Here is a 220,663-nt window from a genome sequence, read left to right as displayed (position 1 = left end):
CTAATAAATCCCAAGCATTTACAACAAGAATTTTGGGCTACTGTGGGCTGTTGATAGGGACTTAAAGATTTGTATATAAATTGTTGACTTGTAATGTCTCTTTTTTTCCTCTGCCATTACAAATTACTTTGTATCCAAAATCTATTCAACAAAAAGCATGATAAAGCAAGGAAATGTGATACTATTCTGGAACTGAAATTCCTTTTTCTCAGTGTATTCAGATGAGGTTTACTGATGTTTAAAGATGAATAGGAAACTATTTCCCTAGAGTGCATGTGTTTAATTTCTATTTCCATTTTCCTCTAATGAGAAGGAAATCACATTGTTTAAATTTTCTTATATAAATTTTTAAAAAGTCAATTATTAATACTTCTTATTAAAGGAGTCAGAAAGGGAAGGGAATATATTCAACAAACCAGTTTCTGTGCTTTATATTTGAAGAGAATGGGATTGGTGAAGATTTTAATCCTACTGCTTTGAGTTTATAAAGTTTGGAATCTTAAAGGAGTGACCATAATGTATTTATAGTGAGTAAAAGCAGAGAAAGGGCTTTATTTCTCCATAAGGTGAGATGAAGAGCTGGAGAGAGGTATTGAGATTTGAGTAAAACTTTTGCTCCTGGAAGTCAGTAAACTTTCTACCTGTAAAATACACAGGAAGAAGCAGGGAAATTTTCTGTGTTAATTCCAAACAGTAATCCCGATTGCCTATCTTTTCATGTTTCCAGATCACGAAGCAGTAATGGAGTAGGTTATAGATCCCTGTAGTTTTTTTGCTCACAGCCCTATTTGCAACTGTTTCTCATCACTTCTTTTATTCATCACTAGACTCTGGTTAACTCCCTACAATGACTCCATTTCCTAAACCTCATTCTCACAGGATGATCTTGTCCCTTGCTTTATGGAGAAGACTGAAGGATAGGATGAGAATTTCCTCATATTCTACCCTTACTTCATAGATGAAATTTCAAATCCTTGAAAGTCTCAAAATTACCTCCTTGATCTATCTTTTCTTCTAGCTTTTTTTTTTTTTTTTTAACCTAGGACTTGTTTTCATATAATGGTGTATATATAGCGTCTTCATTTTTCCTGTATCCACAAGGCCTTTGTTTTGGCCTTCAAATATCTACACACTTAATGTACCCTTAATGTTCTCAAGAATTACAATTCTTTTTTTTTCTCCCAACCATCTCTCCTGTGTTAGTACATAACTCATCTCCTATCTCTGCTTCTTTCCACTCATTCTTACTGTTTTTAAACTCCTATTGCTATACTCAGCCCTAGGTTATGGAAGATAATTATAGGGTTTAACATTAAGGACCTTAATCTAGTTGAATAGATAAAGTAACGTCAATATATAAACTTGGTCAGAAGTTCAGAGACCAGGATTTGCATGATGTGTTGCAGTTATGAGATATGCAGGTAGATAGGAAGAATGAGGCCATATTATGGAGAACTCGTAAGGAGAATTTAGTGTAAATGTGGAAGGTAGTAGGTAATCATAGATGACAGTTGTGCATTTTAGGTATCTGGCAGCTATTTCTATAGCAATGTGTTAATATGGAATATATGGTTGCACTTTTAGTTGTGGTTGAAATTGCTCTAAAAAATATAAAGTGAGGTCTTGGTCTCAAATAGCTTTAAGTCTTTCTAAGAATAACAAAATTTTTAGGAAGTCCCGAATAGCAAAAACCAATTTATGCATTGGATAAATGTTCCTAGGGATGACAAATATATCCTTTGCCATTGTTTATAACTGACATTGACTATGGAACTTGTCACTGAAGAACCTAGAACATAGTAGTAAAAGTTCACAGAACAACTCTTACTACTATAAGATTAGCCTTAACATTGAGATTAAACCTTTTAACAATCTCTTCCATTTAGTCGTTGGGGAAAGTGCTAACCAAGGTTTCATTGAAGAGTTGGATCTTGAATGATGGGTAGAACCTCTCCAACCTTTCTTTTGCTATCTGACATGAACTTTTTGGCTGTGGCAATGTTCTCCACATGTACCATTATAAATCATCCCTGGATGTGTTCATGCTGATACGCCTCCCAGTCTGGGTTATTGCTCTCATCTTCTAGCATATCCCACTTCAGAATCCTTCAGATTTGCTTAAAAACCTCATTCATCCGTCATATACTAGATTCCTTTTCTCTGAATTCTGATGGATAATCCCCAAAATCCTTACTCAACCCCCACCTTTTTTTTTTTTTTTTTTTGCAGTTTTAATCTCTAATTGGTATATTTGTCTGGATTCCATAATTAGATAATCTAGGAAGAGGATTGTATCTGACAGCCTATTTCCTACAGTAGATACTAGTTGATTGTCGGGGACAATTACATCATGTAGCAGGAATGACTTAGATGTGTGAAACCATATGCTGAAGGCCGGGAGCAATGTAAGGTCTAATTGGTTTAAAATGAAGTGGTATTTTCTACTTTTCCAGTAACTGAGTGGTTTTTCTTTTTCTCTTTCTTTTTTAACCATTTCTTCAGTCTGTCTTTAATTCACACATGTAGATTATAGCCAGATCATTTTCTCTTCCTTAATTTTGGTTCCAGACCAAAATTTTAGACTTTAATGCCGTTCATCCAGCTTTGTTCAACAATATTGCCTAAAGGGCAATTGCTATTTAGGATGTTTGTTTTATGTTCGTTAAGAGGCTGTTTTGTCAAACGGAGGGTCTAAAATATTTGTGTAACCCTTTCAATGAAAATTATGATATTTGGGAGCCAGGTTAATACTCATTTTTCCCTCGGGCGACAATAGTTAATAAATCCCCAAGTCTCCATTTAGATCGTTTGGTTCACAGGATGACAGAAGTCAGGAAACATTTTGGGTCATATCTCAGGGTCTCCTCACTGCCTAAGTTTGTGGCAGCAACGATATTTAGAAGACTAGACTTAATGTTTAATCCTCCAGTACTGAGGCAGGAAGGTAGAGAAGTTTTGGTGAGGAGCGTTATCCGAAAGATATTTTTGTAGTGGCCTATTAGGAAGGTTACTGGGAGCCTAAAGTAGGGACCTGCTCCAGATTTGTGAGTTCCATTTTAATTTCCCTTGAAAACCTTGATGTGGGCGGAGGCAAGAGCCTAGTTGTGCCGAGGGGCACCGCAAACCTGTCCATCAAGGGGATCGTCCGGGGTCTGTGCGCCCCTTTCCCCGCCCACCCATCATCTGGCTGCGCATGCGCCGAGCCGGCGGGCCGGAGAGTTGTCGGCTGGGAAATGGCGGCCACGGGCTTGGTCTCTGTGGCCACGGCTGCAGAGTACTCTGGCCCAGGAGCGTCGGGAGGGAACCTCTCCTCTAACTGTGGCCCAAACTCCGGGGCAGGTCCTGGTCCTGGCCCGGGCTCGTGGAGCCGCTCCCTCGACCGAGCGCTGGAGGAGGCGGCGGTAACCGGGGTGCTGAGCCTGAGCGGCCGGAAACTGAGGGAGTTTCCCCGGGGAGCGGCCAACCACGACCTGACAGACACCACCCGGGCGGGTGAGTGGGGCAGGGGGCATCCCTGCCGATCGGAGGCCCTGGGCGCGGCTGGAGGCCGCCCCAGCCGGTGAGGGGAAATCGCCAGTAGTTACAGTAACTGGTCCCGTAACTCCTGGATGGTTCCCGGGTAACGGGGAGAAGCTGACTGCCCCAACCCACCCAGCCCCAGAGCCTGCGGGCCAGACCCTGAGCCTGCGGCGAGGCGGACAGCAGCCTCTCGGGGAAGAGGCCCGTAGAGGATTGATGGGTAGTGTTTTACTCTCCTAGAAAATTAACTTCCCCAGCTGCTGAGGTAGACCCTTGCCCCGCCCCGGTTTCTACAGGCCCTTTCGGATTTGGGATGCCAAATTGACTTCACTAAGATTTGGGATTGTAGCGCGCTCTTAATAGATCAACTTAGCATTGGTCGCTGCATTGTCAGGAAAGTATGACTCTCAGCTCTGGCTTTTTTTCAGGAGTTTTTAATGTGAACCCAAACACTTTTAACTTTTCTTTCTCCTCTTCATCTAGCTGGCTTACTACAAGTATTTGTAAAAAATAATAGGAACCCACCTTCAGACTCCCATTACTTTCCTCTCTCCTCATGGCCACCACCAAGAAGTTGAAGAAAACTGTTTAGAAAAGATATGTAGATTGCCTACCCTATCTGTATTTAATGCTTTTTAGAAACAAACATTACTTTGTTTTATACATATTTCTGAACACAGATAAGGTAAGAAATGAGATATATTTGGTTTTCTTAGTTGGAGAGTACAATGTCTGGTGACTAAGGTGTTCAACGTGTTTCTCTTGTGTTTAAAATGTTGCTTCCTCAGGGGGTTGATTAAAAACAATCTATTCATTCTTATACAAATAAAAAGGAGGGAAAAAAATCCCTTACGTATAGTATAGTATGATGTACTTAAATATTTTATTTTCACACAGTGTATTTGCAGCCATAGAATGTGTAGTACTTTGTGTGTTATATTTATTACATTTTATTTATTTTATTTTAAAATCTCTTATTTAACACCTTTCCTATGTTTGTCCACTCTAAAGGTTGGTAAGTATTACATATGATTCACCCATGTTAGAAAAATAAACAGAACTGTTAAACTACTTCAAGAAACTGTTCTTTCCAAAGAAACTTCTGCTATCATGTAAAATGAAAATCAAATGCCTACTTGTTTAGCCTCTTATTGGAAACAGTTGTACTGAATATAGTTTGTATTTTTTAGTGAATGGTATTAAAATTAAACTTCCTTGCTAATGTAGATATGAACAGCCACTTGCCTTTTGCATGTGTTCTGAGAGACAACATCTAATATTGTCATTCATACCCAGATTTCATGATTCTGTTCAGGAAATTGCTATATGGCATATGGTTTAGGAGATGGGTAGCATAGTTATTTCATATTGGTGTGAGTCATTTCAATATTACTACATTAAGCCTGAAGTTAAAGAACAAGTTGATTCCAGGAGTTTATCTAGTTCGTTATCTTACCTGCTTTTAAATAGTTCTAGGACCAATGTCTTTTGCCTTTAAGAAATATGTTATTAACAAAGAAACCCAAGGGCATTTATGAAGAATAATAGGTAGTCCCAATGAATTTTTCCCTAACTATGCTCTGAATTTTTAGTTTATTATCCATACTTATTTTGTTACTTAATATTTTATAAACCAAATTATTTGTTGGTTGACATTTTATCTGGTCAAAAAGTAAACAAGAAAAGAAAAAGATTATGAGGTATTTTATAACCTATTAGACTAGATTCACCTCTAACATGTTAGAAATATCACTTATTAAGTATAAGAAGTCTTTGGCAGATCTTGGTAAATACAAAAATACTGAATTATTTTAAATAGATAATTTGATGTGAAAAACATCAATGATTGAGTTTTCACTGTTTACTATTCATTGTGGTAGGTGTTTTAAAATACATCTCCTTGTTAAATGCTTAACAACCAATGGATTAAATATTATTATCCCAAATTTACATATGAGGAATCACTCAGAGAGAGTCATATAAATAGTATTAGTGGTAGAATACTACCTGAATCTATCTTACTAATTTTCTCTCCACTGTACAACAGAGCCTTCTTACGTATAGATAGATATTATCATTCTTGTTTTTACAGATAATGAAACCAGAGTTTGGAGAGATAATTTGCTCAAAGACCTGTAGCTAATGTCCAAGGAAAGTGGTGTTAGCCAGGATTTGATGAAATCCTGTTTAACTCCAAAACTATAGTCTACCTATTACACTAGGTACTTTGAATTCAGACATAACTTATGTTAGCTAAAATGTTCTGTTTAGACCCTACAGGAAACTTAAAGCCAAGAAAATTATTTGAATGATATATTTATCAAAGTTACCACACAGTCTGTTCTTTTTTAATGTATAGAATGTATCTGGTGGAGCTGCTGTCTTTCAAGAGTTTTCATTTTAAGTAACAGCACATATTACCCATACTGTTTATAATTTGACATGATTAGAATTCATCATGCAACATTTTCTTAAGGTTTTTCCCTCCTGTTTGTTTTAAAAGGTAGATCTCTAGAAAGGGAGAAATATTTGGGAATGGATGACTTGATCTAGTGGACAAGGAATATTTTAAAAGAAATCACAAAAGACTTTTGGGGGCAGAAAGCTTGTAGCTTGGATTTAGGGAGGCAGAAATGAGAATGACAGCTATTCTAGGCAGTGGAATGAATCCCACATTGACACAGGGGTGTGGCCATGATGCAGGACTAGCCAGTCAGTGTAGTCCATCCCTCTGGCAACAGTGATGGTTCAGAGATGGACACATTTTCCAGTAAGCACACAAGAGTGTAAATTCTGAATTTTTTATTGGAACTATTGAGAAAGAGGCATACTTTGAACCCTGGGGTTTCTAAGAGAACAGAATATGAGTCTAGAACTTGGCAATAAATTGAAAGTGGAGCCAAAAGATGGAAGGAGTGAGGCCAAGTTCTCATGATAGTGTTTGAACCTTTGGATCTGTTTGAACCCTTGGATCAGTAGCCAGACCTTAAGTTAGTGGTATCCTTGGACTTTCAAATTATGCAAGCTAATAAATTCCCTTTCCTGCTTAATTTGAGTAGACTTTTTGATACAAAATAAGAGTCCTGACTAATATAGTGAGACTGCTCTTTATGAAGTTGTGGGGAGGCCAGTCTAATCAGAATAAGTGGTTCGATTAGAGAATATAAGAGCTACCTTTTGCATTTGAGGCAGCTAGATTATGGGTTTGGAGACAGGGAGACTAGTCAGTAGTCAAATGTCAAATGTTTATTGACTAAGGGATTTGGGCAGATGTAGATATACAAAGGGGACCAAAATACTCCCTGTCCTTGAAGAATTTAAGGGATCTAGTGGAGGAGTAAACAGCTGTAAAGATTTTGAGTTGTCTAATAATAATAAAACTTTTATGTGCAAGGCATTATGCTAGGTAATATAGTGGAAACAAAAATAAGAGAGTCTAATCTGTAAGCATTAAAAATCTAGTACTCTGGTTGAGTAGCTGTGATAACAGTCCAGGAATGAAAAACAGTCAGAGTTCATACTGGAAAATAAAAATGTATAAATGCTGACTGAATTTATTTATTTATTTATTTATTTATTTATTTATTTATTTATTTATTTATTTATTTATTTATTTATTTATTTATTATTTTGACATCAATGAGTAAATCCGTTTATCTCAGTCGATGGTATAGTGGTGCTGGGGCAAGACTGGAGAGTAGGCTGGACATCAGATTAAGGGCAGCATTGTGGAACAAATTAAAGGAAACCTAAACGACCATTGTGGGGGCCACCGGGAACCAAGAGTGGACAGGAGAACACCCGGTTTGATGTCATATGGTATGGACTGGACTGTATATAGTATTAGAGAAAGAAAAATAAGAAGACATCTTAGTATGTGACAAAGTAAAAAGGATCTACTCCAGATACTGACAGTGGGAAGAGAAAAATAAGGATGTATTTTATAGACCTTGTGAATGAATTTTTTTTTTAAAGAGACAGTGCATCAAAGATGACTGTGCTGTTAAACCTGGAGGACTAAAAAGATGGTAATGCTGCTGATAATAATAGTAACTAATGTGTATTGAACTGTTAGCATATTCCCAACTGTATATATAAAATGTACATATAACAACCATATGAGTTGTAAGTACTATTTTTAAAACCATTTTACACATGAAAAAAAGGAGACTTGAGATTAATCTGATCAAGGTTACACAACTAATAAGTAACGAAACTGGGATTCAAATTCAGATACATCTGATCCTAAAACTTGTGTTTTTGATCTCTAAGCCATACTGACAAAGAAATTTGGTACACAGTTTCTTCAGCTCGCCTGATACCTTTAAGAGGCTAGCACCACATCTAGTTAATTGTATGCAACACACAGAAATGTAAATCTGGGAGTTTAATAGTGAAGTTAGGGCTATAGCATAAAATTGAAAGAGTCATAATGGAGAGTTTATGAGATTCTTGGAGAAAGAGTGTGGAGAGTAGAAAAGCTGGGCACTGACAACTATGAAGTATACCAGCATTTAAAAAGCCAAGAAGAGGAATCAGCCTGAGGAAAAATCAGAAACAGAGTTTTCATAATGAAGCCTGTACTGGATAGAATTCAGAGACTCCTAAAGCCAAAGGAACTATAGTCACCACCTAAGTTATTTTACAGATGAGAAGCAGTCCAAAAGAGGTTAAATGATGCGTTTAAGAGTATATAGTAAGGTGGTGCTGTTTCACAGAAACATGGTTAAAGGTATAAGAAATTTTTTCTGAGTAGAAGGTAGAAAACAAGAAACCAAGGATCCAGTTGGTAAAAAGCCTATGGTTGGAGGCAGATGGGGGAGACTAAGATTATACAAAAAAACAAAAAAATTGAGAGGTAATGGGTAGGCCAAAGTAACACAGTCTTATTGAAGCCATGAGAATTAAGGCTTTCAAGAGTTGGATACTTATTTCCTAGGTAAAGAAGAATGAGAATTGCTTAAAAGACCATTTAGTTTTTCAAGGAAGCAATTGGTGACCCACAAAATTATGGTTTCGTTAGTCTTGGAAATATGCACTGGAGTGCCAGAGCTTAAGTGGAAATTATATTTTTTTTGGATCCTTATTTATGTATATTTTGTATCAACCACAGTAATATGTATGTGAATTTTTCTAGAGCAGTGCTGTCCAATTTGGTAGCTACTAGTCATAAGTGGTTATTAAAATTAAACTAAGTTAAAATTAAAAAATTTGGTTCCTCAGTTGTACTAGCCACATTTCAGTGCTCAGTAGCCACATGTGTCATATTGGACAGCACATCAGACAGACCTGCTGTGTGTCATTTTGGACAACACAGATAATAGAACCTTTCTATCATCACAGAAAGTATATGGGACAGTGATGCTGGGGCATACTGTCTAGAATAGAATTGACATTTTCTTCTGCATGATTTATTTTATAAATCATACTTCTTTTGGCAGTATTTTTCTATATCCATAATATAGTAAGCCACCATGGTAACTAGAACTGAAAACACCTTAATGATTGAGAGGGCAGAGGCAAATGGAGGGGGTAGCAGCAAATGGGGGCTCAGCCATAATATAAGATCTTTGCTAGTATCTTAGGGCTGGGAGAGGGGGATATATAATTTTTTCTTTTAGAAATAACCTTGTTAATAAAGACTAGCATTTCAGCACATCATCTTTGTTAATAAAGGCATTAGCTATATATTTGACAAATTTACCATCTACTGAGTATTATGCATTAAATTAGGAGCCTTCTAAGAGCTTTAGCAATGAGAAAAGAGTAGAAAACACCGAAGCGAGTTTATTTGATTACATCAGGCTGGTTCAATTTAGTGTACTTAAAAATCATTTCTTCTGATATTAAGAGTTATACGTCGTCATTGTGGTACAAATAATTATAAAGGAGACACTAAAGATCATAAGTAATTCCACTTAACAGAGATAACTGGTAGTGAACCCTGGTTTGAAATCTTCAAACATTTTCTTCATGAAATGTTCTTCACATTCTCACTTTTTAAAAAATTCAGAGGCTGTTTTATCTGATTTTTTCTTACTACATAAGATACAGTATCAGAAAATAGAAATCTATAGCCTAATTTTTAATAGTAGACCACTATAGATACTGTCTTTTAACTTACCTTATTGATGCACACTGGTATTATTTTTGACTTTCACTATTACAAATGATATTGCTGAGAATAGCTTAGTACGTATGTCTTAGCAGACTTGTTTAATTATTTTCTTAGGATAAATTCCTAGAAATATAATTAATTGGTTAAAAGGTACACACAACTTTAGGGTTTTTTAATACAGTTTTTAAAATTGTCCTTCCAGAAGGATTGTTCAACTTAGATTTATACCAGCAGTGCATGAGTTGTCTTCCATTTGCATCCACAGATCTCATTCATTTTGATCTATGTCAGTCTGATAGGTGAGAGATGCTATCTCCTTGTTCTGTATTCAGTGCAACTTGAGGAATATGATTTTTACTACAATAAGAAAAGATATATAAATACAAGGGGAAATATTTATTTTTTTCTAATTTTTCCTGTGACTTTTTGTCACAGAACCAGTTGATGACAAAGAATCAGAAGCTCTTTGTGCATGCATATAAACTCCTGTATATTTAATTTGAATTCCTTTGTAATTGTAAGAGTAATATATATTTACCATAGAAAATTTGGAAAAACAAATACACAAGATGGAGAAAGAAAAAAAAGGAATAATACTACTGCATTGATAAACCACTATGAACATTTTGACATATTCTTCCAAGTTTTTTTAATACATGTACGTATATATTGAAAAACATGGTATTAACTTTTTATAGTTTGTTTTCCTATCTCATAGTATATTAGAAATATGGTGTCATGTCTGTTAATATTTTCTTAGAATAGAATTTTAATGGCTGCAGAGTATTTAATTGTATTTTGTACTTAACCAGATCCCTTTACTGGGCATTTTAGACTATTTCTGATTTTTTATTGTTGTAAGTAAGCTATGAACATTTTCTATACTACTCTTTGCTTACATTTCTTTTTTAAAAAATATTTTATTTATTATTGTATTATTTAATTATTTTATTTTGGTGGAGGGGAGGTAATTAGGTTTGTTTATTTTTAGAGGAGGTACTGGGGATTGAACCCAGGACCTCATACATGCTAAGCACGTGCTCTACCACTTGAGCTATACCTCCCCCTCTTGCTCACATTCCTTATTATTTCCTTTGAATAAATTCCTAGAAATGGAATTGTTCTAACAAATTGTACACAACTTTCTAAACTTAAACTTAATTTACAAAGTTACAAAAGCAGTTTCTCATAGAAACAGTGTTACCTATTGTATGTAGCTTAACTAGGATTACAGGCCACCCACAAAAAAACCTATTTTTTTTTTCTAAACATGAAAGTCATCCTAACTCATTTATTTCATGCCTCTTTATACCTAAAGGCCATGATCTCCCACATCTCTCTCTGTAAAGAGTGTGTATATGTGTTAATGACACAGATTTTTATTGAAGTACCTCTAACCTCAGAGAAGGTCTGGGGTATAGAACTTGAAGTAGCCTCAGTAGGGAACTTGAAATTTGAAGACTTGGGATTTTCTTAAGGGTGCCACCCTATATTATATATTCATGTTTGTTTTAATACAAATCTATGCCTTCAAATTGCCATTAAGGAACACCAAGCCAAATCAGTTTCTGTACTGTTTATTCTGTTGTTTTCTGGAATCCACCCCCTGCCCCCATGAGTATCCCAGGTTTACAAGTATGGATGTAGTATTTTATGTAATACTACTCTTTGTAACAGTTTCTATGGAAGTATGCATATTAAATTGAAATACAGGATGCTAAGAACACATCTCAGGAAACGTTTATAACTCCCCTCCTCTCATAACTTTACTTTCTGTTTGGAATGAGAAATCTCATAGCTCTAATACAGTCTTATTCACATGCTTCTTCCTTTCTCTTCTGCATGAGGATCAGCTCAATTCTTATACTGGACTGACACAATAGGAAGGACTTTAAAAGATTTCTGTTGCTTATGTTCTCCCTGCCACCGTGACCCCCTGCAATAGCCCCTCTTTTATAAAGAGAGGCTGTTGGGTATAAAGGCGCCTGAAGTAAGATTTAAATTTATGTTTCAGGGGTAAAAATCTAGACTCAACTTTACTGGCATTGTTTTCTAAATAGGAAGGGTAGATAGTAGGATGGTGCTTCTAGGAGGGATGAGAAGATGAATCATAGATCACCACAAAACCAATATTGAGTCTAGAAGAATGGCAGCAGTGTTGGGGCAAAGATTTCCTAGGTTTCATTTCCTTTTACAGTGGCTGTATTTAGGGATGGATGGTTAATTAGTAATATTAATAATATTACTATTATATCATTATAACATGAACCATGACTTTTAAATAGTAACATACATGTTCATTATTTTTTCAGTTCATTTATGAAACAATTATTCCACTCAAGTTTGGAGAAAAATATATGGTAAATACAGTAATTCACACAAAGGGACATTATTTTGAGTTCCTGAAGCAGCCAGCAATATCAAATGCAATGCTACTAATTTTAGAATCCTAAACAACTCCTAAAAATTTAAGGTATTTCCTTACTTTTAACTTTCTTCCTTGTTCTTCTAAACTTCTCAATTTTTATTATTTGAAGGAAATCTTAAACCAAGGATTTTAACTGATTTATTAAATATATTTCTTACAAAAACTAGGTAATTGACTTTTCCATTAAAAACAGGTTTTAAAAAATGACCTGGAATCATAGAGAGTGAAAAGATAAGCCACATAGGGAGTGAAAAGAGATTTCCAATAAATACAACAAACATGGTTACCTGTAGGAGAGGGAAAATGTTAGAGGAAAGGGGGCAGTGGGTTAAGGGTGGATGTGTTTCTGAAGTACTGAAAATATTCTATTCTTTACCCTAGGTTCATCACCTATATGGGTGTTCACTTCATTTTTTTTAATTGTACATTTATGGTTTATTTACTTTATTTTCATTTACTTCTTTATTTAGTCTTACTTATTCATTAACTCATGTATTATTCATAGCACCTCTTCTTTTTTAACCTTCTCTTTTTCCTCCTTATCTCCCTGTGATCCCCCTTCCCCAATCAGGCACTTTTCTTGCTTCCCTAATACCTTGTTTACACTTTTCTACTGTCACAGTGAACGATACTGTCTTTTCTCATACTAGATTGGGAACTTCTTGAAGGAGATATATTAGTTTCCTCTTGCTGCATAACAAATTGCTCTAGACATACCTTAATAAAACACCTGTATTATCTTACAGTTCTGTAGGTCAGAAAACTGGACTCATTTGGACTCCTCATGGTCTCACAAGGCCAGAATCAATGTGTTGGCCAGACTGGACTCTTATATGGAGTCTCTGAGGAAGAATTTCCAGAATCATTCAGGTTTTGGCAGAATTCAGTTTCTTGCAGTTATAAAACTGAGGGTCCCATTTCTCTGCTAGTTGTCAGCTTTGGGGTGCTCTGGATGCTATCCACATTCCTTACGTAGCCCCCTCCACCTTCACACCAACAGTGGTGTGTCCTGCTTGGAATCTCTGACTTCTGCTACCAGCTAGAGGGCTCCTGTGATGAGATTGAGTATAGCCAGATTGTCTCTATTTTGCTTAATTCAGAGTCAATTGATTAATAATTACTTAGTTATAGCAGCAAAATCCCTTTTGCCACATAAGGAATATAATCAGAATATATTTCACATTTACAGTTACAAGGATTAGGGTGGGAGATCTTGGGGGCCATCTTAGGGTTCTGCCTACTATAGAGGGTTCTGTCTTACTTTCCTCTTATTGTACATCACCTAGTACAATGCCAAATACCCCTTGTTTATTGGATGGATAGATGGGATGGATGGGTGAGTGAATGAGAAGGCAAAAACAGGAAATGAAGAGCCTATTCACTTTCTTAGCTTTAGAAATAGTAACAACTGACTTCTGTGTGACTGGGTTTAATGAGGACCCTTGGGGCTTCAGTCATACAGTAGAATTCAGTCAAAACATTTTCAAGGATAATACCAGTGAATATAGTTCCCTTTTATATCAGAGTTAGGCATTCAGACCCTCATTAATTGGTGTCATAGAGGATAAGAGTGATGATGTTATGTGTGCTAAGAATTAGGACCCGAAAACATAACCAGTAGCAATTGAGAATTTTTAGGGGTTTGAAAAATTTCAAAATAGGGCCTCGATTTGCTAATAAAAGAGTAAAAAAATTTTAAACTCCTTACAGTAAAGTTGGCTTTCCATGTGTATTCAATATTTATAACTTTGATAATTATGCAAGTTTCAGTTATCTAAGGAGAATCTTAGCCTGGTAAATATGTGATCCTTTTCTAGCTTAGTAACATTGTGATTTCTGGTCATCTGTCATCAAATGACAGACCATAGTCTGTTGATTCTCAAACTTTAATGTGCATAAAATCACCTGTGACACTTAAAAAAAAATGTACATTCCTGGGACCAGACCCTAGAGAGTCTGATTCAGGAGTTCTGGGGTGGGGTCCATTAAGCTTCATTTTTAAGAAGCAGTCTGATGGTTCTAGGTGCAGGTGGTCTAAGAAATTCTTCCATAGACTTTGCTGCTTTAAAATTAATTTAGAAAAATAGTAATTTTTCACTTCTAAAGATATCTTGATTAGGTAAGCTAAAGATATTATTCAGCTGAAAATGTTTTGGGGTGGATATAGCTCAGTGGTAGAACACATGTTTAGCATGCATGAGGTCCTGCGTTCAATCCCTAGTACCTCCTCTAAAAATAAGTAAATCTAATTACTTCTCCCCCTCAAAACAATTTTTTAAGTATAAAACACATACTTCATTTTGTAAAATTGAGCACTTTGATATAGAATAAACACTTGAAAGATTGGTTTATTTGTTTTTAAGGTACTGTCACTGAAGAACTGTGTTGTTAAAGTTACAGATAGATAACCAATTTACATGAAAAAATAAACTATGAAAATTGAGCATGTATGGTTAGTCAGGATCTTGGTTATGAGCGACAGAAACCAACTGTGGTTATGACTAGCCCACGAAATCTCTGGGAGGACTGGAAAACCAGGCTGGAAGGATAAGTAACCAGGAATAATGCCCAAAATCATGTGACAGAACTTGTCCTGTGAAGACATCGCTAGCATTGCCACTGGGGATAGACACTTCAACGTGTACCACCACTAGAGATGATGGACACTCTACACCAGTGCTGGAACTAATGCCACCACTGTCTGTGGAAATAGGGGTGTATATTACCACTCTGCTTTCAGTTCAAGGTTAGGGGAGGATGTGTCTGCTTGGGGGAACCTAGATCATGTGCCTGTGCCCCTAGCCACGAGAGAGGTCAGGAAAGCAAACATACTGTGTGGCATTTTTCAGCTTCTGTTGAGGAAAGAAGTCTGTTTCAGAAAGTATTGGATTCCTCGAACATGGGAATAGTGTTTAGATCCTGGGCAGCCTAAAAAAATGGCATATGTCTAACTACAAGTTGTATTTAATGGTTAAATCAAGTGAACAGTTGGACCTTCATTGGAGAATATAATTATTGATGCACAGTAATCAATATATATGATGCAGTAGGCATTTTACTGATTGTAATTAGTGTAGCTTTTCTACAACTAAACGTTTCATTTCTTTGTTTAGTTGGGAGTGAGAAGGAAAAGATTATTAATTAGATTCTTTTCAAGGAGTACCTTCCGTTTCTCTTTTCTTTCTTTCTTTTTTTTTTTTATTCTGAGAGTACCTTCAGTTTCTTTTTAAGATCTGAAGTATGCATTAATTTGAGGAGAAGGATGAACAGTCCTTCTACTTCGTATCATTTCAAGTGTCTGCTGTGTCCCAAATCCCAATAACTAGGAACAGTATTCCATTGCATTTTAGCCAGTAATCCCTAATGTAAGATATTTTTAACAATGTACGGTTACTTATATATTATGTGCATATACTAATTTACTAAAATTATATGTATTATAAAATAGACATAGACATAAATACAAAATTTAAAGAAAGTAAACAAATGGAAATAAAAGTTGTAATGTTTTTCTTCCATCCTTTGGTGGGTCATTTTATGTATCCCCTGGATAGCAGGCTCATGTTCCTCCCTTGGAGACTACAGAATCAGACAGTGTTTAGCCTCTTAATGATGTTTAAGCAGGAGAAAGGGAATTTAATGTTAAGTATCTGCGAGCACTGTAGGCTCTACTTTGAGGCAGTATGGGAAATGAGAGACTGAAGTATGGAGTTCAGGGTTAGAAAGTGGTGCCCTGTTCAAATGGAAAGGATTTTAGAAGACAAAGACTTAAGGAATTTCTTGAAGCAGTGCTATAGATGACAAGGGATTCCTTTCGTAGCATATACAAAACAAGCCAGTGTGTATATGAAATGGGAGGTGGGATAGTTTTAATGTTTAAGCTGTTCCCAGGGATTTGAAGAGGTGGGTTTGGGTGTGGTAGAGAGAATGTCACTTTGGGAGTAAGATTTGGATGTTTCTTCTCTGGCTGCTTTTAAGATTTTTTTTTTCCTTTGTCTTTGATTTTCTGCAGTTTGATTATGATGTGGCTTTCTTTATATGTATCTTACTTGAGGTTTGCAGAGCCTCTTGCCTCTGTGGATTGAAAAATTCTTGGTGGTTATTTGGTTTCAGTAACAGTTTTTCTGTTTTCTTGGTTGATAAATACTATTCAAAGTCATATTTATCCTTTTTGTTATGATTCGCTTTTCCTAGGATTCTACCATTATATAACATCTTTGAAATTTTCAAGTTGATCTATGGGTCTATAAAGTTTTGCTATTAAAAGTGTGATTTGTAGACCAGCAACATGGCATCACCTAGGATTTTATGAGAAATGCAGAATTTCAAATCCCATCCCAGAATTAGAATCTGCATTTTAATAAGTTCTCCAGGTAATTATGAGAACATTACAGTTTGAGAAGGACTGCTCTACAGCTAATCAGGTGACTGAGGTTGCTCTTTTTTTTCCAGAGGGTCTCTGAGTTAAGTAAATAGTTGAACCCAGTTATTCTAACCCCATGCCACATAGGCCAACCAAATTGAGCACTCTCAACATCAGTCTGTTTTAAAAAGAGAAAAGTATACAGTAGGCAAAGAAGAAAGTTACACCATCACTTACCTTGTTCCTAGGATATAATATGCTCATGATTTGGGCATAACATGGTTATGTATATGGTGAGAGTCAAATGTGATGTTAGCAAGTCCTTTTGGACTGTGTCTTGGCTCAGCAGGGCTGCTGCCAAAGTTATGCAGAAAAGGTTAAAAAAAAAAGCCTTAGTATGTCATCCTGTTGGTGCAGTAAGGATCTCAGCTTATGCAGAAACCCCAACCTGTGTCCACAGCTCAATCTTCCTGTGTTTTTTTGTCCCCACTTCTAATGAGGATTGGGACTTTCTACCCAAAATTGTAATACCAAAAGCAGGTCTTTATTAGTGCACTAGTATTTGCATTATAGGGGTCCTAGAAAGAGAAGAGAGAAAGAACCTGAGAAAAATTTTGAAGAGATAATAACCGAAAACTTCCCCAACTTTGGAAAGGAAACAGTCACCCAAGTCCAGGAAGCACAGAGACTTCCACACAGGATCAACCCAAAGAGGAACACACCAAGGCACATAGTCATCAAACTGACAAAAATTAAGAATAAGGAGAAAATATTAAAGTTAGCAAGAGAAAAGCAACAAGTAACATACAAGGGAACTCCCATAAGGTTATCAGCTGATTTTTCAGCAGAAACTCTACAGGCCAGAAGAGAATGGCAAGATATATTTAAAGTGAAGAAAGGGAAAAACCTACAACCAAGAATACTCTATCCAGCAAGGCTTTCATTCAGATTTCATGGAGAAACCAAAAGCTTCACAGATAAACAAAAGCTAAAAGATTTCAGCACCACCAAACCAGCTTTACAACAAATGTTAAAGGAACTTCTCTAGTCATAAAACCATAAGAAAAGAGAACAAAATGAAGAAAGAGAGAGAGATTAAAAAAAGACCCATAAAAGATTGCTTTGTCAGTTTGGGGTCTTTTATGGTTCCATATAAATTTTGGAATTGTTTGTTCTAGTTCTGTGAAAATGTTGTGAGTACTTTGACAGGGATTGCATTGGATCTGTAGATTGCTTTGGGTAGTACAGCCATTTTGGTAATGTTGATTCTTCCAAGAGCACAAGATAATCTTTCCATTTCTTTGTATCATCTTCAGTTTCCTTCATCAGTGTTCTACAGTTTTCAGAGTATAGATAATCTCCTTGGTTAAGTTTATTTCTAGGTATTTTTGATGCAATGGAAATGTTTCTGTCAGTTTTAAAATTCTGGTTTTTGAAGTGGGGAAAAAAAGTGAATGAAGGGTTGCAAATGGCAAAATATCCTTCTTTCTTATGGGTGAGTTGTATTCCATTACATACATATGCTGCATCTTCTTTATCCATTCATCTGTTGATGTGCACTTAGTATGCTTCCATATCTTGGCAATTATAAATAATGTTGCTGTTAATAGTGGGATGTATGTATCTTTTTGAATTAATTCTTATTTTGTGGTTGGCTTTATTCCTTTGATAACTATGTAAGTTTAAAAAGCTAAAGCTCTAAACGCTCTTAGAAATAATGAACAGTACATATATGTAAATTTAAATAATATGTGCAGTATATTGTGTATATGTATTTACATGCAATGAATTGTATATGTGCAGCCAAAGTGTAACAGTTGTACCTAATAAAACAGAAAAATGAAAAAAAAAAGTAGGTCTTCATTTCTCATCGATATATTTGTTTTTCATATTTGCTTTAGAAGCCTAATTAGTGCTGGTTCAATTGTTCATCTTGCTTATGAAGACACTGTTTAGTAACAATAGGAACTAAACATTCTTGAGGTCAGATCAACAGTGACTGGCACAGGTTTATTAATTTTGCTGTCTTATCATAGTACTTGCAATTTGTAGACACTTCTTTATTTTCCAACATAAGATAATGACAAATACAACTTAAAGACTTATTTTCTGTAGAATTTATGTCTTGACTATCCTCTCCTTTTGTCACAAAAGGAGAATTTTTCATGATAGGTATTGATTTCTTCATAGCACCTTTCATGTTACCTTTCCTTTTTAGGATCCTTCTGGACTTAAAGATCTCTTAGAGATTCAAGAACTTTATAACTGGCTCTACATTTTGTATACAGTACTCATATGTCACTACCTGAACCCTTCATGGGTGGGAGCCCTCCTCTTGAGAGCTGAGAACTTGAAAATTGCATTCCAAGAACAAAAAGATTTTCTAGATCCATCTCATTTCCCTCTCCCCCAAATAGCGCATTTGTTATCTTTAAGCAGTCTTGGTTCCTTTTAGTGAGCAATAGGATACAGGATTACAGTCTGTCTATTGCAGCCTCCTTTTATACTACTTCATGTGACAACTGATACCAGACAGGATGGCATAAGGGACAACTTAGATAATTTATGTGAAGTAGTAGGAGCCTTTCAAAGTCATGAATGTGGACAATTTTAACTCTCATTTGACTTAATTTTTTTCTTACTCTAATATTAAAACTTTCGGTTGATTTGCATTTATGTTTTAAACTGAGTTACTATCTTTTCCTTTCCTTCATACCCAGTGTAGTCATATTTTAGGTACCATGTTACTATATGTTATTCTACCAAACTTATAATTAAAGTATTATCAAAAGTTTCAGAAATATTGACATTTAAATGCCAACTTTTGATGCTCATTTTCAATAAATCTCATTATATGATGTCATTGATCCTGTATATTTGAAGGCTCCTAAATTTAACTTCCTTAGTTTCCTCAGTGTACTTAGTCTGATTTCATATGTGTATCCAGCAGATTAATCAAGACCAATTTCACCAAAGATTTATCTTCTTCCTCTAAACAAAGGAATATTTATAATCTATATGCTTAATGACTTTCTAGCAAAATGCATTTGAACTAAGATATCTAGTAATTTAACAGCTATTACTTAAATTCAGTATAAGATAACAATTATCAAGATAAGTAGTATGAGTTATTTCATATAATCTGTGTCTCAGTGAGGGTTTATGGTTTTTGCAAATTATGAAATATCCTTTGCTGTCTTATATTATGCTGCCTTGTCAAAAAGGCAATTTTTTGCTTTGCCAGGGTTCTTGGTGTGACTCATAACTTTCCATTTTTCTTTAACTTGTTGGGTTACTATTATCTTTAGAGTATGTATCAAAAGTTTGAATTATTTTTATTTTCGTCTGTTTTCTGGAGGAAGAAACCTTACTGCAACATAGAACTATATTGCAGTTACAACTTCATGATAATACAGAGTTCAAGTTTCTTAGTATATTTTTTCTAAATGTGGCAAACACAAACACACAGAGTTAATTACAGAATACTAATCATTTAGTTTCTCTTGGAAAATAGAAAGAAAAAACCCTATTGCTCTTAATAGCAAACATTCAAATTATTGTCTTAGACTAGAAATCCTATACCTTCTCTGCCAATATGCAATTCTTTTGGGCTTACCATAGCTTACACATAGAGCACTGGTTCTCAAAATGTGGCTCCTAGACTAGTAGCAACAGCATCACATGGAAAATTGTTTGAAATACGTATTATTGGGTCTCACCCCAGACCTGTGGTATCAAAAATTCTGGGCACAAGGCCTAGCAATCTGTGTTTTAAGAAGCCTTCCAGGTCAATCTGATGCATACTAAAATTTGATAGGCATTGCCATGGAATATACAAAATCTCCTGATAATTATATAATTATTTTTAAAAAACTTCTCCATTAAATTCACAACATCAGTTATTTTTGACAGTTTACAAACGAAAGAATTTATCTAAATTCTAAAGCTGCAGTTTTGAAGGGCCAGTATTTTAAAATCTTCATTGATACAACTTTGCATTTGGAAGTCCTAGTGCATTGCTTGCTGCTGTATGGAAACTTTGTTGTATCATTCCCCCTACCGTACTTCTTTTAAAACTGAAAACTGCCTTTCACTTTTTAGGAACTGTTGAGTGGTGGGAGGAGAGTAAAACTGATCACAATATAAGAACATTTTGTTAAAAGTTTTATTAAATACTTCTTAAAAATTATAGTAATATTCCCCCAAGAAAATAAAGGAATAAAAATTCCAAGAGATACTGAAAAGCAGGCCAGGGAGCATGTGTAAGACTTAGAAAAGTAGCCCCTATCTCTTTCCATTATAACTTTTCAGCCTTTCTATGTTTTAAGATGTGAAGGAAAGTCCAGTCTATTAACATAGCAGGATACAAGTATACCGTAGTTATATAGCCTATAATTCCTATGAATCTTAAAGATAACATTTAGTAAGAGTCTCTATCTGAAGAATAATTTAATGATGCTGTATAATATCAGTATTAAATAGTATCTTTAAAAATCCTGATTTTTACTGGGATAGTGGAGCTGCCTGTTAATCATGTACCTGTTTTTCAGCATTTAAAAATAATAATTTATAGTATAATAGTGTTTTGTGTAAGTATATTTATGCATGGGCTTTGAATTCAGAGAAATCTAGATTTGAATTTCAGTTCAGTCACTTACTAACTTTGTGTGACCCCAAGGCATGTTTCCTAACCTTCCTAAATGGTAGTTTCCTCATGTGCACAGTGCCTACCTCATAAGGACATTTTGTTGATTGAACAAGATTGTAGCCATATGGAACAATTAACAAATGTTCCCATGCTTATGTGTAAAACTTAGCTTCGTTTATTTTCTCCTTTCTTTTCTTTCTCCTGCTTACTTCAATGCCTTATTGTTATTTATTTATTTAGTTATTTATTTAGTAAAATTATATTTTGTGCCTATGTCTCAGGCACTGTTCTAAGCATGAATATAGCTTTTAAAAATAGAGAGCTTTTCGAAGTATGATTTTTGAATCTAAAATAAACCAATTCCAGTTTGTTGCAAAATTCCTTCAATTGTTTCTGTCTTGTTTTACATATCATTATGGAGTCATAAAATATATATAACAAGATTAAATTGATATATTGTACTGCTGTGGTTCCAAACGTGCATGTCCCCCTCCAATATAGAAGATAAAGGTGGTTGATTGGTTATTACTGGTAGTTGGTATCATGTTTTCCCAGAGCTTTTGTTGAAGTTATTTTTTTGTATGTATGATTTATTTTCTCCTTATTGTATTTTAAACATTTTGTTTTACTTTGAATTTTTGGATTATCATTTTAAGGATCTCTTTTAAAATTTCTGAAGAAATTCTTTTCTTTTTTTTTAAACTTTTTTTTATTGAGTTATGGTCATTTTACAATGTTGTGTCAAATTCCAGTGTACAGCACAAGTTTTCAGTTATACATGAACATATAAGTATTCATTGTCACATTTTTTTTTTTTGCTGTGAGCTACCACAAGATCTTGTATATATTTCCCTGTGCTATACAGTATAATCTTGTTTATCTATTCTGCATATGCCTGTCAGTATCTACAAATTTTGAACTCGCAGTCTATCCCTTCCCACCCCTTTCCCCCTTGGCAACCACAAGTTTGTATTCTTTGTCTATGAGTCTGTTTCTGGTTTGTATTTATGTTCTTTTTTTCTTCTTTCTTTTTCTGGCTTACTTCACTTAGAATGACATTCTCCAGGGACACCCATGTTGCTGCAAATGGCATTATGTTGTCATTTTTAATGGCTGAATAATATTCCATTGTGTCTTTTTTATGGCTGAATAATATTCCATTGTATAAATATGCCACATCTTCTTTATCCAGTCCTCTGTCGATGGACATTTAGGCTGTTTCCAAATCTTGGCTATTGTAAATAGTGCTGCTATGAACATTGGGGTGCAGATGTCATTTTGAAGTAGGGTTCCTTCTGGATATATGCTAAGGGCAGGATTCCTGGGTCATATGGTAAGTCTATTCCTAGTCTTTTGAGGAATCTCCATACTGTTTTCCACAGTGGCTGCACCAAACTGCATTCCCACCAGCAATGTAGGAGGGTTCCCTTTTCTCCACAGCCTCTCCAGCATTTGTCGTTTGTGGACTTTTGAATGATGGCCATTCTGACTGGTGTGAGGTGATATCTGACTGTAGTTTTGTTTTGCATTTCTCTGATAATTAGTGATATTGAGCATTTTTCCATGTGCCTATTGATCATTTGTATTTCTTCCTTGGAGAATTGCTTGTTTAGGTCTTCTGCCCAGTTTTGGATTGGGTTGTTTGTTTTTTTCTTATTAAGTTGTATGAGCTGCTTATATATTCTGGAGATCAAGTCTTTGTCGGTTTCATGATTTGCAAAACTTTTCTCCCATTCCGTAGGTTGTCATTTTGTTTTACTTATGGTTTCCTTTGCTGTGTAGAAGCTGGTAAGTTTAATTAGGTCCCATTTGTTTATTCTTGCTTTTATTTCTATTTCTTGGGTAGACTGCCCTAGGAGAGCATTTTTGAGATGTATGTGAGATAATGTTTTGTCTATATTTTCTTCTAGGAGGTTTTTGTATCTTGTCTTATGTTTAAGTCTTTGATCCATTTTGAGTTTATTTTTGTGTATGGTGTATGGAGTGTTCTAGCTTCATTGATTTATGTGCTGCTGTCCAGTTTTCCCAACACCATTTGCTGAAGGGACTGTCTTTACTCCATTGTATATTCTTGCCTCCTTTGTCGAAGATTAGTTGACCAAAAGTTTGTGGGTTCATTTCTGGGCTCTCTATTCTGTTCCATTGGTCTATATGTCTTTGTACCAATACCATGCTATTTTGATTACTGTAGCTCTGTAATATTGTCTGAAGTCTGGGATAGTTATTCCTCCAGCCTCTTTCTTTTTCTTCAGTAATATTTTGGCAATTCTAGGCCTTTTTTGGTTCCATATAAATTTTATTATGATTTGTTCTAATTCTGTGAAATATATCCTGGGTAATTTGATAGGGATTGCATTAAATCTGTAGATTGCCTTGGGCAGTATGACCATTTTAACAATACTGATTCTTCCAATCAAGGAGCATGGGATATCTTTCCATTTTTTAAAGTCTTCTTTAATTTCCTTAATCAGTGTTTTATAGTTCTCCATGTATAAGTCTTTCACCTCGTTGGTTAGATTTATTCCTAGGTACTTTATTACTTTGGGTGCTATTTTAAAGGGGATTGTTGCTTTACTTTCTTTTCCTGTTGATTCATCATTAGTGTAAAGAAATGCAACTGATTTTTGTACATTAATCTTGTAACCTGCTACCTTGCTGAATTCTTAGATTATTTCTAGTAGTTTTTGTGTGGACCTTTTAGGATTTCCTATATATAGTATCATGTCATCTGCATATAGTGACACTTTTATCTCTTCTTTTCCAATTTGGATCCCTTTTATTTCTCTCTCTTGCCTGATTGCTGTGGCTAGGACTTCTAAGACTGTGTTGAATAGGAGTGGTGATAGTGGGCAGCCTTGTCCTAGATTTTAGTGGGAAGCTTTTGAATTTTTCACTGTTGAGTACTATGCTTATTTTAGCTATCTTTAGATTTTTTTATTACTTAAAGTAAGAAGCTATCAAAGAATACCTTTATGTTTGGCAGCAAATTTTCCATAATTAATAATCCCTTGTATTTATAAAATACCTTTTTCCAAAGAACAACGTTCTCATTCTTTTTCATTACACAACTTTTGTATTTCACAATAAAGTGACTTATGTATCATCCCAGCCCAACATATGTCACCAACAATATAAGTTTAGAACCCAGGCCTCCAGACTAGGAAGATAGTTCTCTTAGCAAAATTAAATTAAGAGTTCTAAGTTTGATTTAATTTTTGACTGCTCTTGTTAAATTTGTTTAATATTTTTATTACGGCCCAGCTTTAGAAATATGTACCAAAATTTTATCAGCCTACATACATTTTTCAGCATCCCACACTCCTAGGATGATTGAAAAACATCACTGTCGGGGGAAGCAGGAAGCTATTTTTCCAGTCATTCAGTATACATTATTGCTTTGCTGGGTAATGTGTATGCAAAATGATAAAGCATGGTGTGTGGGCCTTCTTAGACTCTAGCATCCTTGATAGCTTTTCCAGTAAGACTTTTTTTGTTTGTTTGTTTATTGAGCACTCAGCTCCAAACATTGACTGCCCTAGGTTCTGGCACAACTTCCAGACAGTAGACAGAAGGTAGAAAAAATACATTATGGTGTTATAGAAATGAAACCTTTACTCTGGCAGTAGGAATTCACATTTCAAAAGCTGATGATTGTCAAGCTGATCTAAAAGACTTTATGAGAATGCAAAAATAGTTGCTTCTTTTTAAAAACAATTTCTAAAATAAAATTTGTTTTTGCTTTAAATAGCCTTTCATGTTAATAAGCAAAGTATGTAATTGATTATTTTTGATTGATTCTCTTTAGAATGTGCTGGCAGACAACATTCTAAGCAGGAGAAAAAAGGGATAACTGTACCATAGTTTAAATGAAATGAAAGTATAGTGTTTCAATGAAAAATAAAAATCCATTAACCTAGATTCAATTGTGCTGAAAATTGATGGCATTGCTTACATTTTGGAACCTTGTCACTTATTAGTCACAAAGTTAAGTACTAGTTTGGGGTCAAGGGGAGCCTCTTGAGATAATAAAAAAAATTTCACTGTAATGGAAAAGAATCTGAAAATATATGTGTGTGTGTATATACATGTGTATATATACATATAACGTGTGTGTGTGTATATATATAACTGAATCACTTTGCTGTGTACCTGAAACTAACACTGGAAATAAATTACACTTCAAAAAAAATTTAAACATACACACACACAATCCTCAAAGTTGCTGGAAACATCTTGTTTTAAGTTGTGAAGGAATAATGATCAACAAAAGCATTTACATAAAATCAGTATTTAGCAATTTTATAAATCTACTGTAAAATAAAAGTTTGGGTTTTGAACAAAATTTGAACATTTCAGTATAAACAGTAAGACCAAATTGCTGTTTAGTAGGAGCCTCGGAAACATTGGGTATCATTAGTAGCTAGAGTATACAGGATTACCATTGTGATATTTGAAAACTACATTAGAACTCCTCGGTTAATTAGTTTTATAGAATGACTGAACTATAGAATAAAAATGTTGTTTGAGTATCACTTTGTTTTAGTCCTTTTGTTAAATAAAATAACTTGTCACTTTTACCAGTAAATCCTCAATTTGATTTCACAGTTACACTATGAAGAAATGATTTTTGGAAAGCTGATTAAAATTTTAAATAGGGTAGTGATAATACATTTGGCCACAATTTAAATTCTGCATACATTTTAGGGAGAGTTTTACAGGAATGTTAAGTTTTGAACAAGTGCTTATTTCATGCATTTAAAAATAAAGTTAGGGCAAGCACTTTTTTAAATGGGCAAATATATGTTCAAATTAAATACTAAACCAGTAAAGGGATTCCATCATGAAAGAAGACTGATGATGCAATCTCAAGTACTGACAGAAATTAAGCCCACTACAGCAAATTAAAAATTCAGAATTGAAATTCTTTCATTACAACTGAAATTGTCAAAAAAAATTTTTGATTAAATAGTCTGAACTGAGATTTAAATATTTTCATTTTATGGTGTTTGTTGAGGATGTAATATGCCTAACAATACATTTCTGTGAAATTAAGTATAAATACAGGACTGGAAATAGGTTTAAAACATTTCATTAGAGATCAAAAATCAAACCCCCATGTACCAAAAAATATTAACAGTTTATTAGGAATTCTTCCCTTTCTTACCTGTACTGGTATTTCAGATGAAAGTACAGTATAATTGGAGCAAAGGATACAAATTCTGTCGGTTAGAAATAATCTGGTTTATGCTAAGGGAAAAACAATAACAGCAACAATAGAAAGCCTTTTTCTTAAGCAAACATGCGATCATGAATTTCTCCAGCTAGACCCTTGGTCAATCTTTTTATAATAAAAAAGGCATTAATCTTTTAATGAAAAAGGAATATATAGAAATCCTTAGGTTTTGGAATGTATAGAAACTTTAGGTTTCTATATGTTACTTTTTCATGTCTATATATGCAGTTCATATATTAATATTCACTGATATTTTAAGATGGGAAAACAAGTTACTTCTAACAATTTATATTTCCAATAACATGTTACTATGTTAAAAAGATTTGACAGTGTGTTCATTTAACCTGGTGATCTCAATTTCAACAAATGTCTATTAGCAATGAATTAAACCTTATTGTAAAGAAATTCTTTATAGTATTATGACCAGAGTTTCTAATCCTGGAGAAGGCCACAGTGAATTAGCCATACATGGTGCCATTAAAGTTTGTTGTGATGAGATTATAATAAATTTGTTCAGAGTGTTCGTAAAGTTTTGACTTTTAAGGTGCTATAGAGAAACATAAAAAAATGTCATTGTATCATTTAAAAATTTGACTGTTTTGACCATAATCTATATTTTTAATTTTCTAACTGATTAAAACGAAGATCTGCCTCATAATGAAGCACATTGTGGCATCTCTATAAATGCTGCTATGTGAAAGTAAAAATAAGGAAAATTAGTTGTGATAGTCACATTTGGAGCATTCATAGAAAAATATGTATTCCCTGAATTAGTCTTGTCAGGTAGTCGTCACTCAGGATGAATCCCAATATTATAAACAAAAATGAGGTGCTAATGGATTTTTCTCTACCTATTTCCAACACTCTACTTCAGTTTTGTCAGTTAGGTCAATGACACCTCCTTTTAAAATGTACCTTTAATTTTTTTCTCTTTTTTCAGTAATGACACCATAGACATGGTGGTCTGAATTTTCAAACTCTTAAGACAGAACACTTAAAATTAGCATCAGGCTGCGATTTTGAAATATTTTCAGTCCTTGACTTTTTTACTATGTACCCTTGTACACTTCCCATTATTTGCTTCCTCTGAGGAATCAAGAGATTTCTTCAAGGCCCTTGCTTTCTGAAAAGGAATAGTAATTTTATAACAAATTATTTGTTTTTTTCTTTCTACCCCTCCATCAGCTTGGCAGTGGTCAAAGCCCTGACTCTACTAGTCCTCTGACATCATACCAGCAGGAAGGTGGAGAGTAACAACTGGTGGTTAGAGGTGGAAGTCCAGGTTCTCCAGACTGTCTCCACTGATTCTACATGGTGGGGAGTGGGACCACATTACCTTCCAGTAGGCATGAAAGCCCTGGCTTTCCACTTGTCATTCTTTGACACCATATCAATGGGGAGCCATAGGAGCCACTGAAATGCCAAATTACAGTCCTGTAAGGATGGAAGTTTAGGCTCCTCACTTAGCCTTTGCTGACATGGGTTGGATGAGGCCACATTTGTTTCTGAGGTGTTTGACTGGAGTAGAGAAGTTATTGTCTGAAAGTTTTCTGTCTTGTTAAGTTGCCCCTTTCCTGGTCTTTTGGCTAGAGAAAGCAGGCTTTTATTGGTTTGTTTCTTTTGTTTTTGTCTCTGTCCATTGGTGTTTCTGGATTGCCAACTCGGAGACGTCAGTTCCAAGTCTAGGATACATGAAGCAAAAGGAAAACCCGAGGAACTGATCACCTTGTCCTTCCTTGGATCCTAAAGTCCTTAGTTGTCTTCTTTTAACTCTTTAGAGTCTTCTTATCTTTGTTTTAGATGTGATGGCCAGGGTTTTCAGTTTAGAAGTAGGGAAAAGTACCTCTGTTACATCTTCCGGAAGCAGAAGTCACTAATTGATATTTAAAATCATATGAACTTAATACCTTTCATAAAAATTTAAAGTTAAAAACGATTTAAAAAAGAAAATCCATATATGCTTTCTCATATATTCTTATTTTTGACCTCTTTGGGTCACATAATTTTATTAATAGCTAAAATAAAATGATTTTTGTTGTATTTTCTATCAACAAAATTTCATATCAATGGCATAGTGGTTGAAATCATAAAGGAAATACCTAAATGTAGAGTGTTTTTTAGATTTAATATTTAAAAATTTTAGAGCAAATTTAAAGAGGAGGTTTTAAAAGTGTAACAAACTTTTATCAGTCATCACAGTATCTTCATTTAATAAGCAATAGTGTATGGTTCTTTCTTCTTGGTATTTTTTAGTCTGGGTAGTACTCTAAACGGTATTATTGTGGTTTGTTAAACAGTTATTAAATCATATTTTAAATTACTAGTTTTATATAATTCTTTAGGGACTTGACCTTCCTTAACAGTTGTACTTTTTATTTCTTACTGAATTATTCATCTCAAATGTGTGTTTTATATTTTTTTAATAATTCATATTTACCATTTCTTTATATGTTAAAGGACATTATTTCTATAATATTCTCCTAAAGCTTATATAGCTTAGTGTTAAAAACCTGTTATACAGAATATCTGTCATTATCTCAGGCCCTTTTAACATTCACAGCAGTGACTGTTCTCATAGAAAGTTATAGTAGTGTATATATATGGGTATTACATAATGGGCTTTATTTGGTAAGGATGATGTCATTGCGTGGGATGGCCTGAAGGAGTTATTAGAAGAACATAAGACTTTTGATTACTAGCATTTTTTAATAAATGCCATAGAGTTGAAAACATTAATTTGTGTTTGGACGGGAATGAACCTAGGTTTTCCTGGCTTAGCTTTAGAAATTTAAAGAAGTAAGTTCTACTGTCTTAATTACATAGCTGAACAGAATGAAATATTAAACACTTTTTTTTCCCTTGGGAAAGAGAAATGGAGTTAGGGAGAAAAGAACTAATAAACAACCAACATTCTTTGTTACATAGTTGTAAAACTAACTTTTTGAGATTTGGCATTACAGAATGCTTTGAACTTTTGTTTCTGTAATTTCTGTATCATTTAGTTTATTGCTAAGGTGTAAGATATGGTTACTAGAAAAGTCTATAATTTTAGAGAAAGATTTTTAAGGTACATATCACGAAAAAAGAGGCAGATTACATTTATTTTCTACTTTGAGTACTGTACAGTTGGATTTTTTTTATCATGGTAAAATATTTGTAACATAAAATTTACCACTTTAATCATTTTAAAGTGCCCTTCTCAGTAGTTTTGAGTACATTTACATTGTTGTGCAGCCATCACCACTATATCCATCTCCAAAACTTTTTCATCATCCCAAACTGAAACTATATCTATTAAACAACAATTCACCAATACCTCTTCCTTCTATCCCTGGTAACCATTCTACTTTCTGTCTCTATTGTAGGTACCTCATTAGGTGGAATCATACAGTATTTGTGTCTTGTTTGTTTCACTTAGGACAATGTTTTTAAGGTTCATCCATGCTGTAGCATGTATCAGAATTTCTAATTACTTTTTAGGGCTGAATATTACTTTATTGTATGCATATACTACATTTTGTTTATCCATTCATCTGTTAATGGACATTTGGGTTGTTTCCACCTTTTGTCTAGTATGAACAATGTAGCCATAGTACTGGTAAACAAATGCCTGTTTGAGTCCTTGCTTTCAGTTCTTTTGGGTATATATTCAGAAGTGTAATTGCTGGATCATAAACATAACTTCATGTTTAATTTTTGAAAAACTACTCTTATGTTTTCTACAGCAGTTGTACCATTTTGCATTCTCACCAGCAATGCACAGGGGTTCCAGTTATTCTGTATCCTCACCAACTCTTGTTATTTTCTGGCTTTTGTTTTTAATGAAGGCCATCCTGCTTTATATGAAGTGATATCTCATTGTGGTTTTGATTTGCATTTCCTTAATGATTAGCGATGTTGAGTGTTTTTCATGTGCTTTTTGACTATTTGTGTGCGTTTTGCAGCTTGGTTTTTTGGGAGGAGAGGGTGGTAATTAGGTTGATTTATTTATTTTTTAATGGAGGTACCAGGGATTGAACCCAGGATCTCATGCATGCTAAGCAGGCACTCTGCCATTGAGCTATACCCTCCTCCTTCTTTGGAAAACTGTCTATTCAAGTTCTTTGCCCATTTTTTAATAGAGTTGTTTATTTTCTTGTTGAATTTTAGGAATATATATATATATATATATATATATATATATATATATATATATATATATATATATGTGTGTGTGTGTGTATATATATGATATAAATTGATTTACCCATTTTATTTATAATTCATGTTGCAGACGGTTGGTGGTGGTGTGGGTATAATCTGGCTTGGTCTGTATGTCTCCTACATTTCCTCTGCTGCTGCTAAGGATCTTTTCTTGTGATTCCCTTCATGAAGCCCACATTTTAAAAATTAATTAATTACCGACCAAGTAAACTTAGTTTATTCAGAAATAATTTTCCAATTTTTAATTTAAAAACAACTAACACTGAGTTGATCAGCATGAAATATCCAGTGTTGGCACACTGAATTAACTTAATTCTAGCAAATAAACTTGACCTTTTAATAAGTCAGGTATTGTGTTAGATGCTAAAGACACAAAGCTCTTGGTCTCAAGGAACTTAAAATCTAATGAAGAGTTACCATGTGATAATTGCTACACTAAAGTAAGAGAAACACAGCCAAGGAATCATTTGAGTGCCTAGACCATTCAAGGAAGTATAATGAGATTATGCTTGAGATGGCTCTTAAAGGAGAAACAGGAGTTTCCCAGGGCATCAAGACTGCGTGGAGCCACAGAGTTTAGTGTTACTTCCTTTGAGAGGGTCCTCAAGGTTAAAAATCACTGGTATATATGACTCTGAAAAGCTGGGAGGGAAGGAAAGCCAGCCCCTGTGAATGAGAGAGAGAAATTAAGAACATTGTGAGCTGAGCAAACGCCCTGAAAAATGTCTTAATATATATATATACACACACATACATATGTTTATGATAGTAAGCATTCCACAATGGCTAAAAAATCTATTTTTTAAATGAGAGATTTGGTCCCTTTTCCCTTTGTGCTTTAGGTAACCTGCTCATGCATAAGAGCTAGAAATATTCAGAATATATAGAATCAGAGAAGTTCAAGTTGACCTATTGTGATGTAGAAAACTTAAGTTTAAATCCAGAATATTTGTATTAATTGGTTCGACTGAATTTAAATTATTTTGGGCATGATTCAAATAGGTGGTTCCTTTGAACAGAAATGTCACTGCATTATTTCTTCTGATAGCTCACATGAGAATAGAGAGAAGAATAGAGGGGCAGAAGAAAGTATGAATTAGATCTGGTGGGTCGAAGGAAATTATCTCAGGTACCTTATAAAAGTCAGACACTGGTCTAAGAAAAAAGAAGTGGGCTTCCCACAACGCTGGAAAGAATCAAGAATGGTGGTTGCAACAACAGTGTGACTGAAAGAAGGGGCAAAATTGAGCAGACTTCTTTAAGAGCAAAGAGGGAATTTGTTGAACTAAATATTGAATCACTTCTTAGATATTTATAGTTATTTTCTTGTAAGAGATTTAACTTATGAAATTATATTATTAACAAGTTTTTGTATTATAAAGAGTTAAGGTTTTTCCTTTTGCCAACTTAAGAGAAGTGAGCAATATCATGTTATATTCTGTATATCATGATTATTATATTCTTTTTCTGGACCTTGTGACCTTCACAGTCTCAAAGAGAAATTGAAAGTTAGAAAATTAGCTGAGAGAAAAATGCCACGTCAATTAAATAAATGTTTCCAAAGAACTTTTTTTCAGGTGTCAGAAGCCACGTTACTGTTGTCTTTGGGCTCTGGGTTTGTCCCATGAAAGTAGGACTCAACTACTCCTAATTCATAAAATCATTAAGTTATTAAATAGTTAAAGAGAAAGAAAGACGTAGGAAAAAGTACCTCTTAGCAGGCTTCCTGCCTGCAGAAAAAGTAAAATAATTGAAAAAATCTCACTGAAAGTGCTAGAAAGGGAGATTCTGAAATGCTTTAGAGATTAAGATGGTAATAAATGGTAGAGCTGGGACTAAAACCTGGCTCTATCATTTGTCTCATTTAAGATAATAGTTTTTCTGTAAATTGCATTGTTTGAGGGTATGGTTTTGAAGACTCTTTATTGGCAAGGTTATAATCAGCCACATTTCAAGATGAGAGAAAATACTGTGAGAATTGAATCACAGGGTTTTGGTTGTTTTTTTTTTTTTGCCTTTTTTGTTCATAGTCCAGCTCTTTTATTTTCTTTACACCATCATGCCATGAATTCATAGGGAATGGGTTCCAACAGTTCGGGTTCCAACAGTTCAGGTTCCTTTGCATTGGTTCTCATGAAGTGTGCTTCTCTGGGTGAAGCAGGCTGGTGGTTCAGCTGAACCCACGTACCTTTCTCTTTGGCTTCCTTTTTCTGATCACTTTCCTTCACTCATTTCAGGGAGCTATCTCAGCTCTTAGAGTGCTTAATATACTCAATGCATATTAATTCTCCTGGCAAGAATCTTGCCCTTCATTGTTTACAATAATGCCAACAGCATGCTTGGTAACACTGTAGACTCTTACAGTTTTGCGGTGGCAACATTTGTGGGGCATTCCTTTTTGAACAGTACCTAGTCCCTTGATGTCTACAATATCATCTTTCTTACAGATTCGCATGTATGTGACCAAAGGAAGAACTCCATGTTTTCTAAAAGGCCTAGAGAACATGTAGCGGGTGCCTCTCCTCTTCCCTTTATGTTGGTCATTTTGTCAAATTATTTATCTAGAAATTCACCTATAGGCTTTTAGAGTTGAATTCTTCACTTTGTTTCCCAAAATGTCAAAACAATAGTTTTGATTGTTTTAGATCATCCAAGGGCAGAACTACCACTCCTGGAAGATGGTGGTTCCGGCCAAAAGGATCAGTTTTAAGGATGGTATTTATAAACTCAGAAATTGAGCTTGTTTTCCAGTGTTATATGAAACCAAAATCCATTCGAGGCAGAAGTTCATGTTCTTTTCTTTGTGAGCAAAGATGGTCTTTTAAGCTAGTTAACGTATTTTGCTTTCTCTGCGGTATTGGAAAAGGAAAAATGTAGTGTATTGAATGATACCAAAAAATAAGTAAGGGGAGAAAAATTAAATGGGAAGTTACAGGAAAATAAATATGTACGTGTATGTAAATACATATACCCCTTTTCTCATCTTTAAAATTAATATTTAGTGATCTTTGTTGTCACATATTTTGTAACTTCAGCTAACATGTTTCACTACAGATAGCCACGTGTATTTATGGTGAGTTAAATCCATTAGATGCTCTTCTGTCATGTTACTGCAGTTCCGTTAATTGTTCTGCTAGAGCAGAATTAGGTTGCTTTTTTCTCCAGACTTCAATAGCATTTTTTTTTCACTGCCTTTCAGTCTCCATGAACAGGCTCATGGAGGCCCCTTAGGGCCACTGTCTGCTTTCTTGTTTTAAGCCAATGTCAGATGTTTTAGGTCTTTGTTACTGCAGCGCTCCACTTCCAGATACCAATTTCTGTTTTGTTTTTTATTGCTGTGTCTCAGACGACTACAAAGCTTAGTGTCTTACAGAAAAACCAATAGTCATTAATTCTGAAACTTCTCTTGAGATTGGTGTCTTTCCCTTTTTGCCCCCTTTCCACAAATCTAACTTGCCACAGAAGTTTCTGTTACACAGGGGTGAAAAGTAGCTGATTTAGAACTAGGGCACAGAAGTTGCAAGATAATTCTGGAACATCTTTTGCCGGAATATGAGGAAATGCTAAAAGAAAGTGAAGATGGCATATCAAAAAGATATAGGATCTAGCTTAAGGGGGCATTTTCATAATCAAGTCTGAGTCTTAATGAATTATAACATTGAATAAAATGAAAACCCATGAGTCCACATAGCAAACAGGTCAATATATCATGCACATCTATTTTTTTTAATAGGAAGGCAAATATCATCAATTAAAAACATTTTATATACTTCAGAATGGAAAAAAGTCGTGATGACATTTTTTGTACACTTAAACCACTCTTTTTATGACTGTAATCTATTTCAGCTTTTTAAAAAATTATAAAATATTTATCTGTAAAACTATAGATACACATAATAGTTTTTCCCTTGAGGTGAATTTGATTCATTTTATCTAAATACATACTTTTTTGGAAATAAATTATTTTCAATATAGATTGTGTAGTATTTCTTTTTTCCCCACACACACAATAAACTGGTACATATTTTAGATACAAAATCGAGTAAATTAATAACAGCTAATTATATCATCTTGTGCAAGTTAATTGTCTTATGCCTCATTCTTTTTTTTTTTTCTTTTTTATTGAAGTATAGTTGATTTACAGTGTTTCAGGTATATGGCAAAGTGATTACATATATATACAAAGTTATACATATATATTCTTTTTCAGATTCTTTTTCGTTATAGGTTATTATAAGATATTGAATATAGTTCCCTGTGCTATACAGTAGGTCTTTGTTGTTTTTCTGTTTTATATATAGTAGTGTGTATCTGTTAATCTCAAAGTTCTAATTTATCCCTCCTTCCCCACCTTTCCCCTTTGATAACCAACAGTTTGTTTTCTATGTCTGTGAGTTTATTTCTGCTTTGTAAATAAGTTCATTTGTAGCATTTTTTTTAGATTCCATGTATCACTGATATCATATGATATTTGTCTTTCTCTGTCTAACTGCTTTCATTTGAATGATAATCTCCAGGTCCATTCATGTTGCTGCACATGGCATTATTTCATCCTTTTTGTGGCTGAGTAATATTCCATTGTATATAGATTATGTAGTATTTCTTTTTTTTTTAATAGACTTTATTCTTTTAGAGCAGTTTCAGGTTCACAGCAGAACTGAGCAGAAAATATAAAGAGTTTGCATATAGCCCTCCCAACTTACACATATATACTCCTCTGCCCTCAATATCCCTCATCACTATGGCATATTTGGTACAATCGATGAATCAACATGGGCACATTATTATCAACCAAAGTCCATAGTTTACATTAGGGTTCACTCTTGATGTTGTACATTCTATGGGTTTTGAGAAATGCATAATGACATGTAGCCACCACTGTAGTATCATACAGAATAATTTCATTGCCCTAAAAATCCCTTGTGCTCCATCTATTCATTCCTCCCTCCCTCTCTCTCCCCAAAACCCTGGAAACCACGATCTTTTTGTTGTTTCTGTAGCTGTGCCTTTTCCAGAATGTCATTTGGTTGGAATTGTACAGTTTGTAGCCTTTACAGACTGGCTTCTTTCATTTAGTAATATGTCTTTTAAGTTTCTTCCATGTCTTTCATGGCTTGATAGGTCGATTTTTTTTTACTGAAAAATGTATTTTTAAATTTACATATATGTACTGTTCATTGTTTCTAAGAATGTATAGAGCTTTAGCTTTTTAAATTTACATAGTTATCAAAGGAATAAAACCAACTACAAAATAAGAATTAATTCCAAAAGATACATATACCCTGCTATTAACAGCAACATTATTTATAATTGCCAAGATAAGGAAGCATCCTAAGTGTACATCAATAGTTGAATAGATAATGAAGATGCAGCATATATAAATATATGTAATGGAATACAACTCACCCAGAAAAAGAAGGATATTTTGCCATTTGCAGCCATTCATTCACTTTTTTTTTTTCACTTCAAAAACCGGAATTTATAACTGGCAGAGACATTTCCATTACATCAAAAACAACAAAATACCTAGAAATAAACTTAACCAAGGAGGTTACCTATACTCTGAAAACCAAAATGACACAAAGAAATGGAAAGATTTCTTGCACTGTTGGATTGGAAGAATCGGCACTATCAAAATGGCCACACTACCCAAAGCAATCCACAGATCCAATGCAACCCCCATCAAAATACTCATGACATTCCTCACAGAGCTAGAACAAACAATTCCAAAATTTGTAAGGAACCACAAAAGACCCTGAACAGCCAAAGCAATCTTTTGTAGGTCTCTCTTTTTTTCTTTTTCTCTCTTCTTTTTATTCTCTTTTCTTACGGTTTTATGACTAGAGAAGTTACTTTAACATTTGTTGTAAAGCTGGTTTGGTGGTGCTGAAATCTTTTAGCTTTTGTTTATCTGTGAAGCTTTTGATTTCTCCATCAAATCTGAATGAGAGCCTTGCTGGATAGTGTATTCTTGCTTGTTAAGTTTTCCCCTTTCATCACTTTAAATGTATCTTGCCACTCCCTTCTGGCCTGTAGAGTTTCTGCTGAAAAATCAGCTGATAACCTTATGGGAGTTCCCTTGTATGTTATTCGTTGCTTTTCTCTTGCTAATTTTAATATTTTCTCCTTATCCTTAATTGTTGGCAATTTGATGACTAGGTGCCTTCGTGTCTTCCTCTTTGGGTTGATTCTGTGTAGTACTCTCTGCACTTCCTGGACTTGGGTGACTGTTTCCTTTCCCAAGTTGGGGAAGTTTTCAGTTATTATCTCTCCAAAAATTTTCTCAGGTTCTTTCTCTCTCTTCTCTTTCTGGGACCCCTGTAATGCAAATATTAGTGTGTTTCATGTTTTCCCAGAGTTTTCTTGAATTATCCTCATTTCTTTTAATTCTTTTTTATTTTTTATGTTCTGAAGTAGTGATTTCCACTAAACTGTCTTCTAGCTCACTGATCCGTTCTTCTGCCTCTTGGTTCCTTCAAGTGTTTTGTTCATTTCAGTGATTTTATTCTTCAACCCTGGGTATTCTTTATATTTTCCAACTCTTTGCTAAAAACTTCACTCTGTGCATCTATACTCCTCTTGAGTTCTCTGAACATCTTGGTCATCATTACTTTAAACTCTTTCTCAGATAAGTTGCCTATCTCCTCATCACTTATTTCTTCTTCTGGGATTTTATCTTATGCTTTGGCCTGGGAGATATTCCTTTGCTGCCTCATATTTTCTATCTTTCTATGTGTTTGTGGATTCCTTCCATAGGCTTTGGGATTGTTGTTTTCTTGTTTCTAGTATCTGCCCCTGGTGGATGAGGCTGGACTAGAGGCTTATGCAGGTTTCCTGGCAGGAGGAGCCAGTGCCTGCCCACTGCTGGGAGAAGCTTGGCCCTGGACCTCTGGTGGGTAGGGCTGTGTCTAGAGGCCTTTGTGGCTTAGGAAGTCTGCTAATGGGTGTGGCTGTGTTCCCACCCTGTATGTTGTTTGGCCTGAGGCTTCCCTACAGGCTGTTGGGTGGGACTAGATCTTGGTGCTAATGATCCAATCAAGGTATCAGCCTCCAGGAAAGCTCGTGTAGATTAACACTCGCGGAATTTCTGCCACCAGCTTTTATGTCCCTTGAGTGAGCTGCAGCCGCCCCCCATGTCCCCAGAAGACCCTCCAAATCCAGCAGGCGGGTCTGGCCCATGTTCCTATGAAATCACTGCCTCTGCCCTTGGACCTGGTGCTCATGAGTTTGCATTTATGCTTCCCAAGCGAATGGAGTCTCTGTTTCCCCCAGTCCTGGGAGGCTCTCAGAGCCAAGCATCCTGGGGTCTCCTTCTCTTCCCAATGCCAGAACCCAAGCTGGGGAGCCTGACATGGGGCTTAGAGCTCTCACTTCTGTGGGAGGGCCTCTGTGACTTAACAAATCTTCATCTGTGAGTCGCCCACCCAAGGGGTATGGGGCCCAATTATATCTTGAGCAGGCCCCTTCTGCCGTCTTGCTGTGGTTCCCTCTGTGTTTCCAGTCGGAGAAGATCTTTTTTGCTAGGTTCCAGTCTTTTTTCAATGGTTGTTTAGCATTCAGTTGTGGTTTTGTTTTAGTCGCCAGGAGAGGCAAGCTTGTGGTCCTACCATCTTGACCAGAAAATCTATATGTCATGTAGTATTTCTTAAAAACAAAAAAATTGTTTAAAGTGCTTTGGTCCTTTTTCAAGTATGTTAATTATGTTATAGTCTTACTATAGATGATGTTCTATAGGTGGAGGACAGGATTTGTACTCATTTTACTTTTGGCAGGGGGAGGGAGGTAATTAGGTTCATTTATTTATTTTTAGAGGAGGTACTGGGGATTGAACCCAGGACCTGCATGCTAAGCATGCAGTCTACCACTTGAGCTGTACCCTCCCCCCATACTTGTTTCTGATTCCACAGTTTTTGTTTCTTTCATTTATTTACTTTTTTTTAAAAACAAATACTTTATTGAACACCTACTTTGTGCTATGTACTATGGCACTAATAAGTGCCAAGTATAGAGTTGAACAAAACACTCACCACGTTCCTAAGATACTCATTAAATATTTGCTTTGTGACTCTAACGTGCTCATTCTTGTACAACACCCCTCCTTCAATTAATATTGAAGATTCTTTTTTTACCATCTCTTAGGCTTTTTTCTTTAACATATCATTTTTAAACTTACAGTGTATTTGAGGTAAGTTTAACTTTGAAGTTAATTTCTTGGTGAATAAGGTAAATAATCACATATGATTGCAAACAAAATGTCTTAAAACTTTTTTCATTGAAATACTTCTTTTAGTTAATTGAAACTTCCATAATATATTTCTTAGCCAAAATTTTTTTCTCATTTTTTTATCACTCCAAAATAGGCATTTTCTGCTTTGCTCAACTGAATGATACATCCAAGGGCTGTGCCAAAGAGTGGTATAGTTGTTAGCTCATATTACTAGCATTAGAAGAAAAGATACTCGCTGGTGCAAGACCAAGGCCACATTCAGGGAATGATACATAGAAGTAACTTAATAGCTTAATTGCAAAGTTGTATATTATCCAGTTTGTGGCTTTTTACAATACTTGGCAAATCTCAGTTGAGCTCAAAGTCTGGAAAACAACCTACAACTGACAACAGAGATGGAAATTTAGGAGGCTTATGTGAAAATAACTAGTCTTATCTAAATGTGTGAAGTCAAAAGCTTACTCTCGTGACATAAAGATTCCGTAACCTCTCTGCTTATTTAACCCCGCTGAAAGATAAAGAAACTGTTTTAAACATTTTAATGTGAATCTTTAAATAAATGTTTTCTACCTTTTTTGCCTTTTCAAAGTAGAAGTAATACTGCTTCTTTGCCTTTTAAAACTAGAAGTATTAATAAAGCAGTATTACTTCTTTTTGGTGACCAAAAGTCATAAGTTATTGTACTCTGCTTTATTTTATTGCATAGTATACAATACCCTATAATTTAGCAGGGGTGGGGGGTTATTTTTGTTTTTGCTGTATTGCTGTCAACCTATGAAGCTGGCTTTGTGTGTGTGTATACCTCTTTGCATTTTACAATTTATCAAGTAATTTTTTCATGCATTATTTGATTTGATTCTTAGAATAATCCTAGGAATTAGTGACAGAGAAAATGAAGAGAAATGGATGGGCTCAAGATATATTTGGACCAAGAAACTGACAGTGTTTGTTGATAGGATTAGATTGAGAAAAAAAGAAAGTCTGACTTAAACAACTGTGTGGACAAATCATCATGTATTGTGATAGGAAATAGTGGAAAGGAATATATTTGTGAATATATAACATTTTAATGGCATTGTTGTGCAAAGTTAGTCCTCAAAAGCTCAGAAGTCTTTTTTTCCCCTCTATAGAAAAACATGAGGTAATTTTAAAACATTCAGTTTGCATATATACTCAGGACACTGCCTATAAGTGAGAATTTCCCACATCAATTTAGTTACCAAGTCAAATGTTGCTGAATTTTATATCAGTCTTTATTTCCTTAGTTTGAACTTTAATAATGAATAAAATTGGAAGTATCAGTTAGTGGTCTAGCCAAACCCTTTGCTATTTTGGCCACAATTGACCTTTTAATAGTAAGAAAGAAGGAAAGAACATAGATATTCAAAGGACAGTAAACTACATCTGTCACAAATAATATGACCTTTTTAAAAATCCAAATATATTGGGTAATTATGTTAAATAGAGGGCATTTCAGTTAAAAGATAAAGATTGTCAGACAATTAGAACAAAATTTACCTTTGTGCTATTTATAAGAAACACATTTAAAACATAATGATTCAGAAAATTAGAAATAAAAGAAAAGGAAAAGTTACTCTGTGGAAGTATTGACTGTTAGTTTCCTATGCTGTGTAACAAATTATCACAAACTTAGCAGCTTAAGAAACTTCCTGGTTTCTTTGGATCAGGATTCTATGCACAGCTTAGCCTAGTCTGCTGCAAGGCTTCAGTCAAGGTGTTGATCAAGGCTGAGTTCTTCTGTAGAGACTTGACTGGGGAAGGATCTGCTTCCAAGCTCTCTCAGGTTGTTGGCAGAATTTATTTCTTCGCAGCTATAGAATTTACAGCAGCTTACTTCTTCAAAGCTAGCAACAGAGATAGATCATATGGAAGTCATAACCAAAGGAGTGACATCATATCACCTTTGCATTATTCTGATGGTTAGGAGCAAGTCTATACAAGGATGTGAGCAGGATCATGGAAGTCACACTAGAGTGAGTCCACCAAACCAACCAAAACAGGAGACTTCAAAGCAAGCAACAGTGTTAGTAATATAAGAGGTAACCTAAGAATTATAAAAAGTTTGATTTATTAGGAAGATAATAATTTAAAACTTTGTAGGTATCTAGTAACAAAACTCCAAAATACATAAGGAAATGGTTAAAGGATTACAGAGAGAAATAAATGAGATAGCAACAATAATGGAAGACTGTAATATACCCCTCTCTCAGCAGTTGATAGGAAAAAGCTGGCCAAAAAAAAAAAAAAATCCGTTAAGGATGAGCCTTGAACAATGAAGTGAAACAAATGTGACCTAATAGACATAACAGAACATTATGCCAATGTAGAATACACATTCTTTTTAGACTCATGTAGAATATGTATGAGAATAGACCATATGTGGACCATTAAGGAAATCTAAACAAATATCAAAGAATTAAAATCACATAAAACATGTTCTTTTACCATAGTACTGTTGTTAATCAATGTTAAGAAATCATTAACGAATAAGGTAATAAGAATATCCTGATATGTTCAGAAATTAAGAAATTCATTTCTAACAGAATGGGACAATTGAAATCATAATGGAAATTAGAAAATATTTTCTAATAAAATATTCTGATAAAATATATTTAAGGACTCGTGAGATATAGCTACAGCAGCATTGTACAGATGGAATTTTATAGCTTTAAATACATATATTTAGAAAGAAAGAAGTCTGAAAATTAATGGGCTAAGCATCTCAATAAATTAGGAAAAGAATAATACCACCTCTCCCCCCAATAGAAGGAAAATGATAAAGATAAGAACAGAAACTAACAAAATAGAAACTATACAGTAATGAATAGGGTTAGCGAAGCCAGATACTTTGAAAACACTAATGTTATTTTCAGTCCTTTGATGAGATTGATCAAGAGAGAAAGAAGGTACAAAAAACAAAGTCAGAAATGAAAATATAGAGAGATCCCCACAGATGCTGTAAACATTTAAAAAAAATTAAAGAAGCTATTATGAACAACTTTACAGTAATAAAATTGAAAATTCTGATAAAAATAGCAAACTCCTAGACTATAATAAAACTGGTTCAAGAAGATATATATAAGGAAGGGTATAGCCCAGTGGTACAGGGCATGCTTAACATGCATAAGGTCCTGGGTTCAATCCCCAGTACCTCCATTAAAATAAATAAGTAAATAAATAAACCTAATTACCCCCCTGGACAAAAAATAAATTAATTAATAATATTTTTTAAAGAAGATACATATAAAACCTAAATAGTCTTATCAATATTAAGGAAATTCAATCAGTAGTGAAAAATCTTCCTTCAAGGAAAACTCCAGGCCCAGATGGCATCACTAGTGAAGTTATTAGATATCTATATAAATCCTTTCAGTCAATAGAAGAGGGAATGCCCCCAAACTAAATATTATGAGACTAGTACAACCTTGGTATCAAACCCTGACAAATTTAGTATGAGAAAAGAAAATGGTCCAAACTCATTCATGATTATATATACAAAAATCTTGAAACAAATATTAATGAACTGAATCTAGCTAATATAAAGAATAATATATCATGGCTAAATTTAGTTTATGTCAGGAATACAAGATTTAACTTTAGAAAATAAGAATATGAAAATGAATATATGTATATTCATGTATGACTGAAGCATTGTGCTGTACACTAAAATTGACACAACATTGTAAACTGATTATACTTCTATTAAAAAAAGGAAAAAAAGAAATTTAATATCTAATAAAATAAAGTTTTAATGAGGACAAAAGTTAATTCTATACTAATGAAATGAAAGAATAGTGGAATAAAGAGTAAAATTAATTCCATATCAGTATAATAAAATTAAAAAATCCTGTAATCATCTCAATAGATGGAGAAAAAGAGATTGATTAAATTCAGTATTTGTTACTGATAAAAGCTCATAGCAAACTAGAACTAGAAAGAATTTCCTTAATATTTAAAGGATATCTATAGAAAACCTTTGATATTAGGAACAATTACTGTTTTTATTCAACATTGTGCTATGGGTCCTAGCCAGCACTGTAAGAGAGAAAAATAAATAAATATATAGCAGAAAGGAAGAAATAAACCTTCACTGTTCACAGAACTATGTAATATTGGATCTAGAGCTATCCAGAAGGATCTACAGATAAATTTTGTAAACTGATAAAAAGATTCACCAAAGATGCCAGGTACAAAGTCAGTATATTAAAATCAGTTTTAGTTCTGTGAGTAACTAATGGTTAAATATCTATCATGTATAAAATAATAAAGACCTGGGAATAAATCAAGTAAATACGGTCTTTTTTCCCAAAGTGATATTTGATTCAGTGCAATCTCAGTAAAAATTCAAACAAGTGTTTTATGATATATAACAAGCTCATTCTGAAACTTACAAAGAAATGCAAAAGGCCTGGAACGCCAAGACACCTTGAAGAACTTCAAAGAGGAAGGGATCCCTCTTCTACTAGTAGTAATGTAGGAGTACAACACTCTGGTAGTTTTCAAGAATTATTATTATTTATTTATTGAAGTGTAGTCAGTTTGCAATGTCAAGAATTATTATAAAGCTATAGTAATTAAGATTGTGTAATATTGACTTAAGGACAGACAAGTAGTGCAATGGATTAAATTAGAGAGCTCCCAAACAGGCTGTGATATATGACAGAGATGTTATAGGGAAATAGTTGGGGTAAGGGGAAGATGGTCTTTTCAATAACTGTCACAGGATTAATAGGGTATCCCTGTAGGAAGAAATGAAATTGGTCTCCTATCTCATGTCATACTAGAAAATAAATTCTGAGGAGGTTAAATGTGATGGTTAGACTATAAAACTTTTAGAAGAGAGTATCTTTATGACCTTGGAGTAGGGAAGGATTTCTTTTAAAACTGTAAAAACCATTAACCATAAAGAAAAGTATTAATAAAATTTTTTGCTCTATTAAAATTAAAGACTTTCTTCAGAAGACACCACAAAGACTCTGAAACTTCAAATTACAGAATTGGAGAAGGTACTTGTAACATAGCTGACAACGTTCTCATATTCAGAATTTGTAAGGACCTCCAACAAACCAAAAGACTTGAGTAGGTACTACACAGAAAAGGAAATCTAGATGGCCAATAAACATATGAAAAGCTATTGTACCTCATTAATAATCAGGGAAATTAAAATTAAAATCCCAATGAAATGCCACTATAAAAAATCTTTAAAACATAATAGACATATTAAAACATCTCAGCAACAAGTATTAGCAAGGATATGAGGCCACAAAAACTCCTTGTACATTGCTGGTGGATATGTAAATTGGTACCATCTTTTTGGGAAACAGTTTAGCATTCTCTCTTGAAGTTGAAGATGCATATATCTTATTACACAGCATTTTCACTCCTAGATCAGTGCACAGTCAAAATGTTCATCAGAAGTAGAATAAGTGAATAAATTATAGCACGTTAATATAGTAGAATACTGTGAAGGCATATGAAGAATAGTATGAAAGAACTATTGCAGTATGCAGCTACATGAATGAAACTCGAATGTTGAATGAAGTTCACAAAAGAATACACACCTAAAGCATGCATCTACTTTTAGAAAGTTCAGAGGAATGGTAGGCAAAATTATGGCCGCCTAAAGATGTCTACATCCTAATCCCTATAATCTATGAATATGTTAGACCTACATGGCAAACGGGAGTTCAGGTTGCTAATCAGCTGACCTTCAAATAGGGAGATGGGGGAGATGGTAAAAGTCACTTGACCCTTAAAAGTGGAAGAAGGAGGCAAAAGAGGGAGAACCACAGAGATGGCAGCATCAGAAAGACTCCATCTGATATTGATGACTTGATGGTAGAGGAATGGGGCTATGAGCCAAGGAATGTGGACAGTTTTGTAGAAGCTGGGAAAGAGGAGGAAACAGATTCTCCCCTAGAAGCTCCAGAAAGAATGAAGCTCTGACAACACATCTTGCTTTTAGCCCAGTGAGACCCATTTCTGACTTCTGACCTTTCCAGAACTGTAAAATAATAAAAAATTGTTGTTTTAAGCCACTGGGTTTGTGGTAATTTGTTACAGCAGCAATAGGAAACTAGTACAGGAGGCAAAACAGATTTTATAGAGGGTTAGAACTATAAAACTATAGAAGACATGATTAACACTAAAATCAGTATATTGGTTCCTCTTTTGGGGAGGGAAGGGGTTATGATTAGGAAGAGCTACCTTGGGGCTTCTAGGAGACTTGGCAGTACTTTATTTCTTTGAATACATATGTTTAATGCAGTCTTCTGCATCTATGAAGTTAAGATGCATTGTTTTATACTCAAAAAAGGAGTTTTTAAAATAAAACATCCATACTTTTTTAACTGAAGATTTTTTTTTCAGATTTTTTCCCTCTTTTATGACATTTCTTTGGCTGTAAAATTATTTCTTCGAGGGAATATGGCAAAAAATACCCTTTATAAACTAGTAATAAACTAGTTGCTCTGTTTTCCATAATATAGAGCTGTGACACAACTGATTAATTCAGTCTCTTTCATGAATTTATAGCATGTAAAAGTTACTCAGTTAACAGAAGGAAGAAACTACTTGTCTTGCCAAATTGGAATCAAAATATAATTTAAATGGAAGAACTTATAAGAACCTTTATTCAGAAACTCTGATTTCAAAAGCAGACAGATGTTTTAAATTAGCTAATTATTTGAAAATTAAGGATTACTTATTTATTGAGATGTATCTAAGCTTAGTGTATATTTTGCTGTCTTTTTTTCCCCCTCGTCAGTATGGGGACAAAAAAAAGACGAGTTATCTTTTTCATTTTCTGGATTTAAAGTAACTTAGCTTTATAATACAGATATTAGGCAAACTGACTTTAAACAGTCCATGCTTAAATTTAATTTGTTTGTTAATTGCCTGAAGTTGTCATTTGTGGGGATAAATGTATATAAACAGCAGTTTATAATTTAAGTTAATCCCTTTTATTTCTTCAAACTATGGATAAAATAGAGGAGAATTTCTCGGGTTTGAAGAAAGATTGAAAGAATCCACTGAGTTCCAGACCAGAGTGTTAATTTAAGGGTGGAAGAGACAAAAAGAACAAGCTGCTTACAAAGGAAAAATAATCATATATGTGCTGGACTGTTCAGTGTGACACTGTAAACTAAAAAGTAGTAAAGTAACATCTACAGATGACTAAGAAAAAAACTGCCTATACCTAGCCAAAATATCATTCACTTGTGTAAAAGCAACATACTTGAGATATGTAGGAATTCACATACTCCATCTAGGGAAAGTTCTCAGAAAGGATTCTCATGAAATAACAGAAATTTTAAGGGGCAGAAGAAGAGAGAAAACAATGGTGAGTAAATGAATCTGATAGTGTATTTAATTAAATGTAAATGGATACTGATAGAGTGACTGTATTTCAGCATATTCTTTTGTTTTCTGCATTTCCTGAAAGTTTGCAGGTAATCAAAAGCTTGATTAAATTCAGGTTCTGTCCCTTTGGCAAGACTATAAATGATGTCCTGTTATTCTAGTAGGGAGGCATATACTTTCTGATTGTCTTTTTGTAAAAATAATAGGCATTAATACTAAATTCTAGACCCATTAATTCATTGAGGGTTGCAAAATGGTGATATTCTATCATTATTTTTCATTTATAGCTAGAGCACTTACTTAGCAATGCTTCCTTTCATCTGTTTGGCTACTCATGGATAGAGTTCATATAAAGAAGGCAAGGTAGATGTTAGATTTATTTCCCCTTTATCAGTTTATAATGAATTGATTCTCTGTCGTCTTTTGGAGGGGGTCATTATAAACTCATCTAACTGAGTAATATGTGATAGATTTCAACCCTTTGCAATTATTATCTTTATTGAAGGTCAGATTGTCTCATCTTTAGCCAGTGGGAGCAAAGATGGTTCCTGAGTCCCTTTGACATGTCCCTGATACTTTTTAACTGGTAAAGAAAGGGAGAGTATTTTTTGTTTTGTTTTGCTTCACTTTTCTGAAAACCTTAGAATGTTGTCTGTGCTTTTGGGAAGGTGGATTTTAGGGGTCCATTTGTTTTCTAGACTGTTTGGTACTTAGCATGATCTGTGATATAATTTGTAGGCAGATATGCCTTAGAATTTGTGTTACTTGCAAAGAATAATGATTTCATTTTTAGTATATGTGGAGACTGGAAAGGAACCAACATTTCCCAGCAACAAGTGTAGAAGCATATGTTAAAATGGTTTATTCAGTCAGTTAATATTTGATTAACTCTGGACCAATCTCCAGAATAGGAACTCAGAAATTCAATTATGGAACCTGCTTTTTCATTTAACATTTCAGTAAACTAAGTTCTAGGAACTGATTTTAGACTTAATTAATTTTTTCTTTCAGATCTATCACGAAATCGCCTCTCAGAAATTCCCATAGAAGCATGTCACTTCGTGTCTCTTGAGAATCTCAATTTATACCAGAATTGTATTCGGTATATACCAGAGGCAATTCTAAACCTGCAAGCTCTAACATTCTTAAATATTAGGTAAGGATGTTGTTTCTTTCTCTTTTTTTAATTTTTAATTTTTAAGAATTTTTTAGTTTTGTGTGCTATTTTCAATTTCCCTCTTCCTTTTCACTAAGATTTACATTATCTGTTTATATCAGCAGTTATCTCTATATGTTCTTAGGCTAAATTAGCAGTATTTTATATATCATTCTAAATTCTCACTTTGTTTTTGTCTTTGCAATAATTAAATTCTAAGAGCCATTAGCTTAACAGGCTTGTAGCAGTCTTGTAGCTGTGGTTCTCCGATTACATTTTCAAATAAGCTTCATCAAATGAGAATAGTAGATCTGAAATTCCTTTGTTTCGTTTTGTGATTTTGTGTACTATGTTCTGAATGTATAAATGCATTTATAACTCATCTACTCCATTTTTTCACATCTTACAAGAATTCTTTTGTTATTTTATTTCATTATAAAAGTTATAAATATTGATTAGAGAAAATAAACAAATGTAGAAAAGTAAAGGAAATTCATTAAAATGTTGTGTCTGAAGTTGTATAGTTGTATAGATGAACTTTACCTTTTTTTCCAGGCAGTTAGTCAAATTTTTAAATGTTTTCCCCTTGTCATGAAATAGCCTTTGGAAATATTTTCATATGTAATTATTTTAATGTACAGATTGTATATTTCTAAAATTCATTTTCCCTCTCGAATATTTAGTTATTATTTCAGCTTTTTCTCATGATAAAAGTAGTTCTAGTAAGAGTTTTGTGTGCAAATGTCTAGGAGTAGAATTATTATTAGATGAAATTTTTTTAAGGCTCATGATCTATCTTAGTAAAATCATCAAAAGATCTTGAAAATGGAAGCAATTGGTCCTAAGGATTAAGGGATTAAATCTGCATAAGTAAAATTTTAACTTATTCTTATCCTAATGAGAGCTCTGTTTTTTACTTTTAGTTCTGATTTGTATATTTTTATTGTATATAATAAAAGATTCATTACCTATACTTCATATGATATATTTGAAATCACAACCTGTCATTTTTTTCCATAGAACTATATTGGGGTCATTTATTTACATTTGGCTAAAATACTGCAATGATGAAGGAAGTAGATTGCATTTTATGTTTATAATTCTTTGGAATGAAGAGGAGAGAGGAGAGGATGTTCGTTATCTACCCTATCTTAAAATAATTTTTTCCTATATAAATGTAATTTTAATAAAATAACAGTATGTTGTGTTTATATGACACTTCATTATTTACAAAGAAGTTTTATGGTGTAAGAGCCCTATGAGTCCTGTAATTTACAGATGAGGAATCTGTGTGAGATGCAACTAAGTTAAATGCTGCCCCTAAAACCACAAAGCTGACAAGTGAGGAAATGAAGGCTAGAATGCATATCTAATATTCTGTTTGTTCCTTGCAAGACTTAACATTTGTTATTTTTACTGAGTACAGAATGAGAAGATGGCAATTTTTTTTCCTTGAATGGTGAGCTCTGACTATTCTCTTTCTCTGCTTACCCATTCGTAGTCGGAACCAACTGTCAACATTGCCAATACACTTGTGTAATTTACCATTGAAAGTCTTAATAGCTAGTAATAACAAATTGGTCTCACTTCCAGAAGAAATTGGACATCTCAGACATTTAACAGAACTTGTAAGTTAATATTTCTTTTTTTATTGTCCCATACATGTATATATTTCCGCATACTCTTATGTGGTAAGGACCTGTTATTAGGGTGTGTTTTGAGTTATTTTCAGGTATTGATGATGAAGTTTTACTGACTGATCAGCATTCAAGTGCTTCAACACAGAATTAAGAAAGAGTTCTTACAGGCTCTTTCTTAATTCCAATAGGCTCACATGGAATGGGAAAAGGTCCTTAGAATTAGGTTCTAACCAATATTAATTGATTTCTATGTTATTAAACTTTTGAGACATAAGTTAATAATGCGTTTGAATTTTTCAAATTAAATATTGTTAATAGCATTAATATTCTGATTTTTGGCTAGTCCGTATAGGGAGTGGACAGTACAAAGGTCAGATTTATTCTTTTTTTGCCTTACATGCTATATTTAGAAAATATTTCCCACTCTAAAGTAAGCTATTCTTAACTGCTTTATATTTCTAAAAAGCTTAACCTTCATCTCCACTTCTTGTTACCCTTACATGCTTAAGTTCTGGGCATAGGAATAAAACTTTTTTTATTAAATCACCACATTAACATTATTAATTGGGTACTATAATCATCATCATATTACAGCTAAGGGAATAGCATTCAGAAAGGTTGAGTAATTTGCCCAAGGTTCCATAACCAAAGTAGAATTTGAAACCAGTCTACTTTAACTCCAAAGCCCATGTTTCATATTTCTGAAATGGTCAAATATAATTATGTCGATTGAGATTTGGGAGTGCAGTTCTTTGTAGGTTTATTAACAAAGATAGATATCATAAACAAAAAATAAATACAGTTGGCTCTCTGTATCATAGATTCCGTGTCTGGAACTGGAACTGGAACCAACTGTGAATCAAAAATATTTTTTAAAAAATTCCAGAAATTTCCAAAGAGCAAAATTTGAATTTGCTCTGCATGGCAACAATTTACATAGTGTTTACATCGTGTTAGGTATTTTAAGTCATCTAGAGGTGACTTAAAGCATACAGGAAGATGTGTACAGGTTATATGCAAATACCACAGCATTTTATGTGAGACTTGAACATCCCTGGATTTTGGTGTTCTTGGAGTCCTGGTACCAACAATCCCTTGCAGATACTGAGAGATGACTGGCTGTACGCATATAGTCTAATTGGACCACTTGTTAGCTCACTTTTTTTTTTTCAGATGAATTATGAATATAAAAGGTCATCTATAAGAATTCACAAATATATTAAATATTGAGTCTAGATACTAGACCACTGTTTAAACTTTCTGTTTCTACTTACTGAATCCTAAATACTGAAAAGAGATATGTTTCACAAGATGTGTTTCACAGAAGATGAGTTTAGTTTTCTACAAAAGAGGTGAACTGACATCTCTGATCATACAAACAGTATGTGGCAGAGTAAAAATTAATAATCCTGATGCTTCTGATTCCCACTTGACGGTCTTATCCAGCTTCCTTATTGCTTTTTTCCCTTTTTTTTTTTTTTTTTTCAGTGAAAGTGAACTGCTGTCTTTCAACATAACACATTTCCTCAGGGAAATATTATAGATTGCTATTCCCTTCTGGCTCAGGCTTAATTTTCCTATCCTTTCAACTTCTTTTAGAATCTTTTTAACTTTGATACCTAGAGCACTGGACTAAGAAGTCTAGCTTCTGATTCTACTTCAGTCATTAGTGGGTAGGAAAGGTAAACATAGTTGTTTTTTTTTCCTAAGAATATTTTGGGAAAATTTAAAAATAATATCTGAAGCTTATTGAAGTTTTTGGTAAGTGGTCTTTTCCAGTAGTAAGTCTCAATATTTTCTTTTTATTCATATATTAGAGGAATTTTAAGTGTTACTGTGGCATCTTAGAGATTTTATTAACGTGGGCTGCTCCCTTTTGCTATGCATGGGTTTATAAATTCTTCTGGCTTGTCTCAGAATTACGGAATTCTGAATTTACCAATCTTGGAACCTATAGTCAGTCTCTTTTTAGAACCAGTGGAATAAAGCTATTTATCAAGATTCCAGAAGGCCAGCCTAATATATGTATTGGAATTAGGTTGAGCTGATGCTAATAAAGCAGTATCTATTTTTTCTATAGCCTTTGAGTTATGTGTACTTTATTTTTTTTCCTCACATTCAGTTTGATAAAGAATGATTTGAGTCATCTTCAATGCATTTTTATTTTATATTCTTGAACAGCTGAACTGATATTCTGAAAATAGAATTTTCTTTCAAATAATTTTATTGTAATTTTTATCATTGTTTTGGTTTTTTTCTTCTAGTTTCTTTAAAACAATATGAAATAAAAATATTCTAAATCTGTTTTTATTACTTTTTTTACCTTTTCACCAACATGTTCATTTGATGTGATGTTCTAGACCTCCTACTCAAATCTTAAGTCATTTAATTTCAGTTCTGCTCTCAAAATTAATATAGATCTATATAAAATGTATAAAGTTGATCAAAAGCCTGTATGTTTTGAAAATTAAATGCTAGTACAAACTATGAGATTATTCTTGGACACAGAATCATAATACTTTTTTACAGCTAGGAAGGACCATAGGTATCTTGTCCAGCCTCATTTCACAGATAGTTTGAAGTAGTCAAGTGTGTAATATTAGTACAGTTCTTTACTTTGTATCTTTTTGATATAGGATGTGAGCTGCAATGAAATTCAAACAATACCTTCCCAAATTGGTAATTTGGAGGCCTTGAGAGACCTCAATGTAAGAAGAAATCACTTAGTACGTTTGCCTGAAGGTAAGAAACTGTGAAATACTTGTTTTATTATTATTTGCCTTTTTGTATTAAAGATCTCTCAGACTGATGAGCATAAGACAAAATGTATGAAAGTTACAGCCAGTGTTTGAGATGTAATGGCTTATTATTATGTTTTCCATTGTGGATTTTAAAAACTAGACTCTATAGTGAGAAACTCTAGTAACTATTGAACAGTGATTGTGTTTTTAGTTCTTGTTAACTGATGTAATCGATAATTCAGGGTAGGGTCACTGGAAGTTTCAGTAGACATAACTATTTGGGAGAAATACAGCATGTTTTTGATAAGGGGTTAGTTTTGTATGATGAAAACATTCCTGCAGTTAGCACTGATTGACTTAAAAGTGGACTTGATTTGAACTTAATAACTATCCTTCATTGGAAATATTCAGATAGAGGCTATTTAACTGTGTAGAGGTGAAATGTAAAGTGAATTATGAATGGAGTGAGAGACTGTACTGGGAGACTGGTTATCTTAAGCTGACTATAAGCTCTGGAATATGTATTTGAATGATAAACATGATTCATAAGTATAATTTATCAATCTTTCGGAAATACAAATTCATGAAAGGAAAACCTATAAAAGGAAATGAGAATGATGAAAATCATTATTTTATTAGATTATGTATTTCTATAACTTTTAAATGTAAAATTTCATAGCTAACTGAGAGCAGTGAATCACCCAGCCACAATAGTCATCAGTTCATGGAAACCCTTGTTTCATCTATACTCCCATTCACTTTCTCTTACTCTGTCCTCTAGATTAACAGTTTCCAGAAATTCATCTGTAAACATTTCAGAGTGTCTGTCTCAAAGATAAGGAATCTTGAAAAGATGTTTTCATGACAATAATTATCTAGGTTCTTCTATAAACATGACTTCTAGTGTATAATAAATGTTGAATTAACTAATGATGCTTTTGCTTCACTGTAAAATCCAAATGTTTACACCAGTTTGATATGGTGTAGTATTTAGTCCTAACATAATTAGTGTATGTAGCTTTGACATTTTTTGATCGCAAGTAGGCATCTGAAAGAGTGACTCTTCCAGTCCACTTTTATGTACTTACTCCACCCATACTACCCCAAATCCTGCATATCTTTCCTCTTACTAGGCTTGTCCAGTAACCTTTTTACCTTTTATCCTAAGAGCCTTCCTTATTTACTCCTGGTTCTGCCTTCTGCCATCTCAGGAAAGGGAATGAGGCCATCAGCAGAACTGACCAAAGTCACGACATAGGACCTTATAACTCAAAAATCTCTTATCAGGATTGCCCGTCTACTCAGGACCTACCTACTGTGGTTGATCTTTAAAGGTTTACTAATGTAATATTACTGACTTAATACAAAATTAATTAATGAAAATACTGGGGTTTTGCTGAAAAGGAAAATCTAGGGTTTCAGATGATGATTGCAGTCTAATAGTTTTATCATCTAATTTATTTCTATATCTTACTTAGAATGCATATTACCAAGAAAATTGTCACACAGATAGTTTCAAGTGTTTTTTTTCTTGACTTATCTTGTAATCTCAGCATATTCAGTTAAATTGAGATGGCAGGAAAGCTTTATCCAACAGCTACACAAATTAGTATGAAAGTTCATGTTAATTAGTGGTCTCTAATATATTACAGTTTGGTAGATAAATATATGATGTCTTTTGTTGTGTTGCCATTTTGATTTTAAATTTTAATTTTTCTGAAATACATTATTCAAAAAGTCAAATAATAATAAAAAGCTTAAAGTACATAATAGCATTCCCCTGCCTCAACCATTCCCCGTCCCCAGTTTCAGTGGCCAATAGCATATACCTTCAACTTCTTTGACTCTTTCCACTGGTATTTACAGACATATTTCTAAATGATGTATTGGATTTATCAACTGTTCATCTTGTTTTTGTTGTTGTTTTTCTAGAGTTAATAATTCCTCCCTTTTTAAAAAATTTACTTGGTTTTTGTACCAGTGGCTACTTCCTCCCTCTTTTCCCAGCAGCCTTATTAGTCAAACCAGATTATTTTTTATCATTTTTTTACCCCTGAATAGCTCCCTCATTGAGTCTTTTTTCCTTCTCTTCCAGTCTGGACTGGTTGTTCTCTGTTATTGCAGCCTAGCCTGCTTTCTTCTGTGCTAAATACTCTTATTCCTGGATTTCATGTCTTCTTCTTTCTTACTTTTTAAAAAACTTTCAGTTATTGAGGTATAACTGACAAATAATTCTTCTTTCTTACTTTACTTCCTTGTTTTGCTGGAGGGCATTTTCTATGGTTTCCTAAGAACATGTTATAGGAAAACATTTCCTGAGACTTCACTTAAAAAGAAGTATCTCTGTTCTGTGCTTACCCTTGATTAATAATTTGGTTATAGATTCTAGGTTGAAAATGATTTTTTCTCTTAGGATTTTCAAGTGTTTTTTCACTTTTAGCTCTTCATTTTAAAAATTAATGGTTGAAAATTTGATGCCATTCCTAATTCTAGTCCACTGTTTGTGACCAATTTTTTTTCTCTCTGGAAGATTTTAAGATCCTTCCTTTTTTTTTACCACTCTGCAGTTTATGATGATGTGCCATAATATTAGTTGTTTTTGTTTTTTCAAACATCTTTTTAGAGGGGAGGAGGTAATTAGGTTTATTTACTTATTTATGTTTTTTGATGGAGGTACTGGGGATTGAACCCAGAACCTTGTGCTTGCTAAGCATGCGCTCTACCACTTGAACTATACCCTCCCCTCCTGAGTTGTTTTAATTCAATATGCTATATACTTGATGGGTTTATTTCTAAACCAGAGAATCACATCTTTCATTCTGCAAAATTGTCTTATATCTCATTTTGATAATTTCCTGTGTTCTTATTTCTGTTTTCTCTTTATAATTTTTATAAATTGGTTATTGAACCTCTTTAATTGACCCTATGGTTTTCTTACTTGTTTATTGTTCATTTCTTTGTCATTTTGTTTTACCGGGTGGTAAACAGTTCCAACTGTTTATATTCTAACCATTCTTCTGAATTTTTAATTTCCACCATCATATTTTTCATGTATAAGAACCTTTGTTTTTCTCTGATTTAAAAAAAAAATTCCTTCCTTGTTTCAGTAATTTAGAATCTTATCTCTCTGAAATTAGAGACAACAATTCTAGTTTTTCAGAGTTTCCCTGTGTATTGCCTGTGTTTTGAGTTCTTTTTTTGATTGGTTTGTGGGTTTTGATTTCTGTTTTACATGTTGGAGGCTTTTCTAAATGCCCATGGGTTGTATACTGTCTGTATAGAGCTGATTAGATGTTCTAAGAATACTGGGGAGGAATTGTATAATGGTAATTAAACAGCAAGCTAGGTATTTTATTAGGGGAAACTCCATATCAGTATCTAAAGGCCTTCTATATGGGGCTGTGTAGTTTCTCCAAAGAAAGGTGTTTTCTTTCTTCTACATTGCTGTACATATGCCTAACTACGGCCATTTTAGAATTGGGAGTAGGGTAAGGCTGGGTAGGAAGTGCTAAGATCTTGCCATTGTGCATAGACTTTCACTTAAAGCCTCCTCTTTCAGTAATCCTGTCTTTCCATTGTGCCTGGTCCCTGAATTCAGAGCCTTTCAATTCAATTTCACTAGAGGATAACTTGTTGACTCCTGTGGTGACCAGAGATGGATAACGTCCTAGCTGCATGAGTTGGGATTGGAGACCTGGGCATCTAACTTGTCCTTTATATAGATTATCATCTAATCTTCTTGTTATTCCCACCTTTCTGTGGTATCAGGCCTAGTTTCTGAGACCTTCTATTCTATAAGGGGTCAGGTAATGTGCTTCTTAATAGTATTCCTGTCTGTAAGCACCTAGGTTTCATTTTACGCCACTTTGCTGTATCAGTTCATCACTAAGAAAGAATGGAAGTAAATACTTATGTTAAATCCATTGTATTTAGCTAGAAGCTCCTGTGAAAATTGTCTAGTTTTGAAATGTCATTAATTGTTCATTTCCATCTCATTGCCCTGCAGAGCTAGCAGAGTTGCCTTTGATACGGTTAGACTTTTCCTGCAATAAAATTACAACAATTCCTGTTTGTTACCGGAATCTCAGGCACCTACAGATGATCATCCTAGATAATAATCCACTACAGTCTCCTCCTGCACAGGTAAACCATAGTTTATTTGAATATGTTACGCACTTTTTCAACAAAGGATGAAGTTTAAAACTTAAGTTATATGCATTTATCTTTTTATTAGAAATTAAGTTCTTTTAAAATAAATTCATGTAAATTGGTGCAGCCATTATGGAAAACAGTATGGAGATTTATTAGAAAACTAAGAATAGACTTACCATATGATCCAGCAATCCCACTTCTGGGCATATATCCAGAGGGAACTCTAATTCGAAAAGATACATGCACCCCAGGGTTCATAGCAGCAATGTTTTCAATAGCCAAGACATGGAAACAACCTAAATGTCCATCAACAGATGACTGGGTAAAGAAGTTGTGCTATATTTATACAATAGAATACTACTCAACCGTAAAGAATAATAAAATAATGCCATTTGCTGCAACATGGATGGACCTGGAGATTGTCATTGTAAGTGAAGAAAGCCAGAAAGAGAAAGAAAAATACCATATGATATCACTTATATGTGAAATCTAAAAAAAAGACACAAATGAACTTATTTACAAAACAGAAACAGATTCACTGACAAAGAAAACAAACTTAATGGGTACCAGAGTGGAAAGGGAGTGTGAAGGGATAAATTGGGAGTTCGAGATTGGCAGATGCTAACTACTATAAATAAAATAGATAAACAAGTTTATACTGTATAGCACAGGGAAATATATTCAATATCTTGTAGAGACCTATAATGAAAAAGAGTATGAAAAGGAATACATGTATGTACATGTACACCAGAAATTGACACAACATTGTAAACTGACTAACTTCATAAAAAAAAAAGAAATTGGCAAATAGTGAAAAAAAAAATAAATGAAATCAATAAATTCATACCCAAATGTATTCTTTGGAAGCCTTGAATAAATTGGATGGAAGATAGGTAATGTTTTCAACAGTGTTTTTCCTTTTACTAAGTTGACTTTTTAAAAATTTGAATTATTCTTCCTTAAATTTTTTTTCTAATAAAATTTGAGTTATTTCTTTCTACTAAACTTTAAACGTAGACAATGTAAATGCTAAAGACAAATAAAAATACTCAACTTCCAGACTAAAGATATCTGTGCATTTCTTGACCATTGTTTTTTACCTTCCTATTTTCTAAAATCTTAAGTTCCTCATTTAGTCAGTTTTGTCCTTTGTTTGTCAGTGACTAAAATGAAACTATTTAATAATAAAGTTATTATGAGTTACCTTAACATGTAGATTCTAGACATTTTCAATCTAAAAAGTTTTTACTGGCCCATATTTTTCACTGGCTTTTCTTACTCTGCAATCGATTGATGGTCTTGTGTAAGTGTCTTTATGGCAACTGTAAAACTTTGAGTAAACTTCATAATTATAGAAAGGTCTCATAATCCTAAAGAATTTATGTATTGACTTGTGGGACAGAAGTCAGTAGGTAGCAACAGAAGTATATATAACTTTAATACTTAATCATTTCCTGCTTTTCTCTCTTACAGGAAGTAGAATTGAAAACATAATTGTGCATTATTGTTGGATTCCTAAAAACAAAAGTTGCCAATACAATCCATGGGGAGCAATGCTTTAAATCCCTGACTATGCCTAACTAATTAGTATAAGTTTACTTGGTATTCTAAGTGTTTGTAATCATAAATTATTTGTTTTATATGTTACTGAAACTTAATAGTGACTAGAAAACACAAACCTATATTTATATCACTTAAGCACCTAAAATAACAAATGATATAATTTGTTATAATGGGTAGATTTTTAGTATTACTGTATATACTTGATAGAAATGCCTTCTGTTTCCAATAAACATTAAGTAAAAAGCTGACTGTGATTAAAAGGGAAGGGTGACACATATATTTCTGATGAGTAAATAATTTGGTTATATTTATGTGTTACTTTATTTAGATATGTATAAAAGGCAAAATCCACATATTTAAATACCTGAACATCCAGGCTTGTAAGATTGCTCCAGATCTGCCAGATTATGATAGGAGACCCATAGGATTTGGCTCCTGGTGAGTATGTTATATTCTTTTATCTGTCATATTCTATTTTATGGAGAATCAGATAAACTGGACCTTTAAATCTGCCTGTTTGACTGAGGGGAAATAGCTTATTAACATGATTTTTCTCAGAATGCTTATATTAAGTAAAAAGTTAATTACATAGACATGACAAAGTATAGTTCTAAGTTAGAGTTTCTCCACCTCAGCACTTTTGATATTTTGAGCCAGATAATTATTTGTGGTGAGGAGCTGTCTTGTACATTGGAAGGTGTTTAACAGCATCCCTGGCTTCTGTAGCACCCTGCCAAAGTGACAAGCCAAAGTGTTTCCATTCATTGTCAGATATCCTCCAGGGGGTCCACAGTTGAAAACTACTGGTCTAAGTGACTTGAATACTAACCTTGGCTCTGCTGTGTAACTTAAGACAAGTCACACACACTTTTTGGCCTTCATTTTTCCAGAGGGATTAAAGAGGTTGGATTTGATGACCATTAATGTCACTTCAGGATCTTTTAGTTTGTGAATCTTTCAACTGCATAGCACCCTTACTTTTATGTAGTCATTTTCTTGGCATTCCCAACCATTGGAACAATCTTAAGTATCAGGAATTAAATTCAAAAGGCCTTCAAACAAGAAAATAGATGTCTCAGTGAAGGTGCAGTAATACTCAAAGACTTTACTCAAAAAAGAACCCTTCAGGCCTTCTCTTAGAACCTGTCACATTTTATGTAAAAGCACAGTTTTAATCCTCTCAGTGTCTTAGTCTAAAACAGGTTAACAAATTTCTGTTTCCATAGAGTGTGTAAAAGCAGAAGTTAAAATTACAAAAATAATTTGAAGGAAAAAATAAAATTATAAAAACCAGATGCATATTAAAAATTCAGATTAGTAGTAAACTGAGGGAGGAAGATTCCTTGTGAAAGAGGCATAAAGGGGTTTTAAAGGTATTCATAATGTCTTATGTCTTAAAAGCTGTCAGTTATAGATATTCTTTTATATCTACATGGTATATTTCATAATTTTAATAAGATATTTAAAAACAATGAAGCTCTAAAAACAGCAGTTTGCCACCACTAGGCATATATGCAAAGAACTCTTCATGTATTGGTAATATTTTAAGTTATTACTAAATTTTAGCAGAGTACAGTAATTGGTACTCATTAAGAAAATATCAATATTTACAAAACAGACATAGAAAACAAACTTATGATTAACAAACTGTTTCATGGGAGTGAGGGAGGGATAAATTAGGAGTTTGGGTTTAGCAGATACAAACTACTACATATAAAATAGATAAACAACAAGGTCCTACTACACAGGGAACTATATTCAATATCCTGTAATAAACCATAATGGAAAAGAATATGAAAAAGAATGTATATGTGTATATATATATAAACTGAATCACTTTGCTGTACACCAGAATCTAACAACATTGTAAATCAACTATACTTCAAAAAATTTTTTTTAATATTTTTTATTGAGTTATAGTCATTTTACAATGTTGTGTCAAATTCCAGTGTAGAGCACAATTTTTCAGTTATACATAAACATACATATATTCATTGTCACATTTTTTTTTCACTGTGAGCTACCACAAGATCTTGTATATATTTCCATGTGCTATACAGTATAATCTTGTTTATCTATTCTGTATATGCCTGTCAGTATCTACAAATTTTGAACTCCCAGTCTGTCCCTTCCCACCCACTCCTAAAAATTTTTTTAAAGAAAAAAAAAAAAGCTAAGATATATTAAGTTATATCACTTCCTAAAGGGAAATATGCATTATACTTTAAATTTTTTTTATCAGAAATTATTAAAATTAAATACTTCAGTGTTTATGGTATAAAGCAGTAATCTCAAGCTATCTGAAAATTTCACTAATAAATGATTTCTCAGGTAAAATAAATATTACTCCACATGGGTTTGATTTTTGTCCTTTGCCACAGACCATGCCTTTTGTCTTTACCACTATAGCCCTAGCCCAGCATAGTCACTGAAGGATGTTTAAGATACCAGCTCTAATCTGGTTGTTTAAGCATGTAATAATACAGGTTTTAGTGTATTTATACAAATACACAAGGAGAAATTAACCAAAATCATACACACACATGAAAGATTCTTACCAGGAACGTACTCAGTCCTAACACTTTTGGCTCTGAGAAGACTAAAAGCACATGTGTGAAATTAATGAGGATGTAAAAGGTTTTTGCAGATGGTAGGGATTAGGTCTTACATACTGAGTGAGAGATCTAGGACTCTCTTAGAGGAAACTCAGACCAATTAATACCAAGAATTTTTTATTTTCTCTTTTTTTCTGATTTTGCTTTATTTTATCTTTGTACACTTTTTAAAGGTTACTTTCCATTTACAGTTATTACAAAACATTGGCTATATTCCCTGTGTTGTACAAAACATTTTTGAGCCTATCTTGCACCCAATAATTTGTACCCCCAACTCCCCCATCCCTGTATTGCCTCTCCCCCTATTATCTCCTTTTTTTCATTTCTTTTTCCTTTTCCCTAGTTCATTGCTTATAAGATGGAACTCATTTCTTATTATGGAAGAAAGTTTTGTTTTTCCTATTTAAACTTTTCATTAAAAGTGTTCTACTCCTATTGTCTTAAAAAAGTTGTACAACAAATAAAAGTAGCTTTTATTTTATATATACACTAAATTATTTTCTCCCTTGGAGTTAGTAATCCTTGCAAGGGAAGAGTTTTTACCGCTACTGAAATATCAGAGTAGGAACATTAAACTGCTACTGCTGCCTTTGAGGTTTGTGTGTAAAATGACAAATCATAATTACTGGTATGTGTATGTGAGGGTAAGCTTCCCCTAAGGAGGAAGCTTCATAACCTGTATGAATAATGAGCTTTGGTTGAGGGCTGCAGTGCTAATTGCAGAACCTACTTCTCTCTGTGGCTCTGTCCTGAGTTTTGAGGACTGATTAGTCTTGGCCTAATTTTTTTTTTAATAGCAATCTTCATTATTTTACTTAAAAAACGTTTATCAAAAAACCTGGGAAGAAACTTGTGTGTGTGTTTGCTAAGAGATACAAGAAGGCTTGAATCAATGAAGAAACCTTTCCTAAATAGGAAATCTAAATAGCATAAACATGTCATGTCTTTCCAAAGGAATTAGTAATTACGGATCTAATGTATTCCAGTCCCTATAATAGTCCTTAATTATGCTCACTAGATTAATTCTCTATATTTTCAATTTTTTCCAGAGTTGTATTACTTTATTTGTAATTGTTTCAGAATGTCCTAGAAAAATATATACATATTTACATATGTATATATTACAGAAGTATTTCCTTCAACTCCTCATGCACCAACAAATCATACTTTCATGTCTTTCTCTCTGAAGTAGATTAGTAAAATTGCATTGTAGTTAGCAGTACGTTTATTCAAAATTTAGTCATGGGGTCAGAAGGCCTTGATTCTAGTTCTGGATTCCTGTACTATTAAGCAGTTCACTTAACCACTCTGAATCTCGGTTTCTTCAAAATGGTCTTTACCCTGTTTATACTCTCTGAGGATCAAATGACCTATGTCTGAAAGTTCTTTGCTGACCATAAAACCCTATGTGAATATTAGGCATTATAGTTACTAGCTTTCTACTGTGATCTAGAGCCAGTTTAGTCTTAAGAGTCCTGTCTTGCTAAAGAGAATTTTTATTAATTCTGTAGCTCTTCAGATATTCAGTACAAATTAGATGCTGTGGAACTTTCAGTTTTTAGATGTATCTTTCCAACTACTTTTGTGTAAGATAAAAACAACACACAATCTTTCTTAAATCATTTTATAAAGGTCACAAATATTTTTACTCATTTCCAGACATAAATATTTTCAACTCCTTTAGTAAATTGCATTGTTGTGATAACTATTTCATTTTATACATCGGCACATGTTTTTAATAGTGATCTAAAGTGACCTATGCTTGTTTACTGCAATGATTTTAAGCAGCTTTATTTTACAGACTAAATATATTTATTTATGATGATGTGGCAGTGAACCAAAACTAAGAAAGACTAAGCCACTGGTAAGAAAAGCCCTGCCTCTGTAACCCTACTAATGGAAATAATTCTCTACAACAAGCCTGAGCTTGTAAAAGCCATGGCCATCTTTTATTCATATTTATATTCTTAGCACTTAGAATGCTGCCTGGCATTCAGTAAATGTTTGGTGAACTAAACAAATGAAGCAGATTTAGTGACTTGTCACAACAGAAAATGCTCTTTCTTAAGGGTGCATTCTCATAGGATGATAACTAACTTTTTATTTAATACTTTGTGCCAGGCTTTGTGCAAGTCTTTGGCTTATGTTTTCTCAAGTAATGTTTATAGCAACTCTATGAAGTAGGTATTAATCTTTTTTTTTAACTCATGAGAAAACAGAAGTTGAGAGTGGGGAAGCAAGTTAATTAGTCACATAGCTAATAAATGATGATGCCAAGTCATCAGTCCAGATCTGTAAAACTGTTTCTTAAAAAGCCGTATTTTAAGCTCATCACTGCGGTATACTGATTTACAGTTTATCTTCCTGCCACAGAGAATTCACCTAGACATTTGAATCCATGTTATGCTAGGTAGTTTATTAAAGAGACTGGACTTTCTGATAGGACATACTGGAACCTGGCTGGCATTACTCTGCCTGGCTTCCCAAAGCCCGTAATTATAATAGGGTGAACATCTGTCCTGGTTTGCCTGTGACTCGGGTTTTCTGGGACACAGGACTGTAGTACTGAAACCAGGAAAATCTTGAACAAACCTGGAGAGTTGGTAAACCTATGTCTTACTTTAATCTTACCAGTTTAATCTCTGAGCTGGAGCAAATATGTGGAGAAGCTAAAGGTCATTGAATAAAGAAGATAATATAATAGCTTGATGCAAAGATTCTTTTAATTCTCTGTATGTTGCCAACTTTAAAACTCTCACAGTAAAATTAGGCTTATCTTGATTGGTCACTTCATAGAAAATACATTGTATGAAACAGTATCCTCTAGAGATCTGAAATCTTTACTTGAAAACTTATATAATATTAAAAAGTATTGTTCAGTAAATCCTGAAATACACGTGTTTCTTCTAGCAACTGCAGAAAAATATGATTTAGATATAGATTTCATTAGAAAGCTTTTAAAATTACGCCCCTTGACCTGACTTTACTGTGATAAAACACTACAGTATCTGTCCTTAAGACTCTAAAACAAGTGTAAAAGCAGACATGTCATGTAGGCAATACACATAAATCATTTTACTTAAATGCTAACAACTGGGAGATCTAAATGAAGGGCAAATGGATATTCATTGTATTACTCTCCCAACTGTTGTGTAGGTATGAATTTTTTTAAGATAAATAGTTGGGGGGAAATTAACTACTTTTAGAGAAGTAATTTAAGGATTATATGAAGATACTTATCTTGCTAAATGACCTTTGTGGTAGCAGGTAGAACAATGAGATAGATAGCCAGAAGTTACATATGTTTTTGGATCTTTATAATCAGAGCATATTTAACACATTGTACAAATATGTCTGTATATTACTACATACAAAGATAGATCTTTATCAGTAAAATAAATGACAAGTTTTAAGAATTGTCTTACATTCACAAGGTTTTTGTTTGTTTTTGTTTGTTTTTAGTTAACATAAAGCTTTCACTTTATATGAAAGATATATGAGTAAGAATGGTTAACCTCATTTTATAAAAGTTGTGAATTATTTGAGGTAATAGTGGGTAAGTAGTAAAGCTGGTACCTTATCTGTGAAGTTCAAATGTGTTGCTCTTTCCCTGTACCTTAAGTTCTGATTCATTTTGACAGCATGATGATAACTTTTTTAAAGTTATGTATGCAAACTATCTAAGAATACATTGAATACAAAATTCAATACCAGAAGAACACTACACATTTTTAATTTGTACCATTGAAAGTTGTTTTTCAGCCTAAGCAGGCAGGCTTATTAAATAAAATTCTAATAGACCAATTTTTAAACATAGGCTTTATCATGTTTCAGATTTCTAATTAAGCTAACTTTTAAAAGCATGTTAAAGAACAAGCAAAAACTAAAGCTGTAAAGTTTTTAGAAGAAAATAGAGAATAATGTCTTTGTGACTTGGCATAGGCAAGGATTTCTGAGACCACAGAAAGCAATAACCATTTAAAAAAGAAATGATAAAAATAAATTTAATCAAATTTAAAACATCTAGTCATGAAACTATTAAGAAAATGAATAGGCAAACCACAGATTGGGAGAAAATATTTGCAAAACATACGTATGACAAAAGACTTGTATCTGGACTATCTAAAGAGTACCTACAACTTAATGTTGAAAAGACAAAACGCAATTGAAAATGGACTAAAAACTTGAAAGGACTTTGCAAAGAAAGATATGTAAATGACCAGTAAGCACACAAAAAAGTGTTCAACATCATAAATCATCATGGAAATGCAGGTTAAGTCACAATGAGGTATCACTGATAACACCAAATGTTAGTGAGGATGTGGAGCAACAAGTGCTCTTACATTGCTTAGGTAACATGAGACATAAAAACTAAAAATGGAACATCCACTTTGGAAAAATGATTTGGCAGATTTAATAGCTTTATTGAGATATAATTTACAAGTAATAAAATTTACCCATTTTAAGTGTGCAGTTCAGTGAGTTTTGGTAAATAGATACAGTCACAAAAATGCCTGCCTCTGCCCCAGGCAACTGCTGATCTGCTTTCTGTCAGTATTGTTTTGCCTTTTCTATAATTTCATGTAAATGAAATCATACATTATGTGATATTTTGTCTCTGACTTCTTTTACTTAGCAAAATATTTTTAAGATTATTGATGTTGCATTTTAAAATGGGCAAAAGATTTGAACCAGCATTTCACAAAAGAACATAAATGAATGGCCAATAAGCACATGAAAAGATGTTAAATATCACTAGTCATCAGAAAAATACAAATTAAAACCACAATGACATACCACTTTACACCCATCAGAATAATACAGTGTTGGCAGCTGGAGCTCCACCACTACTTTTCTGGTGGGAATACAAAACGATACAGCTACTTTTGAAAACAGACTGGCAGTTGTTTCTTTTTTAAGTCAAACCTACATTTACCATGTAATTCTTCCACCCTACTCCAAGGTATTAAAAACATCAAGAATTTCACTGACATGATGCTGAGTGGGAAAAAAGTATGTATTATTCCGTTTTTATGTGTTCTAGAATAAGCAAAATTAATTGTATTACTTTTCTACTGTTGCCGTGACAAATTACCACAAACTTAGAGGCTTAAACAATACAAATTTATTATTTTATGCTTCTCTAGGTCAGAAGTCTAAATCTTGATCTTATTGAGCTAAAATTAAGATGCTGGCAGAGATGCATTCTTTTTTATAGGTTCTGAGTACAATGTATTTCCTTGCCTTTTTAAATTCTAGAGGCTGTCTGCATTACTTGGTTCTTGGTCTGCTTCCTCCATCTTCAAATCAACATTGCATCACACTGACCTCCTCTTCTGTCCCCCTCTTCCACTTTTAAGAACCCTTGTGTGTGTGTGTGTGTGTGTGTGTGTGTGTGTGTGTGTTATATGGTTTGTATTTTTTTAAACTTTTTTTAATTGAGTTATAGTCAGTTTACAATGTTTTGTCAACTTCCAGTGTAGAGCACAATTTTTCAGTTATACATGAACATACATGTATTCATTATAGATAAACAAGATTATACTGTATAGCACAGGGAAATATATATAAGAACCCTTGTGATTACACTGAGCTCATTCAGATAATTCAAGATAATCTCCCTATTTTAAGGTCCTCTGATTAGTAACCTTACTTCTGTCTGCAACCTTAATTCCCATTTGCAGTGTAAAGTAACATATTTACAACTTCCAGGGATTAGATCTTGGACATCTTTGAGAACCACTATTCTGCCTTCTAAACTAATTTCAGATGAAAAAAATTAAAATGGTGGTTGCCTCTGAGGAACACATAGTCGCAGGGTGAAGAGACTTGACTGAGAAGGAATGTGTGGGGATTTTCTGGCAAAGTATAAATGTCCTATATCATGATAGAGGTGTGTGTTACAAAGATATATTCGTTTGTCAAAATTACAACTGAGGTGTGTGTATTTCAAAGTATGTAAATTTTACCTTAAGAAAGAATACTATTAAAAATAAAAACAATTGAGGGGGGTATGGGGAATGGCTGGAGGAGTGGATGAAATAAGAATGGTAGAATGTTGGTATTTTTGAAGCTTGGTTAATGAGTACATGGGAGTTCATTATACTATTCTATCTACTTTGTTTGAATTTGAAATTTTTCATATTAAAAAGTTAAAAGAATACTTACTTCATTCTAAATAGTTAAGAACCTAAATGCCATGAAAATGTTTATTAGTAAAATTGCATCTGATTTTTTTAATTTTTATTTTTATTTATTTTATTTAGTTCACATTAACAACTAAAGTTTCTTTTTTGCAGCCACGAAGAACTGTACTCAGGTCGCCCCTATGGAGCCCTTGATTCAGGTTTCAATAGTGTGGACAGTGGTGATAAGAGATGGTCAGGGAATGAAGTAAGTGGTTCTTCTATTCTGCATGTTATAACTTCTGATTAGGAGAAAATGATGAAAATGGAAAATGTCTTAACTGAATTCAATTTCTCATTATGTAAAATATAGAAAAGCCAAGGGAAGTTTAAAAAATCCCACATGGTCCTACCATACAAAGATAGTATTATGTTTCTTTACCATCTTTGTACCATGTATGTTTTACATGTTTGTTACCTCATTGTCTCATATAAATAATTTTGTATACTGGGAAGTCCAGTGGGAACTGAACCAATTAATGAAGCCTGAAATTTGAGAAGAGGGACTGAAAGGTGAGAAAATAGAACTACGGGCTGATGGGTAATGAGATGGGAACCTTAGTGAAGAATCCACATGCTCAAGATAAATAACTTTCTCAGCTAATTATATCATTTTCTCTTTTGTTTAATTTTTTAGTATTATGTTTTCTCTTTTAAAATGATTGAGGTATAGTATTTTAGCTATAAATTGGGTTAAATGATGAAGGTTTTATTAGTAAGACTGCTAACTTACCACTTATAACATTGTTTTATTGCAGTCCAAAGAAAATTAATTTTAGACTGCAGCCCATTTATATTTGGAATTGCTTGTGTATTAATGTGTGGATGGGTATGAACATGACTGTAGCTATATCAAATCAGATACATATACGTCGATACATTAAATTCATTTAAGTATGTATAGAGAGAGAGAGTCATATATACCCTTCTATTTCTTTTTGTTGTTGTTGAAGTACAGTTAGTTACAATGTGTCAATTTCTGGTGTACAGCACAATGTCCTGGTCATGCACATACATACATATATTCGTTTTCATATTCTTTTTTGTTAAAGGTTACTATGAGATATTGAACATAGTTCTCAGTGCTACATAGAAGAAACTCTTTTTAAATCAATTTTTATATATAGTGGCTAACATTTGTAAATCTCAAACTCCCAAATTTATCCCTTCCCCCCTCTTTCTGCTGTATTTCTTCTTTTTTTTAGTTATAGTAAAATACATATAATATAAAAGATACCGTTTTAGCCATTTTTAAGTGTGCAGTTCAGTGGCATTAAGTACATTCAAATTGTGGAATAATATGTTCATCTCCAGATGCATCTCTAAAACTTTTTTGCTATTTCTTCTTAAATATAAATTCTCATGAGTTTATAGCTCTGTTTTTAAAACTATGTTGTCTAAAATTTGAAATAAAAATTTTAATGTTTCTGCTTTTTTTAAGCCTACAGATGAATTTTCGGATCTGCCTCTTCGAGTAGCAGAAATTACTAAAGAACAAAGACTGCGAAGAGAAAGCCAGTACCAGGAGAATCGCAGCAGTTTAGTAGTAACAAATGGTGGAGGTAAACATGATTCCTGATAACAAGCAGTCTTTATAATTACCCTGACTTTTTAAGTGGCTTTTTCACATCCATTCCTTTTATTTGTGTATTTGTAGCTTCTTCAACTCTTCTTTTAAAGACCTCTCTCCCCTTCTCATGTGACTGGAAAAAAATTATTTCTTTTGGGATTAAATTTCAGTTTCTCTCTGTTTTCAGGCTTGCAGTTAAAATATAGTGTTTTTCTCTTATGTTTATTTTGGGAGGAAACTTTACTGAAGACAGTTTACCTGGAATAGATCTTTGTTAATCTTCATTTAACCATGATCTTTTGAAGCACTATTCTCCTTCTTGAAGATTCTCTTTGTGGTCATTATTTGACCTCTTCAGGAATTCAGTGCATTTCTTGATGTCTTCCTTTCCTTTGATCTGAAATTGTGCTTTTCAAGGGCATATAAATCAAAGTTTTCCTTATTCTGGTATTTTAAATTTTGTGATTTAAATTTTTAAAAAGTTTAATTTATAATTGTTTTTATAGTTCATTAACAAATAGAGCTCTTTCTCCTTTCTTGTGCTTCTGAGGCAGATTCTTGATTTTAGCATTGCACTCAATATTGCTTTAGTGTGAATTACCAAATCCTAATGTTTAAATTTTAAGGGCCAGATATAAGGGAGTAATGACTTTGATTTTCTAGAAATCTATTATGTTATCTAAGAAGAGCTTTCATCTCTGAATGATGATATCAGTTAAGTGGTTTGCTGTCTTGTTTCTTACCATCTTATGTTCTTTTCTTTACTCCTGTCACTTACCATTTCAGTAGTTTTCTTTCTGATCTTGCTTTCATATGAGATATCTTTCCCATTGGTTCATTTCAGACTTAAAAGAACATGTAAATCTGTGCTATCTAGTATGGTAGCCACTTGCCACATGTAGCTGTTGAGCACTTGAAATGTGGCTTTTCTGAATTGAGATGTACTTTGAGTGTAAAATGCGTATCAGATTTTGAAGCCTTTCTGTAAGAAAAATAATATAAAATACCAGTAATACTTTATATTGATTATATGTTATAATGATAATATTTTAGATACATTGAACAAAATAAAATATATTATTAAAATTAATGTCACCTTTTCTTTTGACATTTTTATGTAGCAGCTAGATAATTTAAAATTACATACGTGGTTCACTTTTGTGGCTTGCATTCCATTTCTTTTGGACAGTGCTGGTCTAGATATTATGAAAAAGTAATGTAGCTTTCTTGGGTAATAGCTATAAATGAACCATTATTTAGTCACACAAGTTGTAGCACACTGGAAAAAATTCATTTATGTACCTATTTATATAACTCCAGTAGCTGAAAACTCATTTTTATATCAGCTGCAGTTATAGAATTATTTAGAAATAATTGAATTGGAAAACTAAATTGAGAAATAGACTTCTTCAAATGTATGCACTATTTCCAGCAGCAGCAACTTTTAGACAATCTGTAGTAATGGCTTGGGGTTAACAAATTTCTGTAGAAAACATCTTAGTAGCAAGTTTTTCTTCCTACTGTGCCATTTTAACTGGCTTTTTAAAATAGTTATTTTTTAAACTTAAAAAAAAAAAAGGAATATCCCCAAATGTATTTGAAGGAATAATGATGTGGCTATATCTTATTTATATGCCTCTCCTCAACCCTTGAGAAGCAAAAATTTCTCAAATGATTCCCTTCCATCCGCAAACTGTTACAAAATATCTGTAATACTGACCTCTAGAAGATAATTTTCTATATAGGAAAATTACAGTTATGGGGAAAAGTAGCCAATATCTATTTCTTTATCACCAAGTCCACTTTTCTCATATTCTTTCAATTTTATTTTGAGCTGATTGTGTTAGGTTTTCTGCCTCCCAACTCCTTAAAGAGATATTTGATTAAGCCCCAAACCTAAAAAATGCAAAAAAAAAAACCAAAAAACAAAAAACCCCAAAAGAAAATATACCCTCTGATGTTAAAATATTATTCTTCCTTTCTTTGTCTTACAAACTCAAACTATCTTGTTTAAAATAGTCAAGAGCTATCCAAAGAAAAAAGAAATATTAGAGGTCTATATCCCAATAATTACCTTCAATTATTATGTTCTTTAGTGAATTAGGACTAAAATTTTTTCTGTAGCCTATATTTGTGGGTGGCCATGGACTAAATAATAAAGACTTATATAATTTAAACTTCTCATTCCTCCCACTGTAAGAATAGAAAATCTTAGGGGAAAGGAAATACTGCAGTTTGATGTCTTTTGTTGGCTACCTAATTTGAATGTTTTTTCCTTGTGTGTGTGTGTCATATGGACAGTGGAACATGATCTGGATCAGATTGACTACATTGACAGCTGTACTGCAGAGGAAGAAGAGGATGAGGTGAGACCACCCAAGGGCCTGGACTCAGACAGCCTTAGTTCACAGTTTATGGCCTATATTGAACAACGGCGGATCTCTCATGAGGTAGTACACACATTTAAGCCTAAATTTGTTGCTGTCCCCTAGTAAAAGTAGTTTATAACAGTGTAAATTTCTGTCCTATCAATGATACGTTGGTTAGACCTAATTATTTGTTTTATTATATTTAGTTCCAGTTTTATTAGTGAGTTTTTCAGATTTGTTTTTAAAATCAGACAATAGTCTCAGGTAGAGTTTAGGTTTATTTTTCAAATAAACAGATTTCAGAATTTTGAAGAAGGAATGAAAGGAGTCCTAAGTAAAATGCAAAGGAATATGATGCTTTTCATTGTTGTTCTGTTTGCTTTTTTTTATTGTTATTAACTGGTAAATCATAGTTTGATCTGTAATTAAGAATTGAAGCAAACTGCTAACTTTTAAAGCACATACAAACTTAACCATAGAATTTTATGATGAGCTTAATTATATTGATCCTTTTATACTAAATCACACAGAATGTAAATTGTTTGCCATTAAAATTCTTTGGTGTCTCTTATAGTGGAGCATTGAGTTGCCTTAGAAAACAAATGAGCATTCAGCCCACTGCAGAGTATCTGCCAATTCTCCAAGGGTCTCAAGTAGAAATAGCATTCTTCAGTGTGTCTAGTCAGCATAATATAATGGCTCCACTTCAGTGTATGATGTTAATGTCTGGAGTCCGTCCCAGGCTCTGAGCAGGGGTTATTTGAGAAACACTTGGAGCCTTTTTGGAGAATGATGTATTTAGTCTTTTAGAAATAGCAAATAATCACTGAGAGTGGGATATGTTATGGAGTTATTATCATTCTTTTAAAAAAATCCCTTGGTTTTCTATCTGAACACAGTATTTTTTGTTGGGGGTTCAGAGACACTCTTGTATTTAAAGTTGGATAAAGTAGTCCCCGCCTTGTATGTGGGGGATATGATCCAAGACCTCCAGTGGATGCCTAAAACCAGGCATGATACGGAGCCCTATATGTACTGTGTTTTTTCCTGTACATACATACCTGTGGTAAAGTTTAATTTGTAAGTTAGGCACAGTTAAAGATTAAGAATAATAATAATAAAATGGAACAATTATAACAATATATGATAATAAAAGCTATGTGAATATGGTCTCTCTTAAAATACCTTATTGTAAAAATTTAATTTCTTTTCCATCTTAGCTAAGCATTTATCATACACTGTGCTGTAACTTTTGCAGTTTGAAATGCGACAGCAAAATTAGCATTTTTCCTTATTCACAATTTCATGAATAGAAGATTTGTTCTTATCATAGATCTTACCTCAGGATACATTTTTTTTTCTTTCCCTATTAAGTCAAGAACTTTCATCTTCTCACTTAAAGGAAGCACTTTACGGCTTCTCTTCAGCATATTCAAATTGCCAATGTCACTACTCTTGCACTTGGGGCCATTATTAGTAAAATAGCATCACTTGAACACAAGCACTACCGTACCATGACAGTTGATCAGATAACCGAGACTAATCCATCCAGTGACTAAGAGACTAAAAGGCGGGATACACTGGATAAAGGGATGATTCACATCCCAGGTGTGACGGAGCCGGCCAGCATGAGGTTTCATCACACTGCTCAGAATGATGTGCATAATAAACCTTTTGAATTGTTTATTTCTGACACTTTTCACTTAATATTTTCAGACCATGGTTGACTGTGGTTGACTGAAACCTCAAAAAATGAAACCAGCAGATAAAGTGGATTGTTGTAAATCAAAGTCCTGCAGCCTAGAGATAGCAGTGTGTACTAGTGATAAATGAAACCACTTGTGGTTCAGGCTGTAAGCATTTCTGCTGGAGCAAAGGGCAACTGCTTCTGCAATAAAATTTATATCAACAATGCACAGTATAATCTTAAAGGGAATCCTTTTTCTTTTCTTGTGGTCTTTCTCTTTGACCATTTTATGGTTAATTAGGCTGTGTAGATGAAGTATTTCTACTAGAAGTGAAAATACTACTGGTGAAGAATTTAAAATGTATGTTTATCCATTATATTGGGTATTTTGTAATATGTTTTTTTGATTCCATCTATGTGTTATGTATAGTAGTCTTTATGATTCTGTGTCTTAAGGCTCTTTATGACTTGTGTCAAGGCTGTCTGGGCATCTACAAAAATAAGATGAAGCAATATTTTATTTCTTTATTTGTTGTCAGGAACTTTGAGGCTCTGGATCTGTGTGTGTGTGTAGATACGTATACACACACACACATATAATACATGTTTTAATTGAAGCATAGTTGCTGTACAATATTATACAAGCTACAGGTTTACAACATAGTGATTCACAATTTCTAAAGGTTATACTCCATTTATAGCGATTATAGAATATTGGCCATATTCCCTGTGCTGTACAGTATATCCTTGTAGCTTATTTTTTACCTAATAGTTTGTACCTCTTACCCCTCTGCCCCTATATTGATCCTACCTGCTTCTTTCTCCCCACTGGTAACCACTAGTTGTTCTCTATATCTGTGGGTTGAAGCAATATTATTTTAAATGGTTTAATAACCAGTGAAAAAATGTTTTTTAATATTCTTGAATACTATCTAAACATAGTTGTTAAACTATTTGAGATTTTAAACACTCTGCTATTGTTTACTTTTATTATCATACCTCTTACATACATAGAAATATTGTGGTAAAATAGGGTATGGCATATTGATAGAATATGAAACATTTATTTTTAAAGTTAAACCAATGTTACATTCATTTTGTTATGAAAATTTCACATACCTCTTGCAGTAGTTTTAGGTAATTGCACTATTGTAAAACCAGGGTGATAGGTTACTGATGTGAACATACCAGGAGAGATTTTTGTTTATTTAAAAAGTCACATTCACTGAAATTAGAATAATTATTCTCTCATCAAGATCCCAGAATTGTATCTCATTTAATATGATCCTTGTGCCCAGACCTTATGGGAGTCAGTTTTAGCCCTTCGGAATAACTCACCAGATTTTCTAGTTATGTGTGATGTACCTATTTCTTGGAGATAAATTACAAATAGTTTGACATTTGTTTCTTAGATTTTTTTTTTTTTGGATAAGTTGTTTTCTTTGCCTTCAAGAATACCCATTTTGATGATTATTTTGGGTGTTGAAATACGATTGTATTGCTTCTCATTTGTATTCTTCTCATTGTACTGATTCTCATTTGACAAAATACATGCTGTGATAACCTATGAGCCTCTATCTTTGATTTATAATTTTATTTTTTCAGTATATAGTTCATATAGCTTAAACCAGTTTGATTTTCTTCAGTAATGTTTTTTGAAATGAACTTTTACTTTTCAGTTTATAAATAATTTGCCAATATTTCTCTTTTAATTAATACCATATTTTACTGTAAATAGAAGTTACTTTTTGCCTTATCTTGATATTTATTCCATCAACATCCTCAGGACTATTTATATGACTAATATAGGTAACAATTTATGGTAATGAAGAAGTAAAGAAATGTAATCAGCCCAATGAACTTTCCCTATTACTAGAAATATTCAAGAGAGACTGAGCAAAAGTCAGGGTAAGGTTGGTAGGAATTCCTGTTCTAGATGAAAGTTTGTACTAAATGACCTCTAAGATCCTTTCCAACTTTAACCTCTTACCATTCAGTAAATATTACTGTATGGTCATTATAATTTACATAATACAGTAAGAAGGAAATCTACTTTTTAAAAAATGTTTTCTATTGTGAATGGTTCTGTGTTTACCAAAGCAGTAATATGGCCTATAATGCTTTTAAACATAAAAATTCACATCTGAAGATTCTGTTAAAATATTTTTAGCATAATATACAGGTCCCTAAATGCCAAGGTGAATGTGAACTGTAATTACAGTTTTCTGAATATTTATGTTAAATTGATTCATTTTTCTTTTTTTGGCCTAGACATCACCAATCAAGCCAGTACCCATGAGGGAGTTTCAAAAAACAGAAGACATGAGAAGATACTTACATCAAAACAGGTTTGAAAACTGATTCTACTCATTTGTTTCTGTCTTAAAACTCAGTAATAAGAGCGTGAAATGATGTTGCTTTGTGTAGATCTATATATAATAAAGATGTTTAGATACTGTGCGTTTTAAGTACAATGTAAAAGAGCTAAGTGAGAAGTGCCTTTGTACTCATGTAATAGAAAAAGAAGTAAAATTGATTTATTAGATTCTAAATTCAGATCACCTAAATTACCTGTATAATTATCTGATTTGAAGGTACTTCATAGCAATGAGATTTTATGGTGATATGTCTGGATTTATGCATAAAGAGAGCTAAATGAATTTCAGGAGTCCTGAAATTTTTTTTCCCTTAAACTTTCGATTAGATAACAGAGTGGTAGACAGAGACAGCAATCTATTTCTGATTCCTATCTCAAGTAAAGTGATCTTTTATCTACAATTAGTGCCTTACAGAATATTTCTAAAATTAGCTTGACCATTTAGAGCACTGCTTCTTATTCTTGAATTCCAAAACATTTCTTGCCATACACTGTGTCACAATAGTTCAGAAATTCCCAGCCTTTGATTTTTTTTTTTTGCTTCCTCTCTGTTTTTATGAAGTCTTAAAACTTGATATGCCTATTCTGAGATAACAGTAAATTTACTGTGTAGAAAATGTCATACATAATTCTTATACTTGACAGGATATTAAAGTTGTTGAGGAGACTAAGTTATAGGTGGATAAAGAAAATGTGGGGAGAATAATGAAAGAAAGAAATCTCATAACTTGGCCTTCTTATAGTCTTACCAGTTAGTTCATGGTGATTCAGTTACATTTCATGTCTTTGAAATATATCTCAACATGGCTTTTTAGTTGCCATGTCTCCTTATACTGAAGTTGTGGTCATTTGAGATTCCAATTTCATATAGGGATTTCTTGTTACGTTTCCCCATATTCAGTGGACCTAGGCTTTATCTTTTGTTCCTCTTACCTCCTCCATCCATCATAAGTGAAGCTCAAGATCTCCAGGATATAGTACACACCCTCAAGGTGAAAGCCAGCTTTCCTCATTAATTCCCTTATGTACTAATTTTCTAATGCTTGTGTAACAAATTACCACAAATTTAGCAGCTTAAAGTACCCCTGTTTATTGTAATACAGTTCTGTAGAATAGAAGTTTGGGTAGGCTTGCCTTAATCCTCTGCTTAGGGCCTTGCAGAGCTCACTCTCTGCTACCATATGGAACCATACTTCTGGTACTCAGCAAGCCCCATCACCCAGATGTAATATCCAGGCTCCAAGCCTTGAAATTCTTGCTCTGCCAGCACTGGGGGAGTCTTCTCTTTTCTGAAATTGTGCCTTTCAGACCTAGGAATTTTCCATTTGTATTTACAGTCACCTCCTATTAAGTGAAAGGCCTTGGATTCAAAATCAGTCGTGACTAATTCTAAAATCCATGTTTTTAACCACTGTACTGTTCTTCTTCTCCAAGACTAGTACATGGTACTGAAATAACTTATCTCTCCTTTATTGGTTATATCCCAGTTAAAAATCTTACCCTACCAACCCACTCTCCTCCTCTTATCTTAAAAGCTTTTGACTGAGGATGTACTGATTAGGAGTGCTAGGGTAAAGGTTAGTTAGCAAGAGTTAGTAGAAAGTTAAGGAAATTTTTTCCCAGCTTTAATGTTGTTTTAAACCTCATATAGGAAGTTATTAAGTAATTTATTCTGTTCCTTTTAAAAATTATAAACCTAATTTATCCTGTCAAAAGTTTTTTTTTTTATAATGTCTAGAAATTTTTTTTAAAAAGAATTTTGTAAATACTTCAAAGATTTGGAACCAATATAAGAAAAAAAAAAGTGGAGCAAAAGAGAACAATAGAATAGCTTAAGTTTTTATTTTCTTACATTTTTAAAATTCAGGAAAGTATAAGGTAGACCTTATTCAACCGTATACAATAGGAAATAGTACTACTTCTCAGGGGATATTTGAAAAATGTGTGTTGTGGGACTTGGTTGCCAAAATGACTACAGATGTTACTGGCAGGCATTAAGGTTAAACTACATATAATGTTCAAGTACCACAAAAGAATTATCTGAAGTGTCAGTGATTCTTCCATTGAGAAACATATTCATAGATGAAAAGGTCATGCAACATGAAGTAACATGGCGACACAAGGAGTAACAAAGCTGTAATGGGCCAACATTACTGCTTGTTGATTGGCCGGGGGGGAACTGTCAGTTCTCAAATTTCTCCTTGACTGCCACTTTTATTTTCTCATATGCCATGCGTCCCTCTTTGCTTCCATCTTTAACTTTTCACAGTTTATAGTTTTTGCCATCTCTTTTTGCATGTATACCCATATGCTTTTAAATCTCTGTGCTCTCCCTTTCTCCTTCCTAGATTCTGTGGCTGTAGAGTGGGGAGATATAAAGCACTAAACTACAAGTAAAGTAGCTTGAATTCTAATCCAGGCTCTGCTAGTAAATATCAACTATCAGTTAACCTCTGAGGGCCTCAGTTTTCTCATTTGTAGAATTAGTGGCTTGGACTCCATGATTTCTGAGGTCTCTTCCAGTTCCCAGTTGCATACCAAGTAGTTACAGAGTACAAATCAAATAGTTAAGAATTCAGATCCAGCTCCAAAAGTTACTGGCTACATCAACTTGAGAAAGTTACTTAATGTCCATGCCTCAGCTTCTCAACTGCAGAAAAAGGATTATAATTGTTCTTACTCCATAAGACTGTTGTGAGGGGTAATTGAGAAATACTGTTAATATAAAGTACTTCACAGGGCATATGTATGTAGTATATGGTAATAGCTCAAGGAATATTAGTTTCTATATGCCTCTGAAAAATATTGTCCAAAAAAAGACACAAATCATAGTTGATAAATGCAAAACAAATATTGATTATACATGTACATCAAAGAAAAATAAGATTCTAAAAAAGACCCTTTCTAACAGGATCTCCATCGATTGGGTCTTTGGAAAAGGCTTGAACTCAGGAATTAATATTTGATAACTGAAGAGATCTTGCTAGAGAAAAGATTCCATACAGGGTGTGTTTATTAAATAGAGTCAGAGTTGTAAATGCCAGGTTAAAGAATTTGTATTATTATTATGTTAGATAATAAGAAACCACTGTAGCTTTGGGGGATGTGTTTTTATTTCCCTGATAACAGACTAAGTTAATGCATTTACATCAACCTGACAGGCTAATAATCATAGTTTAAACTTTCAGGTCCTAAATGTCAAAAAGTCATTGCTCCAACATTGTTAGTTTATGAGACACTAAATGAAGTTCAGGAAAAGGATAAGTACCAGAGTATAAGAATTAACACTGATAAAACTGAGAAGCAAGTTTTTTATTGTTAATTTTTTTTAAGCATCAAGTCAGATTTCATTGTTTTTAATCAAAAAAAAAAAAACCTTTACTTTTGTTACTAAAATTGCTTCTTCAATTAAAAATGGGAATAAGGTTGCTTTACAAGTACAGTTACCAGGTTCTGTAGTTTTCCAGATTTTTGTTGGTAAAATGGCTTTGTATATAAAATGACCTCCATTTACATGTATCTTGTTTCAGTCATAGTAGTAAAGAAGATTATAGTTCCATGTGCTATAAAGAAATGATACTGTTTGAAAAGTGATCTCAAATAACTGTATTGTCAGCACTGGCTGACATAGACAGTGTTTAGCTGTCAGTAGCTTGATCAGTGATACCATCACATGAAATGTGAGTGGGAGACATCAGGTGTTCCTGTGCTTAATTTAATGACTTGGGCTCAAGTTTACAAATGCAGTTGGTCTTTCAGTGCTGACCAGACAATTTGCCTACTGATTAATAGAAAACCATATTAACAATAAAATTTTACTTGTCTTTTATCTTCCTGTCTGCCTTATCAAAGAGTTCTTTCTTTCTTTTTTGGGTCAGGGTTCCAGTTGAGCCATCTCTCTTGTCACTATCACCAAGTCACAATCAGGTAAAAAAAAATTTTTTTTTCAGTTTTAGTTTTTTTTCTAAGATGGTTTTCTTCTTTTATAATACTTAAATTATGGTTAATTGCCAAATATCTATAAATTTCACTACCTGTCTCTGATTGTACAGTTAATATAATATGTGCACCTGGTACTTGCTAATAGTGTTTTTAGACACCAGACAGAAAATACTCACCCACATGATGGCTTTATGATACCTATAAGAAAATAGTGCAAAGATGGGAAAAGATTAGCGATCACATCTGAAATAGTGCTAGGTGACTGCAAAGTAAATGTTGCTTGGGTTTGCAATAGTTCTCCAAATTGATAAAGAATATTAATAAGTTGATCTTTATCCCTACTTGCGTGTACAAAATGATACTTTTGTTCCAGTTATCACATACAGACTTGGAACTTCATCGGAGAAGAGAACAGTTAGTAGAACGAACTCGGAGAGAGGCACAGCTTGCTGCCCTACAGTATGAGGAGGAGAAAATAAGGACCAAGCAGATTCAGAGAGATGCTGTCATGGACTTTGTCAAGGTGAGTCCTTTGGATTCATTGAATGATATTCCTAAAGTTTCTCAGAAGTAGTGCTTTTGTTTTCTTAGGCTATCAGTTTTTATTGTCGTAATGGAAAAAAAAAAGAGTTGACATTTTAATTATAAGAAATCTTGAGCAGCGGGTATAACTGTTTCCTACTTGTGACTAGATTAATTGTCCTCATGCAGATAGGCTTGAGGACAATCAGAAGTGACTGATCTTGCTTTTAGGACAGTGATACTCTCTTACCCTTAATTAGCTGTGTGTCATTAGACATTATCACCTTACTGTCCATCTGCGTTTCCTCAATCTTGAGTGCATCATGTAGGTGAAAGAGCTATGTAAACCGCAAAGTGCCCACGCAAATGTAAACTGTTGTTATCAGAACCTGTCTCTGACTTCCTTACTCTAGTGAATACCAAAAATTTGCAGGGCTCACAGGCTTAATACTTTACAGCAATCTCTGAATCTTTGACTTTTCCTTTCTGTTCTCTCCACACCTACTCAGTTAACAACCCTCGTTAATACTTTTTTTTTTTTTTAACATTTTGCAGCCTCTGTAGTTGCCCTAAACCTGATTTTCTTTTTTACCTGTATTATTTAAGTCTTTTGTTCTGAAGTTACCTTGGATTATTTCTTTATAGTTAAATAATTATTTGTATTTTTGTTTGTTTAATATCTGTCTCTCTCATTTATCTGTAAACTCCATAAAGACGGGGACCGTATCTGTCTTGTTTATTCACTGCTGTATCCCTAGATCTCAAGATCATTGGTCTTAGCTAGTAGTAAAGCCCAATAAATACTTTTTAAATAAATGATTAAACAAATAAATACTTTTTAAATAAATGATTAAACAATTAAATCATTCAGCCTCTAAATACTTTCTCTCTGTGTTTCATAACTCTAGCCAAAGTATATCTTCTTTAAGTACCATACACATGATAAATTCTCTTATTTTTTTCAAATATATCAAGCCCATGATGATGATCTCTGATGCTCAGAGAGGGTAACAGTTTGCCTCAGTTTAAATACTCAGCTAGTAAGTGGCAGAGCAAAGATTCTAATCAAGACAGGCTTGACAGAAAATGGAAAAGAACTGATGGAAAATAAACAGTTTCTTTTTTTTAAAGTCTAGGTGGTAACTAGACTTATCAGGGTAATCATTTGTATTGTATAGAAATATCAAGTCACTGTATTGTGCACCAGGGACTAACATAGTGTTTTAGGTCAATTATTTGTCATAAACAAACAGACAAACTAATAGGAAAAAAGAAGTCAGATTTGTGGTTACAAGAGGCAGGGCGTAGGGAAGGGGAATTGGATGAAGGTGGTCAAAAGGTACACATTTCCAGTTACAAGACAAATAAGAACCAGGGATGTAATATACAACATGTATGTTAGATATAAAAGTTGTTAAGAGAGTAAATCCTGAGTTCTCATCATCTCATCATTTTTTTCTTTTTCTTTTATTTTGTATCTATATGAGATAGTGGATATTTACTAAACTTATTACAGTAATCATTTCATGATTTACATAAGTCAAATCATTATTCTGTATACCTGAAATTTATGCCATGCTGTATGTCAATTATATCTCAATAAAACTGGAAAGGGGAGGGAGGAAAAAAAAAAAGGACAGGCTGGCTCCAAACCCTGGTCTATGACCACAATGCTAAACTAACTCTCAGTAAACAATAGTGGCTAACACATACTGTCCTAAGTGATGTTCTACACATTTTACATAAATTAACTCATTTAGCTTGCCTTCTGTAGAAGTCAGATAACTAATAAGAGATAATTACATTGTAGATAGCATTGATTAAATGTCAAATTAGGGTTTGATCTTGATCAGTTAGGCAGAAGGGAATAGTTTTAAATTCTTAAGCAGGAGAAAAACATGAGAGGACAGATACTTCAGAAAAACTAATCTACTCATGTTAGAGTATATTAGAAAGGAAGAGATAAGGAAAGAAGGAAAATGAAAAAGAGTAATTGCAGTAGTTAGACTAGGGTGCAAAATGAAGGCACATTAGATAATTTCTAAGGATTCTAAAGAAAGACAGTGTTTCCCAGTGGTAAGAGCTTAGAATCAGAAATACTTAAATTTGATTCCAGCTTTTCCACTGAGTATGTGCTTGACTTTTGTAAAGTTGGCGAACCATTCTGTACTTTTATTTTCCTCGTAATATTTAACTATCAAATACTGACTATTTCGAAACTATTATGGATGCACCTAGTACTTTTACTAGTATGGTGTGTCCTGCACCCCCTACTACCACTGAGTAGAAAAAAAAAAGAAGATTCCAAAGCAGAATTTTGAAGCTAAAAGAGTCATTTTAACGGGAGTTAGCTTTGTGGAAAGAATGTCCAATTTGGAGTTAGAAGACATAAATGCAAATTTCATTTATGCTACTTAACTAATTTTGTGATCTTGCCCATATCTACAACCTCTCTATCCTTGGTTCTCTCATCTTTAAAAGAATATGATTGTGATGTTTGTTTATCTCACAGTGAGAAGAATCACTTGAGATACTCTTGCCTAAGAACACATTGTAAAACATTGACTGTACAGGTGTTATAATACTATTATTTGACATAATAACAGAAACTAGCAAATTGGGGGAAAGTGCCAGTTGTTATGGGAAATTGAGTTTGTTTTTGGTTATGCTGAACATGAGATTACAGTGGGATTTCCAAATAGAGTATTTCCACAGTAGTTTAAAATGCAAATCTGAAATTTGGCTGATAGAAGAGGACTAAGTTTTTAGCATTAGAGTGATATTTAAAGCCATCAGTGAAAGAGAGAATAATTTCACTGAGAGAATTTAGTGAGAGATCACTACTCCTTGAATTTGTTTGTATCCATGTACATATAAAAAATATGTTTTAAAGTTTTCTATTTATAGATGCTTATAGACATAGGAAAATACTCTTTGTCAGCTTATTGCTTTCCCTCATTTAAATTATAAGCTATTTAAGGGAAAGGGCAACATCTTCTAACTAGTAAATCTAGAGAAGTGCTATACACAAGAGATACAGAAATTAATATGATTATTTTAATAAATAGAATTTTTCATTTCTAGTGTTCCAGACTCTAACCAACTTCCCTTTTTTGGGGGGTGGGGATTATATAGCAAAAAGCATCACAAAGTCCACAAAAACAACACTCCCCCTTAGATGGTGAGGTAAGTCTATATAATCAATCACCTTTTCTTTGAAATTTTTTATTACTGCAATGAAAATGAAATCTTTTGCATGTGATTATCATATGTTGTCAGTGATAAAAATACTGCCATTTTCTTTTTTCCCTTCACAAAATTCTACTTAAAGACACAGACCAGGGAGTTTATCAGGATCTATAGATTGGGTGTTTTTTAATCTATACACATCCATTAGGAGATTATTTATTTTCCTCTTGCCATCCTCTGCAGAGGTGTCATCTCCCTCATCCATTTCAAACCTACCATGTAATGAGAGATGGTCCTGAGAGCTGTATCTGGTACAGGTGAATGGTGTCAGTATTAAATAAAAAACTCTGCATAGTATTTGACCTTCAGTGCTCAGTTCCTAAATGTGTATATTATTGATTATACTTTATACACATTAGTTTTATAATATTAAGTAGTTCATTTTTATTACAAGTTAACATGTAAGATTAATTGCTTATTAACCTTTTAAGAATATGTTCACCTATTTTGAATCTGTTAAAATGAAGCTTACTGAGTATTTTTATTGTAGTTGGCTTTTTCATTAGCTATTTTCCTTTATCTTTGCCTTCTCATTTTTTCAATTCATGATCATTACTTCCTTAAGAAGTGGATAAAGGCAGTATTTCATGTGAGCATTGACTTTGCTTTTTGTAAAGTAAGTTACTTGAAAACCTAACATGTTGGGCTTTTATAAAGCATCAGTCTTCAGCGCAGTGTTTTTAAAGCACAAGTGTTTCTGGAATGATAAAGTATATTGTTTGAAATGTTTTAAATTAACCATTATAAAGCTTTTTAAAAACTCATTGGACATTTTATTTCTTTGAGAACTTATGTGTTGGTGTAATACCTGAAGAGTCACTAAAGCATTTTCAGTTGTCTTTTCTTCACATGGTAATAATTCTGTAAAAACTTTTGATGACCAAAGTTTGATTAGTTAATACATTCTTCCTTTTTCACTCCAACATTTCCTTCTTAATGGTTATTACGGAGTAATTCATTATCTAAAAACTAAAGCCCCTAGGAAAATAGCATGTGCAGTTTTAAAATTTCCAGTTGTATCCTTGTTTTATCTGAGAAAGGTAACAAAGAGATGCCTAGAAATCAATATTCCTGTATTTGTTTTAAATTTGTCCCTCGCTCACTCCATGACCACAAATTCTTTGTTATTGCTGCATCTATACTTCAGGTTTTTCTTCTCTGAGCAGAGGATAATCCCTGAGCCCTCCTCACTTTAGAAAGATTTTAGGCAATAAGATTGTATTTGAAGTTGTTTAAGCTCTTTGGAAGAAAATTGTTACTCAGAAACAACTTATTAGCAATTGTGATGCATGAATTCCAGACGAATGTGAATGCGGTCCTGTATGTCAGCATCTTCACAAGTATGTCTTAATATGTCTCTTTTCTTGTGTATTTGTGAAATACGCCCTGTGTGTGCAATTTGTTTTTGACATTGCTTCATTTTTCTCCACCTCTCCAGTGTCCCTTCCCATCCAGAAGGTCTCAGCACACTGATGATAGTGCCTTGTTAGTGGTAAGAGCTTTGCACAAAATGAAGTTTTACATTGCTGTGTCTAGAGATTGGAGAGTAGCTATTGTACTTTACATTCAGAAATGATCTAAATACCATAAAACATGATGAGCATCATTACTAAATGCTTTACAAATACCTAGAACTGCCTCTGCCTTACTCTTCGTGATTTACCTAGTGTTCTAGTGTTCTTTAGCTATGATTCAAATTATCTTTGTTAGTGTTTCCAAAAGTAAAATATTTGCATTGAGAATCACGTTGGTTTTGTATGTGCGTTGGGGCGAGCAGGCATAGTATATTAGTTTTTATGATGTTGTTTCTAATTACATGTGTACTTTATTAATCATTAATTAGTCTCATAAGTCACCTGTATGATAAATGGATTCCCTTACTCCTTGATGCTAATTATACAACTGTCTATTTGGCATCCTATTTTATTACCTATTTTAAGATACTGCAAATCCTAAACTTTTAAAAAATAACTTACATCTAAAATTATCCCTCCATACTCATTTTTTGTTTTAAACTCAGGGAAACATTAATTTGGAATGCTATCTAGTGATCATTTTTAACATTGGTTTACTTTTATTGCCTGTTTCGCCAGCTGAAAATGAGTATGAGAGCTTTATTAAAAGTCTTACTTTTATCAGCCTTGCCAGAGAATTCTAACCATTTATGTAATTGCTTTTCCCATCATGTTTTATGTTATTTTTTTCACCATAGTGTTGAAAACTAGCAGTTCAAAAGTCTATTGTTTGTAGCAATTCCTGTCTTTTGAGCTAGTAGCTGCCACCATTGTGCATACTACTGCATGAACTACGTATTTCAGCATGAGGTTCCTATTATGTAAACTTTCTTGGTCAAAGTCTCTGTGTATTCTGCAGTGATCATTGCCTTTGAGACAGATAAAGCACATTTTAACTGGGCAGTCTTATAAAGAAATACAACCACCAGGCTCTGGAGTTTTAGTTGAAGTTAATTGGCATGAATAGCAAATAATAAATTAATGTAGAAAAATATTGAGAGCCTATGATAATCCAGATGCTTTGCCAGAATTATCTCATTCACTCCTCACAGCAACCTTAAGAATGTTAAATTTATCACCATTTTACAAATGAGTACTGAGGCACAGAATGTCCAGAATGTGACTTGTCCGAAGTTGCATAGCCAGTAAGTACAAAGCTGGGTTCAAATCTATATCTGGCTGACCTGAGAACCTGCATTAAACACCTTGCCATATTGCCTTCTGTACTATATAATTGAAAACACTTTAGGGTACTGAAGATGAGATTTAATAACACATATAGTAAGTGATATGTCTAAATGCTCACTTTTTTGTCAAGGAAAAAATAGAGTTTGGAAAAACAACACCCCCTTAGTTTGAAATTTGAAATAGCCTTCAGGCATTTTTAAAACACATACATTTGTATTTTATTTATTAGTATTCATATCTGACCTAAATTTAATGGCCTTTGAAAGCAAGCATTATTTCTCATATATATTTGCAGGCCAAATAGTATCCAGCACTGTAAAAAGAGTCATATTTTAAATCATACTTCTGGTCTTCTCAGAACTACTCTTCAGTGCCTTTATATAGTAGAATAAAGTCCATATACTTCTTGACACAGCCCACAGCCCCTTAGATTACAGGCCTTAATGTGGCCTGTAAGCTCCTGTGTACTCTGGTTACTGTGTATCTCTCATCTCTGGGCTCATGCTATATCGGCATTTTTTCCAGCTTTTCAAATATGGTAAGCCTTTACACAGGGATGCTCACACATGAAAACAGCCCTTCAAGACCACAATAGATAATTGTTACTCCTAAATTCATAGAGTCAGAGAAATATGAGTAAAAGAAGCAGAGGAACCACTCCCAATTAAAAGAACAAGAGAAATCCTCTGAAAGAGCACACAGTGAAGTAGACCTCTCCAGTCTACCAGATCTTGAGTTCAAAAAGGAGATAATAAAAATGCTGAAGGAATTAAGAAAGGCTATTGATAGAAATGCAGGGTACTGTAAAAGGGAACTGGAAACTATAAAGAGGAGCCCGTTAAAATCAGAAAATTTATTTGCTGAAATGAAAGCTGAGCTAAAGGGTCCCAGAGGGGTAAGAAAGAGATAGGGGGATTGAAAACATATTTGAAGAAATTATGGCTGAAAACTTCCCAAGCCTAAAGAAGGAAACATACGCAGGTACAGGAAGCACAGAGGGTCCCAAACAGACCTACCCCAAGACATACTATAATTAAAATAGCCGAAGTTATAGATAAAGAGAAGATTCTAAAGGCAGTAAGAGAAAAACAAAGAGTTACAAGGGAACCCCCATAAGGCTTATCAGCTGATTTCTCTACAGAAATGTTGCAAGCCAGAAGGGAGTGGCAAGATATATTCAAAGTCCTGAAAGAGAAAATTCTGCAGTCTTGGGTACGGTACCCTGCAAGGTTATCATTTAGAATAGAAAGAGAGATAAAGAAATTCTCAGACAAGCAAAAACTAAAAGAGTACAGAAATACTAAACCTATCCTAAAAGAAACACAGAAAGTTCTTCTCTAAATAGAAAAGAAGCAAGAATCTATTGAAAAGAGAAAATCACAATTGGAAATGTGATAAATACAATGAACAGCAAAAGAATAAACATGAAGATGTAAAAGAGGACATGTTTTCAGCATGGAAATTTTACATGTAAATTATGTATAAATGTATACTTGAAATGTAGCAACTTGCGACTAGCGACTTGATATTCTTTTTTACAGTAATTATAGAGGCTAATAGAATACATGAAAATTGCATCCAAAAAAATAAAATACTTAGGAATAAATCTGACCAAGAAAGTAAAAGACTTATACGTGGAGAACTACAAAACATTGACTAAGGAAATTGAAGATGACTTAAAAGAAATGGAAAGATACCCCATGCTCTTGGATTGGAAGAATCAATATTGGTAAAATTCCCATACTACCCAAACCACTCTACAGGTTTAATGCAGTCCCTATCAAATTACCCAGAACATTTTTCACAGAACTAGAAAAAAATAATCCTAAAATGTATATGGAATAATAAAAGACTTAGAATTGCTAAAGCAATACTGAAGAAAAAGAATGAAGCTGGAGGTACAACCTTCCCAGACTTCAGATAATACTATGAAGCTACAGCAATCAAAACAGTGTGGTAGTGGCACAAAAACAAACATATGGATCAATGGAACAGAATAGAGAGCCCAAGAATAAACTCACACACCTACAGTCAATTAATCTTTGACAAAGAAGGCAAGAATATAAAATGAAGAAAAGACAGTCTCTTCAGCTGTGGTGTTGGGAAAGCTGAACAGCCACATTTAAATCAGTGAAGTTAGAACACACTCTCCCACCATACACATAAATAAATTCAAAATGGCTTAAATTCTTAAACGTAAGACAGGACACCATGAATCTCCTAGAAGAAAACAGAAGCAAAACATTCTCTGACATAAATCATAGCAATGTTTTCCTAGATCAGTCTACCAAGGCAATAGAAATAAAAGCAAAAATAAACAAATGGGACCTAATCAAACTTACAAGCTTTTGCACAGCAAAGGAAACTATAAACAAAATGAAAAGATAACCTATGGGCTGGGAGAAAGTATTTGCTAATGATAAGACTGACAAGGGTTTAATTTCCAAAATATACAAACAGCTCATACAACTCAATAACAAAACAAACAAACAACCGAATCAAAAAACAGGCAGAAGTTCTAAACAAACATTTCTCAATGAAGACATACAAATGGCCAATCGGCATATGAAAAAATGCTCAGTATTGCTAATTATCAGAGAAATGTAAATTAAAACTACAATAAGATGTCATCTCACACCAGTCAGAATGGCCATCATTAAAAAGTCCACAAATGCTGGAGAGGGTGTGGAGAAAAGGGAACCCTCCTACACTGTTGATGGGAATGTAATTTGGTGCAGCCGTTAGGGATAACAGTATGGAGATCCCTTAAAAAACTAAAAATGGAGTTATCATATGATCCAGCAATCCCATTCCTGGGCATATATCCGGAGAAAACTCTTAATTCAAAAAGATACATGCATCCTGATGTTCATAGCAGCACTATTTACAGTAGCCAAGACATGGAAGCAACCTAAATGTCCATCCGCAAATGATTGGCTTAAGAAGGTGCAGAGAGTGTGTGTGTGTGTGTGTGTGTGTGTGTGTGTGTGTACATATACATATACATATACACATACATATACACACACATACATAGTGGAATACTACTCAGCCATAAGGAAGAATGAAATAATGCCACTTGCAACAACATGGTTGGACCTAGAGATTGTCATAGTAAGTGAAGTAAGTCAGAGTACGACAAATATCATATGATATCACTTATATGTGGCACCAAAAAAATGACAAAAATGAACTTACTTATAAAACTGAAACAGACTCACAGACATAGGAAGGAAACTTATGGTTACCAAAGGGGAAAGGTGAGTGAGGGATAAATTAGGAATTTGGAATTTGCAGATACTAACTACTATATATAAAATAAACAGTGGGGAGGGTATAGCTCAGTGGTAGAGCACATGCTTAGCATGTACAAAGTCCTGGGTTCAATCCCTAGTACCTCCATTAAAAAAAAATGCGTGAACAAGGTCCTACTATATAGCACAGGGAACTATATTCAGTAGCTTGTAATAACCTATAATGGAAAATAATGTATATAGATAGATATTCAGGTATGTATCTATATATATATCTGAATCACTATGCTCTACACCAGAAACTAACACAACATTGTAAATCAACTATACTTCAATTTAAAAAAAAACAAACAGAAAAATAAAGCAAGCCCTTTCCCACAGAACCTTGCAGATATTGCTTCCTCTGCATTGAATGCCTCTGCCTCCCTGCATATACCCCTTGGTTAATTCCTACTGATCAATCTGGTATTCACTAAATAGCACACCCTTAAGATAGCTTTTCTGTAATACTCCCACCCCCAAATCAAATTTATGTCTTTACTGGTTTTTTTTCTTCCAGTGTTTTATATGGGTGTTTATTGTTTTGTATCTCCCTTCTGATAGACTACCAGAGTATAAGCTTCATGGGCACAGGGATATTCTCTGTTGCATTTACCTATGTATACTCAGTCCCTGTCATAGTTCCTGGGATATATTAGGTGCTCAATAAATATTTCCTGACTGAACATGTAAATGCTACACATCTAATAATTACTCATTAAATTGTTTCATGATGAAAAGGTCTGATAATATAGCAAGTAAATGTTGAATTTAATGTAAAGACCTTCAAATATAGGATTTCAAGTACATGTTAATAATGTTTGATATCAGTTACACTAACATTCTCTTAGGGCTGCTCTTCAGGCTTCTGTTGCTTTCATGTATGTCCCATCTGCGTCTGTATCCCATCTGTAGATAATGGAAAGGATCTAGTCTCATTTTACTTCCTCTTCCCTCCATTCCTTTTTTCCTTCTTTGCTGAGAAAGTGGCTTTTAGCCTTTCTATATTTGAGACTGACAGTAATTCAAGTCCATTTGGTTGTAAGGAGGCCCAGGATATCTAAACATGCGAAGCATATATACTATATGACTGTTGTCACAGTCTTGTTTTTTGGTGTATTTCTTTCTTCATTTTTTTCTGCCTCAATATAGATTTTACAGTGTGTGTTACATGCTTTTTTTTTCTTTTTTTGCACACACAAAAAAGACATTGCTGTCACATCATTAAAAATGCAGTTGTATTTATTTTATTGACCATCTTATCCCCCTTTTTCTAATCACCCACGTGTGTTCTTATTTATTTATCTCATTATTCAGTTATTGGTGATCTAGTTTAAATTTTTAACAATTATCTAACTTATAGAGGCTTAACTGTCTTTAAGACTTTGGCATTTTTAATAGGTACAATCTTACCCAAGCACCCTTTGTGAAAGCACTGTCTTCTCTAATTTCCACTCCCTACCAAATGAAAAAATTGTCATGTTTTAAAGCAGCTTTTATCTGTAATCAAAATTTTGTACAATAGGTTCTAACACTATCTCTAGTATATCTAACTAGTTGTATGTAGGTTGGTGAAAGGATAAAGAATTTAAAGAAAAGGAAAATTCTACTTACCTTCTTAGAGGTCATTTGGAGTTTCACAGAAACAGAAATGAAATGCTGGTTCATCCTTAAGGTGTAATGTGGAATCCTCATCTCCAGTTTTCTCACATCAGCCATTAAACTGAATTATAATAAATCTAATTTGGATTAATACTGAAAAAATATTGCTCTTATTCATGCCAGTTCTGTTCAGTTAAAATGAGCTCTTTGACTGGATTTGTTTCCCCTGGTATAGGGACAGCACAGGACTCATTTGTTTCTAAGGCTATTTTGCAAAAAAAAAAATTTGTGTTCTCAGTTTTATTTCCATATAAAATTATATTTAATAAATCATGCCTTTCATTTATTGATTAATATGTTATAACATATTGAAATAGTTTGAATTGAACAAGTGAAGAAACTGTTTTATGAGTTGTAGGGGCTTTTTTCCCCAAGTATCCTTTTCCTGCCCTGTCAATATCTTAGTAAACCATTTGAAAGTTTGTCAGTGCCATTTCCTTTTCTAATTTCACTGACCAGATCTGCCTGCCTGCCTGCCTGCCTGACATTTTGCTAACATAAATGCTGCCTTTTGTTACTTCTGTTTCTCTTTTGGAATTTAGTCACTCTCAGGGGTGAATCAAGTGGGCTGTGCTGCTACCCTGCCTCATTCTTCTGCCTTCAGACCTCTTAAGGTATATCTTGTTACTGTAATTTACCAGGAACTTTGGGGAGGGTATGTGCAGGGGAGGTCTTACATTTCCCGATGGATTGGTCTAACAGCAGTCTGAAATCTAGGGTTATATGAAATGAAACTAAGCTTATAAAACTATTTAACATTGAAATTTAACTTGAAATTTTTTTGGAAGTTTTATTATGCCAGAAACATAGAGCCTTCATTAATTCTTTATATTGAGATTCTGTTTGAAATGTCATTCTAATTTTCTTACAAAAGGTTTTTGTTTTTTTTTTTGTCATGAGTTATTGTTTTACTTTTTTTTTTTACATATATTGCTAATATATGATATCAAATTAACCCTGTCGTCTAATATGTATGCAAAATAATTTGAGTCCCAGTGCCCCAGACTCCCACTACCAAAAGGCTGTTACAGTAGGGCTCAGCAAACTATGATCCCTAGGCCCCCTGTTTTTATAAATAGTTTTTATGTATTGTCTGTTTGTTTATGTATTGTCTATTGCTGCTTTTGTGCTTAATGTAGAGTTGGAAAAGTTATGTTGGATATCATATGATCTTCAAGTCTAAAATAAAAACCTGTGGTATTTGTTTTTTGAAGGCCTCTAGGGATGGTAATTCCATATTTATTATCATGTGATACATAAGGAATGATTAATAATCCTCACTGTCAGGGAAGATCCTCTCCTTGTCTAACTTGTATCTGTCCTCCTGGGTTTACACTTGTTTCTTCTTTTCTTTCCAAAGTGGAGATTTTCTAGTTATTTAGCAGTTTTTATGTGGAGAGTTGTTATATTTGAAAGCTACTATGATGCTACCCTTGTCTTCTGGTCTCTGGTCCTTTTATGTTCTTTACCCAGCCTGTTCCTCATTAGGAACTTTCACAAGTTCTCTGCCCTCCATTTTGGCTCTTTGGTCCCCAACTGTATATATCCCTCATTAGAGCCCCACATGGTGCTGAGCATGAAACAAGGGTTATTCACATGTCTTATTCTGAGCATTAAGTTGGCTTTTTCCATTTCAGCATTCATTTTGCTCAGTATCCACTCTAATTCTCAGATGTTTTAGTTATTCTCCTAAATGATAATTGATTTCTACATTTTGTATCTTTTGTTTTCCTAAATACTTACTTTTACTTTTTGAACATTTTTACTCTTCTAACTTAACCAGAATACTTTCAGATTCTTGCATCATGTCCTTCCAGATGCTGACCCCAGCTTTATAACATCTGTAAAGCTGATGAACCTTTTTGCTGGTTAATATTAAATCTCCATGTACCTGGATGACTCCTGAAAAAACTTTATAATTCTCTTCTATATTAAGCCTTTGCTAGCCTTTCTCAACTACATTCCTTTTCTGAACAACACATTAAATTGAGGGACTATTTTCAAAATTCTTTCCAGAAAGGTACATAACTTGTACCATTCTAGATATATAGGAGGAAAGTTAATTCATTACACTCAGTGGATACCTTAGGGCATTGGGACTTACTCTCCCCCAGAATTATAACTGAGTAAGGCCAAATCTGAATGTGCCAAAGTTATATAATAAATCTAACATTCTTTTGGTCTATCAGAGCTGCTCTTTGTCAAATGATTAGTTTAAAAATATTTACTGTTTACTTTGTGGTACTCAGTTACTTTATAGGAGGTATAGACTATATTTAGGCATGATTTTCTTTCTTTTGTTGCTTAACCAGGAATAATCAGTTTTTGTTTTTTCACTCTTTAGTTCTCCAAGTCTTCTCAGATGTGCTGGTCAATGGCCTCAGTGATTTGAACTAATTGTTTCAGTATCCTAGAATCTAAGTCACGTAGATTTACACTTTCAATAAAAGTACATTTTAAAAATCATTTTACACGTACCTTCTAGTCTGGCTTTGTTTTTTTATTACATCCAACTGTGTGTTATCTTTTAGACTTTCTGGAGGTAGAAAACATTTGCTGCCATTCAGTGGAATTTGTTTCAGCTCTTCCTTCTCATAGGAACTTTACCGTTTTTTTCCCCTCAATATGTTAAAATTTCTAGTCTAACTCACACTAATAGGTCTTTTTAAATAAAAAATTTTTTTTTGCCTCTATAGCTGGAATTATCTCTACTTTTTACATTTTTCTGTTTGTACCATTGGTCCTTGAACAGATCTTTGTTTAGCTAATTAGCTTTCTCCTTCCTATCTCATATTCCTTGAAAATAGGGATAGTCTTTTGTTTCCTTTTAAAGATAGGCAGCTTTTGCCTCATTTGCCTGTTCATTCCTTTCACTAGTTCCTGTTGCTTTTATTAAATTAAATTTGTTATTTAAATTTCCATTTCTTCTCAGCATCCTAAACTTTGTTTATTGGCACCTTTCAAGTTGATGGGCATGTTTTTTTCACTGATGAAGACATAATACATTGCTTCACTCAAGAGCACAGCTTACTTTTTAAGTCTTAATTCTCAGCCTAAGAATATCAAACCAAAAAATCATTACCACAGAATTTTCTTTCAGGTCAGTCCAAGAATTTTCTCAACAACATGGCTTCTGTTTATTCATTTATTTTAGCAGAGAAAATTCTCCATCATCACTAATTTCATCTGACTCAACTCCAACTTGTGATAAAAGGTTCCTAAAAATATTGAAACCCAAAAGGGAGAAGAATCAAGGTGTGTGTGTGTGTGTGTGTGTGTGTGTGTGTGTGTGTGTGTGTGTGTGCGCGCTCGCGCGCGCACGTGTGAGATTCTGTTAAAAAAATGTGTCTTAGTTATAAAGTTATAATATATTGAAATTATCGAGTATAATTAGATATCAGGGCCTGAAAAACTGTTGGTATTCTAGCTTTTCTTGATTCTAGTCCCCTGCCAAGTCTTCAATATCTTTAATCCAACCAACCAACACTTCCTTTTAAATTAGTTTTATCTCCATTCTCCTTTTTTAGGTATACTTTATACCAGTTCAGCTAGTTCTTCCTCCTTTTTACAGTTTCTTCAAATACTAATCTGGAAATAAAACTATCATCTTTAAACATCTAACTGAAATGAAGAAACCTGTATCACTCTCTCTTAAAACATTAAATTTTATTCTTGGAGGGTGGAAGGTAATGCTTACAAAGTATGCCAGAAAAATAATATTATAGAACGAAATTTTATTCTTTCCTATACATCTCCTAATAAAATTTTCTGCCTTAGGATGATCATTTTTCATAGTCATAGGAAAGGCCTGTTATTTAATAGGACTGTCTTTAGAGAATGCATTACATAAATCTTGTATTTTCTAGAACTAAATAAAAAGTTTGACCTTAAAAAATATTCAAAATTAATTTAATACACCAAATTCTCTTTTCTAGACTTAATTTTGAAGGAGAGTTGCATGTTTGTTTTTCTTTTATAATCCCCAAATTACCATAAATATGGAAAATACTTGAATAATAATTATTGACGTATCTCTGTTTCTCCACAGAATGATGACAGATCTAATGCCATATCAAGTTCACCTACAACAGAAACAGGTAATAGACAAAGGTGCAATTAACCACAAGATTATAATTCTTTACCAAGATTTTCCCAATAAGTTACTTCTTAGATGGCTGTGGCTTCCTTTTCTGAGATGAGAAATCAGGCACAAAATTGGGAACTCTCTGCATATTTTTCATTTTTCAGTTCAACTGGTTGTTCAACTACTCAGCCATTCGATATGAAAAAATGAGCTAGCAGAACTATAGATTTGCAAGAGAATATATATCATTGCAATGTTTAATTTGAGTATATATATTTTTATTTGCGATGTTTAACTTGATTTTTTTCTTTATTTGCTGTTTATTGAACTTTTGGCGCATATCTGTTATGTTTAATTTTTTTTCCATCTTCTTTAATCTTATTTCACTTTTCCATGCTGATTCAGTTCATCATTCCCCTGCATATTCTTTTCCTGCTGCTATCCAGAGAAACCAGCCCCAGCGCCCTGAAAGCTTCCTTTTCCGAGCAGCTGTCAGGGCAGAAACAAATAAAGGTAGGTGGTAGTGACTGAAGGGTTGTGGGGAGGCTTTATACAGTGACGTTAACTGTTACATGCTTTTAAACGTCTCCCCTTAGATGTCACTTTGGCAAAAGTTTTAAACTCTACATTTGTCTGTGATCTCACTGACATTAAAGCAAGAGAATCTTAATCTGTTTGAATTTGTTTTAATTAGAAAGTTCCTTAGTACCAACTAAAAGCAGGTTAGAATGTTTGAACAAGTAGAATACTCTTTCAGGGCTTTAGAGAACGTTCATCTCTCTGTAATGAGCTCTTTTTCAGATTTTTCTGTTCGTAAAAGCTATTCTCTGTGTTCTTTAAAAAATGAATCAATAATTAAAAAAAAAACCTTAGTCTCATGATTTATAGTTAATATGACAAATCTGTGACTGACCCACAAAGAAGTGACCTAGAAGTGGAAACAGACATTTCACACCCAAAATAACTGCTTTTAATGTAACTGATAGATCCACTCACAGTGAGATTTAAACTTAAACCAGAGACACACTGATGGTGGGATTGTAAATTATGATGGAAAACTGTTTATCTAATCTGCTAATGCTGAACATTTGTATATCCTGTGACTAGCAATTTTGCTTTCTGAAATATGGACACATCTATACCAAAAGATATGTACGGAAATATTCACAGCAACATTATTCATAATAGCCCCAAACTGAGTATCTGTCAACAATAGAATGGATAAATAATTTTGGTATATTTGTACAATGGGACACCAAATAAGCAGTGAAAATGAACAAATTAATATACACAACAACATGGATAAATCTTACAAACAATGTTGATCAAAAGAAGCCAGACACAAAGACACACATATACTATACGATTTTTATTTATAGAAAGTTCAAAAATGGACAAAACTAATCTATGGTGTTAAAAGTCAGGAAGTACATAGTTAGAACCTGTGGTATTAGAAATAACCTTTGGGTACTGATGGGTAGGGGAACATGAGAGGGGCTTCTGGGTGTTGGTAATGTTGCATTTATTGACTTGGTTGTGACTACTTTGTGATAATTTATTGAGCTGTTTGCTTATGATAGGTGTAATTTTTTAATATGTGATATTTTTCAATAAAAACATTTTTAAATGGATGTAATGAGACACAAAAAGTAGTTGAGCCAAATGGCTAATGGATATTTGGTAGTTTTTCATAGTATTCTCCCTATTATTTTGTATATTTGAAAATTTCCATAATAAAAATTTTAAAAGTCAGTCCAAAAGTAGAAACTGCTATGGAAGGAAACTGATCAGGTGGAGCTGAGTATTTTTCCAGCACTGGCAGTTGCCTTTCTTACACATTAATATTTTTTAGGCCACGCTTCACCCCTTCTTTCATCTTCTGCACCTTCCACTGATTTGACAGATCCCGTAACAAGACAGAATTCAAGACAGAGAGAAGAAGAGCTGGAATTAATAGATCAACTACGGAAAGTATGTACATTGCCTATGAATTACACTTTTTCAGTGATATTGCTATAGCTCATAATGCTACAATCACTTGTTCATTTGCCTTGTACTTTTTAATAGAATCAACGAGTGCCCATTGTGTGCAATGATGCCCATTATGTGATGAATTTTTTCAGCTGTTTAGTAGGAAAATGAGATGGGTTATTCTTTGAATCTCAACCTCTGGCCCTACTCATTTAAAACTTTTCTCTGCCTTATGTTGTAAAGAAATCTTGTAAGAGTAATAATTTATATGTATGTACCTATATACATATGCATATCACACTTATAACATTTATAGGGATTTGGGGGGAGGTAATTAGGTATGTGTGTTTGTGTTTATTTGTTTGTTTGTTTATATTTTAATGGAGGTACTTGGGATTGAATCCAGGACCTTATGCATGCTAGGCACACACTCTACCCCTGAGCTATACTCTACCCCCATAGTGTTTATTTTGAAATTGAAAGACAGTCTAGTTGTTTTCGTAGTTTTTTTGATCGTTTGTTTTTAAAGTCAGAAAACTGTAAGTGGATTTCTGTTATTGTTCTTTGTAGCACTGTGGCTTGGCTGCCATACATACATATAAGATCTCCTTAAATTATTGACTTAGGATAGAAAAGATAAAATAGAGATTGTGGTACTTAAGTTATTTGCTTTTTATCTTGATTTCTAATTAAATATATTCCATTTTAACTCCATTCTCTATGTGTCAGCCACTCTACAATTAATATATTTCACATTTTCCTGTTCTTTTAGCATATTGAATACCGGTTGAAAGTATCTCTGCCTTGTGATCTTGGAGCAGCTCTCACTGATGGTGTTGTTCTTTGCCATTTGGCCAATCATGTTCGTCCTCGATCTGTCCCAAGCATTCACGTTCCCTCACCAGCTGTAGTAAGTTTATAATGCTAAAAAAATGTTGGCTTTTCATCAGATATTTATTAAGTTTAGAGGCAGGCATTGTGCAGAATGCTAAGAATACAAATATGAACAGAGTCCAGCCCCTGCCTTCTGCATCTCAGTTCTACTAGAGAAAAAATAGTAGACTTACAGCTGTGTGTGATAAGTGTGATAAAAGAGGTGTGTAAGAAGTGTGCTATGGGAATACAAAAAGGGACCACTTCAACTCTGCCCAGAAAGTTCAGGAAAGCCTCCAGAGGAAGTAAAATTTGAACTAATTCTTGAAGTATGAGTAGGAGTTCGCCAGCAGTACCGAGAGGGAGAAAGGCATTCCAGGCATAGCATTCCTAGATTAAAAAGCTAAAGAGGAAGATGGCATATTCGGGAATTCTTAAGTTGTTCAGAGTAGATCATTTACAAGGTGTTGGTGTAAATGGCAGAGGATGTAACTAGAGAGGTAAGCCAAGGGCCATGTGACAAGGGCCTCATGTACTATGTCAAGGAGATAGGAGTTTATCTTAGTGTAGACAATGAGGACTGAAAGAATTTGAGAGGAGTAGTATGATTATAATTGCAGTTTAGAATGTTGAATATTTTGGGGTGGAAGTGACATGATCTAGTGACCAACCTCAGGTGGAAAATGAGGGAGAATATTCATTCAAGATGACTGGCAGGTTTTCTTTAGACTGCTGGTCAGACCTGGACGTCACAATCAGGATGGCAACCCACAAAAGAAAGAGCACGTTTTGGGTTGGCGTAACTTTTTTTTCCCTTCAAATTTTTAGTAAGAGAGATTTCAAACCTTCAAAAAAACTGAAAAAGTAATATAGGGTGTACTCTTAAAGCCTCTGCCTAGATCTGACATGCATTATATCTTGCCGTCTTGCTTTGTCTATATTTGTGTGGTGTGTGTGTGTATTTTAATTGTACCATTTAAAAGTTGCAGGTATCAAAAGAAAAAAATTGAAGGTATTATGACACTTTACCCCCTAAATATTTCAGAGAATTGTTGTAGGCCACCTTGCTCTTACAGCCTGAAGCCATGACTGCAAGTTGTAGGGACTGAGCCCCCTCCCTCAGGATTGGAGTGTGATATGATTGACTCTGAGTGCTCCCTGTGGGATCAGGATGAAAACTGAGGAGGGGACAGCTATGAGCCCTTAGCAGCCAGCAGGGACTAGGGATAGGAAGTGAGGATGGATGCCCAGGATAAGTAAAGGGACAGTAGGTGAGGCATCAGTAGCATTCAGATTTCCCCAACTGTTCCAAGAATATCTTTCATGGCTGCTCTCTTTCTCTCCCCTCACCAGTAACCTACACACAGTGGAATATAATCAACATTCTTACATTGCATCATTAGATTGTTGTGATACTTCTTTATGAGTCTGAATGGATATTGTGCATTTGTAACATGCTTAGCAATGTCTAACCTTTTGAAGGGTTTTGCCCTCATCTCATTTTCTGGTCATTTGTTACATAGCACATACATCCTGATACAAATCCTTTACTCAAATTGCAGTTATATCTATGTCTATAGATTGCAACTCTGGACATTCATCTGCTGCCTCTTCAGCTACAAATCATTTATTCCTCCCAAGGACCTTTTATTCTTCTATTTATTAAAAACTGCTTTGTTACCAAGGTCCCAAGAGGTTGATATGGCCCTTTCTCCTCCAGGACATCCAAACCACAGAGTCATACATTTGCTTCTAAGGAAAATAGGTAGCCACTTTTTATTTAGTCACCCCAGAAAATAGGCATTCAGTTTTGTATAGAAAAGGCATAGAGGAATAGTAGCACTACCAAATCTACTTTGCTCCCAAAGACTTGAAAGACTTGGTTTTGGTCCTAAAGGTGGTGATTAAGAGAATAGAAATTGACATGCTATTTGGCAAAGCCAGTTAGGGAAAGGTTTATTCTTACTTTGCATTCTTCTTAGTTTCTGTCAACTGAGTTAAGAAAAAAAAAATTTTAATAATTAAAAAAAGACGAATCTGTCATTCTTCATTTTCCAGGGAAATACTTAGGAAATAGCAGGGAGCTCATATAGAAAGTAGAATTTTAAAGTAAGGGTGACCGAGATTCTTTACCTTGATCACCAGAACAGAGTGCACTTCATTTAGGAATGTAAAATATATATAGGAAAAATAAAACTATTTAATAAATATTTAACTACTTAGAGAAATTAAACACATGGATTTTCTTATTTGTCAAAGCAGCGTGGATGTAACATGAAATTAGAACATTTAAAACTTGCTTGCAAAATTAACAATAAAACTTAGTTATATTTATTGAGCAGCTATTCAGTGGCAGACATTCTGCCAGGGGTGAAGCGTACAGAGATGAGTTACAGGTGGTCCATACTCTCCAAAACATTAATTCCTCTTAAAAATTAAAATAAATTAAAAAGATCTTTCATGAAATAGTATCCTTGACACCAAAAGCAAGTAGGCCTATTAAATAAAATTGTTTAAAAAGGAATCTTTTTGGTTAATAAATGACATATAAAGTTGAGGAGAAACATGTAAATATATAAAAAAATCCCAAATTGTAACATTTGAGGGTGAAAAAATGGACTTTGTGTCAACAAGATGAAAATTGTCCAATATTTTAATTAAAAGCAAAAATAAAAATAGAACTCACTTTTTCTGGTGAAAATGACTATTATGAGTCAACATTGCTTTAATGGGGTTGCTGTTATAGGGCTAGTTTCCAGTATAAATATTTACATTTATTTTTCCTTCATGTGAATTGCTCCCCCTCGTATTAGACTATTTCTTCCCTTGTTTTGTGCTTTTGACCATACAGAGAGCTTTGTGACTTACTTTCTTAGAGATTTTTTGTGATAAGAATATAAAATTAAAGCCAAACATAAATTAAAAACCATAGCAGTTTCTTTGTGGCTACATTGACGTGTGATGATTTATTATATTTCTTTGAGAACCTGCTAATTGGAACTATGAGTATACTTTAAGAAACCCTTTCTTGATGTACTATATAAACCATAATTTTCCCTTCAAAAAATGACCCCTCATTGTAAGGGGAGGTCGTAAGTCCAGGCATTTTAAAAGAAACTTAGAAAGGCATATGTGCTTGTAACCGTTAGGTTATAATTCCTCTTTCTTTGTTATTTTGGGAGGATCGATGATGTCTGATAAACTGCTGTTTGGTTGTTAAGTAGGCATAGGTGTTAAGTAGCACAATTCACATTTTTAGAAGTGCATTATTGAATTATATAAAAAATTCATTACAAGATTGTGATGTGACGACTCACTGAATGAACCGTATCACCAAGGAAGATGGCCTGAAAAAATTCTGAATCATTTCAAGTTTCAGAATAGCAAAACTGTTGATTTCTGATTTCTTTCAGTGTAATTCCTTTCCTTTTGTGAAAATTACTTTCTTCCCCAAAGCCTGCATAAGATTTCTTACTCAGATCAGGTTGTACGTTACAGAAATAGAAAAGGTTGTATCTCACTATCCAGAACCATGTGTATGCCATCTGAAGTTCTGGAAAAGCTTTTGAGGGTGGCAGTTTCCTATGATATTTGACTTAAGGCAAAATCTTGAAGTCCTTCTGCACTATAGTGATAGGGAGTCTACACCCCTGGGTCCTTTTAACTAGCCATTCCATCAGAGCAGGGATTTGCAGCCTGGGATTCACGCACTTCTAGTAGGGCTTCCGGGGCTCATTGAACTCCCTAAAATTGTATGCATATGTATTCTTCTCAAGAGTAAATTCACAGCTTTCATCAGACTATAAGGAGGAGTTATATTCCAATTTTGAAACACTGACCTGCATCCTTGGAATTTAAATAAATGCTAAGGGAAGGAGTGACTAGGGAGAAAGATGATGTTTTCCCATTCCTCTTCACCTTCATCAGTCAGACATCTGCTCTTTGCAGGGAAAGTCTCAAAGGAAACTTGATTTTATTCCCCAAACCCCACTCACACACCTTTTATGTCTTAGGGTGCTAGTAATCCTCATAAAGATAATGCTGAATTGGACCCCAGGATCATTATTCTGTGCTTTCTTTTCTTTTTGTCTGAGATGGTGGTGATTCTGGGACCAGTTTTCAGCTAAGCAACATTAACTATATTGTTTTATGCTTTTCTTTGCACAGAAAGAAACTTGTTTTTCTACCTATGCAGTCAGACCTATTTCATTCTGCCCTCCCAGCATCTATGGGAGATGTTTCAGAAATGTAGGGATCCTTCCTTTGTAGAACAAAAGGTCTTTTGCTAGAGTCTCACACCCGTGGTATCCCTGTGGACACACCCCCAGCCTTCTCTCCCAAACTCCTATCAGGATCCTGGTTTGCTTAGCTAAGGTCCCTTCATAATAAGAGAAGCTAGTTACATCAATTCTGCTTCCATTTCTACAAGGCATAAAGAGAAACTGGTATATGGAGAGGGAATTTCTAGCCAATGAAAAATTCTCCTAAGTGAGTAGTTGTCCTATGTTTTCTTCGCTCTTAAAGTTAAGCCTGTGTCCCAGTAGCTTTCACCACAGTGACTTTTCTCTTGTGCTTCAGTGCACCTTACCTCCCTCTTAACTAACCAGGAGTTTAGAAGCCACAGCATCACTTGTACAGTGAACACCTGCTCTTTCACATGTGAAAAGCCTAAGAGAAAGCACCCAGCTCTGGCTGTAGTAGCCAGTGTGAACCTCTGTGATTGTTTTTCTCTTTCTGTTAAGTAGATTATGATTCTACTTATGTTTCACTATTTTTTAAAATTGAAGTATAGTCAGTTACCATGTGTCATTTCTGGTGTTCAGCATGTTTCAGTCATACATATACACATACATATATTCGTTTTCATATTCTTTTTCATTATAGGTTACTGCAAGATACTGAATATAGTTCCCTGTGCTATACAGAAGAAATATTTTTGTAACTTTTTTTACCTCAGTTATAGAAGAACTTGGCACAAGCAAGGAAGTGTGCTCTCCATGGAAAACTGTTTCTTCTTTCTGGACCTAATTTTGAAAGCTTTTCAATTTGAAATTTAAAGATTATTATTTCTTTCCTCCCATCTCATTTGTTGCCTTTCTATCTTTGATAAAGCCATCCCTAGCGCCTGCTACCTTTCTCAAGCCAAGATCACACTACCTTCAGCCACTACTATGTAGTGGTTGTTCCCCCTCTTCTTGTGACAGTATTATATTCCATCTTTGAAGAAAACCCAGATATTCACAAAAGAAACCTTTTTTCCCCTCCAGAGATGGTACAGCTTCTGTCTGCTTACCTTTGTAAAAACTCTAGGTCAGACTCCCTGCAAATATTTGGCTTCCATGCCTGATGCTTAAACCAACATATGAATTTGAACAATTGAGTTTGTTAATCATTCTGGGAAATAGTATTCCTATTTCTTTCTTACATGATAATCCACTTGACGAAAAATTTTATCACAGCTTTAGGTTATGTGATATAACTCTGTGTTTCCAGTCACTAGAAAGCTTTTCAGAAAAACAAGCTTACTAGTTAGTGATAAGGGAAATTTCCTATGGGAAATTTTTACCCTTTAGAAAATGGGTTCCTTAATCCAATCTTTTAAAATAAAAATGTTTTAAAATATTAAATATTACTATTGCATAGAGACATGCATTTGTAGCATATTTATGAGCAAAGGCTGTTGTATTATTATTAGTATTTCTTTAAAAAACAGAAAAAATAAAGTGTTAACTATGATAATTTATGAATGACTGAGTTGTGGGTAATTGGTTTTCTTGTTATTCCTCCAAATTTTCTTCAGTGTATATTGTTTTAAAATGTAAATTTAAATTTTAAAAAAATTAACCATTCTCCTAAAATTTCTTTTTTAGCACTTGTCTTACAAAAATCAAAGCCATGTATCTAAAGTAGGTGGTAGCAAACTGATCTACAAGCCAGTCCCTATATTTGTAAATAAAGTTTTATTAGAACACAGTCACTCTGATTTGTTTATATATTGTCCGTGGTTCCTTCAAGCTCTAAGGAGATTTGTATAATTGCAACAGATCATATGGCCCTCAAGCCTAACATACTTATTAACTAACTGCTCCTTTAAGAAAAAGTTTGCTGACCCTCTAGAGCATTGATTGTGTTTATGAAGCAGTTGGCAAGAGTATTTTTAGTTAGCAGATTTTTTAAAACTTTGCTAGTAACACCACATTTTCTTTCCTTTGCAGCCTAAATTAACAATGGCAAAATGCAGACGAAATGTGGAGAATTTCCTAGAAGCTTGCAGAAAAATTGGTGTACCTCAGGTAACAAATTTACATTTTTCATGTGGCTAAATAAATTTGGGCATTATTTTCCTAAAATCTTTTAGAAATGCAGGTATTTAAAATCTTATAGGACTAGCCCTGAACTAAGTTGATAATTATTAATATGATTTTGTGTTACTAGAGTCAATCAGTATTGTTTTGAGCAGTTTTCCTTATTTCCAAGGACCAAACAAAGAAATCATACACATACGAATTTAAAGATATTGTAATAAGTAATTAGTGCTAAGTAATCAAAAATAGTTATTCTAGTATTTTCCTAAACATCCCCACTTGCTGTTTGACCTTGTGTACAACTTCATACACTTACAGAATCTATGCTTCACAATAGCGCATCTCAAACCAAGACTTCCATTGCTTCAGTTTTTTTAACACTTGCTTTAATACTTTTTAAAAATGTTTATTTTGAAATGATTTTAGACTTTGAGAAATTTTGCAAAAATTGTACAGAGAGATACTGTGTACGCTTCACCTAGGTTCCTGGACTGTTAATATTTAACATAAACATAGTATGTCATCCAAACTAACAAATACCTAGACAATGCTGTTGACTCAATTATGGACTTTATTCAGATTTTACAAGTTTATCCACTAAACTCTTCGGAATTTAACACACAAGAAGCCATTTCTAGGCACTTGTCTTGCTCTTGATATTTACTGCCTCCAGGTTCCTCAGTGATAGCTTTATTGCCCTTTAATAGTACAAATAGTTAAACTTTATTTATAGATGTGATAAGCAACATGAACTTGATTCCCTTTTTACTCAGTTACCCTTGAAAAAACAATTATGTTAAGCGTGGAACTCTTTAAAAGTATTATGTATAATGACATGATATATAGATAAATTTAAAGAAATAAACAAAAAATGGTGCATTTTGATACTTTTTTCGTTAACCACAGCCATTACAGCTCTTGTCACCATACTTTGTCCAACCTTCAAGGGGAAAAACATGACTTTTCTGTCACCTTCTTATTAGCTATCACAAACCCGGTGTTGGTCCCAGGACTCAACAGTGCCATTGTTTCTCTCAAAGTTAAGCCCTTGTCCAAGGGCTTTCACGACAATAACTCATTTTACCCAGTTAACCATTCCTCTCTTTCACTAACATGATTTGAGAAGGTCACAGCATCACTTACCCAATGAGCACCTTTCCGAAACTTTCAGCTCGTTCACAAAGGGGAAGAGAGCCCAGATCCACAGAGCAGCTGCATTAGCCAGTGTGAATTCCCATGAGCATTTTTTCTCCTTTTATTAAGTAGATTTTGATTCTACTATTTATTTTTCCTTTTTTCTTTTGAATTTTTTTTTTGAGCTGAGTTATAAAAGAATTTCAATTTAAATTTAGTGGTAGTTAGCAAGGATCTTTTTTGTTCCTGTGGACAAATTCAAGGAAAATTTGTCATTTTCGTATATTGTTTTCTAAAGGCTCCTCATCTCTTTTAGAACAAACCATTTTTAAACATATTAAGAGCATTTATAAGGTTTCTAAACAAACAGCATGCATTTCTCCCTATTAACAAGCAGGTTCTAATATTCATATGTACACTTTAACATTCAGTGTTTCCCTCTGCCACTGAAGATGTTCCTACCTGACCATCACACTACACAAGCATGCTAGAACCTGCCCCAGGTCCATAGCACAGTGTCTTTGAACAAGAGAATGTGGTGTGGATTGATGCAGGGAATGGGAGAAAAGATATGAGTGATTAAAAGGAGGCACTGCATGCCTAGAGAGAAGAGTGCTGAAAGCAGCCCCACACAGCAAGGCCTGCTGGCACACTTAGCCTATGTCAAACCTGTTAAAGGACTGTTCACAGTCATTATATGTGTACTCTGGGCTTTACAGAACAGTCATATGTCTCAGATTTAAAGTCCATACACTGAAGGGGAGAGTATAGCCCAAGTGGTAGAGTGCGTGCTTAGTGTGCACAAGATCCTGGGTTTGATCCCAGGACCTCCTCTAAAAATAAATAAACCTAATTACTTCTTCCCCCAAAATAAAAAAAATAGTTAAAAATAATACAGTAACAAATAAAGTCCATACACTGAAATTCTTTCAGAATGTACCTGCCATCAGTCAGCAAAATCAAATACAGTGTGGCTTTTAAAGCATGCATTTAGTCCACCATTTCCCAAGCAATGGTTAATAGTATTTATTTGAAGGCAGGAGATAGAAAAAATACAATTTTACAAGACCGGATATTTTTCCAGGGTGGTTAGACTAGAGCTTTTGACACATCCTCCCCACGTCTCCCTCTCCCCACCTAGAAAGAGGAAATGCACATTCCACATAGGCCACCTCCTCCTTCTCCACTTCTCCTTTCCACCCAAGTCTCTACCACCACCACCACTACCACTTTTAGGAGGGTTCCTCTTACGCTGCTCCTCCTGGTAAAACAATTAGTCATTTGCCTAAAACAAAGTGAGAAACTGAATAAATACAAACTCACAGGTTTAAACTAGCATTCTCGGGTCCTTCTGCCTTAGGAGGGAAAAAAGAATCCTTCTTTTGTTCTTTTGTTCTCCCTACTCCTGGGCATTATGACCTTTAAACATCCCCGCTTGCTCTGTTTGACTTGTAAAGAAAATCAAGGATATAATAATGATCACTTTGGAAAATGGGTATCATAAAACTTAGTATTGAAGGATTTGTCAGAGTCTACGTCCAGAGAATATGTATAAAGGCGAACAATTTTCCTTCTCAGTATAACTTACAAAATGTTTACAAGTTACATTATGAATAAAACATTAAAGAATAAAGTGACTTTTAAAAATCTCCAATGAAGTTGGGCATATGGGTATTCTCTTTATTATTCTGCTTTTTTAAATATATGTTACATTCAAAAACTATAATGGGTGATAAAAATTTCTGTTTGAGTCTAAAATCTTATATCCTAGAGCTATTATATGTTATGTGTGAAAGAATATTTCCTGTTATCAAGTCCAATAATGCTTTTATTTAATTTCTTAATCTGTGAACTGGAGGGTTTGGATGATCTTTAATAAGGTCCCTTATAATTCTAGATTCATTTTTCACAGTTAGTAAACTTGACTTGGTTAAGATGGGCTTGACTTGATTTTTAGAGGATTACCAAATTATTCAGTACACCTGACTTCCAGGTAATAAATTTCCCCTGATTATTATGCTTTTTTCATTCTGTGAACTTTTATGATTTACCTGGCTTTTTCTGAAAATTTCCCTCTCCTCAGCCCATCTCCAGGTTTGTCCTTGCCTTCTGGCCTATTGTTTGTTGGGTTTTGTTTTTGGTTTTTTTCCACTTTCATTTTATTTTGGCCTATTCTTTTTTTGATAATAGAGAAGAATGAACTGAGAAAGAGTTTGTGTCATGCACTCTCAACTCTCAGGCCTCACGCAACCCTAAGCCAGCATCCACCTCTGAATGTTCATACTAAGTCACCAACAAGCCAATTTTAATCTGCTATTCAGTAGTAAAATCAAGCTTAGCACATAGAAGATTCTTTGTGGTTTTGTTTTTGAGCATTTTATTTTCATTCATCGTAATAAAAAATGTTATAGTATATATTTCTATGAATATGATTGAAATGATCATATTGAATTCTATACTCAAATCTGTATTTCTGATCCACTGACTTTGTTTTTCTGTTTTCCTTTCCTGCTCACACTTTGGACAGGACAGTCTTTGTTCCCCTTCTGACATCCTTCAGCTAAACCTCAGCGTTAAAAGAACTGTTGAAACACTACTTTCTCTTGGGGCACATTCAGAAGAATCCAGTTTTGTCTCTTTATCTATCCAGCTTTTGGGTTTTGTGGCATTTTATTGTACTTTAATGTTAACTCTCTGTATGCTTTATTACTGGATCTTCCCCCTCTAGCTGAAAGATTGCATTCCAGTGATTTTCCACCTCATTCCTGTGTTTGGTGAAGGAGGTTTGTTTCTCATGCAAAAATATTTACATATTTGCTTTTTTTTTCCATGGCCATCAAAGAGCTAACCAGTAAAGTATATACATCCTTTTCTCATGTGTCCAGATGAGCAGCTTATCACATTAGTAAGCATTTATGATTGCTAACAAAGAGTAAAAGACCAACATATTTTCTCCTGCTCATTTATCCATTCTCCTGGCCTGTGGCCTTGTTTCTCTTATCATAAATGCTGAGCATTTCTACCAATACAGTCATGAGCCTATTGTTAGAATTTGATGTGGAACTTTATCTCCAAACGGCATAATAAAATTTCCATCTGTCCATTTTTCCATACCTCAATACAACTTAAGTGTTGTTGTATTGTGAGAAGTATTACAATTAAGAGTTGCTGAACTTTTCAACAGCTGTTCATAAGGGAAACAGTTGTACCTTTTCTGGTTCGGGGGACACCTGGTCACTTAGATCTCTGCACCAAGCTGTGCCCTGAAGTCCTGAAATCTCCCTTTATTGATAGGCACAAGTCCACCTCAGCATTTGCTGTCTGGACATCTGGACAGTACTGGCCATTTCATCATCATAATTTTAATTTGATCAGAATCTTCAGTCCAGACATCACATATGTTCCCTAGATTGCTGTTCTGAGTCCACTGTGTATATTGAAAACAGTACACAAGCAAGTTACCTAGAGCTGACCTTTCAGGTGGGCCCCTGTCTGCACACTTAATTATGTTTGTCATCTTTAACTGAACTTTACTTCTGAATCCTATTTAGAATTTAAAATTGGAATTTATGTAATTTCCGATATATTTGAACCATCTTAATAGGTGAACTTGTATTTAATAGGCTGTTGAGAATCTTATCTGAACAGTAACAGGTAAAGCATTAGGCAGCAATCTCTATTCTGTACCCAAGGCAATGATAGTCTCTTTCAGAATGCTTAGTGTATTAGCAGCTAGCCTTGATGCTTGAAACTACTTCATAACTGCATTCAGAGTCTAGTTCTTATAAATAGTATTTCTGAACATTCAGACATCTGCTAACTAAATTGGATGACTGAATTTAAGTACGAAGGGAGATTTTAAGGAACATAACATCCTGCTGTAGAAGTCAGCCTGAGGATCTGATTGCTTTGGTTTTCCTTCATATTAAATGGGATAATTACTTAACACATTAAAAACTGTTTACTGTTAATCCTGAAACATTGAACACTGTGTTGAAAACTTCAGTTTTATGCAGTCATAGTGCCTTCTGGAGTTTGGTGGGTTTTGGCTTGTTTTGTTTTTAGGATGTCTCTGAGTCAGAGATCATTCAGTTTTGTGGAGTTTTGTCTCTTTAAAAAAAAAAAGCTGATGAAAAAACACATGGTGTCATGTGTGGCTTTGGAGGAGTAATGGTGCATTCTCTTCAGAACAGAGTTCCCTCTAAGCCAGCTGGAAGGTAGAAGTGCATTCGGAAAGCTAAGCTTCGGAGGGAATGTCTAAGTTACGGATGCACAGGTCACAGGGCACCCCTGAGAATGGTGATCAAGGAGTCGGCCTTGGAGGAAATAAATGTCTTCCCCCAGAGCAAAACGCCCTGAAGGTTCATCTTAAGTATAGTTAATCTTTACTTACAGTTGTACTCAAAAGATTTATACAAAAGTTGCTAGTTTTATAAGATCAAGAGATTGTATTTTATCAAGGTAAGTATTAAATAAAAAGAAAGTAAGAAGCACAAGTACCAATAACTGCCCATAATAAACATTTGTTACATTTTTTATTGCAACTGATTTTGTAAATCTTCCTAATAATATATTAAGTGCCAGTGAATCTTCTTTAATAAATATGTATAGCCTTTTTTAGTGGAATCAGAATTCCACTTTCATTCCTTTGAGAGCAGTCTTTTTTCTTTCATCTAATCAATGATAGGTGTTATTCTTATGATAGGCCTTTTTCTCTTACAAGAAAGGATTAACCAAACATATTAATGAGATAAGATAGAAGTAATTTAACTTTCTTAAGCAAACATGAACACTTTGCAAATAAATGTTAATTAAGCTGTTCCTGACTAAGCTCATAGTTCCCCGGCATAATTAATCCATTGAATTCCAAAATATGAAATACTTTTTCAGATACAATTTTTTTTAATTCTGTAATTCAGATTTTAACTAATTCAAACTGATCTTTCCATGAATTACCCAAAGTAGGGGAAAGTTTCTCAAATACATCTGAATCTCAAGGATACACTTCACTTTCTTCCTGTGATCCTGCCTGATGTGAGAACCCTGATTTTCACAGGACTGTTGCAACAGTAGGCATCCCTCTCTTAGGCAGTTTGAGTTACGGCATGAAACTGTCTTGCTTTCCTATGGTTTGTAATTTCCAAAGCCTTTCTCCTACAGTGTTGTATCTTCAGGCTTGCGCTATCTGGTAACTTGGAACTATTTTTCTATTTTCTCCTGCCTCATTTTACTGATCTGCATTGCTCTTTTATTTATCAGGGATAAGGGATGTTGCTTTCACTCCATAGTATTCTGTTTATCCTCTGTTTTCATGTGTAAGTGTATGTAACTTGTCCATTTTCATTTTCAAAATGATCTGTATGTACTTTTAGTTATATTAATAAAGTGACAGTGTCAGATACCATCTCTGTGTAACTCATGTTAACAGAGATCAGTTTCCCAGGTACTCACTTTTCATATCTTAGCTTATTATGAGGGAAAGAAGAGATGCTTATTTTTCTTTTCAGTTCTGTGATGTTCATCCTCTTTTCTCTTTTGTTTGTTTTTATGTTACGTTGTCCCATTTCAGGAGCAATTATGTTTGCCTCTCCACATTTTAGAAGAGAAAGGTTTGAGCCAGGTTGCTGTGACGGTCCAGGCTCTCCTGGAACTTGCCCCACCCAAGCAGCAGCAGCACCAGTTATCTGCTGTGTAAGGACTCCCTGCACCTTGGGCGTTGGCCTGGCCAAAACGGAACAGGACAACACGACTGCTGCTGCCAGCCATCTGCTTAACAAAGTGCTTATGTGTTCTTAAAAGGGACTGTTTCCATGATTCCTAACAGGAATATTTTTCTTCATTTCTCCATTTTAGGGGAGGTTGTATCCATTTGCATTGAATTGTTTATGAAGACACAGTTTGTTTTCACAAATGAAACTTATTTCTGTCATTACTGAGAACCCAACACTGAAACCTAAACTGGCTGTGCTTTCCTAGAGAGTAGACCTTTCCACATACAAAAGATCTTCTCAGAAGAATATTTGGCTCTCTTGAAGGCACAGACATTGCTGTTATCTTTCTTTACCTGTTTCCAAGACCTCTGGAGTCCACTCGTTTCTAAACGTGGTTATTCATTAGAATCTCCTGGAGCATCTGTTAAAATACAGATTGTGACTCAGTAGGTCTAGAGTGAGGCCTGGTTATCTGCATTTCAGCAAACATTCCAGGTGTTTCATGTAGTTCCATGCTAGACATGTGTATGATTTAGGGGAGTAATGACTCCACTATGTTTTTCAGCCACATTTAAAATCAAAAGCTATATTTGACTTCTTGGACTGTTTTGTCCAAGGCAAAACAAAAGTAATGTAGAAGCTCTAGATTTTGCATAGTGAAACAATGAAACAGATGCTGTTGTATTTAAGGCCAGTGTCCGAGGCCTCCTCCCAGTTCCGGTCCACCACCACTTGAGAGGATGGTTCTGTGTATCATCCTACTAGTATCTAAACATTAGAAACAAGCACTGTACACACAGGTTCCAGGTCTTCAGGCTGGTGGCATATTTTGGTCCACATCCTGTGCATAGACTTCATTGAGTGCCCCCTCCACACACACACCCCCCCAGCCCCATGCTGCTCCCAGGATACCTGGACCCTGAACACCTTCCAGTCACAGCAGATAAACTTCCAGCTCCCCAGCTTATGGGAGATGATGAAAAGAAAGGAGAGGCCACGTTTCTTATGTTTCTTTCAGGTAACGGCCAATTTCTGTGGCTAAATTAAAGCACCTGTGACATCTTAAAAACAGCTCACTGTCTTTTCACCTAACCGTCTGGCTCCCGCAGTAGTTACTTCCCGCTTAGTTACTCAGTTGCGGGTAGAGTAAAAGGGCCCAAGGGCTCAGGCAACACAAAGCCAGAAGCCTTCATTCAAGTCTAAGCCACTTGGGTCTGTCTTCCCCTCATATTTTGAGCCTTTTTCAGTTGTCAGTGTTATCTTTTCATATTCACTGCCTTTGTAAACCAAATAGAGTAAGTGAATATACTAGTTATCTAGGTTTTTTCCCTGTCGTTAACTGTTCTGGATTTTCTTTACCAGTGCATGCGTTTGAGCATAATGTTTTCTCTTCGATATCACATGTTTAAAATTATGTAACACAAAACATCTGCGCTCAAAGCCCAATCCTTCAGGGTCCTCACAGAGCAAAAGTAAAACATGTTTTAAGTGCCTGGAGCCAGATCTCATCATATTTACAGTTCCAAACAGACCCACTAATCATATGACTTGTTTATAATTTAGCTGTTTATATTTTTAAACTATAGGTATTTTTACTTCAATTCAACATTAAACCTCAGTACAATCGCTAGATTATACAGAGAGCCATTTGAAATGAAACCCAGCAAAAGACAGAACTGTTTGTCACATGTCATGCAAGGAATAATCCCAGTCAACATGTATAATGCAACATTTGGAACTAATTTTCCCATAGGAATAAGTGGAAATTTCAGCTTATTTCAAATTTTATACATAGCATGAAACCTTATTCATATATTTTTATCAAACTCATTCAAATTTATATTTGAATTGTTAGAAAATATTTGTGTACAGTTTTGGTTGATAATGAAAGAAAAATAATCAAGTATAATGAATGTCTTTTCTATTTCAAGATGCAAAAACAAGTTGTGATGGTTTTTTTGGAAAATGTTTGTATTCAGTGTTTTATGTGTACCTTTTTTTTCCAAACTGGGAAGACGATTTAACATTTAGCCTTGCTAGACTGCAGCGTAAGACGAAAATGACTTTGTGACAGTTCCACCTGACCATTTATGAGCTTCCCACGGAAGCAGCAAGCTTCCCAGAGCTGAAGTATGAACGAAGAAAAGGCTAAGTACCCGCCCACTAGGGGAGATTTTAAGTCAGCAGGTTTTTGGGCTTCCTAACTCATCTTGTTTAGCACTCCAGACCAGCTTTCTCTGGCAACAGCTCATGGGAGGAGGGGCCTTTGTATTCAGTTTGAGTAGAGTAGGACAGTTAGTTGTAGTAGGTGACTTTCCTAATAGCTTTTGAAAATGCAGCCTTCCAGCTAATCAAGGAGTCTGATTGCTCTTACTTGATAACAGCTCAGCAGTGACTAATGATGTGTGACTACGCTGATAAGTATGATGAATTTTTTAAAACTAAGTGCTTAAATGGTTATAGAAATGAAGGAAAACATGGATATTTAGAACCTTTATATACATATTGCAGTAAGATGGTTTACAGCAGATTTCATTTTATTTCTGAAAATGTTGTAAACATGTAATTAGTAAGATTTTGTAAAACATTGTCCTATATGTGTATGTCTGTACATATAATGCATAAATTCTAAGAATAAATATGTCCATATCATGTATGCTATTTTAAATTGCCTGTATGCCACCTTACACATTGACATTAAAATAAAAGCCAACACTTCAGTAGCATGAAATAAAGGCTGATTTGAAAATGTTCATACCTAAACATGGTTTCCTTGGTGAAAATGAAAAGGTAGATCTCCTGAAGGAACTCAGTAGAAACTGGGTCCTCATAATAGTCCCTTTAGATTAAAATGTACTTTTTTGAGGAAGTACAGATATCAGTATTGCCCTGTATTTGGAGTAACATATAAGGCTTAATTTTGAAATATATGTGACACATTTGGACAACGTTTCTCTCAGAAATTACCAACTGTGCTATAGGGAAAACTTCAGCATCCCAAGACATTGTATCCTGACTAATCAAGGCAAGAATGACCCAGGGGCCCATTCTTTTTTAGGGGAAGAGGAAGACTGACAGCTTTATGTGCCAGGCACGGGTTAGGTATTTTCGCCTGCCTTATCTCTTTTAGTCGTCGTACCCCATAAGGTGAGCGCTATTGAGCAGGGAGAGCAGGTGTACACCCTAGTGTCTCATTTATCAAAAATACGTCCAAACTAGTCTTCCCATGGACCTGTGCCCCCATCTGTCCTATGCTTAGATTCTATATCCTAATATCTCATTTCTGTCTTGTATTTATAATTTATATCCCGGCCTGTTTCCCAGAAGAGGAGCTGAAGGGGCTGATAGTAAGACATGAATAAGATGCCACACCCTCTCCCCATAAAAACACTGAAGTGATAATAAATCCAAACAGCAGGCAGGAACCAACCTTAATTAAAACTTTACTGTGTATGTATTATACTGGACATTTAATGAATGTCATCTTGTAGTTCCTACTGAAAACTACATTTCTGCCGATAAGAATGTCACTTATGACACCCTTTGCTCCTAAGTGTCAGTTTTCACTATAGGCAAGCTGAATAAAATCAGAATCAGAGACAGTACAGGAATTTACTGAAGTTTAATACATCACTATAACTAAGCTCATGTGCTGTTTTTCTGGTGAGAAAGAGCAAGAATATTCACAAGGCTCCTAGAAATACTTCTCAGCAAAACTTTTCCAAATTATGAAGAAGCCCTGAATCCATGGTATAATACTAATTTGGGGTTTGAAAACTAATATAACAGGCAAAGTGAAATAACCAGGCCTCACCTGGGAATGTCCAAATAAGAAACAACCTGTAGATGAGTTATCTGTGATGGTAAAAGGTATTTCTTACTCCTTTCAGGTCCTCCTGAGTCTCCAGAACACCAGCAGAAAAGACAGAAGATAACTTGGTCACTTCTTGCGTCTCCTCTTGTCCTTGTCTTTGCCTTTACCTTTACCTTTTGACTCTTTGCTGTCATCTTTGTCCTTCTTGGGCATTCTGAAACTACCGATTTCTCTCCGCACCACAGTGCCTCGCCACCAGGCCTGGAGCTGGAAGAGAACAGGGAAGTGAGTACAATTTATAGTATGCCTGACACGCTGCATTCTTTCTATGTAAGGGGATCGTCTTTTCATAAACTAACTTCTGTGAAGAAGGCTCTCTGTGACATGGAGGTGGCCAAGTGTGCCATCCCTAGAGCATTGCCCCCCCACCCTCCTTGTGCAGGACCCAGAGCTTAAGTCATGTACTTGAGAGTAAAGTTCTCAAGGAGTAAAAATAAAAGTAATCTGATTGATTAGGCCTATCTTTCCTTTGCACTTAGAAACCTGACTCCCTTGTACTTTCTGAACACCCACGTTCCCCACATCTACCAACCATTTGATCTAAAAGGGATGCTAGTTACCTGAGCCACAAACACTCAAGTAAAAATGTGCAGATAATCTAGGTGACTTCAATAGACTTCCTGGTGCATTTCATGTCTTTAATAATTGATTAAAGGATCCAGATTCCTCTTACTTTCAAAAGGGATTTAGATAGCTCCCTTGAATGTGTTAGCCATTAGACACAACTGTTCTGAATACAGTCTGGGCCACTTTAAATTCAGACTAAGCCCCAAGACTCGGAGCAAATCCACTAGTAAAAAGAAAACAAAAATGGCCTTCAGCTACTACTTACAGTTTTCCTCTAAATAAGGAATTCTGACAAATAGAAAATATCATAGAAGCTCAATAAATACTTGCTAACTATACATCTGACTCTCCTAATGGAAAGATCAAGTTTGGGTCTGAATACCTGGTCCTAAATGTACTTTAAAGCCTACTTTCATAATCTGCCCCCGGTGTACATCCCAAACCACAGTATGCACACCATAGGGTCTCAACAGATACTCCTCTTACAGAGAGAAGAGCAATCCTCAAAACCATAGTTCTAGTTCAGCAGATGTTATTTTTGCTTGAAAATACTTCCTACCAAACAGAATCTGACCTGCCAGTTTCATCATCACTAATATACACAAGTTCATATAAAACTTAAATCTCCTTTTTTCTGAACTTCTACTTACCCCTTCATGTTTTTTAAAAACAGATCTTATCAGAACCTTGCAGGTGGCATGGGCTGACTTATAAATAGGATTTTAAGAAGCAGTATGATATTAAAAATAATTACTTTAAGAGCTGTTTTGGTAAGAAATAGTATTCATAAGTTTGACCCACTGGGCACAAGTTCTAGGTTTTGCTCTCACTGCTAACCAGCTCTTCTTCCCCAGATTAAAAATCAGAGGCATGTCCTTTTCTCTTAACTATCCTTCTGCACCACAGACTGTGTTGGCAAACTCCAATAATAACAAAAGGCCATGCTTCCTCACAGATCTCCTGTTCCGAGTTTGATAATAAACGAGAGATGCTTTACACTCCTCGGTGTTTGGCCAACTACAGAATTGAAAAGGCCCCAGGATGCCAATTGAGGTTTTCTACCTTTATGGCGCTCTCTAATTCCAAGTCATCCTGTTGTATCTGCTTCCTGGTGTTCTCCTTTTCTATACGATCTTCAATGATGACCTGTTCATATTCCCTTAGCTGCAAAGGTAGACATTAATCATGTGTTACAGGACTCTTGGGTAAGCTGTGGCCCAACAAGCCCTGCATTTTTCATGTAAAACTTTGAAATGAAGCATGCCAGATCTAAAGATAAACCAAAGAAAAAACTTACTGGATTCCTATATTGTCAATATTCACATATTAACTTTATAATTGTTCCCCTAATATTTTTCAGTTTGAGTAAGTTAAACTTGCTTTAAAATCTTTAATAAAAATGAAATACTAATTTGATGTGACTAATGACCTCAAATAATGTAATTTTAAAAAACTATAATAGAATGTACACCTACAAATAGTCATCTTTTAAAAGAGAAATTCAAGCAGTTCTCCATTTATTCAATGATGAAACCATAATCAGAAGCTTTTTATAAATCATTGTTTATAATTGTCTTCAGAGATCAAAGTAGAAATAAAAATAGAATCTCGCTCAAGGGATTCTTGGGAGGGTTAAATAAGTTATATGTGTAAAATACTAGGGGGAGGGTATATCTCAGCGGTAGAGCAAGTGCCTAGCATACACGAGGTCCTGGGTTCAATCCCCAGTACCTCCGTTAAATAAATAAACGGTAAACAAACAAACAAACATAATTACCTTACCCTCCCCCCAAAAAAAGTAAAGAAAAAAAAAAGTAAAATACTAGAAGAGTGCCTGGGATATTAAGCATTATGATGTGTCAGCTGCTGCTGTTATTGTCCCCATCATTGATGACATCATCATCAAAAAAGAATCCCAGCGGCTTGCAAGCACACCTCCAGTCTGTAACCAAAACTAGCATTACCCAGCTACTGCTGCTTAGCTACCGCCCACACCTGAGTGCTCTCAGCCTACACTGGTCAGACTCTGCTTCCTTACCGTCTTTGCAAGTTCTTGAAGGTGAGCTAAGTCACTGGCCTTAGCAGCTTTGAGAGCATTTAGTTCATTCTGTTTCATTTCTGTGTCCTTATCAAATTTCTCCATCCAGAACTCTAGCTTCTCCTCCAATTTCTATTTGGAAAGAACAATAAAATATGGCTTCCACCAGATGCAAAAAAGTATATACTACATGAAATCATTTATATAAGTTTCAAGAACAAGCACAACTTTTCTATAGTGATAAAAGTCAGAATGATGGTTACTTCACCCATCATTGGATGAGGTTTATTGGCTTGGTTTATTGATTGGGAATGGGGCCTAAGGGAGACGTCTGTGATGTGTGCTCTATGTCTCTATCTGAGTGGTGGTTACAGGGGTGTTTAGACATAAACAGTCATCAAACTGTATACTTAATATCTGTGTACTTTACAACATACTGCATGTATGTTATTACTCAATTTAAAAATGGGGGAAAGATCTTTCCACATGTCTGGATAAGAGAAGTTGCAGTGAAGAAGAAAGGAATACGGGGTAAGTAGAAAATTGTGAAGGATAAGGAATGGCAACAGACAGTCTTTGACTGACAACACTAAAGACTAGTCAAGAAGGGTACAATGTCTTCAAAATTCTAAAAGGCAATAAATGTGAATCTAAGATTCTATTCCTAGCTAGCCTTGCATTCAAATGTGAGGGAAAGAGAATGTATCTAATCTTTTTGAAAGAGTTACTCAAGGATGAAATGAAGTCAGATGGAGAAGAAATAGTAAAGTGTGTATTTACCCTATATATCATAACTTTTTAATAATAAATCATAATCTGGAACAAAATCCCAAATTAGGCAGCATCATCTAGTGGAAGGAACACAGGCTCTGAAGGCAGATTGCCTAGGTTCAACTCTGAACTTTGTCACTTGAACAAGTTTGCTTAAATTCCCCAAGCCTCAGTTCCCTCATCAATTAAGTAGAAATATATAATGAATGATTTCAACATGGGATGTAGGAGACAAAGAGAAGAAGTAAGTAAAAGCTTTGCCTCAATAAAGGCAAGAAGATATAACTACTGATTAGACTAAGAGAAGGAACAAAGTTTAAACATATGTTAAATTTTTAAGGATTACCACTGCAAGGATAGAATGTGTAACAAACTCCTAGAGCATGTACCTCAAGAATGAGACATAAAGAGGAGCCTTCAGGTGGTACACAAACACGGAATTTTTATAAAAACATCACTCACAACGCATGATTCTGTCAGTTTGGTGCAATCATGTCTTTAACATCTTTCTAACTCTTAACACTTTTTTAATCAAAAAGAGAACAAACAACAAGGTCCTACTGTGTAGCACAGGGAACTATATTCAATAGCTTGTAATAACCTGTAATGAAAAAGAATATATATATGTATAAGTGAATCACTATGTGTGTACACCAGAAACTGACAGTCATTGTAAATCAACTGTACTTTAAAAAAAAAAAAAAAGTGAAAGAACAGGCTCCAGGCAGGCAAGAGGAGCTGGCTAAAATGTAGTCGTATCGTCTGGTATTTGTTGCACTTCTATTTACATTAATTTCTATTTATGGTAAATGATACTGGCTTTCCTTTTATAGTAATGATATAATAATCTCGACTGAAAATAAATTGATATAGTTGTTTAGATAAGTAACTAATTAGAAAATGATAATAACACAGGTGGTATGTAGATATTACAAAACCAGGAACGTGGTATGCTAATAACTGGAGTTTGCACTAGAAAGCTGGAAATTGAGCAATAAAAATTCCATCAATTCCACTAAAGGTAAGAAGGAGAGAGGCAACTAGAGAGCTTAAAAAGCAGGAAACATAAAATAAGATGGAAGAATTAAGTACAAATAAATGAAAAATCACAATAAATAAATTGGAGTAAACTCCCCTATCAAAAGAAAGAAACTCTCAGATTTTTTTTAATCCAACTATGAACTGTTAATAAAAAACACAGCTAAAACCATAGAATCAAAGCAAAAAGAAAGCAGGTTTGGCAATTAATATTTGGCAAAGTAGAAGTCAAGCCAAAAATAAGACAAAAAGGGATGTTTTAAACTGATAAACTGTCAAGCCTTATTGAGAACACATTACAGTTATGAACTTTTATATTCTAACAACATATTTTGGAATACATAAAGCAAAAATCATTAGAAATATAAGAAATTAACAAATCCACAATCATCTTAGGAGACTATCACACTTCTCTGAAATTAATAGCTCAGGTAGAGAATTTGACAGCTAGACTGATAAATACTTATATAACTTTGTACCTAACAGAGAAAACATTCTTTTCAAATACCCATGGAATATTCATATAACCTGAGCATATAATAAACCCAAGTAAGAGCTCTACAAATTCCAACAAGCATCAGTCTTATATTTCACATTCTGAAACCACAATGGAAGACAGTAAGAGTGTATAAACGTCAAAGCATTGTTGTGAGCAACGGAATACAGACCACATTCTTCCCTCTCCAACTTCAACTACTTGGACATTTCAGAAACACCCTCTTAAATAACTTTTGGGTTAAAAAGGACATAACAAGTCATAAACTAAAAATCATGATGTCTACAGTTTACTTTTAAAGGCATAAAAAAGATAAGATGGACTAGTGGAGGAAGGATGTATAGATATGTGATAAAGCAAGAATAATAAAATGTAAATGGTACAATCTACAACTAGAAGGTATTTGGGCATTCACTGTAAAATTCTTTCAACTTTGTGTATATTTGGAAACATGATAAAATGCTGGGGAAAAATGAAAGAAATTTCAAATTATTTGGAAAGGAAAGACAATATAACCATTAATTATCAAAACCTCTAGATTATAGCCAAACTGTACTCAGAAAAATGTTGATTTATATCAGTTACAAGAAAAGAATGAAATTTTAAAGTAAATGAATTCAGCACTTAAGAAACTAGACAAAGATTAGCAACATAAGCACAAAGAAAATAATTACTCAAAATTAAAGCAAAAACCAATGTGACGGGAAAAAACAGATTTGCTCAATAAAACCAAAAAGAGATTTTTGTAAAGACCAATAAAATGGTCAAACTTTTGAAAGTCTCAGCAAGATAAAGGGAGAGAAGACACAAATTTTTTAAAATAAGGGATGAAAAAAGATAACTTCAGAAATAAAAAAATTTAAACTGTTAGAAACTATAGAGTACACCTTTATACTAAGACATTTAATGAATGTTTTGATGAAGTGGATTATTTTCTAGGAAGATTAAGTTACCAAAAATGACTCAAAGATTTTTTAAAGAAAAGACATCAATAATCACTTAAAAAATTGAAAAAGTAGCCAAATATCTCAGGAGTATTTATGCTGAAATTTATCAGTTTCAAGGAACAGATAATAATCTATTTTGTTCTATTTCTACTTTTAGGTTTCAGAGTATAAAAAAATGGAAAACTTCTCAACTCAAGCTACCAAGTTAGCATAACTGATCACAATACATCAAAGAAGCACCAAAAAGTGAATCTATAGGTTAATCTCACTTATGGAATATATAAATACAAAATAAAAATCTGTAATTCTAGCAGTCTAGTAAGAGAATAATAAATTATGACCAAGAAGGGTTTATCCCAAGAATTTAAAGATGATTTGACGTAACAAATCTATTAATGTATTTTATTTTATTAACATATTAAAAGAGAAGAAAACCATATCATCTCAATGTATTTTTAAAAATCTGTCTCATAAAACTGAAGACATTCCTGATTAAGAAGGGGGAAAAAATTTAGCAAGATAAGACTAAAAAGAAACTTTCTTAACTTTATAAAGTTCATCTCCCATAAACCTACAGAGCAAACTTCATACAATCCCCATTTGTGCCAGTTATCAATTTATTGTCTTTCAACTCCAAACCATCCTTCACTGACCAGCTTTGTGAAACTGGAAGCTTGCCATAATCATTTCTCTTTTGTAAACTGGCACCATGTTCAGCTTTGTCAGTAGAGGGCGCTAGAGGGACGCGACAAAGCTCCCCTTGGTTCCTGTGTGCTTCCTCTTTTGTTTCGGGGCACAGCTGACAGCAGCAGAGGTGTGGGACACCCAGTGGCACTTGTTCACCAACAAGTTTTGCTGATACAACAGAAGGATTCTTGCTTGCCAAACAGTCCACAGTTCCCTGCTTGACCAGATTTATCCCACTAGCTGTGACCAGCTCTGACCCAGAGCAACAAAGCAATCTTCTCTGTTTATTCTTTCCTTGGATACTGTCCTTCAGCCCTCAAGTTCTCTTTTATCCTTTCTTTGTAGCCAATCCCTTATTACCAGTTAATGATTCTTTTGTTCAACTTTCCCTGCTCAAATTACTGATGTGATTTCTGTTACCTAAGTGGACCATGATGATACAGAATTAGTACTAAAAATAGTACTCTTACCTTCTAATTCACATATGTCTAAGGCATCTAAAATCCTTGCTTCTTTCTGTTCATCAGATACAGTCAACATAGTGCAGTGGACTACTACAAGGTCTTGTGGAAAGACAAAGCAGGCAGTACCTTTGCAGGCCACAGTACGGCAGAGAAAAGAGAAATGACATAGCACTGAAGTGAAACTGTGACGGTGTACTATTGGTCCTGCCAGGTAAAAACTTCTGGAGTTTTTTTTCAAACTAGTTTGGAGACAGGGGCTTTAGTCAAGTTAATAGCTGCCTACTATGTGCCAGTGGCCACTGAAGGTTTTCTCCAGTAAAGATACTACATCTGGAATACTAACTGCAGTGTGAAAATTCTGTCTGTTGCCAAGTATGTCTATTCCAATTGTATATCCAGTAACTGGGGAAAGTACCACAGGGTGGATCCATAGAATAAGTGGGCCCAGAGCAAATCAGACCTATGTCTCCATGTATCACCTGACCACCATAATCTCCCATTTTGAGTAGGGGCCACAGTGTTGTTTTGAGTCCTCAGGAATTATCATAAATTCAGGGCCAACGTTAAGTAATCTCAAAAGGTCTGGATATTTTCTTTTTTCCAGTGTATAGTCACTCTAATAAGTAGCCACGGGTCCCTTGGATAAGGCTTAGAGCAAGATTCACTTGCATTACTTGAGCTGTGCTGCAGAGTGCATCCTCACTGAGACCTGCTCCCTTCAGTCAGGGGGCTCTGGGTCTGTGAATTTACTTGGTCTGGAAACTGGATGAAAGGTCATGACTCCTCATTGTGGTGACTCAACTCAGGTTTCTGGCTACTACACTTGGACTTTTTTTCTGTTACATGGATCAATAATGCTTTATCAGGCTGCCCATCAATTTTATTCCTAGGGATACCATGATTAATTAGTCATTGCCAAACATCCCTGTGGGCAAAGATCTTCTGATTACATCTGAGTACATCCCTGCTGCCCTCCATGGTAACTGCGTCCACCTTGTCTTTGGTAGTTAAGTGCTACCACATGTCCTCTGGCACTCCATGATCCCATTGTCCCCATTAAAATCAAGGAGTTCATATTAGTGATGTTATCACCCATGGTCTTACTTGGCCTACATAAGAAAGCAACCGTGGGGCTTTTCAAGGATGCAGGCGTGCCTTAACTAATTTGTTAGTAAAGGAGTGTCTTCCGAGAAGGAGTGTCTCACAGGAACTAGTTAGAGGTGGGTGTTTGGGTGGGTGTTAGGTCACACATGATAAATTCACTCTGATATTCCAATCTCCCTAAGTCTTTGAATTCTCTCCTCCACATCATAGCAGGGAAGCTCTGGCATCTCTACTTCATTAAATATGGGCCACTGTTGAGACCAAGTTTCAGTTAACCAACTAAGCAAACTGTTAAGAGTTACCTCCAGCTACACAAGCTAACACATTATATCCAGAATCTCTAGTAAGTATATCATATCAAATAAACTTGACTCAGTCTAGTGTTGAATTCCACCCTCCTTGGTCTAACACCCTTAGAATCCATTCCCATATATGGCCCCCAGGTTTGGACCAATAAATATCAGCAAAGTCTTGTAATTCATTTGGAGTGTGAGCTATTTCCTTCTGAGTTATCTGTCAGCATGGAACCTGCTGAGATTTGACCCTAGTGATGGATCCATGGAAAAAAAGGGGTGACTGCACTAGGGCTTGAGTGAACATCCTTTTTCAAGGCATCTGCCTCAGATGAAATTATCATAGAGTTTTCAGAGAAAGGAAGGCTAATCTCCTCAGACACAAGAAGGCAGGCTACTTCTACTGGCAAGAGAGGCTTACGTGACTTAGAAGTTCAGGACTGTCATTTATGCACCTCTGAGTCCAACCAGATGTTCCCATTCCGAGTTGCAGGGTCCCATTCTTTCCCAATGGTGCCCTAACTTGCATATGAGAAACTTGGCATGAATTCATGTGTAATACTGACCAAAATACCATTAAAACTAAGAATAGATGCTGTACACCTGAAACTAACATTGTGAATCAACTACACTTCAATAAAAATTAAAAAAAACCCTAAGAATAGAAAAACAGTGCCTCATTATCATTACTACTAATCAGCATTACACTTGACATTCTGTCTACACAATAAGCCCATAATGGAAATAGACATATAAATAATGAAAGGGAAAATATAAAATTGTTATTATTTGCAGTCAATAGGATTTTCTACCTAGAAAATCCAAATGAATCAACTGAAAAACGATTAAACCTAATATGAGAGGACATAAGGAATCTAGAATAATATATGAAAATGAATAACCTTTCCATATACCATGCACTTAGAGACAGGTCCACTGACAGGATGGTTATCTAAATTTTGGTGCATCCCCTTTATGGCATATTATAGCAATTGTACTGCTTTAAAAAAAAACATTAAAGACAAATTTTTGAAAAACAGTGTCTCAAAAAAATGTATAATCCAATTTATGTCAAAAACAAATATAAATAAATAAAAACTAAAAACAAGTAAGTAGGTACATACACAAGTGTATATATGAGAAGAAAAGATATGGAAGAAATCTGTGAAAAAGGGAGTGATTAAGAGAGTGTTCACTTCTTAAAATCTATATATTTCTATACTGTTTCAAAATTTTCATTAAAAGTATTATGCACTGCTTGTGTTATTAGGCTGAAGATCTGGGGAACAATGACTTCACCCAACATCCATTTATCCACCAACTCCTCTGATTGTTATCAAATACCTGCCATGTTCTAACACTTGAAACAGGTAACATGAGACATAATTGTTAATTTGCAGCGGTACAGAACTCTGATTCTAATAGCCTACTGATTTGTTTTTCACTAAAGGTCTGTGAGATAGCATCTAGAAATTCTTTTCTTTAACTATAAATTTAGACTTGTTTACTGAAAATTCATTAGCTTTCTCAAAAGCAGGGTATATCATGAATAAGAAGGAAATTTTTTCCTTATTCATCCAACAGGGATATTTTGAAAGGCTCTATTCACCTTGGTTTGTTATTAGTATTGGAAATACTAATTAAAACCATTTCAGTCACATATAATTCACACAAGAAGAAGTAAAATGAATTAAATAATTGGGAGTTCGAGATTTGCAGATACTGACTGGTATATATAAAATAGATAAACAAGTTTATACTGTATAGCACAGGGAACTATATTCGATATAGTAGCTTATGGTGAAAAAGAATATGAAAAAGAATATATGTATATTCATGTATGACTGGAGCATTGTGCTGTACACCAGAAATTGACACAACATTGTAAACTGACTATACTTCAAAAAAATTTTTTTTAATTTAAAAATTAAAAATATGAGTAAATAAATACATAGGGAAATTGTCAATTCTAATAGTAGGCAAAAAAATGCAAATAAAACAACTCATTACATTAGCAGACTTTAAAAAAAACATCTAAAACAGCTGGTTCTGTTGAGGATACCCTGAAATTAGTATCTGCATACGTTGCTGATGTCAGCGTAAAGGAGAAAGTATTGGCAATATTTACCCAGAGTCACAAGGTACCAGTCTCTCTGAATTAATAATCTCATGCTTGAGATTTACTTTCGTAAATAATTGCAATGGAGGAAACAGTTATTTGGACAAAGCTTTCACTACTGCATTATTTATAATAATGAAACTTAGGAAATAACCAAATCCAAATATCCAAAACAGAGAGTAACAAACCATGGCAAAACCATTCCATAGAACATTATAAAACCATTTAAAATTATTTTACAAAGAGACCATAATAAAATGAAAAAATGAGTGAAAAAGTAATTGGCAACTTTTAGAAAATCTTCCCTCATATAAGAATATGTGCCTTTTACAGTTTAATAAATCAATAAAATTTACTTAAAAATTATGACTATGAAGCAATATAGGAACAAGAAAACAGTTTCTTATATAATGCTAAATGATAAACATAGAGGACAAAATTTTACCTGTACTCAAATTACAGCTTTTTAAAATATTTATCCAGATAGATAACTTGGAAAGAAAACATGGGCTTATACAGCTCACTTATTAGGCTAGTAGAATTACAGTTGATTTTTCTTCCTTGAAAAAAAAAATTTTTTTTTTTCTGTCCTTTGGTATTTAACAAGGGGGACACAAACACGTCAGTTTTAGTGACCCACCTGCTGCTCCTTTCTAAGGAACATTTCGATCTCCACATGAATCCGGTTCTCTTCTTCGGTTTTCAACCTCAGTTTCTGTGGGAACAATAAACCAATATCAGGAATTCTTCCCAGCAGGGCTGGAAATGAGTTCTCAAGATCAGAGGTGTCACTGTGACAGTAGCACAGGTTTTCTTTACCAGCTGGGACCCCAAGAATTCTACATTATTGCTCCAGAGTGAAAATTTCATTCCCATTCAACTCAATTCCTGCTCAAAACATGGCTGAGCCGGGTCTGGCAAGTGCCCAGAACAAAACGACCATAATCATGTTGCCTGGAAAGTCATGTCAATTTAAGGAGAGAAACAATGCTTCAAGGGCTCAAGTTTCTCAGGCCTACAAAAGGAAATTCCAGAGTGTAAGAAAAAGGTTTGTTGTCATAGCCTTAATCTGCACTAAGGGAGTAAACTTTCAAATACGCAGGGGGCTCAGAGAAAAGTGTCCTCCTGCCCATAGATGACACACCCTACTGATGTTTGCTCCTTCTCGCCGACCTGTTGTTCTTTTAGCCAATTAGCTTCCCTCCTCTAATGAGGGCCTACCCTTGTTTCTTTCTCCTGATACTTTTACTATGACTCCTTAACTTCTGTTGAATGAAGGGCAGCTCTTTAGATTTTGTATTTCTTAATGGAGGGTTAAAAAGTACTGGTTGGGTGAGGAAAGCAGCAGCAAAAACCTGCAGTTACTGAGTCTCTTGTTTTGCCCTCTCCCTATAATTACCAGGAGAAGTGGCAAGTGGTTTTATAAAATAAGGATTAAGTGACTAAGAGAAGAAAGTACAACCAATTTTCAAAGTCATTACCAAAACCCAAGAGATGTAGGCCACAGCCCATCAGAATCTCTGCTCATAAAAAAGCAAGTACTCATTCTGTTTTTGTTTTTAACCTCAAATGTTAGGGTTGCTGGAGAGAGAGAGAGCAAAGCTCAGGAAAGCCCCCCTCTCCCTCGTCCTGTGTCGGCTGAGGTAGTATCAGGTTCACCAGCTCGAACACCGTCTTACCTGGTCCTTCCTAACAGTGATTACCTCAATCTCTTCCAGCAAGTGCTCCTCGGTTTTGCTACATTTTTTCTGGGTCTGGGAAATCTGCAGTTCAGTATTTCTTTTCATATAGCGATTCTCCATGTTGGTTTTTGCCTTCATCTCTTGCAACTGGTCCTTGAGGTGAACAATATACTCATTCCGGCTCTGCAGAGGTAAGACCGGGTTTCTAAATTAAAATAAGTTCTACCTCCATTCAGTTCAGTCAGTGGCTTAAGCTTACCTTTTGTGTTTATAAATCAACAAGGATTTATTCTTCTGCTATTACACTATGGGAAATTTAGCCAACAATCATTGATAGTATGAATGAAAATGACAGATAAGAAGTTCTAAGCATCAGGACTGTGCAATTCTTTCCTAGGTACAATACTTGGGGTACTCCGTAGCTACACAGATTTCCCAGTACTATCTCATTTTGGTAGAAAGAGCACTGGTCCAAATGATCAAAAGACCTAACTTCCCACCCAAGCCCCCCAGCTGTGTGAATTTGGCCAAGTTGGTTAAACTCTCCAAGTCTTACCTTCTTTAAAATAGAAAGAAACATTAATAGCTACCCTGCCTGAAATATCCTAGCAAGTAATTATAAGGATTAACTAATAATATGTGTAAAAAACACTTTGCAGGTTACAAAGTGCTTGGCAATGTCTTTTCTTTTTTTAAATTGAAGTAACATTGGTTTATAACATTGTATAAGTTTCATGTGTACAACATTATATTTCTACTTCTGTATACAGCATAGCATGCTCACCACCAAGTTTAGTTTTCATCTGTCACCATACAGTTGACCCCCTTTACCCATTTCACACTCCCATCCCCTTCACCCTCTGGTAACCACTACTCTATTCTCTGTATCTATGTGTTTGGGTTTTGTTTTTTTTTTTCGGTTTGTTCATCTATTTTATTTTGTTTGTTTAAATTCCACATATGAGTGAAATTACATAGTATTTGTCTTTGTCTGACTTATTTCACTTAGCATAATGCTCTCAAGGGCCATCCATGTTGTTGCAAATGGCAAGATTTCATCTTTTTTATGGCTGGGCAGTATTCCATTGTATATATTACCATTGTCTATATATACCACATCTTTATCTACTCATCTGTTGATGGACACTTAGGTTGTTTCCATATCTTGTCTATATGAATAATGCTGTAATGAACATAGGGGTACATATATCTTTTTGAATTAGGGTTTTCTTGTTCTTTGGATAAATACCCAGAAGTAGAATCACTAGATCAAATGGTAGTTCTATTCGTAAATTTTTGAAGAATCTCCATGGTGTTTTCCATAGTGGCTGCGTCAATTTACATTCCCACCAACAGTACAAAGGGTTCCCTTTTCTCCATACCCTCGCCAACACTTGTTTTATCTTGCCCTTTTGATAATAAGTGCTTGGCAATTTTAAGATCTCAAAATTCACTTAAAAAATACTTACTCAGTATCAGGCATTGAACTAGACACTAGGTAAATAATAAAGATATAAATACAGATGGTCTTTGCCCCTATAGAGCTTACAATCTAGTGGGAAAGATGTGGTTAAAAGGAAACAAATATGTATAAACTTTTTTAAATGTGCAAAATGCTGTGAAAGAAAAGGGCAACAGGCTATGAGAGAAAATAACAACGGAGATCTGCATTGGATTGGATGGTCCAAAAACAGATTCTCTGACACCTAAAGGGTAAGTATGTCAGTCATATGAAAAGTGGGGTCAAGGGGAATTCTAAGAAAAAGGAAAAGTGTATGCTCAAGTCCTGAGGCAGAACTGACCCATGACTTTATGCTGATCTAGTTTCTTAAAGTAGTTGCCCTTACCTCATCCCACTGTGTCCAGCATGTATAAGAAACCTTTCCAGCGCTGGAGATGTCACTGAGGTATATAGCACTGGGGAGAGATTCTCAAAACAGGACACCAAAAAGGAGTTATTGCCCCATTGGGCCTAGGAATTCTCATTTCCCTTACATTTTGAATGCTAGACAACTGGAAATAAGAGATAGGGAGGGAGGGAAGGGGGAAAGAGAGAGAGAGAGAGAATTTTTTCTAAGTTAGAAGCCTGAGCCTTCAAGGAGAAGGTTGGCTGTTAAAAGAGTCCTTCACTTACTTCAGCTTTGCCATGATTATTGAGGTTAGATACAGTAACCATGAAGGATATGAATCCATCCCTACTCATTTTGACTGGTTATACAAGGAGCCAAAGGGCACAAAACTGGATGTCCTGGAACCCTAAAATCTTATGGCAACAGTGAGAGGGATCTTCCCAATGGTGCTCAATGATTTTGAGTGCAAACTCTTGTCTTTGACGGTTATACTGACCTACTATATTTTACTGATGGAGCAAGAGCATTTTGTGCCTTCTCCTTGGCAGGGGCTAATCATGGAAATTTGTTTCTTAGACCTGGGTTCACGTGAATGTCTAGACTGGATGGCCCTATCCTGGCCAGTTAGCTCAGTTGGTTAGAGCGTGGTGCTAATAGACTGGATGGCCCTAAGCCAACTATAACACTACTAAATCTTCATCCTTTTGTTCTTCATTCAGCAGCCCCACTGCCATCTATGGTCATTGACTGTACTTTGAAAAGCTCAGTGCTACCCTGGAAGTTTTGCATGATATTATAACATTCTTGAACTGCTCCACCCTTCCAGCCATACTTTTGTTTTTTCTCTGGCCCACACTATTGCTAATTTTTGCATGTTACCTGGCTGTTTTCTCCACTCAGCCCCTCAGCTTTCTGCATTCTTTGATGACTCTAATTTCCTTTTTTTGGCCAGATACAGAGAGAGAACCAAAGAGAACAGGTTGAGATGACTGTGATGATCTCTAGGCTCCAAAATGGATTAAATAATTAAATACAGGTATAGAAAACATGCTTGTTAAATTTGCAAGCAACTTAAACCTGATATTTGATATGTAAGAGACATCAGAATTCAAAATCCTGTTGATTATTTGAATATTGAACTGACTCCAAGAAGAAGCAAAGGTGAAACTAAAGTCCTAATTTTGGTTAGAAGAATCTTACAAGTTGAGGATTGTGAAGGCCTAACTTGTCTTCGACAGTTTCATTAGGAGATTACCCAGGTTCTAACATGAGTACCTGAGGTTAGGGTCCCACCGCTGGTTGCTGTAGTAGCAGCATCATAAAAAGGTGCCTGCCTTCCCCTGTGTTCTTTAGACTTCCCAGAGTCTTCCTTTCCCTGTGCTTCTTCAGGATTTGTCATCAAAATCTCCACAATCGTGACAGCATATTGCCATACAATACTGTGAAAAGCATTTGGAGTGCTTCCCCTTTGTTTAGATTACTGCAGTGTGTGGCACTGTATAGTGTTTATATAACAGGGGGAAAACTACCCCCATCCTCTCTTGTGGTTAGACATCCGTAATAGTGTGTACAGTTTTAGGCATCACATATAAGAAGGAGTTTACTCAGAAGAGATCATCCAAGACAGTGAAGTATGTGGGAATTTTATTACAAAAGGAAAGAAAAGAGGAAACTGGTATGATTGGAAAGGGAACAGTTCAAATAGCAATGAAAACAGTGGGTGGAATTCGAGCCTGGAACTTTAGAAGTTTGGATTTGACTATGCTTCCTCTGCATTTTAGAATGGGATACACTGTTTAGCTTAGAGTTTATTCATGGACTGTTACAGAATCATCCAGTATTCTTAGTCACAGACAGGCAGACAAATATAAATGTTAATTTAATACAGAACTGTATTATTTTCTGACTTTTGTCACTTTAATAGACCACATTTCCATTTTCCTTTTTCCATCCAACCAAAGAGGCAGCCTGAGGTATAAGATAAGTTCCAACTTCTCTAGTTTCTAATAATTCCAGGGACCAGTATTCTCTTCCCTACTTTGTGTTCAATTATGAAAACAGACACTACCAAGGGGAAGGGTACAGCTCAAGTGGTAGAGCACATGCTTAAGCATGCACGAGGTCCCGGGTTCAACCCCCAGTACCTCCTCCAAAAAAATAAATAAATAAGTAAAACTAATTACCTCCCCTGCAAAACAAACAAACAAACAAAACAGACACTACCATTAAAAGCCTTTGGCTCACAGTATTGTGGCAGCCATCAGAGCCTTATTAACTCTAATTGGCTAACTACTTCTTTCCATTACTAAATCATGCTAAATCATTTGAATCATCTCTGAATTCAAATAACAAGTCCAAAAGTCTAGCTCTGAAGGCAGTTTGGGGATTTGGAAGTAAAGTTTGGTCTGCTATGAAAACCCACAAATATGCTGCATCAGTCCACAGACTTTGATCATGAAGAAAGTTCCAGACACCACTGACAGGGTTAGAATGGTGGGTGATGGTGAAGGCAGATCTTTTCTTAGTGAGAATCTTAAAAGGAGTTCATACAACTGAAGATCTCGGGCCTATAACCCACTGTTTCTAGGCTGGATCTTTGTTGCCTGCTCAGAAGATGAAAAAACAGAATGCCACTTCAGTTCACTTATTACTATGACTTGATCATGATTTTACCATCACAGACTGTAAGCATTTTATATCCTCCTCTGTTTCTACGCTGTCACCAAAGAAGGCCATACATTTGTACAGAACAGTAGTACAGGCAGGAATCAGAGTAATCAGAGGCCCACACCAACAGCATTAAAACTAGATGCCTTCAACTTGGCACAGTGTAATTGCAGACCAGTGTTGTATAACCTTATAAACAGTGAACATGATGTAGTACCTTCTGTTTTCCATATGTACCATGCAAACAGTAGCATAAGAACAAAAGAGTGGTGTATCAGAGAAAGTATACTTTAAGGCAAAGAGTACTACCACACATAGGAATATTTTATAATAAGAGTCAATTCATCAAGAAGACTTAATAAAATCTTCAAACATGTTTTCCTGTTCCTTCTGCCTAAAACATTCTTCTCCTCCTCTTCGCCTGGATAACTTGTAGATATCTTCTAAGTTTCAGCTGAAATAGTTTCTACAGCAGTCCTTCCTTGACTAAGTTAAAGCTCCTTCCTCTATGCATCCATAGCCCCCTGTACTTCGCTCTAACATGTAACATACATGTCATTTTTTTAAACTCTGTGTATGTGTGAAAAAAAAGAGGTGCACAAAAATAAATGTATATCTCAGTTATCATAAACTAAACCCCCCAGAACAACCTCCCAGGATAAGAAACAGGATTGACATGAACTCCTCCTTACATCCTTTCTCAATCACTACTCTCACTCTTCCCCAAAACTATCTACTATCCTTAATTTTATAGTAATTTTCTATATAGTTTTATAATCTAAACATTTATCCTTAAATATTACAGTTTAGTTTTTTGAACTTTCTAAAAATGGAATCGTGCAGTATGTCTTTTTTTGTGCCTGGACTGTTTTGCTCTACATTAAACTTGTGATGTGGTAGCTATGGCTCATTGATTTTTTAACTTTAGTATTCTACTGAATATCATAATGTACGATAACCCTTTTGGTTTTTTCCGTTTATAGCTATCACAGATAATGCTTTTTTGATCACTTTTGTACATGCACACAGATTCGATTGAGTACAGCTGCTGGGGCATTGGGTATGCCTAGTAACTAATATGCTTTGTTAGACTTTTTCCAGAGTGGTAGTACCAATATAAATGCTCAGTATTAGTGGATTAGAGTTCTCATTATACCACATTGTCACCATTTGGTATTATAAATTAATACCAAATATAATATTAATATACCAAAAGTAGTTAACCTAATGGAAAGATAATTGTGTCTCCTTGTGGTTTCAATTTGCATTTCCCTGATGACAAATGAGCTTAAATATATATGTATATGTATGTGTGTGTGTCTGTGTGTGTGTGTATTCAATTTCTTTTTCTAAGTCTACTGCTGATGTATAGAAAAGATAAGTTAATTTTTATATATTGACCTTGGTTTTCTTTCTTTTTCCCCCCATTAGTTTCATGAAAATACTACTCTACTGTTATCTGACTTTGTATGCTGATATTTGGAAGTCTAATAGCAACCTGATATTTTTACTTTGTGACTGTGTCATTTTGCCTGGGGACTCAGTAAGAAGCTCATAAGGAAGTTGCTCCCTCATATTCCAGTGATCTCCACAGACACTTTCACACACACAGACCTGCCTGGCATCCTAATTCCTGGCATCATTTTCTGACCCACAGGTCTCTAGTATCCATGTACTTCCTGTCTTCTTGTTTTCCAACCTTGATTTGACCACTGGTTTTTTAGTAACTCTGGGGATTTAACTTGATTTCATCTTGATAGCTGTTTTTTTGTTCAAGATTTGTCTTAGATCTTCTAGTCTTGGTTTACCTATTCCTTTGCTAATGATCAAAATATGAGTGATATTCTACTTTTGTTTTACTGTGCCTGCATGTAACAGCTGAGACTGTAATCCAGGAAGGTAAGTTTCACAAGAAAGTGTTACCTGTTGTCTGGAAAATTTATTGTCAATAAATCTTTAAAGAAAGAGAAAAGTAGCTGTCATGGTAGCAGGGGGGTGTTAACTGGCAGAGTGCCAAAGCTGAGGTTTCTTCTGATACTATTTGGTTTGGTGCATTAAAAGGAAATTAATATAAGTATCTTCTTTTCTGTTTGTTTGTTGTTTTTGAGGGGAGAGGTAATTAGGTTTATTCATTTATTTATTTTTAGAGGAGGTACTGGGGATTGAACCTAGGACATTGTGCATGCTAAGTATGCACTCTACTGCTTGAGCTATACCCTCCCCCCCCTAAGTATCTTCTATTTTAACAGTCAAGGCATGCAAGAGAAATGTTTAAGTAATAGTAGAGCTTTTGAGGGGAAAAAAGCTAAGAAACTTCTGGAAAAGTCTATTCATTAGAGAGAAAACCTAAATGCACACCAGTTTTTATGAAGCTTTGGAGGGGTATGGCACAGAAATGGTTTTCAAAAAATGTAAGCTATAAACAAAGGTAATAGGGATAATAAGGTAAAATCAATACCAAATGTATTTTAAAAATGATAATAGAAAATAAGAAAAGATGTTAAGCAATTTGTTCAGAATACCTAAAGATAATGTCTCAGAAGAAAGGCTTTTTCAGACAATATTTTCCAAATATATTTTTCAAATATTCCTCCAACTTCTATGTAGGGAGTAATAAAGATTCCCTAATCTGAAGCATACATTTGTCCAAATAACTAGGCGGTGAAAAGCTGTTATTAGGCTATACTTTGTAACTTTCTAAACTGCTAATAGTGTTAGTTATCCTAATAGTACTAATTTCTAACTGCTTACATTGTAGCCCAAACATTATTTTGCAAGTCGCTTAAAATTTAGGATGCATTTTCTTATAGAAGTAAATTGGATATAAAGTTAGGTTGTAAAGACCATAAAAACTCAGTAAATCCACTCTGTACTTCAAATACAATACAAATGACATTATTAACCCTAACCATCCCATATAAGGAGGTTTGTAATGTGCTTAACGTCCTACCTAGGACTACAGCCTCCCATCTGGGATCTCGGCACGTGGGAGGCTGCCTGAGACAAGGTCTCCTGAAGGGAAGGGGTGGGCGATGTGGCTGGATGGGTTGGGAGGGATAAGAACAGACTAAGAACTCCAGAGGGTTGGAGTCTCCCAGAGTTCTATTCTGGACATATTTGTATATTCCAGGCCAAATATCTAGTTACTCTCCTTATATTTTCAATAGTAAAGGTACCCTAGGATAAACAACAATTTCTTATACATAACTTTTTTTTTTTTTTTTTTGGTGGAAAAGAATGACTTCTATTTAGTTGTTTTGTTTTAGCTCAGTAACTTTTGGTGTTGCCCAGATAATTCTTACCTGTACTTCAACTTGCCGTTCTTTTTTGACATTAAGTAGCTGTTTTTGAAGAGCTTTTATCTTTTTCCTTCCACTTTCCTCCCTAGAAGAATAAGAATAATGGGTGTTTAGATCAGTGCTTCTCAAAATTCAGTGTGCACAAGGATGTCCTCAAGGTTAAAAAATGATTCCTGGGTTCTACCCCAGAGATCCTGATCCAGTCAGTCTGGGATGGACCCTGGAATCTGCATCTCTAACAAGTTCCCAGGTGATGCTAATGGTGCTGGTCCGTGGAGCACACTTTCTGTAACTTTAAAAAAGACTGATTTGTTTTAGCAAATTGGAGGAGGATTTTCTGGCTTATTGGTGTTGTATCTAAAATAGCTGCTGCTGAAAAAGCTAAGAGGAAGAGAAAAAGGAATGGGCAAAAGAGGAATCCTTGCTATTCTGAGCACCTCTCAATAACTTCATGAAGCAGTCTCCACCATTACCCCTATTTTACAGATGAGGAAAATGTGCGTGGAGACCGGCAGTAACTTGCTGTGGAGGATGTGAGAACGTGCCTCATAGGCCTCCAACTACAGGGAATGTAAGCAAACAAGGGTCCCAGCTCTAGGCTCTGAACTTCTTCACTGTGTATGCTCTGAGGCCACACTTCCCACTCACAGATCCCAGCCAGTTTTTGAGTGCAACAGTGATAAGGCAGTCCCTTCCTGGGAGATCCGGGACTTCCCTGGTGATTGACTTCGGCTCAAGGGCTCCCTGATGACCTTGCCAAACCATCCTTAGACTGCAGGGCAGTCTCTTCCACCCATCCTTCCCTCTCCTTCACTTAAGGTCAGTCCAGCAGTGAGTCCAAAGGCTCCCTCCCCATTTTCTCTCACAGAGGTGTTTCCCTGATAAAATCTTTGCCTTGATAATCTCATCTTGGCATCTATCTCTCAGAAGACAGACTATCACACTTGCCATGGCCGCACAAATAGTAAATGGCAGAGGAGCATTCAAACTCAGTACTGTCTGAATGGGAACTTAACTACTTAATGTTGTTTCTGTTTGCTCTCAGAAACAGATTGCTGCTTATCTCCAGCAATCCATTATTTAGGTTTAAAATGAAGTAACAGAAGACTGCAAGAAAAAACAAAATGAGAACTGTCTTGGCTCGGCCTGCTATTAAAAAAATATCATAGATTGGGTGGCTTATAAACAAAGAAACTGATTTCTCACACTTCTGGAGGCTGTGAAGATCCAGGTGCTAGCAGATTCAGTGTCTGGTAAGGACTTGCTTCTTGGTTCACAAATGGCCATTTTCATTGTGTCTTTACATGACAGAAGGGGAGCGGGGGCTTTCCTGGTTCTCTCTTATAAGGGCACTAATCCCATTGGCAAGAGCTCCACCTTCAAGACCTTCCAAAGGTCCCACCTCCTAATACTGTCACATTGGGGGTTAGGATTTTAAAAAATTAAGGTTGTGGAGGGAGGGGGCACAAATATTCAGTCTATAGCAACAACAACAACAAAAAAAACCTTATCACTAAATTGCAGCTAGAGAAATATTGCTACTCAGGAATTTTTAGAAAACATGAATTTAACTAGAATCTTGAGATTGTCATTGCCAAAACACAACTATAGATTATACACTACCCAATTGTAGTACATATATTGTACTTTATATATTGTAGACACAAACAACTGAAGCCCAGAAATTGAGTTACTGTTCCCGCAGAGCTAGGAATAGAACCCAAATTTCTGACTTCTAGTTATCTTCCCTAGAAAACACAAACTTGATTTGCTTTAGAAATTAAAGACTTCCAGTGAGAGTTTTACAGCACTTTAAAATACAACAAAGCAAATAAACCTAAAATTACTCTGACCTGGCAATGATATCATAGAAATGCATTTTGTTTTCCCTCTCTTTGCCCAAAGCTTTCAGAAGATTGATGAAAGTGCCTGAATTTTGCAACTCCTGCATGGTCTCAGTGATTACATCACTGAAAAATTGCCTATAAGGAGAAACAAAAAGGTTGAATCAATAACATATATTTCCATGTATTCACAAAGGGCTACAGAAGTCATACAAGACCCAGTAGGAACATCATAACTAAGTTGGAATTATTCTTGATGCAAAAATAAGTTTAGTATTAGAAAATCTGTTAATGGAATTCATCAAATTAATAAAGACAAAAGGCTAAAAAAAAAAAAGCCATATGATCATCACATCATTTAAAAACAAACAAGAAAAACTCTTAGCAAACTAGAAATAAAAAGAGAAATTCCTAACCTGAAAAAAGTTTACATACCAAGGACTAACAGACCTGGAATATACAGTATGAAACTATGGGTACAACATTTAAGAACATGTAAAACTATATGTACTGTTTAAATAAAACAGTATATAGCTAATAAAAGTATCACAGCATGCAAGAGAATAATAAACAACAAATTCAAAAAAAATCTTTGTGGGAAGAGTGAGGGGACAAGGATCAGAGGCTTCAATTATATCTAAAGTATTTTATTTGGGGAAAATAAGCTCTAAAGCAATCATGGTAAAATGTTGAGATTTGGTGGTTACATACATAAATATTCATTATTTTATTCTTTATATTTTTCTTTTTTTGAAATATTTCATAATATTGAAAAAGTTAAATCACTTAATTTTTTTTTTTCTTTAAGAGCTAATACAACACATTTTAGAGATGAGTAAACCCAGGCTCAGGAAGGTTAAATGACTTGCCCAAGGTCACAAAACCAGTTTGAGAAAGAGCTAGAACTATTTAATCCAGGTTTCCTGACCCCTAGTCCTTTACTCTTTATGTATTCTCCTAGGTAGAGAGAATTTTTAAAACTGCTACTTAAATGTTTTGATATGGAATCAGCAAGAATTACACTTTACTATTTTACGTAATAATTTATTTCCAATGGTTCACACAAAAAGATTCAATAACTATATTAAGAAAAAAGTACAATGAAGTCAAGAGATCAATTGATAAAATATGATCCAACATACTGGGAATGAAAGGACATTAACTAGATTGGACAGTTTATAAACAGGACCCTGTTCTATCATGTATGCAAATCTGGGTTAGATTGATTTTAACAAGAGATATTGCCCTTCTGGTGAGGGTCTAAAGCAGAGGTAAGCAGACAAATAGTATATGTTTTTGGTTTTGCAGATCATAAACTCTGTTGCAACTACTCGAGTCTACTGTTGCAGCATGAAAGCAGTCATAGACGATATGTAAACAAATGGGCAATGCTGTATTCAATAAAACTTTTATTTTCAAAAATAGACTACAGGCTGGATCTGGCTAGTGGCTCTGGATAATTGCTATAAACTCTTATTTTCCAAGAATTCTTACCATAAGGGTATATCCTCTTTTAAACTTTAACAGACTTTGTCAGCAAGCCAGGTGACAACAAAAAACTGAATAATGAGACAATGCAAATTAAGATTGCCTTTAAGAAGCCTTTAGGATTAAAACATAGTTTAAAATTTGGCTACTCTGGTGGTATCTATCCCTTATTAATGGAGAAAGCATCATAATAGCTACCAATTTGTGCCAGGCACTTGGCTGAAGACATCTTACTAATCCTCACACTAATGTTGCAAAGTTACTATTATTTTCATTTTTAAAAATTGGAAACAAAGAGGGCTGCTGGGTATAGCTCAGTGGTAGAGGGCATGCTTAGCACGAAAGATGTACTGGGTTTAATCCCCAGTACCTCCATTAAAAAAAAAAAAAAAGGAAACAAAGTCTCAGTAACTTGCCCAATCATGTAGCCACCATACTTTCAATTATACCACTCTTGCCCTGGGCAATCTTTGGCTAATCCTATTATCAGCAGTCACTTGGATACAATGACCAATCTATGAGAGAAGAGAGCAGTCAGCCACTCTTGCATCCACTCTTCATCCATCTAGAGATACATTATCACATTTCCAAGTATGCTCTCCTTCCTTACCTATCAATTTGAATTTTCTTCAGTGTCTCTGTACTCATTATGATCTGCCCTGTAGGTCTTCTGAAGATAAGATCTTGCACTTTGTTAAATTGGCCTCCTTGTCTGATTTCTGGCAACTTGAGTTCTTCTTTATGTAAGAATGGATTGGGTACTTTTGAGGTTTTTGAGACAACTGGAAGTTTTTCTAAGTTTTTTACTTCTAAATGCATTTCTTTGTTATTCTTCTAAAAACAATAAATGATGTTTTACATTAAGACAGTTTTAAAAAGTAAAGAAACAACGCTATATGAGGGCCTCTGCCTACATTTTGAACCCAATCTTCTCCCTCTTGTAATATTACTACCACAAAATTACCCTTTTCTTCAGCCATATCAAACTACATGCCCTGCTGTTTTGTGTCTTCTTGCCTTTAGACAACATCCCCTCCATCATTCCCCAACATGGTAGACTTTAAGACTATGACTAAAGGTAAAAATCTCTGTGAAACATCTCTATTAGCAGACATTTACCATCTGTAATTATTTGTAAAAATATCACCATTAGATTGTAAACTCTATGAAGGAAGGGACTGTCTCTTAGAGATCTTGGTTCACCTTAAATTCTTTCTGCAACAAAACTGGATAGTAAATCAATGTGACCACCTTTATAATCCCATTGGAAAACGTCTATAGTATAGTAAAGATTCAAATGTTCATTGAACACATGAATTTGAAATATAGTCATTCCTTGGTATCTGTGGGGGATTGGTTCCAGAATTCCCCCTAACCCTCAAGGAGACCAAAATCCACAGACGCCCAAGTCCCTTATATAAAATGGCATAGTATTTGCATATAATATACACATCCTCTCCTATACTTCTCTAGATTACTTATACTACCTAATACAATGTAAATACTATGTAAATAGCTCCAAGCATACAGCAAATTCAAGTTTTGCCTTTTGGAAATTTCTAGAATTTTTTTTTGGAATATTTTCAATCCACAGTTGTTTGAATCTACAGATGTGGAACCTGCAGATACGAGAGACCCTTATATAAAGAATGAAAGGAGAATCATACCAAAGAGTAGGAGCTAATAGTATATTTAGTGGGGTGGTATAGATTTTGAAGTTCATGTGGGGAAAAGCCAAAATAATTAATTTTTTCAGACCCAAACTTGAATAGTAAGGAGTAAGCATTATCATAGGAACAGGATATGTCTTTTTAATTTATGATTCCTATTTAATCTGTGGCTAAAATCTTGAGCCAATGGGAAGCCATATAACACAGTGATTATGCTATGCAAATAGACTCTGAAGCCAGACTTCCTTGTTTAAATCCTGGCCCTAGCTGTTACTAAGCCACATTGACTTTAGGCAACTAACATTTCTATGCCTCCATTTTCCCATTGCCCTCATGTATTTATTATGAGGATTAAATAAATAAATAAAGCATTTAGAACAGCACACAAAGCTATGTAAGTTCTTCATTTTATATAATTTCTGAAATTCTTGTGCCGATCCTATGCACAGAAGAAAAGTTTACATGCATATTGCTATATAAAGCCTAGGTCTTCCTTAGCCAAACTTCAATTAGCCCAGACATGTTAAAAAACTATCCATATAGGTTAATAAACACAGACCTAATAGTATTTTTCCTTATATCAACAGTAAGCAAAGATTCAGATCTGGGGAAAACATTCATAAGGCAAGTACAAAACAAAATGCTGCCTTAAATAAGAACTAAATTTTAAAATACTTCTTTAAATTAAAATTGGTATGATCGACTACAAAGAGAACAGAAGCCATAGAATTTCAACAATTAAACTGAAACTTAAGTTTAAGTATGTGGTTGGTTATTACTTTAGATGTTGTCTAGGGAAGGAATGAGAAATGTAAGGCCTGAAAAGGTTGGTTTTCCTGACTGCCATGAGCATTGTTCCTCTACCTTTGTGCTTGGGCATCTGGAAAAGGAAGCAAATGTGTCTAACAGCCCGATTTCTATTACTAGAAATAAATACAAAATTTTAGAAGAGAACTTAAAGGAACTAGCTAAATATTCTAGTCCATTCACTCCCTTGTATGGTAGGGTATTAAACCCTAAGGGAAAAGATAAGAACAACAGTATACTCTACAAGGGAATTCTTCCAAACTTTGGATCAATTACTCCCACTTCTGGCAGAACTTGGTACATAAGTATATTTTTCATCGTTCCATCCCATGATTCTACTAAATGAAGATCTATTTGGAACTATCTTTAACTATAAAAATGGCTGTGTCTCTGTCGTCTCCGTCACCAACATGCCACCCAGACTAAGGAAGACACGGAAACTTAGGGGCACGTGAGCCACAGCCACCCCCCCAACCCCCGCATCATAAACACCGGAAGCACCTGGGAGGCGTGCCGGTGGCCTGCGTCACCACAGCACAAACATCAGCATCACCTCGGACACTTTGGGGAAATTAGTAAGAAGCATCACCCCTTAAAGAAACAGAGCTTCTGCCCAACTGTCAACCTTGACAAACTGTGGACCCTGGTCAGGGAGCAATCACGGCTGACTGCAGCCAAGAACCAGACTGGAGCGGCTCCTATCTTTGACGTGGTGTGATCGACATCCTACAAAGTTCTAGGGAAGGTGAAGCGTCCAGGACAGCCAATTATCATGTAAGACCAGATTCTTCAGCAGGAGAGCTGAGCCAATTAAGGGTGTGGGTGAAGCCACGTGGTGGGAGATTCATTAAATGTTATCAAGTGCTTTTCAAAAAAAAGAAAAAAGAAAAAAGGCTGTTAAAGAGGGATAATGCTAACTAAACTGTGATCTCAAGGTGGTTGTTATGTGTTATTTGTTATGTGAAGCTTTTGGGGAGAGAAAACATCCACATATATACTATGCCCTGTAGGGCAATGGTATTGTAAAAATTCATGAGTTAGAACAACTATAGTACTATAATGTAAAAAATAAAAAATTATTTTAAGAGATTCAAAATTTTTAAAAGTTATAGAACTAACATTGAGAAAGGGGCTTCTAAGCTGCTATTAATCAAAATAAGAGTGCAAGCCTTTACTATTTATATGCTTCTATAAAATCATAAGCAGGGCATCTGTTAACTCAGAAATTTTTGGGGGTGAAGATCACTACCATAAACCAGAATAAAACTGCAAAAGTTTTGTTCTTTTAGTTAAGGAGTGGTGACCACTGCTGAATGCTGTTTATAAATTTGGGTTTTTCATTCTCTGTCGAGTTTCTATAATGGCAAGTTACCCTTTTTTAAGCCTGACAGTAAATATCATTGATAAAATTTTACCTTGTTAACTGAGTATCTTCCCTTTTTATTTTTGAATCTTACTGAAGACGACAATAGGAATGAAACACTAGTGTCTTCTGTACTATTTGTTAACTAGCTTAATTTAAGAATTATACTCATTTCAAATGCATTGGAAGGCTTAGTTCTTGGGTTTCCAATATCTTTGCTTTTCATAAGTTAATGAGGAAATTAATTTGTTGTAAGATTCCTATAATACCCATTAATATTTTAAAACTACCCCTGAACTCATAGAACATTAGCATTGGAAGGGACCATATAGATCATTCAGTTAAAACTCCATCACAACTTACAAATGAGAAAACTAAGACCGTGAAAGTGAAATGAATTGCTCACAGCACACAACTAAAACCATAAAGGTCTCCTAAATCCAAATACAGTTTTCTATTAAAATTTTGTATAAGCTTTTAAAACTTTAATAAAAGCTTTATGAACCCAGGTTATACAAATAGTAATAGTAATAATAATAATTTTAAATTGTAAAGGGCAATTAAAGGCAAATTTAATTTCTGTTCACAATAAATATGGATTTCTTTTGTTAGGCATGAAAAGCAATTTATGCTCTCATTTATTTAGCAATTTTCATTTATCATAGAATCAGAAATAAGAATATCTTTTGTACAAATTGTATAATTTTGTTAAACTTAATAAATACGTATTTGTATTTATAAATTTTCTATTTTATATCTACAACTTAAGTTACTAAAATTTGTAAGAGGTTAAGGATTTATAAAGATTTTGCTAATCACCAAGTTGAGTTTTTAATAGCTCAGTGGTGCTTTGAGGAGTCCATAACATCATTGAAGATGTCATGGCTGACATGATGATGTGGCTGGATAATCAAAAAGGTAGGTTACAACATATTTAGCAACAACAAAGTCATTTTAGATGAAAGCAACATTGAGAGGGTCCAGTTGAATTTCCTTCCCCTACTGTTCAGTTAGCTTTTAGCAGCTGAGAAATACAAAGTGAGACAACTCAATTACTCTTCTGATCTCCTCAGTATATATGTAGTATTTATACTGATTTATCTATAGGCCTTTTTGAATAATGCCAATGTAGTGGAAGAAAAAGATATTCTGACTGGTAACATACCTTGAGCTATAGTTCACTCCATTAACTGAGAGTACATATCTCAGATAATTACTGTAGCCCTTCATCTGATATGAAGGTGCCATTTCCCAAGTTAAGTGTAATGGCATATGTACTGAAAATGATGGAGAAATAAAAAGGAAAGAAAGAAAAAATTAAATGATGGCTAGTGTATATACCATGTTGATGCTTTGTCTCTTTTCATACTGAACTGTAATGATATAGTTTAGAATAGAGAGCTGATCTATGGTGTCCTCCAGAACTGCAGAGATCCTTAGCACATCTAGGATGGAGAGTGGCTTTGTGATTTCTGGGATGATTTCTATGTCTGTTTCTCTGGCTGTCTCTTCATGTTCTTCTGTAGCAGTAGGTGGTTCACCTGTTACTGACAATGTCACCTCAGATTGCCAGACTTTTGGAGGAAGATTTGAGGCTTCCAGTTGGCCTCTAAAGAAAGAATAAAGAAAAAAAATAAGTCAGCTACCAAATGTTTAAAAATTACTTAAACTCAAAAGCACAGACAGCATGTGCATTGGCTCCTGAGAAGTCCATGTTGTCATATAATACAACCACAATAAGGAACAAAAGTAGTTTGCTTGTTTGTATATGTTTCTGCTAAATACTTCCCAGGGACATTCTGACCTCCCAAAGGCCAGCAACTTACTAGTTTAATAAAGATATGTAGCCCAGGATATTTGGCCATGCTTAACCCACTTGAGCTTGAGCCAAAATAAACTTTTTTCTAGCAACATCTTTAGATACTAAAGAAAATTTTTTCATGATTAGTGAAAAATGGAATGTAGTAGCCACTCTCCAAGGTGGCCCACATGATTCTCACCTTCTTGTATTCATACCCTTTTGTAGTCTTACACACATTGAATAGGACTAACCTATGTAACCAAAAGGATACTGTGGTTTCTAAGGCTAGGTGATTTTGATACACTAAAGCTTCTCCATTACTCCCTCATATCTCTCACTCTGTGGGAAGCCAGCTGCCTGTCACAAGGATACTTAAGAAGCCCTGTGAAGAGGTTCATGAGGGTGAGGAACTAAGGCCCCTCGTCAACAGTCAGCATCAATTTGCCAGTTCTGTAAATGAGCCATCATGGAAGTGGACCCTCTAACCCCAGTGAAGTCTTCAGATGATTGCAGCCCTGGCCAGCTTCAACTTATGAGAGACTCCAAAACAGAACCATCCAATTAATCTGCTCCCAAATTCCTGACCCACAAAACTGTAAAATGATAAATGCTTATAATTTGTCACTAAGTTACACAGCCACAGGTAAATAATATACAGAAATTTAACATAAGGCATTATATATATATATACATATATATAAAATAAATTAGAATATGAACATACTCTTCCATTCTTCTTTAGTTTTTTAAATCTCCATGGTACATTTATAATTTCACAATAATGCAATCACCTAAAGTGGGAAGAAAACATTGAGATTAGTTCAAGGGAGAGTTGAATGACATTCTATAACGTTTCATTAAGAGAAGATGAAAGTGGGGGAGAGTATAGCTCAGTGGTAGAGTGCTTGCCTAGCATGCATGAGGTTCTGGGTCCAATCCCCAGTACCTCCATTAAGATAGATAAATAAACCTAATTACCTCCCCCCACCAAAAAAATGTTTTTCTAAAAAAGGAGAAAATGAAAGAATTTCAAGAGCTATGGTTTGTCCCCTCTTTTTGCTTAGCAGAGCAGTCCCAGAGACGGAAGAACCATTGCCCTCATGCGGCACGGGTCTGTTAAGCAGTCAGCTCAATTACTGGCAGATAAATGCAATCTTCAAGCTTCTTCTTAAGGTAAATTAATGTCTAACCTGGCTTTTTAAATGCATTCTGAGTATTAATTGGTAATCTTTATAAAACAGATTTACTTTTCTGTTATTCCAATTACTAAAATAATTATGTAGGTTGCCCTATACCCCGATCTGCCAGGTAACAGAATTTCTTGTACCCAGACATAGAAAAACAACTGAGATTGCACTTAGAAAAACTGTATTTATCCTGAAAATCAACATAATACTGCTATCAAGATGTTACCCCTCCCCAGTAAAACAAAGTCCTTTCTGCTTACATAAGCTTTACAGTGAGAACACCCTATGGAGAATTTTGTTCTATATTGAATGAACAGTGAGTGGTAAGTTTCCAGTGTGATTTTTGTCCACAATAAAGTGATCCTGAGGAGGGTAGTACAAGTTTGTCTCATTCAACAAACATCTTGTATGCAAAAATTAAACTTTAGGTAAACTGAAAAAAAGATACTCCAAACTAGCCAAATTTTCTGGTACAAGAGCAATCATAGGAGGAAGTGGTGTGGGGTTAAGATTTTGTTCTTTTGCTGTGTTGTTGTTTATTTTCCATTTTTAGGCTTGGGGCATAGGTAAATGTGTGTCAGATAGGTAAGACAGGGCTATGCTTATGCAGAATCCAGAGCTTTCTGGCTTCTCATTCCTCAATACCAGAAACTCAGGAGTCATTTCTGCTTCCTCCTTTATCCTGACATCAGCATTCCCCCAGTTCAAACGATCGCCAAGTCCTGTGGATTCTACCTTCTATTTCCATATCCCCCAACACCATGCTGGATCGAGCTGTTGTTCCTTGCTTGGACTAATAGCCTCCAAATAAAAATGCTCTTTATTAAATGAAGGACTCATCTTTTAAAATTGAAAATCTCATCATGTCTCTCCTTAGAACCCTTCAGTGGTTTCCTTAGAGCAAAAACTAAAATTCTTAACTTGGACCGTAGGGCCTGCATGATCTGGGCTCCTCTGTTCCTCTCCAGATCCATCTGGCAATGCGTTTTTATTGCTCTCCTAACTGCAGCTTCAGTGGGCTTTTTTCTTCTATGGAATCATGCTCCCTTTCAACTCAGGGTCTTTGCTTATGCTATTCCTTCAACTTGAACCACTCTACCCCTCACCTTTTCACCTTGCAGGGTCCCACTGATCCATCAGGTCCCAAGTTAAATCAGTGGCATTTTGTTAGGTATCTGCCATTTGCCCCATCTGGGGACAATCTCCACAGAGAACATTTTTCCTCACATCACCTAATGTGCCATATATTTTACTCACTGTCTCACTCTCCTTACTAGGATGTAAGCTCCATAAGGACAGAGATTTGTTGTTTTGTTTACTGCGGCGTCCTCCAAGACAAGAACTATGCTCGGTACATGGTACTCATTCAACAAATTATTTATTGGGAAAAAAAATGAATGAATATAATAGGGCAACCCAAATAAATGTGCATTAATTAGGAAATGTAAATCTCTGACGTCCACTAATCTATCCCATTCTAGTCTACAAGGATTTACTGAACACCTATTACAGGTGGGCACGGTGGTCAGCGCGCTCCGAGAGTTTGGCAGCTGAATGAGTTCTCCTTAAAAGGCAACAGGCCTTTTCAGGGCAGTGCTTTTCACCCTCGGAATCAAATGAAGAATGGAGGTAAGAACTTAAGCCATTTCTTGAAATAAAGGAATGCGGGGCGGGGGAAGAGGGGAGGTAAAGAGAAGGAAAAGTTCCCTCCTCCTGCCTTCGTAATTGCGGCCTTTCTCCTCCTGGCTAGGATGCGAGAGTCTCTTTTCACTCTACTCCTGTGTGGTAAAGAGTAAAGATCTGTGTGGTAAAGAGTAAAGATACTCCCTTGTTGGCGAATCAAATCTCGGGTACCCGAAGCGGGGGACGTCCTCCAGTCCGGCTTCACTTTTCCACCTGCAGCACGCGACGGCGCGGGAACCAAGCTAAAGTGTTTCTGTGGCAACGCACAACTTCAAGGACCTGTTCTTTTCCTTTAGCTGTCTACAAATTTGCCTCCCTCTGTCCCAAAATATTACATGTTGCAGCTTACGAAGATAAAATAACTTAGGGAAAGAATGGTACAAGTGCTCTTGAACGTTGCTTATTTCAGTCAGAAGACGATGTCTCAGGCTTTATTTTTTTTTTTGGCGATCGCGGAAGATGACTAAATGGGGGCGGGACGGGGAGCTGTTTACCCACAAGGCCGCGCGGCAGGGCCTCGCCTTTCTCTTTCAGCCATCTTGGAGACTGTGGAGGTGAGTGGGGCTCCAGCTGCCGAACTTTGGGGGTAAATAATTAGGTTGGATTCGATTCTGTTCCTCGGCGAGGCACTGGTGCGGCTCCGAGGCTCTACCAGCTAATGATTTCTAGGGACTTCAGCAACAGGGAGGACAGGATGGAGGCGATACGGTACTGATGGTGCTGGTCCCCTGATCGCCTAGATCCGGTGCTGCTGCAATAGAAGTTGGTTCCCGGGCCCCAGGGGAGGGAAGTAGATGCATTTTGTCTGGCAGCAGTTCCCCTTCTGAAGCAGTGGCTCTTTTAGGCAAGGTTCATTGTCCATTTACTCCTACTCCAAACCTGGTTTGGCTTGTTCCCAGTCTTTCCTTAGCTTTTCTTTTGCGTTCAGTGCTTAAAACTTACTTTCTGTGTGCTTTTGACTCCTTTTTTTGGCTGATCATGGATGGCATGAATTATTTTTAAGGCTTCCTTTGGGATTTCTAGGAGTTACTTCTTTTGGTGTGGAGTCTTTTGTTTTTGATAGACTTAATTTTTTTAGAATTGTCTTAGATTTACAGCAGAATTGAGCAGAAAATACAGAGCTCCAACATAGCCCTCCCCACCCACATATACATACTTCCCTACTCTCATTCTCCCTCATCCATGTAGCATATTTGGTTCAGTCAGTGATTTTAGTGTGGAGCCTTGCCACTTTTTGTTTTTGTCTTCATTTTGGAGTTTGCTTAGCTATCAGGCAGTCTCTGAATTTGGGGTGCTTTTCCGGAGGAGACTACGTGGGAAATGCACTTTGCAAGGTTTTAAACTGATTATTTTTGTTTGTTTTAAAGGCCTGCTGGGAACAGGACTTCCAAAACGATAAATATGTCTGGAAGGTATGCATTTTAAATATCATTGCTTTGTATTTGTAGTTTATTAGGCATGAACCTAAATGTGAGCTTAAAATTGGTGGGGGGAAAATTAGATGTTTCCTATAGGTAATTTGGGTAGGGGCCATTACTAGTGAAACCATACCTGTGGTTTGTTGAAGTTAAATGAGATCTTTTTAACAGCTTATGGTTAACAATACATTTTGTTTTAGGCTGTGGTCCAAGGCCATTTTTGCTGGCTATAAGAGGGGTCTCCGGAACCAGAGGGAACACACAGCTCTTCTTAAAATTGAAGGTGTTTATGCTCGAGATGAAACTGAATTCTATCTGGGCAAGAGATGTGCTTATGTGTACAAAGCAAAGAAGTAAGTTTATTAGTATTATGCATTTTGAGTTTTTACTTAATTTGTCTCGTTTGAAGTTGATAAAGTGGTACTGTTGTGGCTTCTACTTTGGGATTTTAAGGAACTTCATGGGTGGTAGTAGATGTAGGTGTCTTCTGCACTTAGAAAAATTAGAGCTGTGAATTGTTTCAGGGAAGGAGTCAACTCATATTATGATCTTAAAGTTTTATAGAGCATTTTTCATGATCTTTAATTCATTTTGTTGATGTCTTAAAATTATGTTTTATATACATGCTTAAAGATGTTACATCTCAAAAACATTGATTCTTAATCTTGGGTTCTTAGGCCCATTCCAGATCAATTAAAATCTCTGGGGTAGAGGCAAGGGGGATGGGAGGGGGGTGGAAGAAATGGGTGGGCTGTGTTTATTTAAATTGTTTTTATCTTTAGGGGCATGCTTCCACCCCACCCTACCCTCCTCTTGCAACCAAAGTGATTCTTTAAAATTGGAAGTCAAATCATCTCAAACACCAACTGTTCCCCATCTCATTTAGTAAAAGCCAAGTCATTAAGGAGCTTCTAAGACTGCATTCAGGGCTCCCTGTTTCTACTCTTAACTTGGCTACATCATCTCATGGTATCTTACAAGTCTTTCCACAGGCCAGGGACACAACCTCAGGTTTTTAACACATACTGTTCCTGTAACTTCCAATCTTTTTTCCAATATTAGCCTTCTTAGTAAGGCCTTCCCTGGCTATTTAATATTGCAAACAAATTCCTCTCCCTACACTCAACATCCTCACTTTTCTTGTCCCTAAGAGTCACCTTGATTTTGTATCACACTATAATGGTTGCCTGGGTTCTCATGCCTTTTTCAATCCTCCTTTAAAATCAGCAACACAGTAACTCCTGGTGGAAAACCGAACAAAACCAGAGTAATCTGGGGAAAGGTAACTCGTGCTCATGGAAACAGTGGCATGGTTCGTGCCAAATTCCGAAGCAATCTTCCTGCTAAGGCTATTGGACACAGGATCCGTGTGGTAAGTACAGTTATTAGCAGTATGATACCTTGTTGAATCAAAGCTCAAGGGGTTTGGCTTTGGCCACTGAAGACTTATTTATTGAGTACTGAAGTAATTGCTAGAAAATAAAAATTCAGCATTTTCCTGGCATAATTCTGAGTGTTTCCCATCTCTTCATCATCACAGTCTTGTTTGAATTGGTATTAGTATTTTATAGACGAAAACTGGTGTTTGTGTTTTTAGCTGCTAGGACTTGGACCCAAGTCTTTTAATTCTGTGATTTTTCTAAAATAGCTCCTGTTTCCTTCAGTTAGAATCCCTTTTTAGTATGACTATATCCTTTAGGTGAGGTCATGGGGTATTTCTGAACCCTGCTTAGCAGTTGAGATTTCTCATCAAAGGAGTTTTTTTGTTTGTTTGTTTGTTTGTTTTTAACTGTCATTAGAGGAAGCAACATTAAATGGACTTTCAGTGTTCCCAGTACTGGTTCTGGGACATTGACCTAGACATTCACCTAGAAACTGAAGGCTATAAAAATTTAGTTCTCTCCCTAGGATGTAAGTCATTGGATATTTTTCAGAGATGGGTAATGAGACAATGGAAGGTTTATTCATGTTGGGGTACTTGGTAACAGTTTGTATATAACATGCACCTAATGACATTGTGTTCTTTTCCCCTCCCCAGATGCTGTACCCCTCAAGGATTTAAACTTATTGAAAAGAAAATAAAAGTGTGAATTTGTTCTCTTGTATTTTTGTTAAGTGGCTTAAAATTTTCTTTCCTGCAAATTCATTTGCTAAGTGCTTAAATGTTGGTGGTTATCCGAGATTTTCAGAGAACAAGGAAGCCTAGAGAATTACAGAGATTGAGACAACAGGAGAGTTTTGATGATGATGGGATGTATCTTAATATAAGGCTTTAAATGGTGAGGGGAAGGTTACAAGTAAGCTATAGTTGGGAACAGTGGAAAGGAGTATCTTGGAAGGTTTAGAGTGATAAAGCACTTGAACCTAGCCTCTGAAAAGTTTTTGGACAAGTGGAGACACCCAGTGTATTCCAGAAAGAGCAGAATTCGGAATTCTTAGCCAGTACAGATATATACCATGAAACTTCTTGACCTTTAAAGTACCTTGTAGTGCATACACTTGTTCAACATAGATTGGTTGGGAAACTTGGGACTTTAAAATGGTATTTAGAAGGAATTTGAATGGTGATATATTGGTGGTATTTGGCAGCTCGTTTGAACATACAGGGATGAGAAAGCCTTGGAATTTGTGACTTGACAAAGTGTTCCAGTGTATAACACTGGGAATATGTGTAAGTTGGAAATATCCCCAAAATACTACATGCCTCAACAAGTAATCTAGGGCCGGGGTTGGGGTGGGATGTTAGGTTTGCCTGGATAGTATAGCTTTCCTTGGCTTCATGTTTTAATGTAAAATGCAGGATTGAGATACTTTGGCATGATGTAAAGGAAACTAAGCAGGGCTGCAGAGTATTTTAAATCTCAGAATGTGCTGAATACAAGTTTGAACCAAGGCATCAGTTTGCAGCATGATGATTTTAAATGTTTGATGCAGTAGCAGCTACTCCTTTTATTAATCAACAAATCGTGACGTTCCACTGAAAATACCAACAAGATACTGGGAGTTTGCTAAACTCAGCCCCTTTCAACAGTTTTAATTGTATTTGGGTTCTCTTGACTAAATGATCAGCATGCTAAAAATGTATGGTAGGGAGTGGTGAGAGACCTTTGAAGGAGAAAGGTGTAATAGTAGCACACTGCAGTTCTATGGTTTGCTTAGTTTAATAGTGGCCCTGAAGCCAAAATTGCTGCAGGAAAAGTCACATGTTAGACAGAAATGGGGGTTGTGTCTGTACTGCCAGTCTCATTTGTCTAGCAGCAGCAGCCCTTAGGAAGTATGGCCTCAAGTTGGATGGTGAGAAGCAGCTTGGAGCCAATTATGCTCTCTTCACCAGATGTTAGTGGTGCATTTCATGGCCCCCACAACTAAGAATTTGGTTAGTAGAACCCTAAGGAAATTGAACGAGGGAAGGAAGTGCAGTTTTCAAACCTCCTCCAGTGAGATTTAGTTACCCTTCTCAAAAAACTGCCAACATAGGAGTAACTACTTTGTTGTGCCAGTGAAGTAGATATACTCTTGGGGTACTCAAGAATAAAGAAATGCTTGGGGGTAGGAGTTACAGAAAAAGGAAATGGCACAAAGATTTTATGTGAAAGCAGAAAGTATTTGAGGGACCGTTCAGCTGTTAACATAGTGTGACTGAAACCTATTGTGCGGAGTTAATTGGAAAGTAAGTAGAAAACTAAGAGATGACAGGAATTTATATTCCTCTATGTATGAAAGTATCACTGAAGAGCCCAATTGACTTTGGAGAGGAGTCTTCAAGGGTAACGTTCCTAGATTTGGTTGCTGAGTCTGTTGGTAATAGTGCATTTACAAAGTTGGAGAACCAGGAGATAGTTTGGTGGGGGGTAACTGAGTTTGAGGAAGCTGGTGAATGTCCACCTGTGAACATGTCCAGAAAAGCAGATGGCTATTTGAATCTGGATTAGGCATATAGAGGAGAGGGGAAAATAATCTCAATTCTCCTTTGTTAGGAGCTGCTGACTAGAACTAGGTAGGTGATGGTAGAGCAATGGGGTGGATAAACAAGAAGTGGTAGGCATTTGAACAATGTAGGGAAGAAAGCTAAAAATCCTTAAGATAACCAGAGTAAATGCAGTGACAAATGAGCCCTGCATGCAAATTCATACACCCTCCTAAACTGATGTAATGGCAGCACTTATAAATGAGAACGTGTATTGTGTTTTTCTGCTCCCTTCAAGTTTGGTCAGTGCAAGGCAGTTCTCAAGACAAAGTTACAATGGAGGAGCCCCATGTTTCACAAAAAAATGAACTTAAATGGCTAGCAGCTCATCGAAACTGCCTCTCCCACAGCATGGTACTCCTGCTACCAGCAGGAACTTGAAGATGGCTGATTCCATTCTTTGTTCACAATCTGCAACTTCTTTGTGGTCTCATGGGGAGAGAACTTCCTGAAAGTGATAAATTTTGTTTGAAATCTCAACATCCTCTAGTTGTGGGGTGATAAGACACATCTAATGAGTCTACTTGTAAAATGCCCATTCCCCCCTTTTTGGGAGTACATAATCTTCACCAACAAATTGTAAGTGCTTCGGGCCTTTCTGTTCTTCCTACCATTACAGTTCCTAGTATAGTAATTTATAAAACTCAATTCCTGGAATGACTGTTACAGTTCATTGCTTTTAATTTCTAGTTTTAATTCTTTCATGGGCAACAGGAAGATTTGTCCCAATTGCCAATTTTTTATAGTTCCTCACGGCTCAGTTTTTAAGGTAGTTGCCCTAATGGCAAGGATCTACCTACTCTCCGGAATTAATGCAGTTGCAGTTCTCAAATTAAGACAAATTACGGGATGTGATTGAAAAGTAATGAACACACCTGATTTTACAGAAATTGGTTCAAAATTGGTGACTCAGGATAAGTCAAAATGAAAATTATTCCATTGACCTTTTATACAGAGAGCTAAACCATAAAAACTTTTGCATCTGTATGTCTAAGCACCTGGCACGTAGTGAGTGCATATGTTTTCGATAAATAACTGAATTCAAAACAAAAACTCCCTTAGTAAGGACACCCACGTACTACCATGCCATTAACATTAACACCCGCTAGTCTTCTCACAGCCCGACTCACGTGGGCGGCCAAACGGCATTTATTGGCCGACTTCACGCGAATGAGACGCGTTGGACGTGATGCAACGCTCATCCGCGGTGAACTTCCTACGGGTGACGCTAGCCAATCAAAAAGCACCTTTCCGCCGCCTCGTCCCTCCACCTGCCTGGAGAGGCGAGGGGCGGGGCTGGCGCTGGGCGCGGAGGCGTCACGTACTCCATGGTAACGACGCTCGGCCTGAAGATGGCGGCCGAGTGGGGCAGAGGAGCGGGCTCCTCGGGTTCAGGCCGGGTTCTGAGCCGGTGGCATTGGAGCGGTTCTTTATGGGTCCGAGGCGTTTTACTCCTGTTGGGCGGGCTCCGGGCAAGCGCCACATCTATTCCAGTCTCCTTGGGCAGTTCCCCTCCCTGCCGGCACCACGTCCCCTCTGACTCTGAGGTAGGGCCACGGAGTGGTGGGAGCGGGCCCTATGAGGGTAAAGTAGTAAGGGAGGCGATGGCATAGAGGGTAGTGATTGGAACAAGGTGTACTGTAGGAGAAAGCCAGACTGGGCCAGAGGTTTTGAACTCTTAGAGGGCTGGGACCAGCTATCAACTCTTCCTGTACCACAACAAAGTGGCTCAGTTAGGCACTCAGAAAATCATGACTTTCCTGAGCGGAGGGTTGTGCTTAGCAGGTAGTCCTAGAGCAGTGGTTTTCAAACTTGAGCGTGCATCAGAATCACCTGAAGGGCTTGTTAAAACACAGATTGCTGCTGCATTCCCTCCCGCTGCCCAGTTCTGTCTCAGTAGGTATGGGATGGGGCCCCAGAATTTGCAGGTGAAGTTCCCAGATGGTTGCTGGTGCTGCTTGTCCAAGGACCACACTTTGGGAACCAAAACGTTCGGGAAGGAATTGATAGGAGAGCCAGGCAGAGGCATTGAAGGAATAGTGGGGGTTCTCTGAAGACAAAATTCAAGTTTAGTTTCACATTGCTTGCTTTACCCTGTTCTCCTGCCCTGGAAGTGTCTGCCTCTTTCCCATTACTTTTTTTCCCCCCTGTCTAAATTCTTTGATTTTAAGTTCCTTAACCTCAAGTCAGCCTGCTGAAACCACCCCAGCAGAATGTTCTTTTCATTTCGCAGTATGTCTTATCCGAACTCTTTACTGGCACTTAACCAAGTACTACTGTGGTGATAGCTTATGTTTCAGGCATATATTGCCTTTGCAGTTAGATTGTGATGTTCCTTGCGTATTAGACTTTGATTCCTCTACAGTACTTAGCTCCATGGAGTGCCCACAATAATCACTATTCTTTGAGGAAAGGAGAAAGTACCTGGGGCAGGGCTGCATATTGTGGTTGATTTTATAATTTGTCTCATTACTTTATCAAGAAAGATTAATCTGGAAGTTTTCAGTTCAGCTCAGAAATCTGACTAGTCATTTTTTTTGTAATTTCCAAAAATTTCTGTGCATGCTGTTCATAACCATATGTGCCAGAATACTGTTTGGGGTTTGTGTATTTCAGCTTTTATCATGACACTGCATTCTGGCTGAATTATTTATTTTTCAGTCTCTCAGCAACTTTTAAGTTTATAATACAGTATCATTGTTCGTAGTCACTATGTAGTGCATTAGATCTTCAGAACTTATTTATCTACTCTTTGCAAGTTTGTACCCTTAAACAACATCTCCTCAATTTCCCTATTCACCTGGTAAATACTTTTTAAAAATCATTCCCACAAAGCCCTGCACTTCTCTCTTTGAATTTAGATTAAAATAAGAGAAAGTAGTTCAGAGAACTGCAAAATCTCTGCTCTATAAGGAACCTAAATGGCTGTTTTCCTCTTGTGATTGTTGCCAGTGTACAAATCTTGTACTTACATTTGACAAATAGGGAAATTATCTCCAGGGGCAGCCCCTTTGCTTTTTGGAGAGATTATTGTTCTTTTTATAGAGCTGAAAACTCTTCCTGAAACTTCCACCCACTCTTCTTATTTATGGCTCATGCCTGAACAAACTTAATAGTGTTCGTGCTTCAGATATTAAAAGAAGCTATTAAGTTCTTCTTGAGAGTTCTCATCCCTAATTTTCCTAGTTCTTCACAGGGTATATAATAAGCAAGTCCTCCTAACCATTCTTTTTGCTTTTACCTGGACGCAAGTTATAGGCAAGTAGTGTTCATTGTACTCATATTAGTGGCTGCATCTCTTGTTAAATGCTATAGGAAGTTTCAGTAACTTTTTATTGTTAGTGCTGGGGAACTGCAAAGCATTTTGACTCATATAACTTGTTCTCAACTAAAAACTCTTTAAGTTTTGTTTTGTTTTTATTTTTTATTATGTAAACTAAAACAAAACTCAAAACCAGAATAGTTTGATGAACTCCCATGACCCTTCACCCAGCTTCAACACTTATCAGTATTCTCTCGTTCTGTTTCATATACTTCTGCCCATTCCCTATCATCCCACTGTTATTGTTCCTTTTAAGTTTTTTTTGGATAAGATTTATATATACTGAAATGCAGCAAACGCAGTAATTTACATCCATGTAAAACTCACAATCCTGTAATAATACAGAATATTCCCATGTCTCCAGAAATTTCCCTCCTATCCTGTGCCAGTCACTCTCTCCCATCCATCCCAGGTAACTATTGTTCTGATTTTTTTTTTTACATTAGATTTATGTTTTACATTAAATTAATTTTGCCTCTTCTAGAACTTTGTTTATATAAATGGAATTATATAATATGTACTGTTATATGGTAGATTACATTGAATTTTCTAATAGTAAATCAACCTTATATTTTTGGGATAAACTCTACTTGGTCATAATGTATTATACATTTAATATACTTCTGAATTCAATTTGCTAATAGATTAAGGATTTTTGCATCTATGTTTATGAGTAATATTGATTTATAATCTCCTTTTTTAGTGAAGTTTTTGTTAGCTTTGGATATCAGAATTATACCTGTGTTACATAATGAGTTGGGAGGTTCCATCATATATTTTCTAAAAGAGTTTATATGAAATTTCTTCCTTAAATGTTTAGAGTTTTCTTTGTAGAGAGTTTTAAAAAGTACTTTTATTGAACTATAATTTATATACCATTAAATTGACTTACTTAAGTGTCCAATTAAGTGATTTTCATTAAATTTACAGAGTTGCAAAACTATCACTACAATCCAATTTTAGAACATTTCCATCACCCTAGAAAGATCCCTTGTGTCCATTTATAGGAAATCCATATTTTCACTTCTGGCCCCAAGCAACCACTATGTAAGATTAGATAAATCCAATTTTTCTGATACAAGTATATTCATAGTTTCTGTTTGATCCTGTGTCAGTCTTGGTAACTTGTGTTTTTCAAGGAGTATATTTCATCAAGGAGTATATTTCATCAAGTTAAATTTATTGACAGAGTTGTTCATAATAATTTATCCTTTTGATATCTGTAGAATCTGTAGTGATATTTACTCTTTTATTTCTAATGTGGTAATTTGTGCTTGTTCTGTTTTATTCTAGTCCAATCTTTTTAGGGGCTTATTAATTTTATTAATCATTTAAAATAGCCTTACATTTTCCTGAGATTAAACCACACTTGATCATGTTATATTACTCTTTTTACATTTTGCTGGATTTGATTTACTAGTAGTTTTTTATGATTTTGCATATATATTCATGAGGGATATTTGTCTGTAGGTTTGTTTTTTTTTTAATTCAATAGCTTTGTTGAGTTTGGTATTAAGGTAATGCTGGCCTTACAGAATGAGTTAAGAAATATTTCTTCCTCTTCTATTTTCAGAGTTTGTGTACAATCAGTATTGTTTCTTCCTTAAATGTTTAGAATTCATGAATGGAGCTATCTCATTCTGGAATTTTCTCTTTTGGAGAGTTATAAACGATGAACTTATTTTCTTTAATAGATATTAGACTATTCAGGTTGTCTCTTTCTTCTTGATTGTGTTTGGTAAGTTATGTCCTTCAAAAAATTTCATCAAAGTGGTCAAATGTATGGAAATACAATTTTTCTTAATGTTTCCATTTGGTCTTCTAAATGTCTGTAAAGGGTTCTGGTTCCAATTCTAGTTTGTTGGTGGTTTTCCACACACCACCAAGCCACTCTCCAACACTAGCCGAGTGTCCTACAATTCAACTCAATTCTAACGCTGTCTACCTAGAGATAGCATCAGATTCCATAGGTTAAGTGTTCAGACCTACAATATTGCCCCCCTTTTCCCACTTGATGCCAATCCCAAGTCCATGTTATTCGTTCTTCTGACAAACCTATCAGAAGTTAAAACGACCCCCACCTTGGGTTTGGTTAATTTGCTAGGGAGGTTCACAGAACTCAGAGAAGATTTTACCTACTAGATTACTGGTTTATTATAAAAGGATGTAGCTCAAGAACAATCAGATGGAACAGATGTATAGGGCAAGATATGGAGAAAGGGCACAGAGTGTCAATGTTCTCTGAGCATGTCACTTTCCCAGAAATCTCCACGTGTTCACCACAATTGAAGCTCTCCAACCCCTATCCTTTCAGGTTTTATGGAGGTATTACATAGACATGATTGATTAAATCATTAGACATTGGTGAGTGAGCTTGATCTCCAGCCTTTCTCCTCTCCTCAGAGCTTAGAAAGGGTGGGGAAGGACTGAAAGTTCCAGTCTTCTATTCACATGGTTGACTCAGCTGGCAACCAGGCCCTATCTTTAGGTGCTTTCCAAAAGTTACCTCAGTAACATGACAAAAGACACCTTGATCACTTTTGTCATTTAAGAAATTCCAAGGGTTTTAGGAAATTCCATAAGTGGGACAAAGACCAAATATATTTTTATTATAAATCACAGTATCACAGTCTATAAAGTCTATTGTGATGTCTCTTGTTTCATTCTTGATATTGGTTATTGGTGTCTTCTCCCTTAATATTCTTAGAGGTTTATCAATTGTATTGATCCTCTCAGAGAATCGCTTCTTGGTTTCATTGATTTCTCATTATTATTTTTCTATTTTCCATTTAATTGATTTCTGTTCTTTATTATTTCCTTTCTTCTGCTTTCTTTGAGTTTAATATGCTCTTTTTCTAGTTTCTTAAGATGGAAGTTTAGATGATTAATTTGAGATTATTTTTGCACTTTAAATATTTTGTTATAAAGTTCTAAACTCTAACTATATCCTGCAAATATTAATTTGTTATAATCTTATTTTCATTCAATTAAAATATTTTCTAATCTTCTTTGTTACTTCATCTTTAACCTAAGAATTACTTAGAAGTTTATTGTTTGATTTTCTAGTATTTGGAGATTTCCCAGTTATCCTTTTGTAATTGCATTGTAGTTGAATTTAGTTATAGATAGAGAACACCCTTTATATGATTTCAGTCTTTTTATGTTTCTTAAGATTTGTTTTATAGCCAAAAATGCTGTCTATCCAGGTTAATGTTCCATGTGTACTTGAGAAGAATGAACATCCTCTTGTTGTTGGGGCAGGTGGTTGGTTCTATAAATGTCATTTAGGTCAAGTTAGTTTTAGTTCTGCCCAGGTCTCCCACATCCTTCCTGATTTTCTGTCTACTTGTATCGATTACTGAGATAGGAATGTTGAAGTCTCTAGCTCTAATTGTAGATTTGTCTATTTCTCGTCTTAGTTTTCAGTTTTTGCTTCATGTATTTTGAAGCTCTAGTGTTAGGTGTTTACACATTTTAGATTATTGTATTTTTTGGACACATTTAGCATTACATACTGACCCTCTCATTATCCCTGGAAATTAATACTCCTTGTTTTGAAATATGCTTTGTCTAATAACTAACATAGCTGCTCTGGTTTTCTTTTGATTAATGTTTGCATGATATATCTTGGGAAACCAGACATGTTTCTGATGAAACAAAATTATAAGTATATTTTAAGGCAGGACCAGAAAATCTAAACATAAAGTTCTCTCTGTCTTTTTGGGCTTCCTCCCTCCCTCCCTGTGTGCATCTGCATTACACATTAACCAGGCCTCCTCAAAGATGGAAATGCCTGCTCAACCAAAAAGATCAGTTTTTCCCTTTCTTCTGGTACTAGGAATGTAATTTCTTAAAAGAATAGCGTTCTTTCCCAACTCTGTAGGGGGTCACAGTGACTTGATGCTTGCTTTGGCTTTGTGTGTACTTACCTGGACTATATATCTTTGGTGAACTTTGTGTAAAATATCACTATGTCATTTTGATGTACGATCCTTTCTTGAAAATGTATGTGACTGTGCCTTTGACTTCTAACAGGTAGAAGGAACAGCTCTCAGAACTTCTGAGAGTGTGTCTCCCAGGTTATAATCCTCAGTTTGACTTGAATAAAATTCCCTTTCTTCTTCTTAACTTGTTAATTGAATTTTCCTCATTTCCAAGAGTCCTCTGCTAGTGGAATCACACAGGACATGCTTAATCCCTTCAGCAGTAATTTGTAACAACAAGCACAAAATGTTGTCTGCAGGGAAGCTCATCTGAGTCTAGGAGCCCAGGGTTTTTGTTGGAGATTGGTCATGTAGGCACCTTTTCACTCACTAACATTCCTGGCTCTGAGAAGTAAACAAATGTTCAGCATAAACTATATTATTTCTATTAACAGTTTTGGCACAATGAGACTCCCTTATCACTTAGGGAAGTTTTATATCACTGTAGGGGAACTATTTTCCATTCAAGTTCTTTGACCAGTGAAAGGTCAAATTTGCAAGTAGGCCTTTCTAAAGATAGCAGGCAGAGGCCTGCTATATTAACTGTTTTATGCACAATAGCCTTATATTTACTTATATATCATTTCCAGTTGTTTTCATTCCTTCATATAGACCTGGTATAAACTGAATGTTTGTTTCCCCCCCAAATTCATATGTTGAAATCCTAACTCTCAGCATAATGGTTAAGAGGTGAGGTCTTTGGTAGATGATTAGGTCTTGAAGGCAGAGCCCTTAGGAATGAGATTAATACCTGTATGAAAGAGCTCTTGGCCCCTTCTGCCAGGGGCTACAATGAAAATTTGAGAATATGGCCTTAAGAAACAAGAATTGGGCCCTCACTAGACACCCAGACTTCAAGTACCTTGATCTTGGACTTGCCATCCTCCAGAAGTGTGAGGAATAAATTTCTGTTGTTTATAAGCCACCAGTATGTGATATTCTGTTACAGCAGCCTGAGCTAAGACAAGATCCGAGGTACCATCTAGTGTCATTTCTGTTACCAAAAAGAACTTCCTTTAGTGTTTCCTGTGGTAGGGGTCTGCTGTTGATGAATTCTTTCCATTTCTGTGTATCTGAAATATCTGTATTTCCTCTTCTTTTTTGAGGAGGCGTTTCACTGGATACAGACTTAAGTGTTGAACAGCTTTCTTTTAACACTTGAACTATGTGTTCCATTGTCTTCTATCTTCATTTTTTAAAAATTAGTTAATTTTTAAAAGCAGTTTTAGATTCACTGTAAAATTATGAAGAAGGTACAGAGATTTCCCAAATACCCTGTTCCTCTTTACATGCATACAGCATTCCCAACCAGAGTGGTACTTTTGTTACAACTGATGAAACTGTGTTGACACGTCATAACCACCCAAAGTCTACAGTTTAAATTAGGGTTTACTCTTGGTGCTGTACATTATGTGGGTTTGGACAAATGTATACTGACATGTAACCATCATTACAGTATCATACAGGGTAGTTCACTGCCTTCAGAATCATCTGTGCTCCACCTATTCATTCCCACCCTTCCTTCCCTGGCAAACACTGATCTTTTTACTGTCATAATTTTGCCTTTTCCAGAATGTCATATAGTTGGAATCATATAGTATGTAATCTTTTCAGATTGGCTTCTTTCACTTACTGAGAAGTATTTAAGGTTACTCTATGTCTTTTCATAACTTCATAGGTCATCTTTTTTTTTTTTCTTTTTCTATAGAGGAATTGTTAGACGAGACTACCCAGATGCGAAAGGTACATAGGTCATCTTTTTAGCTCTGGATAATACTCCATTTCTGGATTTACCACTGTTTATTTATATATTCACATACTGAAGAACACATTGGCTGCTTTTAAGTTGTAGCAGTTATGAATAAAGTTGCTATAAACATCTGTAAACAAGTTTTTGTGTGGCTGTAAGTTTTTAACTCATTTGAGTAAATACCAAGGAGCATGATTACTGGGTAGTTATGGTAAAAATATGTTTAATTTTGTAAGAAACTGCCAAACTGTCTCCCAGCGTAGCTGTACATTTTGTATTCCCACCAGCAATGAATAACAGTTTCTGCTGCCCCACATCTTTGGCCAGCATTTGGTGTTGTATGTGTTCCAGATTTTGGCCAAAATCTGTCAAAGACCAGTTGACTGTATTTCTATGGATCTATTTCTGGGCTCTCTATTGTGTTCCATTGATCTATTTGTTTCTCTTTTGCCAGTATCACACTGTCTGGATACTGTAATTTTATAGTAAATCTTGAGGTCAGGTTTTCTCAGTCCTTCACCTTTGTTTTTTTTCTTTAACATTTTGTTAGCTATTCTGGGTCTTTTGCCCTTAATATAAACTTTGGAATCAGTTTGTTGACATTTCACAGTATAATTTGTGGGATTATGATTCAGATTTCATTTAATCTATAGATGAAGTTGGGAAGAATTGACATCTTGATAATATTTGAGTCTTCCCATCCATGGGCATGAACTGTCTCTCCATTTATTTAGTTCTTTTATTTGGGGGGGGGGAGTGTTACACTTGAAATTTAGTTTATTAATTTTTTATTAATAGATTTTATTTTTTATAGCAGTTTCAGGTTCACAGCAGAATTGAGCAGAAAATACAGAGAGTTTGCACATAGCCCTCCCCACCCACAAATATATACTCCTCTACCCTCAGTATCCCTCATCAATGTGGCATATTTGATAAAATCGATGAACCAACATGGGCACATTACTATCAACTAAAGTCCGTAGTTTACATTAGGGTTCACTCTTTTTTTTTTGTTTTAAACTTTTTTTTATTGAGTTGTAGTCATTTTACAATGTTGTGTAAAATTCCAATGTAGAGCACAATTTTTCAGTTATACTTGAACATACATATATTCATTGTCACATTTTTTTCCCACTATGAGCTACCACAAGATCTTGTATATATTTCCCTGTGCTATACAGTGTAATCTTGTTTATCTATTCTGCATATGCCTATCAGTATTTACAAATTTTGAACTCCCAGTCTGTCCTTTCCCACCCCCCTCCACCTTAGGGTTCACTCTTGATGTTGTATATTCTATGGGTTTTGACAAATGCATAATGACATGTAGTCACCACTGTAGAATCATACAGAATAATTTCATTGCCCTAAAAATCCCTTGTGTGCCATCTATTCTTTCCCTCCTCTCTCTCCCAAACCCCTGGAAATCATTATCTTTTTATTGTTTCTGTAGCTTTCCCTTTTCCAGAATGTCATTTGGTTGGAATCATATAGTCTGTAACCTTTTCAGACTGGCTTCTTTCATTTAGTAATATGTCTTTTAAGTTTCTTCTAGATCTTTCATGGTTTGATAGCTCATTTCTTTTTTTTTTTTTACTGCACATGTATTTTTTAATTTACATATATGTACTGTTCATTGTTTCTAAGAATGTTTAGAGCTTTAGCTTTTAAACTTACATAGTTATCAAAGGAATAAAGCCAACCAAAAAATAAGAATTAATTAAAAAAGATACATACACCCTGCTGTTAACAGCGACATTATTTACAGTTGCCAAGATACGGAAGCATCCTAAGTGCACATCAATAGTTGAATAGATAAAGATGCAGTATATACGTATTATATAATGGAATACAACTCACCTATAAGAAAGAAGGATATTTTGCCATTTGCGGCCCTTCATTCACTTTTTTTTTTTTTCACTTCAAAAACCAGAATTTTATAACTGGCACAAACATTTCTATTGCATAAAAAACAACAAAATACCTAGAAATACTCCGAAAACCGAAATGACACAAAGAAATGGAAAGATTTCTTTGCTCTTGGATTGAAAGAATCAACACTATCAAAATGGCCACACTACCCAAAGCAATCCACAGATCCAGTGCAACCCATGTCAAAATACTCATGACATTCCTCAAAGAACTAGAACAAGCAATTCCAAAATTTATAAGGAACCACAAAAGACCCCAAACAGCCAAAGCAGTATTTTGTAGGTCTTTCTTTCTTTCTTCTTTTTGTTCTCTTTCCTTATGGTTTGATGACTAGAGAAGTTCCTTTAACATTTGTTGTAAAGCTGGTTTGGTGCTGAAATCTTTTAGCTTTTGTTTATCTGTGAAGCTTTTGATTTCTCCCTCAAATGTGAACAGAAGCTTTGCTGGATAGAGTATTCTTGGTTGTAAATTTTCCCCTTTCATCACTTTAAATATATCTTGCCATTCCCTTCTGGCCTGTAGATTTTCTGCTGAAAAATCAGCTGATAACCTTGTCAGTTCCCTTGTATGTTATTTATTGCATTTCTCTTGCTAATTTTAATATTTTCTCCTTATCCTTAATTTTTGTCCGTTTCATAACTATGTGTTCCTCTTTGGGTTGACCCTGTGTGGTACTCTCTGTGCTTTAGTTTATTAATTTTAAGTTGGGACCTCAATTAGCTAATCTATACTTTTTTCCCCCCAAATCTATTCCTTTTTTTTTTTTCAGGTGATAAATAAGGTCCATCTTAAGGCAAATCATGTTGTAAAGAGAGATATTAATGAACATTTAAGAATCAAGATTGTCTATGATAAAAGTATTGAAGAGTAAGTACACCATTATTTTGTCATCTTTTTAAATTAAGAATCAAACTATTGAAGATAGTTTCATCTGTTACCTAGAGTTCCATAGATGGAACTAGGTGCTAATGCACCCTCAAAATGGAATTAAGCTAAATATGCTTTTTAGTTTGGAAAGATGAATGCCATAGGATATGGTTTGACTCTACACATCATGAATAATTTAAACAGAACCAGTGTATATCTACTTGGATTTGGTCAGTAACAGACCTAGAAGGCACTTCCACAATAAGTACTTGGAGGAAAATAAGAGGAAGTACTAATGTATACAATAATGAGAATATTTATGAAGTTATTAACCAGAGAGATGATGTAGCCTAATTTTTAGTTTAGTGTAAGGGGAGTCCAGAAAGCAGGTAAAATAATGAATCTGTAGTAGTTTTTAAACAGGTACTAGGAGTAATTGATGTCTTTCCCTATCTTTAATTTTCCGAAGAAATGAAGCAGTATGTTATCATGCCTGGCGTTGTGTTTTGGCACAGAATAAACTCTTAAATGCTCATTGAGGTAAACTGAGATTTGAGGGGACTGGTACTGCATGTTTCCACAAAGCATTCCTTGGGGCTCCTGCCAGATGTATTCTGAACAAATGAGACTGTACTCTGCCCTTAGCATGGCAATTTTTATGTTTTATGTCATTATATTTTCAGGTTGCTCCCTGAGAAAAGATACCTTGTAAAGGTATGTAATAAGTACTCATGGCTTGAATTGAATACTTAAAATGGGTGGATTTTGTTGTATGTAAATTTTACTTCAGTAATGAGGAATATATACATGACTATTTTGTGAATGACTGAATAAAAGATGTTAGTAGTGAATATATTTATACTTTTCACCAATATATTTATCAAGTTATAAAATGAGAAGGCTAACTTAATATCAAATGTGAACTTGTATCTAACTAGTATCTGTATTCCAGAATTATAAGGCCTTTTCCTTCTTTCCCCTTAGTCATGAATATCCTATGCTTGCTTGTTATAAATATAATTCATCTTTTGGCAGTAATTCTGACTGGTTTTTTTCCACTTTTATTTAGAACAAACTTTTCCCACAAGCTGTTTATTATTTAGAGAAGACTTTTCAGGTCCGTAGACCTGCGGGCACTATATTACTTAGCAGGTATGTCACATTACACACAGGTCATTTTCTTCCATTGTTTAGGACTTTGTCCTCCCCATTCTGTCAGTTGGCAAGTTATGTAATTTATACTAGAATAGTCTATTATGCTGGCTCTTAGAGACCAAACTGCAAGGTATCTAAAAAGAATAAAAGAGAATCTGCTGTATAATCATTCTTTCCCTGATTTTCCATTATAAGGTGACCCAATGGATCTTTTCCTCAGATATGGTTATCCCCTGTTCCCCACATCTCCTTCCTCCCTCCTTTATGTGTATAGTATTGGCTTTTGAAGTATCTGAGTGTTTGAAAACCCGGATCAGGAGGACTTCCCATGGAACCAAAATTCTTTCTTTGTCTACTTTTCTAACTAAAATAGTAACCATTATTAATGAACAAAATATAGCAGCCGCTAGTTTTTTACAGTGTTTTAGCTGCTGTTAACTAATCTTTTTTTTCTAATTAAATTGATGTGCAAATGACCTGAAGACAATGTGCAACAAACCAATACCAATACCTACGAAAGGAAAATGATCACCATAGATGCTGTACTGAGAAATGTGCAGAGCATACAAAATGTGGCCCAGTTATAGTGCCTGAGGAGCACCTCCAGGTAATTCACCCTACTCTTAGCAATGTTTTTATTCTTTAGAATAAACTTAGTACAAATTTTGAATCTCTGCTTGTCACCAAGAAGCTTTTACAGACAAGTTCAAAAGCTTAATTCTTCTACCAAAATTAATCAAGTTAGGTATGCTGATTTTATTTTTTCATTGGTTTTCAAATGAATTTAATGATTTTTTTTCTCCTTTTTTTCCCTTTTTTCAATTTACCTCTGGGGCTGCTGAATCATTTCAGCTTAAACTTTATCTTTGCCCACCAGAGCATCTTTTAGTAGGTATATACCTCAGTATTTTTGGGGAGGTGGTTAATTAGGCTTACCTATTTATTTGTTTTTAATGGAGTTACCAGGGAAGGAACCCATGACCTCGTGCATGCTAAGCATGCATCCTAAACTCTGAGCTATATCCTCGCCCCATACCTTAGTATTTTTAAAGGGCAATTTAACATTATCTCTTAAAATTAAAAAAACTTGTATGCTTCAACCCAACCTAGAAATATATTCTATAAAAATACTTGTGTGTAATATATATTCACAGATATTCTTTGCAAAACTATAAATATGCCTATATTAATATTAGTTAAATTATGATATAATTTATTGAGAATACAAATTTCTTGAGAGTGTAAAGGGTTTTAGGGATATGTTTAAAAACTAAAACAATTTGTTAATTACGTATTTATCTCTTTTCCTAAGACATTTAGAGACATTTCTTAGGCATCTAAAACACTTTGTTTTGCTTTTTTCTAAAGTTATTTTTTGTTTGTTTTTAATTCTCTTGGCTTTTCCAAATTCTGCTTTCTACTTATCTTCTTCAGGGTCCTGATTTTTTTTTTTTTTTAAACAAATGAGTGATCCTGGGAAAGAATGCTTTAAAATCATAGCTTTTCATAACATCAGCTAGTAATATATTAAAGTAATTAAATTTTAAAATTATATATACATGTGTTAGAGAAGCAAGAGTAAACATTGTAATGAAATGAGGATTTCTGTTTTTTCTCTCTCTACAAACATCACTAATATCTAAGAAAACCCCACCATTTACTGATTTTTCTATTTATAATTTGGAGATTATGATTCTTTAGGAGCTTTGATAGAAGAAGTTCTCTAAAAAGCAGATCTTAAAAGAATAATTTGCTTAGGAAAGTAGAAACAAGAGTAGTATTACAAGACGAATTTAACTTTTTACCTTATATACTTTTGTATTATCTGAATTTCTAATAAGATAAATGAATTACTTTATAATAGAAATAGATTTCCATTAGATAAAAAGTTGTTATTGATTAATTTTGAAATAACTATAGATTCACAGGAAGTTGCAAAAAAAATGTGTACAAGGAGGTCCCTTATAATCTTCACCTAGTTTGAGGGTTTAAAAAAACCTTTTATATTTCTGTCTTTTTTGCATCCTGATTGGATGCCCTTTATAAATAGCAATTTTTTATTTTAATTAAGATTATACATTTATGATTATTATATATAAAGTAGCAATTTTAGTAAAATAAAATTAGAGATAGGAATTGAGTACAGAGAAGTATGCGATTTGATAAAAGTTGTGGGATAATAAATAAAAATTAAATCATACATATTTAGAGTCTGGATTCACTATAAATTAAAAGTCCCTATAGCTAATTTTATCTCTGTTCTGATTTTCTGTTGTCCCCCATGGGCTTAGCAATGCAGAGTCTGCTGTGGGGGTAAGTGGCCCTGTGGAGCAGTGGGTGTACCAGACCAGGAGGGCGTCCCGGACGCAGACTTTGTTCTTTATGTTGGTGCCCTGGCTACTGAGAGGTGCAGCCATGAAAACATCATCTCTTATGCAGCCTATTGTCAGCAGGAAGCAAAAATGGACAGGTAAACTTTCCCCTGAGACTTATTCCCCAATATCTAATATAGGAACTCTTAAACAAACCATATTATAAGTGTTTAGAGTACAGGAAGTTTGCATTTGCCAGATTGCGTCTCGTAATAAAAAAAACGGGCTGGGGCTGCGATGGGGGATTCAGGTTATAGGACTGTTATGCATGTGGTAATGTAAATACCAATGCCAAAGAAAAAGTCTACTGTCAATAGCGTTCTCTTCGGAAAGTAGTAAATACCTCTCTAAGAAAACAATTTGAACTTTAATATTAGCTCTTCTGTGCTAAACTGTAAGATGTTAAAAATAACTGTTCATCTAATTGTCATATAACTTGATATGTCCTTAGCCCAATTATCTCTTAAAAATGTAGAGTCTTTTTTATTTATAAAATATTTTAAAAAAATTTTCTTTGTGAAGCAGCCTTGAAATGAAGTTATTATACATATGGAAGACTGTCACACACCAGACAAAGCAATGAAAGGCAGTGGAAGTTGCCATGTCTCAGAATACTTTGTATGTGACATTCTCAGATCTAGGAGAGTTAATGTGACCAGTTCATGTGTATGTAAGGACCACTGCTGAGTTCCTGAACATTCACCTATCTGTCAAAGACTAGATGACTTTAAAGAGATGTTTCATTTCTATTGATATGTAATTAATTTAAGGGAAAAATAAAAGAAATTGTTAGTTGAACCAAGTAGACAATAAAAAGGCAACACTGATATATACTTCAGAATTAAACTGTCAAAACTGAAGGTGGTAAGGAGGTCAAAATCAGCATCGTGGATTGTGAAAGCAGTCTGTTAGCATGATACTGTGTAATTGTTGATCCGTGAAATCAACTCAAAAATCTTTAGCTCTGAATGTTGAAAATGTTTTGAGTCAAATATTGAGTGTATTACTGAAGAAGAAAGTGCTATAATGCTTTTGCAAATATATATGTACTACTGTTTAGTAAAAAGAATATATGTATTTAATAGTGTTCTTTTTCCCCTGAGACACTGTCATTATGGTGTAATTAATGATGTCTCCATATCAAGGAAATGTATTTGAAGTGCTAACTGAATCATAAGTTACTTGATAAAATGAGATGCTTTTTAAAGTAGATGACTTTGAGAAATATACCTTCATAATAGCAGTGCTGCAAAATCATGGGTCTTTATCTTAAGTTGACCTAAACCATATGGATTGTACACACACAGTTTCATTTTTAATATACTCTTGAGTGTTGAAAGAATATTGCAAAACAGTATATATAATATTTCATATCTGTTTTTAAAAAAATCTGTGTATTTGAATGTGCTAAAGAAAAAGTCAGAAATAACCACCTATCCCAATTTTCTCAGGAGTTAACCTTGTTTTAGCCCTAAAAGTCCCATAATCCTGGGAAACCCCACAGCCCTGGGCAAACAGGGATGGCTGGTCACCCTAAACATAAAGCATCCCATTTGTTGATAGCAGTTACCTGTGTAGGTGAATTTAGTGGCAGTAAATTGTAAAATAGGGAGTTTTTCCTTTTTTCTTAGTACATTTCTATAGTTTGGATATATATATACGCTTTACAATGAGCTTTTATTACTTTTTTAAAATAAAAAACATGTTAAAGTGAACCTTATGTATTAAGAACAGAATGACTTCCCTCGGGAGTTGCGGGGAGGGATATAAAATCCCATGGTGGTTCTAGGGGTAGGTCTAGATTAGTTCATCTCTGTTCAGCATCTAATAATACTGAAAGTACTTAGAGTATCTAATTGTCTTCTGGGGAAAGAATCCAGCACAGGAGTTGTCACACAGATGAGGATCCCATAGCCCAGAGGTGTGTTTCAGTTTCATTGCACTGCTAGTATGTTTCTTTAAAGCACTTAAGCATTTCATTTACATTCCATATGAATGACTAGCTTAAAGAATAAATGTTCCTTGTATCAATGAATTTGAAGCTACCCATATATGTCTTCTCATAACTGAGGAAGATTTTGGTTTCTTCTGAGGAGAAATTGATGTTAGAAGAAAGAGTAGTATCTTCAGTTGTTCTTTTTGACTCTTTCTGATAGTGATGAAACTCTATCAAAACTGCTGAGGAAACTGCTATATTGCATTAATTCATTCCATAAATGTTTGAGTGCCTAAATATGTTGCCAGCAGACTAGGTGAACAAAATAGACATATGTACCTGCCTCGTGGAACTTAACAAATTACAGAGGAAGACAAGATATCAATTAAATACAGTTACAAATAGACCTGTGACTTCAAAATATGATAAATACTTTGTAGAAAAAAAACAGGGTGCTACAACATAAAAGAGAACAAAAGGGAGAAACATAATTTAGATTAATCGGGCAAAGAATGCCTCTGTGAAAAAGTGAAACTTTAAGTATAACCTGAAAATTCTTAGGCTTTAGCCAGATAAAGAGCTGGAGAAAAGAGCTTGTGTTAGGAAAAAGCTGTGGATACTGGTGCTGTTAGAAGCCGCTTCAGCAGAAACTGTTTGAGAGATGCATTGAAGGGAGAAGCAGATAGGACTGTTTTATTCTAAATGCTGTAGGAAGTCCTTGATGGGGTTTAAGCCTGACAGTGACATTTATATTTTAGAGGTCACCATGGCAATATTTTGGTGATTTTGGCAATATTTCATACTTTTCTAAGTATAAGTCTGTTGTTTTGAAGTATGAAGAAAGTGCACTGTATTTTTTTACCTAAATAAGGCAAATGTTACTCTGTAGGCCATCACCATTTGGGGAGGTTTGTGGCGTTTCTGGGGTAAATGTTAAGGTAGTGCTGGGAGAAAAGACCTTGGGGTTACTTACCATTGCTGTTTGTCACAGCTTTTGAAAGACATGTAATTGCATGGTGAAACTGACTGAATTACTCGGGTCCTAATCAGCTCTTGGACTCTCAGGCTCTAGGCTCAGAAAGCGATGTAGAATTCTTTAGATTCTAGAAGGTGTAAAGGAAGATGATAAGAAGATAAAAATCTCCATGTGATTGAAGGCATTGTTGGTGTGGGAGAAAGGGAATAGTGAAATGGAGATAAGAAGATTCAGCCACTTGCAGCAACGTGAATGGTTTGCGTATTGCACTGTTGTATATCTAGTTTCCCTTTCTACCTGCTTGCCTGTCCCTGTGCCTGTACATATAGTGAAATGCTGAAGTCAGATGAATTTTGCAGGTAAAATAGTGTTAGAATTAGTTTTTCAGTTTGTCCCCTTTTTGGTATGTGTTTTACATATTTTACAGATTCACACTGAAGTGTAATTAACTGACTCTGCCCTTTTTGTGGGAACAGGTGTTGGTTAGCTATGCCATAGGAAAACACAGGTACATGTCTTGAAAGTAGAAGATAGTGAAAGTTAGATGTTATGTTAGAAAATGACATTTGATATTTAGCAAAAATGTTTCTGAAATTTATCAGTTGTTGATAGAAAAGTATAGGTTAATAAATATAATACTTATTATCTTGGAATATAATAAAAAATTCAATGTCTGTTTTAACAGGCCAATAGCAGGATATGCTAACCTGTGTCCAAATATGATCTCTACCCAGCCTCAGGAGTTTATTGGAATGCTGTCCACAGTGAAACATGAGATTATTCATGCCCTGGTAAATTTTGCTGTTAACTACTATTCTTTCCTTCATGCCTTGATTTTCTGATTATATGCTCATTTTGATGTATATATTAAAATTTAAGATTTTGTGGATTCTCATTGTTAATTTCCTCACTATACTGTTACATAAAAGAATGTACTTACCTATAAGAGTACATAATAATTCAGATATGATGGGGCATCTGGTTGACATAATACTCTCACTTGTTTAAAAAAATGTTTTACTCTGCTTGTAATTTTTTATAACTTTGAGATTGTTTCAAATTAAAATTATTTTTAAATGGCTTAAAAAAAAGATTATATGGATTGTTAGAACATTTTCAGTAAAACCTAGTTAATTAGGCCTCTTCCAATAGATAATTTTTAATGATTAGGATAGCAGCTATCCTATCAGAATAGCAGTTGAATTTTATTACCTAAAGTAATTAAACATGTAAATTCATTGGGCAAATAGGAGTTTTGAAAATTTGATTAAGCTTCTTAAGAAAGAAAAAACTTAGTAATTAAAAAGAATTCACTTTCATCTGAAATAATAACTGGTATGCTAATTATAGATCTTTCTTACCTCTTACAGAGATCTCATTTCTAAAAGTCCTCTTGATCTATTTAGGCTTTCTAAATTTTTAGTTATTTATACAAACTGATTCAGAACTTCTCCTTGCTTTTCCCCAGTTGGTCTAAAATAATGAACTATTACGATATATCTGGGAAATTAAATGAAATTACCTAAGACCTAGGAAATGTTCTCCTGATGTCATTATGTATTTAGATGGGAGTAAAATGCAGTGATTAAGAGACAGAATGGATCACACAGATCTAGGTGTGAATCTCCTTACCTCTACCTCTCAAAATCTTTGGGATCTTTTACAAATTATAACCTTTATAAGCCTCTGTTTCATCTATAAAATGAAGATAGTGGTACATACTACAATAGTTTTTTTTTCTTGAAGAGTAAATAAAACAAAATGTATAAATAGCTTAGCACCATGCTATATATAGTAAAGTATAATAAAATTAGTCGCTATTATTAGTCTTACTTAGTGAGCTGTCGTGTATGACCTTGAAATGCAAGCCTCAGATCAGCAAATACCGTGAATAATTCAGTGAAACTCTAGTATAACCAGATAGCACTTATGTCCTTTAGGTAAGGAGATTCTAAAATGAGTCATCTGTTTTTATTTTATTAAAAAAAAGTAAGTTGAACCTGCTAATTGTGATGAAACACAAGCATCATTCTAAGTAACACTGTAAGCTTTAAAAACTATAATTAATGTTAAGAGAACCAGAAAAAAACAGCAGGTTTTAAGTCTACTACATAAGTGAACATGAATGCAGAGGTCCCAGACATGAGGTTAATTAGGTTATGAACAGGGAGATCACAAAAGAAAAGGTGCAGTTGGCCAAGAAATGTATAAGAACATATTCAGTCTGACTTTAGCAGTCAGAGAATCACAAATTAAAGCAAAACACCATTGAATATAAAAGCAGGTATGAGAGTTACTATGCACATTGACTTCAAGGTAGTGTTTACCTCTGGGAAGAGATGGAGGAGAAAGAGTTTAGATAATAGGACTTCATAGATATTTATTCTGCTGTTTTTTTTTTTTAATGTCTGAAGAAAATATGGCAAAACTAATATCTTAAATCCTCTTAGACAGGATGCATAAGTTTCTATTAGATTTTAAAACTTTTTTGTATATTTGAATTATTTTACAAATTGTTAAAACCTAAGAAACTTTAAATATTAATTCAAGTCTCAAAGACCATCCTGGAAGATGGCAAGAATTAAAAGTTTAACAAATGCAGATATTCCCTATAAAGTTATATATGCTCATAGCTGTCAAATACAATCATTCATGGTACTTTAAATACTAGATATGTCCTCTGAAATGTGAGTGCTTAGAAAAATTTTCAAGTTGATAGGGTGGAAAAAATGTGTGTTTAGCATATTATGAAGGATGAGGCACATCATACTATTTTAAGCTTTATACAACCTCAGTGCCTTGTATCTTAAAAACTCTTTAGATTTTCTTAGATGATGCCATCAAATGGGCTTTGCATCTTCAGAGATTAAAAAAGAAGAAATGTAGGAATAAAAGAATAATCTGGATTCCATTAATCATTTTGGCAAGCCTTGACTGACACTGAGGCCACAGTTAAGTAAGCAAACAAACTTGCCAAAGAAATTGATCATTTAAGTGGTCATTTGTGATTGTTAGTTATTTGGATATAAACTATAGTATATTCTCAATGTATAAAACATATTTAAATAGTTACAAAAGTGCTTTGTTTTGGTTATCAGTTATAAGAAAGAAAGCAAGAAAAGAAATAACACTAATGAAATTGGAGATGTCAAATGTCAATAATTTTTTTTTTTTTGCCTCATTTTCTCATTTTATTTGGGAGTTGAGGGATAGAGAATGGGACTTTGAATGCCTTTATGTGAAGTTTCTATTATCTCATTAAAATTGAAGACTTCATAAAATACTATTTATTGTGCTTTTAATCTCTAAAAATACTTTTTAAAAATGGGATTATAAACCTATAAATTCACATTGTAAAAAAACTTTTAGAAATACGATTATTTATACATTATCCTACCAACCAAAAGAACCATGGCTAATCTTTTGATACATGTTTGCAGTCTTTCTTCCAAAGTGTACACCCACCCACACACACATTTCCATTTCCAGTCTTATTTTTTTCCCCCTTAGGTATAAATGTATATTAAGTATGGACTTTGGGTTCAAAGACTTTGAATTGTTGTGAGTGCTCTTATGAGCTCAGCCGCCTACTCTAAACTATATTGTTAATTGTTCTAAATAGTACCATTCCCTGGTTGCATTTGTAGAGATTATTAGTAAGTTTATGTAAAAAGGATCAACTGTGATAAACACACCCTTAAACAAATAAATGCATTGTCTATACCACTACCAAAGAATGTCTTTTTTACTATTACTTTTGGTTTCCTCACTTACTTACCTCAAGTAATTGGAATTTAAAATTCATAATAGGGACACTTAATTTTTATCCAGTTTCAGTATGTGGCAAATTCCTGTAAAAGTATTGGTGTGGTGTTTTTATGTTATATCAGTGTTCTCTTTTGATAGTGGCATGTTATATTGTCTATAATCAAATCTAATATTTTTCACTGTAAGACATTTTGAACTTTTTTCTTACAGGGTTTCTCTGCTGGGCTATTTGCGTTCTACCATGATAAAGATGGAAATCCTCTAACGTCAAGATTTGCAGACGGTCTTCCACCTTTTAATTATAGGTATTTGTTACTTTTGTTCTTGTTCTTCTCATAGCAGGGTGCTAAGACTAGAATCTAAGAATCATAGCATGTTCAGTGCCATACGTAACAGTGGTTTAACGACTAGCCTGGGAAAATTGTATATCCTACATGACAGGATGTAAGAGGTCATTTAGCTTCACCTTTTCATTTTACAGATGAAGTAATTGAGATGGAGAAAGCTTAAGTGACTCGTCCAAAGAGCCAGGACTCTTCTTGCCAGGCAGGGCTCTTTTCCACCACTCTGTAACTTGTATTACTTCATAGGATAGTCAGGCCATGGGAAAATGTGGGTTGGTTTTATTTTGGTTTATTAATAATTATTGCCTGTATAATTTACATGTTAACTGATAAACATTTACATGTTAACTGATATTTAGCACAGCATATTATCAGTGATCTAGAAGCTAAGGACCTAAAAGAAATAATACTGAGAAATACTAAAAAGAAGAAATTATCAAGAATTTTATATAGAATATCCGTCACAGAACTATAACCATTTGCATGCATTTATGTAAAAAATAAATCTCTAAATTAAGAGCACACGCCTACAAGAAGACATGTACACAAATGTTCATGACACTTTTGTTATTGACCAAAAAATGGAAACCACCAAAATGTCCATCAATAGAAGAATGGGTAAATAAACTGTGATATGTGCCTATAATTGAAAACTACAAGGCCCTAAAAAAGAACACAATGCTACATGTAGTAGCATTTATGAATATCACAGTTATATAATATTGAGCAAAATACATCAGTTAGTCCAGTTGTATGGAGTTTAAAAATAGTCAACGATAAAAGATTAGTAGTTTTACCTGAAGTGGCAGGCTATCAAATGCCGAACAAGTTGAATAGATTGAGAAGTGGCACAAGGAAGCCTGGGAGTGCTGACGCTGTTCCATATCTTTACCAGGTAGTGGCATATGGATGCAGAATAAAAAATTAATTAATTCTTATATGTAGAATTTGTTCATTTTATGTATATTTTACTTTAAATACAAAGATATCTATTTAGGTAGCTAGAATTAAATAAGTATTAAAACATAATGTAAAAACATAAAAAGATAATGCTGTATTCACCATAATATTTTTTAGAGTACATGTGAAGAAACAAAATTCTAATGTAGAAATAGATGTTTTACTTCCTAGATTGTTTGTGTTCATTTGGTGGTATGGGAGAAGTCTGGTCTATCCTAAGAATTGTGGTCTTTATGGGAAACATATCATCTACGTAGTGATGTGGGTAAGGAGGAGATACTTACACACCAGGACCATTGTTAAGCTCGTAATTTGCAGTGCATTCTTACATTCAGGGTATTCCTCAAAAGCAGGAAATCTTACAGTATAAATGGAGATAATGGAGTAATAAACTTCAGGTGTTATAAAGAGTTGAATTTGGCCCTAACCTATTTATTTGGAGAAACCTTTAATCTTGAAATGTAAATGAAATGAAATCCTCAATGAAGAGGATACTGGAGTTATTAATAAGGTAAAAAACTGTTTATTTTCTTGCTGGCTTTTTTCACTATTTATGTTTAAACATTGCCTTGCCACAGAAAAAGAAAAGGAATTAAGAATAATGTCTTTAAGGTATGAGTGGATGAACAGATGTATGATACAACAAATATAACAAAATGTTAATTGTAGAGTCTAAGTAATGGTTGTTGGGTAGGCAGATATTCACCATACAGTCCTTGAATTGTTTAAAATAATGGTGAGAAAAAAAATAGCCTCTTCATATTCTGTTTTGTTAAGAATGAGAGATTCATAGGGTCAGTGGTAGAAGTAGTCTAGGAAAAAGATACCGGTTATAGGAAGAAATTTAAATGATGTTCATTATAATTTTCTGTAACAAAAAATATGGCACTTTTGCAGTAGTGCTTTTATTTGTGTAAGATAGATTCCCCCAAAAGAGATTGTTGGTTTTCTCCCATTTAGTTTTTTATTTCATTTATCATGTTTTTGCCATACAGAAAAGTTTTTAAATTTTATATTATTAAATTCATATACTTTTCCATTATGGGTTAAGAAAGTTTGTTCTGCTCTCCAAAGATTATAGAAATATTCTTTTAAATTTTTTCTAGTAAATTACTATTTGAATTTTTTACATTCATAGCTTTAATCCACTTAGGATTTATTTTTGCTTCATGTATTTTGGGGTTCTTTTATCAAGTACATACATGTTCGTAACTGTTATGTCTTCTTGGTGGATTGACCCTTTCATCATTATAAAATGTCCCTCCTGTCTCTAGTAAAAATTTTTGTCTTAAAATGCATTTTGTCTGATATTAGTGTAACTGTTCCAGCTCTCTTAGTACTCTGCATGGTGTATCTTTTTAACATCAGTTCAGCCTATTTGTATCCTTGAGTCTGAAGTATGTCTCTTGTAGCCATATAGTCGGATTTTTTTTTTTTTTAGTACATTCTGCCAGTCAACCCTGTTCTGCTCCCTTTGGCTGCCAGGCTGCTGATTTTCAACATGGTTGTGGGCTGTTGATTTTCAGGGCTGCACAGAGCTGGAGAGAGGACATGGGAAAACTCCACAAAGCTTCCTGGTCTTACTGAGATTTATGTATCTTTCTTAAATAAGTGTTTCCTAGATTGCTGCAAGTCTTTGGTTAATTTCCAGAGTTCTAAAAAAAAGTTGATTTGGCCAATTTTGCTACTTTTCTCATTGCTTTCATGAAGTAGAAAATTTTCAGAGGTCCTTATTTTGTCACTTTTGCTGATATTTGTCTGAAATTTATTTCTGTATGTGAGCTGAAACTTTTTTTTCCTAAATGGATAAACTGATTTTATAGCACAGTTATTAAGTAAATTATAGTTTCCCACTAAATTAAAAATTCCATTTTTTTTGTTTATTACAGTTTCTTATATTCAGTGCTTGGGTATGTCCCTGGGAATGCTTTTATTTTATCGAGTAAATTTGTTAAGAGGAAGTAATTCATTGTCATCTTAGCCAAATATTAGCTATTTGAACTTGAGTAAGTTACTTCATCTCTCTAAGCTTCTGTCTCTTTATCTGCAAAATAGTGATGATAATAAAGTTGTTGAAAAGATTAAATTAGAAAATACTATCAAGAACTTTGCATGCTCTTATGTTCAGTAAACTCAGATAGTTAAATTTCATATTGATACTCATAAACACACTTACATTTAAAGTAGAGGTGAATGTGTAAAAACTGACATTTTATTCTTTAATTGCAGTCTTGGATTATATCAGTGGAGTGATAAAGTAGTTCGAAAAGTAGAGAGATCATGGGATGTTCGAGATAATAAGAGAGTTCCTCACACTGTGTATCTTCTAGTAACACCTCGTGTTGTCGTGAGTATTACAGAGCTTCCTGTCTCAGGAGCCGTCTGTTCTTTTCATTCATTATGGTCTACTAATCATTATTGTTTAAGAACTAATGATTACATTTGAAAGCTTATAGTAGGAAAGATAATATTAAGGCAGTACAGTAAAGCTACAGGCCATGAAAAATTTGAGGAAATAGAAATTTGGCAGTGACTCTTATAGCTCCATTCTACCAACTACTTTAGGTTGTGACACTAGTGGTGTGTTGTGATACCTCTTAGGATCACCGGTACTATTTGCATAATTGCTGGTCATTTCAGCTGAAATCTGTTTTAGTCAGAGTTCTCCAGAGAAACAGAACCAACAGGATGTGTTGAGAGAGAGATTTATTTTAAGGTTGGTTCACGTAGTTGGGGAGGTTTGGAGAGTCCAGAATCTGGTGAGGTAGGCTAGCAAGCTGAAGACTCAGGGAAGAGTTGCAGTTTAAGTCTGAAGGCAGTCAGCTAGTAGGACTCCTTCTTGCTCAGGGGTGAGTCTGTCTTTGATCTGTAAAGGTCTTCAACTGATTAGATGAAGCCCATTTATATTATAGAAAGTGATCTGCTTTACTTAAAGTCCATTAATGTAAATGTTAATTTCACCCAAAAAGACCTTCACAGAAACATTCATAATAATGTTTGACCAAATATCTGGGCACTGTGGCCCAGCCAAGTTGACACATAAAATTAATCATCATACCCTCTTATTTAATGACAGAAACCTATTCTCCCTTCTCTATTCCTTGGTTACACACAGCTCTCTCTGACTTCTAAACTTTTGCACTGCTCTTGGGATATTTCCTATTCTTGGAAATCTCTAACTGAAGGACAGACAGAACCAAATGAGCAAAAGTGTTTTCTTTTAAACAACTTATTTTCCCCACAAAGCCTATATCCATAATAAGAGCGGTCACACCTACATTAAAAGCATTGTTGACACAAAAGTTACAAATGTAATCATACTACCCTATTACTTTTTTGAAATATATATGACTTAAAGTCAAAATCTTCAACAGACGAAAAAATATTGAAAGAAATAGTAATTTGGTAGGTCTTTTTTCCTCTTTGTTTTTATTGTCTTGTGGTTTGATGACTATGGAGTTACATTGGTTTGCAGTTACTATGAGGTTTTGGTTTAGAAGTCTGTATATACATAATTAAGTTGCTGATCTCTTAATTTCAAATGCATTTTCGATACCCTGCATTGTACCCTTCTCCCTTCATGACTACTTTTCTTGTTTCTAGTTGTGGCCTTTTCTTTTTTTACCTAGAGAAGTTCCTTTAACATTTCTTGTAAAGCTGGTTTGGTGGTGCTGAATTCTTTTAGCTTTTGTTTATCTGTGAAGCTTTTGATTTCTCTGTCAAATCTGAATGAGAGCCTTGCTGGGTAGAGTATTCTTGGTTGTAAGTTTTTTCCTTTCATCACTTTAAATATATCATGCTATTCCCTTCTGGCCTGTAGAGTTTCTCCTGAAAAATCAGCTGATAACCTTACGGGAGTTCCTTTTTGTGTTAATTTGTTGCTTTTCTCTTGCTGATTTTGATATTTTGTCCTTATCTTTAATTTTTGTCAATTTGATTACCATGCCTTGGTGTGTTCCTGTTTGGGGTTAATCCTGTATGGAATCTGTACTTCCTGGACTTGGGTGACTGTTTCCTTCCCCACGTTAGGGATGTTTTCAGTTATTATCTCTTCAAATATTTTCTCAGGTCATTTCTTTCTCTTCTCTTTCTGGGATCCCTATAATGTGAATATTAGAGCGCTTCATGTTGTCCCAGAATTCTCTTAAACTACCCTCATTTCTTTTCATTCTTTTTTCTTTTTTCTGTTCTGAAGTAGTGATTTCCACTAATCTGTCTTGTAGCTCACTGATTCATTCTTCTGCCTCATTTAGTCTATTCCTGATTCCTTCTATTGTGTTATTTCAGTAATTGTACTCTTCAACTCTGAGTATTCTTTATATTTTCTAACTCTTTGCTAAAAGCTTCGCTCTGTGCATCCATTCTCCTCCCGAGTTCTCTGAACCTCTTCACAATTGTAACTCAAAGCTCTTTCTTGGATAGATTTCCTATCTCCTCATTGCTTATTTCTTCTTCTGGATTTTATCTTGTGCCTTTGCCTGGAATATAGTCTCCTGCCACCTCATATTGTGTAAATTTCTGTTGGTATTTTTATGTAGGTTAGTTACATTTCTTGACCTTGGAGAGGTGGTCCTCTGTGGGAGACGTCCTATGTATCCCAGCAGTACACTCGTCTCGTCACCCAAGGGCCAGCATCCAGCTCTTCCCAGGGTAGTCTGGCTTGTGTTTGCAGATTCCTTCCATAAACTTTGAGATTATTGTTTTCTTATTTCTGGTATCTGCCCCCTGGTTGATGAGGCTGGACAGGAGGCTTGTGCAGGTTTCCTGGCAGTAGGAGTTGGTGCCTGCCTACTGTTGGGTAAAGCTTGGTCCTGGACCTCTGGTGGGTAGGGCTGTGTCTAGAGATTTTTGTAGCTCAGGGGGTCTGCTGATGATTGGGGCTGCATTCCCACCCAGTATGTTATTTGCCTGAGGCTTCCCAGCACTTAAGCCTACAGGCTGTTGGGTGGGGCTAGGTCTTGGTGCTAATGACACAAGCAAGATGTCAGCCTCCAAGAAAGCTCATGTAGATGAACACTCCTGCAGTGTCTGCCACCAGCTTTTATGTCTCCAGGATGACCCACAGCTGTCCTCTACCTCCCCAAGAGACCTTCAAAATCAGCAGGCAGGTCTGACCCAAGTTCCTATGAAATCACTTGCCTCTGCCCTTGGACCTGGCACATGTGAGATTTTGTGTGCACTTTCCAAGAGAGTGAAGTCTCTGTTTTCCCCAAGTCTAGTGGGGCTCCTGGAGTTAAGCCCTGCTAGCCTTCAAAACCATATGTTCTGGGGTCTCCTCCTCCCAATGCCAGAACCTTGGGTTGGGGAACCTGATGTGGGGCTTAGAATTCTCACTCCTACTAGAGGGCCTCTGCAACTTAATTATTTTTCAGCTTGTGGGTTGCCCACCCCAGAGGTATGGGTCCCAATAATATCACAAGCACACTCCTCATACCATCCTGCTGAGGTTCCCTGTTTATGTTTCCAGTTGACGAAGATCTTTTTTGCTAGGTTCCAGTCTTATTTTTTGTTGATTGTTTAGCAGTCAGTCGTGGTTTTGTTGTAGTCATTATTGGGGGTAAGCTTGTGGTCCTACTGCTCCGCCATCTTGATCAGAAATCCTTGAAAAATAGTAATTTAATAGCAATAGTACTTTAATAGTAATGTAGTATCAAAATATTTTAATTATATGAAAAATTATATTAAATGTATTTTATTATACTTTATTATATCCAGTGTGATAAATAGTTTGCCATTATTTTATTGTACTTTTGTAGGGTATATTTATTTATTTATTTTCCTGATTCTTAGGATGAAGCACGAAAACATTTTAACTGTCCAATTTTGGAGGGAATGGAACTTGAAAACCAAGGTGGTATGGGCACTGAGCTCAACCATTGGGAAAAAAGGTTATTAGAGGTTAGTTTATTTTAAAATTTTACTCTGCATTTTTTCTTTAATAAAAGTAATTCTTACTCAAATGTATGATAGGTTATCAAGTGAAAAATTAAAAAGTTCATTTTCCCCTTTAGCTCTCCAGACGCACTTTCCAGATGTAATCACTATTTAATTTTTTTAATATCCTTTTGGAAATGTTAGATAAATAGATAGACAGACTGACAGACACACTAACACATGGTTGTTTTTTTTTTAATCGGTTCATACATTTATGCAACTTTTTTCACTCATATATCTTAGACGTATTTCCAAGGCAGTTTAGGTGCTTCTGCTGTAATACAATGTATGCTGTCCTAAAAAACCCCTTTTTTCCAAATCGAACACTAAAGATAACAAGGCTTGTGGAAAACACAAATACCAGATTATTAACAAAGGCACTAAATCATAATAAAAGTAGTAGCTTATTTTTAAAATATACATGTTTTCAATAAATAAACTCCTAGATTTAGTGTTTCTTTAACAGCAAAAAGCAATGGTAGATAGATAAATCATCAATTATATATAGTTTTTAGAGCTTAAAGCTTAAAGAATTATAAATCTGAATAATGAGGACAAGAGTAAAATGTACAAAGGTTAGAGAATCATGCAACAAACACTTCTAAGACAGCCTCTGGCCATGCTGAGTCAATTGGAAGAACACAGAGTGACTGGGCACAATGCCCAGCACAGCCTTCCTCTGTTGCTGCTTTTGGCTGTCTTAGTGTACGTTGTATTTAGCTACTATTACTCCACTGCACAAAACATTAAAATCCAGGGAGAAATCATTATGAACCAACATAACTCCATATTACACTGATGCTATTCCTTTACCAGTCTCACATGAGCTCATTCACATTACAGAAATATATGCTTCAGTAGAATAGATTGTATACTTGGATCTATTTATTTTTTAACAGCTATGTAGTATTATATTATATGAATGTAACATAGTCGCATGTGAATGAATGACTATACTTTAAATTTTTTATTCTAAAAATGTGATGAGCGATTTATTTATATCTGCAGTGCCTTACAGGAGTGGCATTCCAGTGGGTGTTCTTAGGTTCAACTAAACCATCAGTCAAGCTCATAAGACCTAAACAGGTCACACTGAAAATACATTAGAAGGGTACAAGAAAGTACAGCATGCCAGCATTGCAGAGACAGGCATTTCTCTTGTGCTCTACACAGTAGTCTGGGGGCTATCATCTGGGCCTCTCTCCCTCCCCCTCCAGCTCAAATACCATAAGCACAAGAATAGTCTTAAGTATCAGAGGGGTGTAAGAACCAGCCAGGCTTAGAAGTACTGTGTCCCAAATAAGAACCAACATTCTTTTTAACAGCTTCATAGACATAACTTCCAGATGCCTGTAAGAGACATACCCATAAGAGTCACTGCAAACAGAGAAGTCCCACACTGTTTGCCAATAGGTGTTCATGTTCATTTATAGTAATCCCAAGTCCAGAGGCATAGCAGGTGGTCTTCTTGCTTTGCATCCTGTTGCCTGGTAACACAGTTGACATTCCACCTTTATTAGGTTTCCAAGGGAGCAGAACTAAAAAGTTTGTTTATATAGAAAGAGAAGGGATGAATTCCTGGAAATGGAATTTCTGAGTCAAAGGATACACACACAGACACACACACACACACACACACACACACACACACACACACACACACACACACACACACACACACTGTATACTTGGATCAGAAGTCTGTTTAGATAATTAAATAGTTGCAGTTTATATACATCATGATCCAAGTTAGCGAAATTATGAAAAGAGTGAAATTAATGCTTGTGCTGACTGTTCTCATCTAGGTGACCACAGAGTAACAGTGATAGAAACTTATGGAAGACATGAACACTTATTTCTCACATGGACACTTCAGTTTGTTTTCCTTAAGCAATTTTCCCAAGTAATTCCCTTTAGAAAGCTGTTGATTGACCAGAAATGAAAATTTATTTACTTTTCAATAGAAGACTTGAGAGTAGTAATTGTATTAGTTTAATTAAACTACTGCCTTTCTCTGAAATCAACTTTGTGTCCTTGAACTATTTTTTTTTTAAAGATGATACTTAAGTACCTAAGATGACCATTCAGTGTTCACCATGATGATTAGAAGAATAGCCAGAACTTCCCAAAGATAGAATGTGCTTCTTTAAGAGACAGTGAATTCCTTACCATTAGGTGACCTCCTGGTAGGAATTTTACTATATGAATTAAGACATTGGATAAATAGACCTTGATGTTATTTGGGGTGCATCATGTGACTCCTCTGATCCTATGGATTCTGTGATACTTATTTTGCATATTAATATGTATTTCTGTGATCACAAAGTGTAGAGGGTTAGTTACAAAAGCATTTTCTTTGTAATTAAGTCAAGTATTCTGTTCCCCACTCCAGTATCTGAGCATCTGTCTCAACCACCCACTTTACTTTGCATGGATAGTATAATGTTTTTACAGTATTTCTATTTCCTTATTTCATCTTCAGTTTCATCATAGAATTCTAAAGCAGGTTATCTGTCATTCCAGGGAAATAGTACACAGTATAAGCATTTGAGGCAGAAAGTAGATTTTGCTTTAAATTTCAGTCTTGTCATCTTAAAGAAAGCTTATGTATTTCACTATTTTAAGTGAATATTTTGTCAGCTTCTCACACTTGTAACATTTTAAATATACATCAAAGTAATCATGGAAATTATTGGGAGTCCAATTTTCTAACTAAAATCTGTTGGTGATTTTCAGAATGAAGCAATGACTGGTTCTCACACCCAGAACCGAGTCCTCTCTCGAATCACTCTGGCATTAATGGAGGACACTGGGTAAGACAGCTGTGAGAATTTTATATGAATTGTTTGTTAAAATGAAATGAATATTAATAATAATAAGATGGAAATGAATATTAGCTTAAGAAAATACCAGCATTTTACACTGAAGTAAAATAGACCTATTTTTAAAATTTTGTGTAATTAGCTATCCATTACCTATATCAACTCCATTCATTCATTCATTCAATAAATGTTTGAGGCCCTGAGGTATAGTAATGAATCCCTGACATATAGAACAAGATCCCTGGAATTATAGGATTTGTTTTTTTAATAAGTAGAGGCTATGCTAATATGTAGGAAAGACTAATATAAACAGATTTGAAGTTGTAAATGAAATTGGTTATGTCTAGATTCCTGGTTTTTAAAGCAGTAGGACTTTCTTGTAAAGCAATAGAATACTGTTTTTAAATAACTCCAGTGGGAATCTTTTTCTGTGTGGGCTCTAGGTTCTTTTGACAAGACTCGGATTTTGATAGCCTCCTTGCTTTTTGTTATGGCAAAATGTAGCAGACTGACCTGCACCCACCTTATTCTAGATGTGGGCACCAGCCAGTCTTCAGGGAGCACTGGAATGCTTCTTTAGATGGAGAATAGCTTTTAGAAACCACAATCTAGGCACTGTGTTTATTGCTACTGGGTTGTCACTGCTTCTCGTCGTTTTCAGCAGACCAAGTTGGGAAATTCACATTTTTGAAAAGAAAAAAAAAGTGTTGGATTCTTTTTAGTGCCATTATAATGCTTTTCTATTTATCCCTGAACAGGCAATGGCCAACAAACGTGGTCCTGCTGCTCTATTTAACAACCTATTTATATAGCCCTTCTGTAAACAATGCTAGTTTAAGATACCAGTAAGATATAAAAGTGTTGTGGAGTGTGTGAGTCATTAGTGAAATCATGGCACTCGTGACTTTTATAGCATATTTTTCCTTTTTCTGAGGCAACAGAAAAATGAGCCAGATGTTTCTAAATATCTGGCAATATCTGTAAATTGTAGACATGGAAATTAATTTTCATAAATCCATAAGACTTCAGTGTAGATTAGCTGAGTTGCTTTTCCCGGTAAAAGACATTATCATATTTCTATCCAGAACCCTGGGAATCATCCTTCACACCTCCCTCTCCCCACCTCTCACATCCAGTCAATCATAAAACTTGCTTGATTTTTAGCTTTTCAGTATCCCAGGAGTCTGTGTACTTTTTGGGTCACATTTATCAAAACCACTGTTATCTTTTGCTTGGATTACTATAGTAGCCATTTTTAAATGTCTCCCTGTATCTTGAGTAGTCCTTTCTACTGCCCAAAGACCTTCACATATTCTGTACAAATGTCTTTTAGAAGTTTTTTAGGTATGGTGTCTCACACAGTAAGAAATACATCATGACCAAAGTACAAACATATGTATATAATGGTTAAGAGTGAAGATGTTGATGACAGTGCCAAAACCATTCAATGAGGAGAGAATAGTTTTTTCAACAAATGGTACTTGGACAACTGGATATCCATATGCAAAAGAATGAACTCCAACCACACATGATATACGAAAATTAACTCAATAGTTCAAAGACCTAGATATAAAACTAAGACTGTAAAACTCTTAGAAGGAAACGCTGGTGTAAATCTTCATGATATTGGACTAGGCAATGATTTCTTAGATATGATACCAAAAACAACCAAAGAAAAAGATAAATTGGACTTCATGAAAATCAAAAACTTGTGCTTCAAAGGATACTATCAAGAAAGTGAAAAGAACTCACAAAATGGGGGGAAATATTTGCAAATCACCTGTCTGATATGGGTATTAGTACCCTGAATATATAAAAAACTCTTACAGCTCAAAATAAAAAGACAACCCAGTTTTAAAATGGGTGAAGGATTTGAATAGGTATTTCTCCAAAGGTGTATAAATGATTAATAAGCACATGAGATGATTCTCAGGATCATTAGGGAAATACAAATAAAAACTACAGTGCCACTTCACACCGACTAGGATGGCTATAATCAGGAAGACTGTAGCAAATATTGATGAGGATGTAGGAAAATTGTAACCCTCATACGCTGCTGGTGGGAATGTAAAATGATACAGCCACTTTGTAAAATATTTTGGCAGTAATTTACAAAGCCAGACGTACTCATACCACAACAACCAGCAATTATGTTTAGTAAAATAGGGATAAAAAATGGTATCTACCTCGTAGAGTTTTATGAGCTTGAATAAGTTAACATATGTAAAGCCCTAAAAAAAAAAAATGTAAAGCCCTTAGTACCGAACTTGGCACATTATAAGGACCAATTAAGTATTAGCTATTATATATATAACTAAATCATTCAGAGGTTCATGAAATAATATTTACCCTTACTACCTACAGTGCAGTCCTCTTTTTCTATTGATTTTTTATTTTTAAAAAATCTTCTATTATGCAATTTTTTATAGCTATATTCTATTGATTTTAAAAGAGAGAGTGAAAGAAACATTGATTAAGATCCACTAAATTGATTTCACAGCTCCCTAAATGCCACCAAGAAATCTTGTTTCTAATTGTTCCCTCAGCTAACTTGTGCTTATCCTTCTGGGTTTAGCTTTAAGTCGCTTCCTCATAAAACCTTTTCTAATTCCCCAGATTAGCTTAGGTTTCCCTATTAATGTGCTCCTATTAGCACCTTATACTTAGCCTGTGTCATACTCATCACACTTGGAATTTTCTTTTTTGTATTTGCCTTCCCCACTAGGTTATAATGTTTGTGAGGGCAGGAACTGTTTCTCCACTGTGTAGCCTTAGCATTTAACACGGTGCCTAGCACACAGGAAGTGCTTAATAACTGTTGACTAATAGTACAGGAAGAACTGCAAAGAAAAGATATCAAGAAGGTTTCAAGAAATGTAGCTGGAGTGCCCAGCTGGTGATTGAGTGACGTGGTGCTGATACTTTGCATCCATGAACCTGTGCTAGATATGGTCATTCCCAAGGGAATCTAATTACTTTATATTTTATTCACTGGGAGAAGGACTTCCTAACCTAGGCACTGCTAAAATAACCACTAGTGTGCAAGACTGGGGGCACCTGTTACTATCCAGACACCTTGACCTGCTGTGATACCAAGTTAGCTGGTCAGCGGGACTCACTTGGTAGCTGTAGAAGTTGTAGGCATTTTGGTGTTGGAGTGCCGGGCTTCATTTCTTCAGGTTCTGTCTGAGTGAGACAGTTCTGTTCTTTGGAAGGGGAGAAAGTTTGAAAGATGCTATGTCATGTATTTCTGCTGTCTCAGATTTTGTGGGAAGTGCTGGAGTGGAGAGGATGATTCTTATCATTCCCCCAGCCTTTGAGCCTGTGTTTTTATTAACTATTTTGGTAATGCTGAGGGGACAAGATATAATACAAACATGACAGAAACTATTTTGTGTAACTTTATAACTTCTGTAAACTAATCTTGTCATTAAGAATAAAGAAGCAAAACTAATAAAAGTAGCTTCATTGCCTTTGATTAATTTTGTCAGGGAAGTAAATCAATGTGTTTTTGTTTTTCTGAAATTGAAACATTTGCAATGTGTTGGAAATAGTATTCATTTATCTTATTTTTTTTTAACATTTTTTATTGATTTATAATCATTTTACAATGTTGTGTCAAATTCCAGTGTTCAGCACAATTTTTCAGTTATTCATGGACATATACACACTCATTGTCACATTTTTTTCTCTGTGTCATTTATCTTATTATAATGGTGTAGTATTTAGTCACAAACAGGGCCCATACTGATAGAATATTATAAATTCAAGACCAGGGAAGCAAGAAACTAGGGCCAACTGGACCAGATTAGGTAGAGGCCGGCCAACTAGTAATTCCACTTTCCTTCCTCAACTTGCTCCCTTCTCTTTTTCTCTCATTCTTTCTGTTTCTTTGCCTTTTATTCCCCTTGTCTCACACGTTAACTACTTTCTACTCTATGACTTCTGTCATTTTTGAAAATTATAATGAAACATGGTTTGATTTTGATTTTTTCAAATATGAAGATACTCTTAAATACTCACATTTCCTTCAAGACTAAAGTTTCCCGGGCCCTGCTACAGTGATCTGTACAGCAATCCTGTGCAGCAAGAGCTTTGTTCATAAATGCTCATCTGTGGTGATGGTCACCAAAGTCCTTTTTGAGGTCCTAGTTTGCTCATTGTTAAGATTTGTCATTGGTATACTAGAGTCGCTTTTTAAATGACAGTAATATAAAGTGCTTTGTTTGAATTTTTTCCACAGCTGGTATAAAGCTAATTACAGCATGGCTGAGAAATTAGACTGGGGCCGAGGAATGGGTTGTGATTTTGTTGAGAAGAGCTGTAAATTCTGGATTGATCAGCAGAGACAAAAGTAAGGATGCATTTCTTCACAATGTCTTTGATAACAGTTTATTTCCGATGTTGTTCTTTATCTAGAGCCTAAAATGTCCTATTTTCAAAATGTGGTCCAAACAGTTCAATTTCAAAATGTATAGAAAACAATCTTTGTCATAATATCATAAGTAGCCACAGTATTGTTTTAAAGAGTATACCAAAAGAATCCACATTGTGACAGCCAGAACCATAAAACTTTTCTGGTTAGCTTATTATTCATAAATAAATTTACTGCAAATTTGTTTCATACTCTTCATTTTCATTCTTACTTGTTTTCTTCAGAGAATGTACTCATAAACATAGATGCAACTGTTGATTCAGTATCAAAAACATAAAACTACTTTTGAATACTGGTTCTCTAATCTGAATGCATATCATAATTACCTAGCAAGCTTTTTAAAAAATATAGTCTCCAATTTGGGGGGATACACACATGTTTATATATTTATAAACGTATATATTTTAAAACTTTTTAAGGTGATTGTAGATTCACATACAGTTGTGAGAAAATAAAAATACAGAGATCCCATATACACTTGTATCCAGTGTCCTTGATTGGTAACATCTTGCAAAACTGTAGTACAATATCACAACCAGGATATTGACATTGATACAGCCAGATACAGAACATTTGGATTCCCAGTGGGATCCCTCCTGTTGCCCTTTTGTAGCCATACCTGCTTCCCTCCCACCCTATCCCTCCTTAACCCCTGGAAACCACTTATCTGTTCTCCATTTTGTAATTTTTTCATTTCAGAAATATTATATAAATAGCTCATACTGTATAAAGCCTTTTGGGATTGGTTTTTACCACTAAGCATAATTTTCTGAGAATTCATCCAGTTTGTTGTATTTATCAATAGTTTGCCCATTTTTATGGCTAAACAGTATTCCATGATATGGATGCACCACACTTTGTTTTATCATTGACACGTTGAGGGACATCTGAGTTGTTTCTCATTTGGGGCTGTTATGAATAAAACTGCTATAAACATTTGTGTACAGGTTTTTGTGTGAACATAAATCTTCATTTTTCCAGAGTAAGTGCCCAGGAGGGCAATCAATGTGTCATGTGGTAGTTACAAGTTTAGTTTTGTAAGAAACTGCCAAACTCTTTTTCAGAATGGTTATGCCATTTTATATTCCAACCAGCAATGTATGATTAATAATTTCTCCACATCCTCACCAGCATTTGGTATTGTCACTGTTTTTTACTTTAGCTGTTCTGAAAGGTAGTAGTGATACCTCATTGTGGTTTTAATTTGCATTTCCCTAATGGCTAATGATGTTAAATATCTTTTTATGTACTTCCTTGCTATCTGCATATCCTCTTTGGTGAGATGTCTCTTCATGTCATATGCCAGTACGGCTTTTAATCCTCTTAATAGGGTTTCTGTGGAGCAGAAATTTTTACTTTTGATTAAGTCCAAATTATCAGTTTGTCCTTTTGTGAGTCATACCAATGCCTGGTTCCGACCTTCAGACATTCTGATTCATTTGGTGTGAGGAACAAGGTGGGCATGGAGATTTAAAAAATCTCTCTAGATGATTCTAATGTGTAGCACAATTTAAGAACAACTACACTAGATCAGGTTGTAGTACTGGAGTTAACTAGTTGTCCCCAAAGTAGCTGCAGGCTGCTTCCTGCCACTGCATATGAGCTGCTTTTCTTGTAGCAGGCTTATAACTCAGATGTCAGACTTCTTAGTAGAAACTATGAGTGATTCAAACTGCTCTGAGACCTTACCCAGGTGAGAGAAGAAACAAACACATCTTCTTTAACACAGGAAGTACCTGTGATTTAATGGGCAAGCACTGGACTTGGAGAGAAGTTTTTAAAGTTCCAGCTCTGCCCCTCATGAGCTGTATGACCCTGGGCAAGCTGCTTGTCTCAGACTTCTTACCTACCAGTAAAATGAAGATACTAGTTCTACTTTGGAGGCTTCCTTTTAGGAATGATAATACTGTTTGGGAGTTCTGTTAATCATTAAATACCAGATAAATGAAATGATTCAACATCACATTATCCCCAGACATAGGTCTGTAATCTGACTACATCACAATCACTTGGGGGAAACCTTTCAAAAACATAATATAAAAATTAAATGTAAGTCCCACTTTCACTTCTTGGAAGGTGTAGATGTACTTTTTCCTGTTCCTCCTTCTAAGTACAACTAAGAAGTCTAGGCATTATCAATAAACATAAGAAGGCTCTGAAAGGTAGAGGAGAAGGCAGACTGGTTAGGGACCTTGGAACTCCATTTTACTGGCAAAAGTGAAGGAGGAGATGAATAGGATTTTATTTAATGACAGTGAAATATTATAATACATCTAGCATTAATCTCTGACACCTACATTAAGCATTTCCTTTACCCTTTGAAAAATAAGTTTTTAACCTGGTTTAGCAATTGGTTTTAAGGTATTAAAACATTGAAATTGTAATGGAAAAGACAAACCGTAGAATAGACTTGTAATAACTTCTTTAGAGTTTGGTACCGTGTTGTATATCTTTGTCTGCAGGAGGCAGATGCTGAGTCCTTACTGTGACACGCTCAGAAGTAATCCATTGCAGTTAACTTGCAGACAGGACCAGAGAGCAGTTGCAGTGTGTAATTTGCAGAAGTTTCCGAAACCTTTACCTCAAGAATATCAGGTAACACTTGTTTGGGGCACAATTTCAGGAATCGGCTTTTTAAGAAAAAGTCTCCATTTTTAATTAGAAGAGTGAATTCTCATAAGTTTTTCAATTTATAAGGCCTCATTTGTTTTCTATAAGTTAGAAAAAAATGAAGAATTTCTCCATTTCTTTATAACCAATATGTTAATTGATAGCAATTTATTAGTATCTAGCAATGCCTATGGTAATGGTAAGAGACATTTAGAATATTTATTTTGATCTATTTTCTAACTGTTTGTATTTTCTTTTTAATTGTTTCCAAAGTCTTTGTCTTTAATTTACATAGAAAACAAGGTTCTTTAAAGAAAGTAACTAAAATACTCTAATCCAATTAATTACAAGGCTTGGAAGTTCTAGTTTAGAAAAAATTATCCTAAAAGGTGAAGGAAATGGTCCCACATGTTCAGTCTGAATCTCTGAGTTGACCTCAAAGTTTTTGTTGATGTGGCTATCACTAAAAAACCCTGAGCTCTGCCTGCCATTGACAAAGGACCTATTAGTCAAAAATGGTATCACAGAAGCAAATTTAAAGTGATTGTTAAAAATGAAAATGAATGTATGTATGTATATGCATGATTGGGATATTGTGCTGTACACCAGAGAAAGACACATTGTAATTGTACAAGAAAGGAAGGAAGGAAGGAAGGAAGGGAAGGAAGGAAGGAAAAAGAAAATAAAAGAGAAAAGAGAAAAGAAAAAAGAAAAGAAAGGAAGAAAGAAAAGAGAAAGGAAGGAAGGAAGAAAAAGAAAGAAAGAAAGGAAAGAAAGAAAGGAAAGGAAGAAAAGAAAAAAGAAAAGAAAAGAAAGCGATTGTTGCTTAATTTTGAGCTTCCTACATACGTTTATGACCCAACTGAGTGCTTCAGACACTATAAGATAGCAAACATGTTTCTAGGCTTAGTAATATAATTCAGTGAGTTGGTATAAAATGTGAAATCTTTACAATTTATCTGGTACCTGTTCCTTTGGTATTCAAAGTATTATATATATATGATGTCACTCATTTGCTTGCAGTTCAAGTTTGTCAAAACATGTAAGTTGTCTCCCAAAAACACTTGAAGTACGTTATATTTAAAATATCTTAATTGTATGCATTAGTTTTGTGTTTTGTCAACTCTTAAAACTCTTCCTATCCATTCTTTTAAAACGTTACTCTAATTAAAAACGTAGACTAATTTACTCAACTTTGCTTATCTCTAAAACTACAACAGCCTTGAAATACCCCTCAGGTAGTATATTGCATTGTACTACGAATGAAGAAAAATGGATTAATATCTTCTCTGTGCTGTACAGCATTAGAGACGGTTGCTATAAATTGTCTGTGGACTTTATTTTGTTTCTTATACTCCTGTCTTCCTAAAATTTTTTTCTTTGTAGTACTTTGATGAACTCAGTGGAGTACCTGCAGAAGATTTGCCTTATTATGGTGGTTCAGTAGAAATTGCTGACTACTGCCCTTTCAGTCAGGAATTCAGTTGGCATTTAAGTGGTGAATATCAGCGCAGCTCTGATTGTAGAATATTGGAAAATCAACCAGGTTAGTAGTTTAGTGAAATTAAGTGATACATACATATATATACATATGAAAAGTGTGTGTCTGCAGTATAAAATAGTGGTTAAGGGCACAGACCCTGGAGCCAGATAGTTTGAGTTTGTGTTGTGGTTCCACTGTTGTTCACCTGTTCGAAGTAACTTCTCTCTGCCTCAGTTTTCTCCTCTGTACAAAGGGGATAATACCTATCTTATAGATTTGTTGTGAGAATTAAATGAGTTAGTAAAGTAAGTGCTTAGAATTATGACACAAAGGATTGCTAGCTGTTAGATACACTTGCACGTGTGTGTACACACACTACCATTTAGTAATACCTTACATCTGCATGACACTTTTCATTTACAAAGCACTTTCATTTTTATTATTCATTTCTTCTCAAAACCTGATGAGAGAAGGTATTATTGAATTTCAAGGATAAGGGGAGAGATACTAAGTAATATAGTTCATTGGTGTCAGTGCAGGATCCTCCAGTGCAGAGCTCTTTTTATTAAATTGTATTAGGTATCCTATTTTTCCCTCTCCTAAGGAGTGTGCATTTTTTGTACTTTAGAAGTAACATGTCATTCTTCAGATATCAGAATACTATTCTCCCATGGCTAGTAAGATGTATTGCCATATTATTTATTCCCTTTTATATACATAAGTGAACAAGTCATCAAAGGAATAAACAGTATGGCAATTGAATATTCAGCAATAATAACTATAGCTCATACTATCTTTGTAAACAAAATCTTCTCATGTCTGATTTGTTAATGAAGAACAATTAGTAGTTTTTCTCTCTGTGGTCATCAAAATTTTCAACCTGATTCTTTTTCTTCCCCCCTTTTGCCATACTTTATTATAGACTAAGTCATTTACAATTTAAATTTCCATATTTTTTTCCCTTTTATCCTTAAACCTAGCAGATTTAACTGGATTTGTACAGTCATTTTTATTCATCACTTATCTAGTTAATAAATGTCTAAAGACTTATGATGTAACTACTCAGAAGTTCCATGTTAAAGCAAAAAAAAATGCACATATCTATCAGTTATGGGTTTGCATAAGATATAGTATCACATTTTATTATTTTAGAGCTGGAGTTGGCAAATGTTTTTTATAAAAATCAAGATAGTGAATATTTTAGGCTTTGTGGGTCATACAGTGTCTGTTGCAACTTCTCAGCTCTGCTGTTATAGTGTGAAAACAATTATAGATAATATGTAAATAAGTTAGTATGACTTATCTTCCAGTAAAACTTTATCTATAAAAACAGATAGCTCTCAGGATTTGACCTGAGGGTTGGCCTCACCCCTCCTTTTTTGTTTTTTTTTTTTTGACACTGATCACTATGTGTTTTGAGGACTTTGAAATACTCATAAATTAAAAAAATATAAAGCTCTGTTTTATTGTTTTACATTTTCTTTCTTAGCTTATAAAATTAAAGATTTTTCAAAGCTGACATAAAATTCTAATCCTTGTAATATTTCAAAAGAGGATAATTGTACTCTCTACTTTCAGAAGATGAAACTTACTTATATTAAGTGTAAAGAGAGAAAATTATTCATAGGTTTTAAAGGCTTCATTCCTTTGTCCATTAGCTATTTAGAGATCATTTCATCTACCGGGTAACTACAGATTTGTGTTTAGTCTAGACTAGATCAGCTTGTTATTTATGGACTTCCAGGAGATGGCATAAGTTGAAAACATAAGAACATTTTGCAAAAGTAGCAGCACCCCAAAAACAGTCTTCATTTTATAAACCACTTGGCCCCATCCTGTCATGGGTCACTTGAGAGGTGACTCCCATTTAGGCCACATTGAAGGTGATCTTTGTACTATTTCCTCTGTATATTTAACTTAGATGCTATAGGTCCAGTGTTAGCTCTTATTTCTGATAGACTCATTTTTCCCTACTAATTCCTTCACTGAGATCCCAGTTTGAGTTTGGAACCCTGTTTCTCTCGACTTTTTTAATTGAAAATATCCATGAAACATGTTGTTTTTTAAAGTAACTTTTAATTGTAAGAATGAGCCCAAAGTCAGTTTTTAAGAAAACTTTTCTCATTTGCTTCAGACCTTTTTAAAAACTATGGTGCTGAAAAGTATGGACCTCATTCAGTTTGTCTAATTCAGAAATCAGCATTTGTCATGGAAAAGTGTGAGAGGAAGCTGAGTTACCCAGACTGGGGGAGTGGATGCTATCAGGTAAACCATATGGTTGTTAATAATTATATCAAATACTATATAATTTTATCTCGTTAAAATACATTTTATATTTTTATATAGTTAATTTTTATTGATTAATACTTTACCTTATTTATGTAAACATTAGTTTGGATGCTTGTGTTTTGTCAAAATATTATATCTTTGAGAGAAATTACCTTTCCCCATTTGTTTAAAAATATATGTAGTTGCTATAGATCAGCAAAGTTTTATAATAATTTTGCTTCTGGGCATTTATGCTAAGGAGATCATGAAAAATATATAATTTTGTTCTTAAATACTACTTTTAATGGAAAAAATTACAGTTTATAAGTTCTGAAGAAAGCATGGCTATAAGGATTAATAAATCAACTACTGATTAATAATAGATCTTTTCCTTGAAATTAGATATCCAAAGGGGGTAAACTACTGTTTTCTTAATTATCATATTTTCACATCTAATTTAAATAACTGCATCACCTTATTAAGAACTTATTAAGATACAGGCATTCTGTAACTTAGGAACATCCAACTTACTGAATATTTTATACCCTACTAATAGACATCAGAGAGGAGAATGTGATCCTAAAAACTGAAAAATAAGAATTGGTTGTGCCATTTTATTTGCAAGGGCTAAGTGCACTAATGTAGCTGACAATTTAACTAATTTTTTTTAAAGTTTCTTAAAATTGACAGTTTTTTAGGTAACTGCTTTTTTGAGGTATAATTCATTCACTGCACAATTCATATAAAATTATCTTTGAAACCTTATAAAAGACAACTAAAAATGAACACTTTCCAGCTATAATCTGACAACTTTAATTGAGCAACTATTTTCTGATAAATTCTATTAAAGATTTATGTATTGCTTACATACATAGTTTTGACCTCGTGTAATTACAGTATGTAATTTTGTTTTAGTCAGTGCCTTAGTGCTTATATGGAGCAAAATACCTTTTGCAGTTTTTTCCAATAATAATACCATTCTTTATAGCTGTAGAGCATTACATCATTTTAAAGTAGTTTAATTAGGGAAGTCATTTTTTTTGTTAGATATTGACTTAATTTTCACTTTTTACTATGTAAAAATGCTTTTATAAGTATATTTACAGGCTTTACCTTTTTAAAATCAATTTTTGAAATAAAATTAAAGGAAATAAAGCTGGAACAGAGTGAATTACGATAGGAGGATGACCATTTCAACCTACTTTAATGTTTCATAACACCGCCACCACCACCACAAAGGGATTACGTAGATTTGTAATACCATCCACAAAGGCTTAATGTACTTGGCTTCTCTGGAGTACCTAGTGTTGTCAGTTAATTTTGCTAATTTAATACTAAATACTAAATTAGCAAATGTATATGATTTCCAAACAGTTAGCATATGGATTAGCTGTTCTGTTTTCTCCTGTTTTTTTTTTTTTTTACTTATTTTGATGGAATTTGCAAGAATGGTACAAAAATATGTTTTTTCTGAGTCAGTTAAATGCAAATTGCTGACAACCTGCCCCTTCACTCCCAAATACCTAAATATATATTTCTTATAAACAAGGACATCGTCTGTATGACCACAATACTACCAAAAAATAAAGAAATTAATATTGATACATCTAATTCTCATACCCCATTTAAGTTTTGCCTATTGTCCCAACAATGTCTTTGTAGTAATAGGATCTGAACTAATATCACATGTTGAGTAGTTATCATGTCTCTGGTGTCCTTCAATCTGGAACAGTTCCTCAGTCTTTTCTTGACTTTCATACCCTTGACACTTTTAAAGGTTACAAGCCAGTTCTTTTCTAGGATGTGTCTCAACTTGGGTTTGTCTGATGTTTCTTCATAATTAAATTCATGTAATATGTTTTGGGCAGTAATATCAGAGAAGTGATGCTTGTGTTGTGGTGGTGCACTCCTGATTTGTCCCTTTACTGATCATGTTAACTTGCTAGTATCTACCACACTTCTTCACTGTCAAGTTGCTGTTTTTCTCTTTTAGCTAATTCCCTTTTTAATTAGTAAGTATTTGGACAAAAGGTACTATATCAATAAGTTATTTCTTATCATACTTTCACTTTATTAGTTTGTATACTTACAATCAGTTTTGATTCATGGATTCCATTTTATTCATTGGGTATTACCATCACTATCATTATTTTTGATATTCAAGTTGCCCCAGAATTAGCCAGAGGGAGCCCTTTCAGGCTAGTTCCTGTGTCCTTTTGGCCTGTCCCATCTTTTTAAATATTTCCTTGCTGTCTAGCACAAGGTATTCTAGGCTTATCTTTACTTTCTTTGCTGCGGCTCTGGAAACAACCATTTCTCCAAGGAGCTCTAGTTTCTTTTAGTGGAGTGTGATGTTTAGAGTCTAAGGTCTGGGTACTAGATGTACTGTTCATTGCTATTGGGATATAGCTGCTTCCCAGGCCCTCTTGGTAAACAGAACTAGGAAATATATATGTGTGTGTAATTTTATATATACTCACACGTGTATATATATAACCATGAGTTTGCACCAGTATCTTTGATTTCAGTCTAATACCAAAGAATTCATTTTAGCTTTCTCCCTTTCCATATTTGTAACTCTTCTTTCCAACAGTGGGAAAGAGGGTCTCATTGTCCTTAATATGCTTACTTATTTGATCTGTCCACATCCCTTCCATCTTCTTCCACCCCTATGTGGTTACCCTCCTCACCCACTTGGACTCTGACACAGCCTGCCAGATCACAGCATCTCTCTTTCACTGTAATCCAAACCCTGTGCACCTCTTTAGAATATAGATACTCTTTCTTCCATGAAACTTTCTAATCTTTAATGTTCTTGTTTCTACCATTTATTGACTCTTAATCATAAAACAATCTGATACTGTTAATTTTGGGGGGAGGATTTTTATGTCCCGCCCTTCTCTCCTCAGTTAAAGCTCCTAGAGGGCAGGCACTGTGTCATGGACTTCTTTGGCATCCTTTTCAGCACCAAGCATGGTACCCAGTCAGTTCTCACTTAAAAGAATGATTACAGTGCATTGTGGCTGCTGTGACTTACTAGATGTGGGTCACTGAATGACAGACTTATAGAAGAGGTTACACTTTGTTGTTGTTTATTTTCTTTGTAGCTTATTATAACTTAAATTTCCAAATGAATATATTTAAACTTAATTGATGATAGAGTTATTTTTAAAATGACTCCATTGTTGAAATACACTTTTGGAACTCCTCTTTTTAAATTGCCTTTAGAAACAGTTTAATAGCTATCTAAGAAGTCAGTTTTAGTTTTTTGCATCACACCTATGTTGACCTAGTCTTTTTTTTTTAATTGAAGTATAGTTGATTTACAATGTTGTGTTAATTTCTGTGTATAGCATAGTGATTCATTTATATATATATATATATATATATATATATATATATATATATATATATATATATATATAAAATATTCCTTTTCATAGTCTTTTCCATTATAGGCCATTACAAGTTAGTATCTACAAATTCCAAACTCCCAATTTATCCCTTACTCCTCCCTTCTCCCCCTGGTATCCATAAGTTTGTTTTCTGTGTCTGTAAGTCTGTTTCTGTTTTGTAAATAAATTCATTTGTGTCCTTTGTTTAGATTCCATATGTAAGTGGTATCATGATATTTTTCTTTCTTTCTCTGGCTTATTTCACTTGGCATGATCTCCAGTTCTATCCATGTTGCTAAAAATGGCATTATTTCATTCTTTTTTGTGTCTGGGAGGTATTCTATTGTATCTATATGCCACATCTTTTAAAAAAATTTTTTATTGAAGTATAATCAGTTTACAGTGTTGTAAACTGTGTCTGTGAATATGTTTCTGATTTGTAAATAAGTTCATTTGTCTTTTTTGTAGATTCCACATATAAGTGATACCATATGGTATTTTTCTTTCTCTTTCTGGCTTACTTCACTTAGAATGACAATCTCCAGTTCCATCCATGTTGCTGCAAATGGCATTGTTTTATTCTTTTTTAGGGTTGAGTAGTATTCCATTGCATAAATACAGTACAACTTCTTTATCCAGTCATCTGTCGATGGACATTTAGGTTGTTTCCATGTCTTGGCTGTTGTAAATAGTGCTGCTATGAACATTGGGGTGCATGTATTTTTTTGAATTAGAGTTCCCTCTGAATATATGCTGAAAAATGGGATTGCTGAATTGTGTAGTAAGTCTATGTTTAGTTTCTTGAGGAATCTCCTGTTTTCCATAATGGTTGCACCAAACTACATTCCCACCAGTGGTGTAGGAGAATTCCCTTTTCTCCACATTCTCTCCAGCATTTATCGCTTGTGGACTTTTGAATGATGGCTCTGACTGGTGTGAGGTGATAATCTCATTGTAGTTTTGATTTGCATTTCTCTGGTAATTAATGATGTTAATCTTCTTTTCATGGGAGAAATGTTTGTTTAAATCTTCTGCCCATTTTTTGATTGGGTTGTTTTGTTGTTGTTGTTATTGAGTTGTATGAGCTGTTTGTATATTTGGAAATTAAGACCTTTGTTGACCTAGTCTTAACCAGTTTAATGAACTGCCTTTAACTAGACTTGGTTCTTGGCGACTTTTGGGTATTTTCAAAATTTACATCTACTTGCAAAGTAAAAATTTGTCACCATCAAACATATTCAGAAGCATGCACTGAAGTTTCAGAAATATTTAAAGTGACGTAGCATAATTGAAATTAATGTGAAGTCCTTTTAGAAAACAACATTGAAGAAGATACAGTCATTTTAAACATTTTTTGTTAGTTTTAATATGTTTGCTTTTAAAAATTGATTTTATTATTTACCCCTTGTATTTGAGATATGAGTCCTGCCTTTAAAGATGTTATCAGTTGTACTCATAATGTAATCATCATGAACATTTTTATCTCTATCCCAGAGGGTCTGGGATAGAGAAAAAGAATAACTATCACTATGTCATTTCTCTGTTGTGTTTCTTTTTTTTTTTTTTTTTTTACAATTAACATATATTATTTTTTAAAACAACTAATAAAATTTTGATTTACAAAATATAGTGACTTGCACAAAAAAATGACATGGTTAATGGCTTTGACAGAGATTTAAGCTGAAATAAAGGAGGATACTAGAATCTACAGAAATTTTTTTTTGATAGACATTACTTTTTTTAGAACAGTTTCATGTTTACAGCAGAATTGAGCAGAAAATACAGAGTTCCCACATAGTCCGCCCCACCCACCCATATATAATCCCCTACCTTCAACATCCCTCACCAGTGTGGCATATTTGGTTCAATTGATGAACCAACATGGGTATGTTATTATCAACCAAAGTCCATAGTTTACATTAGGGTTTACTCTTGATGTTGTACATTCTGTGGGTTTTGACAAATGCATAATGCATGTAGCCACCACTATAGTATCATACAGAATAATTTCATTGCCCTAAAAATCCCTTGTGCTCCATCTATTCATTTCTCCCTCCCTCCCTCTCCCCAAACCTCTGGAAACCACAATCTTTTTATTGTTTCTGTAGCTGTGCCTTTTCCAAACCGTCATTTGGTTGGAATCGTACAGTTGTAGCCTTTTCAGGCTGGCTTCTTTCATTTAGTAATATGTCTTTCATGGCGTGATAAGTTTTTTTGTTTTAACTGCACATGTATTTTTGAATTTACATATATATACTGTTCATTGTTTCTAAGAATGTTTAGAACTTTAGCTTTTTAAACTTACATAGTTATCAAAGGAATAAAGCCAACCACAAAATAAGATTTAACTCAAAAAGATACATACGCCCTGTTATTAACAGCAAAGTTATTTATAATTGCCAAGATATGGAAGCATCCTAAGTGTACATCAATAGTTGAATAGATAATAGAGATGCAGTGTATTTGTGTGTGTGTGTGTGTGTGTGTGTGTGTGTGTGTAGTGGAATATTTTGCCATTTGCGGCCCTTCATTCACTTTTTTTTTTTTTCACTTCAAAACCCAGAATTTTATAACTGGCAGAGACATTTCCATTACATCAAAAACAACAAAACACCTAGAAATAAGCTTAACCAAGGAGGTTACCTATACTCCGAAAACCGAAATAACACAAAGAAATAGAAAGATTTCTTATGCTCTTGGATTGGAAGAATCAACACTATCAAAATGGCCACACTACCCAAAGCAATCCACAGATCCAGTGCAACCCCCATCAAAATACTCGCGACATTCCTCACAGAACTGGAACAATTCCAAAATTTATAAGGAACCACAAAAGACCCCAAACAGCCAAAGCAATCTTTTGTAGGTCTCTTTTTTTTTTCTCTTTCTTTTTTTGTTCTCATTTCTTATGGTTTGATGACTAGAGTAGGTCCTATAACATTTGCTCTAAAGTTGGTTTGGTGGTGCTGAAATCATTTAGCTTTTGTTTATCTGTGAAGCTTTTGATTTCCCCATCAAGTCTGATTGAGAACCTTGCTGGATAGAGTATTCTTGGTTGTAGGTTTTTCCCTTTCATCACTTTAAATATATCTTTCCAGTCCCTTCTGGCTTATAGAATTTCTACTGAAAAATCAGCTGATAACCTTATAGGAGTTCCCTTGTATGTTATTTGTTGCTTTTCTCTTGCTAATTTTAATATTTTCTCCTTATCCTTAATTGTTGTCAATTTGATGACTAGATGCCTTGATGTGTTCCTCTTTGGGTTGATTCTGTGTAGTACTCTCTGGTCTTCCTGGACTTGGGTGACTGTTTCCTTTCCCAAGTTGGGGAAGTTTTCAGTTATTATCTCTCCAAAAATTTTCTTGGGTCCTTTCTCTCTCTCTTCTCTTTCTTGGACCCCTATAATGTGAATATTAGAGCACTTCATGTTGTCCCAGAGTTCTGTTGAACTATCCTCATTCCTTTTTATTCTTTTTTCTTTTTTCTGTTCTGAAGTAGTGATTTTCACTAATATGTCTTTTAGCTCAGTGAACCCTTCTTCTGCCTCATTTAGTCTATTCTTGGTTCCTTCTAGTGTATTGTTCATTTCAGTGATTTTATTCTTCAACTCTGTTTGGGTATTCTTTATATTTTCCAACTCTTTGCTAAAAACTTCACTCTGTGCATCTATACTCCTCTTGAGTTCTCTGAACATCTTGGCCATCATTATTTTAAACTCTTTCTCAGATAAATTACCTACCTTCTCACCACTTATTTCTTCTTCTGGGATTTTATCTTGTGCCTTGGCCTGGGAGATATTCCTTTACCACCTCATATTTCTTTCTATGTGTTTGTGGATTCCTTCCACAGCCTTTGGGATTATTGTTTTCTTGTTTCTAGTATCTGCCCCTGGTGGATGAGGCTGGACTAGAGGCTTATGCAGGTTTCCTGGCAGGAGGAGTTGGTGCCTGCCCACTGCTGGGTGAAGCTTGGTCCTGGACCTCTGGTGGGTAGGGCCGTGTCTAGAGGCCTTTGTGGCTTAGGAAGTCTGCTAGTGGGTGTGTCTGTGTTCCCACCCTGTATGCTGTTTGGCCTGAGGCTTCCCTACAGGCTGTTGGCTGGGGCTCGGTGTTGGTGCTAATGATCCAATCAAAATGTCAGCCTCCAAGCAAGCTCATGTAGATTAACACTCCCGGAATGTCCACCACCAGTTTTTATGTCCCTTGAGTGAGCCGCAGCCGTCCTCTACCACCCCGGGAGACCCTCCAAATCCAGCAGGCAGGTCTGGCCCAAGTTCCTATGAAATCACTGCCTCTGCCCTTGGACCTGGTGCATGTGAGTTTCCTTGTATGCTTCTTAAGCAAATGGAGCCTCTGTTTCCCTCAGTCCCGTGGGACTCCCTGAGCCACGCCCCCCTGACCTTCAAAACCAGATGTCCTGGGGTCTCCTTCTCTTCCCACTGCCGGGACCCAAGCTGGGGAGCCTGACGTGGGGCTTAGAGCTCTCACTCCTGTGGGAGGGCCTCTGCGACTTAACAAATCTTCAGCTTGTGGGTTGCCCACCCGAGGGGTTATGGGGCCCAATTATATCATGAGCACGTCCCTCCTACTGTCCTGCTGTGGTTCCCTCTTTATGTTTCCAGTTGCAGAAGATCTTTTTTGCTAGGTTCCAGTCTTTTTTCGATGGTTGTTTAGCATTCAGTTGTGGTTTCATTGTAGTCGCGAGGAGAGGCAAGCTCGTGGTCCTACCACTCTGCCATCTTGACCGGAACCGAACCCCTACAGAAATGTTGTTATTAATGCCTTGTCTTTAGGGTTCTGTGGATTCAAACTGTATGTAATGTGGCATATTACCTTGTGTTTTTTAGGAAAGGTGTCCATAGATTTTATTAAGATTTTTTAAAAGGTACTGTGGTCAAAGTTTAAGAACTACTACCACAGAGTGAAATTCTTTTACAACCTGAATAACTTAACCCTCTTTGTATGAGATTTAAATATTCCCTTATCCCCAATTGTGTTTTATAGCCAGCATTTTTAGTAAATTCTACCATATTTTCCTACAGTTGAAGGAGAAGCCTCACATACTAGAATCTTACTGATCTGATTCTTTTTCCCACTTTTTGAAGGTTTCTTGTTCTCCACAAGGTCTGAAGGTTTGGGTTCAGGATACTTCATATTTGTGTAGTCGGGCCGGGCAGGTCCTCCCCGTCAGTATTCAGATGAATGGCTGGATTCACGATGGAAACCTGCTCTGCCCATCATGCTGGGACTTCTGTGAACTCTGTCCTCCAGAAACAGATCCTCCAGCTGCTAACTTGACCCGAACTCTACCCCTGGGTGAGTAGTCTCTCTGGTTGGAATAAAGAGAGAGATTTTTCTTACAAGATGTTGAAAATTCCCTTCAAGGAAGCTCTAAAACAGGTTGAGTGTCTTCTCTTCTAATTGCAATTCCACTGTTAGAAACTGAAGGGAGGTAACAAGTTTACCTCCCTTCAGTAAGAGTGAGGGTGAGAAAGCTTTCTATGTGAAGAACCTCTGACTTGCACACAAAAAAAGTCATTGAAGTTTATAAAAAGTTAATGTTTCAACCACTGATTTTTTAAATTAAGAGTAAAAATTATGTTCATTGAATACAAAAAGCAATTAAGTATATTTTAGTTATATTATAACTAGGTGAAGTGCAAGAGAGGGAAAGACACTGGAAAAGAAGCTCAAAGAAGGGATTGACACACCCACAAAGCAAAGAAAGGTGCAAGGATCCACAAATACACACTCACAAGGTGAGATAGGAAGACAGGCTGGCAAAGACAGTGGTTCTCACAGGGATATTTTGCTCATTCTTTGAGACTCCAGAGAGTAGAACTGAAGTTGTAGGGAGACAGATTCTGGTTAAATCCTTTAGAATCAGGAGGGGAATGGAAAGGACTGTCTCTAGAAGAGTGCGTTCCCTACTAATGAAGGTGTGCAAACTGAGGTTGATGATCCACTTCTAAGAGTTATAAAAGCAGAGTTCATGAACTTTCCATGAAAGCTTTGACCTATGGTCTATGATATTTTAATTAAATGACCTATGAGATTTTATGACTGATTGACATTTTGAAATATGCCATGTTTCATTTTCTCAACAGGAGATATTTTTCAAATGAAACTGTTTTAACCCTTTGCCTGTTCCATGGTCTGGTTGAAAACAGAGGGCTACATTCACTTTACAGCTCAAAATTTCTTCACATCTAAAATTTAATTTCCTTTCTTTCCCAAATCCTGCAGGCTTGGGATATAAGTAGAGGATGAGTTTTGGAAGGTTAATACTTGTGTTGGGGGTGTCCAAGACCACCCCCAGATTTAATGATTCTCTAGGAGACACAAGATTGCCTCTAGTTGTACTTGTGACTAAGCTTTGTTAAGGGGAAAAGATACAAAGCAGAATCAGCAAAAGGAAAAGGGGCAGTGGGCAACGCCTGGAAGAAACCAGTTCCCAGACACCAGCTGAAGGCTGTCCTTGCAAACAGGACTTTGAAAGAGTGGCCATCTCGGGCCTGCTATGTTAACTCTTTTCACTGAATTCCTGTGAGCCAGCTGAGTTTTCTGCAGTTATAATGGTAATGCACAGTGAATTATTCGAAATGATAAAAGATCTTAGGTGCTTCTGATACGGTATGTAGTAAATATAGTGTTGAATACTCTTAGTCAGCTTTTAATGTGAAGCTGGTAGGATGACTTAATTTTGTTGTTATTGTTAAATTTCTTTGGCTAGGATTAGAGGACTGCTAGTCTACAAATAGGTGGTTCTGATGAAGTTCCCATCCTCAGGCCTAATCTCAGAGTTAACTATAAGAAACTATTACCATCTCATTGTCCAAGAGATGAACAGTGATTGAGCCATTAGCAGTTAGAGCTGAGATGAGAGAGTTACTCCAGCTGGTTCAGAGGTAAGAAACTTAGGATTACAGTAGGAGAATGTCTAGAAATGAGGAGAAAGCCAGACCAGGTCGAGGAGCTCTGAAATGATTAGTTCCTGTCCTTGGAACATGGCAAAGACAAGAGAATCTGTTGAAAGGAGATGGGAAATAGATTGCAGATGACCCACCCCTTCCACAAACCTGCGCGTTAGACTTTTCTTTTTCTTATCCTGCTCACTCTTTATAGTCACTATGTTATGATTTCTTCCCTTTAACCAGTTCTATGAGGAAGGAAGCTTAAAAAAACATTGTAACCTCCAAAGCACTGCCAATTTTGAAAAATGCATAAAAATGCACAAGAATAGTTGCCTTTTAGGCATTGCTTTTTGAATATTATAAGCATCACTGTCAAAATTCTAAAATAACCTGACTTCTTGTCTTTGTTAATGTGTGTGAATAGAGCACACACTGAGCCTTTGCTGAATGTTTATTTAACTATGTACCAGGGACTATGGCAGACTTTACATGTGCTCTTTATTTTAAGTACATAGTTTGTTTCTTTTTAATAATGTTTTTATGACCCACCAAACTTGTAAAAATAAGATTTGATGCTTTAAATGTACTTGTATGAGAAATACTAATAATTAGAATTAACCTATGTTAAAGCTTATTAAGCAATTGATTATTCCTAATATGTCTTATGAGTTAAGGTGCTTTTTAGGTTTCTAGATATGTCTTTAAAACTTTAAAACCCCTCATATTCTGGAGGAAGTGTGTAAAGATACTTCTCTCCCCAAATTCTTCTGATTTTTGTTGTTGTTCTCAGGTGTTAGTTCACACAGCCTTTTCTTAACACTTGTAATTTCTTTTAGAATGTAAAACTCTCATCTTCTTTTCTTTCTCCTTTTCTTTTGTCATCACTTGTAAATGCTAGAGTGTGATTAGATAGTTTCCACTAGTCAATATGAAAGATTTATTTCTAAATTCTTTCTGGCCTCTTCAGATTATAGAGGTTGTTTTTGTTTCTGTTTATTGAATGCTAGACACTTTGCTGAATGCTTTATGTCTATATCATTCTATTTAATCATCACAAAACCTAATGAGATAGAAATTATTTTACACATGAGAAAACTAAGGTAAAAAGAGATAAAGTGATAGTTACGGTCACAGCTAATAGATAATGAAGTTCAGATCAAAACCCAGATCTATCATCTCCAATTCATTTTCAAACACCCTCATTGTGTCTTTTCTTTTTAAAGAGTACTGTCACAGAAAGTGCAGTGTTTCTGAAAGACAACAAATACTCCAGAGCTACCATTTATGTTTTAATAGCTTCCTAAATTTTAGTACCAGCAGTAGATAAACCAATTGCTACTTCTCCTCTTGTTTCCTTTGGGCCAAATTGAGAATCAGAAGATAAAGTGATGTGCCTTGGCTATTAGTGACTCCAAGGCCTACTCCTTGTTCCAGCCAAGACCGCTCTACCTGATGCTCTCTGCCAGAACTTATCCAATAGAACTTTCTGGGGTGATGGAAATGTTCTGTAAACTGCATTATCCCATACAGCAGTCATTAGCCACATGTGACTATTGAACATGTGAGATGTGGCTAGTGAGACTAAGGAACTAAATATTTTATTTCATTTTGGCTAATTTAAATTTAAATGGTACATACCACTAGTGGCTGCCACATGACAGTGCAGCTCTAGGTCCGGGGTTCGCAAACTTCAGCATGCATCAGAATCATGCTAGGACTGACCCCCAGAGTTTCTGATTCACAAGATCTGGGTTGGAGCCTGAGAATTTGCCTTTTTAATTAGTTCCCAGGGGATGCTGATGTTGTTGATCCAAGTACCACACTTGGAGAAGGATTATTCTCAGAAAAGTTGGATTTTTCTAAGACTTAACAATGCCAGCTGATTCCATTGGGAAAGAATATAACTTCCCTATGGTTTACCTGGATTACATACAGTGAAGTGATTTTTTAAAATACTAATTCCTCACTGTATAGTGCTCAGAAGAACAAGCTCCAGTGCCCTGACATTATCATTCTACAGCTGAAGACCAATCCTTTTTATCCTTACCTTTTGAGCAAGTCAGATTTGAAGATTGCTTGGGTCTTTATTGGTTAAAATATTAGAACAGACAACTCATCCTAAAGTAAAGTCAGGTTGACCTGGTCTTTTAACTGCTAAAAAATGTTTTCCATTCTGAGAATCATTTTGGGGAAATAGTTTTAGTTGTGAGAACAACTCTTGGCTAAATTAAAATATACTCCTAGTGCCCAAAGCCCATAAAATCTTCTGCTGTTTCCAAATCAAGCCTGGGGTGACATGGATATATAAGTAGACATTTAGAGATCGGGAAACATATGTCCTGTTTTGCCTGGGACAGTCATGTGCCTGTTTTGCTGGTATGATTATTAATAGCATTCCCTTGTGTTAAAATAATCAAAGAGAACAATTTAGTTGATCAAAGCAAATTTTATTTCACACAGGCAGTCTCTACTCTCAGGAGTCCAGAGAACTGTAAAATAAAGGGAGAGCAGCAAGCAGGAAACAAGGAAGGAAGTACTCACCTTAGGTTGATGTGCTGGGGTTGAGCATCTGACCTTTAGAAAGATCAAGGAACAAGGAGATATGTATAGGGCCCAGAGTTAGCTTGGCGATGGGAGATTGGCTGACTGAATATGCTGTGGTTCTGGTCAAGCAGAGCATTTACACAAACACAAAAAGTTACCTAAGCTTCAGTTTGCTGATGTGGCACCACAGGCAGAAATGGCTCCATCTTGAGTCTAGAAAGTTATTTCAGCACTTATCTCAAAATGTCCTGATGTTGGTTGATAAATTATATGGTCATCCTACCTAGAAGGGACAAGAAAGGGTAGAAGAAAGTCCTGCATCCCCTGTCAGAATAGCCAAGATTTTCATTTACTTTCCTGTATAGCATCTTGCTTTGCCAGGATACTACCCAGAGACACTCTCTCTTTTCCTGGGTTCCTTTTTTGAACCTTGGTATGGTAGATACATCTTTCCTCCTGCATAAATTTTTTTGTTCTTTTTCTATAAATATAAAAAAAGACTTTGGATATCTAGGTCTCAAGAAGTCACACTTGATTCTGCTCTCCAAGGTGTCCTTGTTCACCTTTTAATAATCACCTCTACTCATCTGTCAGTGTTTTAGTTGGTAGGATCTATTCCAAAAATGTCTATAGAAAGTAAATTTTTTGTTTTCAACTCTAGATCTCTGTTCCCGTTCCTCTAGCCTGGTGGTCACCCTCTGGCTTCTACTAGGCAATCTATTTCCTCTGCTGGCTGGATTTCTTCTGTGTGTATGGCATTAAGAATGGATAAGTGAATTCTCAAGACATTCCTTTGTGTCATGTTCCTCTGAACAAAGCACAAAATCTGGGCAAGTGCTAGCCAATGCAGATGGCAGAAGTGGCATTCCAGAGTTTGGCTTGGAAGTGTTGACCAAGATCAGACCTTGAAGGAGAGCTTCACAGCCGTCACTCCTCATCAGCAACTCAACAGCCTCAGAGTTTGGAGAATGAGAAGGAATTCCAAATCACCGAAGTCTCTTTATTTTTCAGGATGCATAACCTTCTTGAAGTTTTCCTTTGAAAATGGGATAATTGGTGAAAATTTCAGTGATTACATACCTCAGCATTTTCATTATCCTAAAACAATGGGAAATTTCATCAATGCTGCAATAATTTAAAGAACAGCTAATTATTGCAAGATCATAAGTTGTGGACCCTGTCTTCAAAAGTATAAATTGTCCTTTGACTTACAGAAAATAATTTGAATTGGGATTTCTGCATCACTATTATACCTGTTTTAAATTTAATAACTGTATATGGTATACCTAAATGATTGTTCTCATTGTTCTAAAGAGTGTTTTTTTAAATTATGTTTCGCTAAATTTTATGATTTCACAGTGCTGTGTGGCAGTTTCCTGCTGAGCCATTATGTGCTGGTAGCCCTCTTCCAGCTATATCCATACTCCTTGATCCTCAGAGATCAGCTTCCAGCTGTATTCTCCATTAGTTTAATAATAACTTGAAAAGCCGGGAGGCAGAGAGAGAAGAATACTCTGCCTTGTGAAAATATTGAAGACATGCAAATGGAAGAAAACATTTGTATATTTTTCAGATAATAGTTATGACAACCGCAATCCAACAAAAATAGAAGTGTTCCTTTTTGATCAATGAAGATAAAAAGAAATCTGGTATAGACAGGTATGCAGTTATATTCAGGTGGGCTTAGAAATTGTTACAGAAGAATTTCTGCTATCTGAAAATTATTTTATGTATAAAATGCAAAGTGTAAGTCAAAACAAGAGGGTCTGAATTGTTTACAAAGTGTAGGTTTGGTGTAGGGCCTATCCAGTAGGGTCCATAGAAGTCAGAAGATTGCCTTTGCTTTAAACGGAGGAGATAATATCCTTTACCTCCTGCATTTGACATTCTTTCTGTCACCACGTAGATTCTGGTCCCCAGAAGCAATTCTGCTCTGGTACCAGAGCTGACCAACCCTACTTAATAATCCCAATTTGAAATTCTTCAATGATGAATGATGCCTGGTTTTTCTCTCTAAGGCTAATGAAGTCCTGTGGCAGCATAAACACAGCCCTTGGACAAGCATGCATTTATTCATTCATTCATTGGTTGGCCCTTTAATTCAGCATAAGGTTTTTGAGCACTAATTTAAGAAATTTGCTAAGTGAACAAACAGCATAATAACTAAGGAGTAATTCCAGCTGACTATTTGACGCTGGAACCAAACAGCAGCCCCAGCGTAAAGGAAAGTCACCTTTTTTTAATACATAAATTTAAAATATTTAGTAGCATACAGTTTTGAATTGGAGGTATTTGTCCTTGTGAAAAGCTGGTGGTCTCTAGCATTGCCAGCCTCAGCTGAAGAGAAGCTAACAGCAGTGGCGTTTCTGCCTATGTCCTGCATACTTTACATCATGGAAAGTCAGAGAAAAGTGTAGAGTATATTTTTAAAGAAAGTTATAAAAATCTAAACTTACATATCTATTGTGATTATGAGTCATCCTGCAAAGTTGTATAAAGAATTTCACCAAAAACACCATGGATTAATAATATATTTGAGATTCACAGTGATAGGTTCAGTTATGTTTTAACTGTTGTGCAGTAATGCCATTTAGGTAGTATTGTTTCTGAGCATGGTGCTTTTTATACTTGAAATATATTTTTGCTTTATTTTTTATTGATATAATTATATTTGCACTAATGACTTTCTGAAGAAAATACTATAGATGACATTTTTTTCTATATATATTTGTTAAGCTTGGAATCTAGTAGCCCAGACTTTTTCTCTGCACAAATGTAGAATCTGATAAAGTATGTTGTTAAGAAATCTTGAGTTTTTGAGGGTAACTAACTGTGCTGGTTTCTTCCTTCCTCTTCAACAAGTCTTAAAAGTGGTTGCTTATCTCTGTTTCTGCATAGTATACTCAGTGAAGATTTAGAAGGCCACTGGACCTGTAAGAAGTTTTAAGAGGCACGGTTTAGTCACTTAGAATACAACAATATTCTGAAAATGACTTTTTAAAATCTGAAATTTCAGTGCAGAATTAGCGGGCTAGAATTCACCTTTAAACTGAAGAATTTGAAATAACCCAAATGTTGATATCCTGTGGCAGGTAACCCTTTATGTTCACAGAACCAGTTCACTGAGAAAGACTGAGCAGGCAGCAGCCACAGCGGGAGTGAGGTGAGGTGGGGTAGGAGAAAGGGGAGCAGCTGACTTGAGGACGGTAGACTGAAGCCCCTTTCTGACTCAGAAAGGGTCAAGTGCTTATAAAAACTGACTACCTCAGTTTTCAGTTCAGATATAGGTTCACTTTGATAGTATTAAGGTCCCAGTGTCAAAATTATCAAGTGAATTTGTCTCTCAGGTTTTCAAGAACAGAATTTACAAGAAGGAAGCAAAAGCCATGTCGCTAGACTTGAGCTGACAGCTTTAAAGAATCTGGCAAGCAAGTAGGTAATGTAGATCCCTCTATATTCTCCTGAAAAAAGCTTTTTCCCTTACTTATTTCTTAAGGATACTTATTTTTATTAAGATCAACTAGGCGTTCTAAAAATGTTATAAATTATGCTTAAAATTAGTTTTAGCCTAATATGTTGGCTTAGAGTTTATCAGTATTTGAAAATGAAACAAGTTAATGAAGTTTAAATAGTTTTAGGAAGATACAAAAATAAGTATACCAGAGTATTGCATAAAATTTTATCAATATCCTCTTTAATATTAGAAGACTCACTGTCTGAAAAATGACTAGATGCTTTATCAGAATCTCTCCAGCTCTAATATTCTGTGAGTAATACTCCAACTAGAATTGCTTGGCCACTGCTGGCTCTGACCCACCTCCTGGCGTATGACAGCTCACACATCACATTCATCACGGTGTCCTGTGCTCAATGCCTTAGCACTGTCTATGTCCTTAGACACTGAATGGAGAGAGACAAGCCCTTTTCTGAGGGCATTGGAGCAGTCCTGGCAGAAGAGGTGGACTTCAGTCACTGCGCCACAGGCCCATTTTGTAGTGGGCACCAGTTAACCGTATGAGGTCCTTGCAGCTCAGGAGGACTAACATATTTTAATAAAATCTGTGCTACTCGTCCCAACAAAAGAACTTGAACCTGAAAGGATGACTTTTTTTTTTTTTTTTTTTGATACATTTCGACAGGTTTGGGGAGGGAATGGTGAATTATTTTCTTTTGTTTACATTTTTATTAAATATAATAGATTTAAGAACTAATCTTTATTTATGGTATTTAAGTGTAATATATTCCTTAGGAAAAAAAACACAGCTTTAATAAAAATGGAAACTAATCTGCATCTTGTCTTTACTTAACACTATCAATTTTTAAAACCTGGTTGAGGACTACAAACACAGCCACACACTCTATATGAGGAAGACAAGGTGTTTATTGTGAAACATAATTCAATTTGTATTTTAACTGGAGTAAAATTGTCCTACTTCAAGAAAGGGGACAGGTCTTATGTAAAGCTGCAGAGAGTAACCCTCCTCAAATAGTTAAGCAGGAGAGAGAGTAGACTAAGACAATTCAGGGCAGCCGCCTCTGGCTGAAGATTATTTAGTCCCATTTGTTCTATGCTGTGGGCCAGGAGTCTCACTGCAGGTCCACCCTGCACATTCAGATACCACACTCTATTCAGTGGCGACGAGCAGATTGTGGCTGTAGTTGTAGAGTGTGATTCTTCCTCATAACCTGAATGTAGTTTGAGAGAGTGTACCCAGGACATGCCTTCACCATGCGCACTCAGAGCCGTTCTGCCCTGTGGCAAGGAGCCTGGCACTTTGTGAAATTGACTGAACGTAGCCTCTGTGACCTATTTACTGAGCTGAGATCTTTGTGGGAAATTTTAATGATACTATTTAGATTTTTTAAAATTTTAAATGTTTTAAGTAGCTGAAACTGTATACAATGAATTACTTCAGGTAGTTGAATAAATCCAATATTATTTGCACAGTGTACTGAAGATAAAGCTGTCTACATCTTATACACCACCTTGTATGTTCATAGCTTATTTAGTAGGCGTTATTACATAAATGAGTCTTTTTTCCACACCACTCTGGTAGATTTGCTGAAATGGAGAGGTTTATTTAAATCAGCTTTGTTAGTATTCCATCAGAAGTTCATTCTTTAATATTTAAAATAAATTGAATGTATTTGGAGATAGTAGTCCAAATACATGATCTAATATTCTAACAAATGACCAATACCTTACTCATTTTATATGTCTGGAAATGGTTTTCTCTGCCTTTAGAAATTAGTGTATCTTAGACTCAATGCCATTTTAACACTCAATGCCACTAACAGTCTTTTTTCAATTTCAGAAATATTAGTGACTCGACTTTCTGAAATTGTCTTATTTGAAAATATTCAAATCACAATATCTGAACACCTCCTGGCTTCTCCCCCACGCCACCCCATTAGGTCTCCTGATGACATTTCAAGAGGGCTACAGGTTGACTGGAATAGATTTCGCATGTGTTTATACACATGGGCATTCATCAGTGTGTATATAGTGAAGGCTTTGATGTATTTGGTTGAGGATATGAAAATTAAATGTAAAGTGAAGTAACTACAAAGAATAAAGCAAATGTCACAAGCCTTAGCACAGGTTGCCAGCCCAGCTGCCAGAGCCTTGAATCTTAATAGAGGTCAGATAAAACAGGTTATGCCACTGTTCTAAAATGATTTGGTTAGCTGGGAAGCTTTATGCTTGTTAGTAAGTAAAGAAATTGTGTAAAATCTGCTTTTCTAACAATTGGTTTGACAAAGGAGTAAAGAGGGAGCCAGTAAGTGCTATACAGAAGTTAAATCCTTAGGGACAAGTATCGTAATCGAGAGAAAAACGAAGCAGCAAAATAGCTGAGGCCAGTCAGTCCTCAGCCTGACTGAGGTGAGTCAGTGGCTTTGTCACTCTCGGATTTTGCATCAGAACACCTGCACCAGCTGTGTGCCCCAGGCCAGATCTCCACAGATGGGGTTTTTTCCCCTCCATTTTCCCCTAACGTATCCTCTTTCAGCTGCCCTTCACCCCAGACTGTGGGCGTTCCTCCTGTCTCCGCATTATCATTTCAGAACAGCACAGCTTCCTCAAGTACGTATACATAACTGTTCGGTGGTATTATTGCCTAGGGGTGGTGGTGAAGGGGTCTTATCCCTGCATCATTTCTCAAGGATTGATTTGGAGGGAGGGAACCAGCAGCTCTCACTAATTTACTAATTTGTCAGAAAACAGAAGCTCCTCTCCCCCTGCAGTTTGCTCCTGCTGTTTTATAATTTTCATACCATCATTCAGTTCCAGGTCAGGAATGACAGTGCCTGGTGTGGCCCAGGAGGCATGGTGGTGAAAATGAGCAGGCTGGAATCTACCGAGTTGAGGAGCCACGGCAGGTCAGCTCCAGAGTGGGCAGGCACTGGTCTGGATATGTTATTCAGATGCTAAAAGTAAGCCAAAAGCATAGATGGAGAGATTATTATTTTCCAGAGGAAGAAACAGATAGTGAAGGTAAGTCTATATGAAGGGGAGAATAAAGGCCTAGGAACTGGGTACTAAGAAAGGAGTGAAAGATGAGGGCAACAGAAAGGGCCAGAGAAGCAAGTGTGTGCAGAATGACCGGGCCACGTGCTGCTGGATGGGGAGGGGCTGCCTTTTGTTCCTGACTCCCAGGAGTAAGTGCACTTGAGAGTGCCTTCTGACACTTAGCACAGTGGAGGTCCTGAATCTAGTGATTTAACAATGAAGTATTTGTTGGGTACTTACTACATTCAATGTGTATTTAGCACCAACTCTGGCAGGCATTCCCCTGGGCAATGGGAAGACAAGAAACCAATAGACATGATCCTTGTCCTAGAGCCGGTGATGGAGGGGGACAATTAAGCGATTATTTGCTGTAAAGTTTAGACTTAAAATTGTTGGGATAATATGTATAGCAGGCTGAAGATAAAAGACTGAGATGCCCAATCAAGTCACGCTCTGAGGGAATAGAAGCTGGAAGCCGAGCATGAGGGATGGACCACACTTTACACTGTGAGCTAGGACTTGGAGGGACGGGGGAGCACTTCTGTTAGGTTTGGTGTCTGGGCTGAGTTCCCCACCCTGGAAAGGAAGTCATCATTGCATGAGGTGAATGGGGTCTGAGATCTGAAGAGCACAGTTGGCCCTGGCCCTCCGTATCCATGGAAATTCGATCCACAGTTGGTTGAATCCATGGCTGTGGAACCACAGACACAGATGGCCCACTGTACTCTGTATTCTGCCATTTTATATGAAGGACTTGGTATCTCCAGGGGGCAGGGGTGGTCCTGGAACCTTGGGTGGATATCAAGGGATGAATGTATTGAAGGTTTAAGCTTCTGTAAAGAGAGAGGTTTTGGTGGTGACTGCTCTGGGTCCATTTTTCCTGGAAGACAGTGTGTACCTTTTCAGTCCGTGTATTCAAGTCTTCCTTTATTTCAAATAATTTCTTAAAAGTTCATCTTCACTTTACTGTTTTCAGGTTTTTTTCTTTAGGAATGACAACTATGTATATCTTATCAATTACTATCACTTTTTCTCTATTCTTTTATTCTTTATTTCATTGTCTTTTTCACATTCCTGCTCACTGTTTCCTTTATGGTGTTTTCAACAATGCCTGCCTTATGCTACTTTCATTTTTGCTCTCTTTCCTGTGATTTTACTTCTCCATGGTGTATATTTTCTGAGGACACAGCTGCCTCATAACATCCACAAAGCCAATGACTGGACTCTGGAACTCTGGGTGTGGCTGTAGCTGCCGCTTCTCACTTAGGTCTCCATAATCTTGGTTGCTAACAGCAACAGCAGCAGAAAGGTGGGCTCTGCTTCACATCTGCCTTCAAAGTATTGTGAGAGTGCATCTGATTGGCAGAACCAAATTTACATGTAGAATCCTAGGTGCAAGGGAATCTCAGAAATGTAGTTTTAAGCTTTATACACTCTACAAACAGAAGGATGGAGGAATGGAGGGTGAGTGAGCTAACCCATAGTATCTCCTGCCAGCTTCTATGTTGCAAATACTTTTTACAAGCTTGTCATTTGTTATATAGAAGTTTTAAATTTTTAAATAATTTCCTTAGTGGTTTTTTCGTTTGGAAAATACTGAACACTAATAATAGAACTAATTCATAATTTTACCACTCTTAAAGAAGCAAGATGCTCTCACTTCCTCTGGCTCCTCCATTTCCATCCCCTCAGAGGGGCTCAGTTTGATACCTATCCTTTCAGAGTTTACTATAAACATGCATACATATAAGATATTAAAAATAAAACTGTATCACACTACACATATTTGGTATCTTATATTTATTACTCACAGGTTTAGCACAATCATCTTTCCAGGTCAGTAAACTGAGATTTACCTCATAGTTTGTAATGATTTCATGGTACTTCATTATGGATATGGAATCTTTTATTTAGCCCCTCCCCTGCCAGTGGACATTTATGTTATTTCCAGTTTAATTACTCACCTATATTTTATTCTGGTTCTTTTAATTTTTACATTTTATTCTTTAATACAACAGGGATTAATTTTGACATTTGACCTAAGTATCCTAACTTCATTTTTTCCAAGTAGTAAAATTCTAGTATCATTTGTTAAACCAGTGGGAACAGATACTTCAATAGCCAGGGAAGACATTTCCCTGGAAAAGAAAGCAGACTGGCTCAGTGCCAAAAAAAATTCTCAGGTTCACATGTACCTTTCTCATCACTAAACAGGCAGTGTGGCTTTAAGGTTGGCCTCATCCTAATGGACTGTGTGCTTCAGCACTGCCCTGGCTCCCTTGGTTAGTGCTTAAGCTGGGTTAAAGGACTGACCATGCCAATTCTCCACTGCTAAGTACCATTGGTTCTTCAGGCACGCTCTGAATGCCTCACTGGCTTCCCTTCATAGCATATTCGGTAGACAGAGACAAACAAAGGAAACTTGAAAAAGAAGGAAGACAATTTGAACACACCATCCACCAGTGAAGAGAAGACTTTGTGTGCGAAGCAGTGTTTGTGTGAATTTGAGGAGTCAATATAAGGTGGTGGTAAATAACAGCAAAGGCTTTGGCAGCAAAGAGATCTGGGTTCCAACACTGCTGGCTTTGAGACTTGGGTAAGTTATTTAATCTGTGACTTGGAGTCCTTGTCTATAAAATGAAAATGATAAGTGCTCAATAAATTGTAGCTCCAAGAACATTATCTGCCTCTCAATGGAGATAACAGCCTTCATTCCAAAATAGGGGGAATGTTCACTAAAGAGTGATCAGTCCAGGTTTAGTTACAGGAAGTAGATTCCACCTTTTTTAAGCTCGAGTGATTTAACATAGAAATGAGGTGTTTACAACACACTTGGAAAGGATGGGGGAGAGGGCTAGAGATGAAGTACAACACACACGCACAAACACCCACAAAGATACGGTGTTACATATAATGGAGTCAAGATATCCTGTTTTTTTTAATCATCTACTTTATCCTTCATTAAATATAGCATGGACATGTTTTATTAATAGTGTACATAATCATCATTTTTAATGATTGCATAAAGTTCCATCGCACAGATTAATGTAATTTAACTAATTCCTCATTGATGGATATGTAGGTTCTTTCTACTGGGAATACCCTTATACATACATGTTTTTCACATTTCTCTGATTATCTCAGGATAAATCCTTAGAAGTGCTACTACTTAAAATCATAAATCATATTAAAATATTAATACAGGGGGGCATGGAGAGTTATTGTTTAATGGGTACAGAGTTTCAGTTTGAGATAATAAACACGTTCTAGAGATAGTGATGATGGTTGCACAACAACGTGAATGTACTTAATGCCACTGAACTGCATGCTTTCAATGGTTAAATGGTAAGTTTTATGTTTGTATATTTTATCACCATAAAAAATAAAAAATAAAATTAAATATGAATACATTACAGGCAAATGGCCTTCTAGTGGAGTAGATTACTAATTTTCTCCACACAATCACCAATGCTGGATGTTATTTTTTTAACTTTTGCCAAATAATAGGTGATTTGCTCTGTTGATTTGCTTTTCTTTGATTGCCTATAAGGTTGACCTTCTTTTCTTATGTTTATTAGTCTCCTGTATATCTTCTTTTGACACTTGCATATTCAACTCCTTTGACCATTTTCCTGGGAGAGGTATCTGTCTTTTTCTTACAGCTTTGCAAGTGCATTATGTGTGTTAGGAATAGGAACCCTGTCATTGATGTTTGCCTTTGGAACTTCCTCAGCCCTGGCTCCAGTCCCCCCACCTTCTCCCTGCTTTACCTTCAGTGCTCTCAGAGCTCCACTGCACCACAGTCTTTTACCACAGTGATTTCAAAGTAGGGGGTTTGGAACAGTTCCTTAAAGATCCCCCCCTTGTTTTTTGTTTGTACACCCTGCAGAAGAATGTGGAAAATCAAAGTATATTTGAGGTGACACGAATAATCTCCACTTCTCCTTCCCCCAACTCCCCAGCCTCACACTGCCTGGCTTTCCAAAACAGCCTTCACTTACGCCTCCAGGTGAAAATATCCCTTCCTGATTTTACAAATATAACTGTAAAAGTAACAAGTACAGAGCTTAGGCTGTTGGTGCTGGGTAAGTGGGAGGGGTGGGAAAGAGACTTTGCTTCACATCCCATTACTGGCAAAGACTCTCATCTGAAAAAGGAGGAGGATGCATCAATCTCAGGGAAGTGGAAGGAGGAAAGGACTGACTGAGATAATATGTGTAAAACAACTGGCACAGCGTCTGGCATGAGGTGACTATTACTGTCACCCCCACGATAGTGATAATGCTGAGGATGTTGATGATGTCGACGTTGGTGATGGCCTCTACTATCTTGCCAGGCCATTGAAAATGAGACAAATGCAAGAAGAAAAGCAGCATGAGTAGTAAAGCATACAATCAAAAATCACCCACATGCATGCACACACACTCACACCCCTCAACTGGGGGTTTTGTTCTCCATAGTGCAGTGTTACGTAGGATATTGAATGAGTCACAAACACTCCCAGAACACACAGTCTAGATGTCAGCTTAATGAATAAAATCTGTAGGTTAGTTACTAGTAATTTAGTCAGTTGACCAATACTAATTTCTTAGTTTTGATAAATATGGTTATGTGAGATGTCTGAGTAAAGTGTATATATGGGAATTGTCTGTACTGTCTTTGCAACTCTTCCGAAATCTGGGATTGTTTCAAAATAAAGTTAAAAATAAAATTATGCTTGTAGAAAATTTGGAAGATAGATAAAAGTATAAAGAAACGAAAACACATATAAACAAATGGAACATTTAGCATTTTTGCATGTCTATTTCACATGTAAAATCCCCAGTCCAGCATCTTACATGTATATGTATGTACTTAGTAAAATCTAGATCTTTTCCATTTGTTCTTCAGAGTGTTGGATAAGAGTGTTATTCTATGACATAGCTAAGGATTTAGAGAAGACTTGGCAACGAAAATTCCTGTAGGGAATATTTTGGGTCTTAAACAGCTTCACCTGGAAACAAAATCTTGGCTACTTTCCTCCTTTCCCCCAGCTTTCCTTTGATGGTTTTTCCCAACTCCTAACTTCCTTCTCAGAGGGAAAAAAAAAGTTAGTTAATTTGGATGCTCTCCTGGAGCACTTATTACCAGTCACAGTCGTTACCTTCATTTCTGCACCTCTGCAGCAGTGCTGTCCTCTTCATACATTTGTTTTCATGCGCCACTTTCCATAGATCAGACTGGACACCAGAGTTCTCCAAAATTCCCTGGTTAAAAGGAGGCAGATGCCAGTATTAGAGGAAGAACAGGGATTGTACACAGTCCAAAATTAGGGGAAAGAAAAGATAGAAGGCAGTAGAACAGCCAACCCCTTGTAAGGTGCCGTCACAGTCTTCTGCTCACTGTGAAGAAGAGGAATATAAACTTGCTTTCTTATACCTTTGGCCTCCTCCAACCTTACTCCCTCCCCTTATCTACTTCAGATCTCCAGTCTACCCCAGGGGATCTTAAACTGTGGTCACTGGACCCAGCTGCATTCATCAGAAATGCAAATTCCTGGGCCCCACCCCAGACCTACTGAATCTAACACTCCAGAGGTGGGGCCTTACAAATCTGTCTTCTAACAAGTCCTCTAAGTGATGCTGTTGCCAACTCAAGTTTGCAAACTACTGCCCTCAGCAGTAGTTAACTGGATGAACCCAGTTATTTGCCTTGGCCTTTCTTGTACTTGGGCAGCTGAGCCCTGCTAGGGAAAAGCACTCAGCTGAGTATATTTATACTCATCTGGGTTCTGCCCAGCAATCTTGTCATTTTGAAGTTATTTTCTCTCCCACTGTTAGGGTTGCCAGAATTAGCAAAGAAAAACCAAAAGAAAGGACACACAGTTAAATATTAATTTCAGGTAATCATAAACTGAAAAACTATTCGTTCTTTATCTGAAATTCACATTTGACTGAGCAACCTGTATTTTTATTTGCTAAATCTGGCAACGCTAACTAGGAAATACATAGAGTCAGCAGGCAGGCAGTTGGGAAGAGAGCCTGGATGTAAAGTGGAAGAGAGCAAGCATAAGATGGAGCCCACAAGGATGAAGTGAAACCGTGTCAGTCCTTATTGCCTCTGACCTTGATAGTACAGGTGTCCTGTAGAAGCTGTCCTTCATCGCAGGACTACACACAAAAGCCAGAGATGCTATAGGAGGATCCAAAGGAAGATGGGGCAGTTGTAGGCCTGGCTGGTGCCTCACACCAGCAAGGTGAGCCAGCAAATAAATAATACTATGTGTGAACTGCAAAATGGCTGTTTCTTCACATCTGTCCTCACTCTTCCACAAGGATGTCTCCGTGGACCATCCTAACTAGAAACACACAAGGAAGAGGATTTGGGGGAAAGTAGCTCAGTCTATCCAAGGTAACACATTACAATTTACCACTCCTATTTTCCATTTTAGAAAGAGGCTTGATATTAAGTGCCAGGTACAGATGAAAATTTACACAGGAAGAAATAGATACCCTTCAGGAGAGTGTCATCAGTAGCATGAAGGAATGAGAGACTGTCTCTCCCTTCAATCTACAACCAGTAAAATATCCACAACTCAACAAAGGTGCCTCTGCCCAGCACACCAGGACGCCAGAGAATTCCACACATCTGTATATCTAACAGTTGGTGGACTGGAACACACAGGGGAGGTGGAACTAGGGAAACAGCAGAGACAGTGCCTGCAACGCTGCCCTCCAGCTGTCGCAACTGAGCCTACAGCCCCAGAGAATCCAGTAGCAGCAGGGGAGGCAGCACTCAGCACTCCATCCTGTCAGCCACAGTGGCACTCGCGGCCACAGGTAACTGGGCAGCAGTCACAGTGGGGCCTGGGACCCTGTTCCTCCAGCTGTGGAGGCATCCATGACTCCAGAGGCCCCCCCCCCCCAACAGTGACAGAGCCCACGAATCTGAAAACAGCAGACAAAGCAAAGTTGCCTTCCCAACCCTGGTCTTCCCACCCCTACTCTAACCCTCCTTTCCTCTCCCCCCACAGTGGCAGATCCCAGATGTTCTAGAAGCACCTCCCTCAGGTGGTGACACTAGTGACACTGGCAGCAGCAAGGCACCAACAGCCCTGGAGGCACAAGCAGTGAACTTAAGGACCGTATGGGTGGCCTTTTGATGGAAGCAGTGAGGGTGGAAAGTGAAGCAGCTCAGGTAAGAGAAACCAAAAACTTGTGCTAGTGTGCCACCTACTGGAAAACAAAAGAAAGGCCTATTTCTAATCTGTTCGATTGTTAGAATCAAGTAGAAAGGTGCTCTCTGGTTCAAATGCATGGGCAGAACTCAGCAAACATCATGAAGAACCACAGTAACACTGTACCACAAAAGAAAATGACAGTTCTCTAGAAACCGAGCTTAAAGTCATGGAATATTGCATTCCAAGTGATAGAGAATTCAAAGTAGCTGTCATGAACAAACTCAATGAGCGACAAGAAAACTCAGGCAGTTCGGTGAGCTCAGGAATAAAATCATTCCTGAGTGACTGAACAGAAGGTACACTTTACCAAACATATTGAAAACGATGTCAAAAAAGAATCAAAGTCTGGACTGAAGATCTCAATAAACAAGAACATATTAAAAAGCACTGGAAATAGACCAGGCAATACGGGAGA

The 220,663-nt window shown here is 35.2% G+C and overlaps 4 protein-coding genes and 1 pseudogene across 15 annotated transcripts; 3 read left to right on the top strand and 2 right to left on the bottom strand.

The window, feature by feature from the left end:
• The first annotated feature begins 2,624 nt into the window (after positions 1-2,624).
• Positions 2,625-112,378, top strand: LRCH3 (leucine rich repeats and calponin homology domain containing 3). Of its 9 annotated transcripts, none has more exons than XM_010959343.3 (21): positions 2,625-3,492; positions 47,134-47,278; positions 48,780-48,906; positions 51,555-51,660; positions 55,666-55,802; positions 57,703-57,812; positions 66,289-66,382; positions 67,616-67,736; positions 70,046-70,194; positions 74,072-74,148; positions 78,056-78,104; positions 78,493-78,642; positions 81,777-81,827; positions 83,329-83,382; positions 90,090-90,161; positions 93,596-93,644; positions 94,037-94,144; positions 95,535-95,602; positions 96,375-96,512; positions 102,691-102,768; positions 106,442-112,378. In XM_010959343.3, exons 1-21 carry the CDS (start codon positions 3,234-3,236, stop codon positions 106,640-106,642), a joined length of 2,343 nt encoding a protein of 780 aa, XP_010957645.1. In that variant the 5' UTR covers positions 2,625-3,233; the 3' UTR covers positions 106,643-112,378. The 9 variants fall into 9 exon arrangements, with proteins under 9 accessions (XP_010957645.1, XP_010957644.1, XP_010957646.1 ...); XM_010959342.3 differs by having other exon boundaries at positions 2,968-3,492; positions 95,484-95,602; XM_010959347.3 differs by having other exon boundaries at positions 3,004-3,492; positions 95,484-95,602; positions 109,484-112,378.
• LOC105072403 (large ribosomal subunit protein eL21 pseudogene) lies at positions 30,567-33,065 on the bottom strand (annotated as a pseudogene).
• An 854-nt stretch (positions 112,379-113,232) lies between the features above and the next one.
• DRC9 (dynein regulatory complex subunit 9) lies at positions 113,233-145,745 on the bottom strand. 3 transcript variants are annotated; one of them, XM_045519857.2, is made up of 11 exons: positions 145,536-145,745; positions 143,219-143,285; positions 142,035-142,302; positions 137,464-137,687; positions 135,375-135,503; positions 133,525-133,606; positions 125,703-125,888; positions 124,664-124,738; positions 116,105-116,236; positions 115,129-115,230; positions 113,233-113,706 (listed from the first exon to the last, which is right to left on the bottom strand). In XM_045519857.2, exons 2-11 carry the CDS (start codon positions 143,224-143,226, stop codon positions 113,566-113,568), a joined length of 1,347 nt encoding a protein of 448 aa, XP_045375813.1. In that variant the 5' UTR covers positions 143,227-143,285; positions 145,536-145,745; the 3' UTR covers positions 113,233-113,565. The 3 variants fall into 3 exon arrangements, with proteins under 3 accessions (XP_045375813.1, XP_074221220.1, XP_074221229.1); XM_074365119.1 differs by having other exon boundaries at positions 143,219-143,287; positions 145,511-145,744; XM_074365128.1 differs by having other exon boundaries at positions 125,727-125,888; positions 143,219-143,287; positions 145,511-145,741.
• Positions 145,746-146,731: 986 nt separating this feature from the next.
• RPL35A (ribosomal protein L35a) lies at positions 146,732-148,887 on the top strand. The gene is made up of 4 exons (XM_010959354.3): positions 146,732-146,776; positions 146,983-147,135; positions 148,010-148,154; positions 148,821-148,887. The coding sequence occupies exons 1-4, from the start codon at positions 146,766-146,768 to the stop codon at positions 148,842-148,844; spliced, it is 333 nt and encodes a 110-aa protein (XP_010957656.3). The 5' UTR covers positions 146,732-146,765; the 3' UTR covers positions 148,845-148,887.
• Positions 148,888-152,064: 3,177 nt separating this feature from the next.
• LMLN (leishmanolysin like peptidase) lies at positions 152,065-210,803 on the top strand. 2 transcript variants are annotated; one of them, XM_074365082.1, is made up of 18 exons: positions 152,065-152,296; positions 154,436-154,483; positions 162,506-162,603; positions 163,287-163,317; positions 163,673-163,755; positions 164,242-164,365; positions 166,050-166,228; positions 169,728-169,833; positions 173,021-173,115; positions 176,344-176,461; positions 179,905-180,012; positions 182,785-182,861; positions 187,114-187,224; positions 189,768-189,900; positions 191,302-191,461; positions 193,533-193,663; positions 202,166-202,376; positions 207,180-210,803. In XM_074365082.1, the coding sequence occupies exons 1-18, from the start codon at positions 152,078-152,080 to the stop codon at positions 207,278-207,280; spliced, it is 2,133 nt and encodes a 710-aa protein (XP_074221183.1). In that variant the 5' UTR covers positions 152,065-152,077; the 3' UTR covers positions 207,281-210,803. The 2 variants fall into 2 exon arrangements, with proteins under 2 accessions (XP_074221183.1, XP_074221184.1); XM_074365083.1 differs by lacking the exon at positions 154,436-154,483.
• The last annotated feature ends 9,860 nt before the right edge of the window (positions 210,804-220,663 follow it).

Source organism: Camelus bactrianus, chromosome 1 (assembly GCF_048773025.1).
Source record: "Camelus bactrianus isolate YW-2024 breed Bactrian camel chromosome 1, ASM4877302v1, whole genome shotgun sequence".
Lineage (NCBI taxonomy): Eukaryota > Metazoa > Chordata > Mammalia > Artiodactyla > Camelidae > Camelus > Camelus bactrianus.
The sequence above is the reverse complement of the archived record's forward strand: the minus strand, read 5'-3'. Positions and strand labels throughout refer to the sequence as shown.

Excerpts from the sequence above, each read along its gene's own strand:
- RPL35A (XM_010959354.3), top strand. Across the intron at positions 147,136-148,009 it reads TATGTGTACAAAGCAAAGAA|CAACACAGTAACTCCTGGTG; the intron begins GTAAGTTTATTA and ends CTTTAAAATCAG. Across the intron at positions 148,155-148,820 it reads TTGGACACAGGATCCGTGTG|ATGCTGTACCCCTCAAGGAT; the intron begins GTAAGTACAGTT and ends TCCCCTCCCCAG.
- LMLN (XM_074365082.1), top strand. The coding sequence starts at position 152,078 with ATGGTAACGACGCTCGGCCTGAAGATGGCGGCCGAGTGGGGCAGAGGA. Across the intron at positions 152,297-154,435 it reads ACGTCCCCTCTGACTCTGAG|AAATTTCCCTCCTATCCTGT; the intron begins GTAGGGCCACGG and ends CCATGTCTCCAG. Across the intron at positions 169,834-173,020 it reads ATGAGATTATTCATGCCCTG|GGTTTCTCTGCTGGGCTATT; the intron begins GTAAATTTTGCT and ends TTTTTCTTACAG.
- LRCH3 (XM_010959342.3), top strand. The coding sequence starts at position 3,234 with ATGGCGGCCACGGGCTTGGTCTCTGTGGCCACGGCTGCAGAGTACTCT. Across the intron at positions 78,643-81,776 it reads CTGTCATGGACTTTGTCAAG|CAAAAAGCATCACAAAGTCC; the intron begins GTGAGTCCTTTG and ends GGGATTATATAG. Across the intron at positions 96,513-102,690 it reads ACGTTCCCTCACCAGCTGTA|CCTAAATTAACAATGGCAAA; the intron begins GTAAGTTTATAA and ends TTTCCTTTGCAG.
- DRC9 (XM_045519857.2), bottom strand. Across the intron at positions 124,739-125,702 it reads TCACTGTTAGGAAGGACCAG|AAACTGAGGTTGAAAACCGA; the intron begins GTAAGACGGTGT and ends TTGTTCCCACAG. Across the intron at positions 116,237-124,663 it reads TCCTTAGAAAGGAGCAGCAG|AAATTGGAGGAGAAGCTAGA; the intron begins GTGGGTCACTAA and ends CTTTCCAAATAG.